Source organism: Natrix helvetica (genome assembly GCF_964273705.1).
Source record: "Natrix helvetica genome assembly, chromosome: 14".
In the NCBI taxonomy this organism is placed as follows: Eukaryota; Metazoa; Chordata; class Lepidosauria; order Squamata; family Natricidae; genus Natrix; species Natrix helvetica.
The window spans coordinates 4,080,637-4,368,994 of record NC_138564.1 but is presented as its reverse complement, the minus strand read 5'-3'; the positions used below and the strand labels follow the sequence as shown (position 1 = coordinate 4,368,994).

The 288,358-nt window shown below is 45.2% G+C and overlaps 1 protein-coding gene across 1 annotated transcript; it reads right to left on the bottom strand.

The window, feature by feature from the left end:
- Positions 1-56,623: 56,623 nt before the first annotated feature.
- LOC309399223 (transmembrane protein 132B-like) lies at positions 56,624-258,725 on the bottom strand. The gene is made up of 9 exons (XM_081966872.1): positions 258,668-258,725; positions 241,553-242,462; positions 212,437-212,583; positions 133,053-133,239; positions 88,087-88,230; positions 73,457-73,662; positions 63,905-64,178; positions 62,611-62,802; positions 56,624-58,532 (listed from the first exon to the last, which is right to left on the bottom strand). Exons 1-9 carry the CDS (start codon positions 258,708-258,710, stop codon positions 57,420-57,422), a joined length of 3,216 nt encoding a protein of 1,071 aa, XP_081822998.1. The 5' UTR covers positions 258,711-258,725; the 3' UTR covers positions 56,624-57,419.
- Positions 258,726-288,358: the final 29,633 nt, after the last annotated feature.

Sequence of the window (288,358 nt, the reverse complement as noted above, 5' to 3'; positions counted from 1 at the left end):
CAGCCCCCACATCTGGAGGTGGTTGATGAGGAAGAAGATGAACAGCTGGGCCAGTGCCCGATGTGCAGATGCGCAGAAGGCAGAGGAGAGGAGAGCAGTGGAAATCTATGGGCTGGTTCTTGGGACAGAAGAGCCACCGCTCCTAGCTCTGGGGATAAAAGGCAGGGGGCAGAGATGAATAGATGTGGTAGATAACTATTCATCTCCCAGCTGGATGGACTTGTTAGCCTGCAATGAGAGAGGAACTTTTTGCTGACGCTCCTCATAAAGGAATCGTTGATTTAACTACAGAGAGTTTGCCGTGTTTTTGAAGCTGGGTCAGAACAAAAGGACTGTCCATCTCTCTTGAATGCATGTCTTGATGCTCCATTGAAAAAGTCTCGATAGATCATTGCAATCCATTTCTAGGAAACCTAAGAGGTTGCATATAATCTAACAGATTTTGCAAGCTATCCGGATTATGGAAGAACTGGATACTTTCCTTGGTTTTATTTTTTCTGGTTTCCAAAACTGCAAATATCAGCATGGCTTTCTAGGGTGACCTCTCCTTCCAAAACTGAAGTCCAGCATATGAATTAAGCTGCAAACAGCTCCTTGGAAGGCAAGCCATGACCAAGAATTTCAGCCACTCTCCTTCCAGGAATCCCACAAGGGCACAATCAAATTCCCTTGAATCTTGGCTGTTGGACAATGCAAAAATAAATAAATGTATACCTTTGCCCTCAGCCACTGGGGAGGTGGCCACAGCCACCTTTTGTGGTCCGCCTGCGGGGCTGGCAGCAGACAGTGAGGAGGTTGGGGAGGAACATGGGCTAGTCCTGGAGTCTGGGGAAAGCTTGGACGAGGGCTCTGCGTCGGACGCAGAGAGGGGACCAAGGTCATGTGGTAGTTATTTGAAGCTTCCGGAGTCTGACATCAGAGAGGCAGAAGAACAACGGGAGCCTGTTCCCAGTATGCTCATGCGCAGAGCTGCCAGAAGGCAAGAACAATTAAGAAAACAGGGTCAACTTGGGAGTAAGGCCTGGAGATGATTGGCCCAGAGATGGGTTGCAGATCCCAACGCTATTGGTTTGCTCGTGCTCATGTGTGCGCTTGCAGAAGCATCTGGGCAGGTAGGCACCGCCACTACTGGTTCACTCGATCCGGACCGAACCAGGAGCAACCCACCTCTGGATTGGCCCCTCCCATAAGACATAAAAGAGGAGCGGACGGGACACCAACTTTTGCAGGAAGCAATTCGTTCATCTGGTTAGTTCACGTTTTGAGAAGTTCTGTTCGATTCTGTGCTAAGTTTGGCCTTGTCAGCATTTGGCAATTAGCTCTCTGGTAGCATTTCAAGGGAGATAAGGAAGCCTAAGTCAAAAAAACCACAAATCCACCATAGTGAAAGAAGAAGAGCTGTAACTTGGTCATCATCTAGTTCTGAATTCTGGAAGATCTCTCTTGAGTTCCAGACCTTCATAATATCTCTGAAAATCACATCAGCAGCTCCGAAGAGCTATTGTGGAAGGTGATCCCAAAAGAGACAAGTCAAACATAGGAGACGCTTTCCTATGACTAATGATGGCACTTTGTTGCCCTAATAGTAATGGCCAGAATAATTCTCTGCTTTACATTTGGGAGCCTATAACAAAAATGCCCAATTATCTGTAAATCTGTAGGCATTTGCTTGGTGTCAGGAGCAGCTAGCGTTTTTGAGACAATCTTGTTGTTTTCTCTTCATTAGAAAGAAAAGGATTCTCTTTATGTCCACACCACAGGTGGTATTCAGCCGGTTCTGACTGGTTCTGGTGAACTGGTAGAGGAAATTTTGAGTACTTCTGACAGGCCCCATTCCCATCTATTCTCTGCCTCTCCCCCCCCCCAATCCCAGCGGATTGGGAAGAAATGTGGATTTTGCAATAACCTTCCCCTGGAGTGGGGAGGGAATGAGGATTTTGCAGTATCCTTCCCCTGAAGTGGGGAGGCAATGGAGATTTTACAGTATCCTTACCCTGGAGTGGGGAGGGAATGGGGATTTTGCAGTATCCTTCCCCTGGAGTGGGGAGGGAATGAGGATTTTGCAGTATCCTTCCCCTGGAGTGGGGAGGGAATGGGGATTTTGCAGTATCCTTCTCCTGGAGTGGGGAGGGAATGGGGATTTTGCAATAACCTTCCCCTGGAGTGGGCAGGGAATGAGGATTTTGCAGTATCCTTCTCCTGGAGTGGGGAGGGAATGGGGATTTTACAGTATCCTTCTCCTGGAGTGGGGAGGGAATGGGGATTTTACAGTATCCTTCCCCTGGAGTGGGGAGAGAATGAAGATTTTACAGTATCCTTCCCCAGGAGTAAGGAGGGAATGGAACTTTTGCAGTATCCTTCTCCTAGAGTGGGGAGGGAATGGGGATTTTGCAGTATCCTTCCCCTAGAGTGGGGAGGGAATGGAGCTTTTGCAGTATCCTTCCCCTGGAGTGGGGAGGGAATGAGGATTTTGCAGTATCCTTCCCCTGGAGTGGGAAGGGAATGGGGATTTTGCAGTATCCTTCCCCTGGAGTGGGAAGGGAATGGGGATTTTGCAGTATCCTTCTCCTGGAGTGAGGAGGGAATGGGGATTTTACAGTATCCTTCTCCTGGAGTGGGGAGGGAATGGGGATTTTACAGTATCCTTCCCGTGGAGTGGGGAGAGAATGAAGATTTTACAGTATCCTTCCCCAGGAGTAAGGAGGGAATGGAACTTTTGCAGTATCCTTCTCCTAGAGTGGGGAGGGAATGGAGATTTTGCAGTATCCTTCCCCTGGAGTGGGGAGGGAATGGAGATTTTGCAGTATCCTTCCCCTGGAGTGGGGAGGGAATGGAGATTTTGCAGTATCCTTCCCCTGGAGTGGGGAGGGAATGGAACTTTTGCAGTATCCTTCCCCTGGAGTGGGGATGGAATGGGGATTTTGCAGTATCCTTCCCCTGGAGTGGGGAGGGAATGGAGATTTTGCAGTATCCTTCCCCTGGAGTGGGGAGGGAATGGAGATTTTGCAGTATCCTTCCTCTGGAGTGGGGAGGGAATGGAGATTTTGCAGTATCCTTCCCCTGGAGTGGGGAGGGAATGGAGATTTTGCAGTATCCTTCCCCTGGAGTGGGCAGGGAATGGAGATTTTGCAGTATCCTTCCTCTGGAGTGGGGAGGGAATGGAGATTTTGCAGTATCCTTCCCCTGCCATGTCTGCCAAGCCACACCCACAGAACTGGCAGTAAATACAGTTGAATCCACACTCATGGGAACCGATGAACACAGATTAAGGCTAGAAGGAGACCCCAAGTGGGCTTCGTGCCAGCTTTGGTTACTCAGAAAGGGGTGTAGAAACCTTGCCAAAATGTTTTTGTTTGGAGCAGTAAGAAACAGCCTGGTGCCATGCCAAATCATGTCAACACTATTGCGATGCTGACCTATCAATGAATATCAATGAACTCTGAATAATGTATAAACATGTAAACTTTCTCTAGTGGAGCTCAGCTCCTAGCAGCTACAGGGGATGAGTCCTGCTCCTATAACCATCATTTAACCCAGAATTACAATTCTGAATCATGCCAGTCATTAAGCAGGTTGCCCTGTGACCACACCAGTGGTGGGTTTCAAAATTTTTCAGAACCTCTTCTGTAGGTGTGGCCTGCTTTGTGGGAGTGGCTTGGCAGTCATGTGACCGGGTGGGCATGGCCAACTTGTAAAATGTGGTGAAACTCACTTAACAACGCTCTTGCTTAGCAACCAAAATGTTGGCTCAGGAACTCTGGCATTGAAGCACGTAAGTCTTAAAGCTGTCAAGTTACAAGACCCTTGCACCCCTAACCCTTTAGAAAAAAAAACCCCAGGGGTGTTCAAACTTGACAGCTTTAAGACTTGTGGACTTCAACTCCCAGAATTCCTCCTCCAGTCGTGTTGGCTCAGGAACCCTGGCATTGAAGTGTGCAAGTCTTAAAGCTGTCAAGTTACAAGAGCCTTGCACCCCTAACCCTTTAGAAAAAAAACAACCCAGGGGTGTTCAAACTTGACAGCTTTAAGACTTGTGGACTTCAACTCCCAGAATTCCTCCTCTCCCGCTTCATCTTGATGATGGGCGGATGGGCGGGGGGGAGGGAGCTGGAACCGGTTCTAAACTGGAACCACAGTAGATTTGTGGAACCTCTTCTATAGAAGAGCTTAGAACTGGCAGGAGCCCACCCCTGGCCCACACCTGATATTAGGATATTTTGTGTGTTTGTGCACACGTATGTGTATGTGTGTGTGTAGTGGTGGTTAAGGGAATCCATTGTCTGCAAGGGGTGTTACTTGCTAGAAACTGGAAATAAATATCTGTTTTGGGCAACAACAACAAAAAGTAAATTGCAATTATGTGATTGTGGGACAATGTGAATGGGTGGGAGGGAGGGAGGGAGGGAAGGAAGGAGGGAGGAATGAGAAAGAAATGGGAGGGAATGATGGAAGAAAGATAAAGAGTCGGGAGGCAAGGAGGGAGGGAGAAAAGAAAGAAGGAAAAATGGAAAGAAGGAAAGAAGGAAAAAGAAAGAGATGTGAAAGAGTGAGGGAAGAAGGGAGGGAGGAAGGAAGGAAGAGGAGGGAAGAAGGGAGGGAGGGAGGAGAAAGAGATGGGAGGAAGTGATCGAGGGAAGATAAAGAGATGGGAGGCAAGGAGGGAAGAAGGGAAGAAGGGAGGAAAGAAGGAAAGGAAAGAAGGAAAGAGAAAGAGATGTGAAAGAGGGAGTGAGGGAAGGAAGGAGGGAAGGGAGGGAGGAGGAAGTATAGAAGGAAGGAGGAAGAGATGTGAATGAGGGAGAGAGGGAGGGAGGGAGAGAAGAAAGAAGAAAGGATCTTGGTATGTTCATCCAAATTTATTTCAGTGTACTTTATGGAAAATTTCTGTGCGCATGAATGCCCTGATCAAATACATCAAGAAAAGAAATATTGCTCTATTTCTACTTGAGTTTCAACTTTATTTTTGCAAGATACTTTACTAAAATACAGATACAGCACAAGGCCGAATGTACAGAATCTCACACGAGAAAGTAATTCTCGTGTAAGTAAATTTTGCCCTGTTTTATTAATGGTCACGTGCCTAAAAAATGTCGGAAACCCCAAGCCACAGGAACTGTACCACACGGGGACTGCAGGGGGAAAAATGTATTTGAGTTTAAGTAATCTGTAAACCGGAATGCAATTCTCAGCAGACAGTTGCATATTTCCAGATAATTCAGAGCTCTTATGCAAACACAGTGCCTGCAGAGCAAATGGTGCTTATTAGGGAGAAAAAAAACTGTGTGCAAATCTATATGCATAATTAGAAATAGCATATAATGTACTTTGGACCAAAGAGACTTGCCTGCAAAAAAAAAGGGGGGGGGATATATTACGCATTAAAGTGGTCTAACTGAGTGAAATGCATGTGGAAAGGGATACAGCAAAGGCAGGTTTTTCAACTATCATCAACGATACCATATATAGCAATAGCACTTAACACTTACGTACAGTATATACCACTTTACAGTGTTTTCCAGCCTTCTCTAAGTGGTTTACAGCGTCAGGAAGGGAGGGAAGGAGGGAGGGAGGGAGGGAGGGAGAGAGGAAGGAAGGAAGGAAGGAAGGAAGGAAGGAAGGAAGGAAGGAAGGAAGGAGAGCAATAGCAGTAGCACTAAGGAAGACCAATAGGAGTAGCACTTAGACTTATATACCGCTTTATAGTGCTTTCCAGCCCCCTCTAAGCAGTTTACAGAGTCAGCCTTTTGCCCCCAACAATCTGGGTCCTCATTTTTCCCAACTTAGAAGGATGGAGGGCTGAGTCAATCTTGAGCCGGTCAGGATCAAACTGCTGGCAGTGGGAAGAGTGGGAGGGAGGGAGGGAGGGAGGGAGGCAAGGATGGAGTGTGGGAGGAAGGAAGGAAAGAAAGAAGGAAGGAGAAAAGGAAGAGCAATAGCAATAGCCCTTAGACTTATATACCGTTTCACAGTGCTTTACAGCCCTGTCTAAGAAGTTTACAGGGTCCTTCTCTTGCCCTCAACAATCTGGGTCCTCATTCTACCCACCTCTGAAGGATGGGAGGCTGAGTCAACCTTGAGCAGTGATGTGCAGTCAGGTGAGGCAAGTGAGGTAGAGCCTCACCACTTTCATCATGAAAAAAAAAAGTAAAAGGAAAAAGCTGAGCTAGTTGCTGCCTCACCGTGGATGACTCTGCTTAACCTCACTGGTGCTCTCCCTCCCCAAGTGTAGTGACTTCCTCCCCAGGCCCCCATTCATTTTTCTCTCACACACACACACAGCTGGATAAAACTATATAAAAATCTAGCCCAGCTTCACTGATTACAAGTTTGAAAAGGCAACGTGGCTCCACCTGCAATCAAACTACACTTGGGGAGGGAGAGCACAAGCGAGCACTGAGGAGACCACAGGAGGAGGCAGGAAGCCAGGCAAAGAGCCACGCTATAGTACACACACTTCCCCCCAGCCTCTTTCTTTTGGAAGGCTCGGCTCGGCTCCCCTCCGGCTTCTCTGCCTCTCCTCTCACCCCAGCCTGCCAGCAGGAGGTGGTGGGTGGGCTTTATTGTGTTCCAGGCATTTCCCACCCAGACAGCAGGCTGCATTTGCAATGGTGGAGGTGTTTGGGAAAGGCAGCAGGGGAATGGGGGGGGGGATGGCAGAGGAGCTGCTTTCAAGCCACTGGAAAAGATATCCAATCCAACTTTTGTGTGTGGGGGGGTTTGTTTGAGAGTGAGTGAGAGAGGGAAGGGGTAGGAGAGATAATCCAATTCAACTTCTGTGTGTGTGTGTGTGTGTGTGTGTGTGTGTGTTTGAGAGAGGGGAGGAAGGGAGAGAGGGAGGAAGGAGGGGAAGGAGAAGAAAAAGAAAAAGAAAGAAGGAGCAAAGGAGAAAAACAAATGCTGTCGCTTTAAATTGGAACTGAGCATGCCTGGCTGTGGAATTATGGGAGTTGAAGTCCACAAATCTAAAAATATTTGAAACCCAGCACTGTGTCAGTGCCTCACCAGTCATAAACCTCACCGCACGTCACTGACCTTGAGCCAGTCAGGATCGAACTTCAGGCTGTGGGCAGAGTTAGCCTGCAATACTGCAGACTAACCACTGCACCATCAAGGGAGGGAGGGAGGGAGGGAGGGAGGGAGGGAGGGAGGAAGGAAGGAAGGAAGGAAGGAAGGAAGGAAGGTCAATAGCAGTAGCACTTATTTAACTCTTCACAGTGCTTTACATTCCTCTCTAAGCGGTTGACAGAGTCAGCCTCTTGTCCCCAACAATCTGGGTCCTCATTTGACCCACTTCAGAAGGACAGAAGGCTGAGTCAACCTTGAGCCTGGTGAGATTCGAACTGCCAAATTGAAGGCAGCCGGCAGGCAGCAGAAGTTGCCTGCAGTACTGCAGTTTAACCACTGCGCCACCTGGGCTCATATCAAGCTTATTATAATGCTTCCTATCCAGAAACTAAGGATTAAAAGTCCATTTCCGTTAGTCTGGAAATTGCCAACCTGCCACAGACATTGGAAGCTCTCTATATCCAATCAATACTTCATTAGCATCCTGGGACTATCAAGCTCCCGGCGTCATTAGAGAGGCTGTCACATTGAATCTTGGTAACGACTCGTCTTTGGATGCTTAATAGCGAGTTGGTTTAAGGAAAATCGCTTTACTAATTTTCTAATGATGCAGGTGGTTAGAGGGCAAAATGAGAGAGAGGGAAGGCCCTAAAAGGGGGGGGGGGAGAGAAAGGATTCCCAGAGTTGATTTTAGGTAGGGAAAAAGGCGCATTCGAAATTGAGCGATGATTTCTAATTCTTATGAACCAAACCCATGCGCTCCATTCACTGCTCTGTCTGCTTGTCTGCGCACTTGCCTTCAAGTCAGGTGGAATGGTAGTTTTCTTGCCAAGGGTTTTCAGAAGTTGAAGGGGAAGGAAGGAAGGAAGGAAGGAAGAAAGGAAGGAAGGAAGGAAGAAAGGAAGGAAGGAAGGAAGGAAGGAAGGAAGGGTGGGTGGGAGGGAGGGAGGGAGGGAGGAAGGAAGGGAGAGAGAGAGAGAGAGAGAGAGAGAGAGAGAGAGAGAGAGAGAGAGAGAGAGAGAGAGAGAGAGAGAGAGAGAGAGGTAGGAACAGGGAGGGAGGGGTTAGGAAGGTAGGTGGGAAGGAAGGAAGAAAGGAAGGGGATAGGAACTTAGGGAGGGCGGGAGGAAGAAAGGAAGGGGATAGGAACAGGGAGGGAGGGAGGGAGGGAGAGATGGGGAAGGAAGGAGGTAGGAATGTAGGGAGGGAGGGAGGAAGAGAGGGGATAGAAACATAGGGAGGGAGGGAGGGGGAAAGAAGGAAGGAAGGGGGTAGGAATGTAGATAGGGTGGGAAAGAGAGAGGGATTGGGTAGGAAGCTAGGTAGAAAGGAAGGAAGGAAGCAAGGAAAGGGTTAGGAATGTGGAGAGGGGGAGGGAAGGGGGAAGAAGGAAAGAAGTTGAAGGGGTTGGAAGGAAGGGAGGAAGGAAGGAAGGAAGAGAGAGATAGGAACAGGGAGGGGTTAGGAAGGTTGGTAGGTAGGAAGGAGGGAAGGGGGTTGGAACGGAGGGAGGGAGGGAGGGTGAGAGGGGTAAGGAAGGAAGGAAGGAAGGTAGGAATGTAGGGAGGGAGGGAGGGAGGGAGGAAGGAAGGAAGGAAGGAAGGAAGGAAGGAAGGAAGGAAGGATGCAATATCCCACCTTTTTGTTCAGACTGACTCTTTGATGCCCAGGTTTCTCCTGGTTCTTCCTCAGATAAAGAGTCCTTGGCTCCCCTCAGAAATCAGACGGGGCCTGGTGAGTGGGCTGGCATCCAATTATTCCTCCACCAGTTAGATTGAGGTGAACCGCAGCACGACTGAGGTCAAGTGAGGGCAAGCAAGTGAGGGTGAAAGAAAGCGAGGGCCAGCCAAGGCGTTGGACCCAAGCACTCATAAACAGAATTTGCCTCTGCCCCCCCTTCCAAGAATATTCACACAAAAAAACACTTTTTCCCCTCAAAAATATCCCTGTTCCCAAATTCCTCCCAAGAACGCCTGGCGTCCACATCAAGAAAATTTAAGAATCCTTTTTTTAAAAGAAACCCTTTCCTTCTCCCATGGTGGCATCAAAAAAAAAAGTGCTCAAAAGCTCAGGATGCTTGAGATGTCAGAATTATCCACATCCTCCAACATGAAAAGCGAGACAGAAAAAGCTTTTTTTCTCTAAGTCGAGCGCTTAAATTGGTCCGATCCCCTCCTTACCCCTTCCTCTCCTTTCTTTGAAAGGTGCTTCCTTTTCTGTTATTCAAGCAATTATCATCAGGTAGCGTAATGCACCAGGAAAATGAAAAGGGAATGCCATTTGATACAAAAAGTGGTTTTTTCGGGGGCAAAGCAGGGTAATGAACAGAGGAAGACACACACTTGAAGCCCAAATTCGCACTCCACGCGGACAAGTTGAGAAGACCGACTAGACGAGGCTCATCAAAGCAACAGGATGGCGAGATTGTGTTGCAAATCTATAACAGGCCGTTGTGGGAACAAACAGCTCACTTGGAGAACCTGCTTCTGGGAGGGGGATATGTTACTGCGACCCGCTCTTGCAAACCTGCATGGGCTTCCAACACTGATTTGGGGAGGGGAGAGAGGGTCAATTCCTAATGACGAGATGAAGAAAGTGTTTTTTTTTTAAAAGAAAGAACATTGTAATTATTCTCAATGGATAATCCCCCCCCCCCCATGCTTCCAAACGGCATTCTATTGTTCGGACTGGATTTTGAGAAGAAGAGAATATTTGTAGGTCAGAGGGTTAAATGGTGGAGTCCTTGGTGCTTTCATGACCCAACTAGGAAACATTATGAAGGGAGAGGAGGAGGAGGAGGAGGAGGAGGAGGAGGAGGAGGAGGAGGAGGAGGAGGAGGAGGAGGAGGGGAGGGGGAGGGGGAGGGGGAGGAGGAGGAAGAGGAAGAGGAGAAGAAGGGAAAGGACGAGGGGAAGAAGAGGAGGAGGAGGAGGGGGAGGAGAAGAGGAGGAGCAGCAGCAGCAGCAGCAGAAGCAGGAGGAGGTGAAGAAGAAGAGGAAGAAGAGGAAAAAGAAGAGGAAGAGGAGGAGGGGAGAATAAGGAAAAGGAGGTGGAGGAGGTAGAAGAAGAAGAAGAAGAAGAGGAGGAGGAGGAGGAGGAGGAGGAGGAGGAGGAGGAGGAGGAGGAGGAGGAGGAGGAGAGAAGAAGAAGAAGAAGAAGAAGAAGAAGAAGAAGAAGAAGAAGAAGAAGAAGAAGAAGAAGAAGAAGAAGAAGAAGAAGAAGAAGAAGAAGAAGAAGAAGAAGAAGAAGAAGAAGAAGACTGTGTGGTCCTTAATGCTTTCTGAGCTTGATGGTTTTCTTGCAAATGTCTCATGACCCAAGTAGGGAACATCTTCAGTGCTAGAAGGAAGAGGAGGAGGGCGACAACTCTGAAATCCCTGGTGCTCTCTGAGCTTGCTTTTTCTTGAAGACATTTCATGACCCAACTAGGGAACATCATCAATGCTACAAGGATGTAGGATTAACTTCCTGTCTATATATAGTAGTTTCTCCTTTCAGTTTTGTTGGAAGGGCGATTATCAATATATACCTATATTGATTAGGATATTGTTTTCTGCTGGATTGTTTGTCTGGTGTCAATCCCTGCTTATCTATTTATCGGTTGCTGGTTTCAGGGCAAGCTACTGACTAATAAACATGAAGCAATGGTAACGTCCCCTTGTTGAGCCATGAAAGGAGAACTTTTGCCATGCAGCTGAATTTCCAAGTTGAGGCTAATATCGAAGTCACCACCTTGGAAGGTTTTTTTGTGCCACTTGCATTTTCTGAGCCGAGGGTGACCTGCGTTGGCTCCCTGTTTTGAAAAACTCAGACTTTTCCAAAATCTCTCCCCTCCCCTCTTTCCTCCCGCAGCCCCCTTCTCCTGTGCAAAGTCAAAGAGCAGCCCCCTCCATTGTTCTTACCTCTCATTTGTTACGGATCTGCCAGTGATTAGAACATCATATGAGTCTTCTGTTGACTTTCAAAAGAAGAGCAAGCAAACGAGCGTTAAGAACAAAGGTGTCTCTGGAAATGAGGAATATTTTCTGCTGGCAGGGCTTTGTCGAGGGTGGGGCGGCACTTGAATTTTGCAGAGAAGATGAAAGAATTATGAATAATGCAAAGGGAAGGGAAGAAACTGGTAGGAGCTGGCACATTGAGTCCAATCTCACTTTGACAGCCCCTACAAAGAAGGAAAGAGACGTAGTTTGGAAATAAAGAACTTAGTTTGCCCGCAGAGGATCCCATGTTCAGCTCCGGCCATCTCCAAGAAGACTCTCAAAGGTCAGGGACCGAATTATGTCCATCAGAATTCATGTCAAGCTCCTCAATTTCACAATCTGGTGTCTTTTTCTGCAAGCTCGTCCCTCTCTTAACACCTTAACACAGGGGTCCTCAAAGTTTTTAAACAGGGGAGCCAATAAATGGTCCCTCAGACTGTTGGGGGGGAGGACTGGGGGGGTGGGCGTGGCTAGGTGGCCATGTGACTGGTTGGGCATGGCCAATTTAGTCCATTTTGCCTTTGTCCTTACTCTACTTGCCCTCCCCTACTCACCCCTGGCCCTGAGTCATATGGCTGTGAAAAAACATCCCGAAAGGCTGTTTTAAATCCTTTTTAAAAGACTTTTAAATCACTTACTTTACAAGCTGGTAGCTGCTTTTCAAGCCTACTGACCCACCGGCCCTGGATCCTGTGGTTGCACTGGCGAGATCACCCCTCGGTCAGCTGGCCCTCCCCCACACCCTTCGGCAGCAGTGGTGCGATCAGAAGTGCAGCTCAACCGGTGAAATAACTAACCAGAAGTGCAGCTGGAGTGGATGCTCGCTGGAAGATAATCAAGGCTACGGTGAGGGGTGAGGGGCGGGGATGAATCCCACCACTCCACGGGCCAGATACTTTGCATTGGCGGGCCATAGTTTGAGAATCGGTGCCTTAAAAGATAGGCTTAAGATACAGAAGGATCTTGACAGACTTGAACATTGGGCGCTATCTAGCAAAATGAAAATCCATGGTGAAAAAAGTAAGGTTCTACATTTAGGCAACCAAGTGTATGTAGTACCTGACTCAATGGTAGTAACTGGGAGAGGGATCTTGGAGTCCTAGAGGACAACCATTGAAATAGGAGCCAGCTGTGTACTGCAGCTGCCAAAAAAGCCAACACAGTTCACAGAGGGAGAGAATCAAGATCACTTGAAGTGTTAATGCCACTTTATAAGGCCTTGGTAAGGCCACACTTGGAATACGGCATCCAGTTTTGGTCGCCATAATGTAAAAAAGATGTTGAGACTCTAGAAAGAGTGCAGAGAAGAGCGACAAAGATGGTTAGGAGACTGGAGGCTAAAACGTATGAAGAACAGTTGCAGGAACTGGGTATGTCTAGTTTAATGAAAAGGAGGACTAGGGGAGACATGATAGCAGCCTTACAATATCTCAGGGGCTGCCACAGAAAGGAGGGGGTCAAGCTATTCTCCAAAGCACTCAAGAGCAACACAAGAAGCAATGGCTGGAAACTAATCAAGGAAAGAAGCAACTTAGAACTGAGGAGAAAGTTCCTAAACAGTTAGAACAATTAATCAGTGGAACAGAAATTGTCTCCAGAAGTTGTGAATGCTCCAACATTGGAAGTTTTTAAGACGATGTTGGATATCCATTTGTCTGAAGTGGTGTAGGGTTTCCTGCCTAAGCAGGGGGTTGGAATAGAAAACCTCCAACATCCCTTCCAACTCTGTTATTCTATTCTATTCTTATTCTATTCTGTTGGAACGTTGCTATCATGTCCCCTCCTTCCAGTCTTGTTGGAGACCCTGCCATATTTTTAGTCATAAAGTTGGCTTAAGAGCCCTGAGTGCTTCTAGTCATCAGGGATTTCAGACGAATAGTTTAGAATATCTATCAGAACAAGATCTGATTATCACCATCGTTCGTCTGCTAATCCTCTTTTAATCAATTTTCAAAAGTAACGTTCGCGTTTTCTCATTTTTGGCTGCAAAGCCAGAGGTTTGTGGGAGGGGGTAGATAGACATCCTTCCAAAGCCCATTAATCTCTTGTAATAACTGTGTATAAAGATAGCGTTTGAGTAGCTACGCGCTATCAGTTTTACGCTCCTCTTTTTATTTCCCCCCAAATAATCCTTTTTCTTATCTCATTTTAAAGAAAGGTTGGAGGCATTGTTTTTTTTTTAAAAAAAGCACCAGCATTTGTACTGCTCTTCACTTAAGTAGAGATAACTAGCACAACCTTTTCCATTCCAGGGAAAAGTGCCTGTGTTTTCCCCTTATTTATTCATAATTAAAAGGTTCCCATTCACGACAGTGTTTTAAATGTGATTTGACATTTTTATAATCTTGTTAATATCTCAAAAGGGGGGTTTTCCCCCCCTGCATTGCAGGATAGAGTTTATGCAAATGGTTTTTTGGGGGGAAGGCAAGAATTGGGGGGGGGGGAGAAACAGAAAATGGCATCGCTCTGATTTTTACTGAATCATAAAACACCGAGAGAGAAAAAGACGATTGCTTTTATAATTATTAGGCGTCGTGGCATTGCTTTCTCCGTCTTCTGTTCTAATTTTTTGCAATGGAATCTGGGCACATTTGTTACCATTCGGTTTGCCACGCCAGTGCATGCTCTCACTTTGTGCGCATGGACCCATTTCGTGGGCACATGTGGCCCAGTGGTGGGATTCAGAATTTTTACTACCGGTTCTGTAGGCGTGGCTTTATGGGCGTGGCAAGGCTTTGTGGGGGTGGCTTGTAAAATCTCCATTCCCTCCCCACTCCAGGGGAAGGATACTGCAAAATCTCCATTCCTTCCCCACTCCAGGGGAAGAATACTGTAAAATCTCCATTCCCTTCCCACTCCAGGGGAAGGATACTGCAAAATCCCCATTCCCTCCCCACTCCAGGGGAAGGATACTGCAAAATCTCCATTCCCTCCCCACTCCAGGGGGAAGGATACTGCAAAATCCTCATTCCCTCCCACTCCAGGAGGAAGGATACTGCAAAATCCCCATTCCCTCCCCACTCCAGGGGAAGGATCCTGCAAAATCTCCATTCCCTCCCCACTCCAGGAGGAAGGATACTGCAAAATCCCCATTTCCTCCCCACTCCAGGGGAAGGATACTGCAAAATCCCCATTCCCTCCCCACTCCAGGAGGAAGGATACTGCAAAATCCCCATTCCCTCCCCACTCCAGGGGAAGGATACTGCAAAATCTCCATTCCCTTCCCACTCCAGGGGAAGGATATTGAAAAATCCCCATTTCCTCCCACTCCAGGGGAAGGATACTGCAAAATCTCCATTCCTTCCTGATCAGCTGGGACTAGGGAGGCAAAGACTGGATGAGGCAGGGCCAGCCAGAGGTGGTATTTACTGGTTCTCCGAACTACTCAAAATTTCTGCTACCAGTTCTCCCGAACTGGTCCGAACCTGCTGAATACCACCTCTGACATGCCCCTTCCACATATGCGCCTGGTGTTCCATGCATGCTATTTGTTCATGCATGTGCCTTCCGTGCATGCACCCAGCCTCAAAAACATGGCTAAATAGGATGGCATAGAGCCAGCGTGGGTATGCTGGCCCATCCTTGATTTCACTACCGGTCCGAACTGGCTGAATATCACCTCTTAATCCGGAGCCCAAAATCTCATGTTTAAGTTGTTGCCTCAACTACATAAGTTAACTAAGATTGGCTGGTCCCATCTTTTCTTCCAGACTCCAGTTGGATGGAAAAACTGGTGTTCAGCAATGAAATCCTCCTTCCAAATGTAAAATGAATTTCTCCATGGGGACGGTGGTAAAAGGAGAAACTACACAGGTATGTTAAGCTTCTAAGAGGCATAACGCGTGCATTAATTTGTCAAGAACCGAGCGCTCCAGAGGTTACATTAGTTGCCACGAAAAAAATTACTGTCCGCCAGTGAAAACTGTGATTTTTTTAAAAAAGGGATGGATAGCAACCAGAGAGAGAGAAGTATGGCTCGTTTCTGTTGTAAAACGGAAGTCTTTCCGATCACCAGCGGCTTAGAAGAGGAAAATAGCAGAGTTGGAAGCAGAGCTGGCATTCAGCCAGTTTGGAAAGTTTGAGAGTGGGAGATTTTGCAGTATCCTTCCCCTGCCACGCCCACAGAACCAGTAGTAAAAAAAAACTTTGAATCCCACCACTGTTTGTAAGGGACCTTGTACGTCAAACTCGATTTCATTGAGAGCCGCATGAGGGTTGTGTTTGACCTTGTGGGGGCAGGGTGGGTGTGGCCATGGCGGGCGTGGCACAACGTCACTGATGTCAGGGGCACTTGTGGTGGCCCAAGTGCATTGCCAGCGAAAACAGGCTCCCAGGCTCCATTTTCAGCTGCGACAGCTTCTTGCAACCCTCTGCCAGTGAAAATGGAGCTTAGGATGGCTACCTGCAACTCTCCTCAGCTCAATTTTTACTAGTAGAGGCACTGCGGGCCGGTCCTTTGCTGTTTCCAGGCAACCTGGAAGTCCCCTTGGGGAGAGGGGGCGGTTTATAAATCAAATAAATGAAATGAATAAATGAATGAACCTTACGGGCCAGATTTAAGTGCCTTGATTTTGACACCCCTGTTGTAGGTCATCTAGTCCAACCCCCTATTGAAACAGAAGACCTTATGTCATTTTGTCCAGTCTCTTCTTTAAAGTTTCCAGCGATGGAGCACCCACAATTTCTGGGCCAAGTCATTCCATGGGTTAATTTTTCTCACTCCGGAAATTTCTCCTTAGTTCTAAGTTGGATCTCTCTTGATTGGCTTCCATCCATTTCTTCTTGTCTTCTGGTGCTTCGGAGAATAGGTTGGCCCCACTCTTCTTTATGGCAGACCCTCAAATATTGTCACCCCTAATCCTTCTTTGCTTTAAACTGACATACCCAGTTCCTGCAACCGTTCGTCATATGTTTTCGCCTCTAGTCCCCTAATCGTCTCCGTTCGCCTTCTCTGCACTCTTCATACAGTCTCATGTTCTTTCACTAAGTTGGATTCTATTCTCCTTACAGGCACATCTGAATTTCTCCCTGAAGCTGCCGTAAGAAATATGCAGCCATGAATCAGCAAAAGGATATCCATCTGATCCAGAATCATCCTTGACAACTCATTGTGCATTTGGGGGAAAAAAAAAACCACTCCGACATGCATTTTCTCCTAAGAAATAATTATTGTTCTGTGTTTTTTGCACAGCTCTCAGGATTATAACTGTAGCTAAGTTAACAGCCAAGAAATGATATATCTGCAACTTCATGTTTTCTCTTGCCAACTTCAGAATAACTCAAGTCCATTAGAAGGCACACAATTAGGCAGCAGACTGGAGTAACTATTAAAGTGGTATTTCATGTTTCGAGCAGCCTACAATGCGCCCGTTTTAATGGCCAGCCATATTTCAAAAGGAGACTTAATCTATTTCATTCTATTTATATGAGTTTGCATCATCAATCAGGTGCCCCTCGAAAGCCCGAGTCTAAAATGAATTTAACGGACTTTATAAGTAATGGGTCAATCGTGAGTTTGTCATAAATTCATTTCAAATTTTGGACACCGGCCCAGGAAGCACTTTGGGGTATTGGTTTCTCACAAATCAACCATAATTCCGGAGTAATTTTGATGTACAAATGCAGTGACGAGACTTCCTTTTGTTGAAGGCAGGAGTAGATCTTGGGGACTCCATTACAGTTCGGGTCTGAATAATTCAGGCAGACAGACAGACAGACATCTAAAACAGGGTAAATCCATATGTACCTTCCTCCTGTTGACCTTGGGGGAAATTAAATTAATACATTCCAATTTAGCTTGCAAAAGGGTCTTGAGATTCCTGAAAAAGCTAACCAGAAATGGAACATATAGATCAGTCTTCCCAAAGCTCCTGGCGTCCAAAATTGGTGGGCTTTGGGGCTAATCCCAAACCTTCAGGAATTAGACTTGAGGATCACCTTTGAATAACAGAATAAGAGAGTTGGAAGGGGTCTTGGAGGTCTTCTAGTCCAACCCCCTGCCTAGGCAGGAAACCCTATACCGTTTCAGACAGATGGCTATCCAACATCTTCTTAAAGACTTCCAGTGTTGGGGCATTCATAACTTCTGGAGGCAAGCTGTTCCACTGATTAATTGTTCTAACTGTCAGGAAGTTTCTCCTCAGTTCTAAGTTGCTTCTCTCCTTGATTAGTTTCCACCCATTGCTGCTTGTTCTACCCTCAGGTGCCTTGGAGAATAGCTTGACTCCCTCTTCTTTGGGGCAGCCCCTGAGATATCGGAACATTGCTATCATGTCTCCCCTAGTCCTTCTTTTCATTAAACTAGACATACCCAGTTCCTGCAACTGTTCTTCATATGTTTTAGCCTCCAGTCCCCTAATCCTCTTTGTTGCTCTTCTCTGCACTCTTTCTGGAGTCTCCACATCTTTTCTACATCGTGGCGACCAAAACTGAATGCAGTATTCCAAGTGTGGCCTTACTGAGGCATTATAAAGTGGTATTAACACGTCACGGGATCTTGATTCTCTCCCTCTGTTTGTGCAGCCTAGAACTGTGTTCACTTTTTTGGCAGCTGCTGCACACTGCTGGCTCATATTTAAATGGTTGTCCACTAGGACTCCAAGATCCCTTTCACAGTTACTACTACTGAACAAGGTATCATCTATACTGTACCTGTGCATTCCGTTTTTGTTGCCTAAATGTAGAACCTTACTCTTTTCACCATTGAATTTCATTTTGTTAGATAGTGCCCAATGTTCAAGTTTGTCAAGATCCTAGATTCCTTCTTAGTTCCAGGTTGCTTCCCTCCTTGACTAGTTTCCATCTATTGCTTCTTGTTCTGCATTCAGGTACTTTGGAGAATAGGTTGACCCCTTTGACTCTGTGACAGTCCCTCAAGTACTGGACAACTGCTCTCATATCACCTCTAGTCCTTTGGATTAACCAAATATCTCTTTATAAAGGTGAAATACCACTTACGCATCATCACGAAATCTCTAGAATAGTAAAGCCTACAAACTTGAAATTTGGCACGTATGTTCTTCTTGGCTTCTAGGTGCTCGCTAAGAAATGATCTTTCTAAATGACCATCAAATCATTAGTATTTCTTATATTATTATTAACATGCTCTGATGCTAAGGAGTTAGATGTTCTACTCCCCCTCCCCACCTGAAAAGAATTCTGTTCCAACTGCCACTTGGGCATGGGCATTGCCAGGGGGTGGCTCATCCGGCCTGCAGGCTGGGAGTTTAGACATTCAACTCCCCCTCCCCACCTGAAAAATGCTCTCATACTAAGGAGTTAGACTGAGGGAGAGAAGGGGATAAGATAAGAGAGACCTCTGTGGGGCAAGCCTGAGGGAGAGAAGGGGATAGGATAGGATCAATGGGGACAACCTGAGGTAGAGAAGGAGATATGATAGGAGATGCCTCCGTGGGGCATGCCTGAGGGAGAGAATGGGGAGAGGAGAAGCCTCTGTGGGGCAAGCGTGAGGGAGAGAAGGGGATAAGATAGGAGAGGCCTCTGTGGGGCAAGCCTGAGGGAGAGAAGGGGATAGGAGCGGATCAATGGGGCCAACCTGAGGGAGAGAAGGAAGTATGATAGGAGATGCCTCTGTGGGGCACACCTGAGGGAGAGAAGATAGGAGAGGATAAATGAGGCAAGCCTGAGGGAGAGAAGGGGAATAGGAGAGACTGAATGTAACTAGTTATCAATTTTCAAGCTGTAAGTGTTGATTTATCAATCCCGATCACATAGTTTCACAGCGGAGCCCAGGTATCCAGCTAGAAACATAATAAAAGAATTGGAAAGAACCTTAGCGGTCTTCTTGTCGAGCCCCTTGCTCAAGCAGAAAACCCTACAACATTTCAGACAAATGGTTATCCAGTCTCTTCTTCAAAACCTCCAGTGATGGAGCATTCACAACTTCTGGAGGCAAGTTGTTCCACGGTTTGATTGTTCTCACTGTCAGGAAATTCCTCCTTAGTTCTAGGTTGCTTCTCTCCTTGTCTAGTTTCCATCTGTTGTGTCTTCTCTGTCTTCGGGTGCTTTAGGGGAATCGGTTGACACCCCCCCCTCCTCAGGCTTTGAGGGTCTCGTACTCTCTTTCTGAAAAGAATTCTAACAGGTTCGCTGAGATTTGGAGCAGCAGAAGGAAACCCAAGCAGAGCATGGCCCCCTCGATTCAATCCCAGGGCTTCTATTACTGTTATGATTATTAACTCACTTGAGTGTACCAACCTTGATGCTTCATCTCCATCGCTTCGCCTCATCCTTTCAGCAAGGAGGATGATGGATTTAGGACGAAGGGACCCTCCACTTATTTTTTCTCCCTCTCCGATGATCCATCTTGGAGGGCTGGCAGCTGTGACAGGAGTGACGGAGAAGGGGAGGAAATAGGAAACCAGCGGCTTGCATCAGAGATGTTCACAAACAGCAAATGGCAGATAAGCTGACATGTTTTAAAATGTCCAATTAATCATCTTTTCTTTTTCCTGGCCTGCGCTCAGCGGGGAAATGAAGCGATATTCAGGCTCATGAAAAGGAGACTGATATAGCGAGGAGCAAAGGGATTTATGGCAGAGGATACTACGAGGCTAGATAGATCCCCTACTTGGAAAGTAAACAGAAGGGCAAAATGCATTCTCTTACTATCTTGTCACGTAACATGCACAGGTGTGAGAACGTGTGAAACAAAACTGGCTGAATGCCATTGTTTGCTTGGTCATTTCACAAAGCACCTGAAGGCAGGACAAGAAGTAAGGGATAGAAGCTAGTCAAGGAGGGAAGCAACCTAGAACTACAGAGAAATTTCCTGAGAGTGAGAACAATTAACCAGTGGAGCAACTTGCCTTCCGAAGTTGCGAATTCTCCAACACTGGAAGTTTTTAAGGAGAGATTGGACAACCATTTGTCTGAAATGTTGTAAGGTTTTCTCCTTGAGCAAGGGGTTGGAATAGAAGACCACTAAGGTCCCGTCCAACTCTGTTGTTATGTTATTCGAGGTGGTGCAGTGGTTAGAATGCAGTACTGCAGGCTATTTAAGCTGACTGCTAGCTGCACTTCGGCAGTTCAAATCTCACTGGCTCAAGTTTGACTCAGCCTTCCATCCTTCTGAGGTGGGTAAAAGGAGGGACCAGATTGTTGGGGGCAATTGTCTGACTCTGTAAACCACTTAGAGTGGGCTGTAAAGGCACTAGGACTAAGTGCTATTGCTATTCAGTTAATCCAAAGGAGGAGTGGTGATATTACAGAGGTTTTCCGGTACTTGAGGGGCTGTCACAGAGAAAAAGGGGTCAACCTATTCTCCAAAACACCTGAAGGCAGGACAAGAAGCAAGGGATGGAAACTAGTCAAAGAGAGAAGCAACCTAAAACTATGAAGGAATTTCCTGACAGTGAGAACAATCAATCAGTGGAATGGTTTACCTCCAGAAGTTGTGGGTGCTTCATCACTGGAGGTTTTTAAGAAGAGGTTGGGCATCCATTCATCTGAAATGGTATAGGGGCTCCTCCCTGAGCAGGAGGTTGGACTAGAAGACCTCCAAGGTCCCTTCCAACTGTTATTCTGAATGTTTGCTTCTCAAAAAGGTTCTCATGGGTTGTCTTGGGGTTGAGTAGAAGACTGGGAAACCAGGAAGACCATGGCACAAAGTTTGTCGAGTGATTGGTTGGATGTTTGCATTTCCCCCCCTTGGGCACTTACTCAATGCAGGTAACACCCTGCTCCACCCACCAACATTCCATCCAATCATCTCCTCTTTTGAGAAAACATCAAAGAAGACCAGTCCATAAAGTTCAACAAGAACCAGAAATGGAGGAGGAAAATATAAGAGGAAATGCTTCTGTAGGGCACTCTCTGTTTTACATTCTACAGGAGATTCTCCGATCTTTGTTTCACTCAAAATTCTTCCCAGGTATTCAAGCCGTGTGTTATTATCTTGCATTCCCCGAGCCAAAGGGCCAAGCATTTATCATTATGTCTTTCCCACTCTTTTATTTCCATTCTTTTTTTTTTCAGAGGGGAGAGCCCCTGTTTTGCATACCAAAAGTTCTCAGTTCAGTTCCCAGCCAGATAATGCTGGAGAAAACTTTGGCCTGAATTTCAGAAGATCGGTTGCGAGGTTAAGGGTCTTGAACTCTCTTCCAGATCGTGCTTTACATGCAGGTAAGACGTGCAAACAGCAGCACTGAAAAGCAATGTCTCAGAGGGGTGCAGCATCGACACAACTCATTAAAACACAACTTGACTACCTTCTGATAGAATCAGTGGTGAGATTCAAATAATTTAACAACTGGTTCTATGCCCAGCTGGGTAGGCGGGGCTCGGTGTGACTGTGTGGGTGTGGCCAACTCAACATCACTCACGTCGATGGGCGCTTCATCTTAGCGGTTACAATGGAATAAGGGTTAAGTGGAGAGGCAGTTTCTGTAAGCAGGGCAATAAAGATTAGGCTAGAAACAACGCCAGAATGTTTCCTTCCTGCCTTCCTTACAGAATTAGCCCTGTAAAGTGGGAAAAAACAAAAGGAGATTTCTTCCAACAACCCGTTCTCCAAACTGCTTAGAAAGTTAACAACCAGTTCTCCTGAATAGGTGCGAACTGGCTGAATCCCATCACTGGGTAGAATGCACTAAGTGGGCAGTTGGCTGATATCGAAGTAACAGCCAAAAAAGCCAATGCAATCCTAAACTGCATTAACAGAAGGATACAATCAAGATCTAGGGAGGTAGTAATACCACTCTATAAAGCCTCTATAAATAAAGATGCAGAAGGAAAGATGGACTCTGATTTAATTTTGGATGTTATTTGGAACCCTGACAGACACAGCTTCAAAGGAAAATCAAATCTAAATCCTACCCCGGTTACAGTATAATTAAATCTAAATCCTTCCAGTTACAGTATAATTAAACTAGGAAATAAGTTTAATTATACTAGGGTCACAGGTCACCTTGGCCATTTTGGTTAATTGGCAGGCTCTTTAGGCACTCCTTCCCCAACCTTATTGGTTGCCCGTAGAGATGACCTTGGTTCTCATGAGAAAGCTCTTTGTTTTATCTAGTAATGCATTCCAACCATTTACCCCCACCTTCCTCCCCCCTGTGCTGCCACTGAGGAACAGAAAGATGGCTGCTGCCATGTTCAGTTCAAAGTTGACACCAGCTTTTAAATAAAGACCAGAGCGGAAGACCTTCCTGTGGGATGCAAATTTTGCCCTAAGTTTTGCAGATTCTGCTCGCCTCCTCAAGTCATCCTTTCAAAACAGTGCAAACTTTGCCAATTCTTTTCCACCACCTCAGCAAGTTTCCCCTCTGTTTCTCCATCTCGGAGCTGTGCTGTCAGCAAAGTCTTGGTCTTTTATGGAAGCCCTGCGTTCGTCCCCCTCCCCTCCCCACTTTTCAAGAACGGTGGCAATCAGACATGAGCAATGCCTTTAATATATCGAATGTCAAAAAAGTTTGTTTCCAGGGAAACCATCCATAAAATGACCAAGCATAGATCCAAAAACAAATGACAACTCCTCTCCTCTCCTGGGCAATGACTGAGACCTGCAAGTTGATGCATTCCATTGGATGGCTTAAAAAAAAGAAGAAGAGTGAGCTGAGAAGGTCCTCCTCAGATTGGTTCATTTCAGGACAGGAGGATATTTGGTTCCTCCCCATCCAGCATCATATCCATCAAGGGTTGTTCCTTCTAGCATGGTTTAAAAAAATATCAGAGAAATCTGTGGAAAGATTTCTAGGGCATACAAAACCTTTGCCAGACCAATTCTCAAATGCAGCTCATCTTTCTGGAACTCGCACTTCGCATCAGACATTAATACAATTGAGCGAGTCCAGGGATATTTCACGAGAAGAGTCCTCTGCTCTTCTGCTCACAATAGAATCCCTTAGGTCACAAATTTGTCCAAATTTTGGGCTTGGACAATCTGGAACTGCATCACCTGCAGTTGAGCCTAAGCATAGTACACAAAATTGTCTGCTACAACGTCCTACCTGTCAACGACTTCTTCAGCTTCAACCACAATAATATACATGCACACAATAGATACAAACTCAAGGTAAATGGCTCCAAACTCGATTGCAGAAAATGTGACTTCAGCAACAGAGTGGGTCAATGCCTGGAATGCTCTACCTGATGCCGTTGTTACATCCTCAAACCCCCAAAGCTTCAACCTTCAACTGTCTACCGTGGAACTCACCCCATTCCTAAGAGGTCCGTAAAGGGGGCTTGCATAAGCGCACCAGGATGCCTACCGTCCCTGTCCTACTGTCCCCATTCATTTGTATTCATTTCCTTTGTTCATGGCCATGTTTATACTTATACCTGCTACCTTGTACATGTTTGACAAACAAACGAATGAATGAATGAATGAATGAATGAATGAATGAATGAATGAATGATGGAGAGAAGAAGCACAAAGATACAATACAATACAATACAATAGTAGAGTTGGAAGGGACCTTGGAGGTCTTCTAGTCCAACCCCCTGCCTAGGCAGGAAACCCTATACCGTTTCAGACAAATGGCTATCCAACATCTTCTTAAAGACTTCCAGTGTTGGGGCATTCACAACTTCTGGAGGCAACTTCTGTTCCACTGATTAATTGTTCTAACTGTCAGGAAGTTTCTCCTTAGTTCTAAGTTGCTTCTCTCCTTGATTAGTTTCCACTAATGGAAAGGAGGTTGGAGGAGGTTGGAGGCTAAAACTTGTGATGAAGAGTTGCAGGAACCAGGTATGTTTAGTCTAATGAAGAGAAGGATTAGGGGTGATATGATAGCAGTCTTCCAATGTTTGAGGAGCTGTCACAGAGCAGAAGGGATTGACTCACTGTCCAAAGCACCCGAGGGCAGGACAAGAAGCAACGGAGGGAAACTAACCTAGGAGAGAACCAATCTAGAAATAAGGAGACATTTCTTGACCGTGAGAAGAATCAATCGGTGGAATGGCTTGTCTCCAGAAGCTTCACCAAGCTTCTTCTGCTAAAATGTCTCGGGAGTCATTCCAAGAAGCATCTTCTAGTTAGTGAAACATAAATGGTCATCTGATTCTTTGTAACCAAAACTGGTCCATTAAAGGGTGCTTAGATTAATTCATCATTAAGAACGACAGATTCAATAGCAATAGCCCTTAGACTTACCGTATTTTTCAGATAATAAGATGCACTGGATCATAAGACACACCATGATTTTGAAGAGGTAAATTTAAAACAAAGTTTTTGCACTCTGCAGGATCCCCAAACCTTCTGCCTGCCTCGTTTTTTGAAAAAAAAAGTGGGGGGGGATTCAGAGCTTTAGGAGGCTGGTAGAGTGCTCCCGGGGGCTGGGAGGGGCAAAAATGAGCAAAAGCGGTCTGGGTTTTTTTTGCTCGTTTTTGCCCTCCCCAGCCCCCAGGTGCACTTTGCAACCTTCCCAAAGCCTATGCACGTCCATTTTTGCAAAGGGGGCGGGGTTTCGGAAGGCCAAAAATGCTGTATTTAGTGTATAAGGCACACCCAGATTTTCACCCTCTTTTGGGGGGGGGGGAAATGGTGCATTTTATACTCCAAAAAATGTGGTATATACTGCTTCATAGTGCTTTACAGCCCTCTCTAAGTGGTTTACAGAGTCAGCCTCTTGCCCCCAACAATCTGGGTCCTTATTTTATCGACCTTGGAAGGATGGAAGACTGCATTAATAGCAATAACAATAGCACTTAAGACTTATATACTGCTTCGTAGTGCTTTTACAGCCCTCTCTAAGTGGTTTACAGAGTCAGCCTCTTGCCCCCAACAATCTGAGTCCTCATTTTACCCACCAAAGAAGGAGGGAAGGCTGAGTCAACCTTGAGCCTGGTGAGATTCCATCTGCCAAGCTTCTTGCAGCCAGCAGTCAGCAGAAGTACCCTGCAGTACTGCACTCTGACCACGGTGCCACCACGGCTCATTATGGAAGGAGAAGTCCAGCTTAGCAAGGATCTGGGCAACCAGTTGAATGCTCTCTCTCTCTCTTTTTTTAATGGATTGCCAGCTACTTTAACTGGACATCGTGGTATTAAGTGCCTTGAGTTATAAATGAAACAGGTGCTTTAGCCACTCTTGAGCGCAATAAAACAAAGTGGTACTCGATCCTCTATTGCTGGCATCGCTCAAACGATGGGACCTTGCCAAGGAAGAACTTGGCTCATGTAGAGGACACAACAGTCATAAAATCAAGGTTTCATCCTGGTGGTCTTTCTGCAAAGACCTGGCCCAGAGCTTTTGCAGCCCTGAGCTACCATATAGGAATTTTTTTAATTTGGTAAGGTAAAGGTAAAGGTTCCCCTCGCACATATGTGCTAGTCGTTCCTGATTCTAGGGCGCAGTGCTCATCTCCGTTTCAAAGCCGAAGAGCCAGGGCTGTCCGAAGACATCTCCGTGGTCATGTGGCCGGCATGACTCAATGCCGAAGGCGCACGGAACGCTGTTCCCTTCCCACCAAAGGTGATCCCTATTTTTCTACTAGCATTTTTTACGTGCTTTCGAACTGCTAGGATGGCAGGAACTGGGACAAGTCACGGGAGCTCACTCCATTATGTGGCACGAGGGATTCGAACCGCTGAACTGCTGACCTTTCTGGTCGATAAGCTCAGTGTCTTAGCCACTGAGCCACCGTGTCCCCTTTGAATTTGATAGAAGACGTCAAAAAGTCCATTGAGAGGGAGAGAGAAGATGAGAAAGGAAAGAGTTTGATTATGCCATTAAGCTCCCAGTGACGGTATTTGCATATCGTATTATATCCTATAATCTTTCGAACGGATTGTTCCTTTTCGTCTTTTCTTTTTTCTTTTCCTTTTTGACTAGGTCGTTAACTTTTCATCTACCCAGGGAAGGAGGGTTTGACATTTCCCCAAATGACATTTCTCTCTTGACAAATTTCACCCAGCTTGAATTGTAAATGTCAGAATATGTCTTAAGAACAGTGGAATTCGGGAGGTGGGGACGGAAGGAAGTCTTTCTCCACCAATTTAGTGAAAGGGGGAACATCTCCAGCAGGAGTGGGGATGTCATAAGGGTGCGTGGGAGGTCTCACCAGTGGTGAAATCTTAATTTTTTTCCCTACCAGTTCTGTGGGTGTGGCTTGGTGGGGGGGTCATGTGACTGGGTGGGTGTGGCTATCTAGTCATGTGACTGAGGGGGTCAAAAGACAGAAACTCGCTTTAGCAATATCCTGCTGGAGCAGGGGGTTGGACTAGATGACCTCCAGGTGCCTTCCAGCCTTGGATTGCCGTGCTCTTTCAAGGCATCCTCTGAAGCTGAGTCTAGTGCCAGGTTTTTAGTCCTCCCTCCCTCTCCTTTTTCCCTCCCTCCCTCCCTCTCTCTCTTCTCTCTTTCTTTCACAGTACCACCCCATCACTTTTAAAATCATTTTCCCCCTGCTTATTCACCCGAACCAGCAGGAAAAAACATGCTTTTAAAAAGTGGGGGGACAGCTTCCAACGATCGTGCGGCTTGCAGCTTTTTGCTACTGGTTCACAGAACCAGGGACAATCGTTCCTATTGGTTTGGCCAAACCGGGCCAAAATGGAAGGATTTTACCCCTGGGTCTCACCAAAGTTGTCTGCTTTGGGAAGGCTGGACCTGGCTTTCAAGAATCGAGAATAAGATTCCGTCCATTTGAGAATCGAGAATCAGAGTCGAGACGGAAAGGACCTTGGAGGACATCTAATCCAGCCCCCTGTTCAAGCAGGAGATTCTATACGATTTCAGACATATGATGGGTCTGCCTGACCACTACAGGTCCTTCCCACCACCCTTTTAACTGGTCCCAAAGATGTTTTTTCAGGAGGTAATGGGACTTGTCCTTGTTTTTTTTTCTTTTGAAGACATTTCGCTTCTCATCCAAGAAGCTTCTTCAGCTCTGACAGGATAGTTGGGAATGGAAGCAGTGGTGAGATTAAAAAAAATGTTACTACCGGTTTTGTGGGCATGGTTTGATGGGTGTGGCATTGCTTGGTGGGCATGACTTGGTGGGCATGGCTGGGGAAGGATACTGTAAAATTCCCATTCCCTCCCCACTCCAGGGGAAGGGTACCTCCTGAGTCCCAGATGATCGGGAGGGAATGGGGATTTTGCAGTATACTCCATTCCCTCCCCACTCCAGGGGAAGGATACTGCAAACTCCCCACTCCTGGGGAAGGTTACTGCAAAATCCCCATTCCCTCCCCACTCCAGGGGAAGGATCCTGCAAAATCTCCATTCCCTCCCCACTCCAGGGGAAGGATATTGCAAAATCCCCATTCCCTCCCCACTCCAGGGGAAGGATACTGCAAAATCCCCATTCCCTCCCAATCATCTGGAACTCAGGAGGCAGAGAATAGATGGGGCGTGGCCAGCCAGAGGTGGCATTTGCCAGTTCTCCGAACTACTCAAAATTTCCGCTACTGGTTCTCCAGAATTGGCTGCTGAATATCATCTCTGTATATATTTATATTTTTTGGAGACAGCTGGTAATTGCCTACTATCCCCATTATCCTGTCAGAGCTGAGGAAGCTTCTTGGGTGAGAAGTGAAACGTCTTCAAAAGAAAAAACAAGACAGTCCAGTTGTCTCTTGAAAAAGCATCTTTGGGACAACCTGAATGGTGGAGAATGTCTACAAACTTCTTTAACTTTGAATTAGGCATTCTGGCTCATCACACGGTCACCCAGATGCTTCGTCCTTATTTTCTGTTATTATGATTTTCATTTTATTTTATTATTTTTGAGATGGGTGGTAGAAAATAGCAATTTCAGAAAATCATTCTTTTCAAAAAAAATGATGACCCGGCATCTAGATGCTTTGAATATTTGACTTTTCTTCCTCCATAAACTTTGATCATGTTGCTATCTGCTCTTTTTCTGTAACATTCCTAGGCACACACACCCTCACCTTTTTTCTTCTAGTAAAAAGGGGAAAAGAAACCAAATATGATGAGCGGATTCTTAACATGGATACCCCCAATGCCTGAAGATGCAAATTTAACATGTGGCTAAACATTACCGGGAATTCAGTTGAGTTTTTACAAGGCTCCTGGAAAGTTTAAGCATAAAGGGATGTCCCTCTCTACAAAGGATTTAGGGGGTGGGGAGAGAAAACAAGCCAAGCTAAGATCTCAACTATCAATAGTGACCAGAGAAGAATCTTGAGAGACAGAGACAGAGAGAGACAGAGACAAAGAGACAGAGAGAGAAAGACAGACAGGGACAGAGACAGAGACAGGGACACAGACAGAGACAGAGAAAAAGAGAAAGAGACACACAGAGAGAGAGAGAGAGACAGAGAAACAGAAACACAGAGAGAGAGAGGCAGACAGGGAAAGAGACAGAGACAGAGAGAGACAGAGACAGAGAGAGACAGAGACAGGCACAGAGACAGACAGAGACAGGCACAGAGACAGAGACAAAGAGACAGAGAGACAGAGACAGAGAGAGAAAGACAGACAGACAGGGACAGAGACAGAGACAGGGTCACAGACAGAGACAGAGACAGAGACAAAGAGACAGAGACAGAGACACAGAGAGAGAGAGACAGACAGAGAGACAGAGAAACAGAAACAGAGAGATAGAGGCAGACAGAGAGAGGGGGGAGAGAGATACAGAGAGAGACAGAGAGAGACAGGGACAGAGAGAGAGAGAGAGAGAGAGAGAGACAGACAGACAGACAGACAGACAGACAGAGACAGAGAGAGAGAAAGCATTTGAGCTTCTCACATTCTGGCTCTCGTCATAGTCCCTTTTGAAAGCTTAAGAAAGAATCCTGTTTTCTTTTGTTAGTGGACCGAGGCCCAAGGAGATTGGATTGAAATATCTTTTTGTACATCTGAATAACAAAGAATGAGAAGAATCCGGCTCTGGCCAGTTCCACTCTTAAATGCCTTTGTGGTTCTCCTAGAGGCTACAGGAAAGTCTTTTCATCTGCCTCAGGCAAACTGTGCCTCAAAGATCAAATCTGGCCAGGTTTTTCTCTCATCACGGTGCCTGTTGGGCTCCCTCGACAGTAGCAGAGGATTCAGAAACTTTGTGCTTGCTTCTTCATCCAGATCATAATGGATTCAACTTCATCGTCGTTGTTTCCTCCTCAAATTTTGACTACTGGAGGAAAACGTTCTCCTCCTGGGAATCCAGACGACATTCCACCACAGGAACTCTTATCTTCTCACCACAGGATATATGCCTAGACTGAACTGAGCTCAGTTCACTGCCACCTAGGGACCAAACCATGGAATGTCAGTGTCCACCCACATCTCTTCTTGAAGATAAGACCAACCACTGGCTCTTCTCTCTCTTCCTTAGTTGAAGTGGGGCGAGGGAGACGAGCATTTTAAAAACTTCCATTTTTGCTGCACTCGATGAAAACTCCTTCTGACAGATAAAATGATGCTCTCAGGAGTCAGGATTCCCCCAGGCTGGAAGGAGGAAAAACAAGGAGAAGGAGGGGTAGGCAATTATGAGAACTGCGAGGTTTTGATCAAGAGCAAATATAAGAAAGACATTGCTTGCCATGCCATTACAATTGGAGCGCCTCCCGCAGAAAATGCTGCGGGGGCTGGGAGAGCAAATAGAAAAAGGAAGGCTTCAATAAGAGAAGGGAGCCATTTCACAATAATAATAATAAAAAATCCAATTAAAACTATTGACTTTTCATTTGGTATGAAAAATGAGTGTTTGGCTTTTTCAAGAAAAGAAAAGAAAATGTGATGTAACTTTCTTCGCTCACCATCTGATGATTGCATTTTATATGAATCTCGATGGCATATATAGATATAGATATAGATATAGATATAGATATAGATATAGATAGATAGATAGATAGATAGATAGATAGATAGATAGATAGATAGATAGATAGATAGATAGATAGATAGATGATAGAGAGAGATAGATAGATAGATAGATAGATAGATAGATAGATAGATAGATAGATAGATAGATAGATAGATAGATAGATGATAGATAGATAGAGATAGAGATAGAGATAGATAGATAGATAGATAGATAGATAGATAGATAGATAGATAGATAGATAGATAGATAGATAGATAGAGATTATAGATTATAGATTATAGATTATAGATATAGATATAGATATAGGTATAGATATATGGAGATGGCCATTCTCTCTAAAATAAATAACATCATTTGTCTTCAAATAACAATGATAATAAGGCAATTATGTTTTTCTTTTAAAACTTTCTAAAAGAAATGTATGTATGTATGTATGTATGTATGTATGTATGTATGTATGTATGTATGTATGTATAACTTTGTGATGGACTGACCTAAAGAAACTGAATGTCAGCGTTCCAAATATCATGCAGAATTAAATCAGAGTCCAAGGCAGAGCTATCCTTAAAGTTCCAATTTAATAAGACAGACATGTTGGCACATCTGTGGGAATCCCAAATCTGAAAGCTTCCTGGGTTACCACCCAGTTTAAAGTTCAAAACCTTGCCCCACACTCACAAGTCCATCACATGGTCCAATCTTCCTCTGCCACGCTAGCATTTCTACCCTTTTAGTTCCGGTCAGGTGCAGAGGTGCGGAGACAAAAGATGACCTTGGGCTTCTGGAAAGGAATGCTTTATTTTGACAACAACACATTCTACAATTCTACTCCTTACTATTCCCCCTCTCAATTACTACACTAATGAAACAGCATAGTAAAACAATAGAGAGTGTGGCAGGCCAAAAATCCTAAAAGGAATATAACTGCAGGCCTGACACTGCCCATGATGGGACAATATTACAAGCTATACAATGCTACGATTTTTGATGTTTGCAGAAGTGAGTGAAAGGTTTAATAGCAATAGCAACAGCACTTAGACTTATATACCGCTTTTCACAGTGCTTTGCAGCCCTCTCTAAGTGGTTTACAGAGCCAACATCTTGCCCCCAACAATCTAGGAAGCATGGAAGGCTGAGTCAACCTTGAGCCAGTAAGAATCGAACTGCTGGCAGTGGGTACAGTTAGCCTGCAATACTGCATTCTAACCATTGTGGGAAGGAAGGGAAGGGAAGGGAAGGGAAGGGAAGGGAGGGAGGGAGGGAGGGAGGGAGGGAGGGAGGGAAGGAAGGAAGGAAGGAAGGAAGGAAGGAAGGAAGGAAGGAAGGAAAAGTAATAGTAGTAGCACTTAGACTTATATACCACTTCATAGGGCTTTACAGCCCTCTCTAAGTGGTTTACAGAGTCAGCCTATTGCCCCCAACAAATTGGGTCCTCATTTTTACTCCTCTGGAATGCAGCCCCTGCCTTCTGGGAATCAACACTCCACTCCACCACATCTTGCTAGATTGAGGACTCTACTGTCTGCCAAATGCTACAATATACTCTGGGGGCTATTAGGGAGAGACTGTCTTCACCCTCTTTTGCTCCTCTGGAATACACCCCATCCCTTCTGAGGACCAATCTCCTCACTACATCCATCCCATCACCAGATTGGGAGAAAGACACAGTGAATTTCCCACAATGCCACACCAACCATGTCTTCAATGTGCTACTGAGTTTCATCTGGGCAGGCCTTCAAAACCGGTATTCTCCTCCTATAGCTGAAGGGGATAGTAGCATCTTTGCACAACAAGGAATGTTCTTTCTGCGCCAATTCAGGAAGCTCAAACTGCCCAAGGAGCTGCTGATACAGTTCTACTGAGGAATCATTGAGTCTCTCATCTGCATCCCCATAACTGTCTGGTTTGGCTCTGCAACCCAACAAGACAGACAAAGACTTCAGAGGAGAATCAGAACTGCAGAAAAAAACAATTACTACCAACCTGCCTTCCATTGAGGACCTGCACACTGCACGAGTCAAAAAGAGGGCTGTGAAAATAGCTACAGACCCCTCGCATCCTGGACATAAATTGTTCCAACTCCTACCCTCAAAACAACACTATAGGGCACTGCACACCAGAACAACTAGACACAAGAACAGTTTTTTTCTCGAACGCCATCCCTCTGTTAAACAAATAATTCCCTCACCACTGTCAAATTATTCACTAAGGCAGCATGACTATTACTATTAATCTTCTCATCATTCCTATCACCCATCTCCTCCCACTTATGATTGTATGACTATAACTTTGTTACAAACTTTGTTGATAGTTTCCTAGTATGATTTGATTGCTTATTTGTACCCCATACCTATCATTAAGTGTGGTACCTTATGATTCCTGATGAATGTATCTTTTCTTTTATGTACACTGAGAGCATCTGCACCAAAGACAAATTCCTTGTGTGTCCAATGACACTTGGCCCATAAAGAATTCAATTCTATCTTTGTCCTCCTCCTTCATCTCACTCATTTGCTTCCAGGCTGTTTTGTCCATGTGTGGCTGTCAGCTCTAGTCCACAGGAAGCCACCTTCAATCTAAACCAACCCGGAAAACTTGCTATGTCTTCAGGTTATTCTTAGAAAAACAAAACAACGAAAAACTAAAAGTCGGTAAACAGCCAACAGTGTGGCAATTATATAAGTCCACCTTCTGAAATGGCGGCAGTCCCAGCTCGGCATTCCACACCTATAATCATTTTGTAATGAAGGATGTGATTATCTGCTGTCAATAGAAACTCCGCATTGGCTGAGTCAAAATGCATTTAACTCAACCCGAGAAGTTATTGTTCTGAGGCCAAAATGTCTCCAGTTCATATCTCTGCACCCGTTTTTCTTTTTCCTATATATGTAGGACATTAATTCTCTGCCTTAGAATAGAGCAAAGCCTTCTGGCATTCCGCGGATGAAAAAGCCATATATCTGCAGAGGGTTCCCTTGGCATCTCTTTTCATTCCGGCAACAGCAAAAACAAAATATTACTGCCTGAGCTTTATTTCCCCAACTAATCTCGTAAAGAATGGAGAATGTTCGTTTTGGGGTGCAGTGAAGTTCGCACTTTGTTTTCCAACCTTGATCCATGGTTTTCTTGAGGGCCTCCTCCACCGAGGAAGGCGAGAAGGTCAATCGGCAACAGAAGAAGACAATCTGAACGTGCTTTGGATGAGAAGTCCATGGTTCACAGGCAGTGGTGGAATCCTGCTGTTGCCACAGGTTGAGGCTTGCGCCACAATGCTCAATAAAAACGGGACGTGAGACCACGAAGGTGCAAGAGAAACAGGTTTATTGATGCATCGAGTTCAGCGTGTTCACACACCAAAATCTGAACTGCCTTGTTTCCGCCCAGGACGCTACTTTTATGCCGTGTTTCACACTGAACATTCTCGAGGTGTTTCCATACACGAGACAAACATGACATTTCGAAAAGGAGGAGTTCATTTTGGAATGTTACAAACAGAGAAGTACATAGGAAAAATACAAAAAGAGAAGTTCCTACCATGTCTTAAGCCAGGGGTGTCCAAACTTGGGAACTTTAAGACTTGTGGACTTCAACTCCCAGAATTCTAGGAGTTGAAGTCCACAAGTCTTAAAGTTCCCAAGTTTGGACACCCCTGGCTTAAGCTATCGGCAATTTCACCTCTGTTCTATCTTACACTCACACTTGGCTTCCTGTGCCCCTCCTTCACAGCGTCTTACCACACTGTTCCAGTAAAATTTGTAACAATTTTGAGGAAGAAAGAGATCAGAGCTTAATCAAAGTGCTTATTAAGGACATATTACTGATTTCAAGTATAGAGTCCGGGGGCTCCTATACCCAGGTGATATGGTGAGATTTTGGCCGTTCTCTCCCAGCTGCCTCACTGCCAGTTTAACAACCAGTTTGGGGATCGTGTGTTTCACGCAGGCGTGCGCAGTTTTACCAAACCTGCCTTCAACATTACTGATTGGGCAGTAGTGCAGCAGAGGCGTGGCACTCCGCTCTGCCGTGCGAATCAGCTGGGAGGATATAGGTAAGCAAAGCACAAGGGTGGGCGTGTGAGCCAACCTGAATCATCAGAGCGAACCGGTTCATTCTCAGCTGTTCGTTGGAGCTACTGGTTCGCCTGAACTGGTCTGAACTGTCTGAATCTCACCCTTGTTAACAGGGCTCGACAGAATCTTATTGGTCTCTTCTGTTCAGTCACCACTTTCCCAAATAGCTTTGGCACCCTGAGTTTTCATGCCAACCTTTTTCATGCCAACCTTTGATGTAGAGTCCCAAGAATTCCAACAGTAGAAATAAGCCCCCACTGGAGGCTGTAAACAGGACCATTTCTGGTCTTCCAGAACTTCTGGGAGGCCCATTTTTCACCCTCCCAGCGCCTCCGTGTGGGACCTGCACTTACCTGGCATCCAAAATGGGACATGTGGAGACTCCTTGGAGGTTGGGGGCAGCCAGTCCTTGCAATTACGAGTTCGGTGAACCAGATGTAAAATTAGCACCCGATTTGCCGGAACCGTTCCGAACTGGCTGAATCCCACCAACTCAAAGCAAAAAAAAAAAAAAAAAAACACTTCCATTACTGAAACTCATGTGGTGATTTATGATAACTTTGCTCATACTTCAAAACTTTGGAGAATGTATCATTTTCATCCTTGGTTCTTATCTCAGTCCAACTGTGGGGAAATCACCTTCCACTGTCACCCTTGTAAAATATTCCCCTGGGGGCTTACTTTTTTTATCACCCCTAGATGCTTGTGATTGCAATTTTGCTTAGGGCTGAGTTCAGTTAACTACGGCCTGCCTTGAGAATTGTGTCAAGAATGGTTACAAACGAGGACACCGAGCATGGAGAAAAAGAATTTCTCTGTGTGCCCCAAGTCCTCAGCTTTCTGGAAAAGAAAAGCATGCTTTTAAAAAAAAAAATCCGTATTTTTAATGAACCCATATTTATGGTTGCCTTTTAAAGAACATGCATGCTGCCTTCAAAGTAAAATAGTAGTAGGAAAAGGAGTTCCTGAAAAAGATTAAGATAATAGCCTCTATGTAAAATAAATCCTGAAAGCAGCTTTTTAAAAGCATGCCGTAAACTGGACAATTGCAACAGTTTCTGGACAGCAAAAATTAAAAAGAAGAAATAACGTTAATTAAAAGTCTCCAGCGAAGCATAACATAAGGTTAGCAGAATCGAGTGAATAAATAATACCTTTGCCTAGAGCAGGGGGAAAAAAATCCAATGATATTGAAAATGACATTTTAGGGAGGGCAGTTTAGCTCTCAGCGGGGCATTATTGGGAAATATTTTCCCCAATTATACATCAATGTGAGAAGACCATCCAAAGAAGCACTGTCGTTATTCATAAGACTAACATATGAATATATGGGAAGAACCTTTCAGATGCGCTGTCTCCAAAGTATTCTTGGCATCACCTGGCCAAATAGATTCCGGAAGATCTCCTGTATGGAGAATTAATGCAGGGCAAGCACCCCAGAGGGAGACCCCAGCTGTGATATAAGGATATCTGCAAGAGGGATCTAAAGGCCCTGGGAATGGATATTAACAGCTGGGAAACCTCAACCTCTGACCGTTCAGCTGGGAGGCGAAAGACGCAGCATGGCCTTCTCCAATTTCAAGGGACCCTTGTCCGGCAGGCTGAGGCAAAGAGGCAATCCCAGAACCAGCAAAATCTGGGCGCTGGGCAGGGGACAGAATGTATCTTCCCTCAGTGTCAATGGGATTGCCACTCCCGAATTGACCTTTTTAGCCTCACCAGATGCTGTGTTAGGACCTCTTTCCAGAACACGATACCATTGTCTTTTGAGACTGAAGGATGCCAATGATGACGATGGGAAGAGCATCCTCAGGGTGGAAGGGTACCGTGTGTGTGTGTGTGTGTGTGTGTGTGTGTGTGTGTGTGTGTCTATAACAACTCGCTGCAGCCAACTCGTCACATCCAACTGACTCAAGGCACCTCGCCCTGGGACAAGAGTTACACTAATGCCGAAGAAATGGTGGGATACACTCGTTAAAGAAAGGATGCCAAAGGAGGGACAAAATGAAATGTGAAGGACAATTTTTTTAAAAAAAAAGTTACATTATTTTAAATAGTTAAATTTAATTGATTGATTGATTTGATTTATTCACATTTCTAGACCGCCCCCTCTCCCAAAAAAGGACTCGGGGCGGTGTACAGTCCACACAACAAATCACAAGTATGAGTACAAATATAAATAGAGATAATTGCTGGATCATCCTGCAGCAAGTTATCATGTGGCAAATTGGCAGGGCCGGTTGGCCACGGTGAGTTGGCCATGGTGAGTTGGCCACGGTGAGTTGGCCACGGTGAGTTGGCCAAGGTGAGTTGGCCACGGTGAGTTGGCCATGGTGAGTTGACCACGGTCAGTTTGCCATGGTGAGTTGGCTGAAGCAAATAGTTCCATTCTGACCTTGGAAGTCTTCTAAGTCCAACTGCATGCCCAAGGCTGGAGTCCTTCTACCAGGGATGAAATCCAGCAGATTCTGACAGGTTCTGGAGAACAAGTAGTGGAAATGTTGAGTAGTTCAGAGAAACGGCAAATGCTGGCTGACCCCAGAGTGGGGTGGGAATGGAGATTTTGCAGTAGCCTTCCCCTGCCACGCCCACCAAGCCACCCCATGCCCACCAAGCCACGCTCACAGAACCAGTAGTAAAAAAAATGAATTTCACTACTGCCTCCTACCATCATGGACAAGTGGTTGTCCATTTTTTTCTTGAAGACCCCTGGTGATGGACCACACCCACAACCTCTGGAGGCCAGCAGTTCCGTTGATTGATTGTTCTCATTGTCAGGAAATTTCTCCTTATTTTCAGATATTAAATCTTCCCCTGAGGAGCTTCCATGAAAAAGAGGCGTAGCTGTGTTAAAGACCGAAGGAACTTCAATGAGTTAGTGGCACTTTTCCCCCCCAGCCTCACGGGACGGTCCAAAAAAGCAGGGTGGCTTTAATAAACATTTGAAAGATTGCTGCATTTATATTTATAGAAGCTCCGGAGTTGATCTAATGCTTTTTGAGAAATCAGAAGCTGATAATTGCATGATTGCAAAAGATTGTTTCATTTGAGCCTAGAATAAGGATTGCTGAATTACAGAATATTTTCTAACGTGGAACTTCTTTTATCAGTGGCTTGATAAACAGAGGTAGGGATTAGAAATGGGATAAATATTATTATGTGTAAGTAAATTGACCCAGACAATACACTGTTCACAAAGCATTGTTTCTTGTGGTATGGAGAATAAATAAACACCCTCTTTTCCTTGAAGGCCCTTCAAAGATTGGAAAATAACGGTGAATTCTCCCCTAAACCTTTTCCTAGTGATTACTTTTTAGTGATTTCTTTTTAAAGTTAAAACCCATTGCCACTGTTCCTATTTGATAGCCTGCATCATATTTGCTTTCCAGAAATTATTATGAGCAGGAGCTTTGGTGAGGAATAGCCAAAGTTAGAAAAGCCAAATGTAAAGCTACAATTAAAACAAAAACAAAAAACAAAGATGAAACCTCAAGCAATAAATCTTAGTTTAAGATCAGAGGTTTATTGTTTCTAATAATTTGGAACCAAAGAAAGAAGCAAGAGATATAACAACAACAACAGAAAACTCACATTGTCAAACCATTGCAATGGGGTCCAATGACACATAGCAGATCCTACAGGGGCTGCTATTGGGCAAAGGACCCCATTCTCATCTCAAGCCACATTTCTTATACCTTCCTTTTTACTGACCTAACCATTCCATCGTTTCGCTTCCTTGTTCTTTCTTACTTTCTTACTGACTTTCTGTAAACACCCGTGTACATTTGAAGCTCTCAGACACTTGTTACTTTCAGTTCCTCATTTCCCGCCATCTTCCTGCTCCAAATATATCCGCACAAGTACAAACTTTGCACAAAATGCAGCACTCAAGTCAGCACATTAGAAATATGTCTGGCACATTTTGTGATTCTGTTAGTTTGAAACTTTGGTTCAGTGAGGCCTGCAAGCTCGCTCCTAGGCCTTATTACCTGCAACTTTCCAATGTTTCTCTTCTTTCACTACGAACACATCAATAACTCTGCAAGTAACAGAGACCATGATCTAACTGACCTCATTCAAAGGACGTTCTTCTCTCGAACTGTTGCAGAAAATGACAGACTTAGACTTCTCAGGATACGGGAAGAGTTTATTTGGCAGCCAGGTTCAGAAAAGCTAGCCCAACTTGGCTAGCATTGCAAGTTCTGAACAACCTTAATTATCAAAGTGCGCATTCTTATACAATCTCAAAGGCAGCGTAACACGGAAACACTTAACTCATTTTTTATTGGTTACCTTGAGGAAAAAGCCTTATAAGGAGGTGGGGTCTTACTTCTCCTTTTGTCTTGGGCCATAGGTACGGACAACGTGTCTTTATGCGAACTTTAATTGAACCTTGTGGTTTTGGACTTTTGACATAGGGACGTTTGCTGGAACATGTTGCGGTTGAAGGCTGATGACATTTCCCTGTCCCTTTATGCAAGCTTCTAACTGTCCCTTTTATGCCACGTCTTCATTCTTATATTTTAATTCATATTTTATTCTACTTTATCCTCCCCCTTCTAGACTCGATTAATACCCACAATTGAGTCTAGCCTGTTAGATTAACAATATAAGCATGCAGAATACAGAATAGCAAAAAAGCAAGGATACAAGCAATACACATCTTAGGGCTTATCTTCCGGAAACACTTTCTCCATTCCTAAGAGTGCAATTTGAACATACGAGCTAGTATCTGAAACTTCATCTTCCTTGAGGCTATGTGGGATAAGGCTTTCCATTAACATTAACTCCTGTTTAGCCCGTATATCTTTTACAGACCTCATAACGAGTTGTTTAAGCAAGGGTATTATGCAAGGGAGGAAGGCTAAACTTGCAATTCCACATAATAAAAGAAATAGCATTTGCTTAATCCAACCTGTTCCTGGTAGCCAAGAGAACCACACATCGGTCCCTTGTACTCTTTGACCAATAGAAGAAGCTTGATCTCATAGTTCTTGGACTACCCCCCGGACCGCTCCTGATCTATTCATATAGAAACAGCAATCTTCTCCCAGGAATACACATAGTCCACCTTTTTCAGCAGTTAAAAGATCTATGGCACACCGGTTCTGTACTGATGCCAAGGAATCTATCTGGTCCTGGACTTCAACCAAGGTGCCAGCAATTTGGTTTAGGCTTTCTTGGAATTCTTCCGACAGCTGCCTGAACTGTGTAATGGAATGGGTCATTCCACCTACACCTGTTCCAACTGCTGTCCACATTCCCAAGATCGCTAATAGCGGAATTAGGAGCGGCACTCTTTTCTGGACATGTCCCATGAGGGGTACAGAAAGAGCCAGTTCCCCACTTACCACCCATTTTAGGGAGGAGGTGTATTAGAGTGCATGTGCCAGTCCAATTGGTGGGTAAACATAGATATGCATTTCTCCCACATAGAAAGAAAACTCCATTTCCTCCTACACATACGCCGATGTTCATGGAGAAGGCATGGGCTCAGAGGTTCCTTTCATTAGTCCAGACTTGTAAGGTTCCTGCTAGGAACATACCAGTCAGGGTCTGTAATGGAACTTCTTGATTAGGGTCCACTAGCTTATTCCTGAGGACTGGTCCTTCAAAGAGATATTGGGAACTGTGATTAGACCATGTCCCTGAATCTTGAGCTGAAAAGAGCTCTTGAGGACTCCTACATCTCCTGCACATTCTAACCTAAACAGACCTCATCTTCCCTTGTATGGTTTAGCTTTCAACCCCATCAATATCCTTTCACTTTTTTTTGAGTCCACTCCAGTTTGTCTGCCATCCAAGTCTTCCCAAAGCTTTAATGTTCTCCACCTGTTTTTTGATTCAGCTCAGGGACTTTCATTCTCCAGAAAAGAATTGAGAATCACAGGACGATGTTTAACCAGCCGCCACAACAAGACTATGATGTATGTGGATCACAGATTGCAAAAGACCCTCGTGGTGTCTTCTTCTGAAGAGTCGACCGAAGAAGACAAATATCTCTTTGTCTTCCCTTAAATGGCTTGTGAAGGAGCCAAAGGGAAATTGGGGGTGGGGTGGGGTAAAGTTCATGGATTCAGCCAATTGGGAAAGTTGTCCCCTTTTCCTCCCTCGTCATGGTTTAAATAAATTGCGAGGGAGATTGCAACAAGACACACACAAAAAAACATCAGGCTCTCCTCATTATAGGAAACAATTTCTTTCATTACTCATCGACTCAAGATGTATTACTCTGTGACGCAGTCAGGTTGAAGCTCGGCTGCTTTCGCCCGATGGTTGCTTAGGTAGACAATGGGAAATGGGGACATTTGCATGCGTCCCCCCCCAAGAATCAGCTGACTTTCCAGACAGCTAGAAACCCATTTCATGATGCTCTCGTGCTTTGATTTTTATTTCCATCTGGCGTGTCTTCCTGGATGGAACTTAAAAAACACCATTCCTTCTTTTTTTATTATTAAAAAGCTTTTTTATTTTTGTCTTTCAAATTCATTCACAAATATACACTCTTATACAGTAGTTACTATTTATCATTTATCTGTTCATCATTAATCTTTATCGTTATTTTCTTACAAATATATAGAATGCAGTTTGGGTCACTTTCTTGCCACCCTGTGCCCCCATTTTATTTTGCAACAACCTTGCTCCTTCCATCTTCTCAACCTCCCTTCTCTGCCTTCTTTTTTCCTCTTTCCTCCTTCCTCCTTTCTTCTTCCCCTCTCTTTCCCCCCTCCTCCTCTGTTCTCCTCCTCCTTATTCTCTCTCCTACTCTTAATTCCCCTCCCTTACTTCTCTGGCCTTCAGGTGCTTTGGGAAATAGCTTGACCCCCTCCTATCTGTGGTAGCCCTCCAAATATTGACTGCTAACATATCTCCCCTGATCCGTCTCTTCTCTTCACTAGACTAGCCATGCCCACTTCATCGTATATTTTAACCTCCAGTCCCCCAATCATCCTGGTTGCTCTTCTCTGGTCAAGCCCACCTTGCATTGCTATGATCAGTGCCTCTTGTACCTCCAGGGAATGCCACAGGGAGACCCCCACAAGGAGGCCACATAATTCTGGGCCAGCCTGCTCTGCAAAGTAATAATTTAATCTCACTGCAATGTTATATAGATTCTCCATCTGAGAAATGCCATGACCATACTAAGTATCCATCTGACAACTGATAGTATTCTAGGGAAAATCATAGCATTTACCTTGTCAGGTAGAAATCAGGGAAATATTGATATTTTTCCTCTGTGGTCACCAAGCCCCATTAGTCTGCATTTATTCCCCCTATGAAGCTTTTCAAAAAAAATCAGGATGGAAGACATTATCTCAGTAAAACTCCACCCCTTAGCTGCTGGGCAAGTCTTGGAAAAGATGAAACCAATTAACGGGCAGAAATAAATGACTTCGGAAGGCAAAAACCACACAAGAAGAGATCAGAATATGCTACTTAACCAACAAGTGCAAAGAAGCTTGTTAGAAATTTTTTTTGAAGTGGAGGAAAACAGTGTTGGTTCCTTAGAGCACTGCCTCAAAATAAAAGAAGATGGACCACTACTAATTGCCTCTTAATCACTGGGTTATAGTAATTATAATGTGTGCTTCCTACTCTATAGTTTATTACTCTGGGTTGGTTTTTTTAAAAAAAAGAAGTAGAAGAGCTTAATGCCGGCATATAATTTGTGGAGTCGATGTTAATTTACGGAGCTCTTTGTTGGAAATAGCTGTGCTTTCTGCTTATGACCACAATGGAACATAACATTTCCACCGATTAAAGTAAGACTGCTGTGAGGTGAGTTTTGCCCTGCTTTACGACCTTTCTTGCCACTGTTGTTCAATGAATCACGGCAGCTGCTAAGTGACTAACATGGTTGTTAAACAAATCTGCTTGTCAGAAAGTAGCACAAAGGGGATCACATGACCCCATGGTAGTGGTGAAATTCAAAGTTTTTTTACTACCAGTTTTGTGGGAGTGGCTAGGTGGCAGGGGAAGGATACTGTAAAATCCCCATTCCCTCCCCACTCCAGGGAAAGGATACTGCAAAATCCCCACTCCAGGGGGAAGGATACTGTAAAATCTCCAGGGGGAAGGATACTGTAAAATCCCCATTCCCTCCCCACTCCAGGGAAAGGATACTGTAAAATCCCCATTCCCTCCCCACTCCAGGGGGAAGGATACTGTAAAATCTCCAGGGGGAAGGATACTGCAAAATCTCCATTCCCTCCCCACTCCAGGGGGAAGGATACTGTAAAATCTCCAGGGGGAAGGATACTGCAAAATCTCCATTCCCTCCCCACTCCAGGGAAAGGATACTGTAAAATCCCCATTCCCTCCCCACTCCAGGGGGAAGGATACTGTAAAATCTCCAGGGGGAAGGATACTGCAAAATCTCCATTCCCTCCCCACTCCAGGGGGAAGGATACTGTAAAATCTCCAGGGGGAAGGATACTGTAAAATCTCCATTCCCTCCCCACTCCAGGGAAAGGATACTGTAAAATCCCCATTCCCTCCCCACTCCAGGGGGAAGGATACTGTAAAATCTCCAGGGGGAAGGATACTGCAAAATCTCCATTCCCTCCCCACTCCAGGGGGAAGGATACTGTAAAATCTCCAGGGGGAAGGATACTGTAAAATCTCCATTCCCTCCCCACTCCAGGGAAAGGATACTGTAAAATCCCCATTCCCTCCCCACTCCAGGGGGAAGGATACTGTAAAATCTCCAGGGGGAAGGATACTGCAAAATCCCCATTCCCTCCCCACTCCAGGGGGAAGGATACTGTAAAATCTCCAGGGGGAAGGATACTGCAAAATCTCCATTCCCTCCCCACTCCAGGGGGAAGGATACTGTAAAATCCCCATTCCCTCCCCACTCCAGGGAAAGGATACTGTAAAATCCCCATTCCCTCCCCACTCCAGGGAAAGGATACTGCAAAATCCCCACTCCAGGGGGAAGGATACTGTAAAATCTCCATTCCCTCCCCACTCCAGGGGAAGGTTACTGCAAAATCCCCGTTCTCTCCCCACTCCAGGGGGAAGGATACTGTAAAATCCCCAATCCCTGCCCACTTCAGGGGAAGGATACTGCAAAATTACCATTCCCTCCCCACTCCAGGGGAAGGATACTGCAAAATCTCCATTCCCACTCTACTCTGGGGCCAGCCAGAGGTGGCATTTACCAGTACTCAAAATTTCCACTACTGGATCTCCAGAGCTGATCAGAACCTCCTGGATTTCACCCCTGCCCTGGGGATACTACAACTGTCATAAATACGAGCCAGTTGCCAAGCATCTGAGTTCTGACCACGTGACCACAGGGATGCTGGAATTGTCATGCGTGTGACAAATGGTCATAAGTCACTTTTTTCAGTGCTGTTGTAACTGAATAGACACTAAATGCATCCACAACTTCTAGAGGCCAGCTGTTCCAATGGTTAATTGTCCTCACTGTCAGGAAATATCCCCTTAGTTTTAGGTTGCTTCTCTCCTTGGTGAGTTTCTATTTGTTGCTTCAGGTGCTTTGGAAAAGGCAGGACAAGGAGCAATGGGTGGAAACTCATCAAGGAGAGAAGCAACCTAGAACTAAGGAGAAATTTCCTGACAGTGAGAACAATTAATCAGTGGAATAACCTGCCTCCAGAAGTTGTAAATGCTTTAACACCAGAAGTCTTTAAGAAGAGATTAGATGACCATTTTTCTGGAATGGTGTAGGTTTCCTGCCTAAACAGGAGGTTGGACTAGAAGACCTCCAAGGTCCCTTCCAACTCTGTTACTTTATTTTTGCAAAGCACTGGAAGGCAGGACAAGAAGGAAAGGATGGGGACTCATCAAGGAGAGAAGCAACCTAGAACTAAGGAGAAATTTCCTGACAGTGAGAACAGTTTAAAAAGTGGAACGACTTCCCTCCAGAAACTGAATTACTCGCCATCTTTAAGGACCCATCTGCCAACTGGGTTATAAGACCTCTTCACCAGACTGAGTCCCCTGACTTCCATCTCTGCCTGAACCATGGTGGATTATTAATTCCGTTTTCCCAGATAATGTTTCCGCTTGTAAAAAAGAAAAAAAAAGGAAAGCATCTTCTATTCTAAAGGGTCTCCCCAATATGCCATCCAGCTCTTGTTCCCCTGACAAGCGATATATGCGATGGCTGTCTTTTTATATCTCGTCTGATGCCTCCATGTTTTCAAGAGAAGTGCTTAGAAGTTAGGCTGTCAGCAAAAGTCTCGTTGCCTCTCTTGTGGTGCGATGAATCAAAATGAGGATATTCTCAACTTGACAGAACAATCTCATTAACGAAAGTGGAGAAGGGAGCAGGCAGAGAAAAGGAGGCAGAAAAAGGGAAAGTGTAAGATCTGAAACTTTGGCACCCAACATATGAAGGCTGATCTAAATAAACTTTTTCTCAGTGTTTTTTTCATATGTTAGATTGCAACCAACAGTTCTCCCATAGGGTAAAGAGTCTCTGGTCACTGGGGGCTTCAGGAATTGGGCATGCCTAGTCTAATGAAGGGGAAGCAGTGGCTCAGTGGCCAAGACAGTGAGCTTGTCGACCAGAAAGGTCACCAGTTCGGTGGTTCGAATCCCTAGTGCAGCATAACGGAGTGAGCTCCCGTGACTTGTCCCAGCTTCTGCCAACCTAGCAGTTCAAAAGCACGTAAAAAATGCAAGTAGAAAAATAGGGACCACTTTGGTGGGAAGGGAACAGCGTTCCGTGCACCTTCAGCGTTTAGTCATGCTGGCCACATGACCACAGAAATGTCTTTGGACAGTGCTGGCCCTTCAGCTTTGAAACAGAGATGAGCACCTCCCCCTAGAATCGGGAACAACTAGTACACATGTGGGGGGAACCTTCACCTTTACCTTAGATTAATGAAAAAAAGGACTAGGCATGAGATGATATGTTGCAATATTTGAGGGGCTGCCACAAAGGAGAAGAAAACCTATTTTCCAACGTACCAGAAGGCAGGACAAGAAACAAGGGATGGAGATTAATCAAGGAGAGAAGAAACCGAGAACTAAGGAGAAACCTCCTAACAGTGAGGACAATTGAACAGTGGAACAGAAGTTGCCTTCAGAAGTTGTGGGTGCTCCATCAGAAGAGACAGGAGAGGCACTGGTCTGGAATAGCCTAGGGTCTCCTGATTGAGCAGTGGATTAGACGACCTTCCAGGTCTCTTCCAACTCTGTTAATCTAAATATAAAAACCATTATTCAGTGCGATCTTATTTCACAAGGTTATTAATATCCAGAGCAGGAAAGAAAAATGGGGATGTCCCTATGAATGTGGGATAAAAATATCCTCAATCATATGAATGGTACTATTCCTGGTCCCTGTCCTTTATAAACTTTCTAAACGTGGCTTCTTTCTGACTACCTTATTTTCTCTACATTTGGGCCCCCAAATTCCTCTTCAATTCTCTACATCTGATGACCAAGTTGGGTGTTACTGTTACTTTTATTTTACTTTTATGTGAAGAATAAAAGTAGGAACTCGTTTAATGCAAAGAAGGACTAGGGGTTACTTGATTGCAGTGTTGCAGTAGCTAAAGGGCTGCCACAAGGAAGAATGTCAGGATTCCAAGTAATAGATCCATTGCTTATTCAGATCAAGAGCTTGATCTATTCACATCAAGATCCAGAACTTCAGGGCTGCCAGCTTCAGGGTTGATGAAGAGGGAGTCTACCTATTCTCCAAAGCACCTGAGGGTAGGACAAAAAGCAACTGTTGGAAACTAACCAAGAAGAGAAGCAGCCTGGAACGAAGGAGAAATTTTCTGACAATTAACCAGAGGAACAGCTTCCCTTCAGAAGTTGTGGTTGCTCCATCACTGGAGGCTTTTAAGAAGAATACAGGTTGACAGAGTTGGAAGAGACCTTGTAGGTCATCTAGTCCAATCTCTTCTTGAAAGCCTCCAGGGATGAAGCTCCCACAACTTCTAAGGGCAACTTCTGTTCCATGGGTTGATTGTTCTCACTGTCAGGAAATTCCTCTTTATTTCCAGGTTGAATCTCTCCTTGGTCAGTTTCCATCCGTTATTCCTTGTCTGGCCTTCAGGTGCCTTGGAAAATAGCTTGACCCCCTCCTCTCTGGGGCAGCCCCTCAAATATTTGGAAGACTGCTATCCTGTCTCCCCTGGTCCTTCTCTTCACTAGACTAGCCATGTCCAGTTCCTGCAACTATTCATCGTAGGTTTTACCCTCCAGGCCTTTGATAATCTTAGATAGATTCAGATTAACAGTGTTAGAAGGGACCTTGTAGGGGACCCTACATCATTTCTGACAAAAGTCTCTTCTTGAAAGCCTCCAGTGATGAAGCTCCCACAACTTCTAAGGGCAACTTCTGTTCCATGGGTTGATTGTTCTCACTGTCAGGAAATTCCTCTTTATTTCCAGGTTGAATCTCTCCTTGGTCAGTTTCCATCCATTATTCCTTCTCTGGTCAGTTTCCATCCATTATTCCTGGTCAGTTTCCATCCATTATTCCTTCTCTGGCCTTCAAGTGCTTTGGAAAATAGCTTGACCCGCTCCTCTCTGTGGCAGCCCCTCGAATATTTGGAAGACTGCTATCCTGTCTCCCCTGGACCTTCTCTTCTCTAGACCAGCCATGCCCAGTTCCTGCAACCTCCAGTCTCCTAATCATCCTAGTCATCTAGTCCAACCCCCGGCCCAAGCAGGAGACCCTACACCATCCCTGACAGATGACAGTCCAGTCTCTTCTTGAAAGCCTCCAGGGATGAAGCTCCCACAACCTCTGAAGGCAACTTCTGTTCCATGGGTTGATTGTTCTCACTGTCAGAAAATGTTCTCACTGTCAGAAAATGTCTCCTTATTTCCAGGTTGAATCTCTTCTTGATCCTCTTTCATCCATTCAGGTGCTTTGGAGAATAGCTTGACCCCTCTCCTCTCTGTGGCAGCCCCTCAAACATTGGAAGACTGCTATTGTGTCTCCCCTGGTCCTTCTCTTCACTAGACTAGCCATGCCCAGTTCCTGCAACCGTTCACTGTATGTTTTAGCCTCCAGTCCCCTCATCATCCTGTTTGCTCTTCTCTGCACTTTTTCTAGAGTCCCAACATCTTTTTTACAGAGAACGGACATCCATTTGTCTGGAATTGTATAGTGTTTCCTGTCAGAGCAGGGGGATGGACTAGAAGACCTCCAAGATCCTTTCCAACTCTGTTATTCTCTTTGATTGTTTCTTGGGAAGATATTTTAACACCAGGAAATATAGATTTGTAAAGAGGAAAGGTGAGGTCGATGCTCTGTTTCACAACATTAAGCGGTGTACACATTAAAATCAAAACTAAAAACTGACGGCCTGAGCCCATTTCTCTTCCATTCTCCTTTATTCCTTCTGTGCTAATTGGAGGGGGTAGTGTTACTCGCTTGAACTCTCCTGCTCTGATTTTGCAGGTCAGCAAAGCGTGACTTTGTCAATCATGTATTTTTTTCCCTCCTGATTGAGGAAAGGAGTAATGGTAATATCTAGTCGACTAAAAGATCCAATCTTTAATAACTACCTGCAGGTATAGACTAGTTTTTGTGGCATCAGGAGCTCAAAGCCGCAGCGTCTAAGCACGCCGTCATTTGGGGGGGGGGAAACCCAGTCATGTTCCTGTTTGTACCCCAATTTCTTATAACAGTGAGGGCCAATCTTTTCAGCCGAAAAGGGAGCATGCACGCACATTGGAGATGAGACCCAGAAGATGAGGTCCCCGAAGCAGGAACTTCTAGTTTCCAGCATATGCATGCACATTGGGCAGATCTGGTTTCTGTCATGCATGCGTGCATGACGGTCAGCTGTACGGTAGGCATGTGCACACGAAAACTGGAGCTTTTCCAGTTTCCAGCACTGTTGCACGCACGAAAATGAGCTGATCGTCGCACACGCATGCATGCCAGAAACCCGGGTGAGCAATGGGCAAAGCTCTCCATGCCACTTCAGGCACGCGTTTCCATAGGTTCGCCATCACGGGCTTATAAGATCCTAATTTATCCCTCTTTTGATTCTCCCCACCCTCCAAAGTTTCAATTGAATTGAATTGCACAGAGAGTTGACGAGATTCTCATCCTAAAACCGGAGGGCCAGCATGGCTCTTTTTCTGAATAGGGTGACACCTGCTCCCAAGATGGGTTTTCTTTACAGGTAGATTTGGTTGGCTTTAATTCCTCCTCAACCTGCAAACAGGTAGATTTGGTTGGTTTTAATTCCTCCTCAACCTGCAAACTCCAGCAAAGCTCCAGCCTGGCTCAGAGCATTGTTCCTGTATATAGCTTTCAAATATTCTTTTTGAAAAAAAAAAAGAAAAGAAAAAGCAGCAGGAAAACTAGAGTCCGGCTACACTTACTAATTTTGCACGTGGGATTCCCCGCTGCGTAGTTGCTAATTAGCAAACGCTTGTCATAATTGTGGGGTTGGAACACCCATTTCCTGAAATTCATCTCCAGGAATCAAGAGGTTTCTGTGGGACAGGGGTGTCAAACTGAATTTCTTCGAGAGCTGTTTCAGCATTGTAGTTCTCCTCCGCGGGCTGGCAGGGAGGGGCAGGGGGAGATGGGACGGACGCCTCCTGCAGCACCCTGATGGCCAAAATGGGGCAAGGTGGAATGTGCATGCCCCCCGTCTCATTTTTGGCCTCCTCAACCTCTTGCAGGATCCTGCCAGCCAAAAACAGATCTCATGGGACCTCTGCGCTGCCCATTTTTGGCCAGCAGAGTGTTGCAGGAAGCTGGGGAGGCCAAAAGTGGGCCACACGGGGGCCACACGCTTTGGCTGGCAGAGGCCCCATGGGCTGGTCCTTTGATATTTCCAGGCCAGCTCCACGGGCCTTGAGTTTGACACCCCTGCTGCAGGAAAAAGACTGGCAGATCCTCCGGGTGGAGTCAAGAGAGGAGTCAGTCTGAAATCATCATGTTCCCACAAACTAGCCTCCTTTGAATTCTGTTAACGCTTATGTAGGGCCAACATCGTGCTGACCATTAGTTGACTAGAGTCTTATATATAGACATGTGTCAGGTTTGCAAGCCATTATTGGACTTCAGGGCCTGCCACATTTTCTACTATTCATTTTCTATTGTGGGGAAAATGGGAGGGGGGATTATATGGAGTTGGGTGATATGTAGCCATAACAACATTCTTCTTGGAAACTCAAGGTCATCCTTTGTCTCTGCACCTGGCCGGAACTGGATGGCTGGACTCTGCCTTTGTGGCAGTGGAAGATTGGACCATGGGATGGACTTGTGGTTGTGAGGGCAGGATCTTGAACTGTCAACTGGGTGGGAAAACAGGGAAGCTTTCAGATTCGGGTTTTCCCAGATGTGCCAACATGGCTCTCTTAATAAATTGAAACTTTGAGGAATCCTTTGTCTCGGACTCTGATTTAATTTTGGACGCTATTTGGAACCCTGCCAACATGGGTAATACATCAGCTTGACTGGAGCTAAACACGTGGTCCAGATTCTTCTCGCCTGACAGCCCTCTTGGTTACTTGTTCAACTTCCTCCCCATCACCCTTTCCATGTTTCCTTCACATACTTTGAAAACTGTTTTATTTGCATCCACTATGTTACAAAGTTGGGGGATTGTCTCTCAAGTCCCACCCAGAATTCTTAGAAGCACCAGGCCTGTTATACGAATATTCAAGCTTTCCCGTGTCCTGAGGGTTATGTCTTTTGATACCGTCTCTAAATATACTTGGATATGATTCTTTACCCTCTTTTTTTTTACTCTTTCAGAAATGATAAATCTCCTGTCTCAATGGTCGTCCATTTTCTCTGCTTGCTGAGCCTAAATTCCATCTGCTGGGTGATGGATCAATTCTTGTGAAGAACCCAGCTGTAGCTATCAATGCAATCCTGTTGTCATGCTGGGAAGTGTCTTTGGGGGTTTAATTTCCACCTTTCGGCTATTTGGATGTGAGTGTTGTGGCCTGCCAGTGGCTAGCAGAGCTGGCAGCAGATTCGGGCAGTGAGAAGGTTGGGGAGGAACCTGGGCCAGTCCTGGAGTCTGGGGAAGGCTCTGATGAGGGCTCTGTGTCAGAGGCAGAGATGGGGCCAGGGCCGTCTGACAGTTATCAGCTGCCTTCAGAGTCAGACATCAGTGAGGCAGAAGAACAGCTGGAGACTGTTCCCAGTGTGCGCATGCGCAGAGTTGCCAGAGGAAGGGAACAGCTAAAGAACAGGGGTCGTCTTGGGAGTAAGGCCACAGGTGGACGATGAATGGCCCCTCCCAGAGGAAATCAAAGAGCAGCGAAAGGGGAGTGGAGTTTGCAGGAGACAATTAGTTTGCTTCATTGGTTCGTGACCCTCCGAAACTCCTTGCCAAGTTTTGCAGATGTCAGCCTGGCAGCTCTCGCATTCTACCCCATACATCTCTGCGACCAATCCGCTCACACAGAGAGGGCCTCCTCCGGGTACCATCCGCTAAACAGTGCGGGCGGGCGGTGCCTAGGAGTAGGGCCTTCTCTGTGATGGGCCCAACCCTCTGGAACGACCTCCCCCCCGATATTAGAACCACCTCTGATCTCCGCTCCTTCCGCAAGAAACTCAAGACCCACCTGTTTCAAGTAGCTGGTCTGGCCTAATTACAATTATAATCGTAACTGTATTTAACATCTATTTAAACCTTCGTGGATGGCTTTTTAAATTTTATATTGGGGTTTTAACGGGTTTTTAAATTGTTCTTAATATTTAAATTGGTTTTGGGATTTTATATACAGACAGTGTGTGTGAGTTGTTTTTGTTCTATGTCTTATGTTATTTTTTGTTGTTTTGATTATGAATGGTCTGTACACCGCCCCGAGTCCCTACGGGGAGAGGGGCCGGTCTATAAATTAAATAAACTAAACTAAACTAACTTGAAAGACTTTGCTGGATGTGAATGAGCAGAATTCACAGTCAATTAATAAAAGGGTTTTTTTGTTGGGACAAGGCGTTTGCTTCATGCTCTTGGGAAGAATAGGTCAGAACAGTGAATCTGGGGGCATTTTTAAGGTGTGAAATCCCTTTCATGAGGAAAAAGATTCTGAAGAATTCAGAGTTCTGCTTCTCCAATTCCTTTCTGTTCTAATGTACCAAAAAGGCTGAATCCCAAAGTAAAACCTGAGTTATGGATTGGGGAGAGGACTTTTACATCACAAAGTATCAACAGCCTCATTCCGATTTCTAGTGGGTTCTTCCCCCCGCCCCCCAGTACACTTTAAGTGTGCGCCTTGGAACTCTGCATGTAATACACCACTCCAAAAAGCATTCTGAGATAGCTTTCCTAGGAAAAGCTCTTTTTAGGAGAACAAAGCAACATAAAAGCTTTCGGTTTAGCTTCTTTTCAAGGCTTGGCTTTTAAAAAAAATAATATACATGTTGCAATGGCTTTCCTGCAGCTTTGGCAGAAGGTGTTATCTGTTGGAAGACTAAAAGGTCAAGAAGATGGTCAGAACTGTGGGACTACCGCCCACCTTGGACATCTGGATCAATGGTGAAATTTTAAAAAAATTCCGTACAAGTTCTGTGGGTGTGGCTTGGTGAGCGTGGCTTGGTGGGCGTGGCTTGGTGGTCATGTGACTGGGTGGGCATGGCTTGGTGGTCATGTGACCAGATGGGCAACAAGCAGGAACCTCACAGAGTCACAGAGAGCTCAAAAAACCAACTATCACACTTTACACAAAAATAACACAAAACCTACACAACTGACTCACACACAATGCAAAAGCAGCTGAACTTCACCCACACAAAAAGGCTCCCAGGATCGCGCTGCACAGCTGATTGTCACAGCCACAAGCTTTTAAAAAGTTTTTTAAAAGCATTTTTAAATGCTTAAAAAAAGTTTTTAAAAAGTTCCAAAGATCAGCTGTGCAACAATCAGCTGTGCCACGCAATTGTCAGAACATTTTATTTTTTATTTTTTAAAGTATCTTTTTACTACCAGTTTGGGCCAACCAGTAGTATTTTTACTACTGGTTCGGGCGAACCAACCCGAGCAGATAGCATTTCACCCCTCGTATGGATTTTCCCCCCACCTTCTCTCAACAGAATCCTCACCCACTTGCAAACTTAGCCCAGTCATAAAGTCTCGTGAGTCCTCTGAGTTCCTAGCAAGCCCATCTTCACATCCCAACATACGCAGAGATCGTCAGAATGCAAAAGTTTGATTTGTTTCCCCAAAAATGGTTTTATTCATAATCTGTAGGCTTCTAAGTTTTTTCGAAATAGAGTTAAACCAATCTGGTAAACTCTTGGCCCCTACTTGATAAATAACTGCTTAGCCAAGGTTTAACTGCTCCTTCCAAATTTTGGCAATTGAGTGGCTGAAGGTTGCTTGAATGGTTTTGATTTGTTTTGTTTTTTGGGGGGTTATGTGCATCTTGAGTTGTATGGTTCACGTCTTCTGCCTGAACCCCCAAAATGGATTACATCAGAAACCAGGTTCCAAAATGCAGATTTCAGGATCAGGGGTACTAGGAGATGGCTTCAGCTATTTTTTTTTAATCTCTGCCCTTTTTAGAGATACTTCCAGATCATGATAAGACCAATAAAGGAGAATATTTGCAGCTCAGGGTTGAGGTGAGGAGTCCTTGGTGCTCTCTGAGCTTGGTGGTTTTCTTGCAGATGTTTCATGACCCAACTAGGTAACATCATCAGTGCTAGTCTGATGATGTTGCCTAGTTTTGGCAGTGAAACCACCAAACTCGGAGATCACCAAGGACTCCTCACGAGAAGACTCAATAACCATGAGGGTTTGGGACCTAGCCCATCCATTAGACTCCCAAAGGTGCTTTTTCAAGAGGCAACTGGACTTCCTTGTTTATCTTTTGATTACATTTCACTTCTCATCCAAGAAGCTTCTTCAGCTCTGACAGGATGGTGGGGAATGGAAGGATTTATACTCCTTGCAGACAGATGGTCGTTTGCATCCTTTTAGAGAGTTGTTGAGTCCTCGGGGTCACCTGAGAGGTGAAAATGGTTCCTGTAGTCTGCATTTTATTTCCTCTCTGGAAAACAAACCTTCACCCACACCATTCAAAGGGGGTTCATCTCAAATTGTATAGTCAAAGGTCTGTAGATATGATTTGGGATGAAGACCCTTGGAATGGTGTAGGGAGGAGCAATGGATTTCCAGAGGAAAAAAATTGCAGACTACAGGAACCATTTGCACCACTCAGGGGACCCTGAAGACACAGATAAACTCCAGGTGGCCTCAAGGACCCTCTAAAAGGATGCAAATGACCAGCTGTCTGCAAGGAGCATAAACCCTTCCGTTCCCTGCCCTCCAGTCAGAGCTGAAGAAGCTTCTTGGATGAGAAGTGAAACCTCTTCAAAGAAAAAACAAAAAAGCCCAGTTGCCTCCTGAAAAAGCCACATTGGGACAACCGTAACATGAATGGCCAAGAATCTCTACAGACTTTTAGCTATATAATTTGGGATGAACGTCCTTTCAATGGTGCAGGAGTATGAATGGATTTCCAGAGGGAAAAATTGCAGGCTACAGGAACTATTTGCACTACTCAGGTGACCCTGAGGACACAGAGAAACCTCCAAGTGGCCTCAGCGACCCTCTAAAAGGAGGCAAATGACCAGCTGTCTGCAAGGAATATCAATCCTTCCATTCCCCACCATCCAAGTCAGAGCTGAAGAAGCTTCTTCGATGAGAAGCAAAACGTCTTCAAAGAAAAACCCAGAAAGTCCAGTTGCCACTTTTGGGATAACTATGACCTGGATGACTCAGAATCTCTACAGACCATCCATGAGAGGCAGGAGGGGATCAAAGAAACAAAATGGCTGCCGCAAACACATGGCCAACAGGTTTGATTCAAACCCTGTGGTGCATGTAAAATGGAGTTGATCCTTGATGACATGACCCAAGCCACCACCTTGCCATGACCTGTGTTTAGAGGGTATGTGTGTAGCCACCCAACCACCACCATGGACCACAACTTCTGCAAAGCTTCAAAAAAAATGCCCCAAGGGGTTTGCTAATATTCTCTTACATTCCCCCATCTTTTTTTTAATTGTTTATACACTTCCCTTCTTAGAACATAGATCTTAGGTTTTGGGAGTTTTTTTCCAAAGAAAGAAAAGGAAGCAATATCAGGCAGCTACAACCTCGGGGAGAGGGGGGAGAGATACAAATCGGGTTTGCTCATAACACCTTGGAGAAAATGATGGTCCATCTGTTAGGAGTTTTCATTGATTCATTTGTGAATGACTTGGTCCGGCATCTATTGTCAGGCCTGTAGTTATGTTATTTTTAGGATCTTTGGCCTGCCACACTTTCTTATAGTTTTCTATGCTGTTTCATTAGTGTAGTAGTTGGGAGGGGGGAATAGAAAGGAGTAGGATTGTGGAATGTATGTTGTCATTCTTTTATAGAAGCTCAAGGTCATCTTTTGTCTCCGCACCTCGACACCTGACCGGAAGCAGAGGGGTGTAGATGCCAGCGTGGAAGATGATGATTGGAACATGTGATGGATTTGTGGGTGTGGGGATAGATCATGAACTTTCAACTGAGTGGAATTCCAGGATGTAAATCAGAGTTGGAATTTTCCATAGAGGTGCTAACTTGCCTGTAGAATAAATTGGACCTTTAAGGATGTTTTGCCTTGGACAATGATTTATTTCTGCATGGTATTTAGAACCCTAACATCTATGTTGCACACGGGGGGTGGTGGCAAAGAGGCTTGTTTGGAAGAAAACGAGGTGCAGTTGCCTTTTGGAATGGCTTAGGAAAGGCCTTCTCACCGAGCATTGGTGTTAAAAGAAAATTCTGGAGGAAGGACATTTGTCGCGACAGTGTGAGCACCTACATAGGCTTAATAGCAGTAACTGTGAGAGGGATCTTGGAGTCTTAGTGGATAACCAGCTAAATAGGAGCCAGCAGTGTGCAGCGGCAGCCAAAAAAGCCAATGCAATCCTAAATTCCATTAACAGAGGGATACAAGATCAAGTGAGGTAATAATCCCACTCTAGAAAGCCTTAATAAGACCATACCTAGAGTTCTGCATCCAGTTTTGGTCACCACGCTATAAAACAGATGTTGAGACTCTAGAAAGAGTGCAGAGGAGAGCAACCAGGATGATTAGGAGACTGGAGGTTGCAGGAACTGGGCATGGCTGGTCTAGAGAAGAGAAGGACCAGGGGAGACAGGATAGCAGTCTTCCAATATTTGAGGGGCTGCCACAGAGAGGAAGGGGGTCAAGCTGTTTTCAAGGAATAATGAATGGAAACTGAACACGGAGAGATTCAACCTAGAAATAAGGAGGAACTTTCTGACAGTGAGAACAATCAACCAATGGAACAAAAGTTGCCTTCAGAAGCTGTGGGAGCTTCATCACTGGAAGCTTCCAAGAAGGGACTGGGCTGCCATTGGTCAGAAATGGTGTAGGGTCTCCAGCTCAGGTGGGGAGTTGTACTAGATGACCTACAAGGTCCCTTCCAACTCGGTTAATCTATAATCCATCACTGGAGGTTTTCAAGTTAAGGTTGGATAATTGTTTGCCTAAGGATGGCATGAGGACTACTGCCCCAAGATGAAGAGGAAGGGGTCAGCCCTGAAACCATTTTGGACATCTTCAGAGCTGCCACAGCAAGACCGATTGCAGCTGCGGGAATGTGAAGGGGAAGATAGAGATAACTTTGGGGGGGGGGGAGTGTAGCCAAAATAACATTCTTTCCAAAGACGTCTCCACCAGCTGGTTGGAAGGTGTGGATCTAAATAGAGCCTGGAGCATGTGGCCCTCCCGAGTTCTGTTTTTGCTGGCAGAGGCACCACGGGCTGGTCCTTCACTGTTTCCAGGGTAAAACCGTGGCCTAGATCTAAGCACCCCACAGGCCAGATCCAGCCCCATGACTTGAGTTTGACACCCCTGATCTAGGGTCTCCTGATTGAGTAGGGGGTTGTACTAGAAGACTTTCAAAGCCCCTTCCAACTCTGTTATTATATTCTCTGTTCTCTGTTCTCAGCAAGCTAGAGGGGAAGGGAGAAGAAAGGAGAATGAAGAGGAAAGGAAAAAGAAGAAAAGGAAGGAATAGAAGAAGGGAGGGAGGAAGGGAGGAAGATTATAATGAGAGGGAGGGCCTGAGGGAAGTCCTGTCTTAGCACTTGGCCACCACAAGTGCCCCCCACTCGTCAGCACTTGATGAGTGATGTCAAGCTGGCCATGCCCCCCCTCCCACGAGATCAAACACAACCCTGATGCGGTCCTCAATGAAATTGAGTTTGACACCCCGGAGCTAGAGACTGTAGCCTCAGAACAGTCAAGCTCTACAAACTAACCAGTGGAGGGATTCAATTTTTTTTACTACTGGTTGTGTGGGCATGGCTTGGTGGACGTGGCTTGGTGGGCATGGAAGGAAAAGGTTGCTGCAAAATCCCCATTCCCTCCCAATCAGCTGGGTTTTGGGAGGCAGAGAATAGATGGGGGCAGGGCCAGCTACAGGTGGTATTCGCCAGTTCTCCAAACTACTCAAAATTTGCATTACCGGTTCTCGAGAACTGGTCAGAACGGGCTGAATACCACCTCTGAAACTAATTTTTGTTCAAAATCTGCTTTTTCACATATACAAACACCCCACAAAAACATGTCAATCTTCACAGCCTTGCAATCCCTTTTCCAATTACCAAATAAGGAAGCGAGGTGGCCTCTACCAAAATGGAACACGGGACTTTTATACAAACAAGTATTTCCCCCTCCAACCCCCCCAAAAAACCCCTGCTGCTTATTTAATGGGGGCGCATTCGTCATTGCTCTCAATGCGTACATCTTTTTTCCTTTTTATTATCAATTAAACACGGTGCTGTCTTGATAGGACTATATTGCAGTATACTTTGGCACAACCAAGGTTGAAAAGTCTTCTCAAAAAAAAAAAAGGCATATCATGTACCGGGAAATACCCCCATCCCACCTCCTCTGCCCACCCCACCCCACAATTTAAAAAAAAAATCAAGAAAGCTCTTTAAACAATACTGCGAAACAAATGAACCGTATTAAAAAATGAAATTAAAAGGGTTGATTGGCCTGTATTTGGACGAACAGGCCGTTTTGTTCTCAATTTGTTTTTGTTTTTTTACAAGGAAGGTGGATTCCGACTATGAAGACAGAATCTCGACTGTGCTTCTACAAAGATTTTCTAGAGGGGGGGAGAAAAAAATCAAGCCCACCCCATCCCAGTCTCCAAAATGTTTCCCTCCCCCCCCAAAAAACGGACCAATCCATCTTCTTTGTCTCGAGCTGAACAGGATTGGCTGTCGCAAGTTTCTGGCGGCATACAAAAAAAGGAAAAAAATTGTTTGTTGTGTTTCTCCGAGATTTGTAGGTAGCTGTTTGGTATCCAAGGGAAAGGAACACAGCCGGGGATCCAACTCACGGTGTTTGTGAACCCCCACCCCAGCTCTCCACAAGTGTCCCCCCGCCCCATCGCTGGCTGCATTTCGCGGCTCCATCGTCCATAAAACAGAAGGCATAAAGGTGAATACAAACATTAAAAGATAATTGTGTTTTGTTTTATATATATTTATATATGTATAGGTGTTTGTGTCTCTGTGTGTGTTTGTCTCTCTGTGTGTGTTTTACATATGGTCCTGAAGTCTTTCCATATAGTCTCTAAATTCCTTGGAATCCCCATAGTTCATATCTTGGCATACCCATTTGATGTTCTCATCACTGTCAAAGAGAATGGAGTTGGTGTAAGGGCCTCCGTCTTCGGGCAGGATGGTGGTGTAGGAAGTGAATTTAACCCTCTTCCGCTTGGGCCCCGGAGGGTTTATAGGTTCACTCCTGAAGTCCTTGTCACAATCATAGTCAGAAGACCGAAGGATCTGGTTGTGGAAGCTCTTCTGGGAACTCCCGTTGAGGAGGAAGTTGCTCTCTTCAAAGAGCATCCCACGGTCCAGGATGGTGGTGCATTCATCCGAGGGGAGAGAAATGTCCACGGGGCTCTCCAACAGCTCGACCTCGTTGCCCAGCCACACCCAGTCGTGGGAATGGGGGATGTTGCCTTGCTCGCTGATGGTGAACCGCTTGTGACGGTACTTCCAGGCAAATGCCACGCAGTTGATTAAGAAGACCAGGATGGCTAAGCAGAAGACGCAAAGGAGGGCGTACATCCCGATCTCCAGGTCAGTTAGACCCCTGGGAACCAAGGTGAGATCGCTGGGGTTGTTCTGTCTTCGGACAGCCTCTTGGGTGGGGAAGCTGGTCGAGGTAAGAGAATCGTTTTGCAGGTGTTCCTCTCCGTGAGAATTAATTGGATGGAAGGGAGACTTAGAACTTGCGTTTGGGTTGTTCAACTCATCACGATTCATGGACCAGTCTGCCCCTGCTCTCTCCCCTTCCCGGGAGGTCTCTATCAAATTGCTTTTAAAACCACTCTCTGCATCTTTGCTGTTCTCAGAGGTCTTTTGGCCAAATTTCACTTTGATGTTCCCTTTCCCAACAGCCAAACTGCTCTTCCGCTTGGACTTCTGGCATGCCTCGCTGATCACCAGTTCTATTTTAATCAAGGGTCCTTGGCCCTCGCCTTCGGCCACCACGGTCGGCCAGTCATCATCCTGCCTTTGATGGACAGACACCACCATTTCATCCAGGGAGGTGACCACCAGGGAGAAATCCTTCAGGTCGTAGATATCTAAAGGAGTCACGGTGCCATCGCTAAATAAAAGCCAAGTGCTGAGCACAGCTTCCTACAGTGAGAGAGAGAGAGAGAGAAAGGAGCAGAGAAATGTAAGAGGTAAGAAAGAAAAGGATAACTACATCAGGAGTATCAAACTCAAGGCCCATGGGACCAGATCTGAGGCGCTTAGATCTGACCTGCAGGGATGCCCTGGAAACAGTAAAGGACTGGCCCGTGGTACCTCTGCCAGAGAAAATGGAGCTCATGAGGACCGCATGCAGTTCTCCCGAGTTCCATTTTCGCTGGCAGAGGGTTGCAGGAGGCTGTCGCAGCCTAAAACAGAGCTGGGAGCCCGTTTTCTCTGGCAGAGCGCTCGGGCCACCACAGGCACCATCGAGTAACATCAAGCTGGCCATGCCCACCCCAGCCCTCAGAGGTCAAACACAACCCTGGTGTGGCCCTCAATGAAATTGAGTTTGACACCCCTGCTCTACACAATTGAGTTCAGTTCATTATAACTGCTGGGGAAAGAGTAAGGCGGAGTCAAACGAGGAATCAGACTAGAATCCCTGCATAGTCACAAGCAAACTAAGTCCAACCTCCTTTGACTTCCGTGGACTGTTCTCTAACTCCTAGATGTTGCTAACTATGATTTGAGGAGGTTCCTGCGCGTAGTCTTTTAGCAATGAATAGATTTAATTAGCCCCACACTTTCAGTACCTGACATCGACCCAATTTTCTTGTCAGGCAAATGGTTATGAATGAGATTAAGTTAGAAACAACAAAACTGTGGTTTTATCTCTTGGGGGGGAGGGTTGAGAAACAGCACCCATCACAAGGGACACTGAACAGATTTAGAGCTGGGGGTCTCAAAGAGTTGGAAAAGCTTTGGTGGTGCCATTTGGAGTCCTCTAGATGACCCATTTTTTAAATAAAAAGGTTTTTTTAATCTTTAATCTCATACATACATTTACAGGTGTACGTTTTCATAGTTATTATTCACATTGTGTATTAACACTTCTAAACATTGGTTTTTTTCCCCCATATAAAATTAAAGTATAAAATCAGGATTGCTTTTCTTACCATACCATACACCTATTTTATTTTACCACAATCCTACTTTTCTTTCTTTTTTCCCTCCCTTCTTCTCTACTTTCTTCTTTCCTCCTCTCCTTTCCCTTTTCTTCTTCCCCTTCCTCTCCCCTACTCATCTCCTCTTCTTCCCCTTCATGCCCTCTCTTCTACTCTTCCTACCTCTCTCTCTCTTCTTCTTCTTCTCCTTTCCTCTTTCTTCTTTCCCTCTCCTTTCCTCTCTTCTCCTCTCCTCTTACCTTCCCCCTCTCTTCTCCTCTCCTCTTACCTCTCCTCTCTTCCTTTCCTCTTTCTATTGTCGTGATTGCCTATTTTTCTCTTCCATTCTAGATGATCCATTTGAAGGATTTTTCTCCTCAGGGGAATCAAATAGTCTGCTTTCATTGTCGGTCAAACCACACACAGGAGCAGGAAGTGAAGCAGCAATAAAACAGATTTTTTCTTTGCAGTATTAAAGTTTTAATCAAATGGAAAGTATTCCTTCTTTCCTTCCCCACTGCCTCAAAACTGATTGTCAGTGTGGTTGTTTTCACAGGATTGCTGAAAACGCTGTCAGGCTCCCAAACGCTTTTATTTTCATTCATTTTGGGAGGGGAGATTCCACCGATAATGGAGCAGAATGTTTGCAGAAAGGGTATACATTTTTTTTAAAAAAAAACCCTTTAGATTACGTGGAATAATAATAATAAAAAATACAGTATACAGATGCTAAAGTGGATAAGATAGTGATCCCAAAGAGTCTGCTACTCCTGTTTGTTTTTAAAACAACCAACTGGAAATTGCTTTGCACACAAGTGGCTTTTAAAAGAATGAATGCTCCATTTGAACATAATCTTTCCATCTGCATGCCTCAGAATGCATTTTGCCTCTGAGCTATCCGTTGATTTGCATCCCAACCACTTCAACAAACGAGGCATCCTGAAATCAATCTGACCTCTTTGCCTGAAATTACCTGTGCAAATGTTGTTGTTTTTCCTAAGCCTGCCTAATTCTTTGAAATAATGTACCTTTGGTTCCTCCCTTGATTTTTTTTTATTTGTTTTTTTTTTAAGGCAATTATCTGAAAAAAATGGGCAAACATTTTCCCATTGATCATCCTGGCTTCTTTCCAGTTTTCCAATTAATGCACCTGATATACCAAAAATCCATATTCTTGTAGGTCTCACTCTATTTTATGATCGGATTTTGTCATTAGGATGGAAGGGGAAAGGGCTTAGCAAATTTTTCCCCACAACCCAATACTTGAGATAGTTTCACTGCAGTCCTGAACATCTCCCTGCCTTGTTTGCTAGTCAGAGCTGTAAATCTAGAAAGCAAGTTTGGAAACAATTGGTTGAGAAGGTCTAGATGATTTTATTTTTTTAGATACTATTTTCTATTTCAATGTTTTGTTGTATACTACCCTTTGAGATGGGCGGTTTAGAACTATGATATAGAAGATAGATAGATAGATGATAGATAGATAGATAGATAGATAGATAGATAGATAGATAGATAGATAGATAGATAGATAGATAGATAATGGATGGGTAAGTAGGTAGGTAGAGATTATAGAGATGATATAAATGATAGATAGATAGAGGCAGGCAGGCAGGCAGGCAGGCAGGCAGGCAGGCAGGCAGGCAGGCAGGCAGGCAGGCAGGCAGACAAATTGATGATGGATGGGTAGATAGATAGAGATGAGAGATAGATAATGGGTGGGTAGGTAGGTAGAGATTATAGAGATGATATAAATGGTGGAGAGAGAAATACAAGATAGATAGATGATAGAGGTTGGTTGCTTGGTTGGATGGATGGATGGATGGATGGATGGATAGATAGGGATAGATGGATAGAGAAAGATAGCTAAATAGAGAGATAGAGATAGAGATAGAGATAGAGATAGAGATAGAGATAGAGATAGAGATAGAGATAGAGATAGAGATAGAGATAGAGATAGAGATAGAGATAGATGGATGGATGGATGGAGAGATAGCGGTGGTGGGTTACAGGTGGTACACCCCGGTACGGGCATACCAGTGCCTGCCCGGAGCACCAGTTACCATACCACACCAGGCAGCTAGAGTGTCGCAGAGGCATCGCAAGAAGAACGTGCTGTGCACATTCATGTGGTGGATGCCGGGCCCCGTTGCAACTGTACCGGTTGCAATGGGATCCGGAACCCACCACTGATAGATAGATAGATAGATAGATAGATAGATAGATAGATAGATAGATGATAGATAGATAGATAGATAGATAGATAGATAGATAGATAGATAGATAGATAATAGATAGATAGATGATAGATGAAAAATAGATGAGATAGATGATAGATAAATAGATAGATGATTAGATAGATAGATAGATAGATAGATAGATAGATAGATAGATAGATAGATAGATAGATAGATAAGATAGATAAGATAGATAGATAATAGATAGATAGATAGATAGATAGATAGATAGATAGATAGATAGATAGATAGATAGATAGATAGATAGATAGATAGATAGATAGATGATAGATACATAGATAGATGGTGATAGATAGATAATAGATAGATAGATAGATAGATAGATAGATAGATAGATAGATAGATAGATAGATAGATAGAATAGAATAAATGACAGATGAATAGATGAGATAGATTAGAGAGAGAGAGGGAGAGAGATAATAGATGACAGATGAATAGGTAAGATTGATGATAGATAGATAGATAGATAGATAGATAGATAGATAGATAGATAGATAGATAGATAGATAGATGATAGATAGATGATAGATAGATAGATAGATAGATAGATAGATAGATAGATAGATAGATAGATAGATAGATAGATAAGCGAGAGATACATGAAAGAGAAAAAGAGACAGAACAGAATATAGAGGTAGATGATAGACAAACAGAATCCAGTTCCATATCCACATTGAGCTGAACGATGTAGAAGTTTGTCCTTTGCATTAACACAACTGGTCACTTCAGACGTTTATCTTACAATCTCATTTTCAGAGAACTTGAGGAACATCCCTCTTTCTTTCCAATGGATGGTGATGATCCCTAAATCCTTCCTACCTGTTTAGCGGCATGAAGAATATCCAAAGCGGAGGCTGTGGCCACCATCAATCTCTTGTTCCCTTTATTTGTCTGGAGAGACAAGGACAGTCCCGCCACCAGTTGTACTCCGAGGTCCGTGATGGTCACTCTGTCCTCTAGCACGATCACGGTCTTCTCAGCCAGAATGGAATCGGACAGAGGAGAAAGGACCTTCAAATGTGGGGGAAAGAGGGTGAAAACTCACATTGCTCAACCTAAGAAAGTCAGACAGTGGTTTTAAAGCAAGCATTGGGATCTTCGGAGCCATCATTCAGCTGGTCCACTGGAGAAAGAAGCAGATGGTTCTCCTCCCAATTAAAGTGGCCGTTGCAAAATTTCAAACTCTCCCAAGTGTTTCAATGCTGCCCCAAACCTATCGCAGGTTAAGCTTAGAGAAAAGACAATGTTAATCTACCATCCTTACATGGAAGTCTCATTGAGTTGAACAGAACTGGCTCCCAAGCAAGAAGGTAGGATTTGGAAGCCTCCTTAGAACTTTTGAAAGTTGAGCACTTCTCAACTTTTTCCCGAATTACCCAACTTATCTTCCTGTTGTGGTCTGTCGGCCACCGGCCCCTCCAGCAGCCAAATCAGAGGAGGCGTGGGAGTGAGGGTCAGCATCAAGGCAACCTGGGAGTTCCAAGGGGGAAGAGGGAATGGAGCTGGCAGAGAAAGAGATGAAGGCGGAGCCTGAGCTGTCTGTCAGCCCTCAGATGGAGAGTCAACAGCCCCCAGGTCTGGAGGTGGCTGATGAGGAAGAGGAGGAACAGCTGGGTCCAGTGCCTGATGCATGGATGCGCAGAAGGCAGAGGAGAGGAGAGCAGTGGAAAACTATGGGCTGATCCTTGGGACAGAAGAGACACCACTGCTAATGAGACCCCCTCCTAGCTCTGGGGATCAAAGGCAGGGGGCGGAGATGAATAGATGTGACAGACAACTATTCATCTCCCTGCCGGACAGACTTGTTAGCCTGTGGTGAGAGAGAAACATTTTGCCGGCGCTCCTAATAAAGGAATCTTTTGAGTTCACATCAGAGGGTTTGTCGTCTTTGGAGAACTGGGACAGAACACTTCCAATTTCAGCCTTCAGACTTATTACCTGCAAACCTGCTTGATTACCTTAGCAGGATGCGGTTTCTACAATATCCCCCAATTTCACAGCTCAGCTAAGGTGTCTTCATGGCCACCTTTGGTTGGATTCGCCCTTTGAAGCTCCCCTCAACGTTCAGTAAAGTGTGGTTCATATTCTATCAAGGTTGGGTTTTGCATCATACCTGGACCGTGGTAATCCCTTGCTCACGGCCGATCAAAACTCGCCCCCCTTGTAGCTTGGCTACTTTGGACTCTTCCACCTTCATGAAGTCAGCCACCAGGTCTGTGATGTCGAACTGCCATTCAGAGCTAAGCATGTAGGTCAGCTGTCCTCCCGGGTCAGACGATTCGGCCACAAACTGGGTCAGGACACGCACCATCGCATGCTGGTACTGGAGGGTGCAACCTTTGCCCTTCTTCTCGTCATCCTCTTCCTCGTCGCTGTCACGGGTGGGCCTGTCAAGGCAGACACACACATCATGAGAAGGGTATCGGTTGCGTTGAAGAACAGCCTGGTTCCCCCCCCCCAGAGACAGAAAGTCCTCAGCTTACGACCCCAATGGAGACCAAAATTTCCATGGCTAAGCAAGGCAGTTGTTAAATGAGTCATAGCCTGGTTTGAAGGTTGTTTTTGTCCACTGTTGTTAAGCAGTTGTTAAGTGAACCATGAGGGTATTAAGCAAATCCAACTGCTCCCATTGACTTTATACTGCACGAGTCAAAAAGAGGGCCGTGAAAATATCTACATCCTGGACATAAATAGTTTCAACTTCTACCCTGAAAACGACGCTATAGGGGACTGCACACCAGAACAACTAGACACAAGGGCAGTTTTTTCCTGAACGCCATCACTCTGCTAAACAATTAATACCCACAACACTGTCAAACTATTTACTAAGACTGCATTACTATTATTCTTCTCATTCTTCCTAGTACCTATTTACTTTTCTACTTAAGACTATAACTTTGTTGTTGTATCTTTATGATTTATATTGTTTTATTTAGTTTCCTAATATGATTTGATTGATTATTTAGTATCCTATGATTATCACTAAGTGTTGTATCTTATGATTCTTGATTAATGTATTTTATTCTTTATATATACTGGGAGCCTATGCACCAAAGACAAATTCCTTGTGGGTTCTATCACACTTGGCCAATAAAGAATTCTATTCTATTCTGTTTTCTTATTCATTCTATTCTATTCTATTCTATTCTATTCTATTCTATTCTATTCTATTCTATTCTATTCTATTCTATTCTATTCTATTCTACCAAAGACAAATTCCTTGTGTGTCCAATCACACTTCGCCAATAAAGAATTCTATTCTATTCTGTTCTGTTTTCTTATTCATTCTATTCTATTCTATTCTATTCTATTCTACTCTATTCTACTCTTTTCTATTTCTATTTCTATTTCTATTCTACTCTACTCTACTCTACTCTTTCTTTATTTCTATTTCTTATTCCATTCTATTCTATTCTTTGCTTGTCGGAAACTATGTGGGAAGGTTGCAAATGGTGATCACATGACCAAAGGTCTTGTTATGGCCCATCGGCTGCCAGCAGAGCTAGCTGCAGAATCAGACAAGGAAGAGGTGGAGGGAGGGCCTGGGCCAGTTTTGGAGCATTTAGAAGGCTCTGATAAGAAAACAGCATCAGACACAGAGTGGGGGCCTTCCATCCTCCCCCAGGTGGAGAGGCGGTGGTCTTCGAGGTCTGAGCTGAATGAGGGGGAGGGACAGATTGGGCCCATCCCAGATGCACGTATGCACAGAGAGGAAAGGAGAGGAGAACAAAGGAAAGCAATAAGCCGGCTCTCAGGGAGAGGCAGACTCAGACCATAGCCAGCCCCTCCTGGCTGGGAAATAAACTGGGAGTGGCCAGCTGTCACAGACAACCATTCATTTCTAGTACACAGGAAGCAACTCAGATTCCTTGGGTAAACCCAGGTTTGTTGGGATTAATTACGTTTGATTTTTTATTGTTGTTTATCCATGGGAATAACACACTGTTACTGTCCTGTTATGTTGTTTTACCCGCGAGTAAATGTCTTATCCCTACTTGTGGAGGTTGGGTCACAACAGGACAGTTGTTATAAATACAAGACAGTTGCAAGCACCCCAAGAGTCATCATCGTGAGGACAGATTTTAAGTCAATTATTTTTTTAGTGCCATTGTAATTTTGAACGGTCGCTTAAAGAAACGGTTGTAAATCCAGGATTATCTGTACATCCAAAAATTGAACTCTTCAACTAATGACTGGGCAGGTGTAGGAAGTTAACACCCACCCTCCCTCCTAGAGGAATGCAATATTTTAGGAAATATTACAAAGGCAGAATATTATGCTTCCCTGTGCGAGAAAAGGAGAAACATGTTTTAAAGACAAAGCAGCTCCCTGCCCCCCCCCCCTCTCTTCAGCTTCCGGGTGATGGGACGAAGGCATGCCCCTCAGGACATGATAGGATTAGCCTTCTACCCATCTCACCACATGGCACCTGGGAAGATTATATCACCCAGCAAGGCTCAACCAAGCCTGGGACTCCGGACAGCCTACAAAGCTAGTTAAGACCATCACCCTTTGCCCCCTGGGAGTCTGACAACCAATGGGGTACATTTCTCATACAGGAACAGGAAACTCTAAGGCAGGGTCCAAGAGAGTGTATAAATATATCCTTCTCTCCACTCCATGTGCTTTTTTGCCCAGGACCTCAAGCCATGTGGTCTTGTCCACCACTAAACCATCTTTCCAAGCAGCCTCCATGTTTCCAGTATCTTTCTCCCCACTTGGAACTGAACCTAGGTGGACATTTCTTCCAATAAAGGGAAGAGCAAGCTTGCATTGATTAAAAAAAATAGCGACAGGATTATCCAAATTCAAAGAGCGTAAAACTGGCTCTTTAGCCAGCCACGATCAAGAGCGAAAAGTTCCTTCTGTCTTCTCGGCTTTTAGCCGGCAAAGGTGATGCAGGAACCTTTAACGCGGGAATAATTATTTTCTAGCCATGTCATGAATCAAAACAAATATCCTTCTTCAGGCCATCAGTCTTAGCCTGCCTCCCTCCCAACTCTGACTTGACTTTAATCTAAATTTATTCCTTTCATTTGCTGTGATCGGGAGAGCTCCAGTTCAGAAGCTGGTTTTTCTATTCGATGTGCACCGTAGTACATTAATTCTGAGCAGATACCTAACCAAATTTCCATCTAGAAAACTATCCTTGTGGGGAGTGCCATATTATCTCAATTCCACATTTCCTGTCTCTTTCAGATCCCTCCTCTCTTAAGGTGTTGGGGCCCGCTGGTGGCAGAGCTGGCAGCAGAATCGGACAGTGAGGAGGTTGGGGAGGAGCATGGGACAGTCCTGGGGGCTGAGGAAAGCTCAGACAAGGGCTGTGCATCGGAGGCAGAGGGGGAACTAGACAGCAGTGAGGCAGAAGAACAGCTGGAGCCTGTTTCCCAGGGTGCGCATGCGCAGAGCTGCCAAAAGACAAGAACAACTAAGAAAGCAGGACTGACTTAGGAGTAAAGCCACACCTTGGAGGTGATTGGCCCCTCCCATAGGAAACAAAAGAGGAGAGAATGGGGAGGGGGCTTTTGCAGGAAGGATTTCATTCATTCGGTCGTTTCAAGAGTGGAAAGTTCTGTATGTGACTATAAGAGACTCTGTGCCAAGTGTTGCCTTGTCCTACATTTGGAAGCTAGTTATCTGGCAGTTCGCCAAACGAGATAAGGTTTGTGTGGATAAACATTCCTCTGAAAGACAGTTTGCTAAGCCTTGCTGACTGTGAATGAAAGGAATTCACAGTCGTGTAAATAAAAGGGGTTTTGCCGGGACCAAGACTCTTGCTCCTTGCTTTCTAAGGATGCCTGGGTCAGAACATAAGGGACTGGTGTGATACAGGGAACCATTTTATGCTTGGTGGCTTTCCGTAATCTCATTGGAGATAAGGAACCCCAATCTTGATTTCCTTACTGCAGATCAATGCATTTCCATGGTTCAAGAAAAGCAACTTTGCCCTGTGGGAAAAATTGGAGACGATCAACTTGCATGTAGCTGGATCATTTCAGTGCAGAAGAACCTTGGGAAAGACACAGAGGCATGGAAATGTTGCTCTAGACCTCACACTGGCTTTCTTGGCAATTGCAATTGCTGTGATTCATGTCCCGTAGGCTGTGCAAGTTGCAACCAATGGTGTGAAACATAGAAAATGGAGTTGGGAAGAACTACATTGATCGCAGAATCCAACCTCTTTGTGTCATCTCTGAACTGAACCTGGATGAAGCTGTCTTTCGCTGCTTATAAAGAGCTCTCCTGTGGGAACCAAGGTCATCCCAACAGATGGCAGTTAAGGAGGAGCAGGAGTGACCAAGGAGCCCGCCAATCGCTTCTATCGCCCGCCAATCGCTTCAATCGCTACAATATGACTTGTGTCCTTTGGGGAGGGAAACTTTCACTCTTTTAGTTACACTGTAACCATGGGAATTTTTAAGTGTTGGTTTTCACTAGCTGTGCCGATATGATGTATCCAATAAACATGTTCTTTGAGGAACATGCCTGCCTCAGAGTTCTGATTTCTTTGGATGCGTTACTCGGAACACTGACACTTGGACTGAGCAGAAAACTGGGTTATGGAATGAATCATAACAACAATCCTGGGACAAGACAGTCTTGAGACAGGTGGGACTAGTGAGGACTTCCCAATGTGAGAAGTTTTCAAATGGGTTCCTGCATTGGTCAATGATTCAACTAGATAAGCGTTCCTACATCTCAGCACCTTTTAAGATACGTGAACCTCAACTCCCAGAATTCCCCAGCCAAAATTCTGGAAGTTGGAGTCTACACATCTTAAAATTGCCAGCTGGGGAATTCTAGGAGTTGAAGTCCCTACATCTTGAAGTTTCTGGGATTCAGAAACGCTACACTAGATGTCCCAAAAGTGCTTTTTTCCAAAAGACAACCGGACTTTCTTGGTATATTTTTTTTCTTGAAAACATTTCACATCTCATCCAAGAAGTTTCTTCATTTCTTGGATGAGAAGTGAAACATTTTCAAAGAAAAAAACAAAGAAAGCCCAGTTGCCTTTTGGAAAAAGTACTTAAGGTCAAAAGCCAGGGAAATGGGAAGATTCAGGCAGTTAAATCAGCATAAAGATGTATTGCAAACTTAAGCTCTCTACAAGAATCTGACCAACTAACAGTCAAGGGAAGTGAGCGGAAGATAAGAGAGGCATTCAAGATGGGTTGAATTTAGTTCTCTTGCAGGTGCACAAGGACTCGTGACTTATGACATGTTTGACCCCTCCCTCAGGCTCAGCCTGGTCATCTCCTAGACCTTTGGGACAACCATGATCTGGATGATTGAGAATCTCCATAGACCCTATACTAGATGTTCTCCAAGACCCCTTTCACGCTGACATTCTATGATTCCAACCCATTAAATATATATATTTAATCCAGCATTATTTTAGGTATTGGAAGAGAGTTTTCCTACCTCCCAGGTTATTTTGGGGCAAAGTTAAACTTACTGAGTTTCTGCAATGCTCGTCTTGGCCCTAATCTCACTTCCCAATCCTCTTGATTGCTGAAATCTTTCTTGATGTGCATTCTGAAACATCAAAATGGGATACAGGGGATGCTTTTTATATTTCTATTCAAGCTGCACTATCTGGAGCCCCAGGAGTTTAAGTTCTGGACTGATGCTGGTCTGTTTTGAAGACCTCGGTCTCTGAAATCCATTTATTTCAATCGTTTGGAACTGGAAAAAAAAACAAACTTCTGCAGGAGACTCTTAAAAAGCGAGCGACAGACAGAGAGAGAGCAAGCTGGCAAACCACATTTAGCTGTCATTTCCACGCAGCTCTTTCCCATCTCTGCTTTTCGCCTGAACGACAACAAAACCCCAAACTTGGCGAAAAGACGTGCCCCGTGGCTTGGCATTAATCGAAAGAGCGGTTGGTGGGAACAGTTTACCGGCTTGCAAACAGCCTAGCAAGCTTTCAACTGGCTCGGTCAATGCAAACCAGACGCCTCTCGGGGGGTTAAATTTTGAAAAGGCGGCATCATGTTGAAAGTTAGAGCACTTGGCAGCCGAATTGTACGGGCCAGGCTGGGTTTATTCCTGTCTTGGTTATCTCGCCACAAATGGGGCGGTCAAACATCTGCAGATGCAAACTTGAAACAAGGCAACAGACGGGCAATCTGATGTGATGAAGCTTTTTCATCCGCCAAAGGGTATATTTTTCCTCTATTACATTTTTGCCAGCCTCAACCGTACGCGCTCGGCTGCATTCAACGGCTTGCATGGAAGGCTGGCACCCATTTTGTTGATCTGTCCTTGCAGTGGGGAAGAAGTGGGACTCAGAATAACTTTTGCACACAGATGAACCCGGGTGTCAATGCCTAAGGCGTTTCCATGACTACTATCACCTTGAGAAGGGGAGGGAAATTCCATGCATACTTTTGGCCAGAGTAAAAGTCTCATATTTCTGTACTGGGATGTGAATGCGCATGTCCAGAAACCTGCCATAACGTCCTGTTGGAGAATGTGATTGATGACCTCAGCCAGAGGGGAGGGGGCACAGGGGTAAAGGTCAGACGCCATTAAGTGTGATTTAGTTTCAGCTACACAGAAGTCCGTGCCAAGATGTTAGTCCTAATAAACAAATGGTTTTACTTTGAATTTCGTCTCGGGGCTCGTCAATTAATTAGGGCAACTCTTGGAACCTTCACACCGGGTTCCAATTCGGATCAACTAATATGTGTAATTGGAGGAAGAGGCTGTAATCAGAAGAGATTACATTAGAAGACGGGGAGGACGGGGATCTAATCTGGCAAAGATGAACAATATTAGGAAATACGTGTTGTGTCCCGCCAGCAGAAGAGTCGGACAGTGAGGAAGTGGAGGAGGAACATGGGCCAGTCCTGGAGGCTGGGGAAGGCTTGGACAAATGTTATGCATTAGAGGCAGAACTGGGGCTGAGGCCGTCTGTTAGTTCTCAGCTGCCTTTGGAACTAGACAGAGGCAGAGAAACAGCTGGAGCCCAGTGTGCACATGTGCAGAGCAGGAGTGGGTTGCTGCCAGCATTACTGCTGGCTCCCTTCATGCTCGCGCGCCTGCCGCACATTGCTTGTGCATGTGCAGTTGCCCGTAAATTATACTGTGCATGTGCAGAACATTAGAAAATGACTAAAAACTATGCCAGCAATGGCATGGACAATAGGGGAACCGGTTCAGGGGCGTGGCCAGCCTGCCATCCCTACTGGTTCGTTGACCCGGTCCCATTTTCCACTACCGGTTCACCCGAACAAGTGTAAACGTGTAGCAACCCACCTCTGGCGCAGAGCTGGCAGAAGAAAACAACGACTAAGAAATCAGGGTTGACTTGGGAGTAAAGCCACAGGTGGACGGTGATTGGGCCCTCCCATAGGAAATAAAAGAGGAGCGAAAGGGGATTGGGCTTTTGCAGGAAACAATTCATTAGATTCATTTCAGGAGTGTGAAGATCTGTCCATGAATCTCACAGACTCTGTGCCCAGTCTTTCCTTGCACAGCACCTCATTTGGAAAATATTTACATGGCAGCTTTCCAAGGTAGATAAGGTCTGTGGTCATAACTTCACCTTTGAAAGACTGTTTACCAGGCTTTGCTGAATGGGAATGTGGGGAATTCACCTTTGTTTAATAAAAGGGGTTTTGTTGGGACCTGGGCTCTGCCTCGTGCTTTTTGGGGAAGCCTAAGTCAGAACAATATGTCTAAAGTACAGCGAGATTTTCAGCATCCAAATCGGCTGTCCCTAATTCAAAATTATTTCCGGATGTATGACACAGTCCTGGTCTAAAATGGGATGTTAACTTTTTTTTGCATCTTTCAATTTATTTTACATCGCTACAGCTTAAAATGCAATTCCCTGAGTTGGGAAATATGGCCATTAAAAAAAGCCAATCGTTTTCAACAATTTATTGGGGGAGGGGGAAACCCAAATATGGAGATGTTTGTTTTGAAATCCTTTGGATGGGCTGTTTTCTCAATGCACAGAAGCATCCTGGATAAACGTTCTTGATGGAATTACATTTAAAATGTCTATAAGAGGGTCGTTTGCATGCTTCTGCTGATAATATTTGTCCCTGGCAAGGAATTCAAGGACGTGAAATATATTCAAGGGGGGGAAAAAAAGATCAGGAACAATCAGAAACCAACAAGATACTTAATCTGTATCTTGCTGACTCTAGACTCTTGGAGATTAGCAAAAGAATTCCTTAAGATTTGTTGGGAGAAGGCAATTCATAGCACATTAAGCCCACTTCTTTAAACCAGGTTTGATCAGAGGTTGGTACACCCAACCGTGTCAACTATCTATATCCTTAGTTGATTCAAGTGATGGAGTGAATAAATAGTTACTTCAATTGCCATTAACTTTGAGTCAATATGAATGCCCTTGTTGGGCCCTAGTCGTTTAATGCAAGAACTTATTAAACTATTCCAAGCAAAGACAAATTCCTTGTGTGTTCAATCACACTTGGCCAATAAAGAATTCTATTGTATTCTATTCTATATCTGAATTCAGACCAGCCAATGCTTTGATAAGGATTTAAATAGGAGATTAAGACAAGAATCCAATTCTCTCTTTTTCTTGTTTAATGCAAGAACTTATAAAACTATTCCAAGCAAAGACAAATTCTTTGTGTGTTCAATCACACTTGTCCAATAAAGAATTCTATTCTATTCTATTCTATTCTATTCTATTCTATTCTATTCTATTCTATTCTATATCTGAATTCAGACCAGCCAATGCTTTGGTAAGGATTTAAATAGGAGATTAAGACAAGAATCCAATTCTCTCTTTTTCTTTTCATTTTCCAACTAAACGAGGCCAATTCATTGTGTGAAATATTCACCACTAAGTTACCAAATTCCTTGTTTCAACTGATAACACTTCCATCTACAAGAGGTTGAGGATTAACAGGCAGAAGAGAAGACTATCCTTAACAGGCAGAACTCTGAAACTTCTCCAAGGCAACTGGTTGGTGGTGTTAGGTGGTGGTGGTGTGGCCTGCCAGCTGCCAACATAGCTGGCAGCAGACTCGGACAATGAGGAGGTTCTGGAGTCTGGAGAAGGCTCTGATAGATGCTCTGTGTCAGACGCAGAGATAGATCCAGGGCCATCCAACATTTCCCAGCCACCAGAGAGGCAGCTGCCTTTGGCGGCTGAGATGAGTGAGGAGTAGAACAGCTGGGGACTGTTCCAGATGCATGTATGTGCAGAGCAGTTAGGGGAGGTGAGCAATGGAGGACAAGGAGTTGACTTGGGAAGCAAAGCAAACATGGACACTGAATTGCCCCTCCCCGGCTGGGGAATAAATAGAAGGAAAGGGGAGTGGTTGTCGTAGGAGACAACAGTTCGTATTACTGAAGATTTGGCTCATTGTGTTTTGTGCCATAAAGACTGCTTGCCAGAACTTAATTTGCAACCTTTCAGCTGGGAACTCACGGCCTGGCAATTATCACAAGGAACTGATAAGGTCTGTACTGCAGTTAACTCCTTGAAGGACTATTGCCTGGACTTTTTGGTGGGTGAATGCCATTAATTCACAAGAGACAAATAACGAGGGGTTTTTTTGTGACTAGGAGTCTGTTTCTTGCTTCTGCTAAGGCTGGGTCAGAACAGGTGGGATATTGCACCAGAAGGAGTACTGACTGATTCCCAAGAAAAACATACAAGATGTGGTTCCAATACCTTTTGTTGGAGGTGACGGGAATTCTCCAACCTTTGATCTGGCTCAGTTCGGTATCAGAGATCTCAATTTGTAATGGGAGCCGTGGGACCCACACAGTGATTTCTAGCTGAGTAGTAAAATGCTGGTAGGTGAAGTTCACAATGGCATCTACTTTGCTTTTCATTTCCTTCCCGTTGACAAAGATGGTGTCGCAGTCGTCTGAGACCTGTGAAGGAAGAACACAAGCAGACCCTGAAGTGAATGACGAATACATCCATTATCTCAATGGAATTCCTTCCTAAAGCAAAAGCTCCACCACAGGAAATGACAGGATTTATGATGTCTTCGTCTCCTTATTGGTAGAAAAATAGCAAGAATAATGTATTTCCTTCAATATAAGAACAAGCAATTCTGTGTTTTGGGGCTAAATCCTACCAGCCACAGACAATACAACTAAAGGATGGTTGGAATAACAGTCCAAAACATCTGGAAAGCACCAGGTTCATATCTTGCTTGGATCAGTCATGGGAGTAGCTGCCAATGTTGCCACGGGACTTACCTTGGTGACCTACGAATGATGAGTTAATCAGAGGTCTCCAAACATTACAACTTGTGGACTTCAACTCCCAGAATTCCTCAGCCAGCCATCAAGCAATTCTAAGCTAATGACACGTTTAACTCTACCCACCCTAGCTCTTTCTGCTCTCCTACAATTAGTTTGCTATCGACTTTATATTTCCATCTCATTTAGAGGAAAAATACATGTGCCAGCAGAGAAAAAGGAGACATATTTTGATAATTCCCAAATAGAGTAACCGCTCCCTTTTTTAGTATGAGAAAGAGGATAAGCATGTAAAATCCAACCGCCAAGAACCTTAGAATCATACCTCCATTCATATATTCCTCTAGTCATGGAGGGTGCACGTGTTTGGATTCTATTAACAGGGATTGACTCTGAACTGATCTTGCTTATTAGACTTTTCTTTTAGACAAAAATTGAATTTGCATCGGTTTGTCATCCTGGATTGCATTTATTGGAAAACGAATCAGTCTGATTATCTTGCATTTTCAATTCACGCTGCGCTGATGGAAAAGAGAATTATTTTCCCCGTCCTCCGTCTCTCCCTTTTCATAGAAAGGAAAGATATTGGAGAAAATCTCAGCTTTTTTTTTTATCTCACTGGAAAATTAGATTGTCTCCACTTGTGGGGAGGGGGAATACAATGAGAAAGACATATTAGTAGGTTTTTGTCTGATTAGCAATAGCAATAGCATGTAGACTTATATACCGCTTCACAGTGTTTTGCAGGCCTCTCTATTCATATTGCCCCCAACAATCTAGGTCCTCATTTTATCAGCATTGGAAGAATGGAAGGCTGAGTCAACCTTGAGCTGGTCAGGATCAGTTAGAGGACAATAAGGGTGTCTCCAAGTCAAAAACCTTACCTTACCTCACTGAAGAAGAGTTGCAGGACATGCAGTTAATAAGAAAATAAAGCGGTTGAACTTTTAATAGAAGAAAATATTCAGAGATGAAGTAAGGAGTCCTTGAGGATCTCTAAATTTGGTGGTTTTCTTGCAGATGTTTCATTACCCAACTAAGTAACTTTATCAACGATAGATGGAAGTGGAGTTGGAGGAGGAGGAGGAGGAGGAGGAGGAGGAGGAGGAGGAGGAGGAGGAGGAGGAGGAGGAGGAGGAGGAGGAGGAGGAGGAGGAGAAGGTTTTGGTTGGCCCTCCTAGAATTTTCCGGGAGGGGGATTTAGTCTATTCAAGGAACGACACTGGGGACCATAGGTGGGTGCCTGCCAACTTCACCCAAATAACCGCCCCCTGTTCTTATAGGGTTGGCTTCCCGGATGGGCGTGAATGGCAGCGCCATGAGGACAAACTGAGGTGCTGCCTACCAACCGAGGCCTTCCTCGAGTCAGGCCTCTCGTATGATGCTGCCGCCTGCCGTCCACCATCCAGCTACCAGCCTCAAGCCAAGCCGCCACTGTTATTGGACTTACCTTCTCAGCTGCCGCCTGTCGGGGAGGGTCCTCCTGACATCACCCGGAGCTCCACTCCCATGAGGGAGGAGCTACCATGGGCACGGCCTGCCTCTTCGCCTGCAGCACCACTACTGCGGCGTTCTGGGCAGGTCCGACATTGGCCTGCCTACTTAAGCAACTTCGTTTGCGCCACATCCGTGCATGCACCCTCGTGGTGGGGGAGGGAGTGTTATGTCCTCGACTTGCGACCGGTCTTAAGTCCTTGACTTACAACCGGCCGCAAGTCCTCGACATACAACTGACAGCCGGCAACAGCTGAGCCACGCCTGATTGGCTAAGCGGGGGCTGTTCTGCGATCTTATTGGTTGCCCTGCTTGATAGCTCTAGTATAAATAGCTGTCAAGCAGGGCAAGGTGCCGAATGTATATAATTAAGTTGGTTTGTGTTCTGTTAACAATAAAGCTGTTGGATTAGAAGACCTCCATGGTCCCTTCCAACTCTGTTATTCTAATTCTAAACCTGATCTGAAATGTTTCATTTTAGAAGCTCTCTGGGCAGTATACAATAAAACAAACTAGAAAATACAATCTGTGTAAGGGAAAAAAAAACACCTAGTAAGAGTCTCAAATAGAATACAAAATTCAGTGTCAAGTGTCCATTGAGATTCTCAACCATCCAGGTCACGGTTATTCCTAAAATGGTTTTCCAAAAGACAAGAGGACTTTCTTGGATTTTTTTTCCCTTGAAAATGTTTTGATTCTCACCCAACAAGCTTCTTCAGTTCTGGATTATCCCACAAAGCTGTTCTAATTACCTCAGCCGCTCCACACCTCATCTGTCCCTCTCAGCTTCTAACACTGACGCTCCAAGAATGGCTTCGGCCGGGCCACCTCACTTATATTTCAGAAGGAAGGAGGTGGTATGAAATCACCCATCGTCATCATCATATCATCCCATCTGGATATTTGGGTGACCGTTGAAAATGAACTGCAGAGACCAACTTGCTACTGGGAGTTAAGCAGGGGGGGGGATCAAGGGTATTTGCCTCCCTTTTCATCAAGACCGTTACTCACGCCAGACTAAGCGGTTTGATCCTTCAACTTTTTACAGATTAAGCCTTTCTGACAAGCGTTCGCTTAAGCAAACATCTGCATGGCTCTTCATTAAGTGCCAGGGTCCCAGACGGGATTAAGCATTGTTTACCCAGCGAATCCCCATCAGATGGTGCAGCTTTATTTCCCATCAATTTTTAATTGCAAATCCCAGACCAGCTCTGGGGGAAGCGGCATTTCATTAGGTGGAACTAGCACAAATGTTGCGCCGCGAAGGGTTGGCTTTTTTGTTAATGCCTGGTTTCTCCTTCTCGGCTCTTCCTACCGACCTGCGCTCAGCAATGCCACGGGGTATAGGGGATTAGTAAAATGATGCTAGCAAAGCTGTCTCGACTTAGAAGATTTGTGGGGGTCAGAGGTGGGCAGCCCCACTGCTTCCTACGGAGCATTGAGGAACCCGGAGGCTAAACCATACGAAGAACCATTCCTGGAACTGGGTATGTCTAGTATAGTATAGCCGTTATTGTCAAATAAATAAATACAACAAAATTGGTTATGAAATCTGATGAAAAGGTTAGTCTTACGAAGAGCAGGATGACTCAATGACTTGGACGAGGGGATAGATGGGGAACTCATCAAATTTGCAGATGACACCAAGCTGGCAGGAATAGCCAACACTCCAGAAGATAGGCTTAAGATACAGAAGGATCTTGACAGGCTTGAACATTGGGCGCTATCTAACAAAATGAAATTCAGTGTTGAAAAAATGTAAGGTTCTACATTTAGGCAAAAAAACCCCAAAATGCCCAGGTACAGTATAGCTATGCAGTATAGCTCAATAGTAGCAACTGTGAGAGGGATGTTGGAGTCCCAGTGGACAACCATTTAAATAGGAGCCAGCCGTGTGCAGCAGCTGCCAAAAAAGCCAACACAGTTCTAGGCTGCATCAACAGAGGGATAGAATCAAGATCACGTGAAGGGTTAATACCACTTTATAATGCATTGGTAAGGCCACACTTGGAATATTGCATCCAGTTTTGGTCACCATAATGTAAAAATGATGTGGAGACTCTAGAAAGAGTGCAGAGAAGAGCAACAAAGATGATGAGGGGACTGGAGACTAAACATATGAAGAACGGTTGCAGGACCTAGGGATGTCTAGTTTAATGAAAAGAAGGACTAGGGGAGACATGATAGCAGTGTTCCAATATCTCAGGGGCTGCCACAAAGAGGAGGGAGTCAAGCTATTCTCCAAAGCAGCTGAGGGTAGAACAAGAAGCAATGGATGGAAACTAATCAAGGAGAGAAGCAACTTAAAACTAAGGAGAAATTTCCTGACAGTGAGAACAATTAACCAGTGGAACAGCTTGCCTCCAGAAGTTGTGAATGCTCCAACACTGGAAGTTTTTAAGAAGAGATTGGATAACCATTTGTCTGAAGTGGTGTAGGGTTTCCTGCCTAAGCAGGGGGTTGGACTAGAAGACCTCCGTGGTCCCTTCCAACTCTGTTATTCTAATTCTAAACCTGTCTGAAATGTTTCATTTTAGAAGCTTTCGGGGCAGTATACAATAAAACAAACTAGAAAATACGATCTGAGTAAGGAAAAAAAAACACCTAGTAAGAGTCTCAAATAGAATACAAAATTCAGTGTCAAGTGTCCATTGAGATTCTCAACCATCCAGGTCATGGTTATTCCCAAGGTGGTTTTCCAAAAGACAAGGGGACTTTCTTGGATTTTTTTCCCTTGAAAATGTTTCAATTCTCACTCAACAAGCTTGTGCAGTTCTGGATTACCCCATAAAGTATTCAAAAGCAAGGAATTAGCAGCCAAGTACAAACTGGGACATGTTACAACCGCAAACATCCTGACGCAAACACCTCTTCCTCAGTAGGGACAGACACAGCTGTTTGGGTACTTATCCACTCACACATCACAAGACCCGAGGATGTCTTTCCCCTTCTTTTAAACTGCCGATTGGCACAATGGGTAGCAAGTGAGCAGTTCAGCGAGGAGACCCAAACTCATCTGTAGCCTCACCCTGCAGAGAACAAGGATGTGCATTCAATTTCACGGCTGCTACAATTGTTGGCCGAGCAGGGACAAAAATAGCCAGAGAAATGATTGAAGCCTGGGAAACGGGCCCCTTATCAGTCAACAGGAGTGCTGATTTTGCACCAGTATTATCAGGTACTTAGGAGCTGAGGGCGCAGCAGCACAAAGGATACAACAATCAATGACTCAACATCCAGCTATCAACGCCCTAATTAACAACTAAAAGATACACACAACCAGGCACCATATCAGTGGTGAAATTTAATTTTTTTGCCCACCAGTTCTGTGGGCTTTGCTTGGTAGGGGCTGTGTGTCTGGGTGGGCATGGTCAACTTTTTTTCACTTTTTAAATAATTTTTTTCTTGCCAGTTCAGGCAAAAAGGCAGTAAAAATATACTTTAATAAGCAGGGGGAGGGGAGCTGCGTGATCCTTGGAAGCTTCTTTTTTTTTTTACTACGTGTTCGCAGAACCAGGGACAATCGTCCCTACTGGTTTGGCCGAACTGGGCCGAACCAGACCGAACCGGGAGGATTTCACTCCTGCACCATATGTATATATCACAGAAGTGAGTACACACCCCCTCCCATTTTGTAAATTTTTAAGTATATCTTTTCATGTGACAGCACTGAAGAAATGACACTTGGCTACAAGGTGAAGTAGCGAGGACACAGCTTGTATAACTGTGTAAATATGCTGTCCCCTCAAATTAGCGCAACATACAGCCATTAATGTCTAAACTGCTGGCAAAATGTGAGAGGGTGTACTCACTTCTGCGATATACATACAGTGCAGGGGTGAAATCCTCCCAGTTCGGGACAACTGCAGGGACGATTGCAGTGATGGGTACCAGATCCTGTCGCAACCACTGTGACGGTGCTGGGTGTCCACCACATATACATGCGCACCCACCACCCTGCGATGCTCCAGCTGCTTGGCGGAGAGTTGTGCAGGTGCCCTATGTTGCGTACATGTGCGCAAATTTATTTATTTATTATTTATTTATTTCTTAGCGCTTATAGACCGCCCCCTCTCCCGAAAGGGACTCGGGGCGGTGTACAGTCCGTATCAAAATACAACAAATTAAGATTATAATAAATAGATACATATATACGTATATGAGAGGAGGATAAAAGATATGCAAAACTGTACAGCTAAGTAAATAAATCAGAATATACAAAATTTAAAATCCCAATATCATGTAAGATTAAATTTAAAAGAGACAATCCCTCTAAAAACCAGTAAAAAATGTGTATGCCAGGAGGAAAAAGACGTTATAAATTATGCCAGACCAGCCAGTCGGAACAGGTGTGTCTTCAATTTCTGTCGGAAGGAGCGGAGGTCAGTAGTGGTTCTAATGTCGGGGGGGAGGTCATTCCAGAGGGTTGGGCCCATCACAGAGAAGGCCCTACTCCTCGGTGTCGCCCGTTGGCATTGCCTAGTGGACAGCACCAGGAGAAGCCCCTCCCTGTGAGAGCGAATTGGCCGCAGGGATGTGTGTGGGAGGATGCAAATGGCCCGGTAAGGAGCGCAGGGCAGGCGGGTGGGTCCTCTAAAGCACCGTTCTGGTACGGGGTGCCTACTACTCCCAGGAGGCACCAGTCCACCCGTATTGGAGCGTACCAACCGGAACCCACCATTGGACGATTGTCCCTGGTTCTGCAAACCAGTAGTAAGAAAAAGCGAGGGTCACATGGCTTTTTATCCCACTTTTTAAAACATTTTTTCCTGCCGGTTTGGGTGACTAGGCGGTAAATACGGTAATGCATAAAACAGCCCAGCGCACATATTCCGAAGAGCAGAAGTTCCCTGATGATTTTTGGGCTTGAGCACAAGCCCCAAAACTTGGAATAATAAATCTTTGTTCCCAGTAGCCATCTCTGATTAGATCCTTGCAACAATATTTGCACCTCGTTGCAATCTTGGAGGTGGCCGGGCAATTGCTGAGACCTCCTGCTGCATAATTTAGTCAAAGGCGAAGAGCAATAGCGGCGGGAACTGTAATTGTTATGACATATTCCCCACAACTTCTGCATCAGAAGGGGAAAAAAATGGAATTGGGGATCTGTCAAAGGCGAGAGCTTTTATGTCACATAAATTAGCCTCCGCTGCTTCAGAGTGACATCTTCTTGTCAGACGGATGGCTGGCTGTCGTCAGTGTCGCTGATGTGTCCCCAGGGAGCGCTTCCGCCAGCGGTATCACCCCAAAGCAGGTGTTGTAAATTAAGTCCCAAGCACTTTTGCTGGAACAAAATCGAGGAGAATCTGATTAGAAGCTCCGTGCACAGAGCCAGAGCGAAGGGAATCTCACGGCTGATTGCTGCTCCTTGGAAGAGCAGATCAAATAACGGCAGCTGCAACTTCTGGCAAGAGATTAGGGAAATATTTGGAAGGCTGGGTCAAGGGAAGGGAAAGACAAAGGGTTTAGGTGGGATTGGAGTGAAGGGTTGGAGGTTTGGGGACCATAATGAGGGCAGACTTATGATTTGGCCATGGGGAGTTCTCAAAAATTCCTTCCTTCCTTCCTTCCTTCTTTCTTTCCTTTCCTTCTGCTCTTCCCTTCCTTCCTTCTTCCTTCCTTCCTTTCCTTCCTTCCTTTCCTTCCTTCCTTCCTTCCTTCCTTCTTCCCTTCCTTCCTCCTTCCCTTCCCTTCCTTCCTGCCTTCCTTTCTCCTTTCTTTCCTTCCATCTTTCCTTCCCTTCCTTCTTTCCATCCTTCCTTCCTTCCTTCCTTCCTACTTTCTTTCTTTTCTTCCCTTTCCTTCTTTTCTTCCTTCCTTCTTTCCTTTCCTTCTTTCCTTCCTTCATTCTTTCCTTTCCCTCCTTTCTTCTTTCCTTTCCTTCCTTCCTTTCTTCTTTCCTTCCCTTCCTTCTTCCCTTCCCTTCCTCCTTCCCTTCCTTTCCTTTCCTTCCTTCCTTGTTTTCCTTCCTTTCTTCTTTCCTTTCCTTGCTTTTTCCTTTTCTTCCTTCCTTTCTTTTTCTTTCTTTTTTATTTCCTTCTCCCTTCCCTTCCCCCATCCTCTTCCTACCATGGAAACCAACCCATGCTTGCAAGGATGCCAGTAGTTAATCAAGAAGAGCCTTTGAATCTTTGTCCTCCTTGCCACTGAGGTGAACACAAGACAAGCCAACACATGGGCTGCTCTTCCGGGACGTCAAGGAGGTCTGGTGTCAGGATTTCCAGGCACAGAGACAAATCCGCTCCTCTCCTTTCCCAGAAAGGGCAGGTTTGACGGACAGCCCCCTGGCTCTTCCAATCTACTTTATCAAGATCAACTAAGCAGGCATCAGAGGTTAAGAGTGCCAGGCCATCCGTCATGGGTGAGAGGACTTGCCCATGGCAGCAATTAGAAAAGAACAACCGGAGACGAAATTAATGGGATAAAGAAGCACGGAATTGGGCAATTAGAGGCAACTTCCCTGATCGGGCTTATTACCAAAACTTCCTTGGCAAGGGGCAGGAAAGGAAAAGTCCAAACATCCCACAAGTAAAATGAGTGCCAGGATTCAAATGTTTGTCTACAATAATTGGGTCCTGGATTTACAAATCCCGAGATAATTTCTCTCTTTCTTTTCCAGCTACCTTTCCTATGTTTATCATAGGATAACAGCCTTTTTCTACTAAGGACTTTCTTTCTAAGGACAGGTAGTCCTCAATTTACAGCCAGTTAGCAGTGGTGGGATTCAATTATTTTTACTACTGGCTCTGTGGGTGTGGCATGGCTTGGTGGGTGTAACTTGGTGGGCGTGGCAGGAGAAGGTTGCTGCAAAATCCCCATTCCCTCCCAATCAGCTGGGACCTGGGAGGCAGAGAATAGATGGGGGCGAGGCCAGGCAGAGGTGGCATTTGCGGGTTCTCTGAACTACTCAAAATTTCCGCTACCCATTCTCTAGAACTGGTCAGAACCTGCTGAATACCACCTCTGCCAATTAGTGACTGTTTGAAGATACGACAGACCTTCCACCCCCAAAAAAAGATACTTACAAACTGGATTCAAAGTTCCAATGGCTGCCCTCCCCCACCCCCAAGTCACATTATTGCATTTCATGCTCGGCAACTAACCCATATGTCAGGGTCCCAAGTAAGACCCCCAACAAAAGGAGACTCCGAGGCTTGAGTTTCCTCAAAGTTCCATTTTATTACAGATGTCATATCGGCACATCTGGGAAAATCTGAATCTGAAAGCTTCCAGGTTTTCCCCACCCAAAAGAAAGTCAAAGATTCAACCCCCGCATCAGTGGTGAAATTCAAAAAATTTTACTACTGTTTTTTGTGGGCGTGGTTTGGTGGGCGTGGCAGGGGAAGGATACTGCAAAATCTCCATTCCCTCCCAAATCTGGGGCCAGCCAGAGGTGGCATTTGCCTGTTCTCCGAACTACTCAAAACTTCTGCTACCGGTTCTCCGAACTACTTAAAATTTCTGCTCCCGGTTCTCCAAACTACTCAAAATTTCTGCTACCGGTTCTCCGAACTACTCAAAATTTCTGCTACAGGTTCTCTGAACTACTCAAAATTTCTGCTACCGGTTCTCTGAACTACTCAAAATTTCTGCTACCAGTTCTCCGAACTACTCACAATTTCTGCTACCGGTTCTCCGAACTACTCAAAATTTCTGCTACAGGTTCTCCGAACTACTCAAAATTTCTGCTACAGGTTCTCTGAACTACTCAAAATTTCTGCTACCGGTTCTCTGAACTACTCAAAATTTCTGCTACCAGTTCTCCGAACTACTCACAATTTCTGCTACCGGTTCTCCGAACTACTCAAAATTTCTGCTACCGGTTCTCCGAACTACTCAAAATTTCTGCTACTGGTTCTCCGAACTACTCAAAATTTCTGCTACATGTTCTCCGAACTACTCAACATTTCAGCTACCGGTTCTCCGAACTACTCAAAATTTCTGCTACATGTTCTCCGAACTACTCAACATTTCTGCTACTGGTTCTCCGAACTACTGAAAATTTCTGCTCCCGGTTCTCCGAACTACTCAAAATTTCTGCTACAGGTTCTCCGAACTACTCAAAACTTCCGCTACCACTTGTCCAGAACTTGTCACAACCTGCTGGATTTCACCCCTGCCCTGCACCCACAAGTCCATCGCATGGTCCAATCAATTCACCGTCCCGACTGCAGACAACCACCCGTCACTCCCATCCAGGTGCAGGCCAAGTGTCCTTGACACCCAGAGAAAGGAATGTTGTTATGGCTCCACCGACTCTTTGTAATCCACCCTCATGTTTTCCCAGGGATTAAATGTGGCACTTCTGCAGCTCCAAAGAAAAAGATGGCTTCCGGGGCCAACACTATATTTATGGCAGCTTGCAGTGTTATTTCACCACAATTTGTGATATTTTTGGGCAGAAACTGATGTTTACTTTCTGTTGATGGCAAAAAAAAAAAAAACCCACCCAACCATTGCAGACAATGGGTTTGCTTAAACAGCTGCCGTGTTTGCTGAATGATCACTACATTTGCTTAACGAAAAAAAGAAAAAAAATAGTCATAAAGTCAGATCACATGGGTGCCTCAACTTACGGCCATCGTGACATCTGATGGAAAGTCCAGATTCTATTGCAGTTGTAAGTCAAGGACGACCTCTGTATGTTTTATATGCATGTTTCCAATATTCCAAAACCATTTCTGTTATTATTCAAAGACATGTATGCAAACCAAAAAGTTTCACAAGTCTAGAAACGCAGCCGTTCCCTCATTCTGCCAAGATATTAATATGATCCGGCACCTAATTCTTTTTTTAATAACATTTCCCGAGATGTTTAAACTCGGTGTTCAGTCACACCTGAATACACCAGGTTAAAAAAAATGTTAGAAACTCAATTAACACCACCAAAGGTCCACAGAAGAGTATCTCAACACAATAATGACGTGATGAGAGGGAGGGAGGGAGGGGAAACATGGCAAGCGAAAAAACAAATCAAGGGATACATATTGAGCATCTATAGCAGCGATGGCGAACCTTTTTTGGCTCGCGTGCCATAAGTGGGGGGAGCGCAGGGGGGTCGTGTGCAGGCGTGCTGCACCCATAATGCAATGTGCGACCCCCCCCAGTATGCATGTGCACACTACAGGTGCGACCCCCCCCCCCATTTTTTGCATGCTTTTTTCGCCCTCCCCAGGCTCCAGAGGCTTTATAGGAGCCTGGGGAGGGCGAAAAGAGCCTCCCCCGCCCCCCGGAAGCCTCCGGAGGCATTAGGAACCTTCAGGAGGCTTCCCTGAAGCTTTCAGTGCGCTCAAAATGACCCTCCGAGCAAGCCGGAAGTCTGTTCCCGAACTTCCGGTTTGCCTGTAGGGCCGTTTGTTTGCGCTCCGGAGGCTTCAGGGAAGCTCATGAAGCCTCCGGGGGGGGAGGCTCTTTTCGCCCTCCCCAGGCTCCTATAAAGGCTCTGGAGCCTGGGGAGGGCTTTAAAAAAGGGTCAACTCAGCTGGCGAGCGAGCAGCTGACAGGGCAGCGCCTCACATGCCGACAAATGGCTCCGCGTGCCACCTGTGGCATGCATGCCATAGGTTCGCCCTCACTGATCTATAGAGTATGAAAGGAACACGGTGGCTCAATGGCTAAGACGCTGAGCTTGCCGATCAGAAAGGTCGGCAGTTTGACGGTTCGAATCCATAGCGCCGCATAACAGAGTGAGCTCCCGTGACTTGTCCCAATATTCATTTCAACCCAGCTGGTCGTTTAGCTGGAAGTATTCTTTGTGAACCAGAGTCTCTGTGATATTATTCGCAGACTTTCATCAAGAGCGCAACATCGGCCCTAACCATCTGGCCTGGCTTTAAATTAAGCTTAGGAGAGATATCATTTTGGCCTAATTAAATTAATTAAGCGGTCTACTCCCAGAGAGAACCCGGTCTCCATTTTCACAAGCTCCAATTTGTTATTTTGAGCCCGTCAAGCAAGGTGAGACTCATTGGAGTGGCAAAGTGGCCTAGAGGTGGAGGCTGGGAATTCGATCCCAGGTAGAGGCAGATATTTCTCTCTCTGGGCACAATGAGAATATATCTGCTGAACAAAACTCCGCATTGGCAACGGGAAGGGCATCTGGCCATTCAAACACTCTGCTAGCTCCATTCAGTTGCCCAGACTCCACCCTGCAAGGGATTATTACGGGGTCGTTAAATGAAGATGAAGGGACGCGGTGGCTCAGTGGCTAAGACGCTGAGCTTGCCGATCAGAAAGGTTGGCAGTTCGGCGGTTCGATTCTCAGCACCGCGTAATGGAGTGAGCTCCCGTTACTTGTCCCAGCTTCTGTCAACCAAGCAGTTCGCAACGGTGTAAAAATGCAAGTAGAAAAATAGGAACCACCTTTGGTGGGAAGGTATCAGTGCTCCATGCGCCTTTGGCATTTAGTCATGCTGGCCACATGACCATGGAGACATCTTCAGACACTGGCACTTTGGCTTTGAAATGGGGATGAGCACCGCCCCCTAGAGTTGGGAACAACTAGCACATACGTGCAAGGGGAATCTTTACTTTTACCTTATAGAGTATGAAAGAAAGCATTCTTGGAAGAAACTAAGACCAGCAGCTGAATTGTGAAGCAATGGAATATGTTGGAATGACACTTCCCTCAGTATCCAGGACCTCTTCATTCACTATGTCAATTTGAATCAGATAATCATATAATTAATTGATCGGTCTCCCGTGGTGACAGACATCTACTCTGGAGAGAAAGTCTGGATGAAAATAATGAGTTTTATCACCGTACCAGTGTCAACACGTGCACTTCTCTATGTCAATGAAAAGAGCCATTAGTTGCTGTTATCATCTTACCTCGTGAAGAAAAGAGAATGTGCCATGTTTGCACACTATATTTAGACCTGGCTGGGATTAACAATGGAATTAGGTTTGTTAGCTGATGTGATTTCAATGGTGGGGGAGGGATGGGTGACTCTTATAATACCAAGACATCCTTAGCTTCAAGAAATGCACGTTGGTTTCAGTAAAAGAATGAGACGAGACTTAGCAACAAATATAGTGCCTGCAAAAACAGGGTGGAAAAGATGGACAGACGGAAAGACGAATGAATATTGGATGGATATTGTTTTGACCTAGGCTTCCTGAGAAGGCATAAATCACAAACTTAGTCCCCCAAACCCTCTTTTATTTAGATGGCTCGGAATTATGTTCATTCACAGCCTGTAATGTTCACAAACACTCTGTGAAGATTCCGATAGATGTTTGCCACAGTCTTTCAGGGTGATGTTGATAAACGCCCACCTTTCTCTCCCTTGAAACGCTGCCAGAGACTTAATGGCCAATTACCTGCGTGCCACAGGTTCGCCATCACTGCCCTAGGCTATTCCACTTATGGGGCCCTTTCACCTCCCATTTTTAAGTTTGTAAATTACATGAGAGATAATAAAATACATCATTACTGTGATTTATATCAATATATTAAATGAAGCATGTTGTAATTGGTACTAACCTTTATAAAAAATGTGGCACGGATAATAAATAAAAATAAAAGGCCCCTCTTGATCTTGAGGCCCTAGGCTGAAGCCTAGTTAGCCTATAGGAAAATCCGGCCCTGGATAGATACATACATGCACTCATGAATACAGATATGCCTACATAATGTATAGAGTGGTACCTTGGCACTCAACTGCTTTGAATCTCATTGAATTTATTGCTCAATAGGTTTTGAAGTGAGAATTTTGCCCCGGTACTCATCTGCTTTTTGGTATGCAACACGCAAGCTAGAACTTGTCGGTGTTGGCTGCCTTGTGATCCACTACATTATTCCTTGTGGGAAAAATGTGTTAGATACTCATCATTTTTGGTACTCATCATGCCTCCTGGAACCAATTAACATAGAGTACAGAAGTACCACTGTGAATGGATGGATGGGTTGGTGGGTTTGTAGATAGATAGATGATAGATAGATAGATAGATAGATAGATAGATAGATAGATAGATAGGTAGGTAGGTAGGTAGGTAGGTAGGTAGGTAGGTAGGTAGGTAGGTAGGTAGGTAGATAGATAGATAGATAGATAGATAGATAGATAGATAGATAGATAGATAGATAGTAGATAGGTAGGTAGGTAGGTAGGTAGATAGGTAGATAGATAGATAGATAGATAGATAGATAGATAGATAGATAGATAGATAGATAGATAGATAGATGATAGATAGATGCAGAAGAGAGAGAGAGAGAGAGATGAATGGATAGATGGATGGATAGTCAAATCGGAGCTATCCATTTTGGAATTTATATTGACTCTTTCCTAACACCCTGTGAGATTCTTGGTGCTCATTGAGCCTTGTTGTTTTCTTGCAGACATTTCATTACCCAACTAGGGAACATCATCAATGGTAACGTTGCCACCAATATTCATGATGATGATAGCACCCCCTCCTAATTATATTTAAAAGCAGGAGAGAAGGCGTGTTCTCCATGAAGGTTCTAGAGATAGTGGCATCCAGCATCCAGTGGTTGGTTAAGCAAACGGTTGATTTGTAAGGCAGTTTTAGCCTTTGATAACCACCTGACCAAACCATTCCTGGGATCTTTCCAGGTTCAAGGGGCAGCCTTACCTTGAGGACATCTTCATCAGCTGATTTGCATTCAGTGGAGCTGGAGATGTCTCTGATGGAGCCGTCTTCTTCAACCGCAACCACTTTCACAGGGATGGACACTGGCTTGCCCGTCAGAATGGCTGTGTTGAGGACCTCTGTATCCTGTTCAGGCACACAACAAAGAAGACAACAAAGGTCCATAAAGAAGGCACCATCAGAAGAGTCAGATGAAGCAGGGACATAGTTAAGGCCCCCTCTATCCAATTTTCATCCTCACAATAATCTTGTAGAACACCTACGGTTCATAATGAAGGTGAGATTCAACTTCAGTATCTTCTGGTAGAAACCATAAAGACCTGGGAGAAGATTCTGGCAAGACCTTTGCTAAGTCCAGCAGGAGCCTCAACAAACTGGAATGACCTCCCCCCCGACATTAGAACCACTACTGACCTCCGCTCCTTCCGACAGAAACTGAAGACACACCTGTTCCGACTGGCTGGTTTGGCATAATTTACAACGTCTGCCCCCCTGGCATATACTTTTTACTGGCTTTTAGAGGGATAGTGCATAAATTGTATGATATTTTAAATTCTTATATTGTTTATTTATTAGCTGTACAGTTTTGGCCTATTTTATCCTCCTCCTATGCATACATGTATTTTATTTGGTGTTTTTTAATATGGACTGTACACCGCCCCGAGTCCCTTTCGGGAGAGGGGGCGGTATATAAGTGCTAATAAAAAAAAAAAAAAAAAAACTGGGATACTCAACACCTCCAGAAAGAGGTCTATCATAGAAGGAATTGTGGGATGTTTTTTTTAAAAAAAGAAACTATTGTTCCACCATCAATATGTTGTGCCAGAAACAGGAACTACCATATTTTTCAGAGTATAAGATGCACCCTTTTCCCTTAAAAAAGAGGGTGAAAATCTGGGTGCATCTTATACACTGAATACAGCATTTTTGGCCTCCCCAAACCCCACCCCCTTCATAAAAATGGCCATGCATAGCTTTTAGAGGCTTCCAGAGTACTCCTGGGAGTTGGGGAGGACAAAAATGAGCAAAAAAAACAGGCTGTTTTTGGCTGGTTTTTGCCCCCCCCCCCAGCCCCCAGGAGCACTCTACAAGCCTCCTAAAAGCTATGCATGACCTTTTGTTTTGACAAAAAATGCAAACATTGGGTTCTTGCATTCAGAATGCAAGAACTTTTTTTTTATTTGCCTCTTCAAAATCTTGGTGCATCTTATACTCCGAAAAATACAGTAGGTATTCAAAGTAACTGTCCACAACTCTACATCCTTCCGTTGTGCTGGACTATAACCCTTTTAAGTCTCATCTCAGAAATGGTCTTTCCTGTGTCATATTTCCACCACACTGTCAAACCTGAAGCTGACTTGGCTGTGAGCGATCCCTTCTCATTGGGGGTTTTGTTTCTATTGGGGTTTATTCTCATATGGCTTCAGGTTGACTGTTATGGCCCACCAATGGCCAGCAGAGCTGGCAGCAGAGTCGGACAGTGAGGAAGTTGGAGAGGAGCATGGGCCAGTCCTGGAGGCTGGGGAAGGCTCGGACAAGGGCTCTCCATCAGAGGCAGAGACGGGGCCAAGGCCGTCTGGCAGTGATCAGGTGCCTACGGAACTAGATAGCAGTGAAGCAGAGGAACAGCTGGAGCCTGTTCCCAGTGTGCGCATGTGCAGAGCTGCCAGAAGAAAAGAACAACTCAGAAATCAGGGTAGGCTTGGGAGTAAAACCACAGGTGGACGGTGAATGGCGCCTCCCATAGGAAATAAAAGAGGAGCGAAAGGGGAGGGGGCTTTTGCAGGAAACAATTCGTTCGGTCGTTAGATTCATTTCAGGAGTGTGAAGATCTGTCCGTGAATCTCAGAGACTCTGTGCCCAGCCTTTCCTTGCACAGCACCTCACTTGGAAAATATTGACGTGGCAGCTTTCCAAGCTAGATAAGGTCTGTGGTCATAAATTCACCTTTGAAAGACTGTTTCCCAGGTCTTGGCTGAATGTGAATGAGAGGAGGTCACATTCGTTTAATAAAAGGGGTTTTGTAGGGACCAGGACTCTGCCTCGTGCTTTTGGGGGAAGACTCGGTCAGAACATTGACACAACCTGGAGTTGAAGGGGAAGGATAGGGATAGATGGAGTTTTGCAGCCAAAACAACACAGCTCTCTTATGAGTCAGAGACATTCCAACAGCTGGCTGCCCAGAGGAGAAAGAGAGAAGTCACCAAGCAACCAGCCAGTATCCCAATTGGACAATGTGATTTATTGTTTCGAGAAAAACAAGAAACATTTGCTTTTAATGTGGTGGAAAGTGCAGGAACCTTCTGAGCTGGCTTCCCACCAGTTTGTGCCAAGATGATGTATCTGAACAAACCTGTTCTTTGAGGAATGAGATTGTTTTCGGATTTCTCTTTGTGATGGGTACATTAATTGAAACCTGACACACCATCCATGGACAATAATGCTAGTTTAGCTCCCACCTTAGTAGGATTCAGGATTACATAGGGCAGCTTCTACAGGTTGCCTATAAACGTAATCCTTATGGTTCTTTGGGACCAGATTATCTTTCCAGATTGCTGAAATGACAGAATAGAATAGAATAGAATAGAATAGAATAGAATAGAATAGAATAGAATAGAATAGAATAGAATAGAATAGAATAGAATAGAATAGAATAGAATTCTTTATGGGCCAAGTGTAATTGGACACACAGGGAATTTGTCTTTGGGGCAGAAGATGCTCTCAGTGTAGGTAAAAAGACAAGATACATTCATCATGAATCATAACGGGCAACACTTAATGACAAATGAGCAATCAAATCATACGAGGAAACAATCAACATAAATCATAAAAATACAAGCAACAAAGTTACAGTCCTGCAGTCATAAGTGAGAGGAGATGGGTGATAGGAACGATGAGAAGATTAATAGTAATGCAGACTTACTAAATAGTTTGACAGTGTTGTGGGAATTGTTTGTTTAGCAGAGTGAAGGCGTTCAGCAAAAAAACTATTCTTGCGCCTAGCTGTCTTAGTGTGCAGTGCCCTAAAGCAGTGATGGCAACCCTTTTTCGCCTCGGGTGCCAAAAGCACACAAGAGCGCACTATTGCACAGGCTCATGTGCCCACCCCATAATTTAATGTTTTCCCCACTCTGTGTCCCCTGCGAATGTGCACGCTTTCTTGGAGCCTGGGAAGGGCGAAAACGGCCTCCCCCGCCTCACAGAGGCCCTCTGGAAGCTGGAAAGGGACCAACTTCCAGGGGGCGCAGTAGGCCCATTTTTTCGCCCTCCCCAGACTCCAGAGGGTTTCTATTAGCCTGGGGAGGGCAGAAACAGCCTCTCCTGCCCAGCCTCCCCTGGCGGCCTGCCAGAGGCCAGAAACGGCCCATTTTCTGACTTCCGGTGGGCCGGGTAGGTCCGTTTTTCGCCCTCCCTATGCTCCAGAGACTTTCTAGGAGCCTGGGGTGGGCGAAAAACAGCCCAACACGCATACCGGAAGTTCGGGAATGGAAAATTGAAAATCAAGGCCAAAAATCAGCTGGCCAGCAGGCATATGCGCGCTGGAGCTGACAGGGCAATGCCTCGCATGCCCTCAGAAATGGCTCTGTGCGCCACTGGTTTGCCATCACTGCTCTATAGTGTCATTTTGAGGGCATAAGTTGAAACAATTTATGTCCAGGATGCGAGGGGTCTGTGGATATTTTCACGGCCCTCTTTTTGACTTGTGGTAAAGTAGAATAAAATATGGATTAAAATATAAGAATGAAGACGTGGCATAAAGGGGACAGTTAGAAGCTTGCTTAAAGGGACAGGGAAATGTCATCAGCCTTCAACCACAACATGTTCTAGCCAACGTCCCTATGTCAAAAGTCCAAAACCACAAGGTTCAATTAACGTTCGTTAATGGCACGTAGTCCATACCTGTAACAAAAGGAGAAGTAAGACCCCCATCTCCTTATAAGGCTTTTTCCTCAAGGTAACCAATAAGAAATGAGTAAAGTGTTTCCGTGTTACGCTGCCTTTGAGAATGTATAAGAATGCGTGCATCGATAATAAAGATTGTTCAGAAATTCACAACGTTAGCCATGGGCTAACGTTTCTGAACCTGGCTGCCAAATAAACTTTTCCTGTGCCCTGAGAAGTCTAATGCCTGTCATTTTCTGCAACAGTGGAGTGTGCAGGTCCTCGATGGAAGGCAGGGTGGTAGCCACTGTTTTTCTTGCAGTTCTGATTCTCCTCTGAAGTCTACGTCTGTCTTGTTGGGTTGCAGAGCCAAACCAGACAGTTATGGGGGTGCAGATGACAGATTGATCACTTGCTTCTTATCTCTCTCATTCTTTGATTTCTAAATTCTCCATGGCAGGAGGTTACCGTCAAGCCCTTCCCTTCTCTGTAGAAACAGTGAGCATATCCCTCATTCTCTTCGTGTAATCACTGTGGTACCCACAACAACGCCAGGGATACCAATTGCTAATTTTAAAAAAAATACATATATTTTTTTACAAGTGCCACTTGGAGACGTTCTCGGGGCCAGGAAGTCACAGATACATCTTTTCCTCCGCACGTTGGGAGAAAGCCATCTATGCGTTTCTCAACACATTCTCAGATGCAGCCCGCTAATGAGTCCATTAACGGGGAATTCATTGACACATCACCATGGATGCCATTTGATTAATTACGCCGGCTCCCCGCTCTCACCAGGACGGAGGCAGAAGGAAGAGAGGTGCAAAATGAAGGACAAGAATCCTCGAGGAAAAAACTTGAATTAAAGCATTTGATCCGGGAAAGCAATGTTTGCAATTAAGACGCAGGCTCTGGGTCTCGCGGTGACTAATGATTCTTTTGCAACTCGCTAGAGCCGTATCAGTGGCTGCAAAAAAAAAAAAAAAAAGGAGCCACACTTTATTTCAAGGACCGTCTGCCACTGGAATGGGGGAATCAATCCAACCAGGCTATTAAAGTTGGAAAAAGGAACAGCCCGGTTTATAAGAGCGCATTGAAACGGGTGCCAAGCCGGGCTCCATTGCAGCATGTGTTGAGGAGTCAATAAACAAGATCCTTGACCTCCATCATTCCTCAGAATAAAATAGAAGTCTGGGCAAAACATTTGCAAGACATGCATCCAGAAAGAGGCTGACATTTTGAGGAGGAGACCTGCAAATAAAGACAAGTTGCCAAAATACTTGGGGATCTTTCTGCCTATGAGGGTAGATGTCAAGGTTACTATAATGAGCCCAAGCAAATCAGAACTCCAAGGAATCTTCCTTAAAGAACTTCTTTATTGGGTACATCATATTGGCACACTTAAATGCAAAACCAACTCTAAATACTCTACGGGGTTTCGTTATAATTAAAATAGTAAATGATCCCCTCCTCAAGTGTCACATTGTCCAATTTAAGTTAATTGGCGGGCTCCTTGGGCACTCCCCTCCTCTTTCATCCAGCACCTGTGGAGGTGACCTTGGTTCTCACGAAATAGATCGGTGTTCAGAATTGGGCTGCGCGAATGGCCGGTCAGAGCGTGTGTGCATGCATGCAGCTCAACATGCGCCAGTGGCAGACTGGCAAGCAGTTGTGATGTGTGTGCCGGTGTGTCCCTCATGCAAGTCGAGCTGCATGCATGCATGCCAGGCCTCAACATGTGCAAAGGCTGGGGACCACTGGTTTATGGGTTTGTGAGAGTCAGACATGACTTAGTGATGGAACAACAACTTACATCAGATGTAGTTTTGTTTATAAGAAAACCTGATCCAGGAAATGTATATTGATGTATATTAAAATGATTGGGGAAAAGCAAAAATGGACAGAGAGAATAATGCCCTGGAAGGGAGGGGGAGACTTCCATTTTCCCAGGAAAAAGAGCAGTAACTCATAAGTAAAGCTGCTATTTCATTTATTAGAGATGACATTGCATCCAGTTTTGGTCACCACACTGTAAAAAAGATGTGGAGGCTCTAGAAAGAGTGTAGAGAAGAGCAGCCAAGATGATGAGGGGACTGGAGGCTAAAACATACGATGAACGGTTGCAGGAACTGGGCATGGCTGGTCTAGGGAAGAGAAAGACCAGGGGAGACATAAATAGCAGTCTTCCAATATTTGAGGGGCTGCTACAGAGAGGAGGGGGGGTCAAGCTATTCTCCAAAGCACCCAAAGGCCAGGCAAGGAATAATGGATGGAAACTGATCAAGGAGAGATTCAACCTAGAAATAAGGAGAAATGCATGAATACATGCACAGATTGTCAACTTGTTACAGGGATTATTCAAAGCATGGAAAAATGGGAAACAAGAATCAACACTGAAGGCTTTTGTCCATTCCTAGGAGCATAAGACTATAAGAAAGATGTTGAGACTCTAGAAAAAAGTGCAGAGAAAAACCATCAGGACAATTAGGGGACTGGAGGCTAAAACATATGAGGAACGGTTGCAGGAACTGGGCATGGCTAGTCTAGTGAAGAGAAGGACCAGGGAAGACAGGAGAGCAGTCTTTCAATGTTTGAGGGGCTGCCACAGAGAGGAGGGGGTGAAGCTATTCTCCAAAGCACCTGAAGGAATAATGGATGAAAGTGGATCAAGAAGAGATTCAACCTGGAAATAAGGAGAAATCTTCGAACAGTGAGAACAATCAACCAATGGAAGAGAGGTTGCCTTCAGAAGTTGTGGGAGCTTCATCCCTGGAGGCTTTCAAGAAGAGACTGGACTGCCATCTGTCAGGAATGGTGTAGGGTCTCCTGCTTGTGATGGGGGTTGGACTAGATGAGCTACAGGTCCCTTCCAACTCCGTAAAAAAAGTATTTTATTGATATTCCAGAGCAGGGTTTTTTCAAATGGGACCACTTTAAAATATGTGGACTTGAAGTCCCAGAATTGCCCAACCAGCAAGGACTGCCTTCCAGAATCCCCCAGTCACTATGCCTTGTTTTGTTTGGCTGTTCTAGAAACATCTCCTTAGAAGACATTCAGGGAGATGCTTCCTACACAGTCAAAGCTCTCTGTAGGTCTTTGGTTTAGGATGTTCCCATGACACATTAAGTTTAACATGTTAATAAGGTGCTGTGGCACAGTGGTTAGAGCGCACAGTGGGCGTGAGGTTAAATGGACTCCAGAGGACTCCAGACAGGACGGCCTGGAGGAACATTGTCCATGGGGTCATGGACAATAACAACAACTGCAGGCTACTTCTGCTGATCACCGGCTGCCAGCAGTTTGGCAGTTCGAATCTCACCAGGCTCAAGGTTGACCCATTCTTCCGTCCTTCAGAGGTGGGTAAAATGAGGAGCCAGTTTGTTGGGGGCAAGAGGCTTACTCTGTAAACCACTTAGAGAGGGCTGTAAAAGCACTATGAAGCAGTATATAAGTCTTAAGTGCTATAGTTATCGCTATTGATGCAGTCTTCCATAATAATAATAATAATAATAATATTTAATGCTTCTAGACCGCCCCCTCTCCCGCAAGGGACTCGGGGCAGTGTACAGTTCATACAAAATATAACAGGATGCAATAAAATTAAATTAAATATGTACAGTTGACAATTGACATGGAGGAGGTTAAAATGTAGTTAAAAGAACTGTACAAAGCAGATATAAAATAAATTCAAACCCCTAAAAACAAATACAGTAAATTAAAAACCCTAAAATAACCAGATATAATACATTTGCCAGGAGAGACAGTTGAATTATGCCAGGCCTGCTAGTCGGAACAGGTGGGTCTTCAGTTTTTGCCGGAAGGAGCGGAGGTCAGAAGTGGTTCTAATGTCGGGGGGGAGGTCATTCCAGAGGGTTGGGCCCATCACAGAGAAGGCCCTACTCCTCGGTGTCGCCCGCTGGCATTGCCTAGTGGACGGCACCAGGAGAAGTCCCTCCCTGTGTGAGCGTTGACTCAGCCGTCCCTCCTTCTGAGGTGGGTAAAATGAAGACCCAGATTGTTGGGGGCAAGAGGCTGGCTCTGTAAACCGCTTAGAGAGGACTGGAAAGCACTATGGAGGTGCTATGTAAGGGCTATTGCTGGTGCTCTTCCTTCCTTCCTTCCTTCCTTCCTTCCTTCCTTCCTTCCTTCCTTCCTTCCTTCCTTCCTTCCTTCCTTCCATCCATCCATCCATCCATCCATGATTTGCAGTAGTTAGAACACAGCATTGCAGACTAACCCTGCCCACCGTCAGCAGTTCAATCCTGACCGACTCAACGTTGATTCAGCCTCCTATCCTTCTGAGGTAGGTAAAATGGGGACCCAGATTGTTGGGGGCAAGAGGCTGACTCTGTAAACCGCTTAGAGAGGGCTGCAACACACTGCGAAGCGGTCTATAAGTGTAAGTGCTACTGCTATTGCTAAGCTTAACCCAGCTAAGCGCATCATCTGAACGCAGAGGCTACACAACAGCTTTGCCTCTTAGCTAACACAAAATGCCCACTTGGATCCTTGGTCCTTCCGCTTTGAAGGATTAGGGAAGAGTTGACAAGATGCTGGAGACATGAATGGCTTCCTCCATTGATCCTATCCGGGTCCTGCTGCTCTGATCAACGGGCGCGCATTAACTTCAAGGGAAGTGAAATCCATCTTTTGAGTTCCTTACACACACACTCCCTGCAATCTGCACATCATCCCCCCCCCCATGCAGAAATGTGTGGTTTCGCATTTGATTTCCAAAGGATTGAAACATCTGGCTCCAGGCTGTGGATAAATAGGGATGAGCTTTGAAAAGGAGAAGGGTACAAGAAAAGGAAGCTAGGCATTCTTCCCTCCGCATCTCGGAGGATACAAACCAGATGTTTTGGCCCCTTTCGCTCTCCTCCGCCCCCTTCCCCCCTCCACCTTAAATGCATTCTGTTCATCAGGACTTAGGGAGTTTATCCCTTCCCAGCTGACATCTGGTGACGAGAGGATAGGGGTTTTCTTTAAAAAGAAGAGGAAGAATGCAAAAGAGGAAATGCTCCGCTATCAGCGGGATTGTTGTTTGCCGGTTTTAATAGTAGTGGCAGCACAATAAAGAAGTTAGATCTGCATTTCTGTAAAATATTAATATCGTTCATTATCCAGGCATCCAGAAAGCACCATGTTTACTCTCCTAGCAGGTTGGTCTCCTTCCCTTCTTCCCTTCCTTCCATTCTTCTCTTTTTCTCTTCCTTCCTTCCTTTCTCTTTCTCCCTTTCTCCATTCTTCTTTTTCCTCCATCCCTCTTTTTCTCTCTTCCTTCCCCTTCCTTCCTTCCTTCATTTCTCCCATTCTCCTTTCTCTTTCTCTCTTTCTCCTTCCTTCCTTCAGTCCTTCTCTTTTTCTCTCTTCCTTCCTTCCTCCCTTTAACCTTCCTTCTTTCTCCCTTTCTCCTTCCCTTCTTTCCTTCCTTCCATCCTTCTTTCTTCTTTCCTTCCTACCCCTTCCTTCTTCTTTCTCCCTTTCTCCTTCCTTCTTTCCTTCTTTCCTTCCTTCCCCTTCCTTCCTTCCTCTTTCTCCATTTCTCCATTTCTCCATCCTCTTTCTTCCTTTCTCCTTCCTTCTTCCTTCCATCCATCTCTTTCTCCTCCTTCCCTCCCCCTTCCTTTCTCTCTCAATCTCACCATCCTCCCTCCCTCTGTTCCTTTCTTCCTCCCTCCCTCCCTCCCTTTCTTCCTTTGTTATCCTCCCCCTCTCTCACACACAAGTGGCACAGGGAGATAAGTAGTAAAAATTGAAAGATTATGTAGTTCTGAATTTGGCTCCACATGAAAATAGGAAAAGATTGAGTATGACTCATCCTCTCTTTGAAATGAAGTTCACGAAAGAAGTTCTACCTATGTTACAAGGCACTCTCCAGGCAGCCTGCTTTCCCCTGGTAACAATCAGGTAAAGTTTTATGCCTCTTATGGCTGCTCAGGAACTCCAGGCTAGGTCCCCACTTGACCCCTCCTTCCAGCCTGGTTGGCAATTTCCCAAGAGGATCCAAAGGAAAGAGAGATGCTTGTTAGAAAGAACTTCCTTGAAATGCAGAGGTCTTTCTAAAGCTTTCAGGGTTAGGATGGGGGAGCATCCAGAAAAGAGACTATCATTAAAGAAGAGACAAGCTTGGCAAGGATTCAAACCAGCTAGGAAGACTGATAATCTGAACAGCAGCACTTTGAACAGCATGCAAGTCAGGCTTTGAGATGCTGGAATCAAGTATCATGTCATCTCAGTAGGCTGACAGATTGTTTTCGCAAACAAACAAACACAGCCTTGATCTCTAAATCTAGGAGAGAGGAAAAAAGAGAAAGAGGGAGGGAGGGAGAAGAGAGAAAGGGGAGAGAGAAAAAAACCTGTGGTGGAATTAGAAATGAATGCAAAGACTCTACAATAGTAGTCAAGTCAACATATTCTTTTTGGTGTCTTGATCTGGGCAAGTTGGACATTTCAGAGGCCTGGAATGGATCCATCTGTCCCAAGATTAAATTTAAGGTAAGGTAAAGGTTCCCCTCGCATATATGTGCTAGTCATTCCTAACTCTAGGGGGTTAGGGTTAGGGTAAGGGTTAGGGTCTCCTAAGACGTCTCCATGGTCATGGGCTGGCATGACTAAATGCCGAAGGCACATGGAACACTGTTCCCTTCCCACCAAAGATGGTTCTTATTTTTCTACTTGCATTTTTACGTGCTTTCGAACTGCTAGGTTGGCAGAAGCTGGGACAAGTAACGGGAGCTCACCCCATTATGCGGTGCTCGGGATTCAAACCACCGAACTGCTGACCTTTCAGATCAACAAGCTCAGCATCTTAGCCACTGAGCCACTGCGTCCCTAAGATGGAATTTAATTCAAAGCATTTAGAGACCTGCAAGCCAGATACTCCTCAACTTACAACATTATCATTGAACTCCTAATCCTTGCTTGGCTTTGTTCTCTCTATCCTGGCCTATCGCCTAACCCAGTTACTAGCTGCTAGACTCCTAAGGATCATTTCCCACCCACATAATGGATAACCTTGCAAGCCAAAGTGCAGCTATCATGGAAAAGCCAAAATTCAGGAAGTGGCACATAAGAACATCCACGCTCTGTGAAAATGATAGGTGGAGGCAAAACATTTAAAAAATGAAAACAAACATCAGGGATGTCCCCAAAATGCTTTTTTCTGGAGCCAACTGGACTTGCTGTTTTTTTTTTTCTTTTGAAGACGTTTCGCTTCTCATCCAAGAAGCTTCTTTGGCTCTGACTGGAGGATGGAGGATGGGAGGATTTCTATTTAGAAGCTTCTTGGATGAGAAGCGAAACGTCTTCAAAACAAGGAAAGTCCAGTTGCCTCCTGAAAAAGCACCTTGGAGACAACCATGACCTGGAGGACGGAGAATCTCTGCAGACTTTTAGTTATACAATTTGGGACGAAGACCCTTGAAATGGTGTGGGAGGAGGAATGGATTTCCAGAGGAAAAATTGTATAGACCATTGGAACCACTTGCACTTCAGTTTGAGAGGCAGACAACACTCGCTCACAATATCCTGTGCCTGTCTTCAACAATGAAGGGACACAGGACAGAAAACATCCTGCAGGAAGCACAGCTCCACAACACAGGAGTCCTTTCAGCAGTTCCAAGAAAGCTCCGAGCCCATTTGCACCACTCAGTGACCCTGAGGACACAGATAAATCTCCAGGTGGCCTCAATGGCCCTCTAAAAGGATGCAAAGGACCAGCTGTCTGCAAAGAGCATAAATCTTTCCCTTCCCCACCATCCGGTCAGAGTTGAAGAAGCTTCTTGGATGAGAAGCGAAATGTCTTCAAAACAAAACAAGAAAGTCAGTTGCCTCCTAAAAAAGCACCTTTGGGGCAACCGTGATCTGGAGAATCGAGAATCTTTACCGACTTTTAGCTATACAATTTGGGATGAAGACCCTTGGAATGGTGCAGGACTGTGAACAGATATCTAGAAAAAGAGGAGACTACAGGAACTATTTGCACTATTCAGGTGACTCTGAGGACAGAGACAAACCTCCAAGTGGCCTCAACAAACCTCTAAAAGAATACAAATGAGCAGCTGTCTGCAAGGAGCATAAATCCTTCCATTCTCCACCATCCAGTCAGAGCTGAAGAAGCTCCTTGGATGAGAAGCGAAACGCCTTCAAAGAAAAAACAAGAAAGTCAGTTGCCTCCTAAAAAAGCACCTTTGGGACAACCAGGACCTGGAGGACGGAGAATCTCCATAGACAAACCAGCAGGGATTTTTAATAGAATTTATTTGAACCTGAAATGGGCCCGAGGTGAAATCCATGAATCCAAACTTTGCAGAAGACATTTAATTTAATTAATTTAATTTAATTTATTAGATTTCTAGACCGCCCCCTCTCCCCGAAGGGACTCAGGGCGGTGTACAGGTATAAATTTAAAAAACCATACAAACAATAGTATACATAACTAAAATTAGATTAAATAGCCCCTGTACGAATTTATAAAAATTAAAAACTTAGACCATAAAACCAATCATAAAATTTAAAAATAAAACTGAGGTGGGAAAGCTGGAATTAGGCCAGGCCGGCTAGCTGAAACAGGTGGGTTTTGAGTTTCTGACGGAAGGAGCGGAGGTCCGTAGTCATTCTAATGTCAGGGGGATGTCCCACGGGTGAGTTAGAAATCACAGTGATGTTGTTCCAACGTTCTATTTTCCCATAAAAATGCACACTTTGAACATGGATTTTATCTCTCGTCAGAAGGGAGCGGACCAGCTCTGTCCTGTCCTAGTAATGACCTCTCTGCTTATCCCTCGTTCTTCCTCTGAACGGGGCTGGATTAGTGCTTCAGTGGCCTCTTCTTAATTACAACTGTAACCCGCTAATGATATTGCTTTGTTGTCTGAAGGCACCTACTTCGGATTCAGCCTGGGCTCCATTAAAATTTAATACAACAGCAGGTCACAACAGAATGAGGAAGCCAATGACAGCTGCTTAATTAAAACCTAAAACTGATTAGACCACCGAGAAGGAAACTCTACAGGAAGAATTGGAAATTAGAGAGAGCAGCAGCCGGGAATAATGTCTTTATTGAAGCCTTTATGGGCACCTGAAGATGAACTGACTGTCAGGTGGCTGCTGTGGTCAATTGGGGCCAGGGGGTTCCCCCTAAAAGCTTTGCTCAAAATCCAAATGTTGATCGCTTCTCTTCTTCTCCATTAACACAATGGACGGATCAGCCAAGAGTCGGGATTATCCACAGTATCTAAACAGGACATTAATGAAGCTACTCTATTGAATCAGCAAATGTGGCACCAGACCCAAGTAATTAGGCCTTATGGAGTGTTGCCGGACAAGGGGGATTCTGCAGGAGCCGTACCAATAACAGGTGAAGACTTTGCACAAAGTTCGCCAGATGGACTACAACATAACTCACAACAACCAAGATTAGCCTGGTCGTACATGCAAATGTCGTACATGCAGAAGGACTAAGGGTCAAATCCTGATACCTCCCCCAAAAAACACTAGGAAGGAAACATTTCATCTAATAAAATTAGATTAGATTAAGAGTTGGAAGGGATTTTGTAGGTCATCGAGTCCAAAACACACACCCCGCCCAAGAAGAGACCCTACACCATTTCTGACAGATGGCACTCCAGTCTATTCTTGAAAGTCTCAAGTGATGGAGCTCACACAACTTCCAAAGGCAACTTCTGGTCCATTGATTGATTGTTCCCACTGTCAGAAAGTTGCTCCTTATTTCTAGGTTCAATATCTCTTTATTCAGTTTCCATCCATGATTCCTTGTCTGGCCTTCAAAGATGCTTTGGAAAATAGCTTGACCCCCTCCTCTCTTTGGCAGCCCCTCAACTATTGGAAGATGCTCTCCTGTCTCCCCTGGTCCTTCTCTTCACTAGACTAGCCATGCCCAGTTCCTGCAACCGTCCATCGTATGTTTTAGCCTCCAGTCCCCTCACCATCCTGCTTGCTCTTCTCTGCACTCTTTCTAGAGTCTCCACATCTTTTTTTATGGTGTGGTGACCAAAACTGGATGCAGTATTCTAGGTGTAGCCTAGGGATTTATAGATATTAGTACCTCCCTTGATCTTGATTGTATGGTGGTTGGGTCTGACCCACGAGTTGGAATGTGTTACTAGACACAACACAGAGCTTTCTCGTGAGAATCAAGGCCATGCCTACTGGAAACGGATAAGGTGTGAGAAGAAGTGCCTGGAGAGTCTGCCACTTAACCCAATTGGCCAACGTGATCTGTGACAATTGGGGATGGGGTTACTTCATAGTTTATGTTGTGACCCGTCAGTGGCCAGCAGAGCTGGCAGCAGATTCGGACAGTGAGGAGGTTGGGGAGGAAGATGGGCCAGTCCTGGAGTCTGGGGAAGGCTCTGATGAGGGCTGTGTTAGAGGCAGAGAGCAGGCTAGAGCATTCTGACAGTTCTCAGCTGCCTTCAGAGTCAGACATCAGTGAGGCAGACGAACAGCTGGAGCCTGTTCCCAGTGTGCGCATGCACAGAGTTGCCAGACGAAGGGAACAGCTGAAGAACAGGGACTAACTTGGGAGTAAGGCCACAGGGGGACGATGAATGGCCCCTCCCAGAGGAAATAAAAGAGGAGCGAAAGGGGAGTGGAGTTTGCAGGAGACCATTCATTCGCTTAATTGGTTCGTGACTCTCCAAAACTCCTTGCCAAGTTCTGCAGAGATCGGCCTGGCAGCTCTCCAAGCCAGAGAAGGTCTGTGACTGTAAATCCTCCTTTGAAAGGCTTTGCTGGAGGTGAATGAGCAGAATTCACAGTCAATTCATAAAAGGGTTTTTTGTCGGGACCAGGAGTTTACTGCATGCTCTTGGGAAGCCTCAGTCAGAACAGTTTAATGATACTGAAACCACGGGAAAGATTTAGAATTGGTTTTCCATCGAAGCTGTGCGAATATGATGTACTCAATAAAGACCTTTTAAAAGGAGCTCAGTCTCAAGAGCTCTGATTTCCTTGGGTCCGTTACTGAGAGCTTTGACAACTACAGTACTACAAAGGCATCTCTACAACTCGACTTTACAACTTGAAGAAGTTGCTAAAATCAATTAGCGGTCAGATTAAAAACCCAGATAAAACTATTGCCCATCAAGAAAGAGAATGGGAGACCTCCCTTATTCAGCTGGCAAATTCTACCACAACATAAAATAGGTTTGTTTGTATGTTTTGCTCGAAAGAGCTGGTGAAGAAGGGGCCTAATTGATCTGGATTATTTATGTCTTACTCCTTTAGAGAAAAATAGAATTCTTTCTCCACTGCGACATTGACCTATTTCTGTTATGACGGGACTTTTGCTCTGTAAGGTGTCTAACAAAATGTAAATATGCTGTTTTGTCAACTCGCCGTTCAGACTTTCATGAGACAAGTTCTCAAAATGCAAATGATAGAGGAAGAAGTCTGTGTGCTTGTTTAGTGTGTGTGTGTGTGTGTGTGTGTGTGTGTGTGTGTTCTCAACTCCCTTCTTTTGCTCAATTATTCCCTGCCCTCTGCTCCCCATTCCTGCACCTCTCACATCCCAAGAGCAAAGCAACATACATCTGTTGAGCAAACTTAATATCGAAATTAGATGCTTTGCTTAAAATGATTATAAGGCACCGTAATTTCTCTTTAGTGTACTTTCTCCTCTGGGCTGAATGGCGTTTTCGGGATTCAAATACATATTAATGAACGGCAATTTTGAGCAAAAACTTTTTTAAAAAACTATGTTTATTTTTCTGCCACTCTGGCCGTTGTGAGCCGGGCGTGGTGTGTACACATTTTCAACGTGCTCCTTTGGCCTCTGCAGTTAAACAATTTGCTCTTGCGTGCTGCCAAGATGCAGTTTAAAGGGTGCCACGTTTATTGCCAATAATTGGGGAATTTATAAATGAGATTATGCATTCATGAAATGAAAAGAAACTTTCGCCCCCCAGTCAATGGTATGAAAGGGGAGTGGGGGGGGGATATCTGGTTTAATTGCAAGGCATTAACTCTGGATGCAGCCTACAGAGGCAACGAGAAGCCAAGAAGGCTTGGCATATTAATTACATGGCAGCATCTGTCTGACTTCAGCCAATCTTAGAAAACTCAGCAAATTCAGAATTGGTTAGTACTTGAATGGAAGACCACACAAAAATCCTAGGCTTGCGGGATAAACTAGGAACTCAAATAAACCTGCCACTGGAAGAGAATTAGAAAACACCATTCAAGAAAACTAGAGGTGCGCGCATGAAGTCATCAAGTGTTGAGATCATTCTTTTTCAGAGAAAAGAAAAAAAAATTGCAGACTACGGGAACCATTTGCACCACTCAGGACACAGATAAACCTCAAGTGCTTCAAGGACCCTCCGAAAGGATGCAAATGACCAGCATCCTTTTGCAAGAAATCTGCAAGGAATATAAATCCTTCCATTCCCCACTATCCTGTCAGAACTGAAGAAGCTTCTTGGATGAGAAGCAAAACCTCTTCAAAGAAAAAACAAAAAACTCCAGTTGCCTCCTGAAAAAGCCCCTTTGGGACAACCATAACATGGATGACCAAGAATCTCTATACAATACAATAGCAGAGTTGGAAGGGACCTTGGAGGTCTTCTAGTCCAACCCCCTGCCTAGGTAGGAAACCCTATACCGTTTCAGACAAATAGCTATCCAACATCTTCTTAAAGACTTCCAGTGTTGGGGCATTCACAACTTCTGGAGGCAACTTCTGTTCCACTGATTAATTGTTCTCACTGTCAGGAAGTTTCTCCTCCATTCTAAGTTCCTTCTCTCCTTGATTAGTTTCCATCCATTGTTTCTTGTCCTGCCCTCAGGTGCTTTGGAGAATAATTTGACCTCCTCTTCTTTGTGGCAGCCCCTCAAATACTGGAAGACTGCTATCATGTCACCCCTAATTCTTCTTTTCTCTAGATGAGCCAAACCCAAATCCTACAATTGTTCTTCTATTGGACTTTTTCTTACATCCACCCTCCCATTTTGGGGTGGTTCTGATTCTCTCAAATTTTTTGTAAGTATCTCCCCTCTCATCACCTGTATGGAGGAAGGTGGCCCAACTGTATTATCTCTTTGCAAGCTTTATTTTTCAGGTTAACTGCAAGTATTCTGCCGCTAAATCAATCACATTAGCCGAAGGGTGACTTCCACCTGAAATAATGCTGTAATCTCCCTTTGTAAGATCCACTCGTATGAAAGGAGCCTAAGGGAATATAATTGATCTCTCTCTCCCTCTCCCTCTCCTTCCCCCTCTCTCTCCCTTCTCTGTTTTTCTCCCTCCTCTTTTCTCTCTCCTCATGCTCTCTTTTCTCTCTCTCTCTCTCTCTTCTCTCTCTCTCCACTCTGTCTCTCCTTTCTCTCCCTCCTCTCTTTTCTCTCTCTTTGCGCTCTCTTTTGTCTCTCTTTCTCTTTTCTGTCTCCCTCTCCCCCTCTCTCCCTCTCCTCTCTTTCTCTTCTGTCTCTCTCTTTCTCTTCTCTCTCTTCTATCTCCCTCTCTCAAACTTCTGTCTCTCTTATCTCTCTCCCTCCTCTTTTCTCTCTCCTCACACTCTCTTTTCTCTCTCTTCTTCTCTCTCTCTTCTCTTCCCTCTCTTCTGTCTCTCTCCTCCCCCTCTCCTCTCCTTCTCCTCTTTCTCTTGTTTCTCTTCTGTCTCTCTCTCTCTCCCTCCCTCCCCCTCTCTCTCTTTCTCTCTGAGCATGATTTAATATTAATCTTGCTCTTGCAAGAGAAATCCTCCCCACCTGTTATACCCCAGAAGGATCCCAATGGGAAGGCAAGCAGGGGAAACGTGACGCTATGAAGGGCTGACCTTTCCTTGGGAAATTGTCAGCTGCAGTATTTTGACGGTCCAATCTGTTGAGTCGGATTGCTCTCCGTAATGAGATGCGAGTAAGGCAGGAAGTTTGAGGTGGACCACCTGATCTCTTTTCAATTTCCCCCCCCCCCCCCCCGCTTATAGTGAAAACTGTTGTACAGGCATGAAACAGGCAAATCTATCAGTGGGCAGATTCTGCTCTTATGCAGTTCCTTGAAACATTAGCTGCAAAAACATGGACTATTTCTTTATTCGGTTTATATGCCTCCTGACTCCCAGGGACTCAGGGCAGTTTTAAAGTGTTCAGAAAAAAACAAGAAAACAACATAAAAAGAAAAAAGAGCAAAAGTGGAAAAGATAACGATCCTGGTGGTTAAGAAAGAAGAAAAGGTTTTAATTATGTTTGAGGAAGGAAGGAAGGAAGGAGAGAGAAAGAGAGAGAGAGAGAGAGAGAGAGAGAGAGAGAGAGAGAAAGAAAGAAAGAAAGAAAGAAAGAAAGAAAGAAAGAAAGAAAGAAAGAAAGAAAGAAAGAAAGAAAGAAAGAAAGAAAGAAAATTATTGGAGGAAGGAAGGAAAAAAGTTAGGAAGGGTGAGAAAGGGACAAGGAAAGCGAGAGAGGGGGAGGGAAGGGAGGAAGGAAGGGAGGAAAATTATTGAAGAAAGGAAGGAAGTTAGAAGGAAGGATGAGAAAGAGAGAAAGAGAGAGACGGAGGGAGGAAAGGAAGGAAGGAGAAAGAAATGGGAGGGAGGAAGGAAGGAAGAAGATAAATGGGAAGGAGGGAGGAAGGGAAATTATTGGGGGAAGGAAGGAAAGAAGTTAGAAGGAATGGTGAGAAAGAGGGAAGGAAAGAGAGAAAATGAAGGAAGGAAAGAGAGGGAAGGGAGGGAGGGAAGGAGGAAGGAAGGAAGGAAAATTATTGGAGGAAGGAAGGAAAGAAGTTAGAAAGAATGGTGAGAAAGAGGGAAGAGAGAGAAGGAAGGAAGGAAAGGGAGGGAGGGAGGGGGGAAGGAAGGAAGGAAGGAAGGAAGGAAGGAAGGAAGGAAGGAAGGAAGGAAGGAAGGAAGGAAGGAAGGAAGGAAGGAATTGGGAGCCATATTCTGCTCTGTTATAATTGCAAGCTTAAACCAAGCAAGCACATCTCTGGATGGAGCCCATAAGCCAGTGGGGAATATTGGCTGAGATGTTTACTTGATCTCTCCTGCTGGCAGATGCTCTTATCACGCATTCCTTCGGCCTCTCTCTCTCTCTCTCTCTCTCCCTCTAATGCTAAACTAATCCAAAGTGAGATGATGATCATGATAATTTGTTATTGATAGATATCTTGCTCTTCAGCAGACAGATTCCCTAAGTGGTTTTTCCAAAGCAGCATTAAAATGAAAACATCCAGCCGACCATCCAAATGTTGACAGGCCTGAAATAAGAAAGGAGATGGCCTGATGGGGAAATCAGTCGGGTGAGGATTTGGGGGAGGGGGGCCAGGGGCAGAAAACCTCCCCCTGTTAAATCCCCTTCCTTTCTCATTCTCTCCCCATCCCCCCTTCCAGCCTCCTAGGACAAAATATTAATGTCAAAGCAGGCTAGTATGGAGGCAGGAAATCCTTTGAAGGCAGTTAGCACCCGCTCCTCTTAGAATAATGAAATATTTTAGGAAATATTTAAAAAGGCAGAGTATTATATTTCCTCTAAAAGAGAAATGGAAATCTCAAGGGAGACAGAAACTCAGAGCTTCAGCTCCCATACTCCCAGCAGATATTTGGTGCCCATTGAGAAGGACTGGGCCAGCCTATCTACAAGACAAAAGACCTCCAGCTCCAGGGTGATGGGATTAAGACATGAGCCTCTCGGACATGATAGGATTATGTTAGAATATCCATGACTGGGAGAGGCACGGTAACAAGGTCAGCCAATGAATAGGCATAGCAACAAAGTCAGCCAATGGGAGCTTAAAGAGATCTGTGCTGAGAATCGAAACTGAAACTACTCCGTCTGCTCTGAACTCTGAAATGAGACTAACTGTTTCTCTCCTGCTTGTGTTCTGCTTGTAACGTCTACCACGTTGAAAGAATCTACTATTGATATTATACATTTATTCATCTGTTAGGTAAAGATTCCTCTCGCACATGTGTTAGTCGTTCCCGACTCTAGGGGGCGGTGCTCATCTCCGTTTCAAAGACGAAGAGACGGCGCTATCTGAAGACGTCTCTGTGGTCATGTGGCCGGCATGACTAAACACCGAAGGCGCAAGGGACGCTGTTACCTTCCCACCAAAAGTGGTTCCTATTTTTTCTACTTGCATTTTTACATGCTTTTGAACTGCTAGGTTGGCATCTGTTATTATGTATATAAAAATTAATCCAGCTGAATCAGTTATCTGTGAGTGCTTTGTGGATTTATCTTTTCTGCAACAAACAGATTATCTAGCAGCAGAGCTCACCACATGGCACAACCAAGCCCCTTCATTACATTGCCCAACAAGGTTCAACCAAACTCAATTCAGACAAAACATGACTCCATATGGGAGTATGACAATCAATAGGATACATGCCCTTGCCACAGGAACAGGAAGCTCAAGGCCCAAGCCCAACATGACTCCATATGGGAGTATGACCATCAATAGGATACATGCCCTTGCCACAGGAACAGGAAGCTCAAGGCCCAAGCCCAACATGACTCCATATGGGAGTATGACAATCAATAGGATACATGCCCTTGCCACAGGAACAGGAAGCTCAAGGCCCAAGCCCAAGAGAGGGTATAAATAAGTCACTCTCCACTCCATGTGTTCAGCTGCTCAGGACCTCAAACATACGTGGTCCTGTCCACCATTAAACCATCTTTCCAAGCAACTTCCATGTTTCCAGTGTCTTTCTCCCAACTTGGAACAGGTGGACATTTCTCCCGACACCTTCGAAAGCGGCTGTCGCTGCTGCCTCAACTGGCTTTTATTTCTTTCTGACTGAATGCATCTTTTTACCCTTTTTTTTCCTGTTTCTGGAGGCAGTTTATGAGAATCCTTTAAAAAAATTATGTAATAATGATTAGGTGGTCTCCAAAGCAATTGCCGTTCCCGACGGCAACGTCCAAAGGAAAAGTGCCAATGAAATCAAAAGAACGCAGACGGTGCAAATTGACTTTGCAAGAACAGAGCGACTTTTCTCCCAGGGCAGACTTTGGATTGCATTATCCACCCCCTGTAAACACCGTGGCCCGCTTCTAAATCCTGGCCAGGCTTTTCCTTCCGCCTTCGCAGCTTTGCTTTCCATGGAAATTCTCTTTTCTCTTATTTACTTTCACTGTAAATCTTCCACCTGCTTGTTCAGGCCTATTTCTATGCTGGATTTCTTCCTTCCTTCCTTCTTTCCCCTTCCCTCCTTTCCTCCTTTCCTTTCTTTCCCTTCCTCCTATCTTTTTCTCTGTTCTCCCTCCCATCTCTACTCCCTTCCTTCCTCTATCTGCCTTCTTACCCTCCCTCTCTCTTCCTTCCTTCCTCCCTCCCTCCTGCCCTTCCTTCCTTCCTTCTTCCCTTCCTCCTTTCCTCCCCATCCCTTTCCTCCTTTCCTTTCCTTTCTTCTTTTTTCCCTTCTCTTCCTTTTCTATCTTTTCTTTTTCTACCTTTTCTTTCTTTGTCTCTTTCCTCTCTCCCTCCCTTCCTCCCTCTCTCTTTTATGAAAAATGACTTCTGTTCAAGACTCAATGTTGTTATTATTCTTTTCCGAAATGATTTTTTTTTCTGCAAAACTTCAGTTATACTCGTCCTGCTTCAGAGTTTGGTCTTCTGGAATTGCCTTCATTTTTTAAAAAACCCAAGGATGAATTTGCATGATTGAATCAAGCCCAGGCTTGCTTCAGTGCTTTTCTGCATCCATCCCAATTTTTCTTTTAAAAGTGCATAAAATGTATATTCTATCTAAGATGATTCCATATAAGTCGTTCCTAAGAGGTTATTGTTGATTTGTACAGCAACACAATGCCTCAAAGGAAGATGCCTTGTGGCTTTCTCCAACATCCCCCTAATTATCTTTTCTCCCTGCACCAAGCTAAGCTTGGAAAAACAGGATGAAAGAGTTAAAAGGACGGGACATGTTCTTCACCAAACTAGCTTTGTGCCCAACACTGAAAAGCTATTCTACGGCCCAACATCTTCCCTTGCTATTTCCTCCAGCTACTTCAAACCCATGCTGGATAATTGACAAAGCTAAAAAAAAGCCCCCTACACACACACACACACACACACACACACACACACACACACACACTCAATATGTGTTTCATCGATGATTTTTTTTTCTTTAAAAAAGGCCTTTGATTGGGTTAAATGTGTCAAGGACAGAGGTAGTATCCAGCAGGTTCTGACCAGTTCTGGAGAACCAGTAGTAGAAATTTTGAATAGTTCGGAGAACTGGTAAATACCACCTCTGACTGCCCCTGCCCTCATCTATTCTCTGCCTCCCAAGTCCCAGCTGATCGGGAGGAAATGGGGATTTTGCAGAAATCTTCCCCTGCCATGCTCACCAAGCCATGCCCACAGAACCGGTAATTTAAAAAAATTGAATCCCACCACGGGTAAAGGGGTAGAATGTCCTTTGTCTTTAAGTAAACCTTAAGCATTGGACAGAAAGCCACAGTCCAGAATAACAAAATAGCAGAATAACAGGATAACAGAGTTGAAAGGGATCTTGGAGGTCTTCTAGTCCAACCCCCCCCCCCCCTGCTTTGGCAGGAAACCCTGTACCATTTGAGACATGGCTCAAATGGCTGTCCAATCTCTTCTTGAAAACTTCCAGTGTTGGAGCATTCACAACTTCTGGAGGTAAGGTTTTTCGACTGGTTAATTGTTCTCACTGTCAGGAAATTCTTCCTCAGTTCTAAGTTGCTTCTCTCCTTGATTAGTTTCCACCCATTGCTTCTTGTTCTACCCTCAGGTGCTTTGGAGAATAGCTTGACTCCCTCTTCTTTGTGGCAACCCCAGAGATATTGGAACACTGCTATCATGTCACCCCTAGACTAGTCCTTCTTTTCATCAAACTAGACATACCCGAGAGAAAACATGGTGTAGAGAGAAAATATGGCGCAACCAACTGGCTCCAGATTGACAAAGTGAGAGAAGGATGCATTCTCTGTCCTTATTTATTCAAACTAAATGCTGTGTGTGTGTGTGTGTGTGTGTGTGTGTGTGTGTGTGTGTATGTATGTATGTATGTATGTATGTATGTATGTGTATATATATATATATATATATATATATATATATATATATATATATATATATATATATATATATATATAATAAATTTGAATTTATTAGCCGCTCCCTTTCCAGACAGGACTCGGGGCGGCGTACAATAAAACATATAAAACATAAAACATATGTACAAACACATAAACATACACATATACAAAGACATACATGCACGGAGGAGGTAACAAATTACATCACATTTAGACAGTTAAAAATCACCATTAAAATACCCCATTAGTAATAACACAATTTAAAAATTTAAAAAATTTGAATGGACTGTCTGGAGGAATAAGAAAAAATTTACGGTTGAGCCAGGCCAGATAATTGAAAAAGGTGGGTCTTCAGCTGTACACGGAAGGAGCGGAGATCGGAAGTAATCCTGATGTCACGGGGGAGGTCATTCCACAGGGCTGGGCCCATCACAGAGAAGGCTCTGCTCCTGGGTGTCGCCCCCCGACACTGTTTAGCGGACGGCACCCGGAGAAGTCCCTCTCTGTGTGAGCAGATTGGTCGTAGGGATGTATGGGGCAGGATGCGATCCTGCATGTAACTAGGTATATAGTATATAATATATGTTGTATTTGTGCTGATAAATAAATATATTTTATAAATAAATAAATATAAAAAGGCAACATTAAAAATAAAAATATGGGTTTCTGCCTGCATGGTTTTCTGTGATGAGCCGAAGGACAGAAAGAGGGAGGAGTGAGCTCCCTCCCATATTTGGGCACGCACACACACACACACACACACACACACACACACACACACACACACACACACACACATATATATATATATATATATATATATATATATATATATATATATATATATATATATATATATCAAAGAAAGCTTGATTGGAAGAAAATGTATGTGGTATTAAAATTGGGAGTTAGGCTTATCTATTATCTGTGCTATGCTAATTGCACTATTCTGATGGAATGGAAATGATTTGCGAGCTTTTATAATGAGAGATGCGAGGAGCACGGTGGGAAAAAAATATGGGACTAATATAACGAAGGTCAAATTAGTGACAACAAGTATAGCAGCCAGCCTTAGAAAATATTGGAGCGGCAGAAAGCATCTGCATTTGATAATCGATTATCAATGTTCAAGATACTAGCAATCAAGAAATACGCTGCTAATTAGCACATGGGAGGACAGGCATTAAGGCCTTGGGGGGGGGGGCGGAATATATATATTTAGCTTCTGTGCTGCATTTATATCCACACAAGCAATGGTTTTTCTCTGTGGTTTCTTCCATGGAATGGAAAGACGGACTTTGAAGACACAAGATAGGTGAAGTATGGTGTTGAATACTCTTCTGCATGCCAGAGATGACAAATGGATCATAGACCTAATTGATCCACTGCTTATATCTCCAAAGTCACTTTTTCAAGCTCCAAGTGTAATCCTGAATTTAAATTGCCTGGCCCAAGCAAATAATTGTTGTTGTTAGTTGCAAAGTCATATCTGGCCCATCACAACCCCATGGATGACATTCCTCCAGGCCAGTGGTTCTCAACCTTTCCAATGCCGCGACCCTTTAATACAGTTCCTCATGTTGTGGTGACCCCCAACCATAAAATTGGTGTCTCGGTTCCTAAGACCATTGAAAATATGTGTTTTCCGGTGGTCTTAGGCGACCCCTGTGAAAAGGTCATTTGTCCCCCAAAGGGGTCCCAACCCACAGGTTGAGAACCACTGCTCCAGGCCTTCCTGTCCTCTACAATCCCCTGGAGTCTATTCAAGCTCACGCCGACTGCTTCAGCCACCTCATTCTCTGTCGTCCCCTTCTTCTTTTGCCCTTCATCGTTCCCAGCATGAGGCTCTTCTCCAGGGAATCCTTCCTTCTCATGAGTACTTGAGCCAAAGTACTTGAGTTTCCTCTTCAGGAGCTGGCCTTCTAAAGAGGAGTCATGGTTGATCTCCTCTAGGACTGACCAGTTAGATCGCCTTGCAGTCCAAGGGACTCACAGGAATCTTCTCCAGCACCAGAGTTCAAAGGCCTCCATTCTTTGGTGCTCAGCCTTCCTTATGGTCCAACTTTTACAGCCATCCATTGCAACTGGGAAAACCACAGCCTTGACTAGACACAACTTTGTTACCAACTCTCTTCTGTTGGTAACCCAGCGGAATCGTATGCCAGTGGATTTCAAGGAGACCTATCCAATAAAGCAGCATAGGATTGCAATGCAAATCCGGGCATATTTATTCAGAAGTCTAAGCTGCTGTAAGCAAACTCGGAGCTACAAGCATTTGTCCGTATGAATCGACAGAGAACTGCAGAAAAGAATCCAAGAGACTCTCCGTTCCTCGGACATCGTCTGTCTTCTTTCTTAAGTAGAAGCTGTTAACAGCATTTACTGGGGGGGACGGGGGGATGGACTACAGATGGTGCTGAATTCACCCAGGATAAAATCCCCAAAGACTTGGGGAAAACGTACTGTAACCCTTTTAGAAGGCTGTGTTTTGAAGTGCTTTCTAATATCACCCGAAACACGACATGAATAAATCCAAGAGAATAAGACAATCATGGCAGGCATGTCAACAACAGCTGGCTTATTTCTGAAATTTAAATTCAACTCTGGGCCTATCGAGGGCGAAACTCAACACAGATCCTTAGAAAAGACCCAGTGAATTCAATAACAAACCTTGGGGGTATTATTATTCCTTGCCGATGTTCGCCGATACGTGTTTGATCTCCTTCTGTATCGGCCTAAACGCTTTATCACCTTGGAGATGTTAAAAGATCTTTTCCGTTATCAGATCTAAAGAGTTTATCTTAAAGCAAAGAGGTCAAAAACGCTGGTCAGGGAATCGGATGCAGCTTAGAAGATCCCCCTTTGATGGATGACATCTAGCTTCAAAACAGACCAAAGCTCTAAACATTGTCTCCGGGCTTCAAGTGGAGCGGCCAGATCAGGAGACGGGCAGTGAAGGGACGAGAATCTAAGGGCTGGATGAAAGGAAGAGGAAATTCACTAAAACTTTAGGGGACAGAATCCAACAGAAAAAGCTCTTTTGCTAATACAGAATCAGCTTTCAGAGGGGCAGGTGAAAATGTGTTTTAGAAGTACCCAACTGTGCAGGTAGCTCTTGCCTTATAGATGCTGAGATGCCACTTTTTCAGCCATAAAGCAGAGTAGAATAGAATAACACAGTTGGAAGGGGCCTTGGAGGTCTTCTAGTCCAACCCCCTACTTTGGCAGGAAACCCTATACCATGTCAGACACATGGTTTATCCAATCTCTTCTTTAAAACTTCCAGTGTTGGAGCGCCCACAACCTCTGGAGGCAACATGTTCCACTGATTAATTATTCTGACAGGAAATTTCTCCTCAGTTGCTTCTCTCCTTGATTAGTTTCCACCCATTGCTTCTTGTCCTGCCCTCCGGTGCCTTGGAGAATAGTTTGACTCCCTCTTCTTTGTGGCAACCCCTGAGATATTGGAAGACTGCTATCATGTCTCCCCTAGTCCTTCTTTCTCTTAAGCTAAACATACCCAGTTCCTGCAACCGTTCTTCATATGTTTTAGCCTCCAGTCCCCTCATCATCTTTGTTGCTCTTCTCTGCACTCTTTCTAGAGTCTCCACATCTTTTCTACATCGTGGCGACCAAAACTGACAAACTAAAGACCTTCCTTCCTTCCTTCCTTCCTTCCTTCCTTCCTTCCTTCCTTCCTTCCTTCCTTTTCTTTCCTTCCTTTCTTTCCTTCCTTCCTTTTCTTTCCCTCCTTCCTTCCTTCCTTTCCTTTTTTTCTTTCCTTCTTTCCTTCCTTCCTTTTCTTTCTTTCTTTCCTTCCTTTTCCTTCCTTCCTTCCTTCCTTCCTTCCTTCCTTCCTTCCTTCCTTCCTTCCTTCCTTCCTTCCCAGGAAGATGGTAACTTAAGACTCTGTTTTTTGCCTGATCTCTGTTTCAGACAAAGTTGCAGGCCAAAATGTCACCATTGCAAATACCCCCTCACAGTCACCCATGTACTAGTCACTTCTCGTCCTGACTACTGCAGCACACTCTACATGGGGCTGCCCTTGAAGAGCTCCCGGAAGCTCCAGTTGGTGCAAAATGCAGCGGCCCGCATGGTTTCGTGCAGACTCCGGTGAGCAAATGTCTCACCTCCCCTGTGGGAGCTGCATTGGCTGCCGATTTGCTTCCGGGTGCAATTCAAGCTGCTGGTTTTCACCTTGAAAGCCCTGCATGGGACGAGGGACCAGGGGATCTAAGGAACCGTCTCTTGCCGGTCATATCTATTCGACCTACTAGAGCAGGGAGGCAAGGAATGTTGTGCTCCCATCTCCTAGAGCATGGGTGTTGAACTCAAGGCCCGCGGGCTGGTTCTCAGCCACGGGGTGTTTAGATCTGACCCTGAAAACAGCAAAGGACCAGCCCGCAGTACCTCTGCCAGCAAAAACAGAGCTGCTTGGGCCACCTCAGACACCCCTGACACGAGTCGAGCTGTCCATGCCCTCCTGCCCTCCCCCAACATCAAACACAACCCTGGTGTGGCCCTCAATGAAATTGAGTTTGACAGCTTTGCCCTAAGGAGATACACCTGGTGGGAACCAGAAGAAGAGCCTTCTCTGTAGTGGCCCCCTCTCTCTCTGGAACATCACCCGCCCCAGAGATTAGAACGGCCCCCCACTCCAGTGGTGGGTTCCAGATCGTACCGGTTGGAATGAGTCCAGCGGCATCCACATGGACGCACGCAGAATGCGCACACATGGGCAAAGTGCACGCATGTGTTTTAGCGCCTCCGTGAGCCTCCACAACATTCCAGCTGCTCAGCGGAGCACAGCGCAGGTGCTATATGCACCATGCACGGAAGCGCCGAAGACTTAGAAGACCGGCAAGGAGCTCGAGCGGGCGGGTGGGCCCTCCGGAGCACCATACCGGAACGGTATCCGGTGCTCTGGGCACGCTCCGGTACGCCCACTTGCAACCGACCACTGATTCATGCTGTGAATGTTATTGTCAACTTCCCATGTTGTCATGGGAGACAAGGAGGGGGAGTGAATTTCAAGCATACCATCAGCTGGAGTCAGATCGCAGATTACTGCCGCTGGCTTGGAGGGGGGGTGTATCTTATAGGCGAATGTGATCTAAGACACAGACTGAGGGTTGGGAAGGAAGAGGGGTAAAGTTCAGAAGAAAACCAAACAAAGCACAGGCTTGACTGCGAACAGATCTTGCCTAATGGTGCTCGTTTTTTTGTATTGAACTTTGGCTCGATACTCATGAATCAATTAGAGCATTTTTAGGCTATCTCACAGTTATAATTACAGTGTTAGAGTGTGCAGAGAAGGACATATTTACGAAAGAAATAAAAGGAGGAAACAGAATATTATATGGGATGGAACGAGGGGTGCAAATGGCTAGAGGGCAGGTGTAAAGCTTAAGGAAAGACTAAATGAAGACGACACAGGAGTTAGAAATTCACAATGTATAGGCAGAGATGAATAAACATGTAAACATGGAAAGAAGGATTGTAAATTAAGGACCATGTATAATACGTATAGACAAAAAGAAACTGAAATAAGGGAGAGGGGAGTACATTTGCAATGGATGTACACCGAGGTGGAAATGCTGTACAGAAGGAAATTGCAAAAAATATTTTTTTCTTTTTGTCTTTTTTTTTAAAAAAAAAACCTGTTTCATAAAATATTTTTAAAAAAACAAGAATGGCATTGAAGACCTGGTTCTGCCAGTGGGCTTGGGGAACCCAGAACAGGATGGAGCCCATTCAATACTCGTGTGATCTGGGGCGCGGGGGTTATTTCATTGTATGTATGTAGGTATGTTGTGTATGTATGTACGTTTGGTGTTGTTATATATTTTTTATGTTTTATGCTCCATTGTACGCCGCCCCGAGTCCTACTTGGAAAGGGAGCGGCTAATAAATCCAAATTTATTAAATTTATTATTATTATTATTATTATATTATTTCATTAATTTATTATATGACTATTCACTTGTACTGGCTTTATTGTTTCATATGGGAGGTTTTTTTTATATTCTTGCAAGCCGCCTTGAGTCGCCATGTGCAAAGAGGCAGCAATGCACATCTCCTAAAAGAAATGAATAAATAAATAGCAACAGAGGAAAACAATGGCAAGCAGATTTCCCATTTAGACACACACACACACACACACACACACACACACACTTTAGCGTGGCCAGTGATTGGAAAAACAATCCAAAGACATTGAAGCTCCTTGCTGGTCTAAAGCAGGTGCTTTGTTTATCTTCTGAGCGAGTTTGCTTTCTCCTTACCGGCAAGGAAAGTGGGCCACAGGGAATTAAAAAGGCTTCCAAAATTCTATTTTTAACATCAGATTCATCAGCGTGCAATTTACCATCACAGCATCCCTGTCTCTTGATACTTGTTATTTCTATTTTGTGTGCATATCCTGATGTTTGACGTGAACGATTTGAGTCTACTTTTACTTGTATTAGATTCAGAGGGGTGGGGCGGAGGGGGAGGAGGGAGAGAAGTGCCTTTGGGCTCAGCCGGAGAAGAAGGAGCGATTGATGCTCAAAGGGGGGAATTTATTATCTTTATTCCGTAGGACGTATCCCCAGTTTGCCTTTTAAGGGTTCATTGCATTGGCGGTTGCATTTTTTTCCCCACCCCATGGAAGTTCAGGAGAGCTCAATCAATGTGGCTCCCCAAAATCTGAAAGGTAGATTGGATTGAGAGATCTTTTCACAAGCCCATGTTTGAAATCGCAAACAGGCTGACCCAATAGCTACATCAAACCCAACATTAAAACATCTCTTCCAAATCAGTTGAAAGTCAAATCAAAGTCTGGAGAATAAGCTGTTGTGGCCCGCCAGTGGCCAGTGAAGCTGGCAGCAGATTCGGACACTGAGGAGGTTGGGGAGGAACATGGGTCCTGAAGTCTGGGGAAGGCTCTGATGAGGACTCTGAGTTGGAGGCAGAGAGGAGGCCAGGGCTGTCGGACAGTTCTCAGCTGCCTTCAGAGTCAGACATCAGTGAGGCAGAAGAACAGCTGGAGCCTATTCCCAGTGTGCGCATGCGCAGAGTTGCCAGACGAAGGGAACAGCTAAAGAACAGGGGTTGACTTGGGAGTAAGGCCACATGTGGATGATAAATGCCCCCCCTCCCCGAGGAAATAAAAGAGGAGCAAAGGGGGAGTGGAGTTTGCAGGACACCATTAGTTCGCTTAATTGGTTCCTGACTTTGAAACTCCATGACAGGTTTTGCCGATATCGGCCTGGCAGCTCTCCAAGCCAGATAAGGTCTGTGACCATAAATCCTCCCTTGAAAGACTTTGCTGGATGTGAATGATCAGAACTCACAGTCAATTAATAACAGGGGTTTTTATCAGGACAAGGAGTTTGCTTAAGGCTCTTGGGAAGCCTCAGTCAGAACGCAAACCTTAGGCTGAAACATTCAAGGAGCTAAGAAAGAATTTCTGGACAGCGAGAACAATTAATCAAATGGGATAGATTGCCTCCCAGAGTTGTCATCACTGAAGGTCTCCCAAAAAATAACCAAACAGCCATTTGTCCCGGATGAAACAAGGTCTCTTGTCTTGGGCGGTGGGGGCTGGACTAGAAGATCTCCAAGGTCCCTTCCAGCCCTATGATACTGACTTCTGCATTCATGCTGTTAATTTTATCACCAATTTCTGAGCCTGCCAAGGGCCAATGAGGAATAGGATGCCTTAAAGGAACAAATTCTACCCTCCCCTTGACACACACACACACACACACACACCTCACAAAAAAAAAGAGAAGATAAATGAATAAGGCATTAGAGACATTAACCTTGGGCAGCTGTTAGAAGACCCTGGATGGGAAAAGCTCTCAACTGGACCAATATGTTCAAACAGCTGCTCTGATATTTTTAAGATAATTGTATTTGGCAACTTCATGATTTCGAAGGTGACTGTTCTGAAAATTTGGCACGTGCAAAAAAAATTATGGGGAATGCTTCCAAACTATCTATTTGGAAGATGTCAATCTTCTTTCCTTCAGACTAGCAAGAGTCCCGACCCCTGATATTTTCCCATATGCCCAACTGCTGTTCCACATCTGGATCCATCCCCATCGCCAAGTCTTTTGGGAACGCGTTGGGAACAAACCAGTCGGTTTCCAGATCCAGTTCAAGGTGCTGGTTTTGAATTAAAGCCCTACGAGACATGGGTGATTTGACTGTTACGATAATGATTATTAAAATGATTATTATTTGACCACGTCTCCTTTTTTTTAAAAGATATGTTTTAATATGTTTTATTCCTTTTACATCGCAAATTCCACTTCTATATTGAACCGTGTGCTTTCTAGGTATCCAAAGTGTTAAAATATAAGCATCATACAATACAATACAATACAATACAATACAATACAATACAATACAATACAATACAATACAATACACAATACAATACAATAGCAGAGTTGGAAGGGACTTTGGAGATCTTCTAGTCCAACCCCCCTGCCTAGGCAGGATATCCTATACTGTTTCAAACAAATGGTTATCCAACATCTTCTTAAAGACTTCCAGTATTGGGGCATTCACAACTTCTGGAGGCAACTTCTGCTCCACTGATTAATTGTTCTAACTGTCAGGAAATTTCCCCCTAGTTCTAAGTTGCTTCTCTCCTTGATTAGTTTCCACCCATTGCTTCTTGTCCTGCCTTCAGGTGCCTTGGAGAATAGCTTGACTCCCTCTTCTTTGTGGCAACCCCTGAGATATTGGAACACTGCTATCATGTCTCCCTGGTCCTTCTTTCTCTTAAGCTAGACATACCCTCATCATAACCATCATAATCATATCAACATACAAACATAGATAATATCAATGGTTATTAAAAATAAGGATACTATCTTCCGTATTGACATCAATTATATACCCATCAAAGTATTTACTAATCAGTTTTCCTTTCCCATGCAGTCCTTATTGTCACATAAATCCACTCATCTAACCTCTGCATCTGTTCACTAGACCCGTGATGGCAAACCCATGGCACAAGTACCTCTCGCTCCAGCTCAGCTCCACTCTGCATGCGTGCGCATCTCCCGCCAGCCAGCTGATTTTCAGGTCTCTGCCGCGCATGCGCAGGGAGCAAGGCGCGTGCGGGAGATGTATGCACATATGCGGGGCGAAGGGGGAGCTCGGGGGAGCATAGGGAGGCCTACTAGGCCCAACATGGGGTACAGGGTAGTGTGGTGTGTCCCCCCCTCACGGCCTGTTTTTGCTCCCAGGAGGTTGCAGGGAGGCCTACTAGTCCAGGGGTCGGCAACCTTAAACACTCCAAGAGCCATTTGGACCCGTTTCCCACAGAAAAGAAAACCCCGGGAACCACAAGAAGTCCTCCCCGTGCCTGACTATTTCCCGAGCGGCCACAAAACTCCCCTGTGTAGTTGAATTAAACAATTCTGTTTCCTTCTGAAACTTTCCTTTTCTTGGATTGATCCATGGTTGGCCTCCCGGGGTCAGAGAGCTCCATCAATCACGTTCTGGCGGGTGTCGCACATTGGCAGGTGTGACGCATATTTCGAACGACAGGGAGCCGCAGCGGAGGGATGAAAGAGCCACATGCGGCTCCAGAGCCACAGTTTGCTCAGCCCTGTACTAGGCCAAAAACTGGGGGGGGGGGTTGATGCGCAGATATGTAAGGGCTTGGAGGAGGGTTGTGTGTGCATGCACAGGGGTGCAAGGTGTGGGTGTGTGTGTCACGGGCGCATTGCATTATGGGTGCGGCCATGACCATCTCACACGCTTGCTTTCGGCACGTGGCAACAAGAAGGTTAGGTTAGCCCAGAAACTTTTCTCCTAGGCATAATACCGGAGGGGTTTAAGAAAGATACACTTCATCTAATTATACATATACTGACTGCAGCGTGCATAACCTATGCACAGTATTGGAAAAAAGAAAATACACCATCAGAGCTAGATATAATCAGAAAAGTGTTGGCCTGTGCAGAAGCAGATAGGCTCATTCTTGAACTTAAAAATAAAGGGGAATCAGAATATTTTGAAGTATGGAACAGATTTTATGATTGGTATAAGACAAGGTGACAAGACTGGAACAAATGTATATATTGTGATTGGACAGATGTCTGATGTCATAAAATATTCCGAGTCTTCTTTTTCTTTGATTTTTAGGGTGAACCTACCCATTTGGTGACATCTACCTGTCCCACTAGCTCTAGCAGAAAGGGCTACATAAGCTAAAGAGCTACATTTGAGGATGTCTCCCATGCTAAGTCTTCTCTGCTGTGGCAGCCACTTCGTAGAAACTTACCCCTAGTAAGGCTGGTCATTTCACTTTTGACCTTCTGAAAGTCTCTTAAGACTTGATGGCACTGAAGGGGAATAGTATGACGGGGAATAGTAATAAGGATACAAACTTGTTGATTAGCAGAAATATTTGCTTTCTGTAACACGCATATATATTATGCCTTGCATTTGTGACATAAAAGCTTGCATGCTGTAAGTGCCTTTTGCTCCCTGCGACTGACTTCCTGTGGCCCTGTTATTAGGGTTTGTAGAATATCTGGCAAAGGTCAAAATGTGTGATCCTTGCCATTTGAACTCTTATCAATCTGCAATCTATGGGCATAGAACTTATCCCGGAATGGAGTTGTCAAGAGCTGTAAAACTGACACCTTTGATATGTCCCCTCTTCTGCCTGAGAATGTATCTCACCTTTGATCTGTGTCCTTTACAACGGGGGGGGGGGGGGGGGGGGCAAAATGGCCAATCCTGGGAACAGAGGAAAGAGATAATGCTGATAAGGCTAGTGAGGAGTATTGTAAAGCCAGAATGTTATTCTATGATGTCTCTAACTGTATAAGAAGGAGCTACACCTTCTCTGAAGGGGAGTTCTTCCCTGCATATCCTTGGGGTATGTTAAGAACAACTGACCATCATGTCTTTTGTTGATTTTATCTCATTTTTTAAAATGTTATTGTCCTATTAATTGGGTTTGTTTTTTGGATATGTATCTAATTTCTTTTTAACTTTCGTGATGTGTGTTTTTTAATGTTGTATGCCGCCCTGAGTCCTTTGGGAGAAGGGAGGCATATAAATCCAATAAAACTCAAACTCAAACTCTTTAAATTTTGATCAAAGATTAAATGCCGATTGCTATTCGAGCCTCCGTTTAAGTCTCATGTTTGACTCACTGTGACATGGAAATGTTCTCAAACTTCTATGGGTCTCAACATATTCTCAAACCTTACAGTACCATCAGGTCTGAGTACCCTGAGGGACTGTGGAATAATTGAGTTGGTTCCCTTCTTGTTAACTCTCCTCATCTAATAGTTTTGTTCTTATTTATCTTGGTTCTTATTTTAAGCGGAGTTTACGGAGAGGAGGAGGAGAACCATGGGATTCTTGATATTTTCCGAGCTTGGTGGGTTTCCTTGCAAAAGTTTCACTCCCCAGCTAAGGAATATCGTCAGTGCTATCAGATTATCCCTGCTCCCAAAAAAAGAGTTATATCAGTAGACCTAAGTGAATAATAGTAAGATTGCTATTGTTATGTAACTAATTAAGAAATAAAGAAATGATAGTCTATTGTTAATGGTAGAAAAAATTTGAAAGAAATGCTCTCCGCTTAAATTGAATTAGAGGACGTATGCTGTATAATAACAAAATACACCGATGGAGAACATGAGAAATGAAAATTTGGTGTAACTTTGAAGAGGCAATTGAAGATATTGTTTATGTATTAAGAAAAAATAACTATAAAGATGGAAAATAAGGGAAGAGAATAATTTGGCCGAAAGTGAAAACAAAACTTTGATGTAAAAAGGACTATGTAACTGGGAGGATGTAAAAGAAAAGATGCAGATAACTCTTTGTTCCTATAATATGTATAGTTTGTATTAAAAAATAAAAAAACCTCGAATGGAAAAAAAGATTATCCCTGCTCCCTTCTAGCACTGATGATGTTCTCTAGTTGGGTCATGAAACGCCTGCAAGGAAACAACCAAGCTCAGAGAGCACCAAGAACCTCACAGTCCTTCCCCTCCTCTTCCTTCTCCTTTTCCTCCTCCACTCCAAAAGCCCCGCTCCCTTCTAGCACTGATGATGTTACCTAGTTGGGTTATGAAACATCTGCAACAAAACAAGCAAGCTCAGAGAGCACTAAGGACCCCACAATCCTCCTTCTCCTCTCCTTCTTCTCCACTCTACAAACCACACTCCCTTCTAGCACTGATTATGTTACCTAGTTGGGTCATGAAATGTCTGCAAGGAAACAACCAAGCTCAGAGAACATCAAGATCCCCTCATTTTAGTCAATCAGAATAGAGCTACATCTTGCTTGAGCAGGGGGCTGGACTAGAAGATCTCCAAGATCCCTTCGACAAATATTCTCCTTTGTGAGTATGGGCTGGTTGAAATGAATAGCTATTAGAGTTTATATGAATCTGTGTTAGAGGCTCCCTAACTCTTCCTATAAAAATCTCCCTTCTAGGATTATAAAGAGGGTTGTAACAACAGGAGGAAAAGCAGTTACACTGCCACTTAGAGTCTGGAGGCTGGATACATTGTTTTTTCTTCTTTCTCTTTGATCACTTGAGATTCAAGGTGATTTCAGCTTGTTTACTGCCAGTGATAGCAGGAAGTGCACAAGTTGTTTATACAGGTGCCTTTTGGAAGTTCTATCACTAGCTATTGGAGAGAAGACAACATTTTGACTTGAAAGATAATAAATAAACTTGTTTGAAGTTTATTAAAATAGCCTTGAACCCTATAGTGGCAGTATCTGCAAAATTGAAAGAATGGCCCAGCAGGAAAAAGAAACCGTAACATTGCAAATGATTGTATTTGAAATTCAAAATCTATTAGTTGTGACAGAGAGAATTGAAAAGAGTTTGGAGAATATGGAATACAAAACAGAAAACTCTGATGGAGAAACTGAGGATGTTTACCAAATGAAGAAAGTGGAGGATAGAGTTCAAAAGATGGAAGAAAAAAATGAGCAAAGAGATAAGAAAACTGTAGATACTGACAACAAAGTGAGCGTGTTTGGTAATGGCAAGAGTGGAATATGGAAAGGGGAGATGGATGGATTGGAACTCTACCCCAGACTTCAAAGCACAGAAGAAGAAAAGAGAGAAATTGATGGAGATAAGGAGAGAAATCTTGATAGAAGCACTAGCGATAACCAAAGATAAGCTGATGGAAAGAGCAGATGTTGGGTTTCAAGCTTTTGTGAGATACGAAAGGAACAGCATGTTGCCAAGGGAGGTTTATACAAGATTTATTAAGAAAGTAACTAGAACATTAATGCTACAAATGGCAAGAGATATAAAACCGTACTATTGCTGGAGGGATACAGGTTGATACAATGAAAATGTATAATAAAAATTAAGCTAAATTTAGTTTACTAGTAGTATGTATAAAATGAAGCGACAGTACTTATAGTTAAATAATGATTAATAATGATAACAATACATATAGATATATTAGTTTGATAATGTGAAATTTTATATAAACAACATATAGTGAAAAGCTTTATCTAGAATATGTTATAAAGATGTATTGTGATTGGATGATTTTAGGATGATTTAATGGAGTGTTATCATATAATCCTATTCTGGATTTTGAATATTATATATAAAAGGACGTAAAAACAATTATAGTCAAATTAAGGTTGAGATATAATCATTGTGATACACTTGAATATAGGTGAATTTAAAATATGCGACTTGATATGAAAAGCAGGTGGTGACTATGGAAGAGATGCATGGAAATACTGTAACCAACTGACACGCTTTCTACAATTTGCAATGGAAGATGGTCTTTTTATATTTTTATGTTAAGATGTGCCTTAAGTGATGATTTGATGACGTCAGCCCAACTAGCAAAAGAAGGGGTGTCACTGCGTTAAATTGTTTGCTAGCCTGAACTGACGAACTGAAACTGAATAGTTACTGAAAGAGTTACTGCGCAGGTCATAAGGTGTTATCTGACAATGATGTACTGCGCCTGCTCTTCACACATTCCAGAGACTTCTCTTTCCTTTTGATCTTTGTCCGTCTTCCAGGAAACTGGGAGACAGAATTGCTTCTGCTAAAATGTAACAATTAGATAGATTTGTTTTATTTTCTATTTCTTATTTTTGTATTAAAGCTTGTTTTTAATTAGAACATATGTTTTCCGGGATCTTTTTTTTTCCGCATCTTAAAGATAATGCTGTTTGGAAAAGCCGCGGTCTAAGACCTCATCTAGTTCAGGGTGAAATATTTTCCTCTGACATGTTTGTCCTTATTTAAAAAACAAATGAAAATTGTTTTAAAATAATATCCCTTCTAGCACTGATGACGTTACCTAGTTGGGTTGTGAAATGCCTACAAGGAAACAACCCAGTTCAGCCAACACCAAGCTCATTTCAACCCTGAGTTACAAATATTCTCCTTTATGAGTACAGGCTGGTTTAAATGAATAGCTATTACAGTTTATATGAATCACTGTCAGAGGTTCTCTAACGCTTCCTTTAAAAATCTCTGCACAAATCAATACTACTACGGGCATTTCCCCATATACTGTATGCGGCTTTTGTTTTATGGAGAGCGCGGAGCCTTCAAAAATGTAATAATGGAGAAACGGCTCCCTTCATCCTTTAATTCCGAAATGCAGGAGGATACAATTAGCCCTTCCTAATAAGGTTTACACACTGTGGCAGATAAGACAGAATTGTCATTTTTACTGCCTGCTCTGTTATTTTCCAAGCCGGATTTAATTCACAAATAATGTCGTAATATCTGCAATTTCTTTGCCGGTTTACAAATAATACCCTTTTGACGAGACCTCGGGTTCAGATTTCTGCCCTTTGCAGCTGAGCCACAGAAGCGGAATGCCAGGCTAATTGGCAATAAAACTAAAAGCAACTGTCCAAAAATTGCGTAGGGAGAAATATTATCAACACAGCACCAGCCAAACTCTCCGCCAACTGTTAAGAAGTGCAAATATTATTGGGGGGGGGGGGAGAGGAGGGAGAAAAGCTAAAGTTTGGGCTCTTAAATGAGGTTTTTCTCTCTCTTTTTCCTTTTGACTGTTCATTTTGTTTTATTAAGGGACTGGAGCGTCTCTAATATAACAGAAATAATATTCAGGCGAGGTACCACGAGAACGAAGGGTAGCTTAGCCAGTCAAAAGGACACACACGCAACCCTCCCCGTAAGAAGGTCAGGCAGCCAAAATTGGATCAAAATGAGGATTTACACAGGCTAGTAGAGAGGTGGTGGGGTTTGCATCACGGCCTCATTTGGTTCGCGGCTCCCTCAGAGGCCGCGATGGGGCCCCGGTAATCGTACTCGTTTTATGGGCTGGACAACCCAATCAGACGCGAAGTCGCGCAAAGTCATTAGGAAGTCCGAAAGCAAGATAAACTTTTCCCGAACGGTTTTTGTAAGGATGGGCCCGGGGGAAATTAGACACAATGAACTCGCCTGATCTGACGCTAGACTGCGCATCAAATGAGAATCTGGGCTGGTGCCACGAGAGGGGGGGGCAATGAGAGAGAGAGAGAGAGAGACAGAGAGACAGAGAGAGAGAGAGAGAGAAACAGAGACAGAGAGAGAGACAGAGAGAGAGAGACAGAGAGAGAGAGAGAGACAGAGAGAGAAACAGAGACAGAGAGAGAGACAGAGAGACAGAGAGAGAGAGACAGAGACAGACAGAGACAGACAGAGAGACAGAGAGACAGAGAGAGAGAGACGATAAACAAGCTTGGAAAGACTGATAGAAGAGAATATTTGTAGCCCAGGGTAGAACTGTGGGGTGCTTGGTGCTCTCGGAGCTTGGTGATTTTCTTGCAGACATTTCTTGACCCAACTAGGGAATATCATGAGTGATTAAAAAGGGAGTGGGGTTGGCAGAGAGGAGGAGGGCGAGGTCTGTGAGGTACTTGAAGAAGAAGAAGGACAGGAGGATGAAGAGAAAGATGTAGCCTGTGGGGTCCTTGGTCATTTTCTTGCAGACGTTTCAAGATCCAACTAGGGAATATCATCAGTGATAGAATAGAGTGGGGTTTGCAGAGAGGAGGAGGAGGAGGCCTGTGTGGTACTTGGAGGAGGAGAAGGACATGAGGAAGAGGAAGAGGAGAAGGAGGAAGCCTGTGGGGTCCTTGTTTATTTTCTTGCAGACGTTTCATGACTCAACTAGGGAACAAAATCAGTGCTAGAAGGGATTTGAGTTCAGGAGGAGGAGGAAGAGGAGGAGGAAAGGATGAAGGAGAAGGACTGTGGAGTCTTCGGTGCTGTCTGAACTTGGCTGTTTTTTTGCAGACGTTGCATGGCCCAACTAGGTAACATCATCAGTGTTACAAAGGAACAGGGTTTGCTCTCTTAGAAAGAAGTCTTGGAAAGAATCTTTGAAAAAGGAAAAGGCAGATTCCCACATTCCTGTTGTTCCCCAAGGCGGCCAGGGGTAAGCTATGGACATGCCTAAGTCATCCTTTCTATCGTTTTGAATAAACCAAATAAAACAAGGAAAAAGAGAGGGGGGGGGGAAATGCTGGGATTAGGAAGAAGATTGCAGAAAGGAAAACAACTCTTCTGTAGAAACGTCTCCGCTGTTTTTGGACCAAGGCCTGCCACAGCTAGTAACCCGTTTTCATACTCGCTCTGCCTATATATCATCGGTGAAAAATATTCTCCAGGGGTTGCATTACCCCCTGAACAGCGATACCTAGAAGCATTTTGGCTACTTCGGCCCAAATATGCCGAAATTGATGTACTCAGCAATTTTTTTTCCCCTTCAAGCTTGAGTTATTGAAGGCAGCTTCTTTTAAAGCCCCATTTTTCCTGGTTGTTCTTGTCAGCAGTACAGCCTTTGGGCAGCTCGGAATGGAGTGGAGGGGAGAGGGGCAGAAATACCATGATTCAATTTCTCATTTAAAAAGGAATCTTACTGGAGTCTGTATAAGACCATCCACAGTTCGAAGTGATTCACAGTGTTAGCCCACCATTACTCAAAAGAAAGAGTGCATTTGTAAGGGGGAAAACAGGATTTCCAAAGACGGGGATGAAAAGATTTATCGTTGACGTACGACCACAATTGGGGTGAGAATTTCCCCCATGCTAAACAAAGAGGGTGTGAACTCAGTCCTGCCTGTCTTTATGACTCTTTTTTGCCCACGTTGTTAAGTGAATCATGCATTCTTAAATCAGCATTTTTTTCTTGACTTTCCGTGTCAGAAGCCAGCTGTTCTGTCCAAGGCTTCCCAAGAGCATGAAGGAAACTCCTTGTCCCGACAAAAACCCCTTTTATTGATTGACTGTGAATTCTGCTCATTCACATCCAGCAAAGTCTTTCAAGGGAGGATTTACAGTCACAGACCTTATCTGGCTCGGAGAGCTGCCAGGCCGATCTCTGCAGAACTTGGCAAGGAGTCTCGGAGAACCACGAACCAATTAAGCGAACTAACTGTCTCCTGCAAACTCTACTCCCCTTTCGCTCCTCTTTTATTTCCTCTGGGAGGAGCCATTCATTGTCCACCTGTGGTCTTACTCCCAAGTCGACCCCTGTTCTTTAGCTGTTCCCTTCGTCTGGCAGCTCTGCGCATGCACACACTGGGAACAGGCTCCAGCTGTTCTTCTGCCTCATTGATGTCTGACTCTGAAGGCAGCTGATAACTGTCAGACGGCCCTGGCCCCATCTCTGCCTCTGACACAGAGCCCTCATCAGACCCTTCCCCAGACTCCAGGATTGGCACAGGTTCCTCCCCAACCTCCTCACTGTCTGAATCTTCCTGTGAATCCTGGTGGCCACTGGGCCACAACACCATCCAGGAAAGTCACAAACAGCAATCATACGTGTAGATGCATCCAGCGAAACCGACATGCAACATGCGTGTAGTAATCCAGGCCCGGAGAACAAACAATGCTTCATGAATGTGCACGACACACACTTGCCAGGAACACCTTAACGCAGGTGCATCTGCTCGTCACACTTTGGGTGGAAGTACAGCTTCGTGCCGCTTGTCTATCCTGAAACCATGGTTTTTATGCCGGATGCTTTGAGGCTGACTGTCAACGTGTCTTCTAAAAATAAGTTAAAAGCGCTTATTGGCTGCCAAAACATCGGGCACAAAATTGCCCTTTGCAGTCTATGGGATAATTGCTAGGCTGGGATATTGCAACTCCTTGGGAATTGATTGTATGTGGGCCCCACGCTAAGAAGATTGGAAAAGTGCTTAGTGTGTTAATAATGGCATGTGAGTATCTGGCAGGAGGGCAGACCATTGAGCTGTTAACTCTTGGCTGGCCAACTCGGTCTCTTGTTATTCTGCAACGGAGCTATTTCTGCCAGGATTCAGCCCAACTGCGGGTGTGAGAGTTAATTTCTCAAACAGGTGGCGAATAACAGCAGAAACGGGAGATCTGACCGTTTCAAAAACAAAGGAGAGATGGAGACAGACTGGCCAGCTCAAAAGAGAAGGCCAAAATAACACAATATTATTGCTCGGTGGAGATTCTCCATTGCGTCACAACAGGAGTTGAAATTTCTGGCTTGCTACATCCTTTCAACAAGTAGTACTTATCTCTAATTTCTGGATTATTTTCTTTTATCAACTTGGTTTCTTCTGTCTGGCCTGTGACATAAAGCTTGATGGAAGTTTTTGAACCAAAGACTTTTGAAATTGCCAGCTGGAAAGTTGGAGGACAGCCGACTTAGATGGAACAAGGTCTACAACATACATAAGGCGTGCATAAGCACACCAGTGTGACTCATGTCCCTGTTCAGGTTTTGTTTCAACTATATGGATCAGGAACAGCTCATCTTCACACCCCCAAACTGTGCCAAAGCAACACAGATGAGGAGGGGACTGGAGGCTAATGCCTATGAAGAACGGTTGCAGGAAGTCAGAGGTGGGTTTTATAGTATAGTCTTTATTGTCATTGTACAAAATAAATACAACGAAATTGGTTCCTACTGATTCGGACCAGTTCAGGTGAACCGGTAGTAATTTGGAGGCCTGAGCCGCTGGAATCGGCAGTGACCCAGTCCTGCCATGCCCTCGTACCGCTTCTCCTACGGTGGCACCATTTTGATTTTCGCTTCTGCGCATGCACAGGACAATTTTCATAGCAGAAATACATGCTTCCCTTTTTTAACACTTTGCGTATGCGCAGACCTTTTTAGGTGCAAATGTGCACGCACGCGGAGCGAAGTTTTTTGCGCACCAAATCGGGAGCAATGCCGGCACCAACCCACCCCTGAATTGGGCATGCTTAGTTTAATGAAGAGGAGGACTAGGGGAAACATGATAGCAGTGTTCCAATATTTGAGGGGCTGTCCCGAAGAAGAGGGAGTCAAGCTATTCTCCAAAGCACCTGAGGGCAGGACAAGAAGCAACGGGTGGAAACTAATCAAGCAGAGAAGCAACCTAGAACGAAGGAGAAATTTCCTGACAGTGAGAACAATTAATCAGTGGAACAGAAGTTGCCTCCAGAAGTTGTGAATGCTCCGACACTGGAAGTCTTTAAGAAGAGGTGAATGATCATTTGTCTGGAATGGCATGGCGGTCTCCTGCTCGAGCAGGGGCTTGGATGAGAAGACCTCCAAGGTCCCTTCCAACTCTGCTACTTTGCCACTTGATGTTTGAAGAGCCGGATGCCAAGTTGAAGAGACTTGGAGAAACTCTGCTCTTGACTCTTTCTGGAAGACAAGTGGCTGCATTTGTTCGGCTGACAATTAGCATTTGCTGGCATGCCGAGCTTTGCTTGAGACCGCAACGTCTGTTGCTCTGTTCCTGGGCAACTTCATTGCTTCTCTTTCTTGGCCGCCAACTGTCCCTAATAATTGATTCTTTCAACATCTGAAGGCGGAAGAAAGCTCTATTCCCCAACAGCAGATCAACCAGCAGAATCATCTTCTAGGACAGTGATGGCGAACCTATGGCATGCGTGCCACAGGTGGCACGAGGAGCCATTTGTCAGGGCACGCGAGGCGCTGCCCTGTCAGCTGGCCAGTGCGCATGCGCGTGCTGGCCAGCTGAGTTCACCCTTTTTAAAAGGCATTTTCGCCCTCCCCAGGCTCCAGAGGCTTTATAGGAGCCTGGGGAGGGTGAAAAGAGCCTTCCCCCGCTCCCCCCCGGAGCCCTCCGGAGGCTTCAGGGACCGTCCGGAGGCTTCCCTGACACCTTCGGAGTGCTTAAAACCTTCGGTTTGCTTGGAGGGTCGTTTTAAGCGTTCCGAAGGCTTCAGGGAAGCCTCCGGATGTTCCCTGAAGCCTCCGGAGGACCTCCGGGGGGACGGGGGAGGCTCTTTTCGCCCTCCCCAGGCTCCTATAAAGCCTCTGGAGCCTGGGGAGGGCGAAAAAAGCATGTAAAAATGGGAGGGGAGCGCGTTGTGCATGACCGCACCCGACCCCCCCTGCGCTCCCCCCACTTGTGGCACGCGAGCCAAAAAAGGTTTGCCATCGCTGTTCTAGGAGAAGGGAAACTCCCATGACAAACCTCCACTGCCTTGTGGCTGCATCCACTACTGGAAAAGTCTTCGGGAGTCAACCTCCAGGCAAAATCCGGAGCCGGAGTCCCGGAAGCAGTTTGTGACTGTGTACAACCACGTTCTGGTAACTCCTGCGACGCAGCTGGAACCAATCGTATCAGCTCTGCCGTCCCATTGGACTATTTCAGCCATGTGGAGAGGGGGGATCTGCTGCTTGGGTAACAGCCTATCCTCCATATTAATCTACCCAGGCCTCGTGCTCTGGAGAGGACACCCCAGCTTTGACCTCTTCCTAGAGCACAATACCATAGTCTTTTGAGACTGATGGATGCCAATGAATGATGGTGAAAAGCCAATACTGAAGTTCTCGGGATTTTCACCAGTTTCTGTTTTCTCAAGTTTCCAAAACAAGAGTCACATTGTCCAACCAAGATGGGAACTGGTTGCTCGGCGACATCAATCCCTCCTCTCCTCCTCCTCCGGTCAGCCAGACATTGGAATGAGGCTGACACATCAGTTAGGAATGATGTTTGGACTGAAGGCTCCATCACCCCTCAGCCACAACCTGGGTCAAACTGAATTCATGTCAGAATGCCCAAGGAGACAAACAATCTACCACCCCAATCGAATTCAGGCTTGACATTCCTCCTTTTGATGTTCCTCACCCTCAAGAAGTTCTTTTTCTCTAGAGCAGGGGTGTCAAACTCGTGGTTCAGATCCAGCCCACGGGGTCTTAGATCCAGCCCATGGGGCCAGCCTGGGTAAAGCAAAAAACGTAGCTCGGGGGATGTGTATGCCCCTTCCACACCCCATTTTCGGCTGCAATGGCCTCCTGCAGCCCTCAAAGCGAAAGGAGAAATGTTTCCCCCTTTGCATTTGAGCTTGCAAGGAGGAAAGGAGAAAGGGAAAGAGGAAAGACAAAGAAAAAGAAGGGAAGATGGGAAGGGAACAAGGAAGAAAAAAATCAGAGAAGAGGGGAAGGAAGAAGAAAGGAGAAGGAAGGAAAAAGAAGAGAAGGAAGGAAGGGTTTGACCTTTGAAAGAAGGAAGGAAGGTGATAATAAGAGTGAGTGAAGGTCTCAGGGAAATTGTGCCTTAGCACTTGGCCACCACGGGTGCCCCCGACACGAGTCCCATATCATGCCCCCCACCAGCCATGCCCACCATGCAGTGGTAGGATTCAGCTAGTTCATACCACTTCAGGAAAGTTGTTAACTTTCTGAGCAGTTTGGTGAGCTGGTTGTTGGGAGAAATCATAAGGGCAGAGAACCGATTGTTAAATTATTTGTATCCCACCACTGCCACCATGGCCACACCCATGGCCCTCCGAGGTCAAACGCATCCCTGATGCTGCCCTCAATGAAATCGAGTTTGTCACCCCTGCTCTAGAGGAATAGGGTTGAGGGAATGGAAGGCTCATAATCTTCCTGGTTGTCCAAGAAGATCTGGAAAGGGACAATGTCCCCATGGACCAATGCAATATCATTGGTTTCATTTCCTCACCGGGTAGCCTCATCAGAAGAGAAACGGGCAGAAACTTAACAGAGAAACTTTGGTTGAAAACAAAACGCTTACCATTGCGAGGGGAACAATTCCCAGGAACATGGATTGGCTGACAAAGATCTCGGAGACCACCAGCTCACTCGCAGCCTCATCTCGAGGATACTCGACTTGCCAGGTAATTTGTTGGGCTCCAGCCAACTCACTGCTGTTGTCGATTTCAAAATCCATTTGAAAGATCTCATAAGAAGTTATGTTGATCCTGGGAGGGGGAAAAGAAAGCAAAGGTGACATTAGGAACTTCAGGTAGGACCTTGTTTCTGTATTCTTTCTTTTCTTTCTTTTCTTTCTTTTTTCTTTCTTTTCTTTCTTTTCTTTCTTCCCTTGCTACTTATCTATCTATCATTTATGTGTATATCTATCTATCTATCTATCTAATCAATTTTTTATCTACCTATGTATATCTATCCATCATCTATTATCCATCCATTCATCTAGCTAGCTAGCTATCATCTATATTTATCTCTCTCTCCCTCCCTCCATCTCTCTCTCCTATCTCTCTATCTCTATCCTATCATTTATCATCTACCTGTCTATCATCTATAATCCAGCCATCTATCTATCTATCTATCTATCTATCTATCTATCTATCTATCTATCTATCTATCTATCATCTATCTATCTATCTATCTATCTATCTATCTATCATCTATCTATCTATCTATCTATCTATCTATCTATCTATCATCTATCTATCTATCTATCTATCTATCTATCTATCTATCTATCTATCTTCTGCCTGTCTATTAACTATCCATCCATCCATCCATCTATCTAATTTATTTGCCATCCAACTCACGGTTCACAAGACTGAATTTTATAAAAGGCCCATTTATTTATTTTATTATGTCTTTTATTCATAAAAATGGAACTCAGCCAACTGAACATTTAAAAATGTGTCACAAATACTGTTGTTGTTGTTGTTGTTGTTGTTGTTGTTATTATTGTTGTTGTTGTTGTTGTTGTTGTTATTATTATTATTATTATTATTATTATTATTATTATTAGCTATGATGTGGCAAAAAGGAGAAAAAAATTCAAGTTAAGCTCCCCAAAATGATGACTTTAGAAATGCAATTAGGAGAAAAATAAGAAATATAACAGCATCTCTCTTGCATGGTTTTTATAGAGGCAAAGTCAAGAGTCTATAACAAGAAAATACCAAGAAAACTCAGATCACAAAAATGAAAGGAAATCGGCTTTATACAAATTGATTGAAACTTTTATATGAATTTATATGCTGACAAATTACTACTATGTAATATTGAATTATTTGTTTAAATGAATACTATGAGTACGGGGGGTGGGGATACCCTTCACACATTGTAACTGCCAAAATTTGTAACCTACTCCAATACCCTTTTCCTTTTTATTTTAAAAAAAAAAAACCAATAAAACTTTGTTTTAAAAAAAAGAGTCTATAACAAGGAGAATTAAAGAGATGAAGTGTTTCCCACCAGAATATCCAAAGAGACAGCTGGGAAAGTCCATCTAGGAGTTGATATGGACGTGGTAGAACCTCGTCAACCAGAAGCTGTCATTATGTAGAAGTCCCAGATTTTGGAAATGAGATATTCCGAGAGTTCTCCTCCCATCTTGGACCTCGCTTTAAATGGACACCTCAGTGTTCAGGTGCTTCCCTGTTACTTTTTCTTTTCAAGAGCACATCCATAAGCCCAGCCATGACACAGAAGAGAATTGAAATCACAAGCCCTTCCCAACAGGATACAGAACGATCCAGACCAGGAGAAAAAGCTTGCCATATTTTTCAATACTCATTTGATGATTCTAGTTGAGTAAGAACAATAGCGATACATTCCTGATTATTCCAGCTTTAAAGTGCTGGATTATCTGTGCCCTTCTCTCGTTCTCTCTGCGGCCAATTTGCAGACACTAAGCACTGCTGGCGAGAGAGAGAGAAAGAGAGAGAGAGAGAGAGAGAGAGAGAGAGAGAGAGAGAGAGAGAGGCAGACAGACAGACAGACAGAGACAGAGACACAAAGAGATATATACAGACAGAGAGAAAGACAGAGACAGAGAGACAAAGAGAGAGACAGAGAGAAAGAGAGACAAAGAGACAAAGAGAGAGAGAGAGAGAGAGGCAGACAGACAGAGAGACAGAGACAGAGACAGAGAGAGAGAGACATACAAAGAGACAAAGAGAGAGATGGAAACACAGAGACAGAGAGAAAGAAAGACAGAGAGACAGAGACAGAGAGAGACACAGAGAGGGAGAGGGAGAGAGAGAGAGAGACAAAGAGAGACATCTCTCTCTCTCTCTCTCTCTCTTTCCCTCTCCCCATCTCTCTCTCTCTCTCTCTCTCTCTCTCTCTCTCTCTCTCTCTCTCTCTCTTTCCCTCTCCCCATCTCTCTCTTTCTCTCTCTTTCTCTTTCTCTCTCTCTCTCTCTCTCTCTCTCTCTCTCTCTCTCTTTCCTGCTGCCAGGAAGGGGAAGAAATGCTGTTTTCACCTCTCAGAGCAATTCTCTGCTAATTAGATATTGTGTTAGAGAATAACTACCTTGACCTTCTGTTTTAAACCAGAGACATGATTCACAGATTGTGCTGGCCTAGGAAGCGAAGCTTTGGCCACTGAAGAACGGAGGTCCTTGTTTCCATCCAACTATTCTGCAGACCGATCATTTACGCCAAGTGTTCAGGAACTGGGACACAACATCCCCCAGCCCCAACACAGAGGTAAGAGGGAACTCAATTTGTGCTCTTTGTTCCATATAGTTTCCCAGGTTGTGGCTATAAAAAAACAAGTGCTAAAACCTTTTCAAAGTTTGTTTGTTTGTTCCTTCCTTCCTTTCTCGTGCTCCATTCCTTCCTCCCTTTTTCCTCTCTCCTTCTTCCTTCCTTCCTTCCTGTACTCTATGCCCTCCTTCCTTCCTTCTTCTCTCTTCTCCTCCCTCCCTCCCTCCCTTCTTTCTTGTGCTCTATGCCTTCCTTCTTCTCCCTTTCTTCTCCTTCCTCCCTTCCTTCCTCCCTTCCTTAAGCTCTATGCCCTCCTTCCTTCCTTCTTCTCTCTTTCTTCTCCTTCCTTCCTTCCTTCTTTCCTTCCTTCCCTCATCCCTCCCTATCTTTCCCTCTGAAGCTTTGTTTGCTCTATGCCTTCCTTCCTTCTTCTCTCTTTCTTCTCCTTCCTTCCTTCCTTCTTTCCTTCCTTCCCTCATCCCTCCCTATCTTTCCCTCTGAAGCTTTGTTTTTTTTAAATGGCTCCTTAGCTCTAACCGTCACCCCTTGACTCAGGTCCTTTAAGAATGATGGCATCTTCCATCTCTGGCTTGGTAGGTAATTAACTGTCAATTCAATTCAAGCCTATTACCAGCTTGTCCGGGAGCCCAGCAAAATCCTTGAATTCAAGAGTGACCCAGAGAAGGAAAAATTGGGGGGAAACTGAATTGCCTTCATTCTGATGTTCAAGGAAGGTGAAGAATAGCGCACACAAAAAGCTTTCTTATGCCAGTAAAGATGTTATTACAATCCACAAAAAAGCTGAAAGTGTGTGTTCAGAGCCATCCTGGCATATGTCAAAGGAACAAAGGATGAAGATGATCCAGAGCAGAGAAAAAAGTACAGGATCTTCTTCTTTCTCTCATAAGTGCCCCCTAAGTCAACAAAACTGCCCAATTAAACATCTGCCATACGACGAGGAAAGTCTAGCAGCAGAAGACATGGATGGGACCTCAAGGAAAAGTCAACCAATGCAGTCTACAGAACCTTCCCAACTAATTGAACTCCAGGACAGGTGGGTTGTATATCTCCACCCTTCATCTATACAATACAATAGTAGAGTTGGAAGGGACCTTGGAGGTCTTCTAGTCCAACCCCCTGCCTAGATAGGGTTTCCTGCCTAGGCAGGGGGTTGGACTAGAAGACCTCCAAGGTCCCTTCCAACTCTACTATTGTATTGTATAGATGAAGGGTGGAGAGTTCATTTCAAAGGCAATTGGATCGCACCTCTGAATCAAACGAACTTCCAGGATGAAATCAGCAAACTGATTTCAATTCAATTTTCGGATCATACTGAATCGAGATTCAAAACACATTAGGACCAATTCACTCTTGAGAACAGAACAACTTCTTCAGGGGTAGAGTAGCTGAGACACCCAAGGAGGAGCAACAGCTTCCTTCTACAACGTAATAGGGGCACATCTCACTTGGATGGAGCTCTCCAAGGTCCTGATTCTTTTGCTTTCTCCATTGCATGGATGTCAAACTTTCCATATCACATTGCTGTCATGTGGCATTTCATGATGTTTTCCCCTTTGTGGAGCCAAAGTGAGCATGGCCTGTGCGTGATGCATTTGCCACCCCTGCTCTATTGCCTTCTTCCTAGAAAACCCTACGTTGACCTCATATGCAATATTTGATTTCTCCTGCAAGAACAGCCCAACATCTAAAGAGCTGTCAACTTCAATATGCACCTTCTAGCTAGTGAAGAATTCTTAGCAGAATAACAGAACAGAATAACACAATAACAGAGTTGGAAGGGACCATAGAGGTCTTCTAGTCCAACCTCCTGCTCAAGCAGGGAACCCTATACCATTTCAGACAGATGGTTGTCCAATCTCTTCTTTACAAATCCCAGTATTGAAGCACCCACAACTTCTGGAGGCAAGTTGTTCCAACGATGAATTGTTTTCACCACCAGGAAACTACTCCTTAGATCCAGGCTGGTTCTTTCCTTTATTAATTTCCATCCATTGTTTCTTGTTCTGCCATCAGGTGCTTTGGAGAATAGATTGACTCCCTTTTCTCTGTGACAGCCCCTAAAATATTAGAAGACATCCCTTTCCATTTATTATGCAACTCTTGCTTTGCGACGCTCGTTCCATTGTAAAACACTTTGTCAGTTTTCTCTGAGCTAGAGTAAAAATTCTAAATAAATAGCAGTGTTTCAATATCTCAGGGGCTGCCACAAAGAAGAGGGAGCCAAGCTATTCTCCAAAGCACCTGAGGGCAGGACAAGAAGCAATGGGTGGAAACTAATCAAGGAGAGAAGCAACTTAGAACTATGGAGAAATTTCCCGACAGTTAGAACAATTAATCAGTGGAACAGAAGTTGCCTCCAAAGTTGTGAATTCTCCAACACTGGAAGTTTTTAAGAAGAGATTGGATAACCATTTGTGTGACGTGGTGTAGGGTGTCCTGCCTAAGCAGAGGGTTGGACTAGAAGACCTCCAAGGTCCCTTCCAACTCTGTTATTGTATTCTAAATGGGGTGCCTGTAGCTCCACCCACCAAAACAGGGGGGGGGGGAAACCCAACCTCTTACTCTGAGTGTTGGCTCAACAGCATGCCCCATCTACTCAAAAAATCTTGCAAAGCATTTTTGCAAATCGCGGATCTCCTCCAACCCTCCCTCTTCTGCAAACTTAGCAGAATCCAAGTGTCCTTTTGAAATAAAGAAGAAGAAGACAAAACTTTGGTGGGGATAAAGAACCGAAATCTCCACGTGTGCCCAGGCCCATTATTCCTTCCAAGTGATAGGATAAGGCCTTATAATTTCAGGCAGCTGGCATGCTTGCTAATAAGTCCATTTCTATGGAAATGAGTTCGTAACTATTAATTTCGCCTGCTCCTGATCTATTCTTGATGCGCTTTTCAAATTTAGAAAAGCGATTCATGATTCTCTCAATTTGGTAATTACTGACTCCCTTTGGTAAATCCTATCCAGTGTTTCAGCCATGAGACATTCATTAGACATATTTCTTTCGGTTGGAGGGGTGGGGTGGGGGGGTGGGGTGGAATAATAAAAAGTGCCACTTAGCTTTATTGCTTCCCCGCAGCTTTGATTGAACAGCTCCCCCAAACAAAAGCCCAGCCGTAAAATTTGGATGTTCGGTTGTAACTTTTCGCCCTCCCCCCTCCACTCCGAAAATTTCTGCAGAGTTGTTAGATTTTGGGGGGGGGGACAAAACTCGGGAGTCATCAAGACAAACCGTTGCAAAGGCGTTAAGGAGGGGGTTGGAGAAACAACACACATTGAGTGCCTCCCAAAATGGGCATAAACCCAAGAAAGATGGCATTTGTCCTGTACCACTCTGGAAGACAATTCTGGCTGTTGAGGAGCCTGTTTCACAGGTGGGTTGCTACCGGTTCGTGCCGGTTCGTGCAAACCGATAGTGGAAATTGGGATTGGGTCACCGAACCAGTCGGTGAGGCTGGCCATGCCCCCGAACCGGTCAGTGAGGCTGGCCATGCCTCCGAACCGGTCGGTGAGGCTGGCCATGCCCCCGAACCGGTCGGTGAGGCTGGCCATGCCCCCGAACCGGTCGGTGAGGCTGGCCACCGATGGCAGGCTGGCCACGCCCCCGAACCAATTCTCCATTCACCACTGACCCTGCCAGCTTGGTTTGTTCTGCATGCACAGAACAATTTACACACACCTGTGCATGTGCAACCAAAGCAAACTGACAACAATGCCGGTAACAACTCACCCCCTGGCCTGTTTGTATCTTTGTGAGTATTGCAATGGTAGCCGGAAGAGTAAAATGGCATCTGGCAAGAAACAGAGAGATTCAAGCAATGTGGTCTTCAAAGTTTGGCCTGCTGGTGGCAACTCTGTGGGCGTAGCACTATTTCTTTCTGGGCAGCCCACAGCAGCCTACACCTTTTTGCAGACTGACAGATATCCAGCATTCTTAGCCACGTTTGGAGAAAAAAATGCCACCTTTGGGGAACAGGAATAGCTCTCAGTGGGCCTGATGGCAAGCTGAAAAAGCCGGGCAGTAGGGCTTTGGTTTGAATTCGAGAAAAGGCGGTTTTAAAAAGGCAGCAAGGCAATCCTGGAAAAAAGCACAGCTGCTTTAAAGAGTTGGAGATAGGGGTTACATTTGTGCCATGATAGGGTAGGGAGGCTCTTTTCAGAATTAAATGCAAAGCATTGCACAGTCACCTGGACCCTGCCTGTATCCCTTCCTCTCCCTCATTCCTTCTTTCTTTCTTTCCTTCCTTCCTTCTTCCTTCCCCCTTCCTTCCATTCATCTTTCTCTCTCCTTTCTTCCTTCCCTTCCATTCAACTTTCTCCTTCCTTCCTTTCTCTCTCCTTCCTTCCTTCCTTCCTTCCTATCTCCTTTCTTCTTCCTTCCCTCCCTCCCTTCCATTCATCTTTCTCTCTCCTTTATTCCTTCCTTCCCTCCCTCCCATTCCATTCACCCTCTCTCCTTCCTTCCTTCCCTCTCTCCCTTCCACTCATCTTTCTCTCTCCTTCCTTCCCTCCCATTCATCTTTCTCCTTCCTTTCTCTCTCCTTTCTTCCTCCTTTCTTTTCTTCCTTCCTTCCCTCTCTCCCTTCCATTCATTTTTCTCTCCCCTTCTTCCCTCCCTCCCATTCCATTCATCCTCTCTCCTTCCTTCCTTCCCTCTCTCCCTTCCATTCATCTTTCTCCTTCCTTTCTCTCTCCTTTCTTCCTCCTTTCTTTTCTTCCTTCCTTCCCTCTCTCCCTTCCATTCATTTTTCTCTCCCCTCCTTCCCTCCCTCCCGTTCCATTCATCCTCTCTCCTTCCTTCCTTCCTTCCCTCCCTCCCTCCCATTCATCTTTCTCTCTCCTTCCTTCCCTCCCTCCCTCCATCCTATTCACACCTCTCTCTCACACACAGACACACACACACACACAAACGCATCTCATTAAACTTTTCTCTGAGAAAGAATTCCAGCCTACAGACCTGTGAAGAATTACAGATTAAACTGAAAGGAGGAGCCAGTTTTTCACTTGACCAGCTGCTGTTTTACTGCCAGAATGAAAGGCAAATATTAAAGGAAGTAATATACTTTTTCTAAAGTATTACTGCACAACGTTGGTTAATAAATTACTTTTGATACCAGAATAATACCAGCGTCCTGGTATGATTAATAAAGGAACAGGATCTTACAAGTGGCGAGATATGCTTCATAGGCATCTGTCATTAATAAACAAAAGAATGAGAAAAAAAACCTGATGGAAAAAGACATCCATTACAAATCTACTGAGAAGGAGAACAGTTGGCTTACAGCAACAATGACAAGAAGAAGAAAAAAACCAAACTTGCAACAGTTTCATATTCAATATTTATATTCAAAGGATGAAGGTTGCCTAGGCTTTCAAACAAAGGTAAATTGAATAAATGATTTATAGCAAGGTGGTGAGGATTTTAGGTTTTCCTGGAGTAAAAACAGAAAATCCTCAGTAGATTCTATTTGGCCACTGCCAATGTTTTGAGAGCAAAAGAAGGAAATAATCCCTCCCTCCTTTTAAAATTCACCGGGAAATCTGCAAAGCTGAGTTTGGATGAAACTCGCCACGAGTTTCTTTTATCCATCCTTGGTTCTGGGGGCAAATCTTTATTTTTTTTCCTCTCCCCAACAGCCTCACAAGAAGAACAGTTTGCAGCAATCTGTCAATATTCTAACTTGGACATCCGGGGGGAGGGGGAAGGTGAGGACTCCATCAACAGCCATAGGAAGGAGGCTCTTAAGTTTACACATTGACAGAGTTGGAAGGGACCTTGTGGGTCATCTAGTCCAACGCCCCACCCAATCAGGAGACCTTATACCAGTAATGGCAAAACTTTTCGGTACCAAGTGCCCAAACCAGAACATGTGCGTGTGTGCATGCCGGCCAGCTGGTCTTCATGCTCAATGGTGCACCAGAAACCCAAAGACTAGCTGGCTGGCACTCACATGTGCACTGATCAGCTGGTCTTCAGGTTTCCAGCATGTGTGAGCACCAGCTGGCCAGCATGCATGCACGTACTGGAAACCATAAGAACAGCTGGTGACAGCACATGTGCCCACAGAGAGGGCTCTGCGTGCAACCTCTGGCACATGTGCCACAGGTTCACCATCACAGCCCTGCACTATTTCTGACCAATGGAAGTCCAGTCTCTTCTTGAAGGCCTCCAGTGATGAAGCTCCCACAACTTCCGAAGGCAACTTCTCTTCCTTCTGTTGATGGTTCTCACTGTCAGGAAATTCCTCCTTATTTCCAGGTTGAATCTAATACATAGTTTGACAAACTTGTCAAGTTGTGTGGGCTTCAACTCCCAACATCCCATGCTAACTGGGGAGGCAGGTTACTAAGGATGTCTTGGGTTTTTTTTTTTTAAAGCATTCAGTTGGCCTGGACCAATGTTTCTTAGGATTGGCAATGTGAAGATGTGTGGACTTCAGCTCCCAGAATGCCAAGCTGGCCGAGGAATCCTGGAAGTTGAAGTCCACAGATCTCCAAATGGACAAGTGTCAGCCGGATCTCCAGCATGGGTTTTCCCTTGGATGCTTGCTTGCTATCGGCTGCCATAGTAATGGGGAGGGGGGGGCATGGCATTGGGGTTTGGGGAGAGAGCTGGTGTGGAGATGGCCCATGGAAAGAAAAAGGAAGATTTGCTCTCACAAATTACTACCCTGCTGAATGGAGTTGTTTTCATCCAGTAAAGGCCAACCTCCCTAGAACCCCAGATGGACAAAAGCAGCTAAAGATGTACCCCACATGACACTATGTGGGATAGGGATTGGGCATTCAGTCTGGGTCCCTGGGGGCAGAGATTTGGGAAAACTTTCAATACATAAGGGACATGGTGGCTTCAGTGGCTAAGACACTGAGCTTGTCGATCAGAAAGGTCGGCAGTTCGGCTGTTCGAATCCCTAGTGCCACGTAACAGAGTGAGCTCCCATTACTTGCCCCAGCTTCTGCCAACCTAGCAGTTCGAAAGGATGTAAAAATGCAAGTAGAAAAATAGGAACCACCTTTGGTGGGAAGGGAACAGCATTCCATGCGCCTTCGGCGTTGAGTCATGCCAGCCATATGACCATGGAAACGTCTTCGGACAGCGCTGGCTCTTCAGCTTTGAAAAAGAGATGAGCACCGCCCCCTAGTGTCGGGAACGACTAGCACAAGTGTGCGAGGGGAACCTTTACCTTTCCTTTACCTCAATATATAACTTTCGTGCCATTTGGCTTAGATCTTGCCTTGCTTTCGCTGCTATCATTTCAACCTCAATCAAAGGACCTCTTCTCTACTTCAGTGGAGTCGAGGGCTTTTCTTTCTTGGGATTTGAACAGAGGCAGGCCTGACAACAAGATAGAGAAACCCTGTCCTAGTAGGTCTTACAGTTTGAGGACAATAGAGGACCTGAAGCAGCAATAGCCAAGTTTTTTTTTAAATGTTTTTTTGGTTGGCCAATGGCTTTCCCTCTATACTCTGCTGCGATGTTGTGAAAATACCCTACACAAAGTTTCCGGAACTTAATTATTGTGTAAGCCACCAGATGATCCTGCCTGAACAGCCCAGGGATTTAATTCTCAGATGTATAGCTGCAAAACCAGACTTAGACACCTGGTGTGTGCTCAGCTGATGAGGAGACCCTTCCTCGCACATGAAAATAATAAATCTGGGTAATGAGAAAACATCTGAAGCATCCCAGACTGGCTGGTGCTGCCAATTCGCTTCCATTTTTCTTACTAACAACTTGCAATAACTTCCCGTTTATTTGATTTTATCAGCCTCGTCTTGACAAGCCAAGAGGAAAGTAAGACAATTGCCTCAATTATTTTTATTTGCTTCCTTCAAAGGGAGGGGGGAAACTGTTCTCCCTGCCAGCCTCCAATGCTGTTAAACCTCAGTTGAAAAGAGGATTCCCAGAAGGGGACTTTGGAGAGATAGAATTCTGGTAAGAAGTCAGGATACAAGACTCAAGGGCAAATCAGAAGAGGCAATGAAGGAGAACCTCAAAAGTCGAGGTCAGTCAAGGGTCCAGAAATCAAGAACAGCTCAGGATCACCTTGTGGTCTCTGCAAAGCTTCACCCTAACCCAGAAAACCTTTGGTTATTTCCTATTCCAGAGAAACAAGAGGACTACAACAGGCAGAATTGGTCCAACATTTGAAGAGAAGTTACCATCTGAAATTCAGTCCCTCAACACCGGTGGTCAGCTAGCAGCTACTCCCAATACATGGAGGTGTGTTACTGGGGGGAAAGGTTAGCAAATGACAGCAACTATTAGGTTGGAGAGGAGAGGAAAAGAGAAGAGAGGGAAAGGGAAGAGAAAAGAGAAGAGAAGAGAGGACAAGAGAAGAGAGGGGACGGGAGGGGAGGGGAGGGGAAGGGAAGGGAAGGGAAGAGAAGAGAAGAGAAGAGAAGAGAAGAGAAGAGAAGAGAAGAGAAGAGAAGAGAAGGAAGGGAGAGGAAGGAGAGGAGAACAGAGAGAGAGAGAGAAAGGGAGGGAGGGAGGGAGGGAAGAAAGGAGAGAGGGAGGAAGGAAGGAACGAACAAAGGAAAGAAATTCACAACAGGGTGAATTGTTCTAATCAGGGGATGCTTCGACAGTTTTGCCAAAGGACACATTCACTGTCTCCCACTTGATCCTAGCAAAAGTCCAAACCTATTACTGGAAAAGGGGCACTGTGTGTTTTCCATCTGTGTGTGTCTGTTGTGTGCCTGTGTTTGTGGGTGTTTATAAGAACCTTGGCCAAAGCCTCGCGTTAGAGCCTGGCCCAGGTGAGTTGGGGAACCCAGCCAAACAATCCAATTAGACAGGAAGCAAAGACTGGGGCTCAGCAAAGCGCCAAGGACCCAATCAATAGCTTCCTCTTACAAAACTGGGCCTTTTGTTCTTTAAACTTTGACAAGGCAGCTGAACGTGGATGCCTGCAGGGGGGGGGGCTTATCTTGATAGTCCTGACCCCCACCCACTTTTCTCCCCCCCACCACCACCACCACCCTGGATGTCCTGAGGCTAAATGTAAATGATGCAACAACCCAGAAAGAAGGGAGAGATTTTCCCAGCCGTTCATGTTACCGATGCTATTTTGATAAGAGCTGCGGTGGCACAGTCGTTAGAGTGCAGTACTGCAGGCTACTTCTGCCAGCAGCTTGGCAGATCAAATCCCACCAGGCTCAAGGTTGACTCAGCCTTCCGTCCTTCCAAGGTGGGTAAAATGAGGACTCAGATTGTTGGGGGCAAGAGGCTGACTCTGTAAACCGCTTAGAGAGGGCTGGAAAACACTGTAAGGTGGTATATAAGTCTAAGGGCTATTGCTATTCTCCTTCCTTCCTTCCTTCCTTCCTTCCTTCCTTCCTTCCTTCCATAACTCTGCCCACTGCCAGGAGTTCAATCCTCACTGGCTCAAGGTTGACTCAGCCGTCCGTCCTTCCGAGATGGGTAAAATGGGTACTCAGATTGTTGGGGGCAAGAGGCTGACTCTGTAAACCGCTTAGAGAGGGCTGGAAACCACTCTGAAGTATAGAAGTCTTAAGTGCTATTGCCCTTCTGGCAGGCCAAAGACCCTGACACCCTCCCTCCTTCCTTCCTTCCTTCCTTCCTTCCTTCCTTCCTTCCTTCCTTCCTTCCTTCCTTCTTTCCTTCCTTCCCACTGATTAGAATGCAGCATTGCAGGCTAACTCTGTCGACTTTATTCTTACCAGCTCAAGGTTGACTCAGCCTTCCGTCCTTCCAAGGTGGGTAAAATGAGGACCCAGATTGTTGGGGGCAAGAGGCTGATTCTGTAAACCGCTTAGAGGGGACTATAAGGCACTGTGAAGTATAGAAGTCTTAAGTGCTATTGCCCTTCTGGCAGGCCAAACACCCTGACACCTTCCTTCCTTCCTTCCTTCCTTCCTTCCTTCCTTCCTTCCTTCCTTCCTTCCTTCCTTCCTTCCTTCCTTCCTTCCTTCCAGGTTGAATGGTGGTTAGAATGCAGTATTGCAGGATAATTCTGTTTACTGACAGTAGTTCAATTCTAACCAGCTCATGGTTGACTCAGCCATCCGTCCTTCCGAGGTGGGTAAAATGAAGACCCAGATTGTTGGGAGCAAGAAGCTGACTCTGTAAACCGCTTAGAGAGGGCTGGAAACCACTATGAAGCGGTATATAAGTCTAAGGGCTATTGCTATTCTCCTTCCTTCCTTCCTTCCTTCCTTCCTTCCTTCCTTCCTTCCTTCCTTCCTTCCTTCCTTCCTTCCATGGTGCACAGTGGTTAGAATGCAGCCCCAGATTGTTGGGGGCAAGAGGCTGACTCTGTAAACAGCTTAGAGAGGGCTGTAAAGCAATATGAAGCAGCATATAAGTCTATGCGCTAAGTGCTGTTGCTATTGTTAACACAGTGAAATGGGCCCTGTGAACACCTAGGGAGATGGAGGGGCGGTGTGTGTGCCAATTTTATTTTATTTCATTTTATTAATTTACTGATGCTGAGATGCCACTCCAGCTGAAAGTGAAACCTTGGGGTGGGGAGCATTGATTCAGCAGCACTGAGAAAGCTGCACCGCCTCTATCCTCCTTGCCTTCTGGAAATCCATCACGGGCAGGGACTTCTTGCATAGCTCAGCGGAATTATATTCATTTTCATTTCGGAGCCTTTTGTGCTTCTTCAGACAACGTTGCCATTCATCCCCCTGACCCCGGAGACGTATTTCGTTCGGAACGGTTATTACAGCAACCGCTTACGTCAATGGAAGCACAGAGTGAAATGCTTGGCTTTGTGTTCAAGACGCGAACCTTGCAAATTGCATCGAGAAAGGAGAGAAGCGCTGAAATTCGGGTCAGAAATATTCAACGGGGAGCCTTTAGAGCTTGTTGCCAAACAAGGCTCTCTCGAGGCCCGGATCTTTGCACGGCGGAGATGTGCCAGGCGGCCTTCGCTGTGGTTTTTGCAACTCCCGGGGGTCAGTTGTTCTGTCCAGAGAACTGTGTGGGGCTGGGTGTCTTCTTGAATGGAGGTGTTGTTGTGCCAATTACAGACAAGGCAGGGAAAGGCTGAAGGAGCCTCATTCAAACACGGGAGAAGGGAAGGAAGTGGAAAGCCAGCATTCCATGGAAGACACAGCTGAGGGCTGCTTGCAAACTCTTGCAAAACCCTGCAAAAACATCACGTGAAGGGTTAATACCACTTTATAAGGCCTTGGTAAGGCCACACTTGGAATACGGCATCCAGTTTTGGTCGCCATGATGTAGAAAAGATGTGGAGTGCAGAGAAGAGCAACAAAGAGGATTAGGGGACTGGAGGCTAAAACATATGAAGAACGGTTGCAGGAACTGGGTATGTCTAGTCTGATGAAAAGAAGGACCAGGGGAGACATGATAGCAGTCTTCCAATATCTCAGGGGCTGCCCCAAAGAAGAGGGAGTCAAGCTATTCTCCAAAGCATCTGAAGGCAGGACAAGAAGCAATGGGTGGAAACTAATCAAGGAGAGAAGCAACTTAGAACTGAGGAGAAATTTCCTGACAGTGAAAACAATTAACCAGTGGAACAAGTTGTGAATGCTCCAAAACTGGACGTTTTAAAGAAGATGTTGGATCACGATTCGTCTGAAGTGGTGTAGGGTTTCCTGCCTAAGCAGGGGGTTGGACTAGAGGACCTTCAAGGTCCCTTCCAACTCTGTTATTCTATTCTAATTATGATCTAGACGCCACAACAAATGAGGAAAATGGGACGGAAGAGGAACATGGCAGCAATTTGCGACGGTACAGCACTTCAAGTAACAGAATGGCACAGTTGCTGGCTACTGCTAGCTATGCCCATTTTGCCCTCTGTAAGTTGGAGAGGCTTGCTTCTCTCCAATTATTCTTCAGGACAAGAAAAATGGAGAGAAGCAAGCATTTCCAAGTTGAAGAAGACAAAACGGGCATCCACCAGAACTGGCTAGCATTCTAGATCTTGCTCGAATGGCACTGCTGTGGTCTGTAAGCCGCTGTCCCCTCCAGCAGCCGAATCAGAGAAGGAGGAGGAGGCGTGGGAATCAGGATCAGTATCAAGGCAACCTGAGAGGTCTGAAGGGGAAGAGGGAATGGAGCTGGCAGAGAGAGGGGGGCAGAGCCTGGGCCGTCCGTCAGCCCTCAGATGGAGAGTCAACAGCCCCCAGGTGTGGAGGTGGCTGATGAGGAAGAGGAGGAACATCTGGGTCCAGTGCCTGATGCACGGATGCACAGAAGGCAGAGGAGAGGAGAACAGTGGAAATATATGGGCTGGTTCTTGGGACAGAAGAGCCACCACTGCTAGGAAAGCCCCACCTTAGCTCTGGGGATAAAAGACAGGAGGCGGAGATGAATAGATGTGGCAGGTAACTATTCATCTCCCTGCCGGACAGACTTGTTATCCTGCGATGAGAAACTTTTTGCTGGGGCTGCCGGTGCTCCTAATAAAGGAATCATTGATTTAACTACAGAGGGTTTGTTGAGCTGGGTCAGAACAGACACCTTCCTATCTGCTCAAGTTTTCAGAGTTTCCACCTGGGGTTTGCAGGGTGCAAAACCTTGGCTCCCTCCCAGCATGATGGGTTTTCCCACTTGAAGGTGGATTTCTGCAGCGGATTCTGCCTTCCGTTGCTCGAGTCCCATGTTGGACCGAGCTCAGCCACCCACGAAGGGCATTAACCCAGTCAGTGTTAAACTTTTTTAGTTTCCAGGGTGGAAACTAATCAAGGAGAGAAGCAACTTAGAACTAAGGAGAAACTTCCTGACAGTTAGAACAATTAATCAGTGGAACAGAAATTGCCTCCAGAAGTTGTGAATGCCCCAACACTGGAAGTCTTTAAGAAGATGTTGGATAGTTATTTGTCTGAAATGGTATAGGGTTTCCTGCCTAGGCAGGGGGTTGGACTAGAAGACCTCCAAGTCCCTTCCAACTCTACTATTGTATTATTGTATTAAACCCTCACTGGAATCCCTCTTAGTATTAAGTTAATTTTCTCCCCTTTCCTTCTCTCTCTCTCCGTTTTTTTTTTAAAGGCTTCCAACCCTCCCTCGCCCCACCCCCATCCCAGCAGCATGATAAGACAATAGTTAAATGTCGCCTGATTGCAGTAATTGCATCCAACTCTGTGTTGGAAAAGTCTCGTACTGTATTTCTATGTCCTGATAAGTGCATTCACAACATGATTAACGGCCTGTAGGCAAGAAGGGCTATTATGTTTAACAGAGTGATTAATGAGTGACGGCACGGGCGGAGGCAAACTCTACACTGGTGTAAATTGCCTCCTTTTGAAAATTACTAGCACCCCCCCTTACACACACATCTTTTCTTTTCCCCCCTCCCCTTCCACTTGAATGCACAGTTCGTTTCAAGGAAGGTGGGGACCGAAAGACCCCCCCCAAAAAAGGAAAAAACTAACCCAGGCCGACGTTTATCGGCTCGGCAGGATGAGAAATGCTGTGTTATTTCTTTTAATTGCCTCCATGCAATTAAGCCGACGCATATTTTTTCCCCCTAATTATGCCAGAACTGGTTACAAGCATCGGTTTTACGGCATGCTAAGGAGGAACGCTTCACAAAAGGATTCTCTGAATTTCCTTCTTCCTCTTCTTCTTCCTCTTCTCCTTCCCCTTCCTTCCTCCTCCTCCTATTCTTTTCTATTCTACTCTACTCTATATTCTTCTATTCTCTCTTCTATTCTACTCTGTTCTATTGTAATACATTGTTGTTCTGTTCTGTTCCATTCCATTATTCTATTTTGTTCCGTTCCATTCCATTCCATTATTCTGTTCTGTTCTATTCCATTCCATTATTCTGTTCTGTTCTGTTCTATTGCATTCCATTCCATCCCATTCCATTCTATTATTCTGTTCTGTTCTGTTCTATTCCATTCCATTCCATTATTCTGTTCTGTCTGTTCTATTTTATTCTATTCTATTCTACTCTACTTTACTCTATATTCTTCTATTCTCTCTTCTCTTCTACTCTGTTCTATTGTAATATATTGTTGTTCTGTTCCGTTCCATTCCATTATTCTATTTTGTTCCATTCCATTATTCTGTTCTGTTCTATTGCATTCCATTCCATTCCATTATTCTGTTCTGTTCTGTTCTATTGCATTCCATTCCATTCCATTATTCTGTTCTGTTCTATTCCATTCCATTCCATTATTCTGTTCTGTTCTGTCTGTTCTATTTTATTCTATTCTATTCTACTCTACTCTATCTACTCCATTCCATTCTATTCCATTCACAATTTCCTCCTCCTCTTCCTCCTCCTTCTCCTCCTCCTCCAATTTTCGTGGCTGCCCATGTCAAATACAGGACTCTGGGTGGCCAGAGAAACTCAGTCAGCTTTATACTTAAAAAAGGATTTGAACCCTCATCCTGAACTATTTTTAATTCGGTATCAGATAAACTTGATAAGAAAAGTATGTATTTAATATTGCACGTCTTGACAGCAGTGAGGACTGTATTTGCACAATGCTGGAAAAAGGAAGAAACGCCACGAGATGAAGAGATAATTAAGGAGATACCAGAGGGTGCAGAAATGGACAGACTGACATTAAAAATGAAACGGAAAGAAGATACAGAATATTATCAAACATGGAGTCTATTTTATCAGCGGTTGGAAAAAAAGGGGTGGGGATTAAGAATGTAATATGTATTGTTGAACAAATTAAATACCCAGCCAACAAGATAATTTATGAAGTGCTTAAAAATGTAATTAATCAAAAATTAATAATAATAAAGGCTTTGAATTCAGAGATCCATAGACACTAGAGGCACAAAACCAGAGGAAACAGCTTCATGCATCATGCCAAACCATGATTTGGTTCAACTGTGGCTAAGAGCCAATCCAGGGCTTTCTTCAAATGGTGGTAGCAGGGACTGAACCTGAGATCTTCTGGAAGCATCTAAGGTTCCACCAATGCTCTAGACTCCTTTGGAGAGATGTAACAGTACACTGATTCTGGAAGCAAGTTGATAGTTCATCTCTCTTGTCCCTAGCATGAGCCAGTAGTGTGCAGTGGCAGCCAAAAAAGCCAATGCAACTCTAAGTTACATTAACGGAGGGATACAATCAAGATCAAGGGGGATTACTAATACCACTCTATAAAGCCTTAGTAAGACCACACCTAGAATATACTGCATCCAGTTTTGGTTACCACACTATAAAAATATGTTGAGACTCTAGAAAGAGTGCAGAGAAGAGCAACCAGGATGATGAGGGGACTGGAGTCTAAAACCTACGATGAACGGTTGCAGGACCTGGGCATGGCTAGTCTAGTGAAGAGAAGGACCAGGGGAGACATGATAGCAGTCTTCCAATATTTGAGGGGCTGCCACAGAGAGGAGGGGGTCAACCTATTTTCCAAAGCACCCGAAGGCCAAACAAAGAACAATGGATGGAAACTGAACAAGGAGAGATTCAACCTGGAAATGAGGAGACATTTTTTGACATTCGGAGCAATCATGGAACAGAAGTCGCCTTCAGAAGTTGTGGGAGCTTCATCCCTGGAGGCTTTCAAGAAGAGACTGGACTGCCATCTGTTGGAAATTGTGTAGGGTCTCCTGCTTGAGGGGGGGTGGACTAGATGACCTATAAGGTCCCTTCCAACTCTGTTAATCTGTCTGTTAGCACCTTGATAATATATTGTCTCCTTGAAGAGGGCTCATAATGTCTTCTCTTTCCCATTCGATGAACAAAAACTAGCTGGACTTGTGGTTAAATATTATTTTAGTGCTGATTATGACTGTTGCATAACAGATCTTAGATCGCTCGTTTTGGAGGTTAGGAATATGCCTCCCAGTGCTCTTATCTTCTAATACTTAAAAAAAAAAAGATCTAAAGCGGAAGTGTCAAACTCGATTTCATTGAGGGCCGCATCAGGGTTGTGTTTGAGCCCAGGGTGGCGGGGATGGGCATGGCCAGCTCAACACCCATGTTGTGGGCGCTTGTGGTGGTCTGAGGGCTCTGTCAGTGAAGACAGGCTCCCAAGCTCCATTTTCAGCTGCAATGGCCTCCTGCAACCCTCCGCCAGTGGAAACGGAGCTCAGGAGCCCGTTTTTGCTGGCAGAAGCACCGCAGGCCAGTCCTTCACTGTTTCCAGGGTGGGCCAGTGGGCCAGAGCTAAAGTACCCTACAGGCCAGATCTCGCCCTCGGACTTTGAGTTTGACACCCCTGATCTAAAGCAATGGTCCCCCAACATTTGTGGCTTAGCAGCCCATCAGAGGTAAGAGGAGAACTGGCCCACACGAGAGGCAGGCTGGCACATATAAGCATGCATGCAGTTACACTCCAGTGGTGGGTTTCCATTTTTATTTTCATTTTACTATTGGTTCTCACGTGGGTCAGCAGAGCCTCCTGTTACCGCCATTACCGGTTCGCACAATCCGGGGCGAATGGGGAGCAACCCACCTCTGTTCTACTCGTGCGAACGGTGGGCTGGCATGCGTGCACCCGCAGCTGGACTGCAAGTCTTGAGCTACACGCACGTGTGTGTGCACTTTGCTCGCACAAGTTGAGCTGTGCACGAACGTGTGTGTGTCGATCGACAGCCCAGTTGTGAACAGGCCATGGTCCTGTGGTTCAGCTGGCCTAGAGGTGGAGCTCTCACCTCACCTCACGATCGGGAGGCTGTGAGTTCGATCCTAGGTAGAGGCAGATATTTCTCTCTCTGGGCACATTGAGAATATATCTGCTGAACAAAAACTCTGCATTGGCAACAGGGACGGCATACGGCCAGTAATCACTCAGCTCCATTCAGACTGCCCAGGGATTACAGGGTCATTAAATGATGTTGATGGTGATGTGAGGATTTTACAGGGGAAACCCTCCCTCTTACTCAGTTGGTAAAACATCCAAATTTTCTCAAAACAGGATGGTTCTGATTTGCACCTTCCCACAGAGACCCTTTTCCTCTGCGGAATGCAAGTCAAAAAAAAAATTTTTTTTAAAAAAAAGAAAAATCCTAATTAATATGCTGCCTCATTTGCATGCGATCAAAAACGTGGGGGAGAAACAGTGACTCACAACGGATGATTATCAGCGTTCTCAGCTCACAGGTTGCTTGCATTGTGTTCAGATGGTGTTTCTTAAGATGATGATGTGATATGAAGACTAATTGCAGGAGTAATATCCCCATTCACAATGGAAAGGAGAGAGAAAAAAACGGGGACGTGCCTACAGATGGATCAGAGGCCAGGGCCTGAACTATAAATCCCTAAAATAGAAGGAAGATTTTATCTTTCATCACTAGAGATTTGCAAAGATGTTTGTATATTCTCTGGCAGTTTTTTTTTTATATGGATGTTTATTTATTTCCAAGGTTAAAATACAAGATCAAGAAAAACAAAGAAAAAAATTACAATACAAAACAGGGGGGGGAATAAAAAAACAGTGTATCAAATAAAATATCAAGCATACATGCAAAAGACCCCCGCTGGTTGAATACTGATAAATATATTCCGTGCCCCTGCATTACAAAACAGGTCCACCATCAATAAGCTTCTACATCTATATTTGCAAAATTGCTATAGAGAACGTTTTTTTTTTAAATCACGATTATAGAAATCTATTAACAATCAAAAATTCGATCTTCCATCCATCTACCGGTGGTGGAGGATTGCTTAGAATGCAGCATTGCAAGCTAACTTGCTGCTCACATGCCAGGAAGTCGATCCTGACCGGCTCAAGGTTGACTCAGCCCTCCCTCCTTCCAAGGTTGATAAGATGAGGAACCATATTGTTGTGGGGAAATATGTTGACATTTGTAAACCGCTTACAGACGGCTGTAAAGCACTGTGAAGTGGTACATAAGTTCTAAGTGCTATTGCTATTGTTCTTCCTTCCTTCTTTCCATGATGTGCAGCGGTTAGATTGCAGTTTTGCAGGCTAACTCTGCCAAGTTCGAATCTCACAAGGCTCAAAGTTGACTCAGCTTTTCGTCCTTCTGAGGTGGGTAAAATGAGGACCCAGATTGTTGGGGGCAAGAGGCTGACTCTGCAAACCCCTTAGAGAGGGCTAGAAAGCACTGTGAAGTGTTATTTAAGCTATTGCTCTTCCCTTTCCCCTTTCTTTCCTTCGCAGTGGTTAGAATGGAGTTTTGAAGGCCAATTCTGCCACCTACCAGGAGTTCAATTCAGGAGTTGACTCAGCCTCCCATCCTTCCAAGGTGGGTAAAATGAGGACCCAGATTGTTGGGGGCAAGAGGCTGACTCTGTAAATTGCTTAGAAAGGGGCTGTAAAAGCTCTGTGAAGTGGTATATAAGTCTAAGGGCTATTGCTGGTCTTATTTTCCTTCCTTCCTTCCTTCCATCCATCCATCCATTCACCCATGATTTGCAGTAGTTAGAATGCAGCATTGCAGACTAACCCTGCCCACTGTCAGCAGTTCAATCCTGACTGACTCAAGGTTGATTCAGCCTCCTATCCTTCCGTGGTAGGTAAAATGGGGACCCAGATTGTTGGGGGCAAGAGGCTGACTCGGAAAACCCCTTAGAGAGGGTGGAGTGGTATAGAAGTTTAAGGACTATTGCTACTACTGTTTTCCTTCCTTCCTTCCATCCAGCCATCCATGGTGCGGAGTGGTTAAAAAGCTGTATTTCAGGCAAACTCTACCCACTGCCAGGAGTTCGATCCTGACTGGCTCAAGTTTGACTCAGCCTTCCATCCTTCCGAGGTGGGTAAAATGAGGACCCAGATCGTTGAGGGCAAAGGGCTGACTCTTTAAACTACTTAGAGAGGGCTGTAAAATCATTGTGAAGCAGTATATAAGTCTAAGTGCTACTGCTATTGCTCTTCATTTTCCCTTTCCTTCCCTTCCCTTCATGGTGCTCAGTAGTTAAAATGCTGCATTTAATATATATTAAAGGGAACAGATTGCCCCAACCTTAAAGCTAAACCTCAGTTTTCTGAGATTTTCTGACATTTCAAAGGCGAGACATTCTGGTCTACTTACTATGCCTTCTCATAACAAATCCCAACCCATGAAGGAGATTGAAACAGAAACAAAGTCAAACCCAGGTCGAAACACACACACACACACAGACACACACACAAACACAAAAGGTATAGATTTAACCTACAGGAATTGTGGAAGTGTCCAAGGTACTGAATGGGGATGACCTTCAGAGCGAAGACTCTAAACCCCAAAAGATCATCACTGCATTCAGGTTTAGCAGGGAAAGCCCACATCCATACACTGCACAAAGTAGTTTTAAACACCAAAGTGCTACACAACTTTCCCCAAATAGATTATACCCTCGTTGAAATCACACCTAAATCTCTCTATATAAACGCGAAAACACTTGTGCAGGAATCACGGAATCTCCAGAACCGTAAAACCTACAAACTTGAAATTTGGCAGGTATGTTCCTCTTGGCTTCTAGGTGCTCACTAAGAAAGGATTTTCCAAAATGACCATCAGATCATTAGTATTTCCTATACAGTAATTAACACACTCTGATGTTAAGGAGTTCTACTCCCCCTCCCCATCTGAAAAGAACTCTGTTCCAACTGCCAGTTGCCTTATATTAACACGCTCTGATGCTAAGGAGTTAGACGTTCTACTCCCCCTTCCAACCTGAAAACTTGAATGTGGGTCATTGCCAACAGATTTGTAAAATGGACATAAGTCATTTTGTTCAATGCTGCTATCAGTTCAATTCGAACCACTGAACTGCCAATCTTTCTGATTGACAAGCTCAGCGTCTTAGCCACTCAAAGACCACTAGTTCCTTAATATTCAATATATTAAGAAATATTCCGATTTAAACTAACCCTTTTAGGGGCTTGTTTGCAAGGGACATTTCCAAGACAGCACACACACACACACCCCTGGCTTATCCATTTGCATGCAAATGTTGATCAGCCCTAACTCTTCATCCCAGTTTTTACAGGAATGCAGAATTTAAAAAGACAGGCCGGGCTTTTTCCACCCAGTCACGGTAGAAAAACGCCACTCTCGGTGAAAGATTTCAAAAGTTGTGTCAATAAGGCCAGATATCATGGCTGGATTGCTTCTGCTACATTTCCCCGTATCTCTTATTTGCAATGTTATTTTTACACAATTGACTTCGGCTTTCCCGGACCTTCCTGTGCAGTCACGCTTGGCTAGAGTTAGAGATAGCCTAAATGTTACTCGCAATAGATTTTTTTTTCAGTCTTGTATCTGGAAGGGGGAAAAGAATACCTTGACATTTTCAGGCCACGAACTAAATGTTGCTTTAGAGAATACGTCAGGAGTTGCTGGACTCCAGAAAGTAGGCCAGGGAAATAAATATAAACAGGGCCATCTCAGAAAAATCCAAGGTCCGGGGCAGCAAACTGTGGCTCTGGAGCCACATGTGGTCCTTTCCTCCCTCTGCTGCATTCCTTTCCGACCAGCTGGGACTCAGGAGGCAGGGAATAGATGGGGGTGGGGCCAGCCAGAGGTGGTATTTACCGGTTCTCCGAACTACTCAAAATTTTCCCTACTGGTTCTCCAAAACCGGTCAGAACCTGCTGAATACCAGCTCTGAATGAAACCTCTGCAAGAAAACCACCCAGCTCAGAGAGCATCAAAGGACCACATCACAGTTGAATCTTCTCACTCGGTACCTTTTCCTTTCCTTATCTCAGTTGAAGATTGCTGGTTAATTGGAGCCAAGTGGAAGAGAAGAAGGAATGAGATCCTTACTCCATGCCAACGGGCAGGGTGTCTGCAACTTCCAAGAATGGATGACCTTCAGAATGGAAATTTCAGGAGGACACATCAGCTTTCCAGATCGCTCTCGTAAAAGTCTCTGTTTTCCCAAGGAATGTCTTTGTTCCTAATGTTGTTTCATTTTGTTCCTCCTGTCGCTATACATTGCAGTTCTTTTCTTTTTCTTTTTTTTTCAAACTGCACAAGAATTTTTGGCCATTTCCATGTGTATTTCGTAGCTCCTGATGGTTTTCGCGCTGGCTGTTGTGCTGAGAATGGCATTGTAATGTCTAGGGAGGGAAACAAGCTGTCTTCCCACCTGCAGGATTTGGAATGTGAGAATTTAAATAAAAAAAGCTCTCCGCCAAATACAAACTGAATTATCATCTTCCCCCCTTCCCCCCCACTCCCCATCCCTAAGCGAGCTGAATTAAACTTTTCCCAGTTTGATTCAATCCAGTGAGACGTGGATGAGACAGAAACAATGATTGTCTGTCTGGCTTCAGGGGGAAATTAACGTAACAAAACTCAGAAATGTCAGTAGCGTTGGGACTGTTCACTTGTAACTATTTAGCATGTTCTTTAAAGCGAAACAAGGTCGTCTTTCTAAATGAGCTTGTTCTGACCTAGGCTTCCCCAAAAAGTACAAAGCAGATTCCTGGTCCCAACAAAACCCCTTTTATTAAACAAATGTGAATTCCTCTCATTCCCATTCAGCCAAGGCCTGGCAAACAGTCTTTCAAAGGAGTAATTATGACGACAGACCTTATCTATCTTGGAAAGCTGCCATGTAAATATTTTCCAAATGAGGTGCTGTGCAAGGAAAGTCTGGGCACAGAGTCTCTGAGATCCACGGACAGATCTTCACACTCCTGAAATGAATCTAATGACCAGAAGAACGAACTGTTTCCTGCAAAAGCCCCCTCCCCTTTCGCTCCTCTTTTATTTCCTATGGGAGGGGCCATTCACCATCCACCTGTGGCCTTACTTCCAAGTCGACCCTGATTTCTGAGTTGTTCTTTTCTTCTGGCAGCTCTGCACATGCGCATACTGGGAACAGGCTCCAGCTGTTCCTCTGGCTCACCGATGTCTGACTCCGAAGGCAGCTGAGGAACTGCCAGATGGCCATGGCCCCCTCTCTGCTTTTGATGCAGAGTCCTCATCAGAGCCTTCCCCAGACTCCAGGATTGGCCCATGTTCCTCCCCAACCATCCTCACTGTCCGGATCTGCTGCCAGCTCTGCTGGCTGTTGGCGGGCCACAACAGTGTTGTGATTCTGTCTTTCCTAAAGAAGTCACAATGTCCAATGTCAGGAATACTGGGAGTCAGCAACTGGAACCAGAAATTCCATTGCTTAAGCCTTCTTATGTGAGCCTTGCTAAAGATTCTTGTGTGGGCCAAGATGGAATCCAGAAGAAATATGAACTCTCTTAAGTATAGATTACAGATTAACAGAGTTGGAAGGGACCTTGTAGGTTATCTGGTCCAAGCAGATAACAGAGACCCTACTCCATTTCTGATAGATGACAGCCCAGTCTCTTCTTGAAAGCTCCCAGGGATGAAACTCCCACAACTTCCGAAGGCAACTTCTGTTCCATGGGTTGATGGTTCTCACTGTCAGAAAATGTCTCCTTATTTCCAGGTTGAATCTCTCCTTGGTCAGTTTCCACCCATTATTCCTTGTCTGGCCTTCGGGTGCTTTGGAAAACAGCTTGACCCCCTCCTCTCTGTGGCAGCCCCTCAAATATTGGAAGACTGCTCTCCTGTCTCCCCTGGTCCTTCTCTTGACTAAACTAGCCATGCCCAGTTCCTGCAACCCTTCATCGTAGGTTTTAGCCTCCAGTCCCCTCATCATCCTGGTTGCTCTTCTCTACACTCTTTCTAGAGTCTCAATGTCAAGTTTTAATCCAGGGCAAATTCTTTAACTGCATGTTTTGCAAAGTGGTGTTCAGAGTCTGAACATTGATTGAAACACATACTGAATGAAAGGAATGGCAACTTTCAGTTCTAATCAAATATAGCCCCAGGCACTGTTGCTTGTGAAGTAAGGGAGTAACTGTGCAGAAGGGGGAGAGAGAGAGAGACAGAGACAGAGACAGAGACAGAGACAGAGAGACAGAGAGAGACAGAGAGAGACAGAGAGACAGAGAGAGAGACAGAGAGACAGAGAGAGAGACAGAGACAGAGAGACAGAGACAGAGAGACAGACAGAGAGAGACAGACAGAGAGAGGGGGAGAGATGGGGGAAGGAGGGGGAGGGAGGGGGAGGGAGGGGGAGGGAGGGGGAGGGAGGGGGAGAGACAGAGACAGAGAGATGGAGAGAGGGGGAGAGGGAGAGACAGAGACAAGAGAGAGGGAGAGACAGAGATAAGTGAGACAGAGAGACACAGAGAGAGACACAGAGAGAGGGAGAGAGAGGGAGGGAGGGGGAGGGAGGGGGAGGGAGAGAGACAGAGAGACACAGAGACACAGAGAGAGGGATGGAGGGGGAGGGAGAGAGACAGAGAGAGACAGAGGGAGACAGAAGATGGGAGACAGAGAGGGAGAGAGAAGTGAGACAGAGAGACACAGAGAGAGACACAGAGAGAGGGAGAGAGAGGGATGGGGGAGGGAGAGAGACAGAGAGACAGAAAGAGAGATAGAGACAGAGTCAGAGAGAGGGAGGGGGAGGGAGGGACAGAGACAGGGAGAGAGAGAGAGAGAGAGAGACAGAGAGAAAGAGACCGAGAGACAGAGAGAGAGAGAGAGAGAAAGAGAGAAAGACACAGAGAGAGAGAGAGAGAGGGAGAGAGACAGAGGGAGAGACAGAAAGAAGAGAGACAGAGAGACAAAGACAGACACAAAGAGAGGGAGGGGGAGGGAGAGAGAGACAGAAAGAGAGACAGAGACAGAGAGAGGGAGAAAGATGGGGGAGGGAGGGGGAGGGAGACAGAGAGGGGGAGAGAGGGGAGAGAGAGAGACAGAGAAGGAGGAGAGAGAGAGACAGAGAGACACAGACAGAGACACAGACAGAGGGAGAGAGACAGAAGGAGGGGGAGGGGGAGAGAGAGAGACAGAAAGAGAGACAGAGACAGAAAGACAGAGAGAGGGAGAGAGAGGTAGGGAGAAAAAGAGACAGAGACAGAGAGACAGAGAGAGAGGGGGAGACACACACACACAGAGAGAGAGAGAGAGAGACAGAGACAGAGACAGAGACAGAGAGAGAGAGAGACACACACACACACACAGAGGGAGAGACAGAGACAGAGGAAGGGAGAGGGAGAGACCTGAATGTTAGCTTGATCCTCAGCCAGGCAAAAGGGCTGCAAGACCTAAAGACCAGGTTCCAGGGACAGTTAGTATTATAAGCCAAGAAAAAACGGGGTGGGGAGGCTGGAAGTGGGTGCATTTCTCTATTTGAAAGCCTACAAGATAGGAGCAAAATCAGCAGCAGCTCCCACCGACCCAAGCGCGCCGTTGGCAAAGTCAACTCATATGTGTCCAGAGGAATTTTGAAGAGCAGCCAGGTGTGAAATAGCACTAGATCAGAATTCCATTCACATAAAGTCATTGCATGGATTTATTTTTATTTTTATTTTTTCCCCCTCCAGGACTGATAGCAGCAGCCCAGGTGTTGATTTTGCATATCTGGCCACTGCAGAAAACAAGTTGGTTAGCAATAAAGGCAACCTGTGGTTGCTGATGTTGTTTTTTTCAGTGAGGGCTGGTGTTCCTTCACCTCCCTCTAAGGTCTAGTGGACATTCTGGGGAAATCAAGTAAGAATAACGCTGGTGGACAGCAAAAGCAACCTTTGAAATTCATTGCACCGCAGTGCAAACCAGCTATTTAGCTCTCAAAGGAGTCCCTAAAGAACCAGGGAGTCTATTTTTTAAAAAAAAATGGTCAGGGAATCTTCAGACCCCAAGAGTGAATGATGATGGACAAGGATTAGGCCTTGAAGGCATCCATGGGTGGAAGGTGGGCTGGGCTAATGCTGAAGGCCGCTTGGGATGGAACAGCGTAGAAATGCTAGTGGTATATTAAAATAAATAAATACAAATATATGAATACAAATGAATACATACAAATATACGAAATGAATAGAAGGCAATATTTGCAGCTCAGAGTTGGACGGAAAGGTCCTTTGCATTCCCTGAGCTTGGTCGTTTGCAGATGTTTCGTGACCCAACTAGGTAACATTGTCAATGCTAACAATAAAAATAGCACTTAGACTTATATACTGCTTCACGGGGCTTTTACAGCCCTCTCTGAGCAGTTTACAGAGTCAGCCTCTTGCCCCCAACAATCTGGGTCCTCGTTTTACCCACATCAGAAGGACGGAAGACTGAGTCAACCTTGAGCTGGTGAGATTTGAACTGCTTTAGTGGGCAGTTTGCCTGCAGTACTGCCTTCTAACCACTATACACCATGGAAGGAAGGAAGGAAGGAAGGAAGGAAGGAAGGAAGGAAGGAAGGAAGGAAGGAAGGAAGGAAGGAAGGAAGGAAGGAAGGAAGGAAGGAAGGAGAAAAGGACAATCAATAGTACTTATACTGCTTCACAATCCTTTCCAGCCCTCTCTAAGCGGTTTACAGAGTCAGCCTCTTGCCCCCAACAATCTGGGTCCTCATTTTACCCACCACAGAAGGATGAAAGGCTGAGTCAACCTTGAACCAGTCAAGATTGAAAACATGGCACTGGGCAGATTTATGAATGAACAAAAGAAGGAAGAGAGGGAGGGATGGAGGGGGGGAGGAAGGAAGGGAGGGAAGGAGGGAGGAAATAGTAATAGCAATAGCACTTAGACTTATATACCGCTTCACAGGCCTTTCCAACCCTCTCTAAGCAGTTTACAGAGTCAGCCTCTTGCCCCCAACAATCTGGGTCCTCATTTGACCCACCTCGGAAGGACAGAAGGCTGAGTCAGCCTTGAGCTCGTCGAGATCGAACTGTTGGCAGTGGGTAGAGTCAGCCTACAATACTGCATTCTAACCACTGCATCAGTACGTCTAGACGGGAGACTGGTTTGCAGGGAGGAGGAGGAGGAGAGGGGGGAGAGGAGGATTCTGGGGCTCCTGGGGCTCTCTGAGGTTGGTTGTTTTCTTGCAAATGTTTAATTACCTGACTATATAAAAATCACCAATGCTAATGATGCTGATGCTGATGATGATAACCGGATGATAATATTGAGGGTAGCCTGTTGATGTGTCCTAGTTGGGTCATCAAACATCTGCATGAAAACAACCAAGCTCAGAGAGCACCTAGGACCCCATAAATCAAATGACTTTGTCAATTTACCACTGACCTCAAAGGCTCCACGAAAGAGAAACCCTCTGCAGAGGGCTAAGGAGTCGTAAGGTAAAGGTTGCCCACGCACTAGGGGTGGGTTTCAGCCGGCGTTACTGAATTGTGTGCATGCACAATTCAATGGAAATTATTCTGTGCATGCACAGAACTCAAAAAATAGATAGCGGCGGCGACAGCACCAATGGTGGCGATGGCGGCCACTGGGGAACCAATTCCGGGGCGTGGCCAGCCTGGGTCGCTGCCAATTCTGCAACCCAGGCTGGCGTACCACTACCGGGCCAAACCAGTAGAAACCCACCTCTGCCTCAAACATATGTGCTAGTCGTTCCCGACTCTAGGGGGCGGTGCTCATCTCCGTTTCAAAGCTGAAGAGCCAGCACTGTCCGAAGACGTCTCTGTGGTCATGTGGCTGGCATGACTAAATGGCAAAGGCACACAGAACGCTGTTCCCTTCCCACCAAAGGTGGTCCCTATTTTTCTACTTGCATTTTTTACGTGCTTTCGAACTGCTAGGTTGGCAGAAGCTGTGACAAGTAGCAGGAGCTCCCTCCACTACACGGCGCGTAACTCACTTCGTTGCACGGCGCTAGGGATTCGAGCTCAGCTTGTTGTGAGGCATCGCGCCGATGCCTTCCTTGGTAGCCACGTTCTTTCCTCATTCGTTGCAGAAGGAGACTCAAGGTCACCACGGGGAACCGAGATGAATGCCAAACGTTTGTTGTTTCGCTTCCTGTAACAAGATCATCCAAGAAACAAATTTCGCCGAGCCAAGGCCAATTTGGAATTCTAATAGCTTGCCTCAAGGAACTGGTTGGCCCCCAACCTATTTGCCACTGGCAAATAAATCAGCGCATTTAGATGAAGCTCCTATTTACCAATAATATGACCCTTTGTCTTCTAAATTTACACTCCTACCCCACTGCTCATTTGCTAAGTGACACTAACTCTCGCAACCTCTTATTTATCATCCCGCTTTCGCCTTCCCTTGTTTCATCGCTCGCCCATCTAAAAGAAGGGCTTAAGAGAAGCTATTAAGATATAAGCTCATAAAGAATCCTCTAGCCAGCAGCTCATGTCGAGAAAGTGTTCTCGGTGACACAAAGAAAGATTACACTTGGGTTCCATTTATATAATCTGTAACGCCGCCTTCCCAAGCAGTCGTGTATGTCCCTGGGCATTACAGGGAAAATAGGATTCCTGACCTGGATATACATTTTGAAAATGGTGATTGAAAGCTCAAATAAATGAAATGTCAAATGTTTAGGAACCACAAAGCTGTTTCAATTGTCACAGTGAGCAACTTTTGTCTCCCGTTTCGGGGCTGGGGAGAATTCAAGCTGTGTTCCAACTATTACTTGGTTCCCCCCCCCTTTTTTTTTTTTTTTGCTTCTTATCCAAGAAAGATCTTTGAATCCAGAGCCTGTTGAAACACAGAGTTCCTCTTATTCACAGCCACTTAGCTTACAGTCTGGAGCCTCAGGAGGAGCTAGAGTTTGAGCCTCCATTGCCCTGTCAGTTGGGGCTTCGGGAGTCTATGTGCTGGCGGACGCCATTTTGGAATCCTTGACAGCCGTTTGAATCAAAATGGCGTTCCCGCTCTTTTTAACTGCCGCCTCTACTGTTAAAGGAGCGGCGGAGCGGTTCCCAGCCAAGCACTCTGCAGCCCAAGTCGAGGGAACTCTGTGGGCGCTCAGGAGCAATAGCGATTTTAAATTCTGTCACAACAAGCGCACTTGCTGACTCAAGAGGTGAATTTTCCGTTCGCAGCAGAGACTTTTGCTCCCTTTAATAGCCTGCTTGCCCTGAGAGGACTTAGAGGCACAATCAAAAGCCTGCCTGCTAGGACCTTTGGGCTGATCGGCTGTTGGTAGAGCCAAACTCTCCTTAAACAAATCCACTCAGCAATCTATCAATAAATGATTTTATGATACCAATAGTGATCAAAACACCGGAGAAACACGATAACGCCTCCGTCCTCAGCTTTGGACTGAGTCGAAGCTGGGATCTACCTAGCAACAGGGGCGGAGCTTAAACAACATTACAAGACCCAGTCCTCAATATAATTGGATGAAGGTTAACCCAATCTGGATGCTGCCTCCACCGCTAGGGAGAACTTCCCATGATGGAGCACCGGGAGGCAAGCGTGATAGTTCTTGATTGATAGTTCTCACTGTCAAGAAATTCCTTTTTTATTTCTACGTTGGATCTCCCTTTGATGAATTTCATCGCTCCTTGTAGTCCATCTTTCCTAGATCAAGGATTCCCAATTTTGTATACAAAGGGTACGCAGAAGTGAACATAGAGTGGTGGTTGCAACCAGAGTTTCCCTCTTCCGGTTTATCTGGAGACTCAAACAAAGGGCAGGAGATATCGGACTCCCAGATGAGAATCTATCCTGACTTTGTTGAATTGTTTATTGGGCTAGTCCAGTTTGATTCAGAATTCTCTAGAACTCCCAGTCTCCTGGCTCAAAGTCACCCGGTCAACTTTCATGCCTAAGGCAGGACTAGAACTCACTGTCTCCAGGTGATTGGCCCAAAGTCATCCAGTCAACTTCAATGCCTAAGGTAAGGCTAGGTTTTGTTCTAACCAAGGCCTCCCAAGATCATGAAGCCGACTCCTTGTCCTGATAAAACCTCTTTTTATTTAGGTTACAATGAATTTCTCTCCAAGTCCCGGCCGACAGTCTTTCATGAGATTTCACAACTACAGACCTTTATCAGGCTTGGAGAGCTGCCAGGCCGATGTCATCCAAACTCCATGCTGTAGCAGCAATTACTTGGCAAGAAGTCAGGAACAGATCTTCACCCTAATGAACTGAACTAATTGTCTCCTGAAATCTCCACTCCCCTTTCGCTCCTCTTTGTTCCCTATGGGAGGGGCCATTCACCCTCCACCTGTGGCTTTACTCCAGAGTTGGCCCTTGTTCCTTTAGCTGTTCCCTTCTCCTGGCAGCTCTACGCATGCGCACACTGGGAACAGGCTCCAGCTGTTTGTCTGCCTCACTGATCTCTGACTATGAAGGCAGCTGATAACTGTCAGACGGCCCTGGCCCCATCTCTGCCTCCGACACAGAGCCCTCGTCAGAGCCTTCCCCAGACTCCAGGACTGGCCCATGTTCCTCCCCAACCTCCTCACTGTCTAAGTCTGCCACCAGCTCCACTGGCCAATGGCAGCCACAACAGGATTCACAGTCTTTCCATTTCTGGCCTGGTGCCTTTAACCACTAGACCTGGGGTATCAAATTCAAGGCCCGTGGGCCGGATCCGTCCAGCAGAGTGCAGACAGCCTGCGGGGCTGACCTGGGAACAGTGAAGGAGCTGCCCAAGGTGCCTCTGCCTGCAAAAATGGAGCTCCGGAGGGCTGAATGTGGCCCTCTCAAGCACCGTTTTTGTTGGCAGAGGGTTGCAGGAGACAATTTCAGCTGAAAACGGAACTCGGGAGCCCATTTTCACTGGCAGAGCTCTTGGGTCGCCAGAGGCATCCCTGACATGAGTGACGTCGAGCTGTCCATGCCCACCCTGGCCTCACCGAGGTCAAACACAATCTTGATATGGCCCTCAAAGAAATCGAGTTTGACACCCCTGCACTAGACCAAACTAGCGCTTTCTCCTCCCGTCTCCTAAAAAAAAAAAACCACCAGTAAAAACTCATGAAAATTTGGGCCGCATCAGTCATTTGGGACAATTTGCCACCGTGGTCTCTCTCCGCCAGCGTTTTGAAGCTGAGCGCTCGAAACCCCAGGATGAAATCCAAATTGGTCTAGCTCAGGAACATCAAAGAGCCGCAGCCACTTACAAAGCAGGGCGCATTACTCTGCATTCATTTGCTTCTGCTTGTACTAAACTAAACAATCACCTCTTCCCCATTAGTGACAAAGTGGGAAATTGCTCTCCCTCCCACCTCCCCGCCGCCCCAGCCCTGCGCTGCACAAATTGAAAAAGGCAGGGCATCTTGACACGCAACACAACCCAGCCTGCGTTTTTCTGGCCATCTAAATTAAGCGGGCCGCAAATGCGACTTCGTATCCCAGGGCGCGGGGGAGGGGGAGGGGAGGGAAGCGGCTCGGTGATGCTGGTTTTTGTTTATTGACAGAGACACATTGAGTGCAGAAGGGCGAAGGAAGAAAATAAACTACACCAGGGTTTACTTAGGCAAACCTGCAGGCTGATCAAGGAGTCCTTTGGAGCTAAATGTGGAAATAAATGGTTGAGTAAGCTGAATGAATGGAGAGGTCAGAGGAGAGCTGGAATGCTGAAGCATTGAAAGGGACAGGCGGGTCGGAAAACAGCTTACTTTTTACAGTTAAATCATGTACTACTCGGAGCTTCACGGTTCCGGCATGGAGCAGCAGGAAGGGGAAAAAATTGTCGTTTATTCAGTCCGAAAACTCATCTAAAACCCCGTTGCCAAAAGTTATACATGTCCACAGACAGATTGAAAGGATGTTTTATCAGGGTTTGGAGGGCAAGAACAGGAAGCTGTAGTAATTTTCAAACCACATGAGTTGTTTCCACGTAGTATCTATGGAGATTCTCAATCACCCAGGCCCGGGATGGAGAACCTATGGCACGCATGCAGAGCTCTTTCTGCGGGCACGCCAGCCGTCACCCCAGCCCAGTTTCACCACACATCCACGCATGCCTCCCGGCGACCAGCTGGTCTTCGGGTGTCTGCTGCACATGTGGGGGGGAGGGGTGCATGTGCGGGAGGTGCTCACATTGTATTTGGAGGGGCGCTGTGTGCATGTGCATGCCCTTCCCCCCCCCCTGCACCCCATTTTGGGCTTGGAAGTCCTCTTGCACCAACTTGGAAGCCAAAACGGGGCGTAGGTGTGATGTGCAAGCCCTTCCCCCGTGCCCCATTTTGAGCCTGGAAAGTCTCCTGCACCCTCCTGGAAGCCAAAAATGAGTGGGGCACATGTGGAGGAGGGAGGGAGGGAGTGGCACATGCGTGTGGGGGGGAGGTGCTCACATTGCATTTTGTGGTTTTGCGTGTGCACCCGCATTCGGCACTCGGCACCAAAAAGATTAGCCATCACTGACCCAGGTGATGGTTGCCCAATGGTCTGTTTCTTGGGTTTTTTTTTTTCCTTTGAAAACATTTCGCTTCTCATCCAAGAGGTTTCTTCAGTTCTAAGGAAAGGTGGGGGATTTTTCAGTTAGAACGGAAGCTGAAGAAGCTTCTTGGATGAGATGTGAAATGTTTTCAAAGGGGGGAAAAAAAACCCGAAAGTCCAGTTACCTTTTGGAAAACGCCCTCTGGGTTTCCAATAGTAGAGAGGAAAGGGTGAGAAGTCCATCCAGAGAAGATCTACATCAAGATCTTCTGTTACCATGAAGAAGCCAAGGCTATATCATGGATACAAAAGGAGTTAAAATATTAGGAGGATTCTAATAAAGTACCCCTTATGTCAGGGATGTCAAACTCAAAGCCTGGGGCTCAGATCCGGCCCTCAGGGTACTTAGATCTGGCCTGCACGGCTGCCCTGGAAACAGCAAAGGAATGGCCCAGGATGCTTCTGTCAGTGAAAACAGAGCTCGGGGTGTCTGCAGGAGGCTGTGGCAGCCGAAAACGGAGCTCGAGAGCCCATTTTCACTGGCAGAGTGTTCGAGCCACCAAAGACACCCCCAACATGAGTGACATCGAGCTGGCCATGCCCCTCCTTGCCACGCCCCTTCGGCCCCTCCGAAGTCAAACCCAACCTTGATGCAACCCTCAATGAATAATAATAATAATAATAATAATAATAATAATAATAATAATAATAATAATAATAATAATAATAATAATAATAATAATAAATATTTATTTCTTAGCCGCACCCTCTCCCGAAGGACTCGGGGTGGCGAACAACAAACATAGGAAATAAATATATAGACAAACATACATATACCAAAAACATATACCAAGACATATACAAAACATATACTAGGAGGAGGTGAATTGGTAGATAAAAACGAGTAAAAACACAATGTTTAAAAACCCCTAAGTAAATTGGATGCAATTAAAATATCCCAGATAAAAAACCCGTCAGGAGCGATATAATTGGATCAGAGTTGAGCCAGGCCAGCAACTTGAAATAGGTGGGTCTTGAGCTTTACACGAAAGGAGCGGAGGTCAGAGGTATTCCTAATATCCGGAGGGAGGTCATTCCACAGGGCTGGGCCCGCCACAGAGAAGGCTCTACTCCTAGGCGCCGCCCCCTGGCACTGCCTGGTGGACGGCACCTGGAGGAGGCCCTCTCTGTGCGAGCGGATTGATGAAATCGAGTTTGACACCGCTGCCTTATGTGGAAGCAACGTGTCTTTCCTTTCGGTTGCTGTCCTTGGTCCTGAAACCAAAATCTACTTCGCTCGGTTGGAAATTGGGCTGAATTCTGAGGATTCTCAACATAAAATTAAACAGATCCTTCTTCTCAGATCAATCCTAAGGTTTTCATCTTACTCCGTTCCATGGAACTTAGTCCCGGTTAAGCAAAGAAGACATTTCATCCTAACCAGGGTCTTCCAGATGTTTCAGGACACAACGCCTATCATTTGCGGTCAGGGATAAAAAGTTGGCGCCTAAAAATAATCTGAAGCATATAAAATTAGACAAGACAATTTTAGAAGACACAGAACTTCACCACTTTCTGCCTTCAGAGAATCCTTTCCTGCCAGTGTGTTGAACTAGCAGATGTTTACACTGAATTAAAAATGAATCTATCAAACCCAATATTTAGGACAATAAAAACATTCACCAGTAACCTTAATTATTATGAAAAAGAGGTCTCCAGTGGCATGTACATTGGGGAAGGGGAGGGCAAGAAAAGAAGCATTAAGAGGCTTTCTATTTATATCAACTTTTTTTTCTAAACTAAAGAGAAAAACAAGCAAATCAAACCCTCTAGTACACATTTATTATCCTCTGTCTAGGGAGGGCTATGAATCATTTTGTTATGCATTTAATGTGTTTCATTTACATATCAGAACTCAAAACAAGGGCAACATTATTAGATCACATTCCCTTTAGTTTTTATAACCTGCGAAAATGGGTCCTTTTTGTTTAGCCGTAACCATTAATTTAATTTATTCCACTAAGACAAGACTTTTGATAAGGTCGTTTGTCAACAAACGGACAGGAGAGAGAGACTAATGATATGCTGCTCCTTGCCCAACCAATAGCCAAAGCAGGTTGTGGTTTTTCCATTTTCACCCAATTGTGACCTTCGGTTTCTATGGCTCTACTCTAGAGAAGGAATGTCAAACTCAATTTCATTGAGGGACGCATCAGGGTTTTGTTTGACCTAAGGAGGGTGTGGCCATGTCCAGCTCAACATCACTTCTGTTGGGGGCACCTGTGGTGGCCAAATGCTAAGGCAGGATTTCCCTCAGACCCTCCCTCTCTCTCATTATAATCTCCTTCCTTCCTTCCTTTTCTTCTTTTTCCTTCCCTCTTCATTCTTTCTTCTTCCTCCCCCTCTTTCCTTATTTTCCCTTCCTTGCTCTCTTCCCATCTTTCCTTCTTTTTCTTTTTCTTTCTCTTTCCTGGTCCTTTGTTGTTTCCAGGGCTGCCCCACGGGCCATATCTAAGCACCCCAGGAGCCTGATTCGGCCCACAGGCCTTGGATTTGTCACCCCTGCTCTACAGCATCACCAAAATAAGAAAGAGGCATTGACTTGATGACTAACCCAATTTCAAAAACTTAGAACAAACAAAATAAAAACACGTTATTACAAAGTACAACATCCAGGTCTTCCTTTATGGTGAGAAGGCCTAGAAATGTGATCCCAAGGGGTCTGAGGAGAGGAGGAGGAGGAGGAGGAGGAGGAGGAGGAGGAGGAGGAGGAGGAGGAGGAGGAGGAGGAGGAGGAGGAGGAGGAGGAATAGGAGGAGGAGGAAGAGGAGGAGGAGGAGGAGGAGGAGGAGGAGGAGGAGGAGGAGGAGGAGGAGGAATAGGAGGAGGAAGAGGAGGAGGAGGAGGAAGAGGAGGAAGAGGGGGAAGAGGGGGAGGAGGAGGAGGTGGAGGAGGAGGAGGAGGAGGAGGAGGAGGAGGAGGAGGAGGAGGAAGAGGAGGAAGAGGAGGAGGACGACGACGATGATGACTATGAGATCCTTCATGTTGTCGGACAGTTTGGTTATTTTCATGCAAACTATTCATGACCCAACTAGGTAACATCATCAGTGCTAGCTGATGTTACCTAGTAGAGTCGTGAAACGTCTGCCAGAAAACCATCAAGCTCACAGAGCACCAAGGACCCCACAGTTCAATCCTAGGTACAAATGTTTTCTTCTATCAGTATACCGAATTTTCAAAATCTTGTTATTAGAGCTCCTCAATAAAGGGCAATTCCAGTATTCCTAGGGAATTGATTCCCTGGTTTGGTTTACCTTGTGAATCTGATATTGGTAGAAAGTAAGGGAGTCAATGAGATCAACATTCTTGTTTTATGCCATGATTAAGTGAAGAAGCAAAACTTTCAATAGAAATAGAAATCCCTGTTCTCTCTCTCTCTTTCTCTGTCTCTGTCTCTCTCTCTCTCTCTCTCTCTCTCTCTCACGCGCACACACACACACACACACACACACACACACACAACCCACTGGTTCCCCCCCCTCTCTTTTTAATGCTACCCCTGGACAGGGGCAAAAAAATCTTCAAATAGGAGGCAAAATGCTGGCTCAAGGCCCAAACACTTAAAACAATCCTAACTCACTAAAAAGTAAAGGGAAAGGTTCCCCTCGCGCATATCTGTTAGTTCTTCCTGACTCTAGGGGGCAGTGCTCATCTCCATTTCAAAGCCGAAGAGCCGGCGCTGTCCGAAGACGTCTCCGTGGTCATGTGGCCAGCATGACTAAACGCCAAAGGCGCAGGGAACGCTGTTCCCTTCCCACCAAAGGTGGTTCCTATTTTTCTACTTGCATTTTTTTAACGTGCTTTCCAAATGCTAGGTTGGCAGAAGCTGGGACAAGTCACGGGAGCTCACTCCGTTACACGGCGCTAGGGATTCGAACCGTTGAACTGCCGACCTTTCTGATCAACAAGCTCAGCGTCTTAGCCACTGAGCTACCGCATCCCTAACTAGCTCGCTAGAATATGATTTTATTACCACTGTGTTGATTTGCATTCCCCCCCCCCCCGGTCCGGGTGGAATGGAGGGGGAGAGGAAGGAGGAAGGAGTGGGGAAGTGGTGGAGTGATCAGAGACCCCCGTCATGTACACATTTCACTGGTCCTGCTCCAGCAGTTCATTGTCCTCCCCACCGGGGCTAATTTGCAAAGATGATTTAAAAACAAAAGACACATTAGCCGATATTACAAAAGTGTGCCTTTTGCAAAAGCTCATTAAAAGCAATGCACTGGCGCGAACATTGTAGCAATTCTATTTCACTGCTAAACTGCTGTAATTAAACCGTAGCTGCGCTGTGTTATTTAGCAAAGTAAATAATTGCACCCGGGCCCCCGGGGGTTTTGTCTGAAATTTGCAATGTCAAGAAGCAATCGACCACTGTTAAGGCTGCGGTCCATATTTTTAGGGTGGCTTCGCCCTTTCTGATTGCCCGGGATTAAATTGGCATATACATTTGATAAATAAATAAATAGAAGATAGTAAATCTTTGAAGAGGAGAAGAAAAGGAGCAAGACCCAGAGATAGCAGAACAGTTTCTAGGACCTAAACTAAAAATCTTTAACAAATAGGTGACGTTAACAGATTAACAGAGTTGGAAGGGACCTTGTAGGTTATCTAGTCTAAACCCCTGCCCAAGTATATTCATTCATTTCTCTCGTCACCTTTTGTTTAATTCTAACATTTCACTACTAATCATATACTTGTATAATTCTAATAGACGTATATGGACTAGAGGATTGGAAAGAACATGAATAGATGTATGAATAAGAATCAAGTTTTAATTGAAAATTAAAGTTTGAATGATGATATTAGGAAAAAAAAACATGAAATAGATATATTTGAAATGCTTTAAATGATTGTTATTGGTACCAGAAGTGTATATTGAGATACTGAATAATGAAAAAAAGAAAGGATGGAACTTTAATATAAACAGATGTGAAGAGCTAAATAATGGAAGCAAAATGGAACAAATGGAAAATGGAACAAAACAGATGGAAAATGGGAAACAGAAAAGAAATGTCATTACCATGTCTTTGAAAATAACAGTGATCGGAGGGGGAAAAAGTTAAAATAGAGATAGAAATAAAAGGGGAAATATAGTATATGTATATCAATATATTAAGATATATGAAAGAGCAAGAGAAAGGTTTAGAACTGAAGGGTGATAGTAAAAGATACGAGAAAATAATATGAAATAATGAAAATGAAATGTAATAACTATGAGTAATAATACTATGTTTGTATTGAAATGTATGAAAGCCAACACAGTTCTAGGCTGCATCAACAAAGGGAGAGAATCAAGATCACGTGAAGTGTTAATACCACTTTATAATGCCTTGGTAAGGCCACACTTGAAATACTGCATTCAGTTCTGGTCGCCACGATGTAGAAAAGATGCGGAGACTCTGGAAAGAGTGCAGAGAAGAGCAACAAAGATGATTAGGGGACTGGAGACTAAAACATATGAAGAACGGTTGCAGGAACTGGGTATGTTTAGCTTAAGAGAAAGAAGGACTAGGGGAGACATGATAGCATTGTTCCAATATCTCAGGGGTTGCCACAAAGAAGAGGGAGTCAAACTCTTCTCCAAGGCACCTGAGGGTAGAACAAGAAGCAATGGGTGGAAACTAATCAAGGAGAGAAGCAACTTAGAACTGAGGAGAAACTTCCTGACAGTGAGAACAATTAATCGGTGGAACAGAAGTTGCCTCCAGAAGTTGTGAATGCCCCAACACTGGAAGTCTTTAAGAAGATGTTGGAGAGCCATCTGTCTGAAATGGTATAAGGTTTCCTGCCTAGGCAGGGGGTTGGACTAGAAGACCTCCAAGGTCCCTTCCAACTCTACTATTGTATTGTATTGTATGTATGCGCAGGGGGTGGGGCACATGCGATAGACGTGTGCACATGTGCAGGGGGGGGCAGGAGGCAGCATTCCCCCACAAAGCCTGTTATTGCTCCCAAGAGACTGCAGGAAGGCCTACTAGGCCCCAAAACAAGGCATCGGAACTAAGAAATAGCAACGCTCACCAAGGAAGGACTCACTAAATTAGAATAGAATAACAAGGTTGCACGGGGGTTGGGGGAGCTCAAGGGGTCGCATGTGCAGGGGGGGCGCATGAGGGGGTTCATGCATGCATTGCATTATGGCTGCGGGCTTTTGGCCCGTGACAATGCAAAGGTTAACTGTCATTGCTTCATACCATTCTGGACCAATGGCTGTCCAATCTTTTCCGGAAGATTTCCAGGGATGGAGCACCCCCATAACTTTGGGAGGCAAGCTTATTCCACTGATTCATTGTTCCCATGGTCAGGAAATTCTCTGCATTTGAAGTCTGATGAGACCCAAGGTCAAGGATGGACAGCATCGGGATCCAAGAACCACGAGACCTCCCTGGTCTTCTAGAAGGATGTCCGATGCCTTCTGGCAATGCTCTCACATGGCTGGATGGGACCCGGACAATTTGGGAGCCTGTTTTGTTCTTCTGAGGTCTCTAGAATGAGAATCGGAAGCCACGGGAAGGCAAAACACTTGATTTCACCCTGAGCTAATGAGGTGTAGACCTTCAGCGAAAGTAAGACCCAATAACATGTTCTACTTAAAAACAAACTTTTAATATGAAAATAAAAAATAAACAAATCTATCTAATTGTTACATTTTGGCAAGAGGAATTGTCGCCCACCTTCTTGGCAGACGAACAGAAGAACAAAAGTAAAAGAAGTCTCTGGAATGTGTGATGTATTAAGAAACGTGTTAAGAAGCATGCGCAGTGAATCATTGCTGATAAGGGCCTATGACCTGCGCAGTAAATCTTCAGTTCAGCTAGCAAACAATTAACGCAGGGACAGTTTTGTTCTTCTGAAGTCTCTAGAATGAGAATCGGAAGCCACGGGAAGGCAAAACACTTGATTTCACCCTGAGCTAATGAGGTGTAGACCTTCAGCGAAAGTAAGACCCAATAACATGTTCTACTTAAAAACAAACTTTTAATATGAAAATAAAAAATAAACAAATCTATCTAATTGTTACATTTTGGCAAGAGGAATTGTCGCCCACCTTCTTGGCAGACGAACAGAAGAACAAAAGTAAAAGAAGTCTCTGGAATGTGTGATGTATTAAGAAACGTGTTAAGAAGCATGCGCAGTGAATCATTGCTGATAAGGGCCTATGACCTGCGCAGTAAATCTTCAGTTCAGCTAGCAAACAATTAACGCAGGGACAGTTTTGTTCTTCTGAAGTCTCTAGAATGAGAATCGGAAGCCACGGGAAGGCAAAACACTTGATTTCACCCTGAGCTAATGAGGTGTAGACCTTCAGCGAAAGTAAGACCCAATAACATGTTCTACTTAAAAACAAACTTTTAATATGAAAATAAAAAATAAACAAATCTATCTAATTGTTACATTTTGGCAAGAGGAATTGTCGCCCACCTTCTTGGCAGACGAACAGAAGAACAAAAGTAAAAGAAGTCTCTGGAATGTGTGATGTATTAAGAAACGTGTTAAGAAGCATGCGCAGTGAATCATTGCTGATAAGGGCCTATGACCTGCGCAGTAAATCTTCAGTTCAGCTAGCAAACAATTAACGCAGGGACAGTTTTGTTCTTCTGAAGTCTCTAGAATGAGAATCGGAAGCCACGGGAAGGCAAAACACTTGATTTCACCCTGAGCTAATGAGGTGTAGACCTTCAGCGAAAGTAAGACCCAATAACATGTTCTACTTAAAAACAAACTTTTAATATGAAAATAAAAAATAAACAAATCTATCTAATTGTTACATTTTGGCAAGAGGAATTGTCGCCCACCTTCTTGGCAGACGAACAGAAGAACAAAAGTAAAAGAAGTCTCTGGAATGTGTGATGTATTAAGAAACGTGTTAAGAAGCATGCGCAGTGAATCATTGCTGATAAGGGCCTATGACCTGCGCAGTAAATCTTCAGTTCAGCTAGCAAACAATTAACGCAGGGACAGTTTTGTTCTTCTGAAGTCTCTAGAATGAGAATCGGAAGCCACGGGAAGGCAAAACACTTGATTTCTGCAGTTGCCATTTGGACAATATGTTTTGCAGACTTTGAGGGGGAGTGAAGAGGGGAAGAGCCGGTTCTATTCTCTGCCTTGCGATTGTTGGGGGCCCAAAAAAAAAATTTTGAATCCATTTTCATGCCAAAGCCTGCAAACTGCTGGTGTTGTGGTCCACTGTGGGCTAAGGAGTTGGCTGCAGTCGGACAGTGAGGAGGTTGGGGAGGAACATGGGCCAGTTCTGGAGTCTGGGGAAGGCTCTGTGTCGGAGGCAGAGAGCGGGGAAAGGTAGTTATATGCTGCCTCTGGAGTTTCTGGAGTCTGACATCAGCGAGGCAGAAGAACAGTGGGAGCCTGTTCCTAGTATGCACATGCACAGAGATGCCGGAAGGCAAGAATAAGTAAGACAAAAAGGGCAACTTGGGAGTAAGGCTTGGAGATGATTGGAGCCTCCCATGAGACGTAAAAAAGATGCAAATGGGACGTGAGCCTTTGCAGGAAGCAATTAGTTCATCTAGTCCAGGGGTGTCCAAACTTGGCAACTTTAAGACTTGTGGACTTCAACTCCCAGAATTCCCCAGCCAGCTGGGAATTCTGGGAGTTGAAGTCCACAAGTCTTAAAGTTGCCAAGTTTGGACACCCCTGATCTAGTCGGTTCAAGCTCTGAAAAGTCCTGTTGGACTCTGTGTTACGTTTGGCCTTGCAAAACTAATTAGCAATTAGGTCTCTGGCAGCGTTTCAAGGGAGAGAAAGGTCGGTGTTTATCAGCGTTACCCTGAAAGACTGTGGCAGACTTCTGCCGGACTCTTCACAGACTGTTTGTGAATCATTACGGGCTGTGAATGACCATAATTCACAGCTAGCTAAATAAAAGAGGGGCTTGGGGACTAAGATTGTGATTTATGCTTTCTCAGGAAGCCTAGGTCAGAACAGTTGGCTCTCTGACAAACGGCAAACCCCAGATTTAGATTACATTAAAGGCCTGAAGTGTCTTTACTTAGTCACTTCTCTCAATATTACTTCCAACCTAGCTTCACCCAGAGCCCGAAAGCTCTGCCCTGCACACTCCATCTCAGAGAAAACATGAGATTTTATTCCAGATCTGTTTCCGAGGATTACCAAGATTCGCAGTAAAAGACTTTATACCATCCTGGACAAACTTTTCTTGAAGAGTTCCAAGGATGGAGCATCCCCACAACTTTAGGAGGCAAGCTATCTCGCTGACTCATTGTTCCCATGGTCAGGAAATTCCTCCGTTCTTCCAGGTTGCATCTCCCTCTGACGAGCTTCCACCCACTGCTGCTTCTCGTGTATTTTGAAGTGTGTCAATCCCCTCTTCCCTGTGACAGCCTCTCAAGTACCGGAAGCTCATGTCCTCCTAAGCTTTCTCTCCATTAGGCTAGACCAGAAATCAGCAACCCACGGCTCTGGAGCCACATGTGGCTTCTCACCCCTCTGCTGCGGCTCCCTGTCGCCAGTCGGTAGAAGGAAAAAGGACACCATGCTAGGAGGAGACTCGGGGGGGGGGGGGGGACCAGACTTCCAGTCGGCAAAGGATGCCATGCTAGGAGGAGACTATGATGGGGGAACAGGAATTCCGGTTGGCTCCAGAATTGAACGGGGGGGAGGGGGCGCTTCCAGTTAGGACCTTTGTAGCTCTTTGAGTGTTTAAGGTTACTGACCCCGGGGCTAAGACATACTTAGTGTTGTGGTCCGCCAGCTGCCAGCAGATCTGCCAGCAGATTCGGACGATGAAGAGGTTGGGGAGGAAACTTTGGCTACTTCTGGAGTCCGGGGAAGGCTCTGATGGATGTTCTGCGTCAAACACATAGATAGAGCCAGGGTCGTCCTGCATTTCCCAGCCACCAGAGAGGCAGCTGCCTTTGGAGGCTGAGATGAGTGGGGAGGAAGATGAGTGGGAGGAAGATCAGCTGGGGCCTGTTCCAGATGCGGTATGCACAGAGCTGTTAGGAGAGGTGAGAAATGGAGGACAAGGAGTCAACTCAGGAAGCAAATCATATGTGGACGCTGAATGGCCCCTCTCTGGCTGGGGAATAAATAGAAGGAAAGGGGAGTGATTGTCGTAGGAGACAACAGTTCGCATTTCTGAAGATTTTGCTCATTATGTTTTGTACATCAAAGACTCCTTTCCAGAACTTAATTTGCAGCCTTTTGGCCAGGAGCTCACAGCCTTGCAATTATTGCAAGGAACTGATAAGGTTTGTACTGCAGTTAACTCCTTGCAGGACTATTGCCTGGACTTTTCGGTGTGTGAATGCCATTAATTCACAAGAGGTAAAATAAAGAAGGTTTTTTAATGACCAGGAGTCTGTTTCTTGCTTTTGCTACATCTGGCTCAGAACATCTAGATTCTTCAATGGTTCATCCTGCCATTCTAATCACACTGGCATAAATAAGTCCTCTTATGTTAATCTCACCACAAATTTTGAGTACTCCGTAAGCGAGGCTGGGAGAGGAGCAGGCTAGCCTAGTAGGCGGTGGACTAGCTCAACACCTCCCCTCATTTCCGGTTGGGTGTTGCTCAGCCGACAGCAATACAGGTAGTCCTCAACTTACAACAGTTCATTTAGTGACCAAAGTTACCACGGCCCCGAAAAAAGTGACTTATGACTATTTTTCACAGTTGCAACCTTTGTAGCATCCCCCTTAATCATGTGATGGCAACTGGCATGTACTTATGACGGTTGCAAGCATCCCGGGGCCATGTGATTCCCCTTCTGCGACCTTCTGACAAGCAAAGTCAGTGGGGAAGCCAGATTCATTTAACAACCGGGTTGCTAATTTATCAGCGGCAGTGATTCACTTACGACCACCGTTGGCAAGGATGGTCGTAAAATGGGGCAAAACTCATTGAACAAAGGTCTCCCTTAACAACAGAAATGTCAGGCTCCAATGTGGTTGTGAGCCGAGGACTCTGGCTGACTGTTGAGATGGTGAAGCTAAGGAGCATCATGGAGTAAGGATGAAGACACTAGAGGTCAAACTTGACTTGATGGAAACTCTACTTTTTACCTTGTGGCACAATCTTGCCACAATCTCTGGAGTTTCTTCTCCAATATAATGTCTTTTATTTAGGAAAAAAAACCTCCATGTTTTGCCTTCCTTAGCTCAGCTAAAAAAAACTGCAGGGAGAAGGACCGTATTGATTCTAGACCCCTCCAATTTTCCAACACGAAGCTTCTCCTGATGTCTTCCTAAAATTGCCTTCCTTATCCTCTCCTCTCCCCCACTCCCCAACCTGTATTCTAGGCCTGCTTTGTTTCTCACCAGGCAGACCCTGGAGGGGATGCGGAAATCCCACCTGAGCTATTAATATTTTTAATGGTTTCCCAACGCAGCCTCTTGACCAAGAGCTACAGACTTCCCTTCGTGATTTTATACAAAATCTATTAGGTTGATGGGGCTGTGAATCACCCAAACAACAGGCATCAGAGAGCTCCTTAACAAGAATAAGGTTTCCATCGATCGCTCAGATCTATTCTTCAAGCTTCCCTTTCTTTAAAAAATAGACACAGACAGACAGACAAAAAACAGAGAGCAAGAGAGAAAGACAGAGAGAGAGAGAGAGAGAGAAACAGAGAGAGAGAGAGAGAAAGAGAGAGAGACAGAGAAAGAGAAACAGAGAGAGACAGAGAGACAGAGAAAAATAGAGAAACAGATATAGAGACAGAGAAAGAGAGACAGAGACAGAGAGAAAGAGAGAGAGAGACAGAGAAAGAGAAACAGAGAGAGAGTGACAGAGAAAAATAGAGAAACAGAGACAGATATAGAGAGACAGAGAAAGATAGAGAGACAGAGAGAGAGAGAGAGAGAAAGAGAAACAGAGAGAGAGAGTGACAGAGAAAGATAGAGAAACAGAGATAGAGACAGAGAAAGATGGAGAAACAGAGAGATAGAAACACAGAGAGAGAGAAAGAGAGAGAGAGAGAGAGAGAGAGAGAGAGAGACAGAGAGACAGAGAAACACACACAGAGAGAGAAACAGAGAGAGAGAGAAAAAAATAGAGAAACAGGGACAGATATAGAGAGACAGAGACAAAGATGGAGAAGCAGAGAGAGAGACAGAGAGAGAGAGACAGAGAGACAGAGAGAGAAACTGAGACAGACAGACAGAGAAACACACACACAGAGAGAAACAGAGAGAGAGAGAGAGAGAAAGAGAAACACACAGAGAGAGAGTGTGTGACAGAGAAAAAGAGAAACATAGACAGAGATAGAGAGACAGAGACAGAGAAAGATAGAGAAACAGAGAGAGAGAGAGAGAGAGAGAAAGAGAGAGACACACAGAGAGAGAGAGAAACAGAGACAGAGAGAGAGACAGAGAGAGAGAAACAGAGAGACAGAGAAAGAGAAACAGAGAGGCAGAGAGAGAGAAACAGAGACAGAGAGAGAGACAGAGAGAGAGAAACAGAGAGACAGAGAAAGAGAAACAGAGAGGCAGAGAGAGAGAAACAGAGAGAGAGAGAGTGACAGAGAAAAATAGAGGCAGAGACAGATATAGAGACAGAGAGAGAAACTGAGACAGACAGATGGAGAAACAGAGAGAGAGACAGAGAGAGAAACAGAGAGACAGAAACAGTGACAGAGAAAAATAGAGAAACAGACAGATATAGAGAGACAAAGACAGAGAAAGATAGAGAGACAGAGTGACAAAGAGAGACAGAGACAGAGAGAGAAATTGAGACAGACAGAGACACACAGCGAGAGAAACAGAGAGAGAGAGACAGAGAGACAGAGAGAGAAACAGAGAGAGAGAGAAACAGAGAGAGACAGAGAGAGAAACAGAGAGAGAGAGAAACAGAGAGAGAGAGAGAGAGAGAGAGACAGAGAGAGAAACAGAGAGAGAGAGAAACAGAGAGAGACAGGGAAAGAGAGACAGAGAGAGAGAGAGAAACAGAGACAGACAGACAGAGACACAGAAAGAGAGAGAGGGAGAGAGAGAGAGAGAGAGAGAGAGAGAGAGAGAGAGAGAGAGAAGGAGAAGGAAATAAAACATATCCTCTTTGGGGGTCTCTTCTGTCATACAGAGGAAAGGTTGAGGCCAAGGATGAGCAACTTTGGACAGCCAGAGAAGTGCTTAACATTTCAGAGAGGTGAGGGAAGGGCAAATGCTGAGGTTCATCACTGATGCAAATTGGGTTGCGTTTTGAGGGTGCTCCATGTTAAAAGGCGGAGATTAGCCCACCTTTGAATTCCGGTGGCAGATAATAATCCAAGTCAGGTAGGAAAGGTTGACTTGGGCACGGCAGATTCGGGGGGCATAAGAAGAAGCCTCATTCTGGGTCTCTAAGTGAATAAAATGTCTGCAGTCAGCTCAAACTGCAGATTTGTTTATCTATTTATCTCTCTCTCTATCTCTCTCTCTCCCTCTCTCTCTCCATCTATCTATCTTCTATCTATTCTTCTAGATAGATAGATGATAGATAGATACAGCTAAAGGTAGAGGTTCCCCTCACACATCTTTGCTAGTCGTTCCTGACTTTAGGGGGCGCTGCTCATCTCCGTTTCAAAGCCGAAGAGCCAGCGCTGTCCGAAGACGTCTCCGTGGTCATGTGGCCGGCGTGACTAAATGCCGAAGGCGCACGGAACGCTGTTCCCTTCCCACCAAAGGTGGTTCCTATTTTTCTACTTGCATTTTTTATGTGCTTTCAAACCGCTGTAGGTTGGCAGAAGCTGGGACAAGTCACGGGAGCTCACTCCGTTACGCGGTGCTAGGGATTCGAACCGCTGAACGTCTGACCTTTCCGATCGACAAGCTCAGCATCTTAGCCACTGAGCAACCGCATCCCATTAGATATAGATATAAAATTCTGTCTGTGTGTGTGTGTGTGTGTGTGTGTGTGTGTGTGTGTGTGTGTGTGTGTGAAAAGGGAGGAGAATTTATTCTTTTTTTTACCAGCTTCCAGCCAGGGTGGATTCTATATGTTAAATGTTAAGTTTATTTGCTATTTGGATTATCTTTTTCTCTCCTTTTTTTTTTGTACACCATTTTTTGTTGTTGCTGTTGTTAGTGCTGGATGTATGTTTTTGTTTTGCTTGTTTATTTGCTTCTCTGGGTATTTTACCTTGTTTTTGATCATATATATTTTACTTTACAGGGTAGAACAAAATAAATATACTGAAGCTAAATCAATGGCTGCAAATCAAGATCCGCTATATGGCAAAGGAGAAACTGTTTTCTCCCGGTTCTTCAAGTTGGCAACATTTTCCCTAGAAGATTTTGATGTTTGGAAAGGGAAAAGAGGAAAAATAATTGCCTCCTTCTGCCCCACCCTCTAGTTATTTAACAACCAGATCTTTTTTGCTATTTCTTTTTTGTCATGCTTGTCATTTTTATTTGAATCTGTCACATTATGCGCAGGGACACAGTTGTTTATCACTCAAGCGATGGAATCACATGAGCCGGAAAAAGCCAGGTGTGTGCCAAAACTCAAAAAATCAACATAATCAGGAGGCTGGGAAAATTGCTTCTAATTGTGTGTTTACACAGGCAATTCTCCTAAATTATTTGGGCCGGGAGGTTGCGGATTTGATACTCTCCAAAAATCTGCAGAAAAAACTTTTATTTCCTGGGAGGAAGATAAGCTTGGCCTCACATTTAAACTGAAATGTCCTTTTTTATCAAGTGTTTAGGGAAGATACTTCCAGCCAAAAATGAGAAAGAATAGAGAATAGAGAATAGAATAGAATAGAATAGAATAGAGAATGGAATGGAATGGGAATGGGAATGGGAATAATGAATAGAATAGAATAGAGAATGGAATGGAATGGAAATAGGAATAGGAATAGGAATAGGAATAATGAATGGAATGGAATGGAATGGAAATAGGAATAGGAATAATGAATAGAATAGAATAGAATAGAATAGAATAGAATAGAATAGAATGGAATGGAATGGAATGGAATGGAATGGAAAGGAAATAGGAATAGGAATAATGAATAGAATAGAATGGAATGGAATGGAAATAGGAATAGGAATAATGAATAGAATAGAATAAATAGAATAGAATAGAATAGAATGGAATGGAAATAGGAATAATGAATAGAATAGAATAGAATAGAATAGAATGGAATGGAATGGAATGGAAATAGGAATAGGAATAGGAATAATGAATAGAATAGAATGGAATGGAATGGAATGGAATGGAATGGAATGGAATGGAATGGAATGGAATGGAATGGAATGGAATGGAATGGAACGGAACGGAAATAGGAATGGGAATGGGAATAGAAATTAGAAATACAAATACAAATACAAATAATGAATAGCATAGCATAGCCCAGAACACAACAGAACAGAATAGAATAGAATAATGGTTGGAAGGGACCTTGGAGTTCTTCTAGTCCAACCCCCTGCTTAGGCAGAAAACCCTACACCACTTCAAGCAAATGGTTATCCAACATCTATCTATCTATCTATCTATCTATCTATCTATCTATCTATCTATCTATCTATCTATCTATCATCTATCTATCTATATATATAAAATTTATAGACCGCCCCCTCTCCCCGAAGGGACTCGGGGCGGTGTACAGACCACACAATAAAAACAGTATACAAAATTAAATATTCTTAGATACCCGTAAAATCAAATTAAATACTAGGCTGTACAGTATGATTAAAAATTAAAACAACCTAAAAACCTACCCCTAACATTTTAAAATACAGGCTAGAGGGACACAAAACTACAGTTAGGCCAGGCCAGCTAAGCTGAACAGGTGGGTCTTAAGCTTCTTACGGAAGGAGCGGAGATCGGTGGTTATTCTAATATCGGGGGGGGGGGGGGGAGGTCATTCCATCTACTTAAGAACTTCCAGTGTCGGAGCATTCACAACTTCTGGAGGCAACTTGTTCCACGGATTGATTGTTCTAACTGTCAGGAAATTTCTCCTTAGTTCTAAGTTGCTTCTCTCCTTGATTAGTTTCCACCCATTGCTTCTTGTCCTGTTTCCGGTGCTTTGGAGAATAGCTTGACTCCCACTTCTTGGTGGCCGCCCCTGAACAACACCACTAATTTTAGACCAACAAGGGCTAACCCAGATCCTCACAACCCAGAGAGGCTGAAGATGTAGTAGTCGGCATCTTTTTTTTTTAAAGCCACATCTACAGCATAAAAGCCACATCTACAAATCTCCCACAAGTCCAGTTCAACATCTGCCAACTTCACGGATGCTTGCAGGAATGTACGTTTCACTACGGCCTCGTCCCGGGGCATGTTTTGAGCCGCTGCCAACTTTTGATGTAGACCAAGAAAGGTTTCTGCTCCTCTTTCCTGCTGGAAATGAATTCTGGATGTATATGGTTTGTTGACCCGAAGCCATAAATCGTGGCTTACAATCCCAATGGGTCTGTTAACACAGCACGCTCCGTCAAAACCAAAGCAACCGCTTTAAAGACATGACCCGAAGAAATGAAACCGAAAACCTAGCAATGGTCCACAGGGCCGACTGTCAGATCTGGGAACGGAAGCAATGAGGATTTCAAAAAAGGTCCCTCCGAAGAACAAAATCTTAAAAGGCTTCTCTCTGCTCCGTCTTATACCAAACGCAATCAAGGTGAGGTCACCTTGAGTTTCTTCCCTACCTTATTTCTTTCTCCGGGCCGAGTTAGCTTTACTCATCCCTTAAGAGTCCCTGCCTCCATTCCAAGGTCATTCTTTTACACCCACTTCTTAGAGGTTGAGTTTAGATTTCTTCAGCTGTGACAAAAGGGCCCAGAAGACAATAGAACAACAGAGTTGGAAGGGACCTTGGAGGTCTTCTAGTCTAACCCCCTGCCTAGGCAGGAAACCTTACACCACTTCAGACAAATGGATATCCAACATCTTCCTAAAAACATCTTTTGTATAGTGTGGTGACCAAAACCGGGTGCGGTCAATTACCATGTGATTCATTTAGCGACTGCTGTATAAATTGTCGTAAAATCAGATCTGACTCAACTCAATCAGGATAGAGTTGTAAGGGACCTTGGAGGTCTTCTAGTCCAACCCCTTGCTCAAGGAGGAGACCCTGGCCTATACCATTTCAGACAAATGGCTATCCAACATCTTCTTAAAGACTTCCAGCTTTGGAGCATTCATAACTTCTGGAGTCAAGTTGTTCCACTGATTAATTGTCCTCACTGTCAGGAAATCTCCCCTTACTTCTAAGTTGCTTCTCTCCTTCATTAGTTTCCACCCATTACTTCTTGTCCTCTGGTGTTTTGGAGAATAGCTTGACCCCCTCTTCTTTGTGGCAACCCCTGAGATATTGGGACACTGCTATCCTGTCTCCCCTAGTCCTTCTTTTCATTAAACTAGACATACCCAGTTCCTGCAACCGTTCTTCATATGTTTTAGCCTCCACTCCCCTAATCATCTTTGTTGCTCTTCTCTGCACTCTTTTTAAAGTCTCCACATCTTTTCTATCATGGTGACCAAAACTGGATGCAGTATTCCAAGTGTGGCCTTACCAAGGCCTTATAAAGTGGCATTAACCCTTCACGTGATCTTGATTCTCTCCCTCTGTTGATGCAGCCTAGAACTGTGTTGGCTTTTTTGGCAGCTGCTGCACACGGCTGGCTCCTATTTCAATGGTTGTCCCCTAGGACTCCAAGACACGGTTCCTCTTTTAAGCTACAAGGCTGGCCAAGTAGAATAGCACAACCAAGCCTAAATTTCATTGGTCTCTCAAATTTAACAACAAAGACACATCAATTTCTTGACTATCGCAACACGCTCTACATGGGGCTGCCCCTGAAAAGCATCCGGAAGCTCCAATGGGTGCAAAATGCAGCGGTGCACCTGTTTTCGTGCAGATCTCAATGTGCACACGTGTTATCTCTCCTGCGGGAGCTGCATTGGTTGCCAGTTTTCTTCCGGGTGCAATTCAAGGTGCTGGGTGTCACCTTTAAAGACCTTCCTGGCTTGGGACCAAGTTATCGAAGAGCCATGGTGGCGCAGTGGTTAGAAGGCAGTATGGTAGGCTACTTTCTGATGACTGCCAGCAGCCTGCAATTTGGCAGTTCGAATCTCACCAGGCTCACGGTTGACTCAGCCTTCCCTCCTTCTGAGGTGGGTAAAATGAGGACCCAGGTTGTTGGGGGCAAAAGGCTGACTCTGTAAACCTCTTAAAGAGCGGTATATAAGTCTAAGTGCTACTGCTATTGCTCTTCCTTTTCTCCTTTTCTCCTTCCTTCCTTCCTTCCTTCCTCCCTCCCTCCCTCCCTTCCTGCCTTTGTTCATTCATAAATCTGCCCAGTGCCAGGAGTTCAATCCTGACTATCTCAAGGTTGACTCAGCCTTCCCTCCTCCCCAGGTGGGTAAAATGAGGACCCAGATTGTTGGGGGCAAGAAGCTGACTCTGTAAACAGCTTAGAGAGGACTGGAAAGCACTGTGAAGCGGTATATAAATCTAAGTGCTATTGCTATTACTATTTCCTCCCTCCCTCCCATCCTTCCTTCCTCCCTCCCTCCCACTTTCCCTTCTTCCCTCCCTCTCTTCCTTCCTTTGTTCATTCATAAATCTGCCCAGTGCCAGGTTTTCAATCTGGACTGGTTCAAGGTTGACTCCGCCTTCCCTCCTTCCGAGGTGGGTAAAATCAGGACCCAGATTGTTAAACCGCTTAAACCACTTAGAGAGGGCTGTAAAAGCACTGCGAAGCAATATATAAGTCTAAATGCTATTGCTATTTCCTTCCTTCCTCCCTCCCTCCATCCCTCCCTCTCTTCCTTCCTTTGTTCATTCATAAATCTGCCCAGTGCCAGGTTTTCAATCTTGACTGGTTCAAGGTTGACTCAGCCTTCCATCCTTCTTAGGTGGGTAAAATGAGGACCCAGATTGTTGGGGGCAAATAGGCAGACTCTGTAAACCGCTTAGAGAGGGCTGGAAAGCACTGTGAAGCGGTAGATAAGACTAAGTGCTTTTGCTATTATTATCTGAGGGACCAGTTACATGTACCCAACCCACCAGAGCAGGGAAGCAGGAAATGTTGTGGGTCCCATCCGCTAAGGCAGCAGTCACCAACCAGTGAGCCATGGACCACGTTGGTGGTCCGCAGAAAAATTATTTGCATTTTTATCTTGCATTAAATACTATTTATCTTTTTTTTAAAAAAATCATATTAGTGGTTTAAAATAATGAATTTAGTGTCCAAAAGGTTGGTGACCCCTGCCCTAAGGAGATACACCTGGTGGGACCCAGAAGAAGGACCTTCTCCGTGGTGGCTCCCTCTCTCTGGAACATCATCCTTTCCCCCCCCCCCCGAGATTAGACTGCCCCCCCACTAACACTCTTTCAGAAGGCGTTGAAGGCGTGGGAACCCAGAGCAGGTTGGTGCCAGTGATGAGATTCAGCCGGTTCGCGCCTATTCGGGAGAACCGGTTCTTAACTTTCTAAGCAGTTCGGAGAACCGGTTGTTGGAAGAAATCTCCTTTTCTTTTTTCCTACTTTACAGGGCTAATCCTGTAAGGAAGGCAGGAAGGAAACATTCTGGTGTTGTTTCTAGCCTAATCTTTATTGCCCTGCTTACAGAAACTGCCTCTCCGCTTAACCCTTATTCCATTGTAACCGCTAAGATGAAGCGCCCATCAAAGTGAGTGATGCTGAGTTGGCCACACCCACACAGTCACATGACCACCGAGCCCCGCCTACCCAGCTGGTCATTAGGGCAGAGAACCGGTTGTTAAATTATTTGAATCCCACCACTGGTTGGAGCCCATTAAATGGCCAGTGTGAAAGTGTGCTGTTGCCAGGGTGCAAGGCATGGATAGTTGTTATTTTATTATCTTTAGCTTTCATCCTTTTTATTTCTTTTTATATTGTGCTTTGATGTCCTTGCAAGCCAGCTTGAGTCGCCCCGTGCGGCAATATAAATGTTCTAAATAAATAAAAGCCTCCAAGTTCTGGAAAAATCAGTTTGTTGCATTAAAAATGGCCATTTGAGAAGCGTTTTGAGGTCTCCGGTCAAGGAATGGACAGCATTGGGATCCAAGAACCACAAGACCACTCTGGTCTTCTAGAACAGCGAGGGCAAACCTTTTAGGCACCGAGTGCCCAAATTGCGGGCACGCGCATGTACATACTGAAAGGTGAGAATATGCACATCAGTGATGGGTACGAGGCATCCCAACAACACCAGCAGTGTGGCAAGAGGTCAGATCTTCTTCTCTCGTGAGCTTCTGTTTCGTCGTTTGCAGGGAAACAGAAGCTCACGGAAGAAACGCCACAGAGATCTGACCTGGGGCGACGGGGCGCATGCCAGCAGAGTGGGCTCTGTGTGCCACCTCTGACACGCATGCCATAGATTCGCCATCACAGTTCTAGAAGGCTGTTCAATGCCTTCTATTGATGCCCTCGAACCACTGGATGGAACCTGGACAATTTGGGAGTTTGTTTGGCTTCTGCCTTCTTTAAAATACTGTTTTATCTTTTCCTCTGCCCCTCTCTCTTGTTGGTATAGTTCCTTATTGTCATTTTCCACTATTTTTTTTTCCTTTTCTTCCTTTCGGTAACAAATATTCCCTTTTTGGTCTAATCATTGGTTTATGATTTTTTCTTCTTCTTCCTTTCTCTTTTTTCATCTTCGTCCTGGTTTATTTGCAAAGAAATAACCTGGTTTGTTTTCAAAGAAATTTCATCTTGTTAATTTTATTTTCTTTGCCACTCACGTCTTCGTTTTCCATCAATTAAAGGCCCATTTGGCTTCTGAGGTCTCTAGAATGAGAATCGGAAGGCAAACCACTTGATTTCTCCAATTGCCAATTGAACAATATGTTTTGCAGACTTTGAGGGGGAGTAAAAAGGGGAAGAACCAGTTCTATTGTCTGTCTTGCAATTGTTGCGGCCAGAAAATTTTTTTAAAATCCATTTCCATGCCAAAGCCGGAAAGTTGCTAGTTTTTGGAATCCGGGTTTAGATTAAGTTAAAGGCCTGAAGTGTTTTTACTCATCCACTTCTCTCCGTATTATTTTCCAACCTGGCTTCACCCAGAGCCCAAAAGCTCTGCCCTGCACACTCCATCTCAGGGAAAATACGATATTTTATTCCAGACCTGTCTCCGAGGATTACCAAGATTCGCAATAAAAGCAACTCACAAGGGGCGGCAGCAGGAGGAGGAGGGGGGCGAGTTGGGAGGAAAGAAACAATAATAATTAACTGAATTTATGGTGTTGGAAAAACCTCTCGTGTTAACATTGGCTTGGCTCCCAGTTTAGAAGCGATTAGAGGAAGCGGTGGAAATATTAATTAACAGCGCCAGGATCGCAGCACCGATAGGATTCGTGTTAATGGGGTGTTAACAAATCGAGGGCCATCGCGTTTGCCAAGCCAAGAGCACTTTAAGTGGATGCTAAGAAATCAAAACCTGGTTTCGTAAGGGCAGGTGTGATTCCGGAAACTTTGGAGGAGAAAAAGCCCACGTGGGCTGCCCAATGAGTGATTGGGCTCTCACAGAGAGGGACTCCGCTCTCACAGAGAGGGACTCCTCTGGGTGCCGTCCACTAGGCAGTGCCAGAGGGCGGCACCCAGGAGTAGGGCCTTCTCTGTGATGGGCCCAGCCCTCTGGAACGACCTCCCCCCCAGATATTAGGACAACGACTGATCTCCGCTCCTTCCGCACGAAACTCAAGACCCACCTGTTCCAACTAGCCGGCCTGGCTTAATTAGAACTCTCTAACCTCCCTGGCAATTTTAAACTGTAAATTTAATTCTTTTGGGTATTTTAACTGTTTTAATTGTTGTAATTTTACTGTTATTTATCTTAACTTTGTGGCTTTTATTTCTATTGAATTGTTAAATGTTGATGTTTTTATCTCCTCCTTGCCACACGCCTATATATTTGATTGTATGTCACCCCGAGTCCCTCGCGGAGAGGGCGCGACTGATAAATCGAATAAAATAAATAAATAAATAAATAAAAATTGGCCGATCCTGAAAAAAACACCTGAAGGACCGGTGTTTTGCTTATCAAAGAAATCCCCATCAAAATATTGTCTTCGCATTTGCATTTTGCTCCTATGAGTCGAGCCTATCACTGCTTCTTCAAGGAAGGTTTTGTTCTGACCTAGCTTCCTAAGACAGTAAAAATCACACGCTTGGTTTCCCCAAACCCTCTTTTTATTTAAACGGCAGTGAATTCTCACAGCCCGTAATGATTCGCAAACAGTCTGTGAAGGGTCCGACAGATGTCGGCCACAGTCCTTCAGGGTAATGCTAATAAGCGCCCATCTTTATCTCCCTTGAAACGCTGCCAGAAACCTAATCGACAATTAGTTTTGCAAGGCCAAACGGAGCACAGAGTCAAACGGAGCTTCAGAGTTTAAACCGACCAGAACAAACAAAGTTGCTTCCTGCAAAGGCTCACGTCTGTTTGCTCCTATGTCTTAGGGGAGGGGCCAATTATCTCCAAGCCTTATTCTCAAGTCACCCTTTTCTCTTAACTGTTCTTGATTTCTGGCAGCTCTACACATGCATGCACTGGGAACAGGTTCCCCCTGGTCTTCTGCCTCGCTGATGTCAGACTCCCGATGCTCCGGAGGCAGCATATAACTCCCAAATGACCTTGGCCCCCTCTCTGTCTCCAATGCAGAGCCCTTGTCCAAGCCTTCCCCAGACTCCAGGACTGACCCATGTTCCTTCCCAACCTCCTCACAAACTTCTGCTGCCAACTCCACAGACCGCCGGTGGGCCACAACAAGTTTTCTTTGGTGTCAAGATGAAAGAGAAGCCCAGGCATTTTCCTTCCCCTAATCAGGCAGTTCTTCAGAGTCAACTTAGAAATGTATGCAAGTCAGCCGCCATATGCTTATATTTAGTAAAGGCTAAATAAAGTCAATCAACCTCTGTTATCCTGAGAAACATCTTTTTCCAAACCTGTCTCATCTGCAGAGACACCAACGTGGCCATCCTCCAGAAGTGACTGCCCAACGTCTTCATAAAAGCCTCCAGAGATGGAGAACTTCCAACCACCATTCGTAGTCATTTCTTCTGTTTTACAGATCTTACTATTAAAAACCATCCCTTTATATTGATCATCTATGGAGATTCTCAATCATTCAGGTCAAGGTGGACAACCAGCTAAATATGAGCCAGCAGTGCGTGGCAGCAGCCCAAAAAGCCAATGCAATCCTAAATTGCATTAACAGCGGGATACAATCAAGTGAGGTACCACTACCACTCTATCAAGCCTTAGTAAGACCACACCTAGAATACGGCATCCAGTTTTGGTCACCACATTATAAAAAAAGAGACGGAGACTCTAGAAAGAATGCAGAGAAGAGCAAGAAGTATGATTAGGGGACTGGAGGCTAAAACATACAATGGACAGTTGCAGGAACTAGGTATTCTAGTGAAGAGAAGGACCAGGGGAGACATGATAGCAGTCTTCCAATATTTGAGGGGCTGCCACAGAGAGGAGGGGGTCAAGTTATTCTCCAAAGCATTTGAACGTCAGACAAGGAATAATGGGTGGAAACCGATCAAGGAGAGATTCAATCTGGAAATAAGAGACATTTTCTGATAGTGATAACAATTAACCAATGGAACAGAAGTTGCTTTCAGAAGTTTTGGGAGCTTCGTCACTGGAAGCTTTCAAGAAGAGACTGGACTGCCATTGGTCAGAAATGGAGTAGGGTCTCCTGCTTGGACTAGATGACCTACAAGGTCCCTTCCAACTCTGTTAATCTGTTATCTATACTTAAGAGAGTTCATATTTCTTCTGGATTCCATCTTGGTCCACACAAGAAGCTTTAGCTAGGGTCTCCTGCTTGGGCAGGGGGTTGGACTAGATGACCTACAAGGTCCCTTCCAACTCTGTTAATCTGTAAAGGTTGTCCCAAAAGTGCTTTTTCAAAAGGCAACTAGACTTTCTTCATTTTTCCTTGAAGCCATTTCACTTCTCATCCAAGGAGCTTCTTCAATTCTTCAGAGAAGACGCTTCTTGGGTGAGAAGCGAAACGTCTTCAAGGAAAAACAACGAAGGCCCAGTTGCTTTTCAGAAAAGCCCCTTTGGGACTTTATATCAACCAGAATCTACGAACAAGGTGGTTCTCCACATCCCCTTCTTGCCATAGATCAAAAGAATTGAGGAAGGGATTTCTTTGGACTTTTTGTGCAGTGCAAATATCGGTAGCTGTTCTGACCCAGCTCCCAAAACACAACAAACCCTCTGAGGTGAACTCAAAAGATTCCTTTATTAGGAGTGATGGCAGCGCCAGCAAAATGCCTCCCTCTCTCAGGCTAACAAGTCTGTCCGACAGGGAGATGAAATATTGTCTGCCACATCTATTCATCTCCACCTCCTGGCCTTTATCCCCAGAGCTAAGATGGGGTTTCCCTAGCAACAGTGGTTCTTCTGTCCCAAGGACCAGCCCATAGATTTCCACTGCTCTCCTCTCCTCTGCCTTCTGCGCATCCACACGTCAGGCACTGGACCCAGCTGTTCCTTCTCTTCCTCATCAGCCAACTCCAGACCTGGGGGCTGTTGACTCTCCATCTGAGGGCTGACGGATGGCCCATGCTCCACCTCTCTCCCTCTCTCTCTCTCTCTCTCTCTCTCTGCCAGCTCCATTCTCTCTTCCCCCTGGGAGCTTCCAGGTTGCCTTGATGCTGACCCTCACTCCCACGCCGCCTCCTCTGATTTGGCTGCTGGAGGGGATGGCAGCCAACAGGCTACAACAATAGTAAGAACTTTTCTATCCCAACCGCCATCTGCTAAGGGGGCCATCTTGGAAAACAGCACCTCACAGATTAGCCTAAACCAATGTTTCCCAATCTTGGTAACTTTAAGACACGTGGAGAAGGGAAGAGAAGGGTTCCTGATTGGACTAAATGACCTCCATTTCCAAGAGGCATTTCATGTCCCTCTCTGACTTTTTGCGGGACCTCTAAATAGGGAATGGAAGACTGGCCAGGCTGCAAAAGTTAAAGGAATTTTGCCAGGTTAAGATCTTTGCAAAGATCTGAAACCCCAATGCCAGGTTAAGATTAGCCCAGCTTTGGAGAGTCCCGGGAGATGGTTAACAAAAGAAGGAAACAGAGCAAGGAGAAGAAAAGAACACAGCAAAACGGGGGAGAATTTAGCTGTATACAGGTATCAGCATGAGCTGCTTAAAAAAAAAACCCTCCTATTTCCATTCTTTGGGCCCTGGAGGAATAGATTCAGCCGCAGACAATAAGGAACGAAACCAAGCATGCTAAAAATACATTGAGGGATTTGCAATTTTTTTTTGCCCAGAGAGAAAAAAAAGGGATATCTTTTTTCTCCTTTTATTTAAAAACTGTCAAAAGCATTGTTATTTTAAAAAGCGAGAGCCAGACAGGGGGGTGGACGGAGGAAAGGGAAAAGAAAGGCTTAAAGAAGCCATGGAGGTTTAGAAGCCGAGTTGAGCCGCAAAACTAATGAGATCATAGGATCTTAAGGGACCTTGGAGGTCATCTAATCCAACTCCCTGACTCATGCAGTAATAGAACAACAGAATCACAGAGTTGGAAGTGACCTTGGAAGTCTTCTAATCTAACCCCTTGCACAAGCAGGAGCCTCTATTTCATTCCAGACAAATGAATGTCTAGTCTTTTCTCAAAAACCTCCAGTGTTGGGGCGTTCACAACTTCTGGAGGCAAGCTGTTCCACTGGTTAATTGTTCTTGGTGTCAGGAAATTTCTCCTTAGTTCTAGGTTGCTTCTCTTCTTGATTAGTTTCCACCTGTTGCTTCTTGTCCTGCCCTCAGGTGCCTTGGAGAATAGCTTGACTCCCTCTTCTTTGTGGCAGCCCCTGAGATATCGGGACACTGCTATCATGTCTCCCCTGGTCCCTCTTTTCATAAGATTAGACATACCCAGTTCCTGCAACCGTTCTTCAGGTGTTTTAGCAGATTCTGTATGCCTAATCTGATTGCTTCAGTTAATTCCATCATTGATGTACATTTGTCTAACATTGCTTTCACTGCTTCAGATATTTTAGATCGTTCCGTTTTTTCAGGGTATTGTTTTATTTTATCTTCTGAAATTGACTTTTGGACATAGAGATTCTTATAGTAGTTTTGGATCACTTTTCTTTTATCATCATTTTGATGGTGAATGTTTCCTTCATTATCCACTTATTTATGTAACAATTTCTTTTTTTAAAATTCTATTCTATTCATTATTTCTATTTCTATTCCATTCCATTCCATTCCATACTCTACTCTACTCTGTTCTATTTCTCTATTAAATTCCATTCCAATAGCTATTCTATTCTATTCCATTCCATTCTATTTCATTCCATTCCATCCCATCCCATCCTAATTAATACTCCAGATAGCCTCAAAGAGCTTTGTATTTTTTGTTTTTTAATCCACCCTAATTCCAGCAAGAGCCTTTGCCTTCTGCCATTGCTTCAACCACCGTTGAGAGATCCATTCAAACCAATTAGCTTGGCATGTTAGCTATTTTTCCATGTGCACACGCATAAAACATGCTGTCTGCGGAAACAGTTTGTTGGCTTTAACTTTGCATTTTCTACATTTTGCCTGTCTCTGACTTTGTTTTATCTCTGGGGCTGGCCCATCGCCATAACAATAACATCTAATTTAACTATAATAACTGCTGATCATGCTTTAATCACAGCCGTGTGATATCCCGGGAGTTTTTGCGAGGGTGTAAAAGAGACATGTGGGTATTGTTTGCTGAGGAGTTAAATGAGGGAAAATAAATAGCAAGCAACAACATTTGGGGGCATGGAGGCAGCAAGGCATCTTTCTTGCCAACTGGAGAATTCCGGGAGTTGAAGTCCACACCTCTGAAAGTTGCGAAGGTTGTGTTGTGGCCCACCAGTGGATCTGGCAGCAGATTTGGACAAGGAGGAGGTTGGGGAGGAACATGGGCCAGTCCTGGAGTCTGGGGAAGGCTCTGACGAGGGCTCTGTGTCGGAGGCAGAGAGGGGGCCAGGGCCATCTGACAGTTATCAGCTGCCTTCAGAGTCAAGACATCAGTGGGGCAGAATAACAGCTGGAGCCTGTTCCCAGTGTGCGCATGCGCAGAGTTTCCAGACAAAGGAACAGCTAAAGAACAGGGGGCGACTCTGGAGTAAAGGCACAGGTGAATGGCTTCTCCCATAGGGGATAAAGAGGAGTGAAAAGGGAGGGGAGTTTGCATGAGACAATTAGTTCAACACATTAGGGTGAAGATCTGCTCCACATTGGTCTGGCAGCTCTCCAAGCTGGATAAAGGTCTGGAGTTGTGAAATCTCCTGAAAGACTGTTGGCCAGGACTTTGCTGGAGAGGATGACTTGGTGCTGATGACTTTACCTAGTTGGGTAACGAGATGTCTACAAGGAAATAGCCAAGCTCTGTGAGCACCAAGGACTCCACAGCAATATTAACAATGATCACTCCTCCATTCCTACCTCATCCCCAGAAACACACCACAGAAATGGAAAGAGGAGTTTCTAATTTCCATCTAGATTTCCCGTGGCAAGCTAAGGGTGGGGTGCGAATCCCAGTAAATCAACGGCGAAGTCATTGCAGAGTCCTGCAAGATCCTGAAGCTATGGCGGTTCCTTCAACATGCAAGGCTTAGGGCAGGGGTGTCCAAACTTGGGAACTTTAAGACTTGTGGACTTCAACTCCCAGAATTCCCCAGGCTGGGGAATTCTGGGAGTTGAAGTCCACAAGTCTTAAAGTTCCCAAGTTTGGACACCCCTGGCCTAAGGAAAGCGCAGCTTCCTGTTACATATGAAGGCCTCCCTGGAGACCCTGGGAAAACCAAGCAACGCAGGGACACAAAGATTCCTGTGTCCGTGTGAATTCAGGTTCTCAAACGGTGCCGGTAATTATTGCAGAATGAATATGATTTGAGGTTGGCAAGCTAGAGTTTGTGGGGGGGGGGTGTAAAGAGTAAGCAGTGGGAGACCCTTCTTGGCTCTTTCACTGCAGGTGACCCACTCCTTGTTCTCCTCCAGCGATACACACCGAATCTATTCTGCCTCTTTATTTACTCTGCTGTTCACAATTTGCAGTGCTAATTAAATGGGATTGAGCCAAACGCAGGCTTTTTTTTTTGTTTTTGTCGCTCTCTCTGTCAAATGCACACACAAGCATTGCAAAAGGCCACAGGGGCACCTGAGGCTCTGGAAAGCAGGAACACAAACACTTGCAAAACATAGGAGAAGAGACCTCCCAGCGTATAGGAAGTCCTCGAGGTATGACCGCAATTGGGAACAAGAATGCCCAGGCTTGATGTTATGACCTCTTTTTTTTTGGCCATGGATTTTATGCAAAACACTGCGGTTGTGAAGTAAATTGTGCGGCTGTGAAGTGAATTTTGTGGTTGTGAAGTGAATATGGCTTTCCCCACGGACTTTGTTTGTTGGAAGCCACCTGGAAAAGTTGCAAGGGTGATAGCATTTAGCACTTAGACTTATATATCGCTTTATAGTGCTTTTACAGCCCTTTCTAAGCAGTTTGCAGAGTCAGTATCTTTTCCCCAACAATCTGGGTCCTCATTTTATCCACCTCGGAAAGATGGAAGGCTGAGTTAGCCCAGTGATCACATGACATTGCAATTGGCATAAGTACATGCCAGTTGCCAAGAGCTCAAATGTCAACAATTCGACAGTGGGAATGCTGCAACAGTCGTAAATGTGGGAACTGGTCATGGCTTTTTTTATCAGTGCCATGGTAAGCTTGAATCATCACTAAATGAATGGCTGCAAGTCGAGGAACCAGTTGTGGTCTGGGAATGCAATCCTCTGTTGGCTTCCCCTGTTTAGCTTAAGAGAAAGAAGGACTAGGGGAGACATGATAGCAGTGTTCCAATATCTCAGGGTTGCCACAAAGAAGAGGGAGTCAAACTATTCTCCAAGGCACCTGAGGGTAGAACAAGAAGCAATGGGTGGAAACTAATCAAGGAGAGAAGCAACTTAGAGCTGAGGAGAAATTTCCTGACAGTCAGAACAATTAATCAGTGGAACAGAAGTTGCCTCCAGAAGTTGTGAATGCCCCGACACTGGAAGTCTTTAAGAAGATGTTGGATAGCCATTTGTCTGGAACGGTATAGGGTCTCCTGCCTAGGCAGGGGGTTGGACTAGAAGACCTCCAAGGTCCCTTCCAACTCTACTATTGTATTATTGTATTATTGTATCTCTGCTTCCATCTTGCCTTGATCTGAACAAATGCAGAGAAGAGCAACAAGAATGATGAGGGGACCGGAGGCTAAAACATATGATGAATGGTTGCAGGAACTGGGCATGGCTAGACTAGTGAAGAGAAGTTTAAATGCTTGGAGGGTGTTAAAATTTCATAGACACCCCACCCCCACTCCCTAGTGGAATCCGTGGGTCTATTTAGGGAGGGATCATTAAGAGCAGACAAACTGTTTCGGGGGTCTCGCTCTCCATCTGCAGAATCTGTTATGACTAAGAAGAAGAAGCCGAAAAAGCAAATGCAATCCTAAATTGCATCAACAGAGGGATACAATCAAGATCAAGGGAGATACTAATACTACTCTATAAAGCTTTAGTAAGACCACACCTAGAATCCTGCATCCAGTTTTGGTCACCATACCATAAAAAAAGATGTGGAGACTCTAGAGACTCTCACAGGAGATCAACAAGGATGATTAGGGGACTGGAGGCTAAAACCTACGATGGACGGTTGCAGGAACTGGGCATGACTAGTCTAGGGAAGAGAAGGACCAGGAGAGACAGGAGAGCAGTCTTCCAATATTTGAGGGGCTGCCAAGGAGAGGAGGGGATCAAGCTATTTTCCAAGGCATCTGAAGGACAGACAAGGAATAATGGATGGAAACTGACCACGGAGAGATTCAAACTAGAAATAAGGAGGAATTTTCTGACAGTGGGAACAATCAACCGATGGAACAGAAGTTGCCTTCGGAAGTTGTAGGAGCTTCATCACTTGATGCTTTCAAGACGAGATTGGGCTGGCATTTGTCAGAAATGGTGTAAGGTCTCCTGCTTGGGCAGGGGGTTGGACTAGATGACCTAAAAGGTACCTTCCAACTCTTTTAATCTGTTATTATTCTATTATTCAGAAGTTGTGGGAGTTTCATCCCTGGAAGCTTTCAAGAAGAGACTGTACTGCCGTCTGTCAGAAATGGTGCAGGGTCTCCTTGGGTGGGGGTTGGACTAGATGACCTACAAGGTCCCTTCCAACTCTGTTAATCTGTTAATATCTGTTCAAGTGCTCTTCCAGAACTGCACTAAGGCCGTTTATGGCACCAAAACATTGTACAGAGAAAGGAATTAAAAGCCCAAAGAAACTTCAAGGTAATTAAGTCCCGACTGAAGGGTGCCAGGAAGCCATTTGACCTGTCTTAGTGATGCATGGCTAACGAGGATTTTAAATGATGAGGCATCCTGGAGAGCAGTAACTAAAGATGATGAGATTGAGGAGAAGCTTGACAGTGATAGAAGAGGGCCTGTCTTTGTTATTATTAGCTTTAGCCTCCTCCTCACCTGAAGAAAGAAAGTGTCTTTGTCCAACAAAACTCCTAAACAGTAAAACTTGATCTAACACAACTCTCTGTTGCACAGAGGACCAGTCCCAAAAAATGGATTCTTATGCTACTATTAGCCCTGCAAGGTAGACCAGACAAGAAGCCCAACCAGAGGACTACCTCTTACCTTTATGGTAAGTCTACATCATGGGTGTCAAAGTCAAGGTCCATGGGTGCTTAGATCTGGCCCCCAGACCACCTTAGAAACAGCAAACGACCAGCCCATGGTGCCTCTGCCAATGGAAACGGAGCCTGTGTGCCCCCCCCCCTGAGCTCCATTTTAGCCAGCAGAGGACTAGCAAAACAAAACAAACCCCAAGGAGAAATGTTGCATTTGAGCATGGAAGAAGGGAAAGGAAAGGAGAAAGAGGAAAGACAAAGAAAAAGGAGGAAAGATGGGAAGTGAGCAAGGAAGGAAAAATAAGGAAAGAGTAGAAGGAAGAAGGAAGGAGAAGGAAGGAAGGAAGGAAGGAAGGAAGGAAGGAAGGAAGGAAGGAAGGAAGGAAAGATGGACATGGAAGAATGAGTGCGTGAGTGAGTGAGTGAAGAAAGGAAGGAAGGACATGGAAGAATGAGTGAGTGAGTGAGTGAGTGAGTGAGTGAGTGAGTGAGTGAGTGAGTAAAGGAAGGAAGGAAGGAAGGAAGGAAGGAAAGATGGACATGGAAGAATGAGTGAGTGAGTGAGTGAAGAAAGGAAGGAAGGACATGGAAGAATGAGTAAGTGAGTGAGTGAGTGAGTGAGTGAGTGAGTGAGTGAGTGAAGGAAGGAAGAAAGGAAGATGGACATGGAAGAATAAGTGAGTGAGTGAGTGAGTGAGTGAGTGAGTGAGTGAGTGAGTGAAGGAAGGAAGGAAGGAAGGAAGGAAGGAAGGAAGGAAAGAAGGAAGGAAGGAAGGAGATTATAGTGAGAGTGATGGAGGGTTGGAGTGAAGTCCTGCTTTAGAACTTGGCCACTACAGGCGCTGCTGACACGAGTGACATTGAGCTTGGCATGCCCTCCCCTCCCCCCGAGGTCAAACACAGCCCTATGCTGTCACTTACCTGTTCATCCCCTAGGCAGCATCTCTTCTCCCCATCTCCCAAGGTCTCTCCCACATACCATTATAATAGTCTAGACAAGAAGTCAACCAGAAGGACTAAATCTACCTTTATATTAAGGTTCACTGAAAGTATTTCTCCCCTCCTTCCCTCCTTCTCCCAAGGTCTCTCCCACATACCATTACAATAGTCCAGACAAGAAGCCCAACCAGAGGCTAAATCTATCTTTATATTAAAGTTACATTAACATGTTTCTGCAAGACCTGTATTTCTTCACGCCTTCTTCCCTTTTACTCTCGAGGGAACCAGGGAGGGTCCCTTCTAATATGTTTCGAAGGCCTTCCTTGGAAATTTATTGGCATATAAATCCAATAAATACCAAATACCAAATACCTCCTCCTGTGGACTGAGATACCATTTCTGCTCCCTGGTTGTCTAGTCTACGTTTCTCTCTCTCCTCTCTCCCCTGTACATTGTTTATGAGTTCATAATTTTATCACCTGGCTGGCTGGAAGTGTTTAGCTCCCACGTAAGATTCGAGGATGAAGATGTTTTTCCTTGCTTAGCCATCAAAGTATTGCTACACAAAAGCTAACTGCCACTTTATTAGCCCTTCTGCCAGGATTTAAACCCTTTTGATGATCGCACGATGCTGCCGTCAAGATTGGTGAGCATTTAAAAGCTGTTGCTTTGAATTATTTCGACCCCCAGGATGCCAGATATATTTCTTTTAATAAAACAGCTCGCCCGTTCACTTCCCATAAATTAATCTTGTTCTTTTAGTATTGTCCTGGCAAATATTCATCATGTACTCACTCTTTCTCTCTCTCTCTCCCTTTTAATGATTTAAAGAGCTTGAGTCAAAGCTTGCCTCCAGAAGTTGTGAATGCCCCAACACTGGAAGACTTTAAGAAGATATTGGATAGCCATTTGTCTGAAACAGTACAGGGTTTCCTGCCTAGGCAGGGGGTTGGACTAGAAGACCTCCAAGGTCTCTTCCAACTCTGTTATTCTATTCTATATTCTATTCTATTCTTATTGTTTTTGTCTCTATTCTACTCTATTCTATATGGATGTGTCCACCTAGTCACTAGGAGACAACCTGATTCAAACTTGTCTTGACTTTCATCATATTAGTGATAAACGACAAAGACATGTGGTTGGTTGATGGAACCACATTGTCTGCAGTTGAGTCAACACAGTTTACAAAGCCAGACTCAATAGCTTTGTGTATGGGGCAAACCCTTTGTAGCTTATTCAGTCACGTATTGTTAAGCCCATTGTGGCTTGCATGGATGGAATCCTGACCCAAGGAAAGCCCGAAGTTTGTCTCACTTACTTCCGTTGGGAAACACACGATGGGAATCAGCTTCGCTTCCCTCCAGATTTTTGGTTCTTCTGATTTTTTTCGTTCCTCTTTAAAACTTTCTGCAAATCTCAGGATTTGTCTAAGACGGACAGACAAACAGTCAAAGCTGGCTGGGAAAAGTGTCCAGAGACTTCCTGTGAATGTGTTTCCAATGAATGAGAAGTTCCCTTTGAATCCATTTCAAGCATCCCTTTTTTCACATCAATCGCCAGCAAAACAGGCTCACGGAAGCAAGATAGGTGTCAGGTTCTAATGGATGCCCGAATTAAATCATGAGCCTCGAGCCAAGCTTCAAAAGAAATCCAGTTCTTTATTAGGAGCAATATGTTGGCCAGCTCTGCCCCCCATGTAATTTACAGCCCAACTATGATCCTGTTTTCCCCCTCCTCCCAGGATGTGTCCTAAATCACATTCTCCAATGGAGCACTTTCGAGGGCTGTAGAGATTATGCCCCTCTGGCTGTGGCAGGTATCCTGGTATACAGCCTTGAGAAAGGTATGTGTGGGGTGTGCTTCTGTTTGTGGCTGCTGTGCTGCTCTGTCAGTTTTCCCCCCCTATGGCAACTCCAGAGCAGGCCAGGGATGCTTTGCGAGTTGACATTAGATCTGATAACTCTACGGAAACTGAGGCAGTCCATAATCAGAGCTGGGAGAGGAATCAATCCCCTCTCATTTTCATTCAGCCCTTGAGTCAGAGCACCTGGCATTAAGAGCTCCTTCTGTGATAATTTCAGTACTCCAGTCTTACGTGGAACAGATTATTGATTGGTAAGGTATGTGAGAGAGAGAGAGAGAAACAGACAGACAGAGAGAGGGAGGCAGAGAGAGGGGACAGAGAGATGGGGGGAGGAGAGAGGGAGGGAGGGAGGGAGGGAGGGATAGTAGATAGATGTAGATATACTATAGAGAGATGGATGGGTAGGTGGATGGATGGATGGAGATATACTGTAGATAGACAGAGAGAAGGATGGATGGAGATATACTGTAGATGGACAGAGAGAAAGGTGAATGGATGGATGGATAGATGGATGGATGGATAGTAGATAGATTTAGATATACTATAGATGAATACAGAGGGATGAGTGGGTGGGTGGGTAGGTAGGTGTACATATACTGTAGATGGACAGAGAGATGGATGGAGACATATTGTAGAGGGACAGAGAGATGGATCGATTGATATATACTATAGATGGAGAGAGGGATGAGTGGGTGAGTGGGTGGGTGGGTGGGTAGGTAATAAGATGTAGATGGAACTATAATTCCTATCAAGCTGCATCTTCTTGGAGTTAAATTTTCCCCTGAACCTGGAATTAACAGTGAGGACAACCAGTGGAACAGCTGGCCTTCAGAAATCATGGGTGGTTTTTCATCACTGGAGGTTTTTAAGGAGAGATTGGACAGCCACCTATCTAAAATGGTGTAGTGACTCCTGCTTGAGCAGGGGGTTGGACTAGAAGACCTCCAAGGGTCCCTTCCAGCTCTCTTCTGATTGAAGATCGAAGGTCTATGAAAGGAAGCTTCATTTCTTTCCAGCTTGGCCCCCTGCCACCAAAACAGAAGATAACACTGGGGCAGCAAACTCTTTTTGTGGGAAAATAACATTATTTTCTAGCAACGTCTCTCCGTGGGTGGGTTTGTTTGTGTTTTGACACTCAAGTTTGGAGTCACAGCCACGCATCGGCGAGGTGTGCGCCTTCTTGTTGCAGGCTAGCCTACTCTGAAATTATAAAAAAAAAACCTCACAACTCCTCTTCTTCGTGTGAGCTGCCTGCGAAATGCCTCCCCTCCCCTCTTCTCCTCCACCTTTGCCCCAACAGCTCATGAAACAAATTAAAAAGTCAAATTGAAATGCAAATCTTTCCTGCAAATAATTAATCCCAAGGTTTCTCAAACGCTAATATTTAATTCCGCGGGTGCTGATGGGGCAGGAATCGAGAGCGGGGTATTTTTAATGTTGGTTGTGTCATACTAGCTGGCCACGATAGATGCTTTGTCTTGGGTTGTGAAGAGTTTTGCACAGGAACAGCCTCAATGGAGCAGGCCTGGGGCTATCTATCTCACCCAACATAGGTTGTCCTCGACTTATGGCCACTAAGAGTCCGTTCCTAAGCAAGTTGGCTAGAAAATGAGCCGTGCCCAATTTTTGGACCTTTTTTGACCACTGTTGATAAGCCAATCCCTGCAGTTGTTAAGTGAATTAGGTGGTCACAGCAACCCTGTGAGGTGGTTGAGCTGAGAGGGAGGGACCGGCCCAGAGTCACCCAAACAATTTTTATGGCTAAAGTGGGACTAGAACTCACTGTCTCCTGGTGATTAGTCCAAAGGTTAGTCAGATGACTTTAATGCTTAAGGTGGGACTAGAACTCACTGTCTCCTGGTGATTGGCCCAAAAGTTAGTCAGATGACTTTAATGACTAAGTTGGGACTAGAACTCCCTGTCTCCTGGTGATTGGCCAAAGTTAGTCAGATGACTTTAATGCTTAAGGTGGGACTAGAACTCCCTGTCTCCTGGTGATTGGCCCCAAAGTTAGTCAGATGACTTTAATGCTTAAGGTGGGACTAGAACTCACTGTCTCCTGGTGATTGGCCCAAAAGTTAGTCAGATGACTTTAATGACTAAGTTGGGACTAGAACTCCCTGTCTCCTGGTGATTGGCCAAAGTTAGTCAGATGACTTTAATGCTTAAGGTGGGACTAGAACTCCCTGTCTCCTGGTGATTGGCCCCAAAGTTAGTCAGATGACTTTAATGCTTAAGGTGGGACTAGAACTCACTGTCTGCTGGTGATTGGCCCAAAAGATAGTCAGATGACTTTAATGTTTAAGGTGGGACTAGAACTCCCTGTCTCCTGGTGATTGGCCAAAGTTAGTCAGATGACTTTAATGCTTAAGGTGGGACTAGAACTCCCTGTCTCCTGGTGATTGGCCCCAAAGTTAGTCAGATGACTTTAATGACTAAGTTGGGACTAGAACTCCCTGTCTCCTGGTGATTGGCCAAAGTTAGTCAGATGACTTTAATGCTTAAGGTGGGACTAGAACTCCCTGTCTCCTGGTGATTGGCCCCAAAGTTAGTCAGATGACTTTAATGCTTAAGGTGGGACTAGAACTCCCTGTCTCCTGGTGATTGGCCCCAAAGTTAGTCAGATGACTTTAATGCTTAAGGTGGGACTAGAACTTTCTGTCTCCTGGTGATTGGCCCCAAAGTTAGTCAGATGACTTTAATGCTTAAGGTGGGACTAGAACTCCCTGTCTCCTGGTGATTGGCCAAAGTTAGTCAGATGACTTTAATGCTTAAGGTGGGACTAGAACTCCCTGTCTCCTGGTGATTGGCCCCAAAGTTAGTCAGATGACTTTAATGCTTAAGGTGGGACTAGAACTCCCTGTCTCCTGGTGATTGTCCCAAAAGTTAGTCAGATGACTTTAATGCTTAAGGTGGGACTAGAACTCACCATCTCCTGGTGAGTGGCCCTAAGTCACCCAGCCAGCTTTCATGCCAAGGGTGGCACTAGATCTTTCAGTCTCCCATTTTCTAGCCTGGTGCCTTAACCACTAGACCAAACTGTCTCTAAACTAAGAGCCAGGGAACCCCATGAAGTCTCCCCTCAACACGAACATTTTAGGGTTTCTTTTTCTTTTTTCTTTCTCTCTCCTCCTGCCACAGAAGGTGAGCTGCTGATCCAATGACATCTCCAGCGGAGACCAAGTCATGGTGATCCCTGACTGGTGTGGGTTGAATAAACGACTCTTTTGTTGGCCGTCGGTGCACCCAGTTGGCAGCTGCCCCCACTGGTTGTGCCCACTCAGAGCTGGGCCTGTTGCCTTTCCATCGCCTGCCTGGCCTCCTGTAGAGGCTGATTGCGTCTGTTTTGTTTAGGCATCGCTGGGCTGGTTCATTACGATGGAAAGGAACATTTGATGGAGTAATGGAATAAAAAAAAGACCCCCGGGGGCTGGGAAGGGAGAGCCTTCAGCCCCTCTGACAATATGGAGTAGAAATTCCACCAGCCCACCTCCATGCTTCGTTTTGGCTGGCAGAGGTCTATCAAAACTAACTAAAAACAGAACAGAAGGGGAAATGTTTCCCCTTTTGCATCTGAACATGCGAGAAGGGACAGGAAAGGAGGACGGGAAAGAGGAAAGAAAAAGAAAAAAGTAGGGAAGATGGGAAGAGAGCAAAGAAGGAAAAATAAGGAAAGAGGGGGAGGAAGAAGAAAGGAGAATGAAGAGGGAAGGAAGAAGGAAGAAGGAGGGAGGGAGGAAGAAAGGAAGGAAAGGAGGGAAGGAAGGAGGGAGGGAAGAAGGGAAGGAGATTATAATGAGAGTGAGGGAGGGTCTCAGGGAAATCTTGCCTTAGCACTTGGCCACCACACGAGTGATGCAGGGATGGGTTCTGGCTTCTTCTACTGCCAGTTCGCTCAGGCATGTGCAAACTTGATGCATGCTACATAAGCATGCACAGTAGTAAAATAAAAGAAGCCTATGGTGCCGCCGATAGAACCGGTTCGGGGATGTGGCCAGCCAAATTACTACCTACTTGTCCGAAGCAGTCCGAACCAGTAGGAATGGAATGATGTTGAGCTGGCCATGCCCACCATAGTCCCCAGCACCCACCCACCCACCCAGCCCTCTGAGATCAAACACAATCTTGATGCAGCACACGAGGAAATGAAGTTTGGCACCCTTGGTCCAGACCGTTGTTGTTTTCTACTGGATTCCTTCGACAGCCTCTAATGGAACTGAGGTCAGGGCCCCCGTGTTGGACTCGGAGTCTGCAAAATCATCAAGGGGCTTCTTCAGAGAGTTGCTTTCAGCCACCTGTCCAAGTGAAGCTTGGAGAACACGTTCAGGTTGACTGATCACCCATCTTCCCCATGAGAACCTCTTCAGCAGCTTAAAACAGCTCCTCCGTAGGCACCGGGAGGGTTAAAGCATTTTGTGAAACCCTACGAGAGCGGAGCGAGTTTGTTCCTGCCTGTCAGGATTTTGATATCTGCCATGTTGCTTTGCCCATGGATACAGTTTAATTTCAGGGAAGGGTAGTCTGTAAAATTAAGGTTGCAAGAACATGTCAGCTGTCACGGGTGAAGGAGGGAGGCCGTGGAAGAAGGGAGTGGAATGAATGACATCAAATCCATAGTATGTTTAAAGGACTTGCCTCGGTGCACGTAGAATGTCTCTTGATGAGAAGCTGAACGTGACCAAGATAAATGTGACCAAGAAGCCTTAAGTTTCCTGGAAGAGGCCCCTGAATTTGGTGGGCTCTGGAGTTAGATGAATTTCCTGACAATGCATGGTGTATGTGTTGTGGCCCACCAGCGGCCAGCGGAGCTGGTGGTAGACTCAGACAGTGAGGAAGTTGGGGAGGAACATGGGCCAGTCGTGGAGTCTGGAGAAGGCTCTGTGGATGGCTCTGCATTGGAGGCAGAGAAGGGGCCAGGACTGTCCGAGAGTTATCATCTGCCTTCAGAGTCAGAGATAAGTGGGGCAGAAGAACAGCTGGAGCCTGTTTTCTATGTGTGCATACCCAGAGCTGCCAAGAGAAGGGAACAGCTAAGGAACAAGGGCCAACTCGGGAGTAAAGGCACAGGTGGATGGTAAATGGCCCCTCCCAGAAAAAATAAAAGAGGAGCGAAAGGGGAGTGGAGTTTGCAGGAGTTCAACTCATTAAGGTGAAGATCTGTTCCTGACTTTTTGCCAAGTAATTGCTACTACAGCGTGGCGTTTGGAGGATATTAGCCTGGCAGCTCTCCAAGCCTGATAAAGGTCTGTAGTTGTGAAATCTCATGAAAGACTGCTGGCCGGGACTTTGCTGGAGAGGAATTCCCTTTAAACTAAATAAAAGGGTTTTTATCCGGACGAGGAGGCGGCTTCGTGATCTTGGGAGGCCTAGGACAGAACAGTATGGGCAAAGACGAGAAGTTTCCTAACAGTGAGAACAATCAATCAATGGAACAGCAGTTGCTTCCAGAAATTATGGGCACTCCATCACTGGAGGTTTTTAAGAAGAGTCTAGACAGCCATTTGTCTGAAATGGTTCTCTTGCTTGGGTGGGGTGAGGTGGACTGGAGAAGGACTTCCAGGTTCCCTTCCCTTCCAACTCTGTTATTCTGTTCTGTTCATCTAGTCTTCTTCCTATGATCACATGTATTATCCAGACCATCAAGGCCAAAGATAGTCCAGAATCGTTTACGATCTCCTGCCATGGTCCCTTCTAACCCTAGCTGTGGGGGTGAGTGTAGGACTTCAGGCTATCTCACCAGCTCAAGGTTGACTCAGCCTTCCATCCTTTCGAGGTGGGCAAAATGAGGAACCAGATTGTTGGGAGCAAGAGGCTGATTCTGTCAACCGCTTAGAGAGGGCTGGAAAGCACTGGGAAGCGATATGTAAGTGCTAAGTGGTATTGCTATTGCTCCTCCTTTTCCCTTTCTTTCTTTCTTTCCTTCCATCCATCCTTCCATCCTTCCTTCCTTCACACAATGGTTAGAATACAGTATTGCAGGTTAATTCTGCCAACTGCCAGCAGTTCAAATCTCACCGGCTCAAAGTTAACTTAGCCTTCCCTCCTTCTGAGGTCAGTAGAAAAAGGACCCAGATTGGTGGGGGCAAGAGGCTGACTCTGTAAACCATTTAGAGAAGGCTGTAAAGCCCTATGAAGTGGCATATAAGTCTAAGTGCTATTGCTCTTCCTTCCTTCCTTCCTTCCTTCCTTCCTTCCTTCCTTCCTTCCTTCCTTCCTTCCTTCCTTCTTTCCTTCCTTCCTCCCTTCCTTCCTTCCATCCATCCATCCATCCATGTTGCGCAGTGGTTAGAATGCAGTATTGCAGGCAAACTCTGCCAACTGCCGGCAGTTCGATTCTCACCAGGCTCAAGGCTGACTCAGCCTTCCCTCCTTCCGAGGTGGGTAAAATGAGGAGCCAGATTGTTGGGGGCTGACTCTGTAAACCGCTTAGAGAGGGCTAGAAAGCACAGTGAAGCGGTATATAAGTCTAAGGGCTATGGCTACATGACAAAATGAACATGCGCTGGCTCCCAAGATCGGACAAGAACAAGACCACTCTGGCTCTTGCTTTTGATCCTTGGCTGGGCCACCCCACGTGCGAAACAATAGTTTGCGAACCCCAATATCTGGCTTTGCCCAGCCTGTTGTAACAAACTAGGTTACAAAGTCCAGCTTCCAGATAGCCAAGCTAAGCATCCTAGGTTTAAACAGGTCCATAAATTGCAACCCTTGTGAAGGGGACTTGAGCGCAATGGGGAATGTTTTTCTTTTTAAAAAAACACCAGCCGTGGGTGCTCATTAGCCAGGATTTGTCATTCCTACGCTTTGCAAGCGCAGCTCCGTTCTGCCATCCAACCGACGAACCAATATCCATCCGGCTCGCAAGTTATTTTGAATCTTAACAAAGGAATCGCCCTTCTAATCCCCTTTATGCTCTGCGCGGCTTATTAGAAAACGGTCCCTGTGATCGCTCCCCCGTCACATTCTCCTCTGTAAAATTGCCTATTCTCTCTTGCTCTGCCCCCTAAATGGTCTGTGGGAACAAAAGGTTTCCATTTTGCCATCACAGCAAGCTTTTATGTACTTTAAGTTGCTGGGCAACAGTCCGTTTTGCCACCCACAGGTATTTGCCTTCAGATGGGCTGAGAAGCAAAACAGAGACAAAGGAAAGGAGTAATCAAGCAATTTGCACGGGTTCCTTAAGGGGCTATTAACATTCACAGCCTCCCCCCCCCCCTGCCTTTACAGATTCTAAGCTCTTTCAAAGCCCACTTGACTCTTATCCAGAGCTTCCCTTACCTCAGGTTCTATCAATCAGAATAGAGCTGGAAGGGACCTTGGAGGTCTTCTAGTCCAGCCCCCCTGCTCAAGCAGGAGAGCCTAGACCATTTCAATCAATCAATCAATCAATCAATCAGAAGAACTGGATCTTGGAGGTCTTCTAGTCCAGCCCCCCTGCCCAAGCAGGAGAGCCTAGACCATTTCAATCAATCAATCAGAATGGAGCTGGAAGGGACCTTGGAGGTCTTCTAGTCCAGCCCCCCTGCTCAAGCAGGAGAGCCTAGATCATTTCAATCAATCAATCAATCAATCAATCAATCAGAGGAGCTGGATCTTGGAGGTCTTCTAGTCCAGCCCCCCTGTTCAAGCTGGAGAGCCTAGACCATTTCAATCAATCAATCTGAACAGAGCTGGAAGGGACCTTGGAGGTCTTCTAGTCCAGCCCCCCTGCTCAAGCTGGAGAGCCTAGACCATTTCAATCAATCAATCTGAACAGAGCTGGAAGGGACCTTGGAGGTCTTCTAGTCCAGCCCCCCTGCTCAAGCAGGAGAGCCTAGATCATTTCAATCAATCAATCTGAACAGAGCTGGAAGGGACCTTGGAGGTCTTCTAGTCCAGCCCCCCTGCTCAAGCTGGAGAGCCTAGACCATTTCAATCAATCAATCTGAACAGAGCTGGAAGGGACCTTGGAGGTCTTCTAGTCCAGCCCCCCTGCTCAAGCAGGAGAGCCTAGATCATTTCAATCAATCAATCTGAACAGAGCTGGAAGGGACCTTGGAGGTCTTCTAGTCCAGCCCCCCTGCTCAAGCAGGAGATCCTGTACCATTTCAGGCAAACGGATGTCCAGTCTCTTCTTGAAAACCTCCAATGATGAAGCAACCACAACTTCTGAAGGCAAGCTGTCCCATTGGTTAATTGTCCTCGCTGTTAGGAAGTTTCTCCTTAATGCCAGGTTGCTTCTCTCCTTGATTAGTTTCCATCCATTGTTTCTTGTCTTGCCCTCTGGTGCTTTGGAGAATAATTTGACCCCTTCTTCTTTGTGGCAGCCCCTCAAATACTGAGAGATTGCTATCATGTCCCCCGTAGTCCTTCTTTTCTCTAGACCAGCCAAACCCAAAATCTGCAATCGCTCTTCATATGTTTTAGTCTCCAGGCCTTTGATCATCTTAGTTGCTCTTCTCTGCACTTTTTCCAAAATCACAACATCTTTTTTGCAGTGAGAACAATTAACCAGTGGAACAGCTTGCCACCAGAAGTTGTGGGTGCTCCATCATTGGAGGTTTTTAAGAAGAGATTGGACAGTCACTTGTCTGAAATGGTATAGGTTCTCCTGCCTGAGCAAGGGGCTGGACTAGAAAACCTCCCTGGTCCCTTCCAGCTCTATTCTACTCATCCCCGGATCTGATCCTGCTTAATTTTTTGATGTCAGCTAAAACCTGAACTAAAGTGAACTCTGATGGTCTGGTTTTGGAAAGTGACTTTCTAAAAACACAAGATCAAGCCCTCACTGTCCAAAGATTATTAAAAGGCAACACTTGTGATATATATCGTTTTACTCTGGATGATTTATTCAGGGGAAGGCTGTTGGGGGAGGGGGGATTGAATCTTCTAAACTGATAGCAAGCTAAGGAGAGCTCTGAAATGAAATAATTCCCTCAACACTGTCAAAACTATTTACTAAGTCTGCATTGCTATTACTGTGAATCTTCTGATTATTCCTATATTACCATTATCACCTTCCACTTATGACTGTAGGACTGTAGCTTTGTTGCTTGTATGATTTATATTGTTTCCTAGTATGATTTGATTGCTTATTTGTACCCTATGCCTATCATTAAGTGTTGCACCTTATGGTTTGTGATGAATGTATCTTTTCTTTTATGTACACTGAAAGCATCTGCACCAAAGACAAATTCCTTGTGTGTCCAATCACACTTGGCCAATAATGAATTCTATTCTATTCTATTTTCTATTCTATATCCGTATAATATTCTATTCTATATTCTATATTCTATTCTATTCTCTATTCTGTATCCCTATTCTGTATTCTATTCTATATTCTATTCTATTCTATTCTGCATTCTATTATATTATATTATATTTTCTATTCTATTTTCTATTCTATTTTCTATTCTATTTTCTATTCTATATTCTATATTATATATTCTATATTTTATTCTATTCTCTATTCTCTATTCTCTATTCTATTCTATTCTATATTCTATTCTATTCTCTATTCTGTATCCCTATTCTATTCTGTTCTATTCTATTCTATTCATTTTGTTCAGGGGAAGGCTGTTGGGGAGGTTATGGGTGAATTGAATCTTCTAAATTTATAGCAAGCTAAGGAGGCAGATCAAACATAAATATTTATTCTACAGGCAACAATATTTGCTATTGCGAAACAGATCTTGTGGTGGTGTGGGTTTTTTTAATTTTATTTACATAGTTAATCAATCCAAAAACAATTAAACTAACCTCATCATGGAAAAGGGTCAGAGTGTTAATTAACTCGAAATTCATTTTGGGTAGCTTGAGACAAGGCAGAAATTGCTGCTTCTAATGTCTATGTTACTGTGACAACTCGGATTTTTACGGATTAGCAACATTTCCTGCATTCTCACCAAGTTTACGACTGACTTAAATTTTGCAGTGCACTTTGATTCAACCTTTTTTTTTCCTCCCTTCTTGTCTGCCAGATAAAAATTACATTTCGGTGCTGCTTTAACCCCAGGAATTTTTTTTATTAGTATCGGGGTTTTTTGTTGTTGTTGTTTGTAATGCAGCTCTAAACAGAATGTAAATCGCATAAACAGAGTCTCTGTGAGCCTAGCAATATATCTGCATTTAAATTCCCATCATCAGAAACAGATCATAAATTTGCCTTCGAAACCAGCATTAAGATTCATTGGCCAGCACAAAATACTATCTATTCTTTTGACCCAAAGAAAGCTATTTCTTTTAAGGATGGAGAAAACTTATGCAAACTCTATCAGTGTTTGAATGTTGGATGGGTTTCAGTCAAAAACCAATCTTTTTGAATCCCAAGAGCGTAAAACGTACATATTGGCTTTAAAGTAATGCTGCATTCCTTGTTGTTCCCATTGTGCGTTTGTTATTTTGCTTGCCTTCTCTTCTCTATTCTCTTTTGGCAGAGAATAAGTAAGTAAATAAGTGAAATTCCATTGCATTCAATTCTCAGCCAGAGCAATTGCTTTTAGACGTGCTGCTTTAAGGGAGAAAACTCTCAAAGCTCTGGGAATCGTATCATTTCTCTATGTTGCCTTTGATAACGAGTAGAATAGCTTGCCTCTTCGAGTGGTGGCTGCTTGGCGGCTGGAAGGGATTGGACAGCCACTCGTCCACGATGCTACAGTTCTACAGATGTTGTAGGGTAGCCAGAGGATGAGATAGAACATAGAATCATAGGGATGGAAAGGAACCCAGAGGTAGATACTGTGAAAATATCTACAGACCCCTCACATCCTGGACACAAACTGTTTCAACTTCTACCCTGAAAATGACGCTATAGGGCACTGCACACCAGAACAACTAGACACAAGGACAGTTTTTTCCCTGAATGCCATCACTCTGCTAAACAACTAATTCCCACAACACTGTCAAACTATTTACTAAGACTGTATTACTATTATTATTCTCATCCGTCCTAGTACCTATCTCTTCCCACTTATGACCATAACCATGATGCTTGTATCTTTGCAATGTATATTGTTTCATTTGTTTCCTAGTATAATATGATTGCTTACTAGTAACCTATGACTATCACTAAGTGTTGTTATCTTATGATTCATGATGAATGTATTCTGTTTTATTTTTCTTTATGTACACTGAGAGCATCTGCACTTGGCCAATAAAGAATTCTGCTCTTTTCTGCTCTGCTCTATTCCATTCTATTCTATTCCATTCCACTCCACTCTATTTCTATTCTATTCTATTCTATTCCATTCCATTCCATTCCATTCCATTCCATCCCATCCCATCCCATTCCATGTTCTGTTCTGTTCTGTTCTATTCCATCCCATTCCATTCCATATTCTATTCTATTCTATTCTATTCTATACTATTCTACTCTACTCTACTCTATTCTATTCCATTCCATCCCATCCCATCCCATTCCATTCCATGTTCTGTTCTATTCCATTCCATTCCATATTCTATTCTATTCCATTCCATTCCATATTCTGTTCTGTTTTGTTCTATTCCATTCCATTCCATTCTATATTCTGTTCTGTTCTGTTCTGTTCTGTTCTGTTCTGTTCTATTCTATTCTATTCTATTCTATTCTATTCTATTCCATTCCATTCCATTCCATGTTCTGTTCTATTCTATTCTATTCTATTCTTCTATTCTATTCTATTCTATTCTTCCTACAGGATGTTGAGAACCAGCTCAAAAAGGCATAAGATGGGGTGATTTTGCTACACTTTGTAAAACAATGGGTCGAATTGGCCTCTGGTCATGCTGTCCACATTTTCTCTGAATCATGAATGAAGCATGAACAAGTCTCCAACAAACATCTGGGATTCCAGTACAGGAATTCCACATCCGAAGGCACCTGCTAGTCAACACCATCCACGGTGACAAAAGTACAGTCAAGTAACAGAATCTGGGTGAACTGAAGCTCAAAGCCAACTTCAAAGTAAACAGCGGTCACTAAGGATGCTCTGTGCATACCTGGTTTAAGTCTTGCACAACAGATGTTTCCAAAGGTGGGATATGGAGAGGCCATTGTTACAAACCACAAAAGGAAAGCCATGTCGGATACATCAGTTCAAGACAAAGCAGACCGACGCATTGATTAAAAGTTGCTCTTCTCCCCAACTCAGACACAAGCCCACACACACACAGTCATGCAGACACGCACGCCGAGACTTAATGAGAAGAGACACCTCTGGCTGCACACAAGCACACACGCACACCCAGGCTTTCTTACCAGTTCTCGGTGTGGGGATCAATGCGCTCGCACACAATGGTAGCCGTCGTCTGTGTCCGTCCATTGTCAACATCTTGTTGAACTTGCCACCGGTGTGGATCGATGACGCGAATGTCGATGATCTTCACACCTGGGGCAGCCTTAACTCTGCCGGGAAAGCAAGAGAGATGGGTTTGACTCCTGAACAATTAAGGCAAAGAAGAAAGAGAGCAACATTTCCAAGCGTTAACACATCTTTGAGTAGTGCAGGCCCCGCACCAAGAGCTGGATGGAGCTTTGACGTGTCCCTCACCTCTGGGAGAACATGGGACAATTTGCCCAAAGGAAATGAGGTCTCCTAAGGTCCATCTCTTTCACCTGAAGGCTCAGTTGTGAGCTCCTGTTCTACAGCGACGCTGTACGTTTCCAGCTCACGTCGTCCTAAATTTCCCTTTGCAAAGCACTTATTTGGATATTCTTAAAGTTGATGCGTGAATGTGAATGAAGGATGAACTTCCCTTTTTTTCATCCTAGACTTTGTACCCAACGACTCTTCCAAGAGCAGCAGAGAACAGGTCAAACGGGACCATGAGATCCTCACTCAAGCAGGAGCAAAATCCTCAGCCTCTCCCCCACCCCATTTTTTTCATGGGGGGGGAGGTTGGAAGGATTTTAAAGATCAAAAGGGATGCATTGACTGCCCTAAAGCCTTAAGACCTTCATTGTCCCTCAGATGGGGGGGGGGAAACTGGTTAAAAACTGGTGGGTTTGCAGCTAATTTTCCATGTTCACAAACGGTCACAATGTCCCAATGTATTAAGAGAGACATATTGGTACATCTGTGGAAATCCGAATCTGAAAACTTCCTGGGGTTTCTGGAGGATAGCTAGAAGACTACGATACTGGACAGAAAGACTCTTAGTCTACATGTTCAAAAATGCCTTAGATCCCAAACTGAGAGAAGCATGCTGTATAAGGGGGTGTCCCAGAATGTATCCAAGATTGGTACGCCAGTGCAATCATACTAGGACACACCGTGTGTCTGCCTTCCAATTAATCATCATCATCATCATCATCATTTAATGATCCCATAATCCCTTGCAGGGTAATTGAATGGAACTGAGTGTTTATTGGCCGGATGCTCTCCCTGTTGCCAATGCGGAGTTATGTTCGGCAGATATATCCCCATTGTGCCCAGAGAGAGAAATACCTGCCTCTACCTAGGATCGAACTCACAACCTCCTGGTTGTGAGGCGAGAGCTCTACCTCTAGGCCACCCCACCACTCTGCTCAGGGTTCCAAGTAATGCACCCATAGAAATCAGAATTCTGAGGCAGGCAAATTCCTCCAAGAACAGTTTACTGGATACATCCTATTGGCACAACTGGTGAAAGCCGACTCTGAAAGTTCCCACGGATTTCACTTAATTAAAAAGTAAACGTTTCCCTTTTCCCCCCAGGTCACTGGTCACGCTGTCCAATCCAGTTGCTGGCCTGGTTGCTTGGTTACTTGGCTCCTCCTCTGCCCAGCCACCTGAAGGAATGTCCTTGGTTCCTAAGAGAAAACTTGCATTCTTTTGGCTACAAAACCGCATCTAACTCTTTTCACCCTTCCCTCTGTTGTGAGGCAACTCTGAAGCCTCCAAGATGAGTGAGTTGGCTTTATTTTCTTCACCTACTTCTCCACCAGTCTGTTTGTTCCAAACATTTGGTCCTGTGGATTTTTTATTATCATCATTATTATTTTCCTCCTGCTTTTTATGTTGACATGGTAAGGATGTAATAGCTTATCAAAGCTCCGCAGTCCAGGAAAACTAGCGTAACCTGGGACCAGGAAAGCAACAAGCATCAGACAACATTTTTAGGAAAGCGAACAAGCAGAAACACTGTTAACAACTGTCATGTTTCACTTATCAACCTTACTGGAGCTCCGGGTAGGAAATTCAATTCTAGAAAAACATCTACTCGGGCCAGGCAGGTGAAGGGTATGTACCTGAAGGTGTTGTCGCATGCCAGTGGAGCTGGCAGCAGATTCGCACAGTGAGGAGGTTGGGGAGGAAGATGGGCCAGTCCTGGAGTCTGGGGAAGGCTCTGTTGAGGGCTCTGTGTCGGAGGCAGAGTGGGGTACAGAGCCGTATTCCAGTTATTAGCTGCCTTCAGAGTCAGACATCAGTGAGGCAGACGAACAGCTGGAGCCTGTTCCCAGTGAGCGCATGCACAGAGCTGCCAGACAAAGGGAACAGCTAAAGAACAGGGGTCGACTTGGGAGTAAGGCCACAGGTGGACAATGGATGGCCCCTCCCAGAGGAAATAAAAGAAGAGCGAAAGGGGAGTGGAGTTTGCAGGAGACAATTAGTTCGCTTAATTGGTTCGTGACTCTCCAAGACTCCTTGCCAAGTTTTGCAGATCTCCGCCTGGCAGCTCTCCAAGCCAGAGAAGGTCTGTGACCATAAATCCTCCCTCGAAAGACTTTGCTGGAGGTGAATGAGCAGAATTCTCAGTCAATTAATAAAAGGGTTTTTTTTGTCGGGACAAGGAGTTTGCTTCAGGCTCTTGGGAAACCTCGGTCAGAACCGAAGGAGCCAAATTAAAAGATCAAGACAATCCCACCGTTGTTCTTTGCATTCTGCAAACTCAATAAACAGACACAAATTCACGAATGAGGGAACCCTCCTGCATGGAGGTCAACCGGAGGCAGGATAGAAGCAGGACCTGAGAGGAGCTGATTAACACTTCTGGTCCTCCAGCAATGTTTAATGAATTCCTTGTTACAAGGATGGGGGGGAAAACTCCAAGGCTTAACAGATTTGCTTTCCCAACCAGAGTTTATCGTGGGGGAAGGGGGAGTGTGTGTGTGTGTGTGTGTGTGTGTGTGTGTGTGTGTAAATAGGAAGATCTATTTCTGAAGCCCTCCGAAGGGATCCCTAAACACCAGCTATTGTTGATGTGGTTTACTGGGAGATCCGCCTAAGAGAAATTTTGACATGAAAGTAAGTGGCTGGAAACAGACTGTTTAAATTTTTATGAAGCATCGGCTTTACATTTGCGCACAGAGGTTCGGCTTGTACGAGCTTGTTTTTACATTGGATTTTGAGAGGATGGTGCGTTTCTTTCCAGCTGGAATTTTTTTTTATCTGCATGGCTTAGGGCCAAAACAAAACAATTGAACTGAAGCAAGAACTGGGAAATCAATCAGCTAGTTGACAATGCTAACAGGATTAAGGCTGCAATCTGGTGTCCGTTTACTCTTAACAAGGAGACCCACTGGGTTGGAAGCTCACTTACTCCCAGGTAAGGGAGTAGGTTGCAGCCATTTATCTATTAATAAAGCAGTTATTTGGAAAGGCAGAAGCCACTATGGAAAAAAGTACTCTTCCTAAACCGTGAAAGGCAAATAGATTTTTAGGGAGGTCTTTTTTTTTCCTGCTAAGTTTTAACTTTGTGTTATAATTACAGGGGGACAGCAAGAACAGAACAGAACAGTGGTAGGGGTAGGGGTAGGGTAGAGGGGAGGGGAGGGGAGGGGAGAGGAGGGGAGAGGAGAGGAGAAGAGAAAAGAAGATAAGAGAAGAGAAGAGATTTTGATTTTGAGACTGTCCACCCATGCTGTCAATCACACAGAGAACAAGAAGGAATTACCCTTGGCCTAAGTTAGAGCTTCGATTTCAGAGCTCTTTGATGTCACCACAATCCCACCACATGGGACAACTCATTCAGAGCAATCAGGTGAAGCCCTCTTAGGCATGCCACAACACAACTGCAGTAATATCCAAAAACTGAGGCTGTGTTTCTGCCCAGCCCATTAAGTACATGAGCAGTGTCCAGACCAATTAGTATAAAATGGCATAAGAAAACTTCCAACGTTAGATGTGATGTTCTCTCTCCCTCCTCCCTCCCTCCCTCCCTCCCTCTCTCTCTCTCATGTGTGTAGGTACTAGGGAGGGAGGGGGAGAGAGAGAGAGAGAGAGAGAGAGAGAGAGAGAGAGAGAGAGAGAGAGAGAGAGAGAGAGAGAGAGAGAGAGAGAAGAGGTGGAGACAGAGACAGAGAGGTATAGATGTACAGATAGATATATGCAGATAACTTCATCTCAGATTTATTACACTTTTAACATCTAAGTCAGGAGGATTCTGTCCTATAAATTGAGATTGTTCTGAGGTAATTTAATAGGAAGTTGGTTGTCGAAACATATAATCACATTTTTAGAACAATGTAATTACACTGAGTGTAATGTGATTTCTTGCCAGTGGGTTTAAAAAGTGCAACATTCACCAATCTTGGGGTCTTGCATCAAACATGACAACCACAGCAAAATTAGCTTTAGGAAGGATGATAGAGCATTCAATTAATACAAGAAAGGACATTAGAGAGGTTGGGGAAAAAACAGCAGGACGCAGCAGAAAATGCAATGACTGTATGCTGACAATGAATGAGCATCAGTAAGAAGAAAACCTTGCCAAGCAAATTGGGATATTTTGTGTATTTTAAACATGAGCTCTTAAAAGCTGCCCTTTAGCCTTTGAAACATGAAGCATGAAGCAAAGAAGCTGTTATCGATGTCGACAATTTTAAAACTGATTAATGGTAGAAAGAGAATGCTTTGGACCTACCTACTGTGAGGGAGGGAGGGAAGGAGGGAAGGAGGGAAGGAGGGAAGGAGGGAAGGAGGGAAGGAGGGAAGGTGGGAGGGAGGGAGGGAGGGAGGGAGGGAAGGAAGGAAGGAAGGAAGGAAGGAAGGAAGGAAGGAAGGAAGGAAGGCAGGCAGGCAGGCAGGCAGGCAGAAGGAGGGAGGGAGGAAGACAGAAGGAGGAAAGGAGGAAAAGAAGGAGGGAATCTTAAATCCATTGTAGGAGCTGTCTGAGGTGCTGAAACTTTGTTACAGCACAAGGGTAGTTTGCTAGACAGGTAGATAGAAATTGTTAACTGCTTATCACCAAAACAAATGATTGACCATAAATGGGGCAAGTCTTGGTCAATCTGTTTATTTCGCTTCAGCCCAAGAAAAATATTTTCTTCTTTGGCAATTAGAGGAAAAACCACTTAACCCTCTTACATTTCTTCAAGGAGAACTGGATAGTTGCAGTGACAAAGATTCTGAAAGGTATAAAACCACTCTCCTTCCTTCCTTCTTTCCTTCCTCCCTCCCTCCCTCTCTCCTTCCCTTCCCTCCTCCTCCTGCTTCTCCTCCTTCTCTGCTCCTCTTCTTCCCACTCTTCTTCCCTTCTTCCTTTTTTCCTTCCCTTCTTCCTTCTTTCCTCCCTCCCCTCCTTTTCTTCCTCCATTCCTCCCTCCCTCTCTCCTTCTCTTCCCTCCTCCTGCTTCTCCTCCTTCTCTGCTCCTCCTCTCTTCCCACTCTTCTTCCCTCCTTCCTTTTTTCCTTCCCTTCTTCCTTCCCTCCCCTCCTTTTCTTCCTCCATTCTTCCCTCCCGCTCCCCTTCCCTTCTCTTCTCCTCCTGCTTCTCCTCCTTCTCTGCTCCACTCCCTTACCACTCTTCTTCCATCCTTCCTTCTTCCTTCCTTCCCTCCTTCCTTCTTTCCTCCCTCCCCTCCTTTCCTTCCTTCCTCCCTCCCTTTCTCCTTCCCTTCACTCCTCCTCCTCCTCCTCCTCCTGCTTCTCCTCCTTCTCTGCTGATCCTCCTCTCTTCCCAATCTCCTTCCTTCTTTCTCCCTTTGTATTTTAAAGCCTTCCAAGTTTAACATAAGATGCTTCCAACTTGAGCTCAGGAGAACATGTGCAAATAAGCAAAATTCTTTCTCTGGATCTGAATCATCTATCTAGACATCTTTTGGTTTCAAACCGTTTCTTTAAACAAAAATATCACTGTTTAAATATGCACACCAACGCAACAGTGACCCTCCTCCACTAATGATAAAAGAGGGAAGTTCAGCCGTTTGGCGATATGTCAGCAAGATTTACCATCAGAAGAGGAGGGCTCTGGGGTTGTCAACCATTCCCTGGAGGGCCATGTCAACATGCCATCCTTAACCTCACACCTGGTGGTCTTTTATATCTCCTGGCAGAACTGAATTCTCCGTCCTTCTGCAAGCAGGAACCAGCCATCTCTGAAGGGAGAGGGGAGGCCCTGCTATTCCCCCAGCCACACGCCCAAGTGAATTGTCACAGCTGATCATGTCCATTTCTTATTCCCAGCGGTCCTCTGTCAGTCACGCTCAACAAGAGTGTGGAAATTCAATTTGTCAACTGGTGATCCTTAAGTGATCGATAATTACCTGTAATTAAGCTGCAATCTCAATGCTACAGCAGAAGAAGCATTGCCTAGAATGAGAAATTGAGGGCAGAAGGCACAGCCTGGGAGATCCCATCCTTCAAATCAATTTCCCTGCCTCCGATCCGTTAAAAATTTGGGTTGTGTTCGGCAGACCTCAAGAAAGGCTATTTCTCCCGCAAGAGAAGAAGGCTGCACTTGGACTTCGAATGTAAGATTTGAGAAAATTTATGTAATGGAGAAGATTGCAGAGACGTAGTCATTAAATATGTTTCCTGGTGGAATTTATATTAACAGCTATAAATCTGGGGAACAGTTGCTTTTTTAAACAAAAATATTGTCTGCTTGGAAAAGCAGAGGAAAATGGTTGAGAATGGTGGACTAAAACACTGACCTATTTACCAATAAAATAACACCGATGCAATCCTATATCTAAAGGTTCCTGTTGCACATATGTGCTAGTTGTTCCTGACTCTAGGGGGCAGTGCTCATCTCCGTTTCAAAGCAGAAGAGCCAGCGCTGTCCGAAGACGTCTCCGTGGTCATGTGGCTGGCATGACTAAATGCCGAAGGCGCACGGAACGCTGTTACCTTCCCACCAAAGGTGGTTCCTATTTTTCTACTTGCATTTTACATGCTTTTGAACTGCTAGGTTGGCAGAAGCTGGGAGAAGAAACAGGAGCTCATTCCATTACGCAGCACTAGGGATTCGAACCGCCAAACTGCCGACCTTGTGATCGACAAGTTCAGTGTCTTAGCCACCGAGCCACCGCGTCCCATAATTAACCCTATCTCTACTAACATAATGAATCCAGGTTAATTTACCTGTAAAATATTTCCTTGTACATGTTGGTAGGATTGAACTGTAACAAATATCTCCTTACTATATTATGGGTCCTATCCCAGACACACAGCTCACAAAACGTGTCTTAGCAAAAGTCTCACACCAAATTGCAAAACTTTTTAAAGGGCATTTCCATTAACTAAACATGTTAATGCATTGAGGGGGGACGGGACCTGGGGTGTCACTTGGTATACAGAATACAGAGGTGAGCTTTACATCATTTAACAACTGGTGTAGAACTGAAAAAGTGAGTGCACATGCCTTCCACACTTGCACGCAGTTTCAAACACACAATGATTTCATGCGTGCGGCTTCCAGCACACCTTCTCGGGTAGCCGCGGTGAGTACAGAGGGCCAGGCGTGGAAATCAGCTGTGCTCTATGCATGGGGCAAGGAGAGCCAGAGAGTGAGATATAGAGGACAGGATAGTACCGGGGCAGGTTAGCAGCCCAGCCGGTGGTCAGAACTACCAGTTTCGGCAAACCGGTCCAAACCGGCAGAAGCTCACCACAGGTAGCATATCAATGCTACATTACTATTTTTCTCTTTATTTTGTTTTCATCCCCAAACAGAATGATTCAACAGGGTTATTCCGTGTCTATGCAGGAGAAGAATAGGCAGAAATCGGGGCAGAGTCAAGAAAGAAATCAGTCTGGAGTCATTACGTTCCCAGGAAAGTCCAACTGTCTGGCCTGCAGCTATATTTGCTTGTGGATCTCACGCCTGCCACATTATTCTACTATGCATTTTCTATTGTGGGAAAATGGGAGGGGGGATTGGATGGAGTCAGATGATATGTAGCCAAAACAAAATTCTTTCTAGAAAGCCAAGGTCATCCTTTGTCTCTGCACCTGACCGGATCTGGATGGGTGGAACTGTCAACGTGGCAGTGGGAGATTGGACCATGTGATGGACTTGTGGGTGAGGGGTCAAGATCTTGAACTTTCAACTGGGTGGGGAAAACCGGGAAGCTTTCCGATTCGGGTTTTCCCAGATGTGCCAACAAGGCTCTCTTAATCAATTGGAACTTTGAGGAATCCTTTGCCTCGGACTCTGATTTACTTTTGGATGCTATTTGGAACCCTGACATCAACCTCTCTTGAATCCCATTAACTCTTATTTAAATTAATGTCAGGAAAGAAAACTCATGACCATACATAACATTCTAGTTAATCTAATTGATTGCTCTTGCCTATATACAAGAGTACAAGAGTCGACGAATGGTCAGCGCTAAATTGGCACTAGATAAAAGGAATTTAAGAAGAGTTTGACTTAGACCATTTGTGAGCATGTAACAGCTCCTGGCTAATTTCTCTCTTGACTCCACCCCAGGCTCTGTCTGTTCTTCTACAATTTATTATAAAGGGAAAAAAATACCTAGTCTTCCATGCTCAAGAACAACTCTTTAAATAATAAAAAAGCCACCATGTTTTTAAACTTAGCTATAAGTTTTACTATCAGGGATGCAGTGGCTAAGACGCTGAGCTTGTCGATCAGAATGGTCGGTGCTTCAGCGGTTCGAATCCCTAGCACCGCGTAACGGAGTGAGCTCCCGTGACTTGTCCCAGCTTCTGCCAACCTAGCTGTTCAAAAGCACGTAAAAAATGCAAGTAGAAAAATAGGAACCACCTTTGGTGGGAAGGGAACAGCGTTCCATGCGCCTTCGTTGTTGAGTCATGCTGGACACATGACCACAGAGACGTCTTCGGACAGCGCTGGCTCTTCGGGTTTGAAACGGAGATGAGCACCGCCCCCTAGAGTCAGGAACCACTAGCACAGATGTGCAAGGGAAATCTTTGCCTTTACCTTATAAGCTTTACTACAGAATCCCATGCAAATAAAAAAAAATAGAGACCAGAACTGCAAGCAGAAAGACTTGTTGGAAGAAGCCTAGAAACATTTTCTTTCCATTAAATTGGCCCTCAAAATAAGGGTCACATCTATTTTTTATTATTTTATTTTTTTGGCTGAACATCGGGAACCGCAAAGATGGAAAGTGCAAAATTTATTAACGCTGCTCGAGCAGCGAGGGAAGGGGTACTTTTTAAATTATTAAATTGGCAATCTCTATTAAAATGTAAAGATCATTCCTTGCCCAGATTAAAAAAATGAAAATGACAGCTCTGGAGCCCAGAATGCAAGATCGTCTTCCATGGCAAGAAAGCAAGAAGGGGAGTCTTGGTCTCGACAAAACCTCTTTTATTTACATGACTGTGAATTCCTCTCATTCGCAGTCCACGAGGCTTAGCAAACAGTCATTCCGAGGAATGTTTATCCACACGAACCTTGTCTCACTTGGAGCACTGCCAGCTAACTAGTTTCTAAACACAGGGCAAAGCAAAGCTTGGCACACGTATAGTCACAAACAGAACTTTCCACTCTTGACACGACCGAAGGAACGAATTGTTTCCTGCAAAAGCCCCCTCCCCGTTCGCTCCTCTTTTGTTTCCTATGGGAGGCGACCCTACTTCCTTAGTTGTTCTTGTCTTCTGGCAGCTCTGCGCAGGCGCACACTGGGAACAGGCTCCACCTGTTCTTCTGCCTCACTGCTTTCTAACTCCCTCTCTGCTTCTGATGCAGAGCCTTCGTCTGAGCTTTCTTCAACCCCAAGGACTGGCCCATCCTCCTCCCCAACCTCCTCACTGTCCAACTGGGGCTTAAGATAGGCTTAAGATACAGAAGGATCTTGACAAACTTGAACATTGGGCACTATCTAATAAAATGAAATTCAAGGGTGAAAAGAGTAAAAGGTTCTACATTTAGGCAACAAAAACGAAATGCACAGATACAGTATAGGTACCTATAATAGTAACTGTGAGAGAGATCTTGGAGTCCTAGGGGACAACCATTGAAATAGGAGCCGGCCGTGTGCAGCAGCTGCCAAAAAAGCCAACACAGTTCTAGGCTGCATCAACAGAGGGATAGAATCAAGATCACGGGAAGTTTTAATACCACTTTATAATGCCTTGGTAAGGCCACACTTGGAATACTGCATTCAGTTCTGGTCACCACGATGTAAAAAAGATGTGGAGACTCCGGAAAGAGTGCAGAGAAGAGCAACAAAGAGGATTAGGGGACTTGAGGCTAAAACATATGAAGAACGGTTGCAGGAACTGGGTATGTCTAGTTTAATGAAAAGAAGGACTAGGGGAGACATGATAGCAGTGTTCCAATATTTCAGAGGCTGCCACAAGGAAGAGGGAATCAAACTATTCTCCAAGGCACCTGAGGGTAGAACAAGAAGCAATGGGTGGAAACTAATCAAGGAGAGAAGCAACTTAGAACTGAGGAGGAATTTCCTGACAGTTAGAACAATTAATCAGTGGAACAGAATTTGCCTCCAGAAGTTATGAATGCCCCAACACTGGAAGTCTTTAAGCAGAGGTTGGATAGCCATTTATCTGAAATGGTATAGAGTTTCCTGCCTAGGCAGGGGGTGGGACTAGAAGACCTCCAAGGTCCCTTCCAACTCTACTATTGTATTGTATTGTATTGTATTATGGGCTGTGCTGCCAGCTCTCTTGGCAGGCCAAAACACTGGCAAAGAAGAGGTTAGTTAGCCGATCCATTTGTGGCCCATGTCTCTATGCTTCAGATAATAAGTCTCCAATCATCATCATCATTTAATGACCCCATAATCTCTTGTGGGGTGGAATGAGAATATATCTGCTGAACACAACTCCGCACCGGCGACAGGCAGGGCATCTGGCCATTAAACACTCTGCTAGCTCCATTCAGTTGCCCAGGTCATAAACCTCCGATGGTGAAGCACAATTCTGAATATAATAAAACAGGGCTGAGGGATCCATGAGTCTGTTAATTATATCAGCAAGTAGGAAAAGTGACAGGTCCATTCATGGTGCCTCATTTCAGAACATCTGAAGATATTCGCCTGATCTTCTCCGGACAGAAAGAAGTACAATAATGAGCATGGAAATAAGAAGACTATGTAGAGCAGGGGTGGGGAATGATGGCCCTTTTATGACCTGTGGACGTCAACTCAGATATTCCCCACCCATGATCTGAGAAAGACTTGGTGTTCTTCTCTTGAATCTCCTTTTCTACGTGGATTTAAAATATAAAGAGGGCAAGACAAGAAACAATGGTTGGAAACTAATCAGAGAGAGAAGCATCCTGGAATTAAGGAGAAATGTTGTAACAGGGAGGACAATTAACCAGTGGAACAGAAGATGCCTCTAGAAATTGTGGCTGCTCCGTCACTGGAGGTTTTTAAGAAGAGACTAGACCGTCACTTGTCTGAAATGATATAGGTTCTCCTGCTTGAGCAGGGGGCTGGACTAGAAGACCTCCAAGGTCCCTTCCAGCTCTATTCTATTCTAAAATGGATTGAAACCTTCACGCATTTCTACTTGGGCTAAACAACATCCAAAATCATTCCGTTCCAAGAGGACACCATGCCCAAACAACACAATTAGCTAATGATCATTCAACTGTTGACCAAAGACTGTAAGAATTTACATATCTCCAGTCTTTATGCTGGCCCCAATGGTTGAACACCACAATTAAATCTGAACCAGATGCAGAAGGAACCCAGTTTTAATGGGGGAATTGTGGTCAAAAGATGACACTATGATGGCTTGGATTTTGGGCTAGTATTTGTTTCTTCAAACTGAGTGGTGCAGTGGCCTAGAGGTGGCGCTCTTGCCTCAAAATCAGGAGGTAGAGGCAGATATTGCTCTCTCTGGACAGGATGAGAAATATATCTGCTGAACAAACCTCCGCATTGGTGACAGGAAAGGCATCCGGCCAGTAAACACTCCGCTCCATTCAGATGCCCATACTCCACCCCACAAGGGATTATAGGGGTTGTTAAAAGATGATGATTTGTTTCTTGAAACTAAACCGCCTCACAATACTGTTGGGAAGAGAAAATGGGAGGCTGAGCACCAAATAGGATTTTTCGGAACCCACAAGAGGATAGTTTGAAAGTGTAAACAATAATAATAATTTTAAAGTTGGGGGAAAAAATTAAACTCAATTTGTCACTCTATCGCCTCTGGATAGAATTAGATTCTTCTTGGTGTATGTGTGTGTGTGTCTGTGTGTGTGTTTTTAAAGAGAGACCAATAGTCATTAGCTTCCGTAAATAAGGTCATTTTTACACCAAGCAGTTCTGTGCATTTTAATTTCCTTGTCTTCAAAAGGGGGAGGAAAAAAAGACAAATAGCAATGGGACTAGAAATCTAATCTCCTGGCAATTTTAAACTTTTAATAAGTGTGGTTACGCTTCGATCTGAACTAGCTGGAGGGGAAAGTTAGTGGGTTGCCTTGTGAAGGAACCCAATGGTGTGGTTTGAAATGCAGAAATAGCCATCTGATACCCTTGGCAGGTCCTGGATTCTTACTGAGCCTTTTAAAGGATACTATTTATGTTATATGCAGCAGTGGTGGGTTTCACTTATTTTTACACCCCACGGACATGCGCCCAACCTTCTGAACATGTGTTTTGCTCGTGCGTGCGCCTTCCACACCTATAAGATAAAGGTTCCCATCGCATGTATGTGCTAGTCGTTCCTGACTCTAGGGGGCAGTGCTCATCTCCGTTTCAAAGCAGAAGAGCCAGCACTGTCCGAAGACGTCTCTGTGGTCATGTGGTCGGCATGACTCAACGCCAAAGGCGCACGGAACGCTGTTCCCTTCCCACCAAAGGTGGTTCCTATTTTTCTACTTGCATTTTTAACGTGCTTTCGAACTGCTAGGTTGGCAGAAGCTGGGACAAATCACGGGAGCTCACTCCGTTATGTGGCGCTAGGGATTCGAACCGCCAAACTGCCGACCTTTCTTATCAACAAGCTCAGCGTTTTAGCCACTGAGCCACTACGTGTGCCCAGCCTCAAAAACGTAGCTAAATAGGACCATATAGAGCTAGGGCGGGTGGGCAGACCCGCTTGAGATCTCCGTTAGCGGTTTGTCTGAACCAGTCCGAACCGGCTGAATACCGCCTCTGATAGGCAGCCTTGCATAGATCGTAAGATACTATCCTTGTCAAAAAACAAAAAAAACCCACTTCCAGCTCTGTCCAGATGTATGGACTTCATCCAGATGGCTAGACAGACAAACAGACACACAGAAAGGCAAATAGATAGAAAGATGGAGGAATGGACAGCCAGGCAAGTGGATGGACAGACCGATGGGCAGAGAGGCGGATAGACAGACAAAGAGGCTGATTGATGGATGGAGAGACAGATGGGTTGACCAACAGATGGATGAACAAACAGATGGACAGATAGACAGCCCTGTCAGCATTTTCTGCCTCCCTAGTGAATCTCCCAACCGAAAATTGGATGTAATTGGAGATCCGTCATCTGTCAGATTCATCCAAACTGTCAAACTTTTGTTTGAACCAAATACAGTTGATATAATGTTTATTTTATCAAACCTTGTTTTTAGGTCACTTTATTATTAAAGCCATTTTCTCATGTCTAGACTACTTTTCTTCTAAATAATTCAAAAGAGAAGATCTACTACTCTTCAAAATGAAGCCAAAGAGATTTTGGATAGATTTTTGCAAAGCTAAACTCTGGTTGAAAATTTTGTGGGCAAATCCTACTTTAAGCATCTGTCTTGTTCTTTGGATTTTTTTTTAAAATAATCATTGGGAATCTTTTCGGGGACGGAAATGGTGAAGGGATTGGGGGTGGAGGTAGCTGGGTTAATTGGTGTCTTCATTAATTCTACATATTCCTTCAAAATAATCTGGACTAAAAATCAATAGGAATGGTGAAGAATCTAGAACCTTCCAACAAAGGAAGGAAAGGAAGGAAGGAGATGGGGAGGGAGAAGGAGAAAGAGAAGGACTGTGGGGTCTTTGGTCCTCTCTGATCTTGGTTGTTTTCTTTCTGATGTTTCATCACCCAACTAAGAATCATCATCAGGGGGGATTTGGGATTTGCAGTGTAAGAAGAAGGGGAAGAGGGGGGAGGAAAAGGAGAAAGAGAAGAAAGAGGGAGAAGGAGGAGAAAGAGAAGAAGGAGAAAGAAGAGGAAGGGAGAAGGAGAAGGAGAAGCAGGAAAAGGAGAAGGGAGAAGGAAGGAGAAGGAGAAGAAAGGGAGGAGGAGGAGGAGAAAGAGAAGGAAGGAGAAGGAGAAGGAGAAGAAGAAAGAGAGGGAGAAGGAGGAGAAGGAGCAGGAAGAGGGAGGAGGGGAAGAAGAAGAGAGGGAGGAGGAGAAAGAGAAGAAAGAGGAAGGAGAAGAAGGAGAAGGAGAAGAGAGGAAGGAGGAGGAGGAGAAAAAGAAGGAAGAAGAAGGAGAAGGAGAAAGAGAGGGAGGAGGAGGAGGAGAAGGAGAAGCAGGAGCAGGAAGAGGGAGAAGGGGAAGGGGAAGGAGAAGAGAGGGAGAAGGGGGAGGAGAAGGAAGAGGGAGGAAGGAGGAGAAACAGAAAAAGGAGAAGGAGAAGAGAGGGAGGAGGAGGAAGAGGGAGAAGAAAGGAGGAGGAGAAACAGAAAAAGGAGAAGGAGAAGAAAGGGAGGAGGAGGAGAAGGAGAAGGAAGAGGAAGGAGTAGAAGAAAAAAGGGAGAAGGAGGAGGAGAAAGAGAAGGAAGAGGAAGGAGAAGGAGGAGAAGGAGAAGAAAGAGAGGGAGAAGGAGGAGAAGGAGAAGGAAGAGGGAGAAGGGGAAGGAGGAGGAGAAGAGAGGGAGAAAGAGAAGCGGAAGTAAAAGAAGGAGAAGGAGAGAGGGAGAAGAAGGAAGAGCAGGAGCAGGAAGAGGGAGAAGGGGAAGGAGAAGGAGAAGGAAGAGGAAGGAGAAGAAGAAAGGGAGAAGGAGGAGGAGAAAGAGAAGGAAGAGGAAGGAGAAGAAGAAAGGGAGAAGGAGGAGGAGAAAGAGAAGGAAGAGGAAGGAGAAGGAGAGAAGGAGAAGAAGAAAGAGAGGGAGAAGGAGAAGGAGCAAGAAGAGGGAGAAGGGGAAGGAGAAGAAAGGGAGAAGGAGGAGGAGAAGAAAGAGGGAGAAGAAAGAAGAAGGAGGAGAAAAAGGAGAAGGAGAAGAGAGGGAGGAGGAAAAGGAGGAGGAGATATCTTTAGCAAGGAGAAGGAACTTCTTAGGGACCACCGAAGGGCTAGGTTGGTCTAGCTGCTGGTTCCCATCCAGAAGGGGGTCTTGCTTGCAGAGAAATGAACCTGGAAGGTGTCTTAACTTGGGGGAACCCATCCACATGACCGCAGCTAATCGGAAACCTCAAGCATGCTGCGTACCAAGCACCTCCTGGATTAGAAGACCTTCCTGGTGGATTTCTCTCCCTGCTGCTCAGGAGTTGTTTGTTCTCCATCTTCGTTTTTCTCGACCCCACCCCCAGAAAACCTCCAATACCAAATTAATTTTCTTTCCAATCAAGGCCATCTGCTTCGTGGCAGACCTCTCATTACCCAAGCAAAATCAAGAGGGAGAAAGCTTCGCTGGATAATACTATTTTTCCCTCCCCTTGCTGTCTTGCCACACACATCTTTGTCCTTTCGGCATACGGGGCTCATGTTGGTGAATATTAATTCGTAATACCACCCCTCCCTCCAGACCGGAGCGATGGGTACAAGCCAGTACCCTTGTAATAGTGGGCATCTCACATTAATTTGGTGTAATCTATCATGCCGAAGAGGGAAACGGCGAAGAGGTTCCGCTTTCCACAGTGCCATGCCGGGGAGATCGATGGCTAATGAGATGCCGGTAGTAAATATTGAGTAGTAATAGATAAGGCAAGCACGCTTGATTTTCTAACCTTGCAAAGCAAGGGTATAATCCCTCCTGCACCACAGAAGCTGCGTAAACAACTGGGCCTTTGCTACAACCTGCCAAGAACTGTCTCATCCTTAAACCAGGAAAGGAAGAGCTGTCTACTTGGATCAGACCAAAGACGCATCTAAGACAGCTTCCTGGATCCTTCAGGGGCCATTAAAGTGCCTTCGGGATGATCCCAAGAATGGCTAATGGCATTCTCTTCTTCCATGACGGGTCTCCGGTGGGTGTTTTAGAGAGCCCGCCTCTGGATCTACAGCTTGGGCTCATCCGTCGACTTCATTCTCTGAAGCTTCTTATTAAAAAAAAAAAAAAGCAACTGAATTTGGAATTGTGGGGCCAACGCCTAAAAGCTCCTGTGGCCTCAAGGTTTCCAGGTTGGATTTCAGATGAAAGCCTTCACCTGGAAGAGTGGGTGAGGAACTTGGGTGAAAATGGAGATTGTTGCGGAAGGGAGAGTTTAAGGAAAGGATGGGGTTAGGGTTACGGGAGGGAGGGAGGGAGGGAGGGAGGGAGGGAGGGAGGGAAGGGAGGGAGGGAGGAAAGAATAAGGGATGAGGAAGGGAGGGTGGGGAAGAAAGGAAGGGACAGAGGAATAGAAGAGGGAAGGAGGAGAATGGAGGGAGGGAGGAATAGAGGATGAGGGAGGGAGGGAGGGAAGGAGCTGGGACAAGGGAGGAATAGAGGAAGGAAGGAAGGAAGGAAGGAAGGAAGGAAGGAAGGAAGGAGGGAAGGAAGGAAGGAAGGAAGGAGAGAGATGGGACAAAGGAGAAATGGAGGGGAAGGGAGGAAGGAGAGAAATGGAGCAAGGGAGGAATGGAGGGAGGAAAGAGAAAGATGGGGCCAGGGAGGCAGGAAGGAGAGAAATGGGACAAGGAGGAATGGAAGGAGGAAGGAAAGAAGGAAGGAAGGAGATGGGACAAGGGAGGAATGGAAGGAGGGAGGAAGGGAGGGAGAGAGAGAGATGGGATAAGGGAGGGAGGGAGGGAGGGAGGGAAGAAGGAAGGAAAATTCCAAGCCTTGCCTCTTTCCAAAAAGTGAAGAAAAGACCCCACCTTCCTTTCCCCCCCCCCAACCCTCACCTGTCTCCCCCCTCCACCTCCTGACAGAGTTACATCCACGGCAAAAGGACAAATTACCCTCGGAGATCCAAGGCCCATCATTCACGTCGTTTCCCCCCCCCCTCCCTGCCAGCAGGCGCCAAAGAGACAAGTCCCCCTGCGGGGTCTCATAAAAGACGGCGATGACTCCGTCCCCACCCGACCCCCCAGGAAAGCCATTTGCATTTTTATCGCTTCCGTTCCACCTCATCCCGTATGCAGGCGGCATTATATATTTATAACCGCTGAACGGTTCCAGCCAAGGAGAGTTTGCAAACCATTTCTGCATATTCATTAACATTACAAATATTTGACTGTTACTCCATACGCCCTGGCCTGTTCACTGTGGAGCATCTTAATGGGCCTGGTGTGCCTTGGAAGATTCCCAACAGGGATGGTGTTGGGGTTTTTTTTTTTTTTCCTGTTTTCTTCTTCTTTTCTTGTTCCTCCTGTTCTCCCTGAGTCAATATATTAATTTCCCAGATTTTATTTTAAATATGTAAGCACCCAAGCGTTAACGACACGAGATACAAGTATGATTCACCTCCTTCCGAAAACGAATCGAGGGGAGGGGGGAGAAACGACGCCCTGGGTGTATTTTTCATTTCCAAATTTACAGACAAGGAGATCGATGGCATCGCGGCTTCTAGTTCTCATTAACTCGGCAATCTATGGTCTTGCCCTAGAGAGAGACGTGGCCTTTGGTGTAGAAATATTTTTCAAGCGGAGTAACTCAACGGGACATATATTTGAGGAGGGCCGTCTTACATGAAGGTCATCCCATGACCTTTGGGGCTGAAATGGGATGATGATATCCGGTGGCTGGAATTCTCTGAAGGCTGTTCGGCATTGTATGTGTTTGGAGGACGAGGAGGAAGATGGAAAGAAGAAAAGGAGGAGAAGGAAAGGAGGAAGGGGGAGAGGGGAAAGGAGAAGGAAGAAGAGGAAGAGGAGGGGGAAGGAGAGGAGGAGGGGGGAGGAGGAAGAGAAGGAAGGAGGAGAGGGAGGAGGAGGAGGAGGAGAATAAGAGGGGAAGGAGGAGGAAGAAAGGAGGAAGAAGAAAAGAGGAAGAAGAAAGAAGGAAGAAGCAAGAAGAAGAAAGAAGGAGGAAGGAAGAGGTGGGAGGAGGAAGAGAAGGAAGAGAGAGAGGAAGGAGGAGGAGAAGGGGTAGAAAGGAGGAAGAGAAGAGGAAGAAGAAAGGAGGAAGGAGGAGGAAAAAGGAAGAAGAAGAAAAGGGGAAGAAGAAAGGAAGAAGGAAGGAAGGAGGAGGAAGAGGGGAAGAGGAGGAAGAAGAGGAGGAAGGAGGAGGAGGAGGGGAAGAGGAAGAAGAGGAGGAGGAGGAAGGAGGAAGAGGAGGAGAAAAGGGAAAGAGGAGGAGAATAAGAAGAAGAAAAGAAGAAGACGAAGAAGAAGAAGAAGAAGAAGAAGAAGAAGAAGAAGAAGAAGAAGAAGAAGAAGAACAACAACAACAACAACAACAACAACAACAAGCTCTTCCTTTGCTTTGACCATTAATCAGACACTATTTACTGAGCAACAGCTATCAACTCATAGATTATTTCTATTACACACACACACACACAAACAAGGAAAGCAAAGTGGGGACGCAAATCTCCAGCTCTATACAAAGGAGAAGGAGGAGGAGGAGGAGGAGGAGGAGGAGGAGGAGGAGGAGGAGGAGGAGGAGGAGGAGGAGGAGGAGGAGGAGGAGGAGGAGGAGGAGGAGGAGGAGGTGGTGGTGGTGGTGGTCAAGGAGCAGGCGGAGGTGAGGAGAATAAAGCAAGATCTCTGAGCGTCTGACAGCTTCCTTAGTCAGCAGCTCAAAGTTTGCAACTGGACGGTTTCGCTGATTTGACAGGCTTTTCATCTTCCAATGATAAATATTTGTCGGGAGAAAGTACTGGTACGTCAAAATAAATCATTTGTGTCTACAGAACGGGCACCCTCCTCACTGCCCCTTGTTGGGATGTGGCTGCATTTTTGTTGGGTTGGCTGCTTTTGTTGACTTGGCCACTTTGTTGGTCCAAAGGCCAAGGGTTCAAACGTACTGATTTATTGCTGAAACCTACGCATAGGAATCGTCTCAACGAAAGGTTTGCACCTGGGTAAACCAGAGAAGGTTCAACGGCATTCAAGGAGGGATGCACCTTGTCCTCTTGTGACCATGTAAGGACTCTAAGCTGATTCCTCGTTTGACTCCTTCCCCTGGCTCTGCCAGACTCTCTCCTGCATCGCCAAGGCCTAGCAGGGCAAGGCCAGGGGGAGACATCAGATGAGGAATCAGCTTAGAGCTTCTATGCCAGGGGAGGCAAAGTCAAGGCCCACAGGCCATGGGGTGCTTAGATCTGGCCCATGGAGCCACCCTTGAAACAGTGAAAGACTGGCCTTCTGCCGGTGAAAACAAAGCTTGGGAGGACCATGTGCGCCCTCCCCACAAGCTCCATTTTCACTGACAAAGAGTTGCAGGAGGCCATCCCAGCCGAAAACTGAACTTGCAAGGGCCACACACACACCAAGCTCTGTTTTTGCAGGAAGAATATTGCAGGAGGTCATCCCAGCTGAAAACGGAGCTCGCAAGAGCCACACGCGCTCCCCCAAGCTCCATTTTCGCTGGCAGAGGGTTGCAGGAGGCTGTCCCAGCTGAAAACTGAGCTTGCAAGGGCCACACACACACCAAGCTCTGTTTTTGCAGGAAGAATGTTGCAGGAGGTCATCCCAGCCAAAAACGGAGTTCGCAAGAGCCACACGTGCTCCCCCAAACTCCATTTTCGCTGGCAGAGGGTTGCAGGAGGCCATCCCAGCTGAAAACTGAGCTCGGGAGCCCGTTTTTGCTGGCAAAACGCTCAGGCCACCACAGCAGAAGTGGGTTCCAACTCGTAGGTGGCTGGCCACGCCCCTGAACCAGTTCTATCGGCAACGCCATAGGTGCCACCATCTTGTTTTTGCTTCTGCACAAGCACAGAAGCATTTTTTTACTACTGTGCATGTGTTCTTAGTGCACAAAGCACCCCGCTGAGCAAACCAGAGTAGAAGAAGCCAGAACTCACCCCTGCACCACAGGCGCACCCAACATGCGTGACGTCCAGCTAACCCTAACTCTTCCCCCACCCCCAGGTCAAACACAACCCCAATGCAGCCCTCAATGAAATCGAGTTTGACACCCCTGCCCTATACAATCACAAGAGCAGTGGCGGGTTCCGGAACGGTACCTGGTGCTCCCAGCATGCACCGGTACGCCCGTACTGGGGCGTACCAGTTGTAACCCACCACTGCACAAGAGGACGAGGTCCAACTCCCCCTTGAACGCCGTTGAAGCTTGTCTTAGTTTCACCTGGGTGCAAACTCTTTGCTGACACGATTCCTATGCTACGTGGTTTGAGCAATCCATTCATCAGTCATTCTGAAGCCTTGGCATTTGGACCTTGGCTCTTTCTGCCCGACAGGAAGCTTGGTGTTGAAATTAAAGCCGTACATTTAGATCCTTCTCTGCTGGGCCCGATATCCAGACCGCGCAACACAGACCTTTGCACAATGCAAAGATGCCGACAGCAATTCTGAGCCGGTGACGGGAAAGGGAGGGGGAGGGGAGAGAGGGGAGAGCGAGACTCTCATTGCTATACCCCATGCAGCAAAATCTGGGGAGGCTGGAGAGACATCATCTCAGTGTTCCAATATCTCAGGGGTTGCCACAAAGAAGAGGGAGTCAAACTATTCTCCAAGGCACCTGAGGGCAGAACAAGAAGCAATGGGTGGAAACTAATAAAAGGAGAGAAGCAACTTAGAACTGAGGAGGAATTTCCTGACAGTTAGAACAATTAATCAGTTGTGAATGCCCCAACACTGGAAGTCTTTAAGAAGATGTTGGATAGCTATTTGACTGAAACAGTATAGGGTCTCCTGCCTATGCAGGGGGTTGGACTAGAAGACCTCCAAGGTCCCTTCCAACTCTGTTATTCTATTCTATTCTATTCTATTCTATTCTAAGGAAGGAAGGAAGGAAGGAAGGAAGGAAGGAAGGAAGGAAGAAAGAAAGAAAGAAAGAAAGAAAGAAAGAAAGAAAGAAAGAAAGAAAGGGAAAGAAAAAAAGACGAGGGAGTCAAACTATTCTCCAAGGCACCTGAGGGTAGAACAAGAAGCAATGGGTGGAAACTAATCAAGGAGAGAAGCAACTTAGAACTGAGGAGAAACTTCCTGACAGTTAGAACAATTAACCAGTGGAACAGAAGTTGCCTCCAGAAGTTGTGAATGCCCCAACACTGGAAGTCTTTAAGAAGATGTTGGATAGCTATTTGTCTGAAATGGTATAGGGTTTCCTGCCTAGGCAGGGGGTTGGACTAGAAGACCTCCAAGGTCCCTTCCAACTCTACCATTGTATTGTATTGTATTAAATGATGATGATTTTTTGGGAAAGTTTTTTTTTTCCCGGTAGAGAAAGCAACAGAACTGCAAAAGGAGCAGAAGAATTCCTTGTGAATCCTTGGTTGTACTGAGAAGTGACATCTGTCAATACAATCTGGCGTGACGCTCGCCATTCCCTGGGAAACAGTTCTTTTGCAGATCTCATCATGTCTGCTTCGTTTCTGATTCTTTTTTTTGCTTATTACTACTAAAAAAAAAAACACCCACCGTACTCCTATATCCTAGGAGCAAGGCATGTTCGAACAAGTTGATTGGCAAGTCTTATCAGCACTGGTTATATTTCAGAGAGATACATATATATATGGGGAAAGTTTGTTGAAAGAAGGCGATCGTTTTGCAATTTTCAACTTTTGAGGCTTGTGTCCCGAAAGACGCACAAAGGTCATCCTCGACTTACAGCAGTTCGCTGAGCGGCCGTTCAAAGTTACAACGGTACTGAAAAAAGTGAACTTACGGCCCTTTTTCACACTTATGACTATTGCAGCATCCCCTGGTCACACGATTTACACTTGAAAGCTTAGCAACTGAACTCACATTTATGACGGTTGCTGTGTCCCCCTTTTGTGACCTTCTGACAAGCCAAGTCAAGGGGGAAGCGGGATTCCCTTCACGTGTGTTACCCACTTAACGGCCGCCGTGATTCATTTAACGACGGTGACAAGAAAGGTTGTAAAATTGGGCAAGACTCACTGAACAAATTTCTCCCTCAGCAACTTACATTTTAGGGTCAGTTGGGGTCGCAAATTGAGCACCACCTGTATTAAAAATGTTTCTTTGCCCATTTATAGGGGGAAAAAATAAGTTTGTTTTTGCATTTGGATGCAAATCTTTCAAAATCCCAAGCAGATGAGGACCTAAGATGAACAGAATTTAAGAGAAAGAAAGAAAGAAAGAAAGAAAGAAAGAAAGAAAGAAAGAAAGAAAGGAGGGAGGGAGGGAGGGAGGGAGGGGGAGAGGGAGGGATGGAGGAAAGGAAGGAAGGAAGGAAGGAAGAATGAAAGAAAGAAAGAAAGAAAGAAAGAAAGAAAGAAAGAAAGAAAGAAAGAAAGCGGGAGGGAAGGAAGGAAGAAGAAGGAAGGAATGAGATAGAGAAAGCAAGAAAGAGAAAGAAGGAGGGAGGGGAGGAGGAGGGGAGGAGGAGGGGAGTGGGAGGAGGGAAAAAGGAAGAAAGAGGGTGGGAGGGAAGGAATGAGAGAGAGAGAGAGAGAATGAGAAAGAAAGAAAGAAAGAAAGAAAGAAAGAAAGAAAGAAAGAAAGAAAGAGGAGGGAGGGGATCGGGGGGAGGGAGAAGGAGGATGGGGAGAGGGAAGGAATGAAGGAACAAAGGAAGGTAGGAAGGAAGAGGGAGTGAAGAGGAGGGGAAGGAGGAGGGTGAGGGAGGCAGGGAGGGAAGGAAGGAAGGAAATAAAGAAGGAAATATATATAGGAAGAATGAATAGGGAAAGGGGAGGGAGGGAGGGAAAGAAGGAAGGAAGGAAGGAAGGAAGGAAGGAAGGAGGAAAGGAAGGAAGGAAGGAAGGAAGAGAGGGGAAAAAGAACCCTACATAACAACTCTTTTTCTACCTATTTCGTATCTGAAACATATTTATTCTTCAGCGTTTCTTCCATGTCTTTTTTGCATCTTGCATTTTTGCATTATTTCTAAAAGAAAACCTCCATTGGGTGAGATATTTCTGCCTAAAGACCCTGATGAGGAACAAAGCTAAGGACCTCTTCAAAAGGGAGACTCTTGCACTGTAGAGAAACAGACATTGGGGGGGGGGAGGAAACCATACCCTATTTTGATTTATAAATTCATGTTACCCAGCGCGGAATATATGACTCCCCACTTACAAGCCAATGTGATTGTTATATTTGGGGAAGCAAGAGAAAAAAAACGTGTCTCCCAAGCCAAAGCCCATCTATCTGTCCAAAAGACAAGAGAAAATTTAAACATAAAATACCCCCTCGGTCTGTAGAGACATTAATAATGGGCTGGAAACAAATCAGTAGAGCAAATAAGAAAACTTGAGGGCATTTGATGCCTGAGCTACAATGATATTTATTTCCCCCCCGTGTAAATTTGGTGCTAGATGTATAAACTCAAGAATCAAATAAATTAATCGCGATCAAGTTAATCCTGAAAAGCCTCAGGAGAGACGCTCGTGAACTCACTGCTTTTTCATGCAGCCAATTTCATGACTTTGGACAAAACTCAATCATTAGAGGGAGATTTTACTGGTCACAAATTGAGCGTTACGCAGTCACTATAGGGTCGCTGGTTTTTACTGACTTCTTGGATGAGAATAGTGGTGAGATTCAAATAATTTAACAACTGGTTCTCTGCCCCTAATGACCAGCTGGGTAGGCAGGGCTGTGGTCATGTGACTGGGTGGGCATGGCCAACTCAACAATACAATACGATACGATAGTAGAGTTGGAAGGGACCCTGGAGGTCTTCTAGTCCAACCCCCTGCCTAGGCAGGAAACTCTATACCGTTTCAGACAGATGGCTATCCAACATCTTCTTAAAGACTTCCAGTGTTGGCGCATTCACAACTTCTGGAGGCAACTTCTGTTCCACTGATTAATTGTTCTGTCAGGAAATTTCTCCTCAGTTCTAAGTTGCTTCTCTCCTTGATTAGTTTCCACCCATTGCTTCTTGTTCTACCCTCAGGTGCCTTGGAGAATAGTTTGACTCCCTCTTCTTTGTGGCAGCCCCTGAGATATTGGAACACTGCTATCATGTCTCCCCTAGTCCTTCTTTCTCTTAAGCTAAACATACCCAGTTCCTGCAACCGTTCTTCCTATGTTTTAGCCTCCAGTCCCCTAATCCTCTTTGTTGCTCTTCTCTGCACTCTTTCTAGAGTCTCCACATCTTTTTTACATCGTGGCGACCAGAACTGAATGCAGGATTCCAAGTGTGGCTTTACCAAGGCATTATAAAGTGGTATTAACACTTCACATGATCTTGATTCTATCCCTCGTGTTACTCACGTCGATGGGCGCTTCGCCTTAGCTGTTACAATGGAATAAGGGTTTTACTGGAGAGGCAGTTTCTGTAAGCAGGGCAATAAAGATGAGGCTAGAAACAACGCCAGAATGTTTCCTTCCTGCCTTCCTTACAGGATTAGCCCTGGAAAGTGGGAAAAAACAAAAGGAGATTTCTTCCAACAACCGGTTCTCTGAACTGCTTAGAAAGTTAAGAACCGGTTCTCCCGAATAGGTGCGAACCGGCTGAATCCCACCACTGGATGAGAAGCGAAAGATCTTCAAATAAAAGCAAAAGAAGTCTTGAAAAAGCACCACTGGGGACAACCATTGGGTTGACCGAGAATCTCCAGAGACATATTGACAGTCTCGTAACCTGAGACCGACTAATGGTGAGTAAGTTATACAAGTTTTCATTAACAAATAAGGAGGAGGTAACTGAAGATCAAGAAAAGGAGAGGATACAAAACTGAAAAGGAAGACCATCTAAACCAGCGGTTCTCAAGCTGTGGGTCGCGACTCTTTTTGGGGTCGAACAACCTTTTCACAGGGGTCGCCGAGGAGCCTCCCGCGGAGAGGCTGGCGAGTAGCCAACCCGAAGGGAAGGAGCGGCTTGGGTTCCCCGCCCAAGGAAGGAGAGGTGTGGGGGGGGAGTAGGAGCCGGAATGGAGGCGAGGAGGGGGAAAAGAGAGAGACACGTAGCACAGAGGACGCTGGGAAAACAGCTCACTCCGAGTGATGGAGGTTGATGGACAACGCTACGGAAGCCAAGAGGTACCATTTCTGAGGTGTAAAACAAGGCGGGGAAAATAAAATAAAATAAAGGAACGTGGGATGCGCGTGTGCTGAGATTCCCTATTAAGACTGTTACCCATGCTTAGCGTGGGTAACAGTCTTCATAGGCATTGGCCCCTCTCCTGCGGCTCCCTGATGACCCAATCGCGCAATCTGCTCACCAGCCCGAAAAGGCACGAGCCTCTCGCCTGCTTTTGCAACTCAGTGTCAGGAAGAGCTCCAGCCCTTTTCTTGTACTTATCTCTTGTGCGCGCGCGTTCGTGCGTGCAAGCAAAATATCTTCCTGGGGCAGGATCAAGGCGGAGGGGACAACAACTCTCCTCCCACTGTTGCCACTGAACAATGAGGGTACGCAGCACAGGAGACTCCTTGGCGCCAGACTCAGGTCAGCGCGCGGCGCGGTCCCCTTCGTGTTGGCTCAGGAAGGAGGAGAATGGGGAGCAGCAGCAGCAGCTGGTTGGGTGCAGGGAGGGAAGAGCTGCAGTTCTCCTGCGCTGCGCAGGGCTCTGGAACTCTTCCCTCTCTGCATCCAGAGACGGCTGCTGTGGCTCTTTCCTGAGTCAACACGAAGGGGACCGCGGCTCGCGCTGGCCTGAGTCTGGCGCTGAGGAGTCTCTTGCGCAGCGTGGCTCTCCTGCGCTGCGCAGCCAGCTGCTCACTTCTCAGTGGCGGCAGCAGAAGGAGTTGCTGTCCCCGCCGCTGTGATCCCGGCCCAGGAGGGCATTTTGCTTGCACGCGCGAGAAAGAGATGAAAGAGAAAAGGGGAGAAAGAGAGAGATAGAGGGAAAGAGAAATGAAAGAGAGCTGGAAGGAGAGAATGAGAGAGAGGGAAAAGAGAGGGAAACAAATCAGGGGGAAAGAAAGGAAGAGAAAAGAAAGAAAGAAAGAAAGAAAGAAAGAAAGAAAGAAAGAAAGAAAGAAAGAAAGAAAGAAAAAGAAATTTTCTCAGACCTATGACAAAAGCAATGGCAAGCTAGATCTCATGCCAAGAAAACTTCAGTTTGCCAGAAGGCACAAATTGGAAGCAAGACTGATTTTTAAAAAAGAAAATAACAGAGATGGCAAAAAAGATGCATCTGAAAATAAGATTATTTATAATTTTGGATAACGTATTATATTGTCAAACTGAAAAGAAATCAAAATATATATCCTATTGCTGTTAGTACACTCTTGCCAGCTTCTATCAACTTAGAGTTCACTATGAAAAGATTACAGAGAAGCAATTTCCTACAATTAATAACTTTATTTTGGATTTGCTATCGTATTCAATGAGAAAGAAAGAAAAAGAAAGAGGGAAAGGGAAGGAAAGAAAGGAAGGAAGGAAGAAGAGAAAGGGAGAGGAAAAATAGAGAAAAACAGGGATGAGAGGGAGGGGGAGGGAAGAGAGAGAGAGAGGCCCTATTCTCACAGAAAACACTGAGCCATGAAACCTTGGTAGGCATGTCTGGGGGGGGGGGTGTCATGTGACTGGGTGGGAGTGATGTTGAGTTGGCCACACCCACCCAGGTTTTGTGGCTCCCGGTGTTACATAGTAGCAATGAAAATAATTTTATGGTTGGGGGTTCACCACAACACGAGGAACTGTATTAAAGGGTCGCGGCATTGGGAAGGTTGAGAACCACTGATCTATTCTATTCTATTCTATTCTTTTTACATTCCATTCCATTCCATTCTATTCTATTCTAGACAGAAGGGTGAATTAAAAGCACCAAAAAAAGAGGCTACATTTTATAGGCATTCTAATGAGGGACCTCATCTTCAAAATTGCCAAGGAAACACAAGCAAGTTTTTCAATGAAGCCATTAAAATGGGGTCAGGATCGTTAAAGGATGCTGACTTCTTAATCAAGTACATCTCTTTTTATTATTATTAGGAGGCCTGCATTTGGTGAAGATGAATGGTAGATTGTGTTAATCAAGTAGCTGTAAAAACTGAAGGCAAAGGAGGTCCAGGCAAAAGAAGAACATCATGGCTTCAAAACCTAAGGGACCGGTTTGGACAAAACTCAGGAGGAGGGAGGAAGAGGAAAGGAGGAAGAAGAAGGAAGAGGAGGAGGAGGGAGGAAGAAGAAAGGAGGAAGAAGGAAGAGAAGGAGGAAGAGGAGAAGGAAGAAGGATAGGGAGGGGGAGGAGGGGGAGAAGAAGAAGAAGGGAGGAAGAAGAAAGGAGGAAGAAGAAGGAAGAGGAGGAGGAGGGAGGAAGAAGAAAGGAGGAAGAAGGAAGAGAAGGAGGAAGAGGAGAAGGAAGAAGGATAGGGAGGGGGAGGAGGGGGAGAAGGAGAAGAAGGGAGGAAGAAGGAAGGAGGAAGAAGGAAGAGGAGGAGGATTGGAAGAGGAAGAGAAGAGGAAGAAGAAAGATAAGGAGGAAGATAAGGAGGAGGAGGAGAAGGAGAAGAAGAAGAAGGAGAAGAAGGAGAAGAAGGAGGAGAAGAAGCTATCAAGTTACTCTAGCTTTCTTCTCCTGGTTTCTGATAAAGCCAGGTTGTGGTTGTGGGACTTCAATGACAACCACTCCATTGGACTTCGACCGAGAAAAATAAAGGTCATTAGGTAGTCCTCAACTTACAACCACAATCAAGCCTAAAATTTCCTGTTGCTAAGTGAGACCATCGTTAAGTGAGTCTTGCCCCATTCTACGACCTTGCTTGGCACAGTTGTTCAATGAATTCCTGCAGTTGTTAAGATAGTAACCTCATCTTGTGAAGTGAATCTGGTGTACCCCATTGACTTGGCTTATCAGAAGGTTGTAAACGGGGATCCCATGACCCTGGGACACTACAACTGTCATAAGTAGATGCCAGTAAACAAGCATCTGAGTTTGGATCACATGACCATGAAAATGCTGTAATGCAGGGGTGTCCAAACTTGGGAACTTTAAGACTTGCGGACTTCAACTCCTAGAATTCCCCAGCCAGCCATGCTGGCTGGGGAATTCTGAGAATTGAAGTCCACAAGTCTTAAAGTTCCCAAGTTTGGACACCCCTGCTGTAATGGTTGTAAGTGTGAAAATGAGTCATAAGTCACCTTTTTCGTGCTGTTATAACTTCCAACAGACACTAAAAGAGCTGTTGTTAAGTTGGGGGCTACCTGTACTTCTACGGGGTACACCCAAGGATAGGTCCTGTTCACCCCTGCAGAGCCCAAGTTCATATCTCACTTTTGGGCGATGAGTTTCAAAAGAAAGTTAACACTGAACAAGTTTTCAAATTAATAGCTAGTGTTGTGGCCCACCAGCAGCCAGTGGAGCTGGCAGTAGATTCAGACAGTGAGGAGGTTGGGGAGGAACCTGGGCCAGTCCTGGAGTCTGGGGAAGGCTCTGATGAGGGCTCTGCATCAGAGGCAGAGAGGGGGCCAGGGCCGTCTGACAGTTCTCAGCTGCCTTTGGAGCTAGACAGCAGTGAGGCAGAAGAACAACTGGAGCCTGTTCCCGATGTGCGTATGCGCAGAGCTGCCAGGAGAAGGGAACAGCTAAGGAACAAGGGCCGACTCAGGAGTAAAGGCACAGGTAGATGGTGAAAGGCCCCTCCCATAGGGAATAAAGAGGAGCGAAAGGGGAGTGGAGTTTGCAGGAGACAAATAGTTCACTTAATTAGTGTGAAGATTTCTTTGTGACTCTCTGAGACTCCTTGCCAAGTATTTTCTTCTATAGCATGGCATTTGGACGATATCGGCCTGGCAGCTCTCCAAGCCTGATAAGGTCTGTGGTTGTCAATTCACCCTTGAAAGACGGTTTGCCGGGACTTTGCTGGATGTGAATGAGAGCGTAATAAAAAGGGGTTTTGTCTGGACAAGGAGTCTGCTTCCTGATTTTTGGGAAGCCTAGGTCAGAACAGCTACAACAGATTTACTTCTTGTTTCTATAAATCTGGAATTCCAAGGCAGACATGGAGCTGAACACTTTGGCCTAACATTCAAGGGAAACAGTAGGCCAACAACGTGGCTTTGATTATCTTGGCTGCTTTGATTCACCCTCAAAATGACCACACCCACCCATGACATTCGATTCTGTCAGTCAGTTTCTAAAGCACACACTTCTAACACTTACCTTAGTGTAAACTGATCTGCTAGCGAGCCACTGGTGAGAGAGACGTGAAACATGACAAGATCTCCTTCCTTGACTGGACCACGTGGCAAACAGAGGACAAGGTTATTGTCGAGCTTCAGGGATGACTTCTTGAGCTTGTCTGGAGTCGGATAAAGAATAACACTGTCGACTCTTTCCATCGAAGCCATGGGCCCTTGGGCCTCCTCCTGACCTCCTGGATGAAAGAAGCTCTCGATATCTGGATCTCCTGAAGGACAATCTTCTTCCACTTCTGCGTACATCCAATAGAAAAGCTCCACGGGGATCCCTTCCCAGGAGTCCTCCATCTCTTGGTACTCTGAAGACAACGGGGTCAACGGAGTGGAGAGCTCTGAGTTGAACCAAGCCGGTGGGAACTCCAGCTCTGCAACACATAACCCCAGAGGACCTCTCAACCGACAGTTGCCAACAACTACTCTGTCCTCTCGGGAAGCCACCAACTGGACACAAGGTAAGATCTCAGCCGGATCGTGGTCTTCCCAATCTTTGCCAGCCACGTAAAACAAAACCTGGACTTTGGGCCTATTGGAATACACCGAGTTGTCCAGGACGCGGGATTGTAACTTCCAATGAAAAGTGAACTGGTCAGGGAAACCGAACAGAGGAGAGGTCAGCCACAGGTGCGGAGGCATAATCTGCTCCACGGCGAAAGGGCCGTAAGTAGCGTTTAAGACAGGCAAGCGGGTGGTTTTGTAAACCAGGAAAGGCTCCGTGCGGGATTGCAAGCTGGCATTCCTCACGATCTCTTGGTTGGTCTCTTTGAGGAAAAAGGAAGCCTCGGTGTTGGAGAGGTGGTAATTCACCGGGAGATAGACCGGCGAGCTGGCGAATCTTTGCAGGCTGTCGACAGTCCCGCCTCGGCTGTCCACCACTGCAAGTAAAAGAGAGAGGAAGGTAACTTAGGAGTAGCATTTGCCTTATCCTTCAGACTGTCCCACTCAAAAAGAAGACAACTGATAACCTAAGCCAAAAGTTGACTGGCGCTTTATGGCCTCCAATCCATTATCTGCTACCATTTAAACCAAATTAACATCTAAGAAGCTGGATGTTATTCTGGAAGTGACCTTGGAGGTCTTCTAATCCAACCCCTTGCTCTAGCAGGAGACCCTCTACCATTTCAGACAAACAGTTGTCCAATCTCTTCTTTAAAACCTCCAGTGTTGGAGTACCCACAACCACCTGGAGGGAAGTCATTCCACTGACTAATTGTTCTAACTCAGAGGAAATATCTCCTTGTTTCCAGGTTGACTCTCTCCTTGATTTGTTTCCATCTACTGTTTCTTGTCTTGCCTTCTGGGGTTTTGCAAAGTAAGTTGACCCCCTTTTCTTTGAGGCAGCCCCCCAGATATTGGAACACTAGTATCATACCACCTCTAATCTTCTTTTTATTAAACTAGACCTTCAAATTGTCTGTCAGACCTGCAGCCATCTTTTCTTTTGGATCTTTGGCCTGCCACACTTTCTATTATTCTACTATGCATTTTCTATTGTGGGAGGGGGGATTGTATGGAGTTAGATGATATGTAGCCATAACAACATTCTTTCTAGAAAGCCAAGGTCATCCTTTGTCTCTGCACCTCTGCACCTAACCGGAACTGGATGGGTGGAAGCTGCCAGCATGGCAGTGGGAGATTGGACCATGGGATGGACTTGGGGGTGTGGGGGCAAGTTCTTGAACTTTCAACTGGGTGGGGAAAACCAGGAAGCTTTTCAGATTTGGGTTTTCCCAGATGTGCCAACAGGGCTCTCTTAATAAATTGGAACTTTGAGCAATGCTTTGCCTCGGACTCTTTTAATTTCGGATGTTATTTGGAACCCTGACAATGTCTTGCAGTAAAAGATCTCCATGGCTAACCACCACCATCCCAAAGGTTCAGCCCGCTCCCTCCCACAAAAACCAGGCATGTAGAAACACCATTAACAAATGTCCATCCATCATGGATGGACCCATCGGTCACCATTAGAACTGTCAGCTTCTCAAATCAGTCAGGTTACCAGTAAGTTGGGCAAATCTAGTGTGGGAGAATTTTAGGCGCCAAAATTAAAACCTCTAACCCAGAGGGGATATTCAGCCGGTTCTGACCCGTTCTGGCAAACCAGTAGCAGAAATTTTGAGTAGTTCGGAGAACCGGCAAATGCCACTTCTGGATGGCCCCACCCCCAATCTCTTCGCTGACTCCCGAATCCCAGCTGATTGGGAGGGTCTTCTTTTGTTGCCCTGCACAGGAGAACGGAACTGGAAAGCAAGCTAGTGGGGTGGGGAGGGAATGGGGATTTTGCAGTATCCTTCCCCTGCCACGCCCACCAAGCCCACCAAGCCCTGCCCACAGAACCGGTAGTAAAAAAAAAATTGAATCCCACCACTGCTCTAATCCCAAGACACTTTCCCAAGGAAACTAACCTTGGATAGAAAAGTAGAGATCTAAGACTTCACACCTTCCCAAAATAAGAAGAAAAAACCCCATAGATGCTGGGCAGTAGCTAATATAAGAAAGGGAGATTCAGAAGTTGAAAGCCAAACTGGTTGGAGAAAGGAGTCAACTTTTCAAAGATGGCTGCCTTTCCATTGTATACAAACTGCCACGCACTCCTTTCACACGATCTCCAATATTGTTTTGACTCTTCTGAACGAGTTTGACTCGTTCATTCTTTTTTATTGCTATTATTATTGTGCATCACAGTCAACCAGTTGTTCAGACTGGATTTGGCCTTTTTGCCTACCCATTGAGTCCTTTCCAAGGACCTGGGGTGCATGATGGTCTTACACTATTAATATGATTTTTTAAATATATTTTTTTATTTTCAAAACAAACACAACACATAAAATCTTCCTTTTTTGCATACTGTAGAAAGTGTATCAGTTGGTTACAAAAAGGCTTTCGTGCATCTCTTCCACAGTCATCAAGCATAATTCATATTAACTCAAGTGTTTTAACTCAGATATTTATACATGTTGCCATCATCATACCTCCATTTACATTTGACTATAATTATTTAAACGTCCTTCATCATAAAATATACCAAAATTTAATACATAACCACATGCTAGCATTTCATTTACTGTTTCTAAAATCCTCCAATAACACTGAATCTTTGTATGATTGTTTTTTTGTTGATTAATTGGCCCGCTTATTGTCAATCGCCCACCTAAAAGCTATTTCTCCTTTCTAGATATTGCTCCCATCTACTGAAGCAGCCCTCCTCATTATCCTTCTTCCTGCCCCTCTTAATAAGACACTTTTTAAAAGTCTTTTTAAAAATCCTCTGCAATGAACTAATGAGAACTTTCCAAGATGGGGCTGAGAAAAGAAATTTATTTTTCAATGCAATCGGTAGACTCTTTGGAACAAACCCACTTTGTTACAGGTTTGTAAGGTCTCGCAACTGCAGAACAAGGAAGTGGTAGTCCCATGGACTGTCTTTAACGAGTCGTTATGCCAAGAATTAGGGCTTGCGGTTCAACATCTTGATACTTGAACCCTCAGTCTTCCTTTATGAGTGAGTTTGCTAAGGCAGGGGTCAGCAGTCTGCTGCTCTGGAGCCTCGTGTGGCCCTTTCCTCCCTCTGCTGCAGCTCCGTCACCGGTCGGCACCACAATTTTGAGAGGAGCTTCTGAGGGGGGGGGAGAGAAGCCCAGTGCGCCAGGAGAAGACTCTATGGCAAGGGGAGGGTTTTCCGGTTGTCTCCACAATTGATAGGGCTTTCGGTTATGACAGGTAGAGGAAAAAGTACGCCACGCTAGGAGGAGACTCTATGGTGGGGGAACTGAACTTCCGGTCAGCTCCAGAATTGAACGGGGGGCTTCCGGTTAGGACCTTTGTGGCTTCCGGTGTTTTCTTTTCCGTGGGAAATGGGTCCAAATGGCTCACGTTTGCCGACCCCTGCACTGAGGTATATAGCCTTTCTGAATTTTTTGAATGTCTTTTTCCTAGAACCACGATGGCAAACCTATGGCACCTGTGCCGACACCAGCTGCTCATCAGGTGTGCATGGGCACTAGAGTGCCGGAAAATGGCCTGAAAACAGCCCAAAAAATGCCCCAAAACCAGGCTATTTTGGGGGCTGTTTTCAGGCCTTTTGGGGGGCCTTTTGGGGGGCATTTTCAGGGCATTTTTCAGCTATTTTGGGGGTGTTTGTTTTTTGGGCCATTTTCAGGCCATTTTTCAGCCCAGAAAATGGCCTGAAAACAGCCTAAAAACACCCAAAAAACAGGCATGCGCGCACCAGCCAGCTGGCCTTCAGGTTTCCGGTGCTGTGGTGCGCAGGCATGCAGGCACGTTCAGGTTTGGGCACTCGGTGCTGAAAAGGTTAGCCATCACTGCCCTAGAAGGTAAGCAAGACTAACAGTATAGTATTTAGGTGGTATTTAGCCGGTTAACCCAAACCAGTAGCAGAAATTGCGAGTGGGCCACCACAGGTGGGTTGCTAATTGTTTTACTACTGGTTCAGGGGTGCACACATGCTCGCTTGCACAAATGCTCATGCGCAGAAGCATGCCTCCAGCCACCGCTGCTACCAGTTCCGCCGATCCGGGCTGATCCGGCAGCAACCCACTTCTGCTGCCCACCCACCCTGGCTCTATGTAGTCTTATTTAGGCACGTTTTTGAGGCCGGGCGCATGCAGGGATGATGCGCGCGAGAGTGAAGTCTATGCATAGAACAGGGGTGTCCAAACTTGGGAACTTTTAAGACTTCTGGACTTCAACTCCCAGAATTCCCCAGCCAGCATGGCTGGCTGGGGAATTCTGGGAATTGAAGTCCACAAATCTTTAAGTTCCCAAGTTTGGACACCCCTGGCATAGAAGGTGTGCGTGCATTCGCAAAGCAAGCGGGTGTATGCGTGGCAAACCGACGATAACAAAATGTGAAACTCACCTCTGCGGGTGCCTGGGAGGGCCTGTGACAGGATCTCCAAGTTGCTAATTATTTGCGTTAAAAGAGAGATTCCCTTTTCTTTCCCCAGCTGACAAGTTTGTTCTCATTTTGGGTGACAAATAGAAGGATTTCTCCAAGAGGTCCAAGAATAAATAGGCTTTTAAAGAAACGTCCCCTATGGAATTGGATAGTGTCTCCACCGAAAATCAAACTGACTTCCCGACTGAACGGAAACCGAACACTTAAATTAGGTCCCTTCACAGCCATTCTTGCACTTCTGGCCACTTGTTGTTGTTGTTGTTGTTTTAAAAAAAACATTTCCAACATCTGAAATGAGGCGACTGATCTCAGAGATGCAATTCAAAGTTTCGATTTAGATATTGACTCTTTTCAAACCAGTAGATGAAGCAGATCTGTTTTCCAAGCCAAACTTTCAGGAAACCCGCGGGGGTCATTTTATAGAGCCCATGAACTTAGCTGACAGAGGCCCTGCCTATCTGGGAAAGAATTAAATGAAATTAAAAGTATGATCTTTCATTAAAATAAAGAGTAGCTCCTTGGTCTACTAATTCGCCTATTTGTTGCATTTCCCACTTTTATATTATGTCTTTCCTCTAGAGCAGAGGGGTAGGGAAAGATGGCCCCTTGGTGACTGGTGGACTTCAACTCCCAGAATTCCTGAGCCAGCCAGGGCTCAGGAATTCTGGGAGTTGAAATCCACACGTCATAAAAGGGCCATTGTTCCCCACCCCTCTAACTCTAGAGCAGGGGTGTCAAACTGGATTTCTTTGAGGGCCGGATCAGCATTGTAGTTCTCCTCTGTGGGCTGGCGAGGGGGGGCAAAATGGGCCGAAAACACGTGGGAGCCTCGGGGGGGGGGGGCTGTTTTCAGCCCGTTCAGCCGGCAGAGTGCTGCAGGAGGCCGTAAAGGATGAAAATGAGGCGCACCTCATGTTGGCCAGTAAGGTGCTGCAGGAGGCTGTTCAGGCTGAAAACACACCCTGTCTGTCCCGTCTCCCCTGTCCCTCCGCCCTGGGCCCGTTTTCAGCCTGAACAGCCTCGTGCAGCATTTTAATGGCCAACATGAGGCGTGGGGGAGCCATGCACAGCTCTCTGTCCCCTGTGCCTCATTTTCACCCTCCTGCAGCACTCTGCTGGCTGAAAACGGGCTGAAAACGGGCTTCCCGAGGCCCACACATGTTTTTGGCCCGTTTTCAGCCCGTTTCGGCTCAATATCAGCCACAGAGGCACCGTGGGCCGGTCCTTTGATATTCCCAGATCAGCCCCGGGCCTTGAGTTTAGACAGATCAAATCAACACCCACAGAGGGGGGGGGATTTCTTTTTTATATTATCCTGACAATAATAATCTTAGCATTTGTTGCGGTTAGTGGCCTCAATATTTCCAACAGCCAGGGGAGACCCAAACCCAGGATTGTCTGCTCCAATAAACCACTATAAACCCTCATTCGAATGAGCCATTTGGTCAGATGGCACCTCCATTCCTAAATGTCTATTAAACCCACATTAACATGGCTGGCACCATGGCATAATGCAACAAGCGGCACGCTTTGCGTCGCTGCCACCAGGGTTTAATTACTCCAGTAATGCAAAATGTGACATTTGGGCCCCAACGTCTTGACTCGCATGCCATCAAGTGATGCGAACGACATAGATTGATATAAATAACACAAAGCATCCAGACAGACTTCTTCAGTTAAAGGAGGGCAGCTTTCCAATGGAAGACTTGTCCATTGTATACCAAGCCCCCTAAACTGACGTCCGGCAACTAAGAGTTCTCTGTATTTGGGGCGGGGGGAATGGCACATCGCAAATTCAGCCACAGAAATCACATTAACAATTCATTGCTATTTATAGAGGCCTTTGGTAGGACGTGACACTCTGAAGCGCTGAATCTCCAATCCAAGTAAATTTCACCAACTCAAGCCAAAGTGCTTCTTGGGAGAAACTTTAAACAAGGGTGAAACAAGGGAAACGAACAAGGAAGGGTATTCAGATTAACAGAGTTGGAAGGGACCTTGTAGGTCATCTAGTCCAACCCCCACTCAAGCAGGAGACCCTGCACCATTTCTGGCAGTCCAGTCTCTTCTTGAAAGCTTCCAGTGATGAAGCTCCCACAACTTCTGAAGGAAACTTCTGCTCCACGGGTTGATTGCTCTCACTGTCAGGAAATTCCTCCTTATTTCTAAATTGAATCTCTCCTTGTTCAGTTTCCATCTGTTATTCGTTGTCTTGTCCTTGGGTGCTTTGCAAGATAGCTTGACCCCCCTCCTCTCTGTGGCAGCTCCTCAAATATTGGAACATGGCCAGCATGTGATTTAGATGAAAACATCAACTCCAACAAGCACACAAATACTTGTGAATGACTAAATAACTAAATTCTATTGGCCAGGAGAAAAAGGTTCACTTAAACATCGGGTGAAACTCTAATCTGTTATGGGGTTGATTTGAGAAGATCAACTTTGTTATGTGCCAGTTAAAACCTCTCAATTCAATCCCTGAAATAAACCTTACAGGTGAGAGTCGGGCAGACTCTGGGTGTGATGTCTCAACAAGCACAGTTGACAGTATGGGTTTCAACAATGCCCGTCAATCCTTTGCAAAGGCCTACTCCTCATGTGTCTCCACTCACACGTTTGCTTGTTCGGCAATGAATTTGGAAGGATAAAATAATTTTCCCCCAAATCATAGCTGTTCTTAAGCTACTGAGAGACAGATGGATTGTACTTTGAAGGAGAAAGAGAGAGGGGGAAGATGGAGGGGGAGAGAGAGAGGGAGGGGGAGAGAGAGAGGGAGAGGGAGAGAGAGGGAGAGGGAGAGAGGGAAAGAGGGAGAGGGAGAGAGAGGGAGGGAACGGGAAGGAGAGGGAGGGGGGAGAGGGAGAGGGGGAGAGGGAGAGGGAGGGAGAGGGAGGAAGGGAGAGGGAGGAAGGGATGGTGGAGGGGAGGGGGAGGGAGGGAGAGGGGGGGAGAGAGAGAGAAAGCATACACACTATCAATGGCTTAACAGAGCCGTCATGCGTTCCGTAGGGTCAGCAAAGCCCAGCTAAGCTTCCTAAATAAGTAATACCCATTAAGCGTAGAAACAAATATCTTCCTAAATCCACCTAAAGAGAAAATGTCACCATCGATGTCTCGTGTAGCAATTGGCTCCATTCCTTGTAATTGCTATGTTAATGAGTTCCTTGAGAAGGTCCCACGCTACATGGGGAAACGCCAAAATATTCACCTTGACTACTCTTGATGCCTTGGTTGGGGCATCAGCCAAGTACCTGAGAGCAGCGGGTAGAGTTTTATTTCAAGAAAGAAGAAATAGATCTCATCCTAATTTCTTTCACAAATCTCAAAATCTCTCTCTCTCATTCTCTCTCTTTCTCTCTCTCTGTCTGTGTGTGTGTGTGTGTCTGTGTGTCTGTCGGTCTCTCTGTTTGCCTCTCTCTGTGTCTCTGTCTCTCTCTCCGTCTGTCTGTCTGTGTGTGTGTCTATCTGTGTGTGTCTCTCTCTCTCTCTCTGTCTCTCTCTGTGTGTCTCTGTCACTCTGTCTGTGTGTGTGTATGTGTGTGTGTGTCCCTCTGTCTCTCTGTGTGGGTCTCTCTCTGTCTCTCTGTCTCTCTCTGTGTGTCTGTCTCTCCGTGTGTCTCTCTCATTCTCTCTCTTTCTCTCTCGCTGTCTCTGTGTGTGTGTGTGTGTGTGTCTGTCTGTCTGTCTCTCTGTCTGTTTGTCTCTCTCTCTGTCTCTGTCTCTCTCTCCATCTGTCTGTCTGTCTGTGTGTCTATCTGTGTGTGTGTGTGTGTGTCTCTGTCTCTCTGTGTGTCTCTGTCACTCTGTGTGTGTGTGTGTGTGTGTATGTGTGTGTGTGTCCCTCTGTCTCTCTGTGTGGGTCTCTCTCTGTCTCTCTGTCTCTCTGTGTGTGTCTGTCTCTCTGTGTGCCTCTCTCATTCTCTCTCTTTCTCTCTCTCTCTCTCTGTGTGTGTGTCTGTCTGTCTCTCTGTCTCTCTGTTTGTCTCTCTCTCTGTCTCTGTCTCTCTCTCCGTCTGTCTGTCTGTCTGTCTGTGTGTCTATCTGTGTGTGTGTCTCTCTCTCTCTCTGTCTCTCTCTGTGTGTCTCTGTCACTCTGTCTGTGTGTGTGTGTGTGTGTGTGTGTGTGTCCCTCTGTCTCTCTCTGTGTGGGTCTCTCTCTGTCTCTCTCTGTCTCTGTGTGTCTGTCTCTCTGTGTGTCTCTCTCTTTCTCTCTCTTTCTGCTCTCTGTCTGTGTGTGTGTGTGTCTGTCTGTCTGTCTCTCTGTGTGTGTCTCTCTGTGTCTCTCTGTGTCTCCCTCTGTCTCTCTCTCTGACTCTCTCTCTCTGTGTCTCTCTCTGTCTCTGTGTGTGTGTCTCTCTCCCTCCCTCCCTCTCCAGTTTGGTCTAATGGTTAAGGCACCAGGCTAAAAAGAAGAAGAAACTGAATTCAAGTCCCACCTTAGGCCTGAAAGTTAGCTAGGGGACTTTGGACCAATAACCAGAAGATTATGAATTCTAGTTCTGCCTTAGCCATGCAAATCAGCTGGATGACTTTGGGTCAATCACCAGGAGACGGTCAATTCTAGTCCCACCTTACGAATAAAAACCAGCTGGGGGACTTTGAGCCAATCACCAGGAGACTGTGAGTTCTAGTCCCACCTTAGTCATGAAAGCTGACTGGGTGACTTTGGGCAAGTCCCTCTCTCTCTCAGCCCGACCTACCTCACAGGGTCATTGTTGTGGGGGAAATGGGAAGAGGAAGGTGTTGTTGGCGATAATTGCCACCTTGGGTTTTTGTAAAAAGTAATAAAGGTGGGAGACAAAAATGTAAATATTTACAATCTCTAATATGATATTATTATACTTCTTTTTCTTTTTATTATTCAGGTATTTCATGTTCTGGTTTTGCAGTCATCTCTAAAAGACCCCTCTTCTGCTTCTCTGCTCCGTGCTAACAACTCAGGCTACCTCTGGAAAACGAGGGATGAAGCTAGCGAATCCCAGAATATTGTTGAGTCAAGTAAACGATGTACAATTTTTGTCGTTTATACAGTGAGCCATAAACCCCCAGCGACAGCTTGAGGTTTGTCCCAGAATTTGCCTGCAACGAAATGCGATCTCTGAATATAGCAGCATTTTACGAGGCCCTAGGAAACTTTTTAAGGATGCCATCCATCATCCCTGGGGAGACAACCCTCCTCCCTTCCAATTCCAAATTTGGAATACGTCTGCATGCAACTCCGTGGGGGGGGGGGGAAAAAGCAGCGGAAAATTAGATGCGGGCAGAGGGTTGGAAAAGCATGATGAAATGTTCATTAAATCACCTGTTATGCTAACAATGGTAGTGCTGAATGATGAAGGTGAAGGGCCATCCGTCAAGCCCGTGCTAAAGCAGTCAAAACGAAGCTCCCGCAGGAGGAGAGGTGGAATCCTACTGGTACGGTACAGTTAGGCCGAATAGGTAGTAACTTCGGCGGACATGTGACTGTACTGGTTCTATCCTTGGCGGCGCCCTCTTGATTTTCTGTTCTGCACATGCACAGTACAATCTTCATTGGAAAAAATGTATTTTTTTCCTTTTTTTAATGTTGTGCGTGTGCGCAGACCATTTTAAGGGCAAATGCGCACACGCGTGGAGCAAAATTTTTCAGGCGCCGAACCGGGAGTAGTGATGGCAGGAACCTACCCCTGCATGGGAGAAACATCGAGCAACTTTGTTTAAGGCAGAGAAAGACACTTTAGGCGTCAATGCAGGGAGCAGAGATGTTCTATTCTCAAGCCAAGGTGGTGGGCAGCCATAAAAGGATGGCATCCTGAAGCTTCATTCACCTTCAACCTCTCCTTCTAGAATGGACTTGCTGGCCAAGTAGCAATAGCACATAGACTTATATACCACTTCACTGTGCTTTAAGGCCCTCTCTAAGAGGTTTACAGAGTCAGCTTCTTGCCCCCAACAATCTGGGTTCTCATTTTGCCCACCTCGGAAGGATGGAAGGCTCAGTCAATCTTGAGCCAGTTAGGATTGAACTGCTGGCAGTGGGGCAGAATTAGCCTGCAATATTGCATTCTAACCATTGTGCGAAGGAAGGAAGGAAGGAAGGAAGGAAGGAAGGAAGGAAGGAAGGAAGGAAGGAAGGAAGGGGAAAAGGAGGAGCAACAGCAATACCACTTAGATTTATATACCACTTCACTGTGCTTTAAAGCCCTCTCTAAGCGGTTTACAGAGTCAGCTGTTGTGGCCCACCAGCTGCCATTGGAGCTGGCGGCAGACTTGGACAATGAGGAGGTTGGGAGGAACTTGGGGCGGTTCTGGAGTCTGGGAAGGCTCTGATGGATGCTCTGAATTAGACGCAGAAATAGAGCCAGGACTGTCCGACATTTCCCAGTCACCGGAGAGGCAGCTGCCTTTGGAGACTGAGATAGGTGGGGAGGAAAAACAGCTGGGGTCTGTTCCAGAAGTCTGTATGCACAGAGCTGTTAGGAGAGGGGAACAATGGGGGTCAAGGAGTCGACTCGGGAAGCAAAGCACACATGGATGCTGAATGGCCCTTCCCTGGCTGGGGAATAAATAGATGGAAAGCGCAGTGGTGGTCGTAGGAGACAACAGTTCGTATTTCTGAAGATTTGGCTCATCGTGTTTCGTGCCTCAGAGACTGCTTGCCAGAACTTAATTTGCAGCTTTACGGCTGGGAGTTCAGGGCCTGGTAATTATCACAAGGAACTGATAAGGTCTGTTACTGCAGTTAACTCCTTGAAGGACTAATGCCTGGTCTTTTTTGTGGGTGAATGCAATTAATTGACAAGAGGTAAATAAAGAGGGGGGGGGTTGTGACAAGGAGTCTGTTTCTTCTTTCTGCTAAGGCTGGGTCAGAACATCAGCCTCTTGCTGATGGATCCTCATTTTACCCACCTCAGAAGGATGGAAGGATGAGTCAACCATGAGCCTGGTGAGGTTCGAACTGCCAAATTGCAGGCAACTAGCAGTCAGCAGAAGTAGCCTGCAGTACTGCACTCTAACCACTGCACCACCGCAGCTCAAGTATCTGCTCTACTCTAGAGCAGGGGTCTCCAAACCTGGCAACTCTAAGACTTGTGGATTTCAACTCGCAGAATTCCTCAGCCAACATGCATGGAGAGATCAGTTGGTAGCCAAGCTATGACTGAGCCATCAAGCAACAGCAACTAGCTAATAACTCTTGACACTTCTGGGGGATATCCTATCCTTCTTTTCCTTCCCACAATCTCAGCACCAAGGATCATCTAGAGCTGGAGTGTCAAACTCAAGGCCCGCAGGCCAGATTGGACCTGCAGGGTGCTTATATCTGGCCCACAGGGCCATCCTGGAAACAGCAAAAGACCGGCCCGCAGTACCTCTGGAAATGGAGCTCAGGAGGGGAATGTGGCCCTTTTGGGCTCCGTTTTCAGCTGTGACAGCCTCCTGCAGCCCTCTGCCAGCAAAAACGGAGCTCGGGCAGGCTGCTGATGGCCTGCTCCTGCTCCGTTTTTGGCCATGCAGCCTCCCCAAGCTCAGTTTTCACTGGCAAGGGGTTGCAGGAAGCCATCACAGCCAAAAACATAGCCCGCAAGGGCCGTGCGTGGCCTCTCCGAGCTCCGTTTTCTCTGGCAGAGGGTTGCAAGAGGCTGGCGCGATCAAAAACAGAGCCCCAATGAGTGACGACAAGCTGGCCATGCCCCACATTGCCCCTCGCCACAAGTCAAACACAACCTGATGTGGCCCTCAATGAAATCGAGGTTGACACCCTCTACACAACCTGTAGAGGTGTGGATCTCTAAGCTACATCTGGAAAATTGTGCTAATTCTCACAATGCGTCAGGCAGGCATGAAGAATCAGGGTTCAGGGCCATCTGTTAGGTTGCAGCACCAAAATTTATTCAAGACTCCAGTCAACTAAACCTCAACACTAAGATGGTGCCGGATAAAGGTCATCCAAGTTCAAGAGGGGTTGGGCTTGGATTCTTTGTGGGAACGCAAGGATGCTAAGCTAATGATTCCCTTAAGTCTGCCCTCCAGCTCTGCTTGCTCTTGCTGAACACAATGCAGGTTAGCATTTTTGTAGAGCTGAGCATTGAAACAGAATCCGTGACTCGACGAGCAGCCCAAACTCTTTGCAATCGTTTGACAACGAATCTTCGACTAACAAAAAAAAATACTTCATACTTGACGTATATTTTTTTTTCCTGGTGGAGAGTTACGCATTTAGCCGAGTGGTACAATTGCTGGGTTTGGCATGATCAAATCCAAGGATCAACCCCCATGGCGGCAAATCTATGGCACGCGTGCCACAGGTGGCATGCAGAGAGCCTTCTCTGCGCGCACGGGAGCTGTTGCCCAGCTCAGATCCACAGGGCACGGGCACGTTTCTCCCGCCGGCCAGCTGATTTTCGAGTCTCTGCCACACACGTGCAGGGGGCGGGGGGCAAGTGACAGGCGTGCTTGCATGAGCAGGGGGCACACATGCACCCAGGGGGTGAGGGCAGTGCAGAGGTTCCCTACGGCCTGTTTTTACTCTCAGAAGGCTGTAAGGAGGCCTAATAGACCCTAAACGGGGCACGGATGTGTGCCTCCCGTGACTTGATTTTGCTCCAAGGAATCTGCAGGGAGGTCGGCATGGGGGGGGGGGTGCCCCCCCTGCCTTGCAGCCCGTTTTTGCTCCTAGGAGGCTGCAGTAGGCCTACTAGCCCAAAACTGGGTGCAGGGGGATCGTGGTACATGCCCGGGTGGTGGAGGGAGTGGGAGGGGTCATGTACCACGATCCATGTACCACGATTCGGGGAGAGGGGGCGGTCTATAAATTCAATAAATAAATAAATAATAAATGTATGCATACGGAGGGGAAGGAGGAGGACAGGGGGTCACATACACATTTTCAGGGGGGCGGAAGGAGCAGGGGGGTCATGTGTGCGTACGGGGGGAAAGGGGAGGACCAGGGGTCACGTGCACATTCGCAGGGGGGGTGACACGCGCATTGCCTTATGGGTGCAGGCGCGCGCTATTGGCACGCAATGACAAAGAGGTTAGCTATCACGGATCTACACCTATCTATTCCAAGAGGAAGTTGCAAGGATCAATAAAAGAAGGGGAAAAAACAAAACAAAAACCAGCCACTGATCCAAGGAAGATAGATAAGGGAGAAGGAACCGAACCACCAAGATATTAAAAAAAAAATAGTGCTGTTTAATGGCAGATCATTAAAAAAAATAGATACCAAGGCAGGGGGAAGAAAGAATGATAGCTCGGGGCTGCACAAGACAGGAAATCGGGGGTTTGAATGAACAAAGAGACAGGGATGAATTGAACAGACGGGTCTAGCAAGCCAATTTTAAGCTTTTGTTGTAAGGGGGGAAGGAAACAGAGGATTCCTTCCTGCTAAGTCAGTGTTTTGAACTCGCGTAGCAGCAGGCAGGAAATTGTGGATCACAATTGATCACCGTTAATGACATTTAGCAGAGCCCGGAGTGGTTGTGAATTCAAAGGCTGTTAATGGGACGATGGACGTGATTTAAACTACACGGCCCATCCTGCTTAACTGAATTAAGGACTGTGCTTGTGTTAGTTTGGTCACTGTAGGGCAGGGGTGTCAAACTCAAGGCCCGTGGGCCAGATCTGGCCAGGGGGCTGCCTTGGAAACAGCAAACAACACGCGCGGCCCTGCTGTACTCTACTTTTGCTGGCAGAGGGTTGCAAGAGGCCATTGCAGCCAGAAACGGAGCTCATAAGGGCTACGCACAGCCCTGCCGAGCTCCATTTTCACTGGCAGAGGGCTGCAGGAGACCGTCACAGCCAAAATGGAGCTCGGGAGCCCATTTTTGCTGGCAGAGTGCTCAGGCCACCACAGGCGCTCCCAACACAGAGAGCTAGCCACGCCCTTGGCCACACACCCCTGGCCACACCCAAGCTCAAACACAACCCTGACGTGGCCCTCAGTGGAATCGAGTTTGACACCCCTGCTGTAGGGGAAAGAGAGGCAGAGCCTGGAGTCAAGATAGGAATCTACTGGGAGTCATTTAATTCCCACGAGTGGTCTAAACCCAACTCCTGAATTCTGTTGACTCTTATCTAGCACCAATTTAATGCTGACCCTTGGTTGGCCAGATTTGTCTGTATAGGCATGAGCAATAAAACTTCTTAACTAGTCCTTCACCTCTGAGACTCTCAGAGTAAGGACCAAAGAGTCTACCCATATTCACATACCCTTGGTGGCTAATACATTAGGACAGCAGGATCTGAGGTTAATTCTGTTTTCTTTGTGATACTATCCTACCCTATCAATTACAGGATTGATGTTGTGGAACAATCATTCATTGGAATTGAGGTGAGAGAGGGAGGGAGGGAGGGAGGGAAGAAGGGAGGGAGAAAAGAAGGGGAGAGAGAAGGAGAGAGAGAGAGCGAAAGAAAAAGAGAAGAAGGGAGAGAGAAGGAGAAATAAGGACAGAGAGAAAGAGAAAGAAAAGAGAGAGAGAAGGAAAGAGAAAGAGAAAAAGAGAAGGAGAGAGAGAGAAAGAGAGAAAAAGAAAAAGAGAAGGGAGAGAAAGAAAGAAAGAAGGAAAGAAAGAAAGCAGAAAGAGAAAAAGAGAAAAGGGGGGAGAGAGAAGGAAAGAGAGAGAGAAAGAAAAAGAGAAGAAGGGAGAGAGAAGGAGAAATAAGGACAGAGAGAAAGAGAAAGAAAAGAGAGAGGGGGAAGGAAAGAGAAAGAGAGAAGGAGAAGGAGAGAGAGAAAAAGAAGGAAAAAGAAAAAGAGAAGGGAGAGAAAGAAAGACAGAAGGAAAGAAAGAAAGCAGAAAGAGAGAAAGAGAAAAAGAGAAAGGGGAGAGAGTAGGAAAGAGAGAGAAAGAAAAAGAGAAGGGAGAGAGAAGGAGAAATAAGGACAGAGAGAAAGAGAAAGAAAAGAGAGAGAGAGAAGGAAAGAGAAAGAGAGAAAGAGAAGGAGAGAGAGAAAAAGAGAGAAAAAGAAAAAAGAGAAGGGAGAGAAAGACAGAAGGAAAGAAAGAAAGCAGAAAGAGAGAAAGAAAAAAAGAGAAAAGGGGGGAGAGAGAAGGAAAGAGAGAAAGAAAAAGAAAGAGAAGGAGAGAGAGAAAGATAGAGGCAGAGAGTGTGTGTATTTAGAAGACTTGAAAATCTACTTGCTTATCCCAATTTGTGTTTTATGTATTTTAATATTCAGATTATTTTAAATGAATTGAGTTTTTTTTCCAATGTGTTTTGCTTTAAATATATTTCTACAGGCCTCTCTGAGCCACTTAGGAAGTGGGCGGCATATAAATACCTACAGAAAATGAATACAAGAATAAAATCTGCCGTTTATTCCACATACAACAACATCTCACATCCTTCACAATATATAAGATGACAATGAAGGCACAATATCATTTTTCTTCAGAGATGACAACAAGGAGCTGCCTCAAATTATAATTTCGTTGAAGTTGCAGATAAATAATGCAACCGTATGAGATTACTATGAAGCTTTTAAAATAATGATAATGCCTACTGATTTGGAGAGATTAATTTGAAAGCTTTTTTTTGGTCGTATTCTTTCATGAATGAGCTCCTTTCACGGGGGGGGGGGGAACTAACACACACACACCCCAAAAAAAAGGAAATGGGAGGATTCCAACTAAAAATGCAGAATAGTTTACCAATTTCTGCGATGTTTTGTATTCCTCAACACAGATGTCAACTAAGCAATAAGACTGACAGCACCAAAGTAAGACTTTTTGCAGGCTGAGCTCTCTCTCTCTCTCTCTCTCTCTCTCTCTCTCTCTCTCTCTCTCTCCCTCCCTCCCTCCCTCCCTCCCTCCCTCTCTCTCTCTCTCTCTCTGTCACAGAGATAACAATGCCAAGAAAGTGCTTTTATCAGAATCAGTCTTCAGTTAATAGATATGGATCTAAGCGACTAAGGTTGAAAGCATGATGTGCCAGTGCCTCCCCCCAAAAAAAAGTCAGCCTCTGATAAAAATTACAAATCTCTGGTTACAACATGCCAACAGTAGGGTATCCATCAGAAGTTCTCAAAAGCACCAGGCATTTGACAAGATAAACTGGAATCTCAGGAATGATAACAGCACCAAGGACAGAGGCCGTTCAGCACCAGGGACAGCAACAGAACAATAGGCCCATATGCCGACAGAGAGGACTGTTTTCAAGCTCAGGTTAATGATGGCTTACAATTCCAGGAAACAGCCCTCCATTTCATTTCTACCGGTGCCATTGGGCCACGAAAGCTTCCGTGGTAAGAAAACAAAAAGAACTTTCTGCAACAGAGGGAGAAAAAAATCAGAATAGCATCTCCATAGGATCATGTTCTTTAGACACAGGCCCAAAAGCCACCCGTTGGGAGATATTCTAGTTAGATCCTGCACCCAAAAGCAGGTGGACGAGGTACTCAGCGATTCTAATCCACCCAATTGGATCAATTTATGGATCAGACCACTGTGAGAACTCAAAACACAGGCTAATACGGAAATCTGTAGCCTTCCAATTAATGCACCCATGGAGAGCAGAATTCTGAGGCAGGGAATTCCTCCAAGAACAATTTATTGGATACATCCTATTGGCACAACTGGTGAAAGCCGACTCTGAAAGTTCTTGCAGCTTTCACCTAATTAAAAAGTAAAAGTTTCCCAGTTCCCCCACCCCCAGGTCACTGGTCACGCTGTCCAATCCAGGTGCTGGCCAGTTGCTTGGTTACTTGACTCCTCCTCTGGCCAGCCACCTGAAGGAATGTCCTTGGTTCCCACAGGAAAACTTTGTTGCTTTGGCTACAAAACCCCATCTAACTATTTCACCCCACACCTCCCTCTGTTGTGTGACAACTCTGAAGTCTCCAAGATGGCCTCGGCCAGCTTCCCTTCAGGGTTGTTAAAACCAATATAATAATGTTTTATGAATCTTAGGCATCTTTGCTACATAAATTTGATCTGATTTACCGACGTTTATCCATCATCGGGTTAAAAGGATGTGGTGGATGCCAGATCACCTCTCTTTTTAAAAATCATTACCCTGTCTCTTCCTTAATGATCCCGAGGAAATACAGATAGTCCTCAACTTACAACAGTTCATTGAGTGACTGTTCATAGTTTACGACGTCATTGTAAAAAAGTGACTTACATTTTTCACACTTACGGCCACTGCACCATCCCCATGGTTACGTGATCAAAATTCAAGACGCTTGGCTACTGGTTCATATTTATGACAGTTGCAGCATCCGGGGGGGGGGGGGCACGTGATTCCCTTTTGATGAGCAAAGTCAATGGGGAAGCCAGATTCACCTGTGTTACCAACTTTGTGGGGCTGCCCCAAAGAAGAGGGAGTCAAGCTATTCTCCAAAGCACCTGAGGGCAGGACAAGAAGCAATGGGTGGAAACTAATCAAGGAGAGAAGCAACTTAGAACTGAGGAGAAACTTCCTGACAGTGAGAACAATCAACCAGTGGAACAGAAGTTGCCTCCAGAAGTTATGAATGCTCCAACACCGGAAGTCTTTAAGAAGATGTTGGATAACCATTTGCCTGAAGAGGTGTAGCGTTTCCTGCCTAAGCAGGAGGTTGGACTAGAAAATCTCCACGGACCCTTCCAACTCTTGTTATTCTATTCTATTCTGATAATGGCCATGATTCACTTAATGACTATGGCAAGAAAGTAAAATGGAGCAAAATTCACTTAACAACTGTCTTAATTTCTGACTTCAATTGAGGACTGCCTGTACTTACATCTCTTGCCTTCAACACCGCCAGTTGACTAGGAGGTGCCCTGACCCCCAGGCTATCAAGTGGCAAACATTAGCTGGCTAATCCACCCTTGTTGCTCCGTCCCAAGCATTATCGAGTTGTCATTGCCACTGCGAAGAACCCACATCCCTATTATGGTTTGCAGATTAGCCAAATGAAGATCGATGTCCCTATAAAATCCAATGGCATGTTAATGCAAACCTTAAAAAAGATAAAATGCCCTTTATCTCCGTCTTAGGAAAACCTAATAAAGAATTAACAGTCCATGAAGCCATGGAATTTTACTCAAGGCTTTGCTTTTATACTAGGACTCTCACCTCATTAATTTCTGACAGACAGGGTGCCTACCCACCTTATGTTTCTTAGAGCTGGCTGGTTACTATTGTGTATGTATGTATGTATGTATGTGTGAGTTGAGAGAGAGGAGGAGGAGGAGGAGAAGGTGAAGGAGAAGAGGAGGAGGAAAAGGAAGAGAAGAAGAAGAGGAGGAGGAGGAGAAGGAGATGAGGAGGAGGAGGAGGAGGAGGAGGAGGAGGAGGAGGAGGAGGAGGAGAGGAAGAGAAAGAAGGAGGAAGAGCGGGAGGAGAAGGAGAAGAAGAGGTAGAGGAAGAAGAAGAGGAAGGAGGAGGAGGAACGGGAGGAGGAGGAGCGGGAGGAGGAGGAGGAGAAGGAGAGGAAGAGAAAGAAGGAGGAGGAGCAGGAGGAGGAGAAGGAGAGGTAGAGGAAGAAGAAGAGGAAGGAAGAGGAGGAGCGGGAGGAGGAGGAGTGGGGGGAGGGGGAGGAGCGGGAGGAGGAGGAGAAGGAGAGGAAGAGAAAGAAGGAGGAGGAGCGGGAGGAGAAGGAGAAGAAGAGGTAGAGGAAGAAGAAGAGGAAGAGGAAGGAGGAGGAGTGGGAGGAGGAGAAGGAGAAGAGGTAGAGGAAGAAGAAGAGGAAGGAGGAGTGGGAGGAGGAGGAGCAGGAGGAGGAGGAGGAGCAGGAAGAGGAGGAGGAGAAGGAGGGGAAAAGGAAGAAGATGAGGAGGAGAAGGTGAGGAGGAGGGGGGTGTCTATAAGTATTTAAAATCTAATGTATATCTGCTTTCAGAAGACCGGATAAACTCGGAACATGCCAAGAGTGACTGCATGCTAATGTAGAGCAAAGGCCTGTCTGTTCCATAAGAACCAACAGAATCCTTCCAAGAAACTCTCAAGAATATGATGGCATCTTTTCAAGCCATTTTCCTCACAGAAATGGGGATATGCTAGACAGCTGAAAGACACTATGATCTTTCAGACGTTGATTGGTTGATTGGTTGGTTGGCTGGTTATGTGCCACCAAGTTTTCAACTCGTAGTGGCCACATACATAGATGATCATAGATGATCCATGATGATCCATCCCTAATCTGTTCTTCAAGTCTCCTAACAGGGCACTCAACATCACTGTAACTGAGTCCATCCACTTCACTTCTGGTTATCCTCTTCTTCTCTTTCTTTCCACCTCACCTCAAAAGAGCTGAATCTCTTCTTTTTTTTACACATGATGCAGTGAAAATATTAGTGTAGGAGGCTTCAATTCAAGACTTTACTGAGAGTCTTCACTCCACGCAAAGCTTTAGCTTAACCATGGCTTGTCGAGTTTAAGATCAGTAAAGCTATAAACTAGGGTTGCTTTAAACCAGAATGATTGGAAGCTAGCAAAAATGTTTAAAAACATATCTGCTAAATGTTGGAAATGTAACCAGATACCGGGTTCTTACTATCATATATGGTGGACATGTCCAAAAGCAAAAAAAATGAAAATGAAAATACATACATGGTTAGAAAAAATGTTAAAGCAACATAGAGATTTAAAGCCAGAAATATTTTTGTTAGTTATACTACTAGAAAAATATGACAAAGGGAATATATGTATGTATGTATGTATGTATGTATATGTATAATATTGCATGTCTTGACAGCAGCGAGAATTTCATTTGTGCAGCATTGGAGGAATGAAGAAATTCCTACAGATGAAAATATAATTTTAAAAAATATTAGAATGTGCAGAGATGGATAGATTAACACTAAAGATAAAAGACAAAGACAGAATATTTTTTAACATGGGATTTGTTCTATAAATGGTTAGATAATAGAGGTAGAAGTTAGAAGTTGAAAAATTATTAATATGTATAAATAAATAAATATTATTATTACTACTACTACTATTACTATGTATAAGTAAATTGACCCAGATAATACATTGTTTACCAAACACCAATGTATGTTAAAAGAAAAAATGTATAAATAAAATGTATAAAATAAACCAGAATGATTGGGTTGAGGCAACATATGAAGCCCATGCCAAATGAGCCATTGATAGAATAAATCTCATGTTAAAAAATATTCTGTATCTTCTTTGTCTTTTGTCTTTAGTGTTAACCTATCCATTTCTGCACAATCTAATATTTTTTAAATTTATATTTTCATCTGTAGTAACTATACTGAATTCTACTGGATAGTGCAATATGAATGCAATATCAGGGGTTTTCAATTTCAATTAAATAGCACATGAAGGATGTGCCCTTGTGTTTTTATTTTTATAGTTTTAATGTACACTGAAGATGGCATTTAATTTCGTTGTACGATGTGCAATGACAATAAAGTAAACTAAACTAAGGTACGCTAAATAACTCATTGATCAATTGATCAAAGTAGATCTGGAACTGCTAAAGGGGTATGTTTCTTTTCATAAAATGCATGGCTAATGTACAACATCCATTGTGCTGAAGACCCATTGATGATGAAGGGTGAAACATAATGATAACTAACCAACACTCTGGCCATTTCCAAGACTCCAGGGGGAAGAACTGTAGATTTTAATTTTCGTTCCATCCAATTTAAGAGGGAAAGAACCAAACATCTGACAGGGCTGAGCACCAGGTGTAAATATACTTTTCTCGGTGAATCATCTCCTCACTGGTGATGTGTAATCTCCAGGGCTTCCCCGCTTTTGAACGCCTTCAATTTTTAGTCCAGAAGGTGAGAAGAGAGGCAGAAATGCATATCAGCACTGCGGGATGGCGTTCTATGCAGACTGGGTGAGCTAGCAATCTTGTTCACTGGTTGAGACTCAATGAAGCAGAGAAGCAATCTAGAACTCGTCTCCCAAAGAGAGAAGAAACCTCTAGAACAGGGGTGTCAAATTTCATTGTCAACTTCATTGAGGGCCGCATCAGGGTTGTGTTTGACCTGGGGTGGGGGGGTGGCCAGGGTCGGGGTGGCCAGTTCAATGTCACTTGGAACCCAGGTTGTATAGGGGTTCGTTTACAATATTTAGTTCATTGGAAAGGCTTTTTATGATGCTACCTTGGTTAAGAGTTGGGATGTGAAGGCAGACAGATTGATTAAGTAATTCCTGTGGAGGCCTGAGCACTCTGCCAGCAAAAACGGGCTCCCGAGCTCTGTTTTCAGTTGCAACGGCTCCCTGCACCTCTGTTTTCAGCTGCAATGGCTCCCTGCAATCCTCTGCCAGTGAAAACTGGTTCCCAAGCTTTGTTTTCAGCTGCAATGGCTCCCTGCAATCCTCTGCCAGTGAAAACGGGCTCTCAAGCTCTATTTTCAGCTTCAATGGCTCCCTGCAATCCTCTGCCAGTGAAAACGGGCTCCCAAGGTCCGTTTTCAGCTGCAATGGCTCCCTGCAGCTCTGTTTTCAGCTGCAAAGGCTCCCTGCAATCCTCTGCCAGTGAAAACTGGTTCCCAAGCTCCTTTTTCAGCTGCAACGGCTCCCTGCAATCCTCTGCCAGTGAAAACGGGCTCCCAAGCTCCGTTTTCAGCTGCAATGGCTCCCTGCAGCTCTGTTTTCAGCTGCAACAGTTCCCTGCAATCCTCTGCCAGCAAAAACAGGCTCCCAAGCTCTGTTTTCAGCTTCAATGGCTCCCTGCAATCCTCTGCCAGTGAAAACAGGCTCCCAAGCTCCGTTTTCAGCTGCAATGGCTCCCTGCAGCTCTGTTTTCAGCTGCAACGGCTCCCTGCAATCCTCTGCCAGTGAAAACTGGTTCCCAAGCTTCGTTTTCAGCTGCAATGGCTCCCTGCAGCTCTGTTTTCAGCTGCAAAGGCTCCCTGCAGCTCTGTTTTCAGCTGCAATGGCTCCCTGCAATCCTCTGCCAGTGAAAACTGGTTCCCAAGCTTCGTTTTCAGCTGCAATGGCTCCCTGCAGCTCTGTTTTCAGCTGCAATGGCTCCCTGCAGCTCTGTTTTCAGCTGCAACGGCTCCCTGCAATCCTCTGCCAGTGAAAACAGGCTCCCAAGCTCTGTTTTCAGCTTCAATGGCTCCCTGCAATCCTCTTCCAGTGAAAACAGGCTCCCAAGCTCCATTTTCAGCTGCAAGGCTCCCTGCAATCTTCTGCCAGTGAAAACAGGCTCCCAAGCTCCGTTTTCAGCTGCAACAGCCCCCTGCAGCTATGTTTTCAGCTGCAACGGCTCCCTGCAATCCTCTGGCAGCGAAAACGGAGCTCGGGACAGCTGCATGTAGCCCTCCTGAGCACTTTTTTTCCTGGCAGAGGCACTGCAGGCCGGTCCTTTGCAGTTTCCAGGGTGGTCCCATGATCCAGACCTAAGCACCCCGTGGGCTGGATCCGACCCCTGGGGCCTTGAGTTTGTTCTAGAACTAAGGAGAATCTTCCTAACAGTGAGGACATTTAACCACTGGAACTGCTTCCCTCCAGAAGGTGTGGGTGCTCCATCAGAGGCTGGATGGCCACTTGTCAAAAATGGTATAGGGTAGTGATGGTGAACCTATGGCACATGTTCCAGAGGTGGCAGGCAGAGCCCTCTCTGTGGGCACAAACACCATCGCCAGTTCTCTTCTGGTTTCTGGTGTGCACATATGTGCCAGCCAACTGGTCTTCGCAGGTGCCGGAGCACTGGAAAATGGTCTGAGAATGGCCCAAAAAATAGGCAATTTTTTGGGCTGTTTTCAGACCATTTTGTGGCCATTTTCAGCCTGAATAATGACCTGAAACCAGCCCAAAAACAAGCATGTGAGTCTTCAGGTTTCCAGTCCATCTCCCTGCTCAAGCAGGAGACCCTATGCCAGCTGGTCTTCCAGTGCTGGCATAGGGTCTCCTACTTGAGCAGGGAGCTGGACTAGAAAACCTCCAAGGTCCCTTCCAACTCTGTTATTCTCTTAAGCACAGGAACAAGAGCCATGGAGATTCTAAAGGATTCAGAGTCACGCCCAATTTGTCCGATTCGCAATTGCTTGGGATAATTACGGCAGCTTCTTTCCAAGATAAAACGTAAAGAAAGAAAGATCTGGGTTTTTTTTTTAAGGTGGGGAAAAAAGAGAGAGGAGAAAAATGGCACCCCGTGAAATTGTTCTCCCCCGTGCTATCTCTGGAGAATTTTACCCAAACGCCCAAGAGCAAACACTTATCAGCAGTGGAGTACAAATGGAAGCTCTCTGTGTGCCTTCAAATTCTCTCTCTCTCTCTCTCTCTCTCTCTCTCTCTCTCTCTCTCTCTCTCTCTCCAAACCCAGCAATTCCGTGACAGATGCAGAAGACAGGAGCTTAAACACAGAAGGCCAAGTTGAACACAGGCAAACCGCTCGTCAATCAAATCACCAAAGCAAGGTCACCAAAATGCTACTTTAACCTTGGGAATGACCCCTAGGAATGAAGCAGGACTTGATTGGCTGTCATCTGGACAGTTTGAAGGACAAGGCCATGGGCTGATACCAACCACAGCTCAGGCAGAAGACCCACCTGTCCCCTGCAAGCTGTGGCCGTGGTCGGCGGAGTGGAGGGTGGAAACTAAGACTTGGAGCATCTGCTGCTACAAGCGGGAAGCGAAGAAAAATAGCCTAGCAAGCTAAGAAGGATTTCTCTCTTGGCAAACAACATCTCCTTGGGGTGTAGCCTAATACTACCCTGTTTCCCTGAAAATAAGACCTCTCTGTATAATATGCCCAATCGGGCTTTTGAGCGCATGCGCTAAAATAAGCCCTCCCCCCGAAAATAAGCCCTCCCTGAAAATATTGCAACACAGCAGCAGCCATGAGGTGACCATGCTCGCTGCCTCCTGCACCTCAAAAATAATACGACCTCCCCGAAAATAAGGCCAGGTGCTTATTTCGGGGGTCAAAAGAAAAGAAGACCCTGTCTTATTTCTGGGGAAATATGGTAACAAAGGGAAAAAAATGTTTTTTCCCCCCTCTTGCACTAAATGAAGGTGCTCAGAGTGAGGGAAAATGTTAGAAGGAGAAGCAGGGGGGGATATGAGGCGAAAGGACTTGAGGGCTTAATTTGCAACATTGCAATAAAAGAGGGCTGTGAAAATTACAGACCCCTCACATCCTGGACCTAAATTGTTTCAACCCCTACCCTCAAAACAATGCTATAGGGCACTGCACACCAAGACAACTAGACACAAGGGCAGTTTTTCCCCCGAATGCCATCACTCTGCTAAACAAATAATTCGCTCAACACTGTCAAACTATTCACTAAGGCTACATTACTATTGCTACTAGTCTTCTCATCGTTCCTATCCCCCATCTCCTCCCACTTATGACTGCAGGATTGTAACTGTTGTTTGTATCCTTACGATTTATATTGCTATTGATTGTTTCCTGATTGCTTATTTGTACCCTATGACTACCGTTAAGTGTTTTTCCTTATGATTCTTGATGAATGTATCTTGTCTTTTTATGTACACTGAGAGCTTCTGCATCAAATACAAATTCCTTGTGTGTCCAATCACACTTGGCCAATAAAGAATTCTATTCTATTCTATTCTACCAAAGACAAATTCCTTGTGTGTCCAATCACACTTGGCCAATAAAGAATTCTATTTTGTTTTTTCTGTTCTGTTCTGTTCTGTTCTGTTCTGTTCTATTCTATATGAAGTGAAAGGGCTTGAGGGCTTAATTTGCAATATTGGGCTTGAAATTCCTGAGCTAAGTATATACTCTGAACATTTCTATTCCTTTTATTCTGATATCATATTCCCTAATCAGAGGCCTCCATGTATGAAAACTACAATTAATTGGAACATAACTTTTCATCTGGGCATTTTGAGTTATAAATACACTGAGATTTGGTTCTACATTATTTTTAAATGGTTAAAAAATTATACGTTCTGCGTAGCCCTAATCTCCCCTAAAAACAGCCTGATTTGTTGAGTGTGTTAGACCCAATCTGATTCAGCCTGGTTTCCTGAGTGTGTAACACTTCGCTGAATAACCCACAACTGGATTGTGTTAATCCAGCATCCAGCATCTCTAAGCCATAAACCACCATGGTGGATTCATATAACATGCTACTCTAAAGTGAAACAAAATACACCATGGTTTATATAACATGTGGATCAAATCCATTTGGACCAATCTGGGCAAAGAAAGTAGAAAGCAGCAATCCCTTTGTAGATCCTACATCCAACGGTTTAACAACCTCAAAATAAATAAATTAAAAACTTTCTCTCTCTTCTTCAGTCAACAGACAAAATCAAGAAGACGGAAGGAAAACAAGTATACAGTAGATGTGTGTGGGTGTTAAAAAGGTATTCATCTAAGCTCTCTGCCTACATTGACTCAACAATACTTTTTCTCAAGATCTGTGTTGGCTTATTTAACGCATGAAATGATTGGAAAAAGGAAGGGAGGGAGGGAGAGGGTGGGAGAAAGGAAGGAAGGAAGGAAGGAAGGAAGGAAGGAAGGAAGGAAGGAAGAGAGACGGAGGGAGGGACAGACAGGGAGAGAGAGAGAGAGAGAGAGAGAGAGAGAAAGAAAGAAAGAAAGAAAGAAAGAAAGAAAGAAAGAAAGAAAGAAAGAAAGAAAGAAAGAAAGAAAGGCAGTGGGAGAAAAGGAAGGAGAGAGAGAAAGAGAACAAAAAAAGAAGGGAGGGAGGGGAAAAAAGAAAGAAAGAAAGAAAGAAAGAAAGAAAGAAAGAAAGAAAGAAAGAAAGAAAGGCAGGCAGGCAGGCAGGCAGGCAGGCAGGCAGGCAGGCAGGCAGGCAGTGGGAGAGAAGGAAGGAGAGAGCACAAAAGAAAAAAAGGGAGGGAGGGAGAGAGAAAGAAAGAAAATGCTTGTGAAGAGGAGAAGGAGAGAGGGAAGGGCGGAGGGAGAGAGAGAGAGAAAGATAGAAAGAGAGAGAGAGAGAGAGAAAGAAGAGGATAAGGAAGGAAAAAATGGGCCGAATATCCCTGCCTCAAACAGTTTACAGATTAAATTAGACAAGGAGCATGTCAGGCAATTCTGAATATATTTCAACAAATGGATGTTCCCCCTCTTTCTTACTATTTTTATTTCAGGAACTTTTTGTCATTACCCTAAAAAGTCTACGGTTTGCTATCAGACACACTGAAAAAAAAAAACTCTGAAGCTGGCCCTCCGGCTATTTTGCAACAGCTGCTGGTTTCTTTTTCTTTTTCTCTTTCTTTCTTTCTATTTTTTTTAATCGTTATTCACCCCTGTCCCTAAAGCCTGACTTACCCTCCGGGAAATCTCTCAGAACATTTTTGGGATGTATCTAACCGACCCGCGGATCTCTTGCAAGTTCCCGGGGGGGAAAAAATGGCTGTAACCTTGCAAGCAAAACGAAGCTCTCTGCGGTTTTAACCAGAAGGATTTGAAAAACGCAGAAAGGACATCAGGCATCGAGTGAGGATCAGTTCCAACCCGGCTGTCAATCAGGGAAAGCGGCTTCTGGCGGCTGACAGGCTCGGTATAACTAATCAATTACGGACTGGGCTGTCATGGTGTGTGGGTAGTCCTTGACTTATGTCCACAATGTGTACCGACCAGGGGTGGGATTTAGCCAGTTCGGACCGGTTCGGGTGCACCGAATGTTAATTTCCATCTGGTTTGCTGAAACAGTAGTTGCAAGGACTGGCTGGCCCCGCCCGCCCTACCCTCATAGGAGTCTCCACGCAGCCCATTTTGGATGCGAGGTAAGTGCAGGGCCTGCATGGATGCTCTGGGAGGGCGAAAAACGGACCTCCTGGAGGTTCTGGAAGTCTGGAAATGGGCCTGTTTCCGCCCTCTGGAGGGCCTCCTTTTCGCCCTCCCGGAGGCTCGAAAAAAGACTCCGGAGTCTGGGGAGGTAAAAACACCCCACATACCCACACACCGTGGTGCAGGAAGGCAACTAGGCCACGCCCCAGAGGTGGGTTCCTACCGGTTCTACCCGGTTCAGCCGAATAGGGAGTAACTCAGCCGGACACATAACTATATCGGTTCTATCCTTGGCACCGCCATCTTTATTTTCTGTTCTGCACATATGCAGAACAATCTTCATTGAAAAAAATGTAGTTTTTTAGGAACAGCCTGCAGGCTTCAGCAGGGCTGAGGGAAGGCAAAAATGCCTCCGTTTTACGGCCATTTTTTGCACAAAAAAAAACCCGGGGGCGTTTTTGCCTTCCCCCTGCTGAAGCCTGCAGAGCACACCTGGGGGCTGGGGAGGACAAAAACTTTTTGTTCTCACTGGGTAGCTTGCAGGCGCTCCCTGGAGTTGTCGTTCCCCCCCCCCCATGTCAAAACATTTTGCCACCATTTGGGTGGGCGTGGCTTGGTGAGGGGGTCATGTGACTGAGCGGGCATGAGTGACATCAAGTTGGCCATGCCCACTCAGTCACATGCCCCCATCTAGCCACGCCCTCCGAACCAGCAGTAAAAAACCCACCCACCCTTTTCTCAATCCCACCCCTGGGACTGACCTTTCCCTCGCTAAGCAAGGCGGCTTTTGTGATTTGAAACCGTTGATTTTGCCATGATGGTTAATTAAGCCGAACAGTGCCATTGTTAAGTGAATCAGGTCATTAAGTGAATCCAGCTTCCCAGCCCCCCCCCCCCACACACACACACAGACTTTGCTTGTGGGAAGTTGGCTGATAAAGTCGCAAAGGGCAATTATGGGGCCCCCGGAATGCTGTAATCATTGACAATGCAGGTAGTCCTCGACTTACGACAATTCATTTAGTGACCGTTCCAAGTTACAACGGCACTGAAAAAAAGCAACATGCCCATTTTTCATAGTTACGACCTTTGCAGCCTCCCCAGAATCATGTGCTCAAAATTCAGATGCTTGGCAACTGATTCATACTTATGACCGTTGCCGTGTCCCAAGGTCTTGTGACCCCCTTTTGCGACCTCGTCAATGGAGGAAGCCAGGTTCACTTACAACAACTGGGTTACCGCTGCAGGGGTTTCACTTAATGACGGTGGTGAAGAAGGTCATAAAATGAGGCAAAACTCACAACAGGGGTCTCACTTAACAACAGAAATGTTGGGCTCCATTGTGGTCATGAGCCAAGGACCCACCTGGTTGCCAAGTGCCTGAATTTTGAAGTGGGGATGCTGTGATGTGAAATCAGGGTATAATGATTAAAAGCTAAAAGTTCCCCTTGCACATATGTGCTAGTTGTTCCCGACTCTAGGGGGCGGTGCTCATCTCCGTTTCAAAGCCGAAGAGCCAACGCTGTCCGAAGACGTTTCCGTGGTCATGTGGCCGGCATGACTAAACGCCAAAGGTGCACAGAACGCTGTTCCCTTCCCACCAAAGGTGGTTCCTGTTTTTCCACTTGCATTTTTTATGTGCTTTCGAACTGCTAGGTCAGCAGAAGCTGGGACAAGTCACGGGAGCTCACTCCATTACACGGTGCTCGGGATTTTAACAATAATTAAATCCCCCTAAAGACCCACTTCTCCTTTCCTCTGTTCCTTCTATAGCTACATTTCTATCTATGTGTTGTATTTGTGCTGATAAATAAATTTGGGCATACCAGGGGTTATAACACAAATACATTTCTATCTATCTATCTATCTATCCATCCATCCATCCATCCATCCATCCATCCATCCATCCATCCATCCATCCATCTATCTATCTATCTATCTATCTATCTATCTTAAAACAATACAAATCTACTCAAATCAGCCTAAAGTCTGAAATCCATGAAGGTTGACTTTGAACACACTTTAAAGATGCGGGTCATTGCCTCTTTCCTAAAACGTACACACAGCTAAACACAAATACACACACACAATCCCAAGTTCCATCTTTGCTAACCCGAGCTGAACTCAAACATCTCCAATCCAGCTTTTGACTCCCTGGGCCCCAACCGGAGGGATTTGAAATCCTTCACAAGGTTGATTTCCCCACACACACACACGCACATACTTGCAATAAACTCGACAACCCCCCTGGCTAGGCGTCTGCCTGTGTCTTCCGACGGGAAAGAAAAGCTGTCTCTCAGATCTGTCCTTTGAACGTCACTAGACGGGCCTTCCTTCCCTCCTCTGCCTCTCTGCGCAAGCCAAGCGCTTAGATCATTTCTTTATGCCTTTTGACAGTCGGCCCATTATGACTGCTTTGGCAAACGTCAATCGCCCAAATATTTCCCGGATAATTTGAGGCTTTGGAGGGAGAAAGAGAGGAGAGGTGGAGAGGAAAAGCTAGCATTCAGACAGACCGCTTACCATCGGAAAAAATATATCTCCTTTTTTTTTTTAACAGGAGGTTCCTCCTTTGTATATTCCCTTCCTTAGCTTTCTACATTCTATGTCTTTTGGGTCCATAAATGTAGGATAGGATAGGATAGGATAGGATAGGATAGGATAGGATAGGATAGGATAGGATAGGATAGGATAGGATAGGATAGGATAGGATAGGATAGGATAGGATGAGAGGAGAGGAGAGGAGAGGGGAGGGGAGAGGAGAGGAGAGGAGAGGAGAGGAGAGGAGAGGGGAATGAAATGAGAATGGAATAGAATAGAGAATGAAATGAGAATGGGATGGGATGGGATGGGATGGGATGGGATGGGAGAAGAGAAGAGAAGAGAAGAGAAGAGAAGAGAAGAGAGAATGGAATGGAATGGAATGGAATAGAATATGAAATGAGAATGGAATGCAACAGAACAGAAGAAAGAATAGAATAGAATAGAATAGAATAGAATAGAGAATAAAATGGAATGGAATAGAATAGAATAGAATAGAATAGAATAGAATAGAATAGAATAGAATAGAATAGAATATGAAATGAGAATGGAATGCAACAGAACAGAAGAAAGAATAGAATAGAATAGAGAATAAAATGGAATGGAATGGAATGGAATAGAATAGAATAGAATATGAAATGAGAATGGAATGCATCAGAACAGAAGAAGGAATAGAATAGAATAGAATAGAATAGAATAGAATAGAGAATGGAATGGAATGGAATAGAATAGAGTGGAATGAAATGAAATGGAATAGAATAGAATAGAATATGGAATGGAATGGAATAGTATAGAATGGAATTCTTTATTGGCCATGTGTGTTTGGACACACAAGGAATTTGTCTTTGGTGCATTTGCTCTCACTGTACATAACATACTTAGCTTGACTCTGCTGGGGCATCACCCCCTTCCTCGAACTAAAGAGAAACAATCCTCTATCTCACCCCATCCAGGATACCTAAAAAAAAAGTTGGGACAACTTCTGGAGGATCCGGGGGGGGGGGGCATGCAAGAAGAGCATACCAATTCTCACATGGCCTCAACAGCTGCCAAAAAAATGCCCCAAAATGCTTTCTGAGAATAGTTGTCGGTGAAAAGCTGGCGTGTCACCCAAAATGACGTGGCGTGTCAGTTTTAACACACGTGTCGTAGGTTCATCATCACTGCAGTAAAAATCTCTAGCTTCCCCGCACCCCCCCTCTGAAAGGGTGTCCGGTCATTGCAAGAGAGGGATAGCAAGGAAGCGGGGACCTGTTGACTAGCTTGTCTTTTGGTGGTGGGGAGGATGATGAGTGTTTAAAAAAATGTCGCTTGCAAAATGCTCAGCAGAGAGATGGAGAAATGATGGAAGCAGCAGAGAGAACCCAAGCTGCAGTTTGCTTTTTTTCCCCTTTTTTCTTTCTCTTTTTATCCAAATGCTCTTTCTGAAGAGGAGGGTACCAATTTCCATGACAACAATTCAATTAAATGTGGAAAGTAAAGCCTCTGTCAGAACCAAACTGACGGGGGAAACGGTGGGGTGAATGTGTGTTTTGCGAAGGAAGAAATGTACCAAGAAAAGGAAGAAAAGGAAGAGGAGGAGGAGGAGAGGAGGGGGGAGGGAGGGAGTGACTAAGTAAAACCAACTAAGTCTAAATGCAACAGCTCAATTATTAAAAGTGAATCGGCGCTCTGAAGCAGGTCTCAGAGAGAAAGGAAAACAGGTGGGAAGCAGGTGGAAGGAAGAAAGTCATGTGGCTTTCTCCTTTGGAGTTTCAATTACCAAGGTCACCCTCAGCTCCAAAAACCTGAAAGAAGGCACATTGAGAGGAGGAGGAGGAGGTGAGGGGGCAGGAAGGGAGGGGGGAGGAGGGGAGAGAGACGAAGGGAGGGAGGGAAGGAGGGGAAGGGTGGGAGGGAAGGGGGAGGGAGGGATGAGAAGGAAGGGGAAGTGATGTTCAGATTAACAGAGTTGGAAGGAACCTTGTAGATCATCTAGTCCAACCCCCTGCCCAAGCAGGAGACCCTACACCATTTCTGACCAATGGCAGTCCGCTCTCTTCTTGAAAGCTCCCAGTGATGAAGCTCCCAAAACTTCTGAAGAGAAACTTCTGTTCCATGAGTCGATTGCTCTCAATATCAGAAATTTTCTCCTTATTTCCAGGTTGAATTTCTCCTTGAATCAATTTCCATCCATTCTTCCTTGTCTGGCCTTCAGGTGCCTTGGAAATTAGCTTGACCCCTCTCCTCCCTGGAGCAGCCCCTCAAGTATTGGAAGACTGCCATCCTGTCTCCCCTGGTCCTTCTCTTCACTAGCCATGCCCAGTTTCTGCAACAGTTCATTGTATGTTTTAGTCTCCAGTCCCCTCATCATCCTGGTTGCTCTTCTCTGCACTCTTTCTAGAGTCTCCACATCTTTTGTATAGTGTGATAACCAAAACTGGATGCAGGATTGTAGGTGTGGTCTTGCTAAGGTATTATAGACTGGTATTAGTACTTTGAATGGTTATAAATTGGGGATGACCTGTAATTATTTATTTATTTATTATTTATTATTCACACTTATAGACCGCCCCCTCTCCCGGAAAGGACTCGGGGCGGTGTACAGTCACTAAAATACATTCTAAAATACATACATAAACAATTAAATTAATACTGGTGAAGGAGGTTATGAGACTGTAATCGAATAATAAATATAATACGTTAATATAATAATGAGAGAGGGGGGGAGGGAGGGAGGGAGGGAGAGGGAGAGGGAGAGAAGGAGAGAAGGAGAGAGGGAGAGGCCAAACAAAAGCAGACTGCATAGCTTTAGCCCAACATAGTCCAATATGGAGGAGCCACCAGCATGAGCTCCGATTCAGCAGGTTGAAAGTTAGTAAAAAGTAACAGACCACTCTCAAAGGACGGACCCTTTCTCCTCCTCCTCCTCCTCCTCTTCTTCTTCTTCCCTCTCTCTCCCCCCTTCTCCATGCAGGAGTCATTTAATAAGGCAAAAACTCATTTCGTTGCTCCTCCGTGTTCAGGGCCCCATCGCCATGGCGACAGTTGGTGAATCAGATATCAGTAGAAATAGCCGCTTGCGCTGTGGCACCGCAGGCTGTTCTGATCCTTTGCCAAATAAATAAATAAAAACGCCAAAAATCCTCCAGACCCCGGCTATTAGCAATCCGGTGGTACTGAGCGTAGGCGCCTCTTAGTTTTCTAACAGGCCGGATTTAAGAAATCCACACCCGGAATGGCTCACGTATTTAGGACAATCAATGCGGTTTTATTTTACTTTTATTTATTTTTCTGAGTGCTGCGGGCAAGATGATCGGCAGATCTGGAAATCCACTGGCTTCCCTTCCTCGACGGCCAGGTGGGTTAGGAGAACTGATCAGCCAGACAGCTACCTTCTTCAAATTGCTTGGTTACTCTTCAAGGAAAGATTGCACAACTGATTGCAATCTACTCAGGGGCCCCTCTTAAAATGGGCAACAGACAATCTCCCCAATGCAACAATCATCTTCTTTTAAGGACCCCATAATCCCTTGCGGGGTAGAGGTCTGGGCAGCGAAATGGAGCTAAGTGTCTATTGGCTGGATGCCCTTCCCTGTCACCAATGCAGAGTTATATTCAGCAGATATATTCTCATCTGTGCCTTTCTGAGAGAGAAATACCTGCCTCTACCTGGGATCAAACTTACAGCCTCCTGATTGTGAGGCGAGAGCTGCACCTCTAGGCCACCCCACCACTCCTCCACTCCAAAACAGACCCTGCCAAAAAAGGGGTATTTGTCAGAGTATAAGACGGACCTTTTTTCCCCAAAAAAGAGGGTGAAAATCTGATTGCAACTTATACACTGAATACAGCATTTTTGGCCTCCTGAAACCCCACCCCCTTTGCAAAAATGGCCATGCATAGCCTTTAGGAGGCTTCCAGAGTGCTCCTGTGGGCAGGGGAGGGCAAAAATGAGCGGGGAAAAAGGCCGTTTTTGCTCATTTCCCACCCCCCAGCCCCCAGAAGCACTGTATAAGCCTCCTAAAGGCTATGCATGCCCTTTTTTGACCAAAAAAGGCCATTTTTGGGAGGTCTGCAGAGTGCCTCTTCAAAATCTTGGTGCGTCTTATACTCTGGTGCATCTTATACTCCGAAAAATATGGTAATTCCTTATAATAGTCATCCATGCTTTCCCACTCTCACCCAAATCAATCAATCAGGATAGCGTTGGAAGGGACCTTGGAGGTCTTCTAGTCCATCCCCCTGCTCAAGCAGGAGACTATCAAGCTTTAACTTGGCTGTGATCTCAACCCAGGACAACATGGTTAGTCCTCGACGTATAACCACGATTGAGGCCGGGGTTTCTGCTGATAAGTGAGAAAGTTGTTTGGGGAGTTTGGCCTCCTTTTTACGTCCTTTCTTGCCACGTTTGTATACAGGTAGTCCGCGAGTTACAACCACAATGGAGCCCAAAATTTATGTCATTGAGTGAGACATTTATTAAGTGAGTTTCGCCCCATTTCACAGCTACAATTGCCACAGCCGTTAAGTGAATCGCAGCGCTTGTTAAGTTAGTGATACGGCTGTTAAGTGAATCCGACTTCCCCATTGGCTTTGCTTGTCAGAAGGTTGCAAAAGGGACCTTCCGTCATAAGTCCGTGCCATAAGTTGCCCAGCTTCTGAATTTTGATCACAGGACCAAGGGATATTGCAACAGTCATAAGTGTGAAAACGGGCATAAGTCACTTTTTTTCAGTGCTGTTGTAACTTCGGTGGCTAAACAAATGCTTGTAGGTCAAGGATTACCTTGTATTCTCAAATTTCTACCATTGGTTTTTGAAATGGTCAATTTAAAAAAATCCATAAATTATGAAGAGAGAATCAAGGAAATGTTAAGACATGCCTTTTAGATACATTCATCCTAGGGACGCGGTGGCTCAGCGGCTAAGACGCTGAGCTTGTTGATTAGAAAGGTTGGCAGTTCGGCGGTTCGAATCCCGAGCGCCGCGTAACGGAGTGAGCTCCCGATACTTGTCCCAGCTTCTGCCAACCTAGCAGTTCAAAAACACATTAAAAAATGCAAGTAGAAAAATAGGGACCACCTTTGGTGGGAAGGGAACAGCGTTCCATGCGCCTTTGGTGTTTAGTCATGCCGGCCACATGGCCACAGAGAGGTCTTCGGACAGCACTGGCTCTTTGGCTTTGAAACGGAGATGAGCACTGCCCCCTAGAGTCAGGAACGACTAGCACACATGTGCGAGGGGAACTTTTACCTTTATCCTAAAATGAAAGGCAGAATTGCAATCAGGATGGGAGATGACAGTTCAGATCTGGGGAGATTCCCATTAGTTTTCTATTTTCTTTTTTTAAAAAAAAAAAAATTTCACTACGAGAGGAAAAAGCCGAGAAGGGCCAGAGAAGATGGCGTACGTGCATTGATTACTGGTGCATATATATATTTCCTGAGCAAAGATGACAGCACTATAATAAAACAACAATTCTCCATGGCTTTCGCACCCTGGAAGTATGACTTGACTATTCTTATCTTTATTCAGATATATATTAGCGAGAGAGAGGAAGAGAGAATGCCTTTATCATTCGAAGAGACAGTAATAGGATGTGTTGAATCAGTAAATAAATCCTGTCTGTTTAATCAAAGTTGGGAGGGAAATAGCATTGCCTGGTTTGTGCGTGCCGGTGGATATGTGTGTGTAGGGATGTGCGCGCAATGGTTCAGCAGCCGAAAGGAGGAACGGCAACAATCCCTGCCCTTTCTGCATTCCTCTCACCTGTTGTAGCCCACCAGCAGCCAGCGAAGCCGGCAGTAGATTCAGACAGTGAGGAGGTTGGGGAGGAACCTGGGCCAGTCCTAGAGTCTGGGGAAGGCTCTGAGGAGGGCTCTGTGTCGGAGGCAGAGATGGGGTCAGGGCCATCTGACAGTTATCAGCTGCCTTCGGAGTCAGACATCCATGAGGCAGAAGAACAGCTGGAGCCTGTTCCCAGTGTGCACATGCACAGAGTTGCCAGAGGAAGGGAACAGCTAAAGAACAGGGGTCGACTTGAGAGTAAGGCCACAGGGGGACGATGAATGCCCCCTCCCAGAGGAAATAAAAGAGGGGCGAAAGGGGAGTGGAGTTTGCAGGAGACCATTCATTCGCTTCATTAGTTCGTGACTCTCCAAGACTCCTTGTCAAGTTTTGCAGATATTGACCTGGCAGCTCTCCAAGCCAGATAAGGTCTGTGACCCTAAATCCTCCCTCGAAACACTTTGCTGGAGGTGACTGAGCAAAATTCACAGTCAATTAATAAAAGGGGGTTTTGTCAGGACAAGGAGTTTGTTTCACGCTCTTGGGAAGCTTCAGTCAGAACATCACCTCCAAAATTCCAAGAAAAACTACAGGTAGGCCTTGACCTGCAACAGTTCATTTAGTGACCGTTCAAAGTTACCACTTCGCTGAAAAAAGTGACTCGTGACTGTTTTTCACAGTTACGATCGATGCAGCATTCCCCGTGGTCATGGTATCAAAATTCAGACTCTTGGCAACTGGTTCATAGTTATGACATTTGCGGTATCCTGGGGTCATGCGATCCCACTTTTGTGACCTTCTGACAAGCAAAGTCAATGGGGAAGCGAGATTCACTCAAATGACCTAACAGTGAGGACAATTAACCAGTGAAACAGCTTGCCACTGGAAGTAAGGGTGTTCCATCACTGGAGGTTTTTAAGAAGAGATTGGAGAGCCATTTGTCTAGGACAGGGGTCAGCAAAACTTAAGCACTCAAAGAGCCACAAAGGTCCTAATCAAAAGCCCCCCATTCAATTCTGGAGCCGACCGGAAGTCTGGTCCCCCCACCATAGAGTCTTCTCCTACCACAGCGTCCTCTACCTGTCCTAATTGAAAATCCTATCAATTGTGGAGCCGACCAGCAAAAAGGAGCCACAGAAGATGGATGAAAGAGCCACAAGTGGCTCCAGAGCTGCAAATTGCTGACCTCCTAGAGTCACCTCCTAGCATGGTGTCCTTTTTCCTCTGCTGACTGGAAGTTCAGTTCTCCCACCATAGAGTCTTCTCCTAGCGCGGCGTCCTCTACCTGTCCTAATCAAAAGCCCTATCAATTATGGAGCTGACCGGCAAAAGGGAGCCACAGCAGACGGATGAAAGAGCCACAAGTATGTTGCTGACCCCCGGTCTAGGATGATCTAAGGTCTCCTGCCTTGAGCAGAGGTTTGGAGTAGAAGACTGCAGAGCTTCACCTAACACATGTGGCAAGAAAAGTTGTAAAATGGGGCAAAACCCACTTAACAAAATTTTCACTTAGCAACGTACGTTCTGGGCTCAATTGTGGTCATAAGTCTAGGAAATGGGACTGGTTTATTTACTGATTCAATACATCCCATTGCTGTCTCTTCGAATGATAAAGGCAGAGGTCCCCAAACATGGCAACTTTAAGACTTGTGGACTTCAACTCCCAGAATTCTCCAGCCAGCATTCAACTGGGAGTTGAAAGTCCACAAGTCTTAAAGTTGCCAAGTTTGGAGACCTCTGCATAAAGGCGAGCCCACTTTGCTGGAAAGCTGCTAGCTACCCTCTTCTGCTGTGGAAGAGGCTGGTGTGGAAGCTGCCAATGAAATCCTTGGCAAAACATAAGCCTCTTCATCAACTCAAGAAGTCGCTGGCAGATTCTGGAAAAAGAGTCTCCACCATCTTTTTGAGATGAGGAATATCTGTTTTTTCCTAGTCCTTCGGGACTGGGCCAGTTCCTGGAGATTTTGCCAAGATGGTGAAAAGAAATTTGGGTCTCATAGAACAGAATTCTTTATTGGCCAAGTGTGATTGGACACACAAGGAATTTGTCTGGTGGATATGCTCTCAATGTACAGAGGTAAAAATAAAGGTTTCCCTTACACATATGTGCTAGTCATTCCCGACTCTAGGGGGAGGTGCTCATCTCCATTTCAAAGCCGAAGAGCCAGCGCTGTCTGAAAACATCTCCGTGGTCACGTGGCTCCGTAGTCCCTTCGGGGAGAGGGGGCGGTCTATAAATTATATATGTGTTGTAATTGTACTGATAAATAAATAATTGTAATTGTGTTGTAATTGTACTGATAAATAAATAAAGGTACAATATCAGTACAATTACAACACAAATATAAAAAGGCAACATTAAAAATAAAAATATGGTTTTCTGCCTGCATGGTCTTCTGTGATAAGCCGAAGGACAGAAAGAGGGAGTAGTGACCTTCCTCCCATATTTAGTCATACCAGGGGTTGTAACACAAATATATATATATATATATATATATATATATATATATATATATATATATATATATATATATATATATATATATATATATATATATATATATATATATATATATATATATATATATATATATATATATATATATATATATATATATATATATATATATATATATATATATATATATATATATATATATATATATATATATATATATATATAGCGAAGACGCACAGAACGCTGTTCCCTTCCCACCTAAGGTGACTCCTATTTTTTCTACTTACATTTTTTACATGCTTTCAAACTGCTAGGTTGGCAGAAGCTGGGACAAGTCATGGGAGCTCACTCCATTACACGGCGCTAGGGATTCAAACCGTTGAACTGCCAATCTTTCTGATCGACAAGCTCTGCGTCTTAGCCACTGAGCCACCGTGCCCGTTTACAGTGTACATAAAGTCTACATAAATCAGCAGGTTCCTTCAAAATCCTGGAAGCCTGTAGATCTGGACTCATTCAAAGTCAGCAGGCCTTCTCTCCAACTGTGTCTTTCTCCAGCTCAGGGCAAAATCCTGCTCTTTCACAACTGCCTGGTGGAACACACACACACATACACAACACACTTCTCAAAGAAGAATTATTCATAATGAGAGCTTAAAGGCTTTCGTCTTTGTGATTGGAGCTGTTGCAACAACATTTCTTTTGTTCTTCTTTTTACTTTTGACTGCGCTAGAAAACTGCTATTTTGCTTTATATATGTTGCAAATATAGAATATATATTCTACCTTTTTATGAAATGGAAAGGGAGAAAGAAAACAAGACTAGAATTTTTAATTCCCACAACACTGTCAAATAATTTACTGACTGTATTGCTATTCTTCTTCTCTTCCTTCCAAGTATCTTATCTTTTCCCACTTATGATTATAACCATGTTGCTTGTATCTTTCAATTTATATTGTTTTTATTTGTTTCTGAGTATGATCTGATAGCTTATTAGTAACCTTGACTATCACTAAGAGTTGTATCTTTTGATTCTTGATGAATATATTTTATTCTCCTTAAGTACACTGAGAGCATCTTCACTGGAGACAAATTCCTTGTATGTCTAATCACACTTGGCCAATGAAGAATTCTATTCTATTCTATTCTATTCTATATTCTACAGTCTACTCTATTCTATTTCCATTATTCTATTCCATTCCATTCCCTATTATTCTATTCTAGTCTTCATTCCATTAATCTATTCTGTTCTATTTCACTCCATTCCATTTCTATTCTATTATTCTATTCTTTTCTTTATTCCATTATTCTATTCTATTCCACTCCATTCCATTTCTATTCTATTATTCTATTCTATTCTTTATTCCATTATTCTATTCTATTCTATTCCATTCCATTCCACTCCATTCCATTCTACAGTATTTTTAAAAAGAGCAAAATGGCAACCATTTTGGATTCCTCCTCCACGTACATTCCTCCTCCATGTACACAGAGTTTTGCACGACAATTTCACTAAAGGATGATCGTATTTCATTGTAATCATCCAGACATCATCTGCATTTGTAAGCAATTTGTTCGTAAGTCCACGAGTAACATCAGGTCTTCCATCCAGGGAGTAATTGGCCCCATAAATTTACCTCTCCAATGTTGAAGGACCAACCGGTCTCTTAGCAATAAGAAGCGCGAGGCGAATCCATTTCTCCACTCATCAATTTCCATATAAGAGGTACATGGCTCCAGAGAAGCCGCAGACATCCCGAAATATCAAATTCCCTCTCAAAGTCAGAGTCAAATTAAAATGGGCCATTACAGCTTCCCGGAACGTAACCACTTTAAGAACACTGCAAAACCGTCACTTTTAGTGAAACATTAGGAAGTATGTTTTGTCGTTCTTAGCATCTTTAGTGAAGCAACCTCAGCTCGTTTTCTGAATTTCGGCTTTCTTAACCACTTTGCAAAATTTAGATTATCTATCTGCCCTGTTCTTTGGCGACCTTTTTCTTTTATTGTTTATGTTCCATTCCCAGAAGCATCCTTTCTGGTTTTCGGATTTTCATGAAACGGCTTTCTAGGGCAGGGGTCCCCAAGCCCCAGTCCATGGACTGGCACCGGTCCGCAGCATGCCAGGAAGCGGGTGTTGTGGTGGCCCATCGGCTGCCAGTGGAGCTAGTTGCAGAGACAGAGGAGGAGGAGGAGGAGGGAGGGAGTGCCTGGGCCAGCTTCGGAGCTTCTGGAAGGCTCTGATAAGGAAACAGCATGAGAGACAGAGGCAGAGCGGGGGACTTCCGTCCTCCCCCAGGTGGAGAGGCGGAATGAGAGGGAGGAACAGATGGGGCCCATCCCAGATGCACAGAGGAGAGGAAAGGAGAGGAAAGGAGAGGAGAGGAAAGGAAAGCAATAAGCTGGCTCTCGGGGAGAGGCAGACACAGATGATAGCCAGCCCCTCCCTGGCTGCGAAATAAATAGGAGGGGTTTGGGAGTGGCTGGTTGTCTCAGGCAATTGAATTCTGTGAGTCGGAGTCCACCCTTGCTGGCTGAGGAATTCTGGGAGTCGTAGTCCATCTATGCTGGCTGAGGAATTCTGGGAGCTGGAGTCCACCCATGCTGGCTGAGGAATTCTAGGAGTCAGACTCCACCCATGCTGGCTGAGGAATTCTAGGAGTCAGAGTCCACACATGCTGGTTGAAGAATTCTGGGAATCGGAGTCCATCCATGCTGGCTGAGGAATTCTGGGAGTCAGAGTCCCCCCATGCTGGCTGAGGAATTCTGGAAACTGGAGTCCATCCATGCTGGCTGAGGAATTCTGGGAGTCGTAGTCCATCTATGCTGGCTGAGGAATTCTGGGAGCTGGAGTCCACCCATGCTGGCTGAGGAATTCTAGGAGTCAGACTCCACCCATGCTGGCTGAGGAATTCTAGGAGTCAGAGTCCACACATGCTGGTTGAAGAATTCTGGGAATCGGAGTCCATCCATGCTGGCTGAGGAATTCTGGGAGTCAGAGTCCCCCCATGCTGGCTGAGGAAATCTGGAAACTGGAGTCCATCCATGCTGGCTGAGGAATTCTGGGAGTCGGAGTCCATCTATGCTGGCTGAGGAATTCTGGGAGTTGGAGTCCACCCATGCTGGCTGAGGAATTCTGGGAGCTGAAGTCCACCCAGCTTAAAGTTGTCAAGCTGGGGAAACATCACCCTAAAATGTTAATTGCCGCACTGATCTCCACAGTAGCAGCTGCCTGGGCAACGCACGGAACAGCAACTCTTGGAGATCGCACAACTTGGCAACACAACGCTGAAAGAAAGTGGGTGGGAGGAGAGAAGAGGGAAGAAGGCTGAGCATCAGAGCCGCAGTAAGCGGCAAAGGTGAGCATCCTCTCAAGAACATTCAGCCAATGCTGGTGCTTTGAGCAGGTTGCTCTCCAAAGTCCTGGCACCGAGCCCAAATCGGGGATCATAATTAGATCAGGCTGCTTGCCATTCCGGTGATATTTATTAGTTGGTTGCAGAGGTATTTCAGAGCTGGCAGAGGGGGAATCCCACTTTGTAATCCCCCTTGCCCATTTTTTCAGACCGGGCTTTGGATTAAAGTTGTAGCCCCTGAGCCACTTTCGACGAACGGAGTCGCCCTGCCTTGCTTTTAAAACAAATGGTTTTTGAAACGGGAAATAGATTGCGTCAACCTGGTCTGGGTTTTTTTTTTTTTTTTTTTTTTTTGCTTCCCCTGTTGTGAACGGTGAAAGCAGACAAATATATGCTCTTGCTGCCAGGAGAACGCATTGCTGGGTGTTGTCGTTTTTTTTCCCCCTTGCAACATTGAAATACCTTCTAGCAAAGATTGAGTTGAGCCGCGGACAGATATGACAGAATGATAAGGCGTCACGTTTAAAGGAGGAGAAAACGCATCCAGCTAAGGAAGGTGCTTGGAGCTCAGCTTCTCTCTGGCCACGAAAGGAATTGGCATTCTGTGGCCTTTCAAGGAAGGGTCAGGAAGACCCCATTCTCTTAGAAACAACACTTAAATCCCTGTCTATCTTGCACAAGGGACGTGGTGGCTCAGTGGCTAAGACGCTGAGCTTGTCGATCAGAAAGGATGGCAGTTCGGTGGTTCGAACCCCTACTGCCACGTAACGGAGTGAGCTCCCGTGACTTGTCCCAGCTTCTGCCAAATTAGCAGTTCGAAAGCACATAAAAATGCAAGTAGAAAAATAGGAACCACCTTTGGTGGGAAAGTAACAGCGTTCCGTGCGCCTTTGGCATTGAGTCATGCCGGCCACATGACCACGGAGGCGTCTTCGGACAGCGCTGGCTCTTCGGCTTTGAAACGGAGATGAGCAGTGCCCCCTAGAGTCGGGAACAATTAGCACATATGTGCGAGGGGAACTTTTACCTTTACCTATATTGCATATCCCAGCCAAGAGCAATGAAATCTCATGAAGCCTAGAGAGATTTCCTTCAATTGGGAAAGGGGTTTCTAGTCCTTACTCAAATGCAGGGCCATCTTAAGAGCATTATGGGTACTGGGGCCCCTACGACAACTACTCACAGGAATAAAAATGCAACTGGTCGATAAAATGAATCATATATTTGCATGTTTGTTTTAAAAAAAATTTTAATGCAGTAAAATGCAATGATGTTGCTGTATTTATAAGATAGAAGGTGCATTGAAGGGTTAACATACACAGCTAAATATGGGGCCCACAGGCAAGGACCCATCAGGCTGACACATGAAGTCAGCCCTGCAAAATAGCTTCAATCGCATTGAACCACTGGCTGGCTGTGCGCCTCTCTTACCAACCGACAAGGTGAGGCTAAAAATAATGGGATGATAGGATCCATCTGTTCACAGCTAAAAGCCTGTCCTTGCCTGGTGGGCAGAGTGAGTACATTCTTCTTTAAAAGGAGAATATTTATATACAATACAATACAATAGTAGAGTTGGAAGGGACCTTGGAGGTCTTCTAGTCCAACCCCCTGCCTAGGCAGGAAACCCTATACCGTTCCAGACAAATGGCTATCCAACATCTTCTTAAAGACTTCCAGTGTTGGGGCATTCACAACTTCTGGAGGCAACTTCTGTTCCACTGATTAATTGTTCTAACTGCCAGGAAATTTCTCCTCAGTTCTAAGTTGCTTCTCTCCTTGATTAGTTTCTACCCATTGCTTCTTGTTCTACCCTCAGGTGCCTTGGAGAATAGTTTGACTCCCTCTTCTTTGTGGCAACCCCTGAGATATTGGAAGACTCCTATCATGTCTCCCCTGGTCCTTCTTTCTCTTAAGCTAGACATACCCAGTTCCTGCAACCGTTCTTCATATGTTTTAGTCTCCAGTCCCCTAATCCTCTTTGTTGCTCTTCTCTGCACTCTTTCTAGAGTCTCCACATCTTTTTTTACATCGTGGCGACCAGAACTGAATGCAGGATTCCAGGTGTGGCCTTACCAAGGCCTTATAAAGTGGTATTAACTTTGTAGCTCAGAGTTGAACTGCGCCATCCTTGTTGCTCTCTCAGCTTCGTGGTTTTGTTGCAGAAGTTTCATGACCCAAGTAGGTAACATCATCAGTGTGAGAAGGGAGTGGGGTTTGTGGAGTGGAGGAGGAAGAAGAGGAGGAGGAGGAGGAGGAGGAGGAGGAGGAGGAGGAGGAGGAGGAGGAGGAAGAGGAGGAAGAGGAGGAAGAGGAGGAGGAGGAGGACTGTGAAGTCCTTCATGCTCTCTGAGCTTGCTTGTTTTCTTGCAGATGTTTCATTGCCCAAACTAGTTAACATCATCAACACGAATGATGATCTAGCATTTGAGATGTTACCTGATTTGGGTAATGAAACATCTGCAAGAAAACCACAAGGCCCAGAGAGCACCAAGAACCTTACAGACCTCCTCCTCTTCTTCTTCTCCACTCTGCAAACCCCTTCCCCTTCTAGCACTGATGATGTTACCTGGTTAGGTCATGAAACACCCACAGGAAAACCACAAGGACCCCGCAAACTCTTCCTTTCTCATAGAGAGAAGTGGAAAAACTAACCAGCCCTGGATTCAAAGCTCTGGGTTCAAGGCAGCTTGGAAAAATGTAGCCATCTTGAGAGGGAAGGAAACAATGGATGGATGGATGGAAGGAAGGAAGGATGGAGCAGCTGAGGCTACCTGTAGGTCACAGCAAGAAAGAAGAGATAAGCCAGAGAGAAAATCAGAAACCCTGAAAGATGTTGTAGCCCACCAGCAGAGCTGGCATCAGAGTCAGACAGTGAAGAGATTGGGGAGGAACGTGGGCCAGTCCTAGAGGCTGGAGAAGGCTCAGATGAGGGCTCTGCATCAGAAGCAGAGATGGGGTCGAGGCCATCTGGCAGTTATCAGGTGCCTTTGGAGTAGTGAGGCAGAGGAACAGCTGGAGCCTGTTCCCAGTGTGCGCATGCACGGAGCTGCCAGAAGAAAAGAACAACTCAGAAATCAGGGTCAACTTGGGAATAAAGCCACAGGTGGATGGTGAATGGCCCCTCCCATAGGAAATAAAAGAGGAGCAAAAGGGGAGTGGGCTTTTGCAGGAAACAATTTGTTCATTCAGTCATTAGATTCGTTTCAGGAGTGTAAAGATCTCTCCGTGAATCTCAGAGACTCTGTGCCAAGTCTTTCTTTGCATAGCACTGCATTTGGAAAATATTTACATGGCAGCTTTCCAAGCTAGATAAGGTCTGTAGTCATCATTACTCCTTTGAAAGACTGTTTTCCAGGCCTTAGCTGAATGTGAATGAGAGGAATTCACATCCATTTAATAAAAGGGGTTTAATAAAAGGTGCTTTTGGGGGAAGCCTAGGTCAGAACAAAAGAGAGCAAAAAGTTCAGGGATGCCTAATCTCCAGCAGAAAGAGGCCATCTCCTGGCCAGGAGAATAAGCCACTTCAGACCTTTCACTTGATCACAGCAGCCGGCCAGTTAAGAGAGATTTAGAGAGCAAGAAGCATCTCTGGATTTCTTTCTAACCAACTGCCCAGGAAATATCCTGCCCTGCAGTTTCCCAAAGGAAAAAACAACAACAACAACAGATTCCCAAAGCAAGGTCCCTTCTTTCCACCGAAGGTCCAGAAAAGAGAAGACGGGGAAGGGAACAGAGGGCAAAGCATCATGATATCACCAGGACCCTCCGAGCTGGCAAGGGAGGAGTGGAATAATTAAATAATCCAACTCCCCCACCCCAAAAATCCAAAGAATGTTCCTCTTCCAAACTTCCACCGTTTTGTAAGTGAACTCCCAAGCCTGACAGCCTGACATCTTTTTCAAACATCGGGAGGGCTTTTTTTCAGTCTTGACACCTCAAGGAAAGGAGGAGGAGGGAGAGAGAGACAGAGAGACAGAGAGACAGAGAGAGAGAGAGAGAGAGAGAGAGAGACAGAGACAGAGACAGAGACAGAGACAGAGACAGAGAGAGACGCACTGCCTTCCCTCCACATCTCCAAAACCAAGTCTTCAAAATGAAAGGTGGAAAACATACACAGAGAGAGAGGTGACATTTCTCGGCAGGGGGAAATCAAAGAGAAACGAGAGTTGCCACCCTCCCAGAAATAGTGCTCCGGAGGAGTGAAGAGATATTTCAGGAAAGGAACACCCTAGAAACCGCAGCGGGAAGAGCCCCAAGGATCTGCAGCGCCGGTTCGCGTCAGCAACAAACGATCGTCCGCTCTATCGGCAATGAAATCAATAAAGAGGCACGCCAATCCGATTGCAAAGGCAGAGAGGGTCCCATTTCGGTCCTGGCAATGGACTTTGGTGGTTTTTAAAAGCCGGTTCCAGGAAAGACACTGAAGAGGGGTTTTTTTGGGGGGGGGAGTTATAGACCTCTAAACCCTCAAAAAGATGAAGACCCCCCCTCCCCCCCCAAAAAATGTATAGCAGTTCAAGTCCCAGATTAGAGGCTGGGATCATTATTAATTATTATTTTAAAAAGGCAAACATCAGAAAATAAGTCAATGGAAGCATTTGAGGCCCGGCTTTGAACTGTGGGGTCCTTGGTGCTCTCCGAGTTTGGTGGTTGACTGGCAGACATTTCATGACCCAACTGAATAACATCAACAGTGACAGGAGGAGGAGGATTGTGGGGTCCTTGGAGCTCTCTGAGTTTGGTTGTTTTCTTGCAGACATTGCGTGACCCAAGTAGGTAGCATCATCAGTGCTAGAAGGGAGTGAGGTTTGGGAGGAGGGGGGGAGGGGGAGGGGGAGGAAGACAACTGTGGGATCTTTAATGCTTTCCGAATATGGTAGTTTTCTTGCAAACATTTCATGACCCAACTAGGTAACATCATCAGTGCTACAAGGGAGTGAGGTTTGGAAGGAGGAGGACGATTGTGGAGCTCTCTGATTTGAACCCAGTAAGGGTATGGCTAGCTGATGAAAGCTAAATAGCTTGAAATAGATCTGTACTAGTCTCCCTTTATTTATTTATCAGCACAAATACAAGACAAATATAAAAAGGCAACAT

Bases quoted from the DNA above. Each gene is read 5' to 3' on its own strand.
- LOC309399223 (XM_081966872.1), bottom strand. From the start codon at position 258,710: ATGGCACCGGTAGAAATGAAATGGAGGGCTGTTTCCTGGAATT. The intron at 64,179-73,456 runs GTATTGGAACCA...CTGCCTTGACAG, and splicing joins CCCGTCACCTCCAACAAAAG to GCCCACCCGTGACAGCGACG. The intron at 58,533-62,610 runs GTAGGAAGGATT...CTCTCACTGTAG, and splicing joins TTCTTCATGCCGCTAAACAG to GAAGCTGTGCTCAGCACTTG.